The sequence below is a fragment of the Geotrypetes seraphini genome, chromosome 2 (assembly GCF_902459505.1).
Source record: "Geotrypetes seraphini chromosome 2, aGeoSer1.1, whole genome shotgun sequence".
NCBI lineage: Eukaryota > Metazoa > Chordata > Amphibia > Gymnophiona > Dermophiidae > Geotrypetes > Geotrypetes seraphini.
The window spans coordinates 6,469,372-6,757,729 of record NC_047085.1 but is presented as its reverse complement, the minus strand read 5'-3'; the positions used below and the strand labels follow the sequence as shown (position 1 = coordinate 6,757,729).

General features: G+C 44.2%; 3 protein-coding genes across 7 annotated transcripts; 2 read left to right on the top strand and 1 right to left on the bottom strand.

The window, feature by feature from the left end:
- The first annotated feature begins 70,741 nt into the window (after positions 1–70,741).
- On the top strand, positions 70,742–130,392 carry LOC117355534 (fucolectin-5-like). 2 transcript variants are annotated; one of them, XM_033934235.1, is made up of 5 exons: positions 70,742–70,857; positions 83,534–83,644; positions 92,496–92,766; positions 113,052–113,215; positions 130,217–130,392. In XM_033934235.1, the coding sequence occupies exons 2-5, from the start codon at positions 83,563–83,565 to the stop codon at positions 130,222–130,224; spliced, it is 525 nt and encodes a 174-aa protein (XP_033790126.1). In that variant the 5' UTR covers positions 70,742–70,857; positions 83,534–83,562; the 3' UTR covers positions 130,225–130,392. The 2 variants fall into 2 exon arrangements, with proteins under 2 accessions (XP_033790126.1, XP_033790125.1); XM_033934234.1 differs by having other exon boundaries at positions 70,801–70,882.
- A 17,306-nt stretch (positions 130,393–147,698) lies between these two features.
- CCDC166 (coiled-coil domain containing 166) lies at positions 147,699–182,693 on the bottom strand. Of its 3 annotated transcripts, none has more exons than XM_033934233.1 (2): positions 182,616–182,662; positions 147,699–148,998 (listed from the first exon to the last, which is right to left on the bottom strand). In XM_033934233.1, the coding sequence occupies exon 2, from the start codon at positions 148,957–148,959 to the stop codon at positions 147,802–147,804; it is 1,158 nt and encodes a 385-aa protein (XP_033790124.1). In that variant the 5' UTR covers positions 148,960–148,998; positions 182,616–182,662; the 3' UTR covers positions 147,699–147,801. The 3 variants fall into 3 exon arrangements, 2 of the variants coding, with proteins under 2 accessions (XP_033790124.1, XP_033790123.1); XM_033934232.1 differs by lacking the exon at positions 182,616–182,662 and adding an exon at positions 160,375–160,618; XR_004538397.1 differs by lacking the exon at positions 147,699–148,998 and adding an exon at positions 166,862–169,529 and having other exon boundaries at positions 182,616–182,693.
- Positions 182,694–182,979: 286 nt separating this feature from the next.
- On the top strand, positions 182,980–264,510 carry MTO1 (mitochondrial tRNA translation optimization 1). Of its 2 annotated transcripts, XR_004538389.1 has the most exons (15): positions 182,980–183,085; positions 195,956–196,061; positions 196,288–196,504; positions 207,444–207,643; positions 209,177–209,294; positions 210,089–210,378; positions 212,777–212,889; positions 214,635–214,825; positions 219,397–219,527; positions 226,855–227,059; positions 230,290–230,461; positions 237,601–237,719; positions 239,583–239,740; positions 239,861–241,104; positions 263,378–264,510. XR_004538389.1 is itself a non-coding variant. In XM_033934181.1 (14 exons), exons 3-14 carry the CDS (start codon positions 196,288–196,290, stop codon positions 239,957–239,959), a joined length of 2,013 nt encoding a protein of 670 aa, XP_033790072.1. In that variant the 5' UTR covers positions 182,980–183,085; positions 195,956–196,061; the 3' UTR covers positions 239,960–241,408. The 2 variants fall into 2 exon arrangements, 1 of the variants encoding a protein (XP_033790072.1); XM_033934181.1 differs by lacking the exon at positions 263,378–264,510 and having other exon boundaries at positions 239,861–241,408.
- The last annotated feature ends 23,848 nt before the right edge of the window (positions 264,511–288,358 follow it).

The following is a 288,358-nucleotide window of genomic DNA, read 5'->3' as shown; positions in this document are numbered from 1 at the left end:
GTCTCCTCCTGGGCTATCATCCCTTGAGGCTCTGTTTGATCCCCCTCGCCTTGTGGCACCCCTATATTGCCCTCAGTTTTCGCCCTCGTGCCACCCAGTCCCCCTGTGTCTCTATGCCCCTTAGTCTCTTCCCAGCAAGCTCCCTTTACCTGATGTTTCCCTCGCTGTCTGATCATAAGATCCACCGGTCTCTCTACTTCCTCCTTGCAGTCAGTCCGTTCAGCATCTGTTCTGGATGCTGTTGTCCGAAGCGTCAACATCAGATCAGCTGTCGGCTTTCCCCCTCTCCTCAGTTTAAAGCCCTCTCGATCTCCTTCCTCACATTGGCTGCCAGTAGTCTAGTTCCCGCTGTGCTCAGGTGCAGGCCATCCCGCCGGTAGAGCTTGCTCTTTCCCCAGAAGGACGTCCAGTTCCTCACAAAGTGGAAGCCCTCCTCCTGGCACCATCTCCTCAACCATGCATTCACAGCCTGGAGGTCTGCCTGCCTCTTTGCATCTGCTCTCGGTACAGGCAGGATCTCCGAGAATGCTATCCTCCGGGTACTCCGCTTCAGCTTTCGTCCCAGGACCCTGAACTGGTCAGTCAGTGTGGCCATGCTGAAGTTCCTCCGGCTCATATCATTCGTTCCGATGTGGATTATCACCGCAGTCTCCTCTGTCTCTGCTCCGTCCAGGATCCTCTCGATCCTATCAGTGACATCTCATGTCTTGGCCCCTGGGAGACAAGTCACCAGCCGGTCCTCCCTTCCTCCAGCTACGTGACTATCTACCTCTCTCAAGATCGAGTCTCCCACCACAATAGCAGACTTCCCTTTCCTCAGCAACCTCCTCTGTCTCAGGTCTGTGTCCTCAGTGTAATGTGGTGTCTCTCCCTCGGGGTCCCGGTGGTTCACGGTCTCCTCCTCTTGCGTGATTCCTCCGCTAGGTCCTTCCCCGGTGTCGCCTTGTGGATCCTGGGTCTCGTCTGCCAACATATGTCTGTGCAGCTGATGGTCCTGTTCCTCCACCTTCCTCCTATAGGCCTCCTCGATGAATCTCTCGAGGTCCCTCACCTGGTCCACCATGGGGTCTGCTCCGTCTGTGTCCTTGGTTGACCAGTTCGAATCCTCTGTGTTGCTCAGTCCCTCCAGTCCCTCGAGTTCCTGGACCTTGACCCTCAATCTGTCCTGACGCCAGCACGCCACGATAGCGCCCTCCCTTTCCCCCACTTCCCTACCTCTCTAAATCTTTGCCAGTGCAAGCACCTTCTCCAGCCTACTGCTCATGTTGATCTAGCTGCCCTCTGAAATCACTTCTGGGTTGTGGGGCCAGGAGGTGGCGTCAGAGGGAAAGCCAATTCCGGTGGAGAAGCCTGGGATAGGCATGTGGGATCTCTTAGAGCAGGGGTGTCCAATGTCGGTCCTCGAGGGCCGCAATACAGTCGGGTTTTCAGGATTTCCCCAATGAATATGCATTGAAAGCAATGCATGCACATAGATCTCATGCAGATTCATTGGGGAAATCCTGAAAACCCGACTGGATTGCGGCCCTCGAGGACTGACATTGGACACCCCTGTCTTAGAGTAAAGGTTACTGCGGATGGGCAGACAAAGAAAATATTGGGAGTCACATTAGACACACTTCGACTCATTGTCCAGAACACAGCGGTCCTCTTGATATTTGGACTGAAAAAAAGCGACCACGTCAGCCCCTACTACAGACTGCTGCACTGGCTGCCAGTCGAGGCACGAATAATATTCAAGTTCTCTTGCATATGTTTCAAGCTGGTCTGGGGACTAGCTCCTACCTACCTGCTACCTCACTTCGTTCTATACAGCCCTACGAGACAATCCAGAAACAGCAATCTATTTGCATCCCCAAGCATTACCGGCTGCAAATACAAAACCTTCCTGGATAGAACCTTTATGTACCAAGCAAATAAACAACAACACTGCCTAGACAACTACATTAATGGAGCTAGACTGACCTACGACGCTTTTAGAAAAGTCATATTCGACAGATATATCACCTAAACATTAAGTCCTCCAAACACTAATTCCAATTCTTTTTTTTCCTAATATGTCCCCTCTGAAAATTCTTAACAAATTGTATTCTGTAATTCATTACTTTTTTCTAAAAGTCTGTCATATCCATTTTTAAGATTCTGCATACTGTAATTTCACTGACTATCTGCATATTGTAACTCGCTGATTATCCAGCTCTCTTCGGTGTGAACCGCCTAGAAGTCGCATGATTGTGGCGGTATAGAAGAATAAAGTTATTATCATGTTTCTATGTTAAGCAGTTTGCACTGGCAAAGATTTAAAGAGATGCAGGGGGAAGGGAGGGCGTGAATCTGTTGGGGTGGGGGAAGGAGCAGGAGGGTGTCTCCTACCCTCGCTATGCCACTGGTTGGAGGATCTCCTTTTTTCCTGGACACTGTGTAGTTTCAGGTACAAAGGGATTTTCCTGCCCCAGAAGACACAGGTCTAGTTAAACCCCATTGAGTTCGCCAGCAGCACTTGGAGATTGACTAACCAGATTAAAGCATGACCCGTTTGAGGCCAGACTTGTTCCAGCACTGAATATCTGAGCTGAATACAGACTCCTTATGATTTGCTAATACGAGCAACACACATTATTCATAATGGGGCTTATTCTGTAAATTGCGCCTGGAGATAGGTGTGCAATTGCACACCCAGTTACAGAATAGGGTCCATTATACATGCAACACAGTTCTCGCTAAACTGGTATTGAATTTGAAATATCTATAATAAACACATTCACATGGATCGTGTAGAAGGTAAAAAGAGCTAAAACATGAGTCAAGGAAGGTCCCACTGGGAGGAAAAGCAGAAGGAGACCATGGCAGGCGCAGAGGACAGCTACAGCAGACCAGCAAGCGGGCAGCAATGGAAGCAGCAAACAGAAGCAGGATGTTGAGCTACCCAGTTTTCTGCACCGTCTGCCACATGTATGACTACCTCCCCTCTGGGAGACGGTCTTATGTGCTCGATGCGGAGAACTGGAGAGCCTGAAGAAACAAGTTAGACTCCTGGAGGACAGAATACTGGAACTGGAGGCACTTCAAGCAGTGGAGGAGGAAGAAAGAGATGCAGAGAACATCAAGACATTGGACACCATTGAAGAAGAAGTCTGAGAGCTGGAGAAATTCATAGAGGAGGCACACAGGGAGGCCATGGAAAATCACCAGCAACAGTAGAGCTGCCGAGATACACCTACAGAGAGTGTGGACCATCCGACAGACAACCACCAGGAAGAAATGGGTGACACAGCAGCAAGATCTGGAAACAATGGAGGGAACCCATATGAAGACGAGTCCGATGCAAGCCAATGCCAGGATGAGAGAAAATTGGTGAGAACGAAGGGCACGGACCTACAGCTGGAGAGATGGACATACACTAGGGACACGGACCTGAGGCTGGAGAATCAAGAGAAGATAGAGAGGACAGCAATCGTCGTGGGGGACTCCATCATCAGACAAGTCGACAGCCACATAGCGGGAGGAAGAATGGATCGGCTGGTGACCTGCCTACCGGGAGCCAAGATAGAAGACATAGTGAGCTGCATCGACAGGATCATTGACAGTGCGGAAGAAGATACGGCGGTGGTGATCCATGTGGGGATGAACAACGTGAGCAACAGGAACTACAACAGGGAAGTACTGAAGGACCAGTTCTGGATGCTAGAAAGGAAGTTGAAGACCAGAACGCAGAAGATAGCATTCTTGGAGATCCTGCCGGTACCCAGGGCCGAGAAGAGGCAGATGGAGCTGCAAGCAGTCAACACGTGGATGTGGTGCTGGTGTGAGGAAGAAGGATTCCTCTTCAGGTGCAGCTGCACGACGTTCTGGGGAAGAGCAAGCTATTCAGGAAGGACGGACTCCACCTCAGCAGAGACGGAACGAGGCTACTTGCAAACAGCATCAAGAGAGAAGTTGAGAAGTTTTTAAACTAGGAAGAAGGGGAAAGAGACAGTCGACCGAGAGCGAGAGTCGATGGTTCGGGAACCGGTATACCCGGAGGATACCGTGCAGGAAGATAGAGGGGAAGATTCACCGGATCACAAGCAAGACAGATCGAAAGGGACACAAGAGGGAAGGAAATGCAAGAAAGGACCAGGCCGCAAACGCAAGTGTATGTACACGATTGCAAGGAGCCTAAGGAATAAGATGGGTGAATTAGAAGCTATGGCATAAAAAGATAACATGGACATCATCGGCATCACAGAAACATGGACTGAGGAATATGTCTGGGACACTGTGCTACCGGGATACAAACTATACCACAGAGACAGAGTGGCTCAAAAAGGTGGGGACATTCCCATATACATCAAAGAGGGAATTGAATCTACTAGAGAGAACACACCACAACAGACGGATAAGTTAGAGTCTATGAGTCAAAATTCCAGGAACAAATGGACTGGAAATGAAAATCAGCATCTACAATCAACCCCCAGGGCAGTCCTAAGAAATTGATGGAGAAATGACGGACGAGATTAAATGCAAGGGAGGCAATGCAGTTATCATGGGTGACTTCAACTATCCGGGGATAGACTGGAACCTAGGCACCTCCGGTTGCGCTAGGGAGACCAGGTTCCTGGATACTGTAGGCGATTGCTTCCTGGAACAACTTGTCAAGGAAAATACAAGAGGAAATGCAATTCTGGACTTAATTCTAAATGGACTGCGAGGACCAGCACAAGGTGTAGAAGTTGAAGGGACGCTGGGAAACAGTGATCACAACATGATCCGCTTCAATCTGGATGCAGGGGCAAAACATCAGTCCAAAACGATGGCCATGGCAAAAAGGTCAAAAACAGACGAAAACTGGAATAAGCACAAACAACATCAACGCAAGTGCCATAAGGCGGTAAAAGGGCCAAGGAAAAAATAGCCAAGGAGGCAAAAAACTTCAAGCTTTTCTTTCGATATATTAAGGTGAAATGTGAAGGAAGCGGTGGGACCGTTGGATGACCATGGAATAAAGGAAGTGCTAAAGGAGGACAAAGAAATCGCCGACAAACTGAACACATTTTTTGCGTCTCTATTTACCGACGAGGATATACACAGCATACTGGAACCCATCAGGCTATATGCTGGAAACAAATAAGGGAAACTGACAGGGTTGATGGTCAGTCTGGAAGAGGTATGCAGGCAGATCAATAGGCTTAAGAGCGATAAATCCCCAGGACCAGATGGCATCCATCTGAGGGTCATCAAGGAACTGAAAGAGACTATAGCTGATCTGCTTCAACTAATAGCCAATCTGTCGATCAAATCAGGAAAGATTCTGGAAGACTGGAAGGTGGCAAATGTTATGCCGATCTTCAAAAAAGATTTGAGGGGAGATCTGAGAAACTACAGACCGGTGAGTCTGACCTCGGTACCGTTAAAGATGGTAGAGGCGCTGATAAAGGACCGCATCATGGATCACCTTGACAGACACGGTCTGATGAGGACCGGCTAGCACGGTTTCAGCAAAGGCAGATCTTGTTTGACAAACTTGCTGCACTTCTTCAAGGGAATAAACAGGGAGATAGACAAGGGCTACCCGGTCGACATTGTATATCTGGATTTTCAGAAGGCGTTCGACAAGGTTCCACATGAACGACTACTTCAGAAAATTGCGAGCCATGGAATCGAGGGTGAAATACTCACGTGAATTAAAAACTGGCTGGAGCATAGGAAATGGAGAGTGGGGGTAAATGGAAAATTCTTGGACTGGAAGAGCTTCACCAGTGGGGTGCCAAAGGACTCGGTGCTTGGACCCGTGCTCTTCAACATCTTTATAAATGATCTGGACATTGGTACAACGAGCGAGGTGATTAAATTTGCAGATGATACGAAGTTATTCAGAGTACTGAGACACAGGGGGATTGCAAAGATCTGCAACGTGAATTAATCAAGCTCTAGAAATGGGCATCGAAATGGCAAATAAGGTTCAACGTGGATAAATGTAAAGTGATGCATGTCGGTAACAAAAATCTCATGCATGAATACATGATGTCCAGGGTGGTACTTGGAGAGACCTCCCAGGAAAGAGACTCGGGAGTTCTGATTGACAAGTCGATGAAGCCGTCCGCGCAATGTGCGGCGGTGGTGAAGAGGGCGAACAGAATGCTAGGAATGATAAAGAAGGGGATCACAAATAGATCGGAGAAGGTTATCATGCTGTTGTACCGGGCCATGGTGCGCCCTCACCTGGAGTACTGCGTCCAGCACTGGTCGCCGTACATAAAGAAGGACATGGTACTACTCGAAAGGGTCCAGAGAAGAGCGACTAAAATGGTTAAGGGGCTGGAGGAGTTGCCGTACAGTGAGAGTTTGGAGAAACTGGGCCTCTTCTCCCTTGATAAGAGGAGACTGAGAGGGGACATGATTGAAACATTCAAAATACTGAAGGGAATAGACTTAGCAGGTAAAGACAGATTGTTCAACCTCTCCAAGGTAGGGAGAACGAGAGGGCACTCTAAAGTTGAAAGGGGATAGATTCTGTAGAAACGTAGAAAACTGGAATGCTCTTCCTCTGTCTGTTATAGGGGAAAACACCCTCCAGGGATTCAAGACAAAGTTAGACAAGTTCCTGCTAAACTGGACTCAGGTGAGGCTGGACTCATTTAGAGCACTGGACTTTGACCTGGGGGCCGCCGTGTGAGCGGACTCCTGGGCTCGATGGACCACTGGTCTGACCCAGCAGCGACAATTCGTATGTTCTTAGATAAAGCTGTGGCTAAGGTGTTCAGGCGGAGAACCTCATTAGCATAGAAACCTCCCGTGGAGCCTAATATGGCTCTATGTTGTGCCAAGTGGGCACAATTTTAGGTGTAAACAAACTCAAAACTTATCTCTTGTCCGTGTAATGAATTCTAAAGCTCGGTCGGAGATCATAGAAACATAGAAGATGACGGCAGAAAAGGGCTATAGCCCATCAAGTCTGCCCACCCTACTGTCCCTTCCTCTTAAGTCTATACCTAGTGACTATTTATTCAGATTGACTCTCTTAGGGATCCCCTATAGGCATCCCATTTATTTTTAAAGTCCCATTTATTCTTAAAGTCCAACACGATGCAGGTCTCGATCATCCCATCAAGTCTGCTGACCCATCCTCTTAAGTCTATACATAGCGACTGATGTTCCAGTTCGACCCTCGTAGGGATCCCACATAGGTATCCCATTTATTCTTAAAGTCCAGCACGCTGCTGGCCTCGATCACCTGCGCTGGAAGCTCATTCCAATGGTCAACTACTCTTTCTGTGAAAAAGTACTTCCTGATGTCTCCATGAAATTTCCCGCCCCTGAGTTTGAGCGGATGCCCTCTGGTGACAGAGGGTCCCCTGAGAAAGAAGATATCATCTTCCACCTCGATACGTCCTGTGATGTATTTAAATGTCTCAATCATGTCTCCCCTCTCCCTACGTTCTTCTAGAGTGTAGAACTGTAGTTTGTTTAGTCTCTCCTCGTACGAGAGACCTTTGAGCCCCGAGATCCTCCTGATGGCCATCCGTTGAACCGACTTGATTCTAAGCACATCTTTACGGTAATGTGGCCTCCAGAATTGTACACAGTATTCCAGATGAGGTCTCACCATGGTTCTGTACAATGGCATTATGACTTCAGGCTTCTTGCTGACAAAGCTTCTATTGATACATCCCATCATCTGCCTTGCTTTAGATGAAGCCTTCTCCACTTGATTGGCAGTTTTCATGTCTGCACTGATGATTACTCCTAGATCTCGTTCCACCGAAGTACTAGTTAAAGTTTCTCCATTCAAGGTGTAATTTCTGCATGGATTACTGCTATCGAGGTGCATAACCTTACATTTCCCAGCGTTGAAGCCCAGCTGCCAGGTCGAGGACCATCTTTCCAATGTAAGCAGGTCCTGTGCCATACTATCCTGTAAATTACATTCACTTACTGTATTGCATAGTTTACCGTCGTCGGCAAATAATGTTATTTTGCCATGAAGCCCCTGAGTCAGATCCCCTATGAATATGTTGAAAAGGAGTGGGCCCAGGCCTGAACTCTGCGGTACTCCGCTGGTCACCTCCGATGTTTTAGAGAGGGTACCGTTAACCATTACCCTTTGAAGTCTTCCACTTAGCCAATCATTGACCCAAGTAGTTAGTGTTTCTCCTAACCCCATCGATTTCATTTTGCTCAACAGCCTGCGGTGTGAGATGCTATCAAATGCTTTACTGAAATCCAGGTACACGATGTCCATAGATTCTCCCAAGTCTAGTTTCCTTGTCACCCAGTCAAAGAAGCTGATGAGATTGGATTGGCAGGACCTACCCTTGGTGAATCCATGTTGATTGGGATCCCGTAGATTCCCCTCATACAGGATCGTGTCTAATTTGCGTTTGATTAAAGTTTCCATGAGTTTACACACTATTAATGTGAGACTCACCGGTCTGTAATTCGCAGCCTCTGCCCTGCAACCCTTTTTGTGTAGAGGAATGACGTTGGCTGTTTTCCAGTCCAAGGGTACTCTCCCCATGCTTAGGGAGAGATTGAAGAGTGCGGCTAGCGGTATCGCCAGGACATCGCACAACTCTTTGAGCACTCTTGGGTGCAGATTGTCTGGTCCCATGGCTTTATTTACCTTTAGTCTTGACAGTTCGCTGTAAACTTCATCTGGTGTGAACTCAAAATTCTGAAACGGGTCGTCCGCACTTGACTTAGCCTCTAACTGAGGACCATGTCCTGGTGCCTCACAAGTGAAGACCGAGCAGAAGTATTCGTTCAGTAGTTCAGCTTTATCTGAATCTGCTTCCACGTAATTCCCATCCGGTTTGCTAAGGCGTACTATCCCGTCTGTGTTCTTTTTCCAATCACTAATATACCTGAAGAAGGATTTGTCTCCCTTCTTAATGTTCTTTGCTAGAGTTTCTTCCACACGAAGTTTGGCCTCCCTAATTGCTGTTTTGACCCTGAGGCAGGATTATGTGGCCATCGTGGCGGAGGGAGGGCTTTATCTGAGGCTTTTCTTCCTTGACTCATGTTTTAGCTGTTTTTACCTTCTACACGATCCATGTGAATGTGTTTATTATAGATAGTTATTGGTTTTTTCACTGTTTCTGAGTTTTGATACTAATTGAATTGGAAGTAACCATAATTGGCGTTAACAAGCATTGACTGGCACTTAGCAGATGCACGCGTAATTGCCTTAGGTCCCTCGTCTGTAAACTGAGCGCCTATCTTCTTTCAGTCACGATTACCGAGAGGGGAGATGTTAAAGTGGGAGGGGCATAGGCATGCCAAGGGCATCACAACTATTCCTCAAGCACTTTATAGAATAAGAATTGTACTGGGACAGACTGAAGGTCCATCAAGCCCAGTGTCCTGTTTCCAACAGTGGGAAACCCAGGGCCCAAGTACCAGGCAGAAACCCAAAGAGTGGCAACATTCCAGGGCTGAGATTGTGATGTCATAAAGCCTCATTCCACCTATGTCTAAGAGCCAACCTCAGCAGTGATGTCACAATGGCTTGATTGTCCTATACTTGGCTCACATAAGAATTGTTGTACTGGGAATGACTGAAGGCCCATCAAGCCCAGTCTCCAGTTTCTAACAGTGGCCAACCCAGGTTTCAAGTACCCAGCAGAAACCCAGAATAGCAACATCCTAGAGCTGAGATTGATTGATTTATTCAGTTTTCTATACTGTTTTCCCAGGAGAGCTCAGAATGGTTTACATTAATTTAGGTCCTCAAGCTTTTTTCCCTGTCTGTTCTGGGACGAAAGGTTATGCGTTGGAAAGGGCACGCTGCTTAGACCCTTACCATAAACTGAATCAGACCACACCAGGAAAGCTGTTGCTTAAAAGTACAGATTTATTATAAAGTAAACGGCAGCATATGAAAAAGAGAGTAGATTAACAATTGATAGCATTCAAAGTGTCACAGAGAAGATAAAATTCTACACCCTGCAGAAATGCAGAAAAATACCCTATCTGCGCCTTCTCCTTATCTTACATGAACTGATATATTATTAGCCTTGCATTACAATCTATTTGAAAGTTTCTGATTGGTTATTAGTATTATCATGAGTGATCAGTTGCTAGTCATTAGCAAAATTAATTCAGTGGTTACAAATACTGGAAAGTACACAGGTGAGGCTGGGCTCATTTAGAGCGCTGGTCTTTGAGCTGAGGGCCGCCGCGTGAGCGGACTGCTGAGAACGATGGACCACTAGTCTGACCCAGCAGCGACAATTCTTATGTTCTTATGTCCCTAAGGTCATTAACATCTACCTATGGCCTTTTCCATTTACGTATGTCGTTATCAGATTGGTTGGATGGCCACAACCACCTAAAATTATCTACCCTTGGCACCCTTCTGCTTGGGGCTTTTTCAGAGGTTATCTATGCATGACCTCTGCCCAATTCCAAGAACGGCCCCCGCTCTATCTGTGGTTTTGCATATGTGCAGGTCATCTCGTGCTTGTGATGGACCACGGCATCTGTAGTTCAAATGTTATCTGTAATAATAACAGTTTCTATACCGCAGGACCATGAAGTTCTATGCGGTTTACAATGATTAAAAAATAGTACAGAATAAGTGAACATAAGAGAGTTAAAAGCTAATGATTAACAGCTCTAGGGATCAGTTATTGTGGAGAAAGAGTGGTGCAGCTCAGCTGCCTAGATATTTCAGGAGCAGATATGTTTTTAAGCGTTTCCTAAATTCCCCATAAGTTATCTGATGTCCAAAGAGGCTTTTACTCCATCTGTAGTGGGCAAATGTCAGAAAGACAACCTTGTCACGAATCGCAGATGTCCAAACTTTGCAATCTGTGCATTCGGTGCTTAGGCCTCATGCCAGGCCTGCTGTCCACTGTTTTCAGCTTTGTTAAGAGAATAATAGGAAATAGAGGAATCCCCATTGCGATCTTCCAGCTGGGCACCAATATTATAACTTACTTTCCATGAAGCAAACAATGATCTGTGCTGTGTCTGACTTATCTCGATCAGCAGAGGTTGGGAGAAATTAAGGTACAGAAACAGTTTCTATTCCAAAGTTCTTAGAAAGATGAAGTTCCACAGAAATCAAGCTTGGCCTGTTTTTAAGTCCTTGGGGGTCTTCAGGGAGGGGTCCAACAGGGATTCTCCTTTGGCGTGTTTGCTTATTTTTCAGTTCTTGTGTTAGTTTATTTGTCCAGGGGATTTATCAGTATTTATTCCAAGATAGAATCAAAGCATTGACAATTCTGTCTTAATCGAGTAAGCATCAAATGCAAGTAAAACAGAGGAGACAACGAAAAAAAGGACAATCTTGCGACTTCTAGGCGGTTTACAATCAAGAGTGCTGGACATTCAGCGAAATACAATAAGTAGATATTCAGAGGAAATACAGAGATCAGAGACCTCAGGACGCAATAGTATAGAAATACAATTTGCTGAGCGAAAATGTAATATGTACATTTTAGTAGGTAATGTCCGACAGGACCTGTTGGGGATAAATAGCAACGTAAAGTTACGATAAGATGAAGATAACAGATTATATTTATAACAGTGCTGTAAGTTCAGGTGGAATAGGGAGGGGGGAGGGAGAGGGAGAGCGGGTCAATTGTTTAGGTATTTCTGGAACAGGTATGTTTTTAGGTGTTTCCTGAATTCCCCGTATGTAGTGGGCGAAAGCAGTTGGTCTAGGTCTTTGCCCCATAGGACTGCTTGGTGAGAGAGAAGGTGTTCGTGGTGTGTTTTCATTTTGCAGCCTCTAACTGGAGGGGAAATGAGTTTTGGGTGTGTGTTTCTCTTGAGTTTGTTATTAGAAAATGTGAAAAGGTCCGTTATGTACTTGGGGGTCAAGCCGTATAGTACTTTGAAGCAGAGGCAGGCAAATTTAAACCTTACTCAGGCTTCTGTTGGTAGTCAGTGCAGCTGCCGATAGTAGGGTGTCACGTGGTCAAATTTCTTCAGCCCGAAGATAAGTCTGACCGCAGCATTTTGCATTATTTGGAGACGTCTCATATTCTTTTGTGAGATTGCTAGATAGGCAATGTTGCAGTAGTTGAGTTGACTCAGTATGAGGGATTGCACTAGGATTCTGAATGTTGATGTATCTAAGTATGATTTAATGGTTCTGAGTTTCCAGAGAGTAAGGAAACCTTTTCTGAATAGGGAATCCTATTTGTTCCTTCATTGTTAGGCATTGGTCTAGAATAACACCTAGTATTTTCATGGTGGGCTGAATAGGGTAGTTGAGTTTATTGATGCATAGTGGGGTTTTATTGTCAAGCGGGTGAGGAGAGGCAACAAAGAATTTTGTTTTCTGAGCTTGAGCTTGAAATCTGTCATCCATTGTTCCATCTCATTTATGGCATCGGATGCCTTGGGAATGGTTTCTGAGATGGAGTTGGCGAATGGGATGATGATCGTAAAGTCATCTGCGTAGCTGAATAGTTTTATTCCTAGTTGGGTTAGTTTCACACCTAATGATTACTGAGGAAGAATCTAATCTTTCTATCCCTACACTGTCAAATCAACCATGCATTGAGAATCCAGAGCTCTGCATGCCTCTTGGATCCTGCATGTGGCAAGGGGAACATTTCTGAGAATTCTAACTTGCAGGATCTGGATTTCAACTTTCCACATAAGAGCCTAAATATGGATTCCAGAAATTTTTTACCACATTGTTTTATGTCATTGGTACCCACATGTACCTAGACAGGCAGCTTTTCCCCCAAACCATCTAAAATCCCATCGAGGTGATGCGAAAGGTCTGCCACTTTCACACCGGGAAGCATGTGACCTAGTGATCCTCACATTCTCCAGCCAGCCAGCTATCTACATGCCTAATGATCGAATCACCAACTAAAACAGCCATCTTAACCCTTTCCTACTAGTCTCCAGAATTGTACACAATACTCTAAATGACGTCTTGACAGAGTCTTATACAGAGGCATTATTGTTTCATTTTCCCTGCTGGACATTCCTCTCCCTATGACCCAAACATCACCTTTTGTACCTGTTTGGTTATCGTAAGATCATCACATATGATCACACTCAAGTCTGATTCCTCTTTCAAGGCCATAACTATTTCATCCTTAAACTGTACCTCTCACTCGGGTTTTGGCAACCCAAATCCATGATCTTGCATTTTTTCTACTATTTTGCCTGACACTGACATCATACTTACTGATCCGTTAAAACCTACTCCAGCCCATCTACACCCTCCCAGCCATTGAAGCCCTCCCCAGCCCATCTTCCACCAAACGGCCATATACAGACACAGACCGTGCAAGTCTGCCCAGTACTGGCCTTAATTCAATTTTTAGCATTATTTTCTGATTCTAGATCCTGTGTTCAGCCCACGCTTCTTTGAACTCAGTCAGTTTTACTCTCCACCACCTCTCGGGAGCGGTCCCTGACTACATTTATTTAATTCTAGGGTCTAGATGATTGACCTCTAAATGATTGGCTTCTTGTGAAGAGGGGTGATGGTTGTTCTTCTCCAGTACTCAACAACTGTACTTATAAGTTCCGATCAATCAATTTTTCGAGACGGGCGTAAAGACATCTCTAAACTCCTATAAAATCCTGGCCTTATGTAGAGCAAGTGAGCGAAGCTCTGACAAAGAGCAGAGTGTTTCATAACAAAACACCATACCAAAGAGATAGAGGGATGGAAGGCCTGTACTAGGTGGAAAGAGAACATTATTTAAATTGTGGCATATTGCAAATACAGACAAAAGTTCCCTAATGTGATTAAAGTAAAAAAAAAAAAAAAAAAATCAGAATATCAGGATATAATACAAGACACAGAATCAGATATCTCCATGGTGACAGGACATCTCATTTCCTTACCACTGGGCCGAGGCCTGCAGTCAGAATCCGCCTGGATCCCTCCACAGATCCCAACCAAGAAGATAAGAGGGAAGTACATCCTAGTAAATGCAGAAAATCTCCAGAGACCTGAAAGACATCACATCACAAATTCATAACAGGCCTAGTATAAGAGCTAAATAGCAATGAATTTGACCAAGAATCCAGACGCCTATCCATGGCCAACGCCGTGTGAAGTAAGAGATCCCATGGGGTGGCTGCAGATTGCCTGAGAGATTCTGCAAAAGGGATGTACATTTGGTTGGTTTGTGAGCACTAAATTTAAGATGCATTGAGTTGATTTAATGCTTGTCATCCTACAAATTAATGTGTGCATGCTAAAATTGTATAATGCTGGATTCTCCCTCACAGTTGCAGAGCCACCTAATGTTCTATAGTCCCTCCCAAAGGGGAAGCGACACGTGAGGGGGGAAGTCGAAAAGACAGGCTCTCTGGCAGTACCAATTGCAGTTGCAGTTCCAGTCGCACAAACGTAGTGGAGGCATATGTGAAGGGACACGTATCATATACCTTGGTAGTTTTCCATAGAATGTTTTGAAGCTGTGAGAAGGCCAGACCCTGTTTGTTTTTTCTTCTCTGATGTTTGAAAAGATATGATCTTATCTTGTTGTGAGTGACTTCAATTGTTTTTTTATAAGCCATATTTGCAAACAGCTTTAGTTAAGAGGTTTTGCTGGCCCAAGGCTCTTCTGACCTTTTGGACTCCAGCCAGAGATAGAAAAAATGCTGATGTGTTTAAAGTTTCATGTGACTTGTGTCCATATATGGTTTGTGTTTACGTCACATGCTGACAACACTGATTCATTTAGAATGATATAAAAGGATGTGAAGCTCACAATAAAATTGGACATGTTTGAAAGATGATTTCTGGTCTTTAAGATGTGTCCCCCAGGTACCTGGCTTCCAAATGACAGATATAGAGAAAGTATGGGGCAGGAATTGGGACCTAATCCTTTACAATATGCACTGGGACATTACTCCTTCCTTCTGGGCCTCTCTAGCCTAGTTGTTCCCAAGCTGTAAAAAAACCCCTATTTTCTACTTTTTGCCTTAATGGCTGTGTACTAATGTTGTCAGAGCCTACAGCATGACTGCCCTGGGTAGGCCCGCTCTTGCTATGGGAAGCTAAGCAGAGTCAGGCCTGGATGGGGGACCACTGGGGAATTCCTGGCACTGTAGGCTAAAAGGACCCTATGAAACATAGATGAAACATAGAGATGACGGCAGAAAAGGGCTACAGCCCATCAAGTTTGCCCACTCTGCTTACCCACCCCCTGTCTATGCCCTAATGACCCAATTTCCTTATCTTGACCCTCGTAGGGATCCCACATGGGTATCCCATTTATTCTTAAAGTCTGGCACGCTGTCTGCCTCGATCACCTGCACTGGAAGCTTGTTTCAATGATCAACCACTCTCTCTGTGAAGAAATACTTTCTAGTGTCGCCGTGAAATTTTCCGCCCCTGAGTTTGAGCGGGTGCTCTCTTGTGGCTTGAGAAAGAAAATATCATCTTCCACTTCGACACGTCCCGTGAGATACTTAAATGTTTCGATCATGTCTCCCCTCTCCCTACGTTCCTCGAGAGTGTAGAGCTGCAATTTGTTCAGTCTCTCTTCGTACGAGAGACCCTTGAGCCCCGAGATCATCCTGGTGGCCATCCGCTGAACCGATTCAATTCTGCGCACATCTTTACTGTAATGTGGCCTCCAGAATTGCACACAGTACTCCAGATGAGGTCTCACCATGGCCCTGTACAACGGCATTATGACTTTAGGCTTTCGGCTGACGAAACTTCTATTGATACAACCCAATATCTGCCTTGCCTTAGATGAAGCCTTCTCCACTTGATTGGCAGTTTTCATGTCTGCACTGATGATTACTCCTAAATCTCGTTCTGCTGAAGTCCTAGTTAAAGTTTCTCCGTTCAAGAAGTACGTCCTGCATGGATTTCCGCTTCCGAGGTGCATGACCTTACATTTCTTAGCATTGAAGCCTAGCTGCCAGGTTGAGGACCAACTTTCCAATGTAAGCAGGTCCTGCGCCATATAATTCTGTAAACTGCATTCACTTACTATATTACATAGTTTGGTGTCATCGGCGAATAGTGTTATTTTACCTTGAAGCCCTTGAGTCAGATCCCCTATGAATATGTTGAAAAGGAGTGGACCCAGGACCGAGCCCTGAGCAGCTTCAACATAGTAGAGCAGGAGAAGGCAATGGCAAACCACGGCTGTACTCTGCCATGACACATCACAAGGAGGATTCCTCAACTCTGCATGCAGCCATGGGTCGGTGGTCGACTTGAAGGCATACACACACATACACTAACGTTGCCATTAGTACACCATGTAAGCACTTGCCAGCACCTATTTTGTAGGCAGTAAGGCCCTGATTCCATAAAAGACGCCTACAGCTAGGCACCTAGATCGGCCAAACTTCATTTTTTTAGTTGGCTTAATCAGCACTGATAATTGACAGTATCGTTAAAAACCAATTAAAAAAATTAATTTGCCAGTAAGACTTAAGCTGATTATTCCGATTATTCCAGTTTCCAAATCCAAGCTCAAGCTTCATGCAAAGATTTTCTTACCCAGAGGGCATTCAAATTTTAGACTTGAGGAAATGGAGAATTAAGTTTTTTTCAACAAAAGGTCTTTGCACTTTTATATTTAAAGAAAAGCCATGGAGGTCATTAAATGACTTGTACTAACAGAGCAGGAATGCCAGAGTCATTGCCAACATTCAAATTAGGTAAGAGGAAAGCAGCCAAGTGCTTATAATAATGTCTTAGGATTATAATAGTGTGAAGGTGTGAACCTCGGGAGTAATAATCTCTCTCCCCTCAGTTAATCATTTCCAATTCAATGCAAATTGGATTGTCTTCACAAATATTGACTTAAGATGCCCTGGCAAATATGACTATTACAAGAGCTCAGAAACCAAGACAGTTTCCAGGATCTTAGGGCAGGGGAGTATGTCAATATCCCAGTTGTTCACAGATGGAAGGTGAGGAGCACAAGCAATGGGTGAAGAACATAAGACTTGCCATACTAGGTCAGTTGAGTTTGTAATCCTCCCAGAAAATTCCTACGAATTGGAAACTGGTGCTGACCATTCTTAACTGGGATTCTCTGCTTTACCATAAAGTAGTTAATACATATAACTAATCAGGTTTTTTAAATTTAAATATACTGTATTTTTATTAAATAACACAAATCTTTTTTTTTTTAACTTTATTCATTTCAAATCTTAAATCAGGTACAATGAATATACATAACAATTTTAACTTTCAGAATACACCTGACATCTTATAATTAATCCTTATAAAATAAAATATTATCTCCCCCCTTATTAATTTATGAAGATAATTTGTGTCAATTATAATACCCACCCCCTTAATTTCTTAAACTTTTATTCAGGGAAGAATATATTTAATCTTTATAATAATCCTTCAATGGCCTCCACACATCTTGAAATTTGTTATAATTCCCTTTTTGAACAGCTAACGCCTTTTCCGTTTTATATATGTGACAAACAGAATTCCACCAGAAACAATAATTAAGACCATTCCAATTTTTTCCAATTGTATGTGATCTGTTGAATGGCAATCCCAGTTAAAATTAACAATAATTTGTTATCATTAGATGATATTTGTTTCTTTGCTCTCATTTCCATACCAAACAAAACTGTGTCATATGATAATGCCACATGATTTTCTAACACAAATCTTAACCCTATATTATACATTAAACATATTGCACTTCCAGTTACTAAAATCTGTATTATCCCACAATACAGTGGAAGAAAACCTGGAGCTTGTACTCAAGCCTTTTCTGATGAAAATAAAACTGTTCCGCATCATAGTCCGTATGTATGATTTCATTTCTCCAGTATTCTCCAATGTTCCAACCAGCATCGATTGATTCTTAGACAAAAGCTGTTCTAATGCCTTCTCAGCCCGACGTAGCACCACGTTTCGCCATTACAGCGTCTTCAGGAGCTGAAATTGTGGCAGGTTTTCAACTTCTTTACTGCTTCATTTCATTATAAATTAGCACACACAAGCCCGCTCTCCCCTCAGACAGGATACATAAAGGTATCAAGGTTTGTTAGACATGGGGGGCGTGGCTTGGAACACGCACAAGATGGAGGTGTGATCACATTGCTCTGCTCCCCCAGGCATTAATTCTGAAGAATTTCGCTGTAAAATAAAGTTTCCTGTATCAAAAGAACTTACTATAAAGTCGGAAGATGGCAACTTCAAGGCAGACGAAACTTGAGACGGCTTTTGTGGGCACTGCTAAGCGTGTCAAGCATGATCATGTGACGCCGGCAAAGACTGCACTCCCGGATGAGGAAGAAATTGATAAAAAAAAAGTGATGACCGCGCTGGAATAAATACAGCAGATGCTACAAAAGAACACAGATTACATACAGGAAGTAAAGGAAGAGGTTGTCAACATAAATAAGCAGTTGGAATTGGCAAACCAGAGAGTGACAACACTGGAAAAAGAAATGGAACAGTTGGAACTAACAGAGGTTCAGTTTAAATCTGAAAGAAAAATCATTTCAGAGATGCAAAAACAACTGGAAAATTATGAGAATCGTGGACGTTGAAAGAACATAAAAATAATTGGGCTGGCGGAAAAATTGGAGGGAGATAATCCCATAAAGTTTCTGGAGACTTTAATACCAAAACTTTTTCAGCTGAACTCAAAACAACCTCTTGAAATTGAAAGAGCCACAGAATTCCCTTCCAAGGGTCAGAAAGTCAGTCAAAGCCCAGACCGCTGATCTTTAAACTGTTAAGGTTTCAGCAAGCCTTTGAAATACTGAAGTTGGCAAAAGCAGACAAAAATTTGACATATAAAGGATCAAAATTATTATTTTTGCCTGACTTTGCAAAGAATACAGCAGCACTGAGGCAGCAGTTCCTTCAATTAAGAGCACAGCTTAAAGAGAAAGGATATAAGTACGGTTTATATTTCCCTGCAAAAATGAGGATTTCCTATGAGAGTAAATCACTATATTTTGAGGATCCAGGGAAGTTGAAAGACTTTCTGAATAACTCTGAACCAATGACTATGTAAGGAAGAAAAGGTTTAGAAGACAGAAATATATTAATAGGAGTGGAATATAAAAGTAAGACTGGAATAGAATGGATGGAATGATAAGGATTTATGAAAATGTTACATTTCTTCTTTTATGTATGTATGTAGTGAATATGAAATTGAATGAAATGGTTTAGAACTCTAATATAAATATATTTAAAGAAGCATATTCATAAATAAATTAAAAGAAATATAGATATTATGCTGTGAAAGTGGGAGGAGGGAGGAATATGAGATGAACTCAAGGAGGATTTATAAAATATGTAAAGTTTTGAAATGTTCATTTATTAATATTGAATATGGGGGAACTTAAAAGATTTAAAAGAGAATTGATAAAAAGGTAAAGGTGGTATTTGACCATTTTGGAAATTGGGATATATAAAAGTATGGAAAAATAATGAAATAAATGGTTATGTTAATATTTAAAATATCCCAATATAAACGACTGGGTTAGGTCAAAAAAGCCTAGTTCCAAAAAACAGAATCACAAATAAACAGATAGAGGAACCAGTTCAAAAAATACTTTCCACTTTCAACGGTGCTCAGAATCCAAGATGGAATGTAAGAACTCAGAGTGGGGGGTTAACCCCTACCAGAACTCTTGTGGTATCTATCATTGCACCATGACTGCTGTGAAAAGTTGTTTTGAAACATTGAAAAATAAGTGATACTTTGTAACTTGCACACTTTCAAATTGCTTATAATGTATGAATGATTCAAAGGTTAAGTAACTTAGCTGAAGATTGCTGCTAGCGTTAGTTTGGCTGGGTCCTTGACGCGTTTCGCCTAACTGGCTTCCTCAGAGAACCCGCATACAATCTTGCATATTGTTATTTATCCTGGTTTGAAATCAGTGAAATTTTCTTTTCCTGTGAAAATTTCACTGATTTCAAACCAGGATAAATAACAATATGCAAGATTGTATGCGGGTTCTCTGAGGAAGCCAGTTAGGCGAAACGCGTCAAGGACCCAGCCAAACTAACGCTAGCAGCAATCTTCAGCTAAGTTACTTAACCTTTGAATCATTCATACATTATAAGCAATTTGAAAGTGTGCAAGTTACAAAGTATCACTTATTTTTCAATGTTTCAAAACAACTTTTCACAGCAGTCATGGTGCAATGATAGATACCACAAGAGTTCTGGTAGGGGTTAACCCCCCACTCTGAGTTCTTACATTCCATCTTGGATTCTGAGCACCGTTGAAAGTGGAAAGTATTTTTTGAACTGGTTCCTCTATCTGTTTATTTGTAATATTTAAAATATGTCATGGTAGTAAGATATAAGATGGGAAAAAGTACATTTATATGTGGGAGACATGTATAAATGCCTTGGGGATGGAAGTGGTTGCATATCCTATGCGTGGTTCAAGTTTATCCATAATGAAGGAAGGGGTGGGAGGGATATGGGGAGGGGGATATTTAAGAGTAAGGGGAAAGAATATCTGTGTAGTAGGGGATATTATATCATATTCTTATATTTTATGGATGTTATGGATGTTATGGGAAGGATGGTGTCTAATCAATTTCATTTATATAAACTGGAGTGTCAGTATCTTTGGGACATTGCTGTGAACAAGGCTGCTCTGGAACTCAATAGATAAGTTGCTCTGCTTTTCCATATTCTGCTCTTCTCAGTGGTTTTCAGCATTATATCTGCTTAATTTCTCTTCTCATCCCTGTTTCTTACTAAAAAAACACCAAAAAAGCACAAAAAAATAACCCCTTCTCTTTCCTCTGTTAAATCTTATTTCCTCTTTCCCTTTCCCTTCATAGGAATAAGGGTAAAACTTATAGTCCCACCAACCCCAGGGACCACTATTCATATATAGAGACCCATATAATCAGGACTTCACAACCAATCAAGATGACCTTTATTCTATGCAATCACTGTGGTGCTTTAATTCCAAGACATACTATTTGGAGGCTTAAGGCTTGCCCCATCTGTCTTCAACTTGCCAGTATTAAGGAGGAGCTCTGCAAACTTAAACAGGAATTGAATACAATTAAAGCAGCTTCCATCACTCCACAAAATCATACCAACTTACCACCTCTACTTCAAAGAATAAAACAGCCCAGGAATAAATGGGTCACAGTAGGCTCAGGAAGACTGCGACATGTAACACAGAAACATCCACCTTCACAAATATTACCTCTACAGAATTCCTTCGCTCCACTAGTGCACTGCGATACTCAAGAAAACAGAAGGGAGGTGGGACTGGAACCAATGAAGGTAACTCAAGAGAACAAGCGCACCCTAAGTACAAATAAAAAAGCCAAAAACAGAAAACTATTACTGTTGGGGGATTCCATCATCAGAGGCATTAACCTTGGAACACAGGGCGAGGAGACCAAAATAGTGAAATGTCTTCCAGGATACTCAGCTACCAGGAGTTCCAGGCAAATACTGACTATAATTAAGGAAGAAACTAAGGATTTTAACACTGATGTTGTTATCCATCTGGGAACAAATGACCTGGCCAACAACTCCACACTTGCAGCACAGAAAGCTTTTCGGGAGCTTGGTGAGGGCGTGAAACCTTTTGTAAAGACTTTAGCTTTTTCTGAAATACTGCCTGCATATGGAAAAGGAGAGCAAAGAGTGAAAAACACAGAAGACTTTAATAGATGGCTCAGAGCCTGGTGTCATCAAGAAGGCTTCAGGTACATAGGAGGATGGGGAAATACATGGAAGGACAAGAAGCTATATTGCACTGATGGGCTACATATTACTACAGCAGGAAAAAGAAACCTTGCAGAGAAATTTAGACAATATGTTTCTAGGCATTTAAACTAGAAGGTGGGGATGGTGTATGTACAAAGGACAATTATAGAGACCACCCCCGGCAAAAGAAAAGATGTGATAGTAGTAAAGGCTGCAACATAAGCAATATCAGCAACTCATTTCTTAGTATTGCAACGGAAAGTGAAACGACACAAAAATCCATACGAAAAAGGAGATTATCGCTGAAAAATAGCTGGAAAGCGATGACCACAAATGCTCGCAGTCTAAGCAACAAAGTTCATGATCTGCAAGCCCTGATGTTAGAGGCAAATCTAGATATTGTTGCTATCAAAGAGACATGGTTCAGTGAATCACATGGATGGGATGCAAACATACCAAGATATAATCTTTTTAGGAAGGACAGAGATGGTCATAAAGGTGGAGGAGTAGCTCTCTATGTAAAGGTCAATATCCAAGCGACCGAAATGCAAGGGACCTGGGGAGAGGAAGAAGCGATATGGATTGCTCTGAAAAGAGAAGAAGGAACTTCTATCTACGTGGGTGTAGTCTACAGACCTCCGACTCAATCGCAGCAAATTGATAAGGATCTGATTGTGGATATCCAAAAGTTTGGAAGGAAAGAGGAGGTTCTGCTGTTGGGAGATTTCAACCTGCCGGATGCGGACTGGAATGTTCCGTCTGCGGAATCGGAAAGAAGTAGGGAGATTGTGGATGCCTTTCAAGAGGCTCTGCTCAGACAAATGGTGACGGAACCCACAAGGGAAAAAGCGATATTGGATCTGGTCCTCACAAATGGAGAGAGTATCTCTAATGTTTGAGTGGGTGCTCACCTGGGAAGTAGCGATCATCAAACGGTTTGGTTTGATATAACGACTAAAGTGGAGAGCGGCCGCACGATACTTAAAGTCCTAGATTTCAAACGTACGGACTTTAATGCAATGGGAAAGTACCTGAAGAAAGAACTGTTAGGATGGGAGGACATAAGAGAAGTGGAAAGACAGTGGTCTAAGCTGAAAGGAGCGATAAAAATGGCTAAGGACCTTTATGTGAAGAAAATCAATAAAAACAAGAGAAAAAGGAAGCCGATATGGTTCTCCAACCTAGTGGCTGAGAAAATAAAGGCGAAAGAGTTGGCGTTCATGAAATATAAAAAAACCCAAGAAGAGGAGAGCAGAAAGGACTACAGGGTGAAACTGAAAGAAGCCAAGAGAGAGATATGTTTGGCGAAGGCACAGGCGGAAGAACAAATGGCTAAAAATGTAAAAAAGGGAGATAAAAATTTTTTCAGATATATTAGTGAAAGGAGGAAGATAAAAAATGGAATTGCTAGGCTAAAAGATGCTGGGAACAAATATGTGGAGAGTGATGAGGAGAAAGCAAATGTGCTAAACAAATACTTCTGTTTTGTGTTCACAGAAGAAAATCCTGGAGAAGGACCGAGATTGTCTGGCAAAGTTACACGAGAAAATGGAGTAGATTCTGCGCTGTTCACGGAGAAGGGTGTTTATGAGCAACTTGAAAAACTGAAGGTGGACAAAGCAATGGGACCAGATGGGATCCATCCCAGGATACTAAGGGAGCTCAGAGAGGTTCTGGCGAGTCCTATTAAAGACTTGTTCAACAAATCTCTGGAGACGGGAGTGATTCCTGGGGATTGGAGGAGAGCGGATGTGGTCCCTATTCATAAAAGTGGTCACAGGGATGAAGCAGGAAACTACAGGCCGGTGAGCCTCACTTCAGTTGTTGGAAAAATAATGGAAGTGTTGCTGAAAGAAAGGATAGTGTACTTCTTTGAATCTAATGGGTTACAGGATCTGAGGCAACATGGCTTTACAAAAGGTAAATCGTGCCAAACAAACCTCATTGAATTTTTTGATTGGGTGACCAGAGAGCTGGATCGAGGACATATACTAGATGTAATTTACTTGGATTTCAGCAAAGCCTTTGATACAGTTCCTCATAGGAGGCTGTTGAACAAACTTGAAGGGCTGAAGTTAGGACCCAAAGTGGTGAACTGGGTCAGAAACTGGCTGTCGGACAGACGCCAGAGGGTGGTGGTTAATGGAAGTCGCTCGAAGGAAGGAAGGGTGACTAGTGGAGTCCCTCAGGGTTCGGTGCTGGGGCCAATCCTGTTCAATATGTTTGTGAGTGACATTGCTGAAGGGTTAGAAGAAAAAGTGTGCCACTGAAGAGGGAGTGGAAAATATGAAAAAGGATCTGCAAAAGTTAGAGGAATGGTCTAATGCCTGGCAACTAAAATTCAATGCAAAGAAATGCAGAGTAATGCATTTGGGGATTAATAATAGGAAGGAACCGTATATGCTGGGAGGAGAGAAGCTGATATGCACGGACGGGGAGAAGGACCTTGGGGTTATAGTGTCCGATGATCTAAAGGCGAAAAAGCAGTGTGACAAGGCAGTGGCTACTGCCAGAAGGATGCTGGGCTGTATAAAGAGAGGCATAGTCAGTAGAAGGAAGAAGGTGTTGATGCCCCTGTATAGGTCATTGGTGAGGCCTCACTTGGAGTATTGTGTTCAGTTTTGGAGACCATATCTGGCGAAAGACGTAAGAAGACTTGAGGCGGTCCAGAGGAGGGCGACGAAAATGATAGGAAGCTTGTGCCAGAAGACGTAAGAGGAGAGACTGGAAGCCCTGAATATGTATACCCTAGAGGAAAGGAGAGACAGGGGAGATATGATTCAGACGTTCAAATACTTGAAGGGTATTAACGTAGAACAAAATCTTTTCCAGAGAAAGGAAAATGGTAAAACCAGAGGACATAATTTGAGGTTGAGGGGGTGGTAGATTCAGGGGAAATGTTAGGAAATACTACTTTACGGAGAGGGTAGTGGATGCCTGGAATGAGCTCCCGAGAGAGGTGGTGGAGAGTAAAACTGTGACTGAGTTCAAAGAAGCATGGGATGAACACAGAAGATTTAGAATCAGAAAATAATATTAAATATTGAACTAGGCCAGTTACTGGGCAGACTTGCACGGTGTCTGTGTGAGGCCGTTTGGTGGGGGATGGGCAGGGGAGGGCTTCAATGGCTGGGAGGGTGTAGATGGGCTGGAGTGAGTCTTAACAGAGATTTCGACAGTTGGAACCCAAGCACAGTACCAGGTAAAGCTTTGGATTCTTGCCCAGAAATAGCTAAGAAGAAAAAAAAAATTAAAAAAATTTTTTAAATGGAATCAGGTTGGGCAGACTGGATGGACCATTCGTGTCTTTATCTGCCGTCATCTACTTTGTTACTATGTTACTATGTCAATGCTGGAATTTTATTGAGTTGAAAGATGGAGACTAAATTCTACTCTTTAAATGTCAATGGCCTGAATCACCAAATTAAAAGGAAAAAAATGTTAAATTTCCTTAAAAAGCAACAGGCGGATGTATATTTCATCCAAGAGACCCATCTGTCCAGAATAGAATCTAGAAAGCTGGAAGGGGGATGGATTTCAAAAGTATTTTTTGCTCCAGCAAATGGGAAAAAGGCTGGAGTGGCCATTTTAATTAATAAAAAATGTACAGCTGATTTTAAGATGGTAGAAATGGATCCATTAGGAAGGTGGGTGCATATTGAAATGAGCATGGAAAATAATACCCTGGACTTATTTAACATCTACGCTCCTAATACCAATCAGATGGAGTTTTTTAAGAACCTACTACAAATTTTAATGCCACTGGCTGGAGATTTCAATGCTGTAATGGATTCAATTATGGATAAAAATCCAAGTAGAGTTATGAAATCATTAGGGCTAGATAATTTGGTGAAATCTTGTGATTTAATAGATATATGGCGTATTCTTCATTTTAATGATCGGGAATTCTCTTTTTGTTCACAGGTCCATAATTCTTTTTCAAGAATTGATTATATTTTTGTTTCAAATAATTTAGCGAAAAATGTAACAAGAGCTATTATAGATCCTATTCTCTTATCTGATCATGGTGCTGTATGGATTGAGTTAAAGGATGGTGAAAAGGATTATTCTAAGCCGGTTTGGAGATTTGATAATTCTTTGGTAGTAGATTCAAATTTTACTGAAGATTTTAAAATAAAAATGATTGAATTCTTCCAAATTAATGATACTAATGATATAAATATGGAAGTATTATGGGATGCGTTTAAAGCAACCATGAGAGGTAATATTATTTCATATTCAGCATACGTTAGGAAAAAGTTTACGAAACAATTTGTTGATTTGGAAAAGGAAATTAAAGTATTGGAAAGTAATTTAATTAATAGATGGGAGTGGAATACTTTGCAATTATTATTAAAAGCAAAAGTTAAATATAATGAGTTATCCTCTAAATTTGTAAGGAATGATTTATTTTCTCAACAAACTCAATACTATGGAAATTCAAATAAGGCGGGTAGGATGCTAGCAAATTATCTTAAAGCAAGAAAAAGAAGAACAAAAATTGTTGTAATAAAAGATAAAAATGGAAAATCACATAATAAAATTGATCAGATTCTAAAACAATTTTTTAGTTTTTATAAAGACTTGTATTCTTCTGAATCTTACAGAGATAGAGAAAAGGATGGATTGGAATTTTTAAGTTCACTTAAGGGGCCTCAAATTCCTGAACATATAAAAGGAAGTTTAGAAGAACCTATATCTTTAAAAGAGTTAGAAACAGCATTGAGGTCTCTTAGAGTTGGATCCGCTCCAGGTGGTGATGGATATACGGTAGAGTTCTATAAATTATTTCAAAATACTTTGTTACCCTATTTGTTAAAATTTTATCAATACCAACTGAATAAAAGTTGTATATCAGGTACTATGGCAGATTCATTCATTATTGGCTTACCAAAACCAAACAAAGATCATACTTTGGTATCAAACTACAGGCCTATTTCATTAATTAATGTAGATGGTAAACTTTTAGCCAAAGTTTTGGCATTAAGATTGGCTAAAGCTCTCCCTTTTATTATTGATACTCACCAAACAGGATTTGTTGCAAGAAGACATTCTTCCAATAATACCAGACTGGCTTTTCATACTTTAAATTTAACAAAAGATATTCAGGATCCGGCATTCTTAATTTCTTTGGATGCAGAAAAAGCCTTTGACGGAGTTGAATGGTCTTTTATGTATCAGCAGTGGCGTACCAAGGGGGGGGCGGGGGGGGGGGGCGGTCCGCCCCGGGTACCAAGCCCTGAGGGGGTGCTCCCAGTCCGGTCCAGTTACCTCCCCCTGCGCCGGGTGTCGCGTCTGGAAACAGCCTGCAGCAAGATCGCGATGCCAGAGATCTTTGCCTGCTTCGACTGTTTCCTCCGCCACGGTCCTGCCCCTCCTCTGATGTCAGAGGAGGGGCGGGACCGCGGCGGAGGAAACAGCCGAAGCAGGCAAAGATCTCTGGCATCACGCGATCTTGTTGCAGGCTGTTTCCCCAGGGCAGTAGCGTACCAAGGGGGGCGAGGGGGAGGTCCATCCCGGGTGCCGCCTTAGGGGGGGTGCACAGCTGGCCCGGTCCCTATCGCGCTCCTACCCTCCCAGCGAAAGCAGCATCGGCGCCATTATCGAAAAAGGTAATGGCGCCAGGCCTTGGAGCACCAAGGCAGACCGCTTCTCCCCCTCCCAGCCGAAACCCCGCTGACCATCCTATCTCTCCCCCCCCAAGTGAACCTTTCTGACCCTCCCAGCGAAAGCAGCAAACCTCCCTCCAGTAGCGTCGGCTTTATCCTCCCTCTGCCGCATCACTAATGACGTCATCAGTAACGCGGCAGAGGGAGGAGAAAGCCGCGAAGGAGGTTTGCTGCTCTCGCTGGGAAGGTCGGAAAGGTTCACGGGGGGGGGAGATAGGAGGGTCAGCGGGGGTTCGGCTGGGAGGGGGGAGAAGCGGACTGCCTCGGTGCTCCATTACCTTCTTCGGGCAGCAGCAGCGTTTACAATTCGCTGCTGTTGCCGGCTTCAGGCCTTGTTCTCTGCCGGGTCCTGCCTACTTCCAGTTTTCATGAAGACAGGACCCGACAGAGAGGAAGGCCTGAAGCGGGCAACATCAGTGAATTGTGAATGCTGCTGCTGCCCGATGAAGTTCAGGACATCAGGACATCGGGGAAGGAGCAGGGAGAAATCGGCTGCTGGCTTGGGGGTGAGGGTAGGGAAAGAATCGTGGAAGTGGAGAAATCGGCACGATGGCTTTGTGCAGGCTAGGGGGAGAGAGAAAGAAAGGAAAAAATAAAGAGGGGGGGCCAGGGGGAGAGAGAAAGAAAGGCAGAAAGAAAGAGGGGGACCAAGGGGAGAGAAAGAAAGGCAGAAATAAAGAGGGGGACCAAGGGGAGAGAAAGAAAGGCAGAAATAAAGAGGGGGTCAAGGGGGAGAGAAAGAAAGGCAGAAAGAAAGAGGAGGGCCAGGGGGAGAGAGAAAGAAAGGCAGAAAGAAAGAGGGGGACCAAGGGGAGAGAAAGAAAGGCAGAAATAAAGAGGGGGGTCAAGGGGGAGAGAAAGAAAGAGGGGGGCCAGGAGGAGAGAGAAAGAAAGGCAGAAATAAAGAGGGGAGCCAGGGGGAGAGAGAAAGAAGAAGGATCAGAAGAAGGACCAGAGACTCATGAAATCACCAGACAAAAAAGTAGGAAAAATGATTTTATTTTCAACTTAGTGATCAAAATGTGTCCGTTTTGAAAATTTATATCTGCTGTCTATATTTTGCACTATGGCCCCCTTTTACTAAACCGCAATAGAGTTTTTTAGCGCAGGGAGCCTATGAGCGTCGAGAGCAGCGTGGGGCATTCAGCGCAGCTCCCTACGCTAAAAACCGCTATCGCAGTTTAGTAAAAAGAGAGGGGGAATATTTGTCTATTTTTGTATAGTTGTTACTGAGGTGACATTGCATAAAGTCATCTGCCTTGACCTCTTTGAAAACCCGCGGAATATAAATGATAATTAACATTTTCTCTGCGTACAGCGTGCTTTGTGTTTTTAAAATTTTATTGTTGGTAGATCATTTTGACTTGGCCACAAAGGTAAGGGGGGGGGAGGGAGGGGAACTGCTGAAAGACATCTAATAATCCTTGCAGGCTTGACTGCAGGGAATTATTTTTGTAAAATCATGTTTTGTTATGTGACTGGCATTATCTAGACTTTAATTTCTATGAATGAATAGAATGAAAATGATATAAAATTACTTGCTTGTTTTTATGTGCGTGCGCTGAAGGAAAGTGGAGAGAGAGTGGGCTGAGGATGCTGAAGGGAAATGGGGAAGAGAGTGGGGAGAAGACGCTGATTTATAAATTGACAATTGTACAGAATATTGTTTCTTTTTATACTTTAATATAAACAATTCAAGGCTTGTGTGGATGGAATCAGGTGGTTTGCGGGGATGGGGACCGAGCTTACGGGGATTAGTCCAATAAAATTGTATTTTTTTATATCTCATTATTTGTTTTATTTTTATTTGTTAATTTATAAAGTGGTGATTGTTATGTATCAGTTTTTTCAAATTTACATCTACTGTCTTTATATTTTGCACTGTATTAGAGGACATGTGTTACTGTTTTTTGTGGTGTTGCATTGTATCCAGGGTCTGGTTTCTTGGCGGATCAGTTTAACTTTTGTCTACATATTTCTATTTTTAGTTTGTGATTATTCCATTTTGGGCGAGGGTGTATCTCTGTTCTGTGTGTATGAAAAAGACATAGTTTTCAGTTGGCATTGACTACAGGACCAATTGACTGTGCGGGATCTGGCTTGTTTAGTTTTACAATGTATGTGTTGGTGTTCTAGTGCTCACTGCAGTGTTTAAGATGCAGCCTTTTCCTAGGTACACTCTTGTGGTGCGATATGTAGATTGGTACTAAAAATCATATTTTTCATATAGATGGGGGGGGTGTCAAAAAATGATGGGCCCTGGGTGCCACATACCCTAAGTACGCCACTGCCTGCAACTACTCCATATGTACTTCTAATGTCATGACAATTTAGACATAATTTATGTTTTGTTATGTTTGGAATAATGGTTACATATATGAGATTCAATAAAAGAAAATTTTCACTGCCTGTTTCTATTCTGACCATTTATTCCATTTCATGGTTATTGCAAAAAAAAAAAATTTTTTTTACATGGGGGGGGGGGGGGTGTCAAAAAATGATGGGCCCCGGGTGCCACATACCCTAGGTACGCCACTGTGTATCAGGCATTAGAATGGTTTGGTATAGGGACTGGTTTTATTCAAATGATTCAGACATTGTATAGCTCCCCTGGTGCTAGGCTATATATTAATAATAATTTATCGGATAGATTTAGTTTACAGAGGGGGGTTAGACAAGGTTGTCCTTTGTCTCCTTTGCTTTTTGATGTTGTTCTGGAACCCTTGTTGATAGCTATTAATCAGGCAAAGGAGATACAAGGAATTCCGTTTTCAAGTTGGGAATATAAGCTCTCCGCTTATGCGGATGATATTCTGCTTTATTTGAGGAAACCAGAGACTACTATTCCATGTTTGCTTGAATTGATTGAAAAATTTGGAAAGTTTTCTGGGTACAAGATTAATTGGAGCAAATCGGAAGTGCTACCACTTAATGTACATTGTACCAAAGGATTATTTGATTCATTTACATTTGTTTGGAAAGAAGATGGATTAAAATATTTAGGAATCAATATCAAAAGTACTATTGAGGATACAGTAAAGGAAAATGAAAAACTTTTATTAAAGAAAGTAACGGAAATGTGTGAGCAATGGAATCCTTTATATTTATCTTGGTGGGGGAGAATTCAAACAATTAAAATGATGATATTGCCTGTGGTTTGTTATCAAATGAGTATGATACCAGTTTTTTTTCAGGGGTCATTTTATAAAAAGTTGAATGGTATTCTTACAAAATTTGTTTGGTTGGGGAAAAGACCTAGAATTGCTTTAGTAAAGTTACAAAAAACAATTGTGGATGGGGGGATAAATTTTCAAAATTTTTATAGGTACCATCAAGCCTATATTTTAAGACAGGGTATGTACTGGGTCCTTCCAGAGCTCATGGAGAATGTCCCAGTCTGGTTGTATTTAGAATGGCGACTCATGTTTCCTATACACTTGGTTCATCTTTTGAGTATACCAATGCCTAATAGATACAAAGGGAATAGAATTTTGATTGATACTTGGAAGACATTGAGATATGTTACTAAATTATCACCTATTCCAATTTTTAAATCATTAAATCAATCCATTTGGCTAAACTCCAAGATTAAAATAGGCGGTCATAAAATTCTCTGGAAACAATGGATCATTGCAGGAATAAGAACTTTAAATGATGTTATTTCCAATGGTAAGCTGCTTAGTTTTTCACAGCTGCAACATAAATATGGTTTTAATAAGTCACAAGGTTTTAAATGGTTGCAGCTGAAGCAGGCTATTCAGGAGGGGTTCCCTGAATGGAAAGATCTTGATACTCAATATAGTTTGGAAGTCCTATGTTTCCAGGCGGATTTCTTGGGTCACCAAGCCGCTAAGTGGTATAAATTGATATATGGTTTTACAAATAAAAAACAAAAAACGGGTCTAAGAGACATTTGGAGCATTGAGATTAAGCATCAAATTTCTGCTTCTCAATGGCCACGAATTTGGTCTTGGAGAATTAGATGTACAGTGTCAGCATCTATGAGACAGACTTGGTTCTTTTTGTTGCATAGAGCTCTTTTGACCCCAGTACGTTTACAAAAGTTTGATAGCTCTAGATCTAATAAATGTTGGCACTGTAATCTAGAAGCAGGGACTTTGGATCATCTAATTTTTTATTGTCCTTGTATTAACGCCTTCTGGAAGTCAATTTGGTCTCAAATTAATTATTTTCTAGAAAATCCAGTTGCTATGTCATATGATACAATTTTGTTTGGAATAATGATGAGAGCAAAGAGTCAAATTTCAGCAAATAATAATAAATTACTAATGATTATGACAGGAGTTGCCATTCAGAATATAACTAGAAATTGGAAAGATTATACAAGACTTAACTATACTTTTTGGTGGAATTCTATATGTTATATTTATAAAATGGAATGAATTCTTGCTATGCAAAAAGGAAATTATAACAAGTTTAAAAAAATTTGGGGGCCATTGATTGAATATTCTAATGATTAGACACCTTTTTATAGGAGAACTAGCTGATGCCCCGGCGTTGCACGGGTATTTAATTATAGCAATAACACTGCAAATGGATTCAAATAAAGATACTTTATAGTGGTGAATGAAATTATTTTTTTACAGCTTTATAAAAAGTACAATATTCAAATTATAATGTGAAATATTTGACAAAATGAATACAATACAACTAACACAAAACTTGATTATAAACAACATTTTTAGTTTCACCTCCAGGAGTAAGAACATATAAATTCTTGGGTGAACCCACCCTTGAGCAAGCAACATAGAGTTGTCCATGGGAAAAACAGGGGGATCTTAAATCCACTCCACAGTATGTAATAGTCTGTCCCTGTGATTTGTTGATTGTGATAGAGAATGCAAGTCTCACTGGAATTTGCAATCTCTTAAACTGAAAAGGAAGATCTGTTGGAATAAGTGGCATCCAAAAGTTTCAGTATTGATTTAAACAACTCAATATGTGGAAACTCAGGTTGAAAAGAAACTCCATGCAGTTTTTTCCCGGTTCAGAATGGAACCTGTGTTCCTAGTTCAGCATATGTGAGTACTCATGTAATGTAATAACATTATGAACTGGGGTGCATGAAGGAAACAGTTACAAACACAGTTAGAACATACAAACTCTATATGTATGGTGTCCGTGGTAGAATAGAAACGATGTCCCTAGTGGTTATAGTGTCATAGAAAGTGTTTTATAGTTGGAATTACTGTGAGAATGGCAGCTTTTTACATTTTTACCATTGACATGAATGGGTGAAATCTGATTTTATGTTTGTAGCTCCGCCCACGTGTGCAGGTGGGCTGCGAGACCCCCAGAACATATCACCCCAGGTAGTGAGGGATCTGCATACCAAGTTTCGTTCAAATCGGTCAAGCTGTTTTTGCGTGATCGCGGCACATACATACACATACATACCTCCGATTTTATATATATAGATAATATGATATGGGATTGGGAGGGTATAATGTGTGAGATTCAAATAAAATGTTGATATGTGTGGAAGGGAAGGGGGGAGGGGGGATAATATAAGATTTAATATTATATGAAGTATACAAGTGAATTGTATGAATATTGAATGATTATTGTATACTTGTTATGAGATATGAAAATGAATAAAGAATTGAAAAAAAAAAAAAAAAAGGTTTGTTAGACATTTAAATTCATAAGTATCTCAACATGACAGAGGCCTATAAAACCACTGAATAGGACGAACCAGGTATTTATCCTTTCACATAGTACTAAGACTATGGAAGCCTTTCAAAGTACTTGGCTCAGACAAATGATACAACAATTTATTTCTATAGCGCTACCAGACATGCAGCACTATACATTGAACACACAAGCCTGATAGAGCTTACTAATGAGGAAGGAAGGGGAGAAGAAGAAGACCTGTGCAGGTGAAGAAAGGTCCTCTAGGGCACTAGAGGTGAAGGCAGACCCCCCTAGAATCCCCAACACAGTTTAAAGGCCTAAAATGGCTGCTGAAAAGCCTGAAATGGTTGAAGATAGACTCTGACTAAAGCTGTCAGCTTTTACAAACGGTGGCAAAACAAAAGCGCGTGGACAATTGCGCAAAGACAACTTAGCTCAGGAGAATTGAGCGCAAGATGTTGACGTAAGGATGTAAGGAACGTCTTTGTCATACGTGACTGCGGTTTGCAAGTGCATTTTTATCACTATGGTTACCCAGCCTCTTTGTGCTGAGAATATGAGTCATGTGAATACATTTTCGTTACTATGGTTACGTTGGCTCCGGCCCGCCCTTCTTTCGCTGCCTGACTGTGTCTGTTATAGATAAAGGTCTGGTCTTGCTAGAACTTTCTCTGTAACAGGTATTTGTCTTATAGACCTGCGCCCATTTACCTTGCGCTATAAAGTCCTGCACGCTATTGCCTTACGCTATAAAGACTTGCCAATTGTCTTGCGCGCAAATGGCTATGAACCATCACAAACATAGGCAGAGCAACCTGGATGTCATGAAAAAGAGGAGTATGATGCACAAAGACAGCGTATACATCTTAATAACAGTCTAAACCAGTGTTCTTCAACCACTGGTCCATGGACCAGTGCCGGTCCACAGGGCCAGCACGTGCATCAGGTCCAAAACAGTGTTCTTCAACCGCCGGTCCACAGTGCGATCGATGCGGCGTTATCTTCGAGCCAGATCCCTCTTCCTATCTGATTCAGTGCACAAAGCCACGGGCAGTAGCTCCTACGGGCATCCTGCGCCTGAACCGGAAGCCTTCTCTCTGACGTTGCAACATCAGAGGGAAGACTTCCAGATGAGGCAAGGGACGTGCAAGGTGCAATTAGTACTATTATGGGGGGCGGGGTCTGGGGTGGAGATTGGATAGAGATGGGCGGGGTCTGGCCCACGACTTAGCCCAGCGTTCTTCAACCGCCGGTCTACAGAATAATTCTTTTATTTCTGCCGGTCCATAGGTGTAAAAAGGTTGAAAAACACTGGTGTAAACGACTCAAGAACGGTGATTAATAAGGAGACATAATATAGTCTAATAATGGAGCCCATATCTTTCGAAAGCTACGCAAAGCTTGCGATCTTTCCGCTGCAATACGTTTGGATTTGGCCACCAGGCAAACTGTGTTCCACTCTACAGCGGCCAAGTTCTTCCAGTTATCCAGCCCTTTTACCAGTTTCGTTGCTCTCCTTTAGACATGGCGGTACTTGAGAGAGTCCAAAGGAGAGCAACGAAACTGGTAAAAGGGCTGGAACACTGCTCATACGCTGAGAGGTTGGATAGGCTGGGGCTCTTCTCTCTGGAACAAAGGAGGCTCAGGGGAGATATGATAGAGACCTTCAAGATCATGAGGGGCATAGAGAGGGTGGATAGGGACAGATTCTTCAGACTGAGGGGGACAACAGGTACGAGGGGGCATTCGGAGAAACTGAAGGGAGATAGGTTCAAAACAAATGCAAGGAAGTTTTTCTTCACCCAAAGGGTCGTGAACACTTGGAATGCGCTACCGGAGGAAGTGATCAGGCAGAGTACGGTACAGGGATTCAAACAGGGATTGGACGGATTCCTGAGGGATAAAGGGATCGTGGGATACTGAGAGAGGTGCTGGGATGTAACACAAGTATAGAAAGCTAACCAGGTAATAAGTATAGAAAGCCAACCAGGTCGTGCATGGGCAAGACCAGAGGGTTAGGACTTTGATGGGAAGATAGGACTTTAATGAGAAACCAAGGTGGCAAGGGGCCCCTTCTGGTGATTCAGACAGGTCGTGACCTGTTTGGGCCGCCGCGGGAGCGGACTGCTGGGCAGGATGGACCTATGGTCTGACCCGGCGGAGGCACTGCTTATGTTCTTATGTTATGTTCTTATCCCAATATGTTGTTATTAAGATGGTTGCCCTGTTTGGCGTGCATTGCTAGGAATCCTATGTTTATGATTTTTGTTTCTCTAAACTTCAATAAAGATTACTTGGACTTTAAAAAGTATTTATTCCAAGATACACAAATCTGAGTTGAAAAAAAATCCCCAGACTCATCATGTTTCCAGTTATGTATTGAAGTTTATTTTTTTGACTCACTGTTTACTCTGTATTGTACACTGGAATCATAAACACATAATTAACATTTGCACCGAATGGTCAATATAAGCATTCGCCCAGCTTCTCTTATATTGACCTGCATAGATAGGCGGTATATACAAGTACATGCTCTTTTTGGTTTTATTTTTGTAAGTGATAAAGATATAAAACACAAGTACTATATTTCTAAATGATAAATTGAAGACGGGTGACATAGAAAGTGTTTCTATCTTTGTTGTTCATTGTTGCAGTTTCTTCCTGCAGCATCAGAAACTCCCCCTGTCAAATCTAAGAACCCATTGTGGCCCACGAGTGAAAAGGTTTGCCCACCCCTGAGCTAGATGGTTTTGTCTGCCCCAGATTCATGCACAGACTCCTTACACCTACTTTTGGGAGAAAACACGGGGCAGGATCCCTGCGGTTTCTCTGGGTTTCCCTTGAATTTTCATTCCAGCGGTAGAGTAAACAGACTCCAAGTGTTGAGACGTGACTATATTGTTCTCTAGTGACCCAGAGCAGGGGAAACAGCCCAGCCTGAGAGCATGATGGAGAGAATGGCATGATTTGCATCTCCACCCTCACAGCAAACTCAGCTCATGTCAACAGAAGAACAGACACAACCCCTTCAGACAAAGTCCTCTTCCAACAAGAAATGCTAACGCTTCGGAGTGTTTGCTTTTTTTCTTTTACGTAAATATTGCGTAAGGACACGAGAGAGGAGCTTTCTGTAGTTGGGTTACACTGGCAGCACTGTTAATTATTTTACCCCGTTTTAATTAATTGGTCCAATTTTTAAATGCAATTAAAAGCAAACAACAACAGCAAAACCCTCCAAAAGCAATTCCAGCAGTATGAGTGGCCTAGTGGTAGAACTGTTGCCTCTGCACCCTGAGGTGGTGGGATTAAATCCCAGTGTTGCTTCTTAGGCCCAAATTCTGTAACCAGCTAGGTACCTATTTTGGAGGTGCCCAACTAGGCAGGCGCCTATCTAAACCGAAGAACGAGCTCAATTAAGCTTTTTAATCAGCACTAATTGAAACGTAGGCATCTATCAAGAAAGTGCGATTCTGTAACAAGGCGCTTTCAAAACAATAGGCGCTATGCATGTTAGGCGTGGGCGTGGCTACAGGTTAGGCGCCTTGTTACAGGATCGCTGCTCTTAAGCGCTCGCATGGGCGCCTCCAAAATAGGTGCCGCTCAGCCTGATTCACTAAACAGTGCCCAATTGTGCTTGAATCGCGCTGAACGATGCCTATATCGGCACCTAACTTTTGGCCGCTTCTTATAGGATTTGCCCCTTAATCCTCCATTTGCCCCAGGTACAAAATAAGTTCCTGGATATATATATAAACTGCTTTGGGGAAGGGGGAATGGGATTTGATATACTGCTTGGACAAGATGTATTAAGCGGTTTACAATCAGGTACTCGAGCATTCCCCCCCCCTCCCTCCCGTCCCAGCACTTTCACAGTCTATCTAATGTACCCGGGGCAGTGGAGGATTGAGTGACTTGCTCAGGGTCACAAGGAGCAGGGCAGGCTTTGAAGCTGGGTGCTCAGGCCGTGTCTCTAACCACTGTCCCACACCCTCCCCACGAGTCCCATTCCCTTATAAAAACCACACATGAAAGTACAAGCCACTTATCTCAAATGGTGACACGTGGTCCCAAAGAAGTTCTCATCCTCTCAAAACATCCTTGATTGCTTTAAGGCAGGGGTGTCCAACCTTTTGGCTTCCCTTGACCGCATTGTCCCAAAAAAATTTTTCTGGGGCCGCACAAATGCTGCAGTAAGACAAAGGAGGGAGTCAGCAAGATGGTAAACACTGCATCGCCCTCAACCGGGGCTGCACAAAATACTTCACGGGGCCACATGCGGACCTCGAGCCGCAGGTTGGACACCCCTGCTTTAAGACTTAATCTTTAATATGTCCAAGGGAAAGTGGCATAATAGTGTTGCTGGTGTTATTTCAATTGAAGTTATCTGAATTGGGACTTGTCACAGTTCCGCTTCTCCATTTCTTAGCATTGCAACGGAAAGTGAAACAAAACAAAAATCTATAAGAAAAAGGAGATGACCACTGTAAAATAGCTGGAAAGCGATGACCACAAATGCTCACAGTCTAAGCAACAAAGTTCATGATTTGCAAGCCCTGAACTTACACACTAAATGGTGAAACCTTGTCCAGGACCACGGCAGAACGTGATTTAGGAGTGATCATTAGTGATGATATGAAGGCTGTCAATCAGGTGGAGAAGGCTTCGTCCAAGGCAAGACAAATGATGGGCTGCATCCGTAGGGGTTTTGTCAGCAGAAAACCTGAAGTCATAATGCCGCTGTACAGATCCATGGTGAGACCTCATCTGGAGTATTGTGTCAATTCTGGAGACCGCACTACCGGAAAGATGTGTTGAGAATTGAGTCGGTTCAGCGAATGGCTACCAGGATGGTCTTGAGGCTCAGGGAACTCACGTATGAAGAAAGGCTAAAAAAACTGCGGATGTACTCGCTGGAAGAACGAAGAGAGAGGGGAGACATGATTGAGACCTTTAAGTATATTATGGGACGTATAGAGGTCAAAGATGATATCTTCTGTCTTACAGGGCCCTCGGTTACAAGAGGGCACTCGCTGAAAGTCAGGGGAGGGAAATTTCATGGTGATACCAGGAACTACTTCTTCACCGAAAGGGTAGTCGATCATTGGAACGAGCTACCTCAGCAGGTGATTGAGGCCAACAACATGTCAGATTTTAAGAGAAAATGGAATATTCAGTGGGATCTCTAGGGAAATAAAAGTCAGGGAGTGGGTCATTGGTATGGGCAGACTTGATGGGCTGAGGCCCTTTTCTGCCGTCAATTTCTATGTTTCTATGTTCTATGTTTCTATCTAGATATTGTTGCTATCACAGAGACATGGTTCAGTGAATCACATGGATGGGATGCAAACATACCAGGATATAATCTTTTTAGGAAGGATAGAGATGGTCAAAAAGGTGGAGGAGTAGCTCTCTATGTAAAGATCAATATCCAAGCGACTGAAATGAAAGGGACCTGGGGAGAGGAAGAAGCGATATGGATTGCTCTGAAAAGAGAAGATGGAACTTCTATCTACGTGGGTGTAGTCTACAGACCTCCGACTCAATCGCAGCAAATTGATAAGGATCTGATTGTGGATATCCAAAAGTTTGGAAGGAAAGAGGAGGTTCTGCTGTTGGGAGATTTCAACCTGCCGGATGCGGACTGGAATGTTCCGTCTGCGGAATCGGAAAGAAGTAGGGAGATTGTGGATGCCTTTCAAGAGGCTCTGCTCAGACAAATGGTGACGGAACCCACAAGGGAAAAAGCGATATTGGATCTGGTCCTCACAAATGGAGAGAGTATCTCTAATGTTCGAGTGGGTGCTCACCTGGGTAGTAGCGATCATCAAACGGTTTGGTTTGATATAACGGCTAAAGTGGAGAGCGGCCGCACGATACTTAAAGTCCTAGATTTCAAACGTACAGACTTTAATGCTATGGGAGAGTACCTGAAGAAAGAGCTGTTAGGATGGGAGGACATAAGAGAAGTGGAAAGACAGTGGTCTAAGCTGAAAGGAGTGATAAAAATGGCTATGGACCTTTATGTGAAGAAAATCAATAAAAACAAGAGAAAAAGGAAGCCGTAATGGTTCTCCAACCTAGTGGCTGAGAAAATAAAGGCGAAAGAGTTAGCGTTCATGAAATATAAAAAAAAACCCAAGAAGAGGAGAGCAAAAAGGACTACAGGGTGAACCTGAAAGAAGCCAAGAGAGAGATACGTCTGGCGAAAGCACAGGCGGAAGAACAAATGGCTAAAAATGTAAAAAAGGGAGACAAAATTTTTTTCCGATATATTACTGAAAGGAGGAAGGTGAAAAATGGAATTGCTAAACTAAAAGATGCTGGGAACCGATATGTGGAGAGTGATGAGGAAAAAGCAAATGTGCTAAACAAATACTTCTGTTCTGTGTTCACAGAAGAAAATCCTGGAGAAGGACCGAGATTGTCCGGCAAAGTTACATGAGAAAATGGAGTGGATTCTGCACCGTTCACGGAGGAGGGTGTTTATGAGCAACTTGAAAAACTGAAATGATGGGACCAGATGGGATCCATCCCAGGATACTAAAGGAGCTCAGAGAGGTTCTGGCGAGTCCTATTAAAGACTTGTTCAACAAATCTCTGTAGACGGGAGTGATTCCTGGGGATTGGAGGAGAGCGGATGTGGTCCCTATTCATAAAAGTGGTCACAGGGATGAAGCAGGAAACTACAGGCCGGTGAGCCTCACTTCAGTTGTTGGAAAAATAATGGAAATGTTGCTGAAAGAAAGGATAGTGTATTTCCTTGAATCAAATGGGTTACAGGATCCGAGGCAACATGGCTTTACAAAAGGTATATCGTGCCAAACAAACCTGATTGAATTTTTTGACTGGGTGACCAGAGAGCTGGATCAAGGACATATACTAGATGTAATTTACTTAGATTTCAGCAAAGCCTTTGATACGGTTCCTCATAGGAGGTTGTTGAACAAACTTGAAGAGTTGAAGTTAGGACCCAAAGTGGTGAACTGGGTTAGAAACTGGCTGTCGGACAGACGCCAGCGGGTGGTGGTTAATGGAAGTCGCTCGGAGGAAGGAAAGGTGAGTACCGGTAGTGCTGGGGCCGATCCTGTTCAATATGTTTGTGAGTGACATTGCTGAAGGGTTAGAAGGAAAAATGTGCCTTTTTGCAGATGATACCAAGATTTGTAACAGAGAAGACAACGAAGAGGGAATGGAAAATATGAAAAAGGATCTACAAAAGTTAGAGAAATGGTCTAATGCCTGGCAACTAAAATTCAATGCAAAGAAATGCAGAGTAATACATTTGGGGATTAATAATCGGAAGGAACCGTATATGCTGGAAGGAGAGAAGCGGATGGGGAGAGGGACCTTGGGGTGATAGTGTCCGAAGATTTAAAGGCGAAAAATCAGTGTGACAAGGCAGTGGCTGCTGCCAGAAGGATGCTGAGCTGTAGAAAGAGAGGCGTAGCCAGTAGAAGGAAGAAGGTATTGAGGCCCCTGTACAGATCATCGGTGAGGCCCCACTTGGAGTATTGTGTTCAGTTATGGAGACTGTATCTGGCGAAGGATGTAAGAAGACTTGAAGCGGTCCAGAGGAGGTGATGAAAATGATAGGAGGCTTGCGCCAGAAGACGTATGAGGAGAGACTGGAAACCCTGAATATGTATATCCTAGAGGAAAGGAGAGACAGGGGAGATATGATTCAGACGTTCAAATACTTGAAGGGTATTAACGTAGAACAAAATCTTTTCCAGAGAAAGGAAAATGGTAAAACCAGAGGACATAATTTGAGGTTGAGGGGTGGTAGATTCAAAGGCAATGTTAGGAAATTCTACTTTATGGAGAGGATGGTGGATGCCTGGAATGCGCTCCCGAGAGAGGTGGTGGAGAGTAAAACTGTGACTGAGTTCAAAGAAGCGTGGGATGAACACAAAGGATCTAGAATCAGAAAATAATATAAAAAATTGAACTAAGGCCAGTACTGTGCAGACTTGCATGGTCTGTGTCTGTATATGGCCATTTGGTGGAGGATGGGCTGGGGAGGGCTTCAATGGCTGGGAGGGTATAGATGGGCTGGAGTAAGTTTTAACGGAGATTTCGGCAGTAGGAACCCAAGCACAGTACCGGGAAGAGCTTTGAATTCTTGCCCAGAAATAGCTAAGAAGAAAAAATTTAAATTTAATCAGGTTGGGCAGACTGGATGGACCATTTGGATCTTTATCTGCCGTCATCTACTATGTTACTATGTTAATGCAAACGGAGATCCTATTAGCCTGGTTAAGGCAGTGGCCTGGGGAAATGGGTTCAATCTCTCTGCAGCTCTTTGTGACTTTGGTCAAGGCATTTAACCCTTCATTGTCCCAGACACAAAATAACTACCTCTATATAATATGTAAATCGCTTTGATTTTAAGCACATCTTATCCCCTTTTCAATACGACATATGTCCCTTTAATGAAACAAAACACTTGATTTGTTATTTGTTACATTGTAACACTGTGAATGTTAAACTGTAACCTATTCCGGGGAGGATGGATATAAATCCAACTGAATAAATAAATTTGATTTTGATACTTGAGATACCGCTCAAACCAAGACTAAGAAACATCTCATCATGTAGTAACAATTATCATTGCTTAATACAACCCACCCTAGAGGTACAATAGTAACCCAATACAAGGGGTCACTGAAAAGTTCTCAGCCCAACCAAGAAGAGAATGATGTGGAGCCAGGAAACCTACAAGTTCTTCCACACTTTTCTTGACACTTTTCATTTCAATGAGGCAAATGCATCTAGTAAAGGGAAACCAAGCCATTGTGACATCACAAATGATGTTGGCTCTTTGGCATTGGTGGAATGAGGCATTATGACATCACAATAGGAGGGGCCACTGAAACGTTCTCAGTCCAACCAAGAAGAGAATGATGTGGAGCCATGAGACCTACAACAGACACTTTTTGTTTCAATGATTTGAAATGAAACGAAAAGTGTCAAGAAAAGTGTGGAATAACTTGTAAAGATGGACCTGCCGGAACATTTCCCAGCTCCTTTAATATTACATTACATTAGTTTCTTTTATTCCACCAATACCTTGCGGTTCTGGTGGTTAACAAAAGGAAGAGATTCTGGTCATTTCCAGAAGATTAAAGGGAAGCTATTGGTTGTAACATTTAGAGTCTGGTGGAGTGAGGATAATGGTTGTATCAGGAGTTTGTCTTGACATATTTCTTGAACATTATTGATCATTCTAATGCCACTTTCCAAATTTATTAGAATCTTTAATAAATTATAAAAAATTGTTTAAAAATAGTTAGAAACATAGAAACATAGAATATGATGGCAGAAAAGGGCCATTGGCCCAACAAGTCTGCCCACTCTAAGGACCCTCCCCCCTAAGCACTTCCACGAAGTGAACCCATTTTTTCTTAAAATCGAGCACATTGTTTGCCTCAATTACCTGAAGTGGAAGATCATTCCAACAATCAACCACCCTTTCAGTAAAGAAATACTTCCTAGTGTTGCTATGAAACCTCCCACCCCTGAGTTTCAACGGATGCCCTCTTGTTGCCGTAGGTCCTGTAAGGAAAAAGATATCTTCTTCTACCTCAATACGGCCAGTTACATATTTGAATGTCTCTATCATATCTCCCCTCTCTCTGCGTTCCTCGAGAGAGTTTAGCTGCAACTTACCTAGACGTTCTTCATATGGGAGATCCTTGAGTCCTGAGACCATCCTGGTGGCCATTCGCTGAACCGACTCCACTCTAAGCACATCCTTTTGATAATGTGGCCTCCAAAATTGAACACAATATTCCAGATGAGGTCTCACCATGGACCTGTACAACGGCATTACAACTTCGGGCTTCCGGCTGACAAAACTTCTTCGGATGCAACCCAGCATTTGCCTAGCCTTGGATGAAGTTTTCACTACTTGATTGGCAGTCTTCATATCTTCACTAATGATTACTCCTAGGTCCCATTCTGCAGCAGTTCTTGTTAAGGTCTCACCATTCAGAGTGTAAGTACTGCATGGATTTCTGCTGCCAAGCTGCATAACTTTACATTTTTTGGCATTAAAACTCAGTTGCTAAGTTGCGGATCATTGTTCAAGTAAGAGTAGGTCCTGCGTCATACTGTCGGACATTGTGCTTTTGCCCACTATGTTGCACAGTTTAGCGTCATCGGCAAATAATGCAATTTTGCCTTGAAGTCTGTGAGGCAGGTCCTGTACAAAGATATTAAATAGGATGGGACCCAAGACCGAGCCCTGCGGCACTCCACTTATTACTTCTGACGTTTCGGAGGGAGTACCATTTACCACCACCCTCTGAAGTCTGCCGCTGAGCCAGTCTTTAATCCATGCCGTCAATGTTTCCCCTAATCCCAACGAACTCATCTTGTTCAATAACCTACGGTGTGGGACACTGTCAAAAGCCTTACTAAAGTCCAAGTACACGATATCCAGGGACTCTCCCATATCTAGCTTTTTCGTTACCCAGTCAAAGAAACTGATCAGATTGGATTGGCAGGACCTTCCCTTTGTAAATCCATGTTGGTGGGGATCCCTTAGTCTCTCATCATTTAGGATCGTATCTAATTTGTGTTTAATCAATGTTTCCATAAGTTTACACACTATCGATGTGAGACTTACCGGTCTGTAATTTTCAGCCTCCATCCTGCATCCCTTTTTGTGCAACGGAATGACGTTAGCTGTTTTCCAGTCCAATGGGACTCTTCCTGTACTCAGGGAAAGATTGAAGAGCATAGCTAACGGTTCTGCAAGGACATCTCTCAACTCCCTAAGTACTCTGGGATGTAGTTTATCCAGTCCCATGGCTTTGTTCACTTTGAAGTGAAATACACTAAATCAAACTTTAAAGTTATGGCAGCTGAAGGGTGGAAAAGTGTTTTTAGTTTCACCACAGAACGTGTGGGAAGACTTTTGGATGTATCCACACAGTTTGACTCGATTCAATCTACCGATAATGACACCTCACAATGGGCCAATATTACTAAGAACTTTAGATCAATGATAGGGATGGAGATTAATAGTCACATCCTTATAGAATATTGTAAAAAAGAACGAATACCCAGGGGGTTACGTGTCAACAAGGCACCCCAAATTTTAAAAGAGGATAGCCAGTTTCTTGATACTTGGAATAAAATTTTAAATAAATGTTCTTTGGATCTTATGCTTTTAATCATTGATAATAGTAATAAGACCATTAACCAACAAAAAGAACAATTGGATAAAGACATCGACGACCTTAAAATAAAATTGTCAGAGAATGACTTCAGTAAAAATTTGAAAGATCTTAATGAGAACATGGATAAGTTCAAGGAAGGTTTAAAGAAAAATAAATTTAAAAAATTCAAAAGAGATGAACAGGACTATTTGAATAACAAGGTGTACCCTTGGATGTCCTCATTTGATCAGACAGATAATAATATAGATAAAAGTTCCAATTCTGATATTTCCTCATTTTCGTCATCTAGCAGTGGTAAAAGTGGAAATATTAACCCACATTTTTTACGAGGAGGTCAAAACAGCCGCAGAGGCAGAACAAGAGGATACAGATCGATACAACGATCCAGACCAACGACCAGGTCGCAAACACGCAAAAATCAGTGGTAGTGAACCTCTCCGAAAAAGTTTTGAGTGAAACTGAATTGAAAGTTTTATCTTTGGGACTTTCTTTCGTGCCTTCTACAAGGTTTGACGAATTTCAATTTCATATTGATTTTGAAAAGTTTATAAGAAAACTACATTTGAAGACATTCTTTGGTGAAAGAGAAAATAAGAATGATCGTACCATCTTGTGTCCTAAATCTAGTTGGTCTCCACCTACTCCTTTAGACATGATTATACATGCCTTTAAGAACTGTGTATTACAAGACATTAAGGAGTGGCAACAAACTGATATAAGATCATTCAGTAATCTAAGAAAAGAAGAAAGATTAGCCATTGATGCTCTGAAAAATGATACATCCATAGTCATAAAAAAAGCTGATAAAGGTGGAGCAATCGTAATAATGGGGAAAGATAATTACCATAAAGAAATCCTAAAGCAATTAAACATAATAGACACCTATGAGAAACTAGCTTTAGATCCTTCAAAACGACTACAACGACAAATTTTGAGTATAACAAATCAAGGGAGACAAGAAGGTTTTTTGACGGTCAAAGATCATAAATTTCTAAATAAATATGCACCTATAGTTCCAGTGTTCTATGTACTCCCGAAGATACATAAGGATCCAATCAACCCTCCAGGAAGACCTATCATGTCTTCTAGAGGTTCTTTATTAGAACCTCTATCAAAATTCATTGATGAATTTTTAAAGTATGAAGTAGTTAAGACTGACACATATATACAAGATTCAAGAGACATAATTTCAAAACTTATGGAGAACAAAATTAAAGATTTTCCTTATTTGTTAGTCACGTTTGATGTGACATCCTTGTATACGTCAATCCCGCAGGATGAAGCGTTACTCATCATCAAGAAAATACTGGATGCCAGAGATAGACCACATATGATCCCTACAACTTTTTTACTACAACTAGCCAGAATCGCGATGAAAGAAAATTTCTTCATCTATGACAATAAGTTCTACAAGCAACTAAAAGGAGTGGCAATGGGAGCTGTGTTTGCACCTTCCATCGCAAACCTTTACATGGCAGACTTTGAAGACAACTGGATCAAACATTCTCCATTTGAGTCCTTAATAGAGTGCTGGTATCGTTATATCGATGACATCCTAGTTTTGTGGAAGGGCACACAAGAAGATTTGAAAAGCTTTAATGTTTGGCTTAATAATTGTGATACTAATCTATCATTCACAATGAATTTTTCAAGTAAACAATTAGTGTTTTTGGATCTGCTCATCATTCAGAAAAGTGATCACTTTGATTTTGAACTTTATACTAAACCAACTGATCGAAATACTTTATTGAATTTCAAAAGTTGTCATCCTCTGAGTCTAAGAAAAAACTTACCTTTTTCTCAATTTTTAAGGATAAAAAGAAACTGTTCCTCCGATAAAACCTTTAAAAAACATGCAAAAGTTTTATGTAAAAAACTAGATGACAGAGGATACCCAAAAGACGTGGTTAACAAAGCATTTAAAAGATCAAAATATTATCAAAGAGAATGGTTACTACAAAAAAAGCAGAAAGTAGAAAATCCTTCTGATAAATGTACCTTTACACTACGGTATTCCACCTATGGGAATGATGTAGCGAACATTCTCCGAAACAATTGGAAAATTATTCAAACTCACCCATTGTTCCAGGAACATGATTTACAAATAGCATTTGCAAGAGGGAGTAATTTTAAAGATCTTTTGTCACCAGCAGTGGTTCCGATCACAAAAAAACCCCTAGCAATTTTACCTGAAGGTTTCTACAAATGTGGACATTGCAGTATTTGTCATCTTACTATTACACAAAAAACTTTCCAAAATCCACAAACAGGTAAAAAATATGACATTAAACACTTCAGACAGGCGTCTGAGAGCTTAAGAGACCTGCATCTATTTTGATGATACATTTCCAAAGTCCTTGTTTGCATTTGTTTGTTCACTTTGAGCCTTGATAGTTCTTGGTTGACGCTGCCGGTGGTAAATTCAAAATTCTGGATCGGGTCGTTTGAGCTCTCCCTTGCCTGCAGCTGTGGACCGGATCCCGGCGCTTCGCAGGTAAAGACTGAGGAAAAGTATTCATTGAGTAGTTCGGCTTTATTCTACATATTTACCGTCAGGTTTCCTAAGGCCCACTATCCCATCTGTGTTCCTTTTTCTGTCACTAACATACCTGAAAAATGATTTATCTCATTTTTTAATATTCTTTGCTAGATTCTCTTCCATCCGAAGTTTGACATCTCTGACTTCTGTATTGACAGTTCTAGATTTCCCCCGATAGTCTTCTTTACCTTCTAGTCTTTCTGATTGTTTGTAGGATACAAATGCTCTTTTCTTCTGTTTCACGAGTTCCGAGATCTCCGCGGAGAACCACTGAGGTTTATTATTTCTCCGCCGTTTACTCACTGTTTTTATATAGAGGTTGGTTGCTTCCTGTAGGGTAGATTTTAGAGCAGACCACAGTACCTCCACACTATCTGTTGTGTCCTGGTTTTGCAGCGCCTCGTAGACGAAATTTCCCATGCTCTTGAAGTTAGTGCCCTTAAAGCTAAGGACCTTTGTGGATGTGTTTGATCTAGTGAAACCTTTCCTGAGGTATAAACACACCATGTTGTGGTCACTGGAGGCTAACGCTTCGCCCACTGAAACCTCTGTGACACTATCTCCTTTGGTGAGTATCAGGTCCAGTGTCGACTGATCCCTAGTGGGCTCCAATACCATCTGTTTGAGTCGCGCTCCTCGTATGGAGGTTAGTAGCCTTCTGCTGCCGCTGGTCGTAGCAGAAAGTTTGTTCCAGTCTGCATCAGGCATATTGAAGTCCCCCAACAGTACCGTGTCTCCAGTGTGATTGTCTCGATGTCTTCGATTAATTCTATGTCCATGTCTTCCTGTTGCCTTGGAGGTCTGTATACAATGCCAAGATACAGGCATTTGTCATTTCCCCTGGCCAGGTTAACCCAGAAGGATTCCCAGGTATACTTGACCCCTGCGATTCTGGTAACTTTGATGTCCTCTTTGATGTATAGTGCTACCCCTCCTCCTGCCCAGTGCCTCCACCAAGGTCACATTTGGGATTGGTACCAGAACCATGATCTACAAGGAACCACCTCCTAAACACACCTTTCATGTATTTGCTAAATAATGATCTTAATCCTTAAACTGTTAGTTTTACTCTGTTTTTACTAGAAGCTGTATAACCACACATCATATATGCATATATATAAACTAGTCTTTAAGCCCGTTACATTAACGGGTGATAGAATAGATGTCTGTCTGTCAGTGTTTCTTTATCTCTCTCTCCTTGGCCGCTGTCTGTATCCTTCTGTCTCCCTCTCCCCCCAAGCAAAGCTGTCTGCCCCCAGCACCCACCTCCCCCTCAAATGTCTCTCCATGGCCCTCTTCCGTCTTCCCACCCCAGAGCAAAGCTGTTTGTCCCCAGCACACCTCCCCCCAAAGCAGCCCCCTTTCCCTATCTCTCCATGGTCCCTTCTGTCTCCCCCCAGCACACCCCTCCCCCCAAAGCAGCCCCCTTTCCCTCTCCCTGTCTCTCCATGGCCCCTTCTGTCTTCCCCCCAGAGCAAAGCTGTTTGCCCCAAGCACACCCCTCCCCCTAAAGCAGCCCCCTTTCCTTCTCCCGCTGACTCTCTCTCTGGCCCCCTTTCTCTGTCTGTCTTTCTGTTCCCCTCCCTGCCCCTGTGTCTTTCTTTCTGTCTCCCTTCCTCCCGCTGTCTGTCTGTCATTTTTCCCCATTTCCCTGTGCAGCAGCATTTCCATCCCACTTCCCTATGCAGCAGCAACAGCATTTCCCTCCTATCCCCCCCTTTCCTGTGCAGAAGCAGTAGCAGCATTTCCCCCCACCCCCTTTCCCTTCTCTTCCCTGCTCCGTTCGGCCCCTCCCCCTTCTTTTACTGCCCGATCTTGCCTGCTCCTGACCCTCCCACCGCCGACAAACCTCCGGGCTCCAGCCGTGTAGGCAGCACTTTAAACACGCTGCTTCACGGCCTTCTACTGCCGATTTCCTCTGCCGCGTCTGTCTCCGATGATGTCATCAGAGACGCGGCAGAGGAAATCGGCAGTAGAAGGGCGCGAAGCAGCGTGTTTATAGTGCTGCCTACGCCGCTGGAGCCGGGAGGTTAGGAGAGAGAGAGAGAGAGAGAGCACAGTCGCGCGCCTTCAGCCCCCGCATGCGCCGTGAGGTTAGAATGTTGCCACAGAAGCACACCTCACGGCGCCACACCGCACAAATTTTCGAGAGCGCATGCGCGCTCTAGCATTTTATTATATATGATAATAGCTATATATATGAAAAATTGCTATATATAAAAAATGCATATCATTTTTCCCTGAAAATAAGACTGTCTTATTCATTTGGGGCCCAAAAAAGGCACTAGGTCTTATTTTTGGGTAGGGCTTATTTTTTTCATGTACATGATCATCTCTCCCTTCCTCTCCTTCACCCCAATTCTTCCTCTTTGCTTTCCGCCATATGTGCAACATCTTTCCTCCCCTCTCACCCATCCCCTTGTGCCTTTCCTCTGCAGCATCTTTCTCGCCCTCCATCCCTCCCATTCCCCTGTGCAGCAGAACCCTTTGCCCAGCTTCCATCCTTCCCTCCCTCCCATCCCTTGTGCAACAGAACCCTTGAGCACCCCCCGCCGCGCAGCCGAACCGCCAATGATCCTCCTATCCTTTCTTCCCAACTGATCCCCGCCAACTGCGACCATAAATACCTTGCTGAATGCATGGAGAGAGCTCCACATCAGTCACATCTGTCTGGGCTTCTGATCTCAACTGGTGACACAAAGACCAGATACTGTAACTGGGGAGCAGTCTGCAGTTCTTGCTCTTATGCTCTGCCATGTCAAACTTTTCTGAGATCCTGGTAACTTAGACTTTAGCCTGGTAAGGAGCATTGATGTGCTTTCTATCAAGCTAGATCAGACATGGGCAAACTATGGTCTGCGGGCCATATCCGGCCTGTTTAGTTTTTTAATTTGGCCCACGCTGCTCTTTCTGACCCTGGACAAGTCACTTAACCCCCCCATTGCCCAAGGTACATTAGATAGATTGTGAGCCCACCAGGACAAACAGGGAAAAATGCCCGAGTACCTGAATAAATGGTTCATAGACAGTAACGCGGAAGACAAAGGCGCGCGCCGACAACTGAGCGCAAGACGGAGGCGCGCGCCGAAGAAAAAGACTGTTTTTAGGGGCTGCGAAGGGGGGTTTTGTTGGGGAGCCCCCCACTTTACTTAATACATATCGCGGCGGCATTGTGGGGAGTTTGGGAGGTTGTAACCCCCCACATTTTAGTGAAAACGTAACTTTTCACTAAAAACAGGGAAAAAGTTAAGTTTTCAGTAAAATGTGGGGGGTTACAACCCCCCAAACCCCCCACAATGCCCCCACAACGCGGAGCGATCTGTATTAATTAAAGTGGGGGGGGTTCCCCCCCCACATTCCCAGTCGTAGCCCCTAAAAACAGTCTTTTTCTTCGGTGCGCGCCTCCGCACTGCGCTCAGTTGTCTGCTCACGCCTTTGTCCCGGCGCGCTTTTGACCTGACACCGAATAAATTCATATAAACCATTCTCAGCTCCCCTGGGAGAACAGTATAGACAATTGAATAAATAGTGTGAAAAGTTTCAGCCTCTAATAACCAGAGCTGGTATTGTGACGTCATAATGCCTCATTCCACCAATAAGAGCCAACCTCATCAGTGATGTCACAAAGGCTGGATTGTCCTACACTTGGATCCCTTTTGCTACATTTTGATTTCTAGAGTGGTGCAGTGGTTAAAGCTACAGCCTCGACACCATGAGGTTGTGAGTTCAAATCCTATGCTGCTCCCTGTGACCCTGGGCAAGTCACTTAACCCCCCATTGCCCCAGGTACATTAGATAACATAAGAACATAAGAAATGCCTTCACCGGATCAGACCGTGGTCCATCTTGTCCGGCGATCTGCGCACGCGGTGGCCCATTTAGGTACTCCTTTTTGGAGACCCGGATTTCCCATATCCCTCTATATGCTTTGCAAGAAGGTATGCATCCAACTTGCGCTTGAAACTCGGAACAGTATTCTCCGCCACAACCTCCTCCGGGAGAGCGTTCCAAGCGCCAACCACTCGCTGTGTGAAAAAGAACTTCCTAACATTTGTCCTAAACCTGCTGCCACTCAGTTTCAGGCTATGACCCCTTGTCCGTGTCACCTCCGAAAATGTTAGTAATGCTGTTTCCTGGTCTATTTTATCAAATCCCTTTAATATTTTAAAAGTCTCTATCAAATCCCCTCGCAATCTTCTCTTCTCGAGGGTGAATAGTCCCAGTTTTCTGAGGCGTTCTTTGTAGCTCAAATTTTCCATACCTTTGACTAGTTTCGAGGCTCGCCTCTGCACCCTCTCCAGCAGAGCTATATCCTTCTTAAGGTATGGAGACCAGTGTTGGACACAGTATTCCAAGTGAGGTCTGACCATTGCTCTGTAAAGTGGCATTATGACCTCTTCCGATCTGCTCTTGATCCCCTTCTTAATCATGCCCAACATCCTGTTTGCTTTCTTCGCCGCCGCCGCACATTGAGCCGAAGGCTTTAGGGTTCTGTCTATCAGTACCCCCAAATCCCTTTCTTGCTCGCATTTGGCTAATGTCACCCCCAACATCTTATACTCATGTTCTTTGTTTTTAGTAACATAGTAACATAGTAGATGACGGCAGATAAAGACCCGAATGGTCCACCCAATCTGCCCAACCTGATTCAATTGAAATTTTTTTTTTTTTTTTTTTTCTTCTTAGCTATTTCTGGGCGAGAATCCAAAGCTTTACCCGGTACTGTGCTTGGGTTCCAACTGCCGAAATCTCTGATAAGACTTACTCCAGCCCATCTACACCCTCCCAGCCATTGAAGCCCTCCCCTGCCCATCCTCCACCAAACGGCCATACACAGACACAGACCGTACAAGTCTGCCCAGTAACTGGCCTAGTTCAATCTTTAATATTATTTTCTGATTCTAAATCTTCTGTGTTCATCCCACGCTTCTTTGAACTCAGTCACAGTTTTACTCTCCACCACCTCTCTCGGGAGCGCATTCCAGGCATCCACCACCCTCTCCGTAAAGTAGAATTTCCTAACATTGCCCCTGAATCTACCACCCCTCAACCTCAAATTATGTCCTCTGGTTTTACCATTTTCCTTTCTCTGGAAAAGATTTTGTTCTACATTAATACCCTTTAAGTATTTGAACGTCTGAATCATATCTCCCCTGTCTCTCCTTTCCTCTAGGGTATACATATTCAGGGCTTCCAGTCTCTCCTCATACGTCTTCTGGCGCAAGCCTCCTATCATTTTCGTCGCCCTCCTCTGGACCGCCTCAAGTCTTCTTACGTCTTTCGCTAGATACGGTCTCCAAAACTGAACACAATACTCCAAGTGGGGCCTCACCAATGACCTGTACAGGGGCATCAACACCTTCTTCCTAGATGCATCACTTTGCATTTATCTATGTTAAAATTCATCTGCCACTTTTTCGCCCAAGTTTCCAGATGGTTTAGATCCTTCTGGAGATCCTCGCAGTCCCCTAGAGAGCCAACCACCTGACATATTTTTGTATCATCTGCAAACTTTGTTACATTGCATGTTGTTTCTTCTTCAAGGTCGTTTATAAAAATATTAAACAAGATAGGCCCAAGAACCGAACCCTGGGGCACACCGCTGGTCACTCTCTCCCAGTCCGAGACTTGCCCATTAATGCTAACCCTCTGCCTTCTGTTCTCGAGCCAGTTGCCAATCCACCTGTGCACTTCTCCTCCTATTCCATGGCTCAGTAGTTTTCTCATAAGCCTGGCATGCGGAACCTTGTCAAAAGCTTTCTGGAAATCCAAGTAAACTATATCCACTGGGTTTCCATTATCCAATTGTTTGTTCACCTTCTCAAAAAATTGAAGTAAATTTGTCAGACATGACTTCCCTTTCCTAAAGCCGTGTTGACTAGTCCTTATTAAGTTGTAATCTTCCAAGTGTTGTACAATGTTGTCTTTAATTATTGCTTCGATTATCTTCCCAGGAACTGATGTGAGACTCACAGGTCTGTAGTTTCCTGGTTCACCTCTTGATCCTTTTTTGAAAATTGGGATGACATTAGCTATCCTCCAGTCCTCTGGTATATGCCCGGTTTTAATTGACATGTTGGCTAGGGATTGCAATAGTTCGCCAATTTCAACCTTAAGTTCCTTTAATACTCTCGGGTGAATTCCATCCGGTCCAGGGGATTTGTCACTTTTGAGTTTGTCAATTTGAAAGTATATCATGTCCAACTCCACATCAACTGTTTCGAGGCTTTCCTCTATGCCTCCGGTGAATATCTTCCCCGTGTCTGGCATTGTTGTAGTGTCCTCATATGTGAAGACAGAGGCAAAGAATGCATTTAACTTGTCGGCTACTTGTTTATCTTCTTTGATTGACCCTTTCCTTCCTTGGTCGTCGAGAGGGCCCACTGCCTCTCTTGCTGGTTTCTTTCCCTTTATATATCTAAAAAAGGGCTTGAAGTTTTTGGCTTCTTGCGCTATCTTTTCTTCATAGACTTTTTTGGCATCTCTTACCACTTTATGGCACTTTTTCTGATCGATTTTGTGACAGTTCCAGGCCTCCACTGTTTTTTTCCCGTTTCCATTTTTTAAACGAGTTCCTCTTTTCTCTTACTGCATCCTTAACCTCTTTGGATAACCAAGCTGGTTCTCCTTTATTCTTTTTTCGCCTTCCTTTGGATATCTTTGGTATGTGTATATTCTGTGCTTCTGTGATGGTGTTTTTCAGTAGAGACCATGCTTGCTCAACTGTTTGGATTTCTGCTTTGCCCTTCTTGAGCCTTTTTCTAACCATGGTTCTCATGCTGTCGTAATTCCCTTTTTTGAAGTTAAAGGTCTTGGCTTTAGTCTTGATTGGTTTCCCCCTTCCGATGCCAATGGTATAATTGATCATATTGTGATCACTTGTCCCCAGCGGGGCCGTAACTTCTACATCTGCTGTCTTCCCAGTAATGCCATTTATGACCAAGTCAAGGATTGCGTTTCCTCTTGTCGGTTCTCTTACCATTTGTTCAAGGAAGCAATCTCCTATTACTTCTAGGAATTTTATCTCTCTACTGCAGCTTGACGTTCCCAAATTCCAGTTTATCCCAGGAAAGTTGAAGTCTCCCATGATCGTTACATTTCCTGATCTACATCTACGACTAATTTCTTCCATCATTTCTTTGTCTGTTTCCTCATTCTGTCCCGGGGGTCGATAATAGAGGCCAATTCGTGTGTCTGCTTCTTTTTGTCCAGGAATCATCATCCAGAGGGACTCTAGTTTAGCACTAGCTTCTGTTTCTCCATCCCTAACAGACTCTATTTCTTCATGGACGTACAGGGCAATACCTCCCCCTTTTTGTCCAATCCTATCTTTTCTTTATAGTTTATATCCTTGCAATACCGTGTCTCATTCATTTTCTTCGTTCCACCATGTTTCTGTTATTCCTATGATATCCAGTTGTTTTCTTTTTGCTAATTCTTCCAGTTCTCCCATTTTGTTTCCTAAGCTTCTCGCATTCGTGTACATACATTTAAGTACTGTTCTTGCTAATTTCTTGGATTTAATGGACTTCACATCCTTTTTTGTATCCATTTGATCTGTTTCATTGCCACTTGTAGATTCTTCGTGTTCTTGCCCAGATAGATTGGGAGCCCATTGGGACAGACAGGGAAATTGCTTTGATTACTTGAATAAATTCATGTAAACGGTTCTGAGCGCCCCCGGGAGAACAGTAGAGAAAATTGAATCAATCAATCAAATATAGCGTCCCTGAGGAGCTGAACAGTGGGGCCCAGAGTCAGGAGTCTGGGACTCAGTGCCAGGTGACATTTAGCATGGTTGGTAAGCTATGGGTGTGTGAATCTAGGATTAGACACTTGCCTGGCCAGTGACAGTTCCCCAACCATATTAAGTAAAGAATACACATAGCCAAAGACCGCATGACATCTCTACCTTTACTTTAAACCCAGAGGACAAAAGCATTTGAACATACAGAGAAAGTAAAGAGAGGGGTTGAGTAAAAGACAGGGATTTATAGCAAGCAAAAGGGTTGTCAGACTGTGGTATAGCACTTAGCAAAGTACACAATTCCCTTGACTCTACCTATTGCCCCAGCTAGTGGAGGAAAACCTTTTGTAAATCGTAGCACCAGCCAGAGGTACTCAGTTCGGTTTCCTTGCCAGACACCAAGAGACTTAATAAAGCAACTAATTGGGGGGGGGGGGGAAGTCTAGAGCTCTGGATACTTTCTATTCCTTGTGTTACCTCTAGAGCATGGGTAGGGCACTCCGGTCCTCGAGAGCCGTATTCCAGTTGGGTTTTCAGGATTTCCCCAATGAATATGCATGAGATCTATGTGCATGCACTGCTTTCAATGCATATTCATTGGGGAAATCCTGAAAACCCAACTGGAATACGGCTCTCGAGGACCAGAGTTCCCTACCCCTGCTCTAGAGGAATTATCGCCATCCTTGAGAAAGACATGGGGGAAGCCTTTGCTTGCCCTGGATCAGTAGCATGGAATGTTGCTACTCTCAGGGATTCCGGAATCTTGCGATTCTTTGAGATTCTGTATGGAATGTTGCTACTCTGGGGATTCTAGAATCTTGCTATTCTTTGAGATTCTGTATAGAATGTTGCTACTCTCTGGGGATTCTAGAATCTTGCTATTCTCTGGGATTCTGGAATCTTGCTATTCTTTGAGATTCTGAATGAAATGTTGCAACTCTTTGGCATTCTGGAATCTTGCTATTCTTTGAGATTCTGTATGGAATGTTGCTACTCTTTGACATTCTAGAATTTTGTTACTCTCTGGGATTCCAGAATCTTGCGATTCTATGAGATTCTGTATGGAATGTTGCTCTCTTTGGGATTCTAGAATCTTGCTATTCTTTGAGATTCTGTATAGAATGTTGCTACTCTCTGGGGATTCTGGAATCTTGCGATTCTATGAGATTCTGTATGGAATGTTGCTCTCTTTGGGATTCTGGAATCTTGCTATTCTTTGAGATTCTGTATGGAATGTTGCTCTCTTTGGGATTCTAGAATCTTGCTATTCTTTGAGATTCTGAATGGAATGTTGCTACTCCTTGGGTTTTGGCCAGATACTAGGGACCTGGATTGGCCACTGTGAGAACGGGCTACTGGGCTTGATGGACCCTTGGTCTGACTTGGTGAATGTGGCAAGCTCTAGCCTGTTGCTCCTCTCAGTGGCTTGTCCCAGGAGGCTGCTCTCAGAGTTTCTGCATTAGGAATCTCTCCTCTGCTCCTGGGGATTTACAACCTTCACAGGCCATCTGTCCGTGCTGCACTGAGGCTTCTGTAGATCACCAGTTGATAATGGAGCGGGCAGCTGCGTACATGGCGAGATTTACAGTTTTATTCAAATTTGATATATGGCAAACTTACAATGCAATCTAAGCGGTTTACAATTTTATATAAAATCATATATTGGAAAAGAACTCCATATACTAGATAGGAAAGTTCCCACCAACATCTCACCCAAATACTCCAAAACCTCTAAACAACCAATTCCAAGGGTGAGGCCTCAGCATACATCTGTCTCAGGGGCCCAATGCAGTGACTCTTTATCATCATGATTTATGCTCGATTTCCCCATGCTAATCCTACTCCCTGACAGTGGTGTTCCAAGGGGCAGTCTGCACCGGGGGCCCCCTCTAAGGGGTTGCACAGCCGGCACACCAGGTCTGGAACCTGCCCCTGCTACTTTCCTGAAACATCAACAGTGGCAGTAAACTTTACATTCAGTCATCATGGGACCATGGTTGCCGGTCCAGCCCCTCCGACGTCACTTACTTGTTCTGGAGCAGAGCCAGCAGCTGGGGAGGTGCAGCAGGGTCCCGCGATGAAACATAGAAACATAGAAAAAGACGGCAGATAAGGGCCGAGGCCCTAATGACCCTCCCCTATTTAACTCTGTGTAGAGATCCCACGTGATGATCCCATTTCTTCTTAACATCAGGCACGCTGCTTGCTTTGATTACCTGAAGTGGAAGTTTATTCCAGCGATCAACCACTCTTTCGGTGAAAAAGTATTTCCTGGTGTCGCCGTGCAATTTACCGCCCCTGATTTTCCATGGATGTCCTCTTGTCGCCATCGGACCTTTGAAAAAGAAGATATCCTCTTCTACCTCGATACGGCCCGTGAGATATTTGAATGTCTCGATCATGACTCCCCTCTCTCTGTGTTCCTCGAGTGAGTATAGGCATAATTTATCCAGCCGTTCCTCGTACGGGAGATCCTTGAGTCCCGAGACCATCCGGGTGGCCATTCACTGGACTGACTCCAGCCTCAGTACATCCTTGCGGTAATGAGGCCTCCAGAATTGTACGCAGTACTCCAGATGGGGCCTCACCATGGATCTATACAATGGCATAATGACTTCAGGCTTACGGCTGACGAAACTCCTACGTATACATCCTATGATCTGCCTAGCCTTAGATGAAGCCCGCTCCACTTGATTGGCAGTCTTCATGTCTTCACTGATGATTACCCCTAAGTCCCGTTCTGCAACAGTCCTTGCTAGGATCTCGCCATTTAGGGTGTAAGTCTCACATGGATTTTGACTGCCAAGGTGCATGAGTTTGCATTTTTTGGCATTGAAATTCAGTTGCCAGGTTCTAGATCATTGTTCCAATAGGAGTAGGTCGTGTATCATATTGTCCGTTGTGCTCTTACCTATTATATTACATAGTTTGGCGTCATCGGCGAATAACGTTATTTTACCCCGAAGCCCCTCAGCCAAGTCCCTTATAAAGATATTGAAAAGGATCGGGCCCAAGACCGAGCCCTGCGGCACTCCGCTGAGACTGCCGTCGTTACGGAGGGGGTGCCGTTCACCACCACCCTCTGAAGCCTACCACCAAGCCAGTCTCCAACCCATTTTGTCAAAGTGTCACCTAATCCTATAGAACTCATTTTGCACAACAACCTGCGGTGTGGGACACTATCAAATGCTTTGCTGAAGTCCAAGTATACAATGTCCAAGGACTCTCCAACATCGAGCTTCCCCGTCACCCAGTCAAAGAAGCTGATCAAGTTGGATTGCAGGATTTCCCCTTGGTAAATCCATGTTGACGGGGATCCCGTAGATTCTCCACGTCCAGGATCTTATCTAATTGGTGTTTGATTAGGGTTTCCATTAGTTTGCTCACTATTGATGTGAGACTCACTGGTCTGTAGTTCTCAGCCTCCGTCCTGCAACCTTTTTTGTGGAGTGGAATGACGTTAGCCGTTTTCCAGTCCAACGGGACTCTACCTGTACTAAGGGAGAGATTGAAGAGCGCGGATAGTGGTTCCGCCAGGACGTCCCTTAACTCCCTGAGCACCCTGGGATGTAGGTTGTCTGGCCCCATTGCTTTGTTAACCTTGAGTTTTGACAGCTCACAGTAGACACTGCTTGTTGCAAACTTGAAATTACTAAACGGGTCTACTGAGCCATCCTTTTTCTGTAGCTGAGGGCCGGAACCCGGCGCCTCGCGGGTGAAGACCGAACAGAAGTATTTGTTTAACAATTCAGCTTTTTCCGAGTCAGCTTCTACATAGTTCCCGTCTGGTTTCCTAAGGCGTACTACACCGCTTGTGTTTCGGTTTCTGTCGCTAATATACCTGAAGAAGGATTTCTCGCCCTTCTTGATGTTCTTTGCTAAAGTTTCCTCCATTCGGAATTTGGCCTCTCTAACTGCTGTTTTGACAGCTCTTGTCCTAGTCAAATAGACTTCTCTAGAGTCCTGAGATCCTGTATGTTTGTAAGAGATGAACGCTTTTTTCTTCTCTTTTATGAGGTCCAAGATCTCCGCAGAGAACCATTGTGACTTATTGTTCCTGCGCCGTTTACTCACTGATTTTATATAGCGGTTGGTTGCCTCCTGAATGGTAGCTTTCAGAGTTGACCACAGTTCTTCTACGTTATCTGTTCCTGCTCGGTTTTGTAGCGCTTGATGGATGAAATTCCCATACCCTCAAAGTTGACGTTCTTGAAGCTAAGGACCTTGGTCAATGTGTTAGTTTTGGCGAAACCCTTCCTGAGATTGAACCATACCATGTTGTGGTCACTGGAGGCCAACTTGTCGCCCACTGAGACCCCAGTGACACTTTCGCCATTGGTAAGTAATAGGTCCAGTATTGCCTGTTCCCTTGTTGGCTCCGATACCAGTTGCCTCAGTTTAGCTCCCTTCATAGAGTTCAATAGTCTCCTGCTGCTGCTGGATGCAGAGGAAAGTGTGTTCCAATCCACATCAGGCATATTGAAGTCTCCTAATAACACTGTATCCCCACGTAAGGTGATATTCGCTTTGTCAGCGATTAATTCCATTTCCAGGTCATCCTGTTGCCTTGGGGGTCTGTATATTATGCCAAGATACAGGCATTTGTCATTCCCCCTGGCCAAATTTACCCAAAGGGATTCCCCTGTGTACCTGATATCTGTGATTCTGGTGACTTTAATATCATCCTTAGTGTATATTGCTACACCTCCTCCCATTCTGCCCTCCCTGTCTTGGCGAAGTAGGTTGTATCCTGGTATGACCATGTCCCACCCTTGGGAGTCTGTGAGCCAGGTCTCAGATATCGCCACCACATCCAGGTCAGCGTTCCTCATTTCAGTCTCTAGTTCCAAGATCTTGTTGCCCAAACTGTGGGCATTGACGTACATAGCCCTCCATGTAGTATGTTTGCTATGCCTCCCTGGGACTGTTCCTGCTTGAGCTACATGGACCTTTTCAGTACTAATTGTAGTTTGTGTACTTTCCCTAGACCCAGTATTACAATGTGTACCTACCCCGGATTCGGAAGTGTGTGTACTCTGTGGGGGAATAACCGCTTGAGCTACTTTAATTCTTTTAGTACAGCTTGCAATGTGTGTACCCTCCCTAGACCCAGAATTACAATGTGAACCTACCCCAGACTTAGAATTGTGTGTACTCGGCCCAGTACCAGACCCAGAATTGCGGTGTTTGCCTACCTCAGTCTCAGAAAAGTATTGGCAACATAGCTCGTCAGATAGGTTGTTTGTGCTTGTACCCTCCCCCAAAATACCTAGTTTAAAGCCTTGTGAAGTAGGCGGGCCACTGCTGTTGGTTCGAGAAGCATTTTCCATTTTTGTTTTACTTACCCCCCGCTTTGGCCCCCTTTTATGAAGCTCTATTAGGTTTTTTCATTGCCAGTCGTGGCGATATTAGCTCCAATGCTGATAGGAATTCTTTGAGCGCAGGAGCTTTTACCGCCGCGACCTGCAATAAAAAACCCTTACGCAGTTTCATAAAAAGGGGGGGGGAAGGTTATTTGTTAATTTGTAAAGTGATGATTGCTATTCTTCTGTTTTATCAAATTTATATCTGCTATCTTTATATTTTGCACAATATTAGGGGATATGCGTCACGGTTTCTGTTTCTCAGGTATTGCATTGTATGCAGAGTCCAGCTTCTTGGTGGTTCAGTTTAACTTTTGTCTACATATTTCTATTTCATCCTCCCTTTTACTAAACTATAGAGCGTTTTCTAGCGCTGGCCATGGCGGTAACAGCTCCAATGCTTATAGGAATTCCATGAGCATCTGAGCTGTTACCGCCATGGCCAGTGCTAAAATCCGCATTACGGTTGTATAAAAGGGGGGATGTGTTAGTTTGTAATTACATATTCCATACTGGGCGAAGGTGTTTTCTGTTTTCCGTGTGTACGAAAGACATGGTTCTTTGTTAGCATTGACTGTGCAGGATCAATCTGTACTAGTCTGGCTTGTTTAGTTTTACAATGGGTAAGATGCTGCCTTTTCCTAGGTACGTTCTTGTTGTGTGATATGTGAATTGTTACTAAAAATCATGTTTTTCATATAGATGAGGGGGTTGTCACAAAATGATAGGTCTCGGAGGTCACATATACTAGGTATGCTACTGCTCCCTGGTTCAGGAAGCTTTGGACAATCAGCATAAAATTTCTCTGCTAAGCAATAGCACAAGGGAGAATGCAAATGCATGCAAAGGTTTGGACAAGTTCCTGGAGGAAAAGTCCATAGTCTGTTATTGTTGCATTAAAGATTTACTAAGCAGAAAAAAAAATCAATTCTACAAGATGTAAAGTGTGGAATAGAGTGAAAAGTAAAATCCCTCTCTTTTGGATGACGAATTGCATTAATAAATCTTGCGACTTTTGCCAAGATCTATTCTGAGCAAACACACATTGAGATTTCCTATCTAAAGTAGGATCAAGACCTCACCAATTATAAATGACGTCTCGCCATCTATTACTAATGCATCAGCTTTGATGCCATCATAAAATACAGGATTATTCCCATTAGGACCAAAAATATTTACAACTGAAATTGAGTTCCCATTTACAAGAAGATTCACTTTAAGCCATCTACCAAAGCTTACACCGTCAAAACATGCCAGATTTTGGTGCACCGACAATCCCGCAGCGACATTTGCACACAGGACATATGCATGCCGCCGCTTCCGAGCCTTTCCGTTAGTGCTGTGAGAGGGTGTGTGGGAGGGAACCTAGGAATTGACATCAGGGGAAGAGCCGACACTAGCATGACAGCAGCTTGGGGGTTGCTACTTGCGCCAGGAACGTTACAGAGGTACGGGGGAAGGGAAGTGTCACTTGCACGGCAGGAGGTGGGGGAAGGAGCACATGGAGATGAAGGGGGGCACTGCCCTTGGTGCCTCTCACCCTTGCTACGACACTGACCACAGAAATTGTTATGGTGTGCTCACACTGTTATATCTGAACGATTGCAAATGAATAGAGCTACCCCTTTTTTTATGCCATCAGCTGGTGAAAACAATACCGGTAAAGACCAAGTTTTGGAGACTCAGCAGTTGATAAGTGTGTTTCTTGCAATGACACAAGATCTGGACTAAATTTAGATATACTGTATAGTCCAATATTTTCTTCCTTTTAATGAAATTATTCAAACCTTTAACATTGAGTGTAAGACAAGTGGCAACAGAAAGGTTAAGAATCTTTAAGAAAAGTGTAAATATCCTCTATAATAAAACCCTAAGCACGCATGTGCACTTAGGAGGCCGTGATCCCTGCCACCATGCTGTATTCGATTTGCATCGCATGCATGTGGCGTGCAGTGTGTGTCGGCTTGCGGCACATGCGGCGGTTTGAGCGGCGCCAAGAGCAACGGCAGGAGGGTGTCCTTCAGCCTGTTCGAAGCGGACAGGGTGCGGGTACTGCGAGGCGTCCGGCTACTACTGCTGCACAGGAAAGTGGAGGGGGAGAGGGAAAGGGGGCTGCTTTGGGGGAGGGATGTGCTGGGGGCAGGCAGCAATCTTGGTTTGCTTGGGGGGGAGACAGAAGGGGGGGCCACAGAGAGACAGGCAGACATGGCGCAACAGAGAGAGACAGGCAGGGGGCCAGGGAGAGAGACAGACAGAAAGAAAGACAGACATACAGACAAGGGGCCAGGGAGAGACACAGACAGAAAGAATGACAGACAGGGGGACAGAGAGACAGACAGACAGACAGCGACCAAAGAGAGAAAGAGAAAGAAAAAAAGACAGACAGACAGCGGCCATGGAGAGAGAGAAATAAAGAAAGACAGACAGACAGGGGGCCAGGGAGAGACACAGACAGAAAGAATGCCAGAGAGACAGACAGAAAGACAGCGGACAAAGAGAGAGAGAGAGAGAGAGAGAGAGAGACAAAGACAGACAGACAGAAAGACAGCCAGCGACCAAAGAGAGAGAGACAAAGAAAAAAAAGACAGTCAGACAGCGGCCAAGGAGAGAGAGAGAAAGAAAGAAAGACAGACAGTCAGGGGGCCAGGGAGAGACACAGACAGAAAGAATGCCAGAGAGACAGACAGAAAGACAGCGGACAAAGAGAGAGAGAGAGAGAGACAAAGAAAAAATACAGAGAGACAGAAAGTGGCAAAGGAGAGAGAGAGAGAGAAAGAAAGAAAGACAGACAGACACATCTATTCTAGCACCCGTTAATGTAATGGGCTTAAAGACTAGTAATTATATAAAATGACAACACCCAGGACTAATAGCCAAATGCAAAAGACAATATGATATTAAATGACCATACACGTTGGGTCAGTAAAGCCACAGCAGCACGTGGGCTTGACGTCTTTGCGAGCAGTTGAAGCCTGGAAGTGAGATTGGTGTTTCTGCAAGCAGTGACATTCCGAGCAGTAATAGCCGGTTCCCGTTTGACAGGGAGTGAGAGTTCTTCAGCCCACATAAGTGAAGATAGGTGATTTTTGGGTACTTATTTACTTTGTGGGTGTGGGATGTTATCTGGCTTGTAAGTTTACAGTTGAATTAGCTTTTTCAGAGCTTGAACTGAAGCATTACAATGGAGCTTTTTGTGCCAATGTGGTTTTGTTTTATATAATCTGTTTGAAAAATTGATTGCAACAGGTTATTTTTGGAGGCTTTTCCTCCTCTTCACGTTGAAGTTCGAGATTAAGAACTTTTTAGAGAGTATACCATTCAAAGACACAAAGAGAACTCATTCATAATTATCAGTTTTCAGAGACTTGAAAATATTTTACAGTTTAAAAGCTCCCCTGATCTAGAGTCATTTCATTTTTGGAACCCCACTATTTATCCTTCTCCATTAAGAATATTGACCATTTAAACCCACTCTCTGTTTTCTTTCAACCAGTTCTTATTAATCCATAAAAGGACATTACATCCTGTTCCATGACTTTCTAATTTCCTCAGAAGTCTTTCATGAGGTACTTTGTCAAATGCCTTTTGAAAACCAAATGCACAATATGCCTGGTTGAGACGATGATGCAGGGATGAGGGATTTAGATTTGTTAGGAACTGGGCAACCTTCTGGGAAAGGGGGAGCTTGTTCCGAAAGGACGGACTCCACCTTAACTGGGATGGAACCAGGTTGCTGGCACTAAAGTTTAAAAAGGAGACAGAGCAGCTTTTAAACTGGGATGTGGGGGAAAGCCGACAGTCGCCCAGGAGCGGATGGTTCGGTGTAAGGTATCCTTGGAGGACACTATTGAAACAGGATATTTAGGGAGTCTCAGTAGAGAGGTTTCAATAATGGTGAAAGAAAGCCAGGAGGGTTTAAGAGGAAGGCAGAGTAAAAGACTCAAATTTTCCGTCTTCTCAGCAGCCTGTAGTTGCAAGGAAAAAACATGATTTGAAGTGTCTGTATGCAAATGCTGGAAGCCTAAAAAATAAAATAGGAGAGTTAGAGTATATAGCACTGAATGATGAGATAGATATAATAGGCATCTCGGAGACCTGGTGGAAGGAGGACAATCAATGGGACACTGTGTTACCTTGGTACAAATTATATCGCAAGGATAGAGTGGATCAAATTGGAGGTGGGGTTGCGCTATATGTTAAAGAGAGAATTGAATAAAATAAACATTCTGCATGGCATAGATAACAGTGTGGAATCCTTATGGATAGAAATTCCATGTGTGAAGGGAAGGAATATAAAGGGTTGGGTTATACAACCATCCCCCGGGACAAAATGAGCAGACAGATGAAGAAATGTTTTCAGAGATTAGGAAAGCTGGAAAAATGGCGAACACTATAAGAGGTGACTTCAATTACCCCAACATTGACTGGTTAAATGTGACATCAGAGAGTGCTAGGGAGGTAAAATTCCTAGATGTCATAAAAGATTGCTTCTTGGAGCAACTGGTCCAGGAACCGACATGAGGGGGAGCTATTTTAGATTTGGTCCTTAGTGGAATGCAAGACATAGTACAGGAGTTAACTATGTTGGGTCCACTGGGAAACAGTGATCATAACGTGATCAAATTTGAGCTGATATCTATCTCAGTTTTCTGTATAGCATCCCCTACGTCTAAGTCCCTCCTCGTATCTCTCCACGTCCTCTTCCCCTCCTTCTTTTCCCCTTCCTCTTTGATCTGTCACCTTGAGCCTCTATAGGTATGCTGCGATTCACAAATGGAAGATTAGATTAGATTAAATTAAAAGATTTATTGTGGACTAACTATACTTTGTAATAAGTTGATACCTCTTAAATAATTTGGAGTTCTATTTTCATTTTACATTGTATTTTTTCTTTTTTGACTTTTAAAGATTGTCAAAGTTGAAACTTAGAAATAAAGAATTAAAAAAAAGATTAAAAGAAATCTACTCTAGGGGTGTTTAATTTTTGAAAGGGTGACTATGATAGATTGAGGAAAATAGTTAAAAAGAAGTTAAAAGGATCAGTTGCAAAGATTAGGACTGTAAACCAGGCATGGATGTTATTTAAAAATACCGTCGTGGAAGCCCAGACCAGATACATTCCACTTATCGGCAAAGGTGAAAAGAAGAGGAATCGAGAGCCAATGTGGTTAAAAGGTGAAGTGAAAGAGGCTATTAGAAAAAAAAAAAATATCCTTTAAGAAATGGAAAAAGGATCCGAATGAAGAAAATAAGAAGAAACGCAAGCACTGCAAAGCGGTGATAAAGACAGCTAAGAAAGAATATGAAAAGAAACTTGCAAAAGAGGCAAAAACTCATAACTATTTTTTTAGGTATATCAGAAGCAGAAAACCTGTGAGGGAATCTGTCGGACCATTGGATGATCAAGGAGTGAAAGGGGTGCTCAAGGAGGATAAGGCCATAGCGGAAAGACTGAATGAATTCTTTGCTTTAGTCTTTACAGAAGAAGATGTAAGAGATCTACCTGAACCAGAAAGGGTTTTCAAGGGTGATGATGTAGATGAACTGAAAGAAATCTCAGTGAATCTGGAAGATGTTCTGAACCAAATCGACAAGTTAAAAAGTGATAAATTGCCAGGACCAGATGGTATATATCCAGGGTATTAAAAGAACTCAAAAATGAAATTGCTGACCTGCTGTTAGTGATCTGTAACCTGTCGCTAAAATTGTCTGTAATACCTGAAGATTGGAGGGTGGCCAATGTTACGCCGATTTTTAAAAAGGGCTCCAGGGGAGATCCAGGAAATTACAGACCGTTAAGCCTCACTTCGGTGCTGGGCAAAATGGGAGAAATGATTATAAAAAATAAAATTGTGGAACACGAAGACAAACATGATTTAATGAGACAGAGTCAGCATGGGTTCGTCCGAGGGAAATCTTGCCTCACAAATTTGCTTGACTTCTTTGAAGGTATGAATAAACATCTGGATAAAGGTGAGCTGGTTGATATAGTGTATCTGGATTTTCAGAAAGCTTTTGATAAACATAGAAACATAGAAACAGACGGCAGATAAGGGCCACGGCCCATCTAGTCTGCCCACCCCAATGACCCTCCCCTACCTTTCTCTGTGAATAGATCCCACGTGTCTGTCCCATATGGCCTTAAAATCTGGCACGCTGCTGGCCTCAATAACCTGAAGTGGAAGACTATTCCAGCGATCAACCACCCTTTCAGTGAAAAAGAATTTCCTGGTGTCCCCGTGTAGTTTCCCGCCCCTGATTTTCCATGGATGCCCCCTTGTTGCCGCGGGACCCTTGAAAAAGAAGATATCTTCTTCCACCTCGATGTGGCCCGTGAGATACTTGAATGTCTCGATCATGTCACCCCTCTCTCTGCGTTCCTCACGAGAGGCTCCAGAAAAAATTAAAGTGTCATGGGATAGGTGGCAAAGTTCAGTGGATTTGGAATTGGTTATCAGTTAGAAAACAGAGGGTAGGGTTCAATGGTCATTTTTCTCAATGAAAGAGGGTAAACAGCGGTATGCCGCAGGGGTCTGTACTGGGGCTGGTGCTATTTAACTTATTTATAAATGATCTGGAAACTGGAACGATGAGTGAGGTGATAAAATTTGCAGATGACACTAAACTGTTCAAAGTTGTTAAAACGCTTGCGGATTGTGAAAAATTTCAGGCGGACCTTAGGAACTCCCTCCAATTCTTCCGCAAACACCTGAAAACTTGGCTCTTTTCAAAAATTTAACACCTCCTGCTCTCTGGGACCCTTGTCCCTTTCTTTCTTCTTGTTCCTTTCCTATAATCCTTCATTGGAGTTCCTTTCTATCCTAACTCTGTAAACCGTGCCGAGCTCTACGCTTGTGGAGATGGCGCGGTATACAAACCTAAGGTTTAGTTTAGTTTAGTTTAGGAAATTGGAAGACTGGGCGTCCAAATGGTAGATGATATTTAATGTGGACAAATGCAAAGTGATATAAGTTGGGAAGAATAGCCTGAATCACAGTTACCGGATGCTAGGGTCCACCTTGGGGGTTAGCACCCAAGAAAAGGATCTGGGTGTCATCGTAGACAATACGATGAAATCTTCCACTCAATGTGCGGCGGCAGCCAAAAAAGCTAATAGGATGCTGGGAATTATTAAAAAAGGGATGGTTAACAAGACTAAGAGTGTTATAATGCCCCTGTATCGCTCCATGGTGTGACCTCATCTGGAGTATTGCATTCAAGTCTGGTCTTCTTATCTCAAGAAAGATATAGTGGTGCTAGAAAAGGTTCAAAGAAGAGCAACCAAGATGGTAAAGGGGATGGAACTCCTCTCTCGTATGAGGAAAGACTAAAAAGGTTAGGGCTCTTCAGCTTGGAAAAGAGATGGCTGAGGGGAGATAGGATTGAAGTCTACAAAATCCTGAGTGGAGTAGAACGGGTACAAGTGGATCGATTTTTCACTCCGTCAAAAATTACAAAGACTAGGGGACACTCGATGAAGTTACAGGGAAATACTTTTAAAACCAATAGGAGGAAATTTTTTTTCACTCAGAGAATAGTTAAGCTCTGGAACGTGTTGCCAGAGGTTGTGGTAAGAGCGGATAGCGTAGCTGGTTTAAGAAAGGTTTGGACAAGTTCCTGGAGGAAAAGTCCATAGTCTGTTATTGAGAAAGACATGGGGGAAGCTACTGCTTGCATGGAAAATTGCTACTCCTTGGGTTTTGGCCAGGTACTAGTGACCTGGATTGGCCACCTTGAGGAATGGGCTACTGGGCTTGATGGACCACTGGTCTGACCTAGTAAGGTTATTCTTATGTTAAATCAACTGACTCACCTTTATCCACAAGTTCATTCACCCCTTCAAAAAAATGCGGTAGATTGGTGAGGCAAGATTTCTCTTGACTAAATCCATGTAGGCTGTCTCTCATTAACCCTTGCTTATGTATATGTTCTATCATTTTGTTCTTTATAATAGTCACTAGCATTTTGCTTGGCACCGATGTCAGATTCACTGATCTATAATTTTCCGGATCACCTCTGGAACCCTTTTCGGCTTCCTTGCTGATTACTAACAATGGCAACTCTGCAACGTCTAATCACAGCACTTCTCGGTGATCTTCGCTAGTCTCTCGATGTCTCTAGACCCTTCCACTGCTTTTCATTCAGTAGATCCCACTCTTCTCGTTAAGGGACGTCAGTCTTTTCTTTTCACTGCCCGTCTTCTTTCTTATCAGATTGTTGTTTTCGGTATCCACCACTGCTTCATCATCCGACTGCCCCCTAAATTCTGGGGGTCCCTAGTTACAGACTCAACGCCCTGAGGTTGTGGGTTCAAACTCACATTGCTCCCTGTGACCCTGGGCAAGTCATTTAATCCCCCCATTGCCCCAGGTACATTAGATGGACAGGGGAAAATGCTTGAATAAATTCATAGAAACCGTTCTGAGCTCACGAATGGTATAAAAACTAACTAAATAAACAAACTGGGAAAACTAGCAAGAAATCATCTGTTTAGATGAAAAATCTAATGTTAAATCCTTGAATTAAAGGGCTGAGAAATAACTCCACTTCAAATCTGTCTCTGCTTGACGTACTTCAAATAAATTATTTTTGTGTGTGTGTAGGTGTACTGTTTGGTCTTGAGTGAATGAGGGTCTTCTTTCCTAGCCCAAAATGGAGTTCATTTTCTTTACTATTTAACCCCCCCCCCCCCTTTTAAAAAAGCAAAGCGTGGTTTTTAGCGTTGGCCATGGTGGTAACAGCGCCGACATTCAAAGAATTCCTATGAGTGTAGGAGCAGTTACCGCTGCAGCAGGCGCTAAAAAACACACTTCGCTTTTGTAAAATAGGGGAGGGGGTAAGTGTCCATATCATTGAAATGAAAAGTGTCAAGAAGAGTGTGGAGTTACTGCCTGGCTTTTCTCAAAAATGTAAGCCTCTCTCCAACTCTGGTATCCCAAGTCCTCAAAATCTCTTCATATCTGGCTCCCCTAGTCCTCTAAATATTCTTCACTCTTCAATCTCTAACCTTTTATGGTAGTTCCTTCCTATTACATCTCCTGTAAACCGTGCCGAGCTCCACGAACGTGAAGAAGATGCGGTATACAAACCTAAGGATTAGATTAGATTGTAGGTCTCATGGCTCCACATCATTCTCTTCTTGGTTGGGCTGAGAACGTTTCAGTGGCCCCTCCTATTGTGATGTCATAATGCCTCATTCCACCAATGCCTAAGAGCCAGCCTCATCGGTGATGTCACAATGGCTTGATTTTTTTTTTGCCTTATTGAAACAAAGTATCAAGAAAGTATAGAATCACTTGTATGTTTCCTGGCTCCACTTCATTCTCTTCTTGGCTGGGCTCAGAACGTTTCAGCGGCCTCTCGTGTGTATATATATATATATGTGTGTGTGTGTGTGTGTGTGTGTGTGTATGTATATATATATATATATATATATATTGATTGTTTGATCCTGATCTAATCTAATCTTCTATTTGTGCGTCGCGCATACCTATCCAGGTTCAAGGCGACATCAAGAGAGGAAGGATCAGGAGAAGAGAGGGGGGAGAGGGAAGGAGGAGAGGGAGGGGGAAAGCAGGGGGTGAAGAAGAGGGGGAAGTGGAAGAAGGGAGATGAAAGGAGAGAGAGAGGAGATTATGTGTTGAAAAGATGGGTTTTCAGTTTCTTCTGGAAGATGATGTAGCTAGGTTCTGTTCTGGGCGTTTCTGTGATGTCATTCCAGGTTTTTACTCCTAGAAAGGTAAGCATGAAGTGGAAAACCCGTTTGTATTGAAGATTTTTTGTGGATGGAAGATTTAGTAGTATCCTGTTGAGGGTTCTGCGAGAGCTGGACCATGCCACTGAGAAGAGTTGGATGAGGGGAGCTGCTGCATTTCCATGAAGTATGTGGTACATGATGCATAATATTTTGAATGCCATTCGTGATAAGATGGGTAGCCAGTGTAGTTGTTTGGTGAGAGCTGTGACCAAATCATATTTTCTCAGGTTAAAGATTAGTGTTAGAGCAGTGTTTTGGATGAGTTGCATTTTATGGACCAGAGAGGTGTTGATTCCCATGTAGGTGGAGTTGCAGTAGTCTAATTGTGGTAGAATCATCAATTATATTATTAAGGCAAAGTGGTGGTGGTGAAAGTATGGTCTGATTAGCCTCAGTTGTCTCAGGGTGTAGAGGGATTTCTTCCAGAGGTTGGAGATTTGGCATCTAGAATACAGCCAAGGATTTTGCCTGATTGGAGAGTAATGTTTACTGATGCCGTCTGTTGAGCTGTGTGGAAGTATAGAACTTTGGTTTTGGTTGTGTTTAATTTTAGTTTGTTGATTGTTGCCCAGTTTTGGATTCTTTCTATATTGAGTGTGACTTTGTTGGTGATGTCTGTTGATTGTAGGAATAAGGAGAAAAATGGCATCTGTGTAGGACATTATGCTTTCATCTTCAAATTTTATGTTTCCAAGAGAACTCATGAAAAGGTTAAATAGGATGGGGGAGCCTTGTGGCACGCCAAAGAAAGCCTTCCAGGGGTTGGTGGTTTCACCGTTCTTTTTGACGATGTATTCTCTGTTTAGTAGGAAATCTGAGAACCTGTTATGCCAATTTCTGACAGTTTTGTTAGTACTAGATGGTGGTTCAATGAGTCAAAGACTGCAGAAATGTCAAATTGGAGAAATATTGCTTGACGTCCTGTACTGAGCAGTTGCTTGGTTTAGTTTTAAACGGTATAGAAATTTTAAATAAAGGTAATTGCAGTATATTAACTCTTTTATTTGTAAATAATTTTTATTAAGAACCACAAGGGTCAAAGCACACCAGAGCGAGAACCAAGTGGTCCAAATGAAAACTCACCCCGCCCCTCCCCAGTGCCCCCCATTTCCAGAGCAATATGAACTCTTTTAATAAACAAACATAATCTTCTCCCTCCCTCCTCTCTTCTGTGTATTTTTGTGGGAACGCCTTCAAAGGTGTGTACAGTGAAGGGAGGGGTGGGCAGACAGATGGATAAATAGGCAGGTCTTGAAACTTCTCGCATCACCCAAATCTGTATCTGCAGTCAAGGTGTTTGCCTACATCTCGGTCCAGTCCAGGTGAGAGCTCACATGAGTGGAGGTGGTGAGTTATTTGGCTGCTTGAGCTTCTCCATTCATTCTCTTTCCCTGTAACTGTAATTTCTGTCCCTTTCTCCATATGTGTTTTAGAGAGCCACCTGTGTGTTTTGTAACAGACCATCTATTTTATAAAAAGTTACCCTTCACATATCTAGCCATTCCCAAGGGCGAAGAATGGTTGCAGTGGGGGTGATCTAGAAAATACATTGCCTAAATTATTACTGACACATTCTACTAGGAGAAACTCAATGAAGTTACAGGGAAGTGCTCTTAAAACTAAGAGGAGGAAATTTTTTTCACTCAGAGAATAGTTAAGCTCTGGAACGCGTTGCCAGAGGATGTGGTAAGAGCGGATAGCGTTGCTGGTTTAAAGAAAGGTTTGGACAAGTTCTTGGAGGAAAAGTCCATAGTCTGTTATTGAGAAAGACACGGGGGAAGCCACTGCTTGCCCTGGATCGGTAGCATGGAATGTTGCTACACCTTGGGTTTTGGCCAGGTACTAGTGACCTGGATTGGCCACCGTGAGAACGGGCTACTGGACTTGATGGACCATTGGTCTGACCCAGGAAGGCTATTCTTATGTTCTTAGATACTACCGTATATCATTTCTATAGCGCTGAAAGGCATACACAGCGCTGTACATTTAACATGCAATAGAGAGTCCCTGCTCAGAAGAGCTTACAATCTACATTCACACACAAACTCACACCTGCCTCAAAAAAAACCCCAAACCAAACCCTTCCATTCAGAGTTAGCCCTACTTTTTTTTTTTGGGGGGGGAGGAGTTAGAGGAATGTAAGCACAACATACGCACCCTTATGCTTCCCCTGCTCTAAAATTACCTTACATATCTTAGGTGAACTCTCAACAACAACTTTATTATTTCTATAGTGCTACCAGACGCACACAGCGCTGTACATTAAACACGCAAGAGACAGTCCCTGCCCGATAGAGCTTACAATCCAATTATGACAGACACACAGGACAACGCCCTATAATGAGGTGCTACATTTTCCTATTCCTTGAGTCTCTTCCTTTCCACCCCAGCTCTGGCCACCAGCTGGTCACACTCTTTGGTGACTTGGGGCTAGATTCACTATGTCCACCAATCGTGTTTGCGATCATGTACCGACCTGATTCACTAACCTGCGTGAGCAGACTGCTGGGCATGATGGACCTCTGGTCTGACCCAGCAGAGGCACTGCTTATGTTCTTATGTAATCTCTGTGCCGATCATCCTCCGATCCGATCCAAGCTGCGCATGCAAATGAGGGGAAACGGTATGCAAAGTAGGAAGGCAGCGATTCACTAACCAAAATCAGGAACACCGACTGGGCTGGCTGATCAACAAAGAAGCGACTGCTGTGGACCAGTCGCTCACGCCCTTTCTGACTGCCCTGCTCTCTGCCCCGACTCTCCTGCTCACCCTTCCCCGCAGTGCGAGCCCATGGTTTGAACCCACGGGTTATAACCATGGGCTCACAAAGCAAAAGTCAAAAAAGCTTCCCGCTCTGTAAGCACGCGCAGACCATCTACAGGCAAAGAAGATGGTCTGGGCAAGCGTCAGGATCGCTCTGTAGAGATCCGTGTTGTCGGTGGGGGAGGCGTGCCTCCGATCGCCCCCATTTGCATGAGGACGCGTTGAGAATCAGTCGGCCTGCCACGGATCGCCCACGGATCGGGTAGGATCGGTGGGCTTAGTGACTCCAGCCCTTTAACATGATCAAACGCAACCACTCTTGAGGTCTTTCCTGAACTCTCAGGTTTCTAGACCCCAGATACACGATGCTCTACTTTTTCTTTGTATGGAACTTTAATTTCCAAACCTTTAACAACTCCTTAAACTTCTTTCGGTCTCTTTTCATCCTGCTGCAGATCTTAGTAGCACCTGCAAAACACAAACCTTTCCTAAGTATCTCTCATAAAGAGCAATGTGGAATTAACTTTTATTTATATGACGATGCTATTTTTTCGCACACTGCTGCTTTAATATTGCTTACAAAAAAATATCATGTTGGTTAAAGACCAACAAGCTTCAAAAACTGCTGTTTCTTGGTTCTCGGGTCGCTTAACTCTACTCTCTGCCCCCGTTTTTCTCTGGGATTTGCCTATAACACTTGTCAAGTCTTTGAAATACTTGGACGTTCCCTTTGATAGCAAACTGTCATTCAAACATCAAGTATCTTCAGTAATGCAGAAAAGTTTCCAGGTCCTCAGGTGTCTTCATTCCGTTCGCCATCTCTTTGATTTTCAAATATGACTTTCTCCCATTGGGTCACTGCTGTTTCAAGACTAGACTACTGCAATATGGTTTTTACAGGACTACCTTTTACAAAATACCCAGCTGCTAGATTTCTTTTTAAGGCTACACGATTTCATCATATTTCACCACTTTTGATAAAACTACATTGGCTCCCGGTTTAATACTGTATTCAGTTTACAATATAACACTGTCACATCGTGCTATTTTTCAACAATCTCCACCTTATCTTTCTAATCTTACTACAACAGTATCCTCAAATTATCCCACATGATCAGTTCATGAACATCATCGATCCATTTCACCATCTTCATAGGCTCATCTTGAATCCACTCATCATACAACATTTTTAAATATTTGCCATTAATTTATAAAGTCTACCAGAAAATTAACTTATCCATCCACTATCAATTAGCAACATGCTGGCACCAACTACCACTTACACTAAGACCTTGTGACCACTATCTCAGATTCAGAAAACTTTTAAAAGCATTTCTGTACCAAGACAGGGAACCGAAATGGTAACCGAAATGGTAATTGTAAAAGCCCATTTCTAAACTGTCTAATGCGACTCCTGGGACTTAACGATGAGCCAACAATGACATAAGAACATAAGAATTACCATTGCTGGGTCAGACCAGTGGTCCATCGTGCCCAGCAGTCTGCTCTCACGGCGGCCCCTAGGTCAAAGACCATTGCCCTAACTGAGACCAGCCCTACCTGCGTACATTCCGGTTCAGCAGGAACTTGTCTAACTTTGTCTTGAATCCCTGGAGGGTATTTTCCCCTATAACAGCCTCTGGAAGAATGTTCCAGTTTTCTACCACTCTCTGGGTGAAACTTCCCTACGTTTGTACGGAATCTATCCCATTTTAACTGTAGAGAGTGCCCTCTCGTTCTCCCTACCTTGGAGAGGGTGAACAACCTGTCCTTATCTACTGAGTCTATACCCTTCAGTATCTTCAATGTTTCTATCATGTCCCCTCTCAGTCTTCTCTTTTCAAGGGAGAAGAGGCCCAGTTTCTCTACTCTCTTGCTGTAAGGCAGCTCCAGCCCCCTAACCATTTTAGTTGCTCTTCTCTGGACCCTTCTGAGTAGTATCATGTCCTTCTTCATGTATGGCGACCAGTACTGGACGCAGTATTCCAGGTGAGGGCGTAACATGGCCCGATACAGCGGCATGATAACCTTCTCCAATCTGTTCGTGATCCCCTTCTTAATCATTCCTAGCATTTTAGTCACCCTATTCGCCGCTGCTGCGTATTGCGTGGATGACTTCATTGACTTGTCGATCAGTACTCCCAAGTCTCTTTCCTGAGGGGTCTTTCCAAGTACTGCACCGGACATCCTGTATTAGTGTATAAGATTTTTGTTACCAACATGCATCACCTTACACTTATCCACGTTGAACCTCATTTGCCATGTCGCAGCCCATTTCTCTAACGTGTTTATGTCATGTTGCAGATCTTCGCAATCCTACGTCTTCACTACTCTGAATAACTTCGTATCGTCTGCAAATTTAATCACCTCACTTGTTATACCAATTTCCAGACCGTTTATAAATATATACTTGTACTTCTAACTATGTATTTGAAACTATGACCTAACTGTCTCTCTCCTTTACTAATGCGTAGCATGGGTTTTAGCACTGGCAGTGACAGTAACTGCTCCAACGCTCATATGAGCTAAAACCCGTACTACGCATTAGTAAAGGCAGGGGTGTATTAATAACTGTCCTGATCTACCTGTACTAGCAACTCTATCGAATGTCCATGGCAAACTAAACTATCCATTGTAACTTCCTGCGTAAATGACTCAACCTCTTGTAATGGAATCCGACCTTGAATTGAATAGGTAAAGGCGGAATAGAAAACCTGATTAGCATAACATACATTTTTAAATATTTCACCATTACTTTGTAACGCTCTACCAGTCTACCTCCGTAAAGAGGTATTCATAAGCTCAATTAAAAACCAGACTGTGAGTCTTTTATTATAATTATTCTTTGATCTTTGGTGTGAATGCATCGACTCATCAAATGGAGTTCTTTTCCTGACTTCTCTTTTTCTTTTGGCCAGCTCATCAGTAAAGAGGGTATGTCTCCAGCTTACCTTGTTTCCCATTTTTCCTTGACCTATTCCACCAAGCCCACATGGAGAGTTCATCTATTTGCATATCCTACCATAAAATCCTCTTGTTTTAAGAGATTTCTTGATAGTGACTGGTTTGGTACAATTATTCTTTGTGTTTCATCAGTAAATTTGTAACTTAAGCTTTTATCACTCATAATTATGTATTTCTATGACTTGTATCAATTCGCTGATGTCTAGCTTTCCTTTGTTGTAAACCGCCTAGAACCACCTTCCACTCATCGCCTCTCTCTCTCCAGGAGAATTCCATTACCACTTGGCTGTGGGCAGCTAACGTTAGGAGTATTTGTAGGCTGATAAGGAAAAGGTAAAACAGTGAACAGACACACCTCTCTTTACCTCTCATGCTCACAATCTCGTTTTCCCCCATTTGATTTGATTATATTTGAGTCAACTTCAAGTTTCAAGTTTCTTAAGTATTTGATTAATCGCTTACTCAAATATCTAAGTGATGAACGAATACAGGGGTTATAAAAGATAGATGGACACTGAACAAAACATATTAAATTAACGACTAACAGAATAAACAGAAAAGGAAAACAAAGGGAAAGGCAGGGTAATGAAATACAATAATAATGATAGAAAGAAGGACGATTATGGTAAAAAACAATAGGAGGGAAATAAAAGAAGTAGCCTTATGAAAATAAGCAAAAATAGGCTGGGACCAGTGTTCCCGCTAAGCTGCGTTGGCCTGCGCTCGCGCACAAAATATTACATCGCAGCGCAAAGTTTCTCTTCACAGCGCACACACGCGTCGGTAAGGTAAGGGGACGCATTGGGGGGATTGCACTTCCCCACAATTGCCATGCTTCGGTTCCTCTTCTTCCTTCCTTCCCCCCCCCCCCCCCCGCGGGACCCTGCGGCACCATCAACTCTTACTCCCTCTAATGTCGGCCCTGCAGCTCCAGACTTCCTCGCACCTTCTCCCCTCCCCCTTTGGATCGCTATTATTTTAAATGTTATAGCCGCGGAGCTGTATCCATCAGTGGAGATGTCTAACCTCGGCCTGCCCCGGAACTCTTACTGCAACAGTGACTTCCTGTTCCTGCCTAGACGGGCGGCTGCTGCAGTAAGAGTTCCGGGGCAGGCCGAGGTTAGACATCTCCACTGATGGATACAGCTCCGCGGCTATAACATTTAAAATAATAGCGATCCAAAGGGGGAGGGGAGAAGGTGCGAGGAAGTCTGGAGCTGCAGGGCCGACATTAGAGGGAGTAAGAGTTGATGGTGCCGCAGGGTCCCGCGGGGGGGGGGGGGGGGGAAGGAAGGAAGAAGAGGAACCGAAGCATGGCAATTGTGGGGAAGTGCAGAGCTGCAGGGAAGAGTGTTGCGGTACCCAGCTGGAGGGAGAAGGAAGATGAGGGAGGGAATTAAAGGAGATGCCAGGGCTTGGAGCGTAGGAGGAAGGTATGCCAGTCTAAGGGAAAAGGAAGGGGGAGATGTGAGAGCATGGAGGGGGAGCGAAAGATGGAAGAAAAGGAAAGGAGAGAGATTCCAGAGAATCAGGGAAGGGGAGATACCAGACTATGAGGAGAGGTGTGGGAGAGGGAAGGCGAGGAGAGAGATGCCAGACCAATGGGGTGAAAGGAGAGATGGAAGGGGGAGGCATACAGTTTCTGGAAGGGGCATAGAAGGAGAGAAGATGCCATATAGGGGAAGAGAGACGGCAGACAGTGGATGGAAGGAAGAGAGTTACAAGAAGATGAGGAAAGGAGAAACCACAGAAGACAAAGGTAGAAAAAAATTTCTATTTATTTATTGCTTTAGGAGACATGTGTCACTGTTTCTGTGAAGCATTGTATGCAGAGTCCAGCTTCTTGCTGGTTCAATTTAACCTTTGTCTATGTATTTTTATTTTATCCCCCCTTTTACAAAACTGTGAAGCGTTTTTAGCACCAGCCTTGGTGGTAGCAGCTCTGATGCTCAGAATTTTATGAGCATCAGAGCTGTTACCTCCGTAGCTAAAATCCACACTACAGTTTTGTAAAAGAGGGAGGGGTTAGTTTGTGATTACATATTCCTTACTAGGCGAAGGTGTTTTCTGTGTTCTGTGTGTTCGAAAGACATGGTTTTCTGTTAGGATTGACGGTGTAGGATTGATCTGTGCTGGTCTGGCTTGTTTAGTTTTACAATGGGTGTATTGATGTACTGCTCACTGCAATATGTAAGATGCTGCCTTTTCCTAGGTACTCATGTGTGACGTGTGGTTTGTTACTAAAAATCATGTTTTTCTTACAGATGGGGGGGGGGTGCCAAAAAATGATGGGCCCCGGATGTTACATATGCTAGGTACGCCACTGTATGTAAAGATACCAGAAAGCTGGCGTAGCAAAAACTTCTAAGTTTTGAGTATTTAACCCTCCCACAATCTCACGGGCACTCGTTTCAAGTTTATTGAGATTTTGATTTAAACGCAATATCAAATATTTTCAATGCGTATAACAAAAATAAATTTGGGGAAATAAATAAAACCATTTGAACCAGTGTTCCCGCTAAGCTGCGCTGGCGTGCGCTGGCGCACAAAATATTACATCGCAGCGCACACGTTTCTCGTCACAGCGCACGATCGGAAGAGGCGTACGGCAGATGGCAGGGCGGCGAGAGGAGAATCGGGCGAGTTGGCTCATAACTTGCTGGCGCCCGATATTTTTGGCTCACGGTGAAAAAAGTTTGCTCACAACACCCGCCCGCTTAGAGGGAACACTGGCTGGGACTCCTAAATATCATAAGCGTCTTTGAAAAGAAAGCTCTTAAGTTGACTTTTACATTTATCTAAGTTCTTTTCTTCTCTGAGTTCCAAGTTTGAGGAGCTGTAACAGAGAAGATAAAGTGTTGCCGTGTATTAATAAGTTTAAGTGAGGTCAATAGATCTCAGTGATCTGATTGGGGTATAAGGGATCAATAACTTGTAGATGAAAGCTGGGGCTTTATATAACAGGGATTTGAAAGTAAGTAGATTTAGTTTATATTGAATTTGATGCGCTACTGGAAGCCAGTGGACTTTCTTAAGAAGAGGAGTTACATGATCAAATTTCCTTGCTTGTTTGTTAAAGCCAAAATATCAAAAGCAGATCATCATCCTAATATAAACAATAAAACATTGCCATCTTAATCGTTGAACCCCCATAGTTCTTATGGACTGTCAAAGCCAGTGGTGAGAATCATCCTTCATGCCTGAAGTCCTTCCCTGTCCTAAGCCATGTACTGCACTTTGGATGCCTGCTCCAGTCTAGTCTAGCCAAGTACCAGATCCAACCATCTTCTTTTCAGTCTTCCTCTTCCCTTTGGCTCTTCCAGGCATCACCGTTTTAATCAACTAGAGACGTGTCCAAACATTGACCATTTCCTTGCTTTGACCTTGTCCGTAACTGTTACTTTCCTCTTGGATCTCTCTGGTACTGGCCAAATTTCTCAAACATATTCTTCTTATTTTCCTGTAACACTGCATTTCAAACGCTATCAATATCACAATGTCTACTTCTTTCAGAGTCCAGGACTCACATACGTATAGTAAGGTAGACATCACATATATGTCTAGGATTTGCAGTTTGGTTATTGGTTTTAATGATCTTGGATGTCTAGCAGTTTGCCTATTGAAAATGGACATTTGTGAGCCTCTGAATTTGGATGTCTTGCTGGAAACGTCCAAATTGGACTTAAACGTCCTTTTTGAAAATGACCCTCCACGTCTGCCCTTAAAGGAAATAGGCCATAGTACTTGAAGCCTACTACCACTATGAATGATTTCTGTAGCACTGTACAGAGTCACAAAGATGACAGTCCCTGCTCGAAAGAGCTTACAATCTAAACAGACAAGACAGACAAACAGGATACCAGGGTGGGGGATTCAGTTAGGGAGGATGGTTAATCTGTTGGCTATGTTAATGTGGAATAGGGTTATGGAATGAAGATTATATCAAAAAGGTAGGTTTTCAGCCAGCTTTTAAATAAGTTAAGGAGTGTAACGGACAAACTCCAAGTTTATTCCATGCATAAGGGGCAGTTAGATGAAACAAACAAACTCTGGAAGGAGGAGAAGGGTATAGATAAAAGCAGCTTATCTGAGGAACAGGCTCTCTCTATACAACTCCAAGGTCAGTAAGGCCTTCCCATTGGAGTATCTCTAAGGACATCACATGATGCGAAACTCACCAGCGAGCTATTTCTGGAGTAGCCCCACACTCTGGAAGACTTCACTTAACACAAAACTATCTCTATTTCAAGAAGCAGTGAAAGCTTAGCTCTTCGACCAGGCTTTTAATGGAAGAAGTAGCTTGTCACACTTACTCAAGGAGCGATACCAGTTGCACATACTGGTGTGGGACACATTTATCCACTCCTACCCTAGCTGAAATAATTTTCAAGCACTTTTCTGATTTCATGTTCAACTTGCTTTAAATTGGTCCCTTTATTATCTAAGCCCTTTACTCTGTCTTATCTAGCTATGTGTTTCACCTTTGTTAACACTCTATACTGTCTATTCAAATGAAGGGTTGTCGGGTTAGATTTGCCTCTTTGCGGATGATACCAAAATCTGCAATAGAGTAGACACGCCGGATGGTGTGAATAATATGAAGAAAGACCTGGCGAAGCTTGAAGAATGGTCTGAAATTTGGCAGCTATAATTTAATGTTAAGAAATGCAAGGTCATGCATTTGGGCTGCAAAAACCCGAAGGAACGGTACAGTTTAGGGGGTGAAGAACTTATGTGCACGATGGAAGAGCAGGACTTGGGTGTGATTGTAGGTGATGATCTTAAGGTGGCCAAACAGGTTGAAAAGGTGACGTTGAAAGCTAGAAGGATGCTGGATTGCATAGGGAGAGGTATGGCCAGTAGGAAAAAGGAGGTATTGATGCCCCTGTATAAGACTCTGGTGAGACCTCATTTAGAATATTGTGTACAATTCTGGAGGCCTCACCTTCAAAAAGATATAAAAAGGATGGAGTCGGTCCAGAGGAAGGCTACTAAAATGGTGTGTGGTCTTCGTCATAAGGCATATGGGGACAGCCTTAAAGATTTCAATCTGTATACTTTGGAGGAAAGATGGGAAAGGGGAGATATGATAGAGATGTTTAAATACCTACGTAATATAAATGTGCATGAGTTGAGTCTCTTTCATTTGAAAGGAAACTCTGCAATGAGAGAGCAGAGGATGAAGTTAAGAGGTGATAGGCTGTGGTGTAATCTGAGGAAATACTTTGTACAAATATGTGAATCATTTATTTTTGTAGTTTGAAAATCAATAAAGATTTTTTTTAAAAAGGGTGGTAGATGCATGGAACAGTCTCTCGGAAGAGGTGGTGGTGACAGAGACTGTCACAAAAAGAAAATCCAACAGAATCTGCAGTATGAAAAGCAGCAAGCAAAACTGCAGGCTCTGTATGCGTTTTATTATGGTAGATATTGCGTTGACATTGTAACGTCGTGCACAGTGGATAAGCCTAAGGCTTCTGGATTATTGTAGTAACCACACAGAAATTAAATGATCAAAACCGTTTCAAATATAATTTTTACAAACAATTCAGCATAAATGAAACTAGATCTTGTAATTCTTATAAAATTTTACATTTATTTATTTTTAAATATCTCATATTACCAATTTACTAAAATTTCATCAATTAAATACATTCACATAGTTACAAAGTGCATCAGCATGTCACCCCACACTAACCCCCGACAAGACTATAACCAGAAACAGTGAAAGCTTAATTAAAAATTGGCTCAGTTACAGTCTCTTGGTCAGAAGATGACCATTTAAATATCACCTGCAGTTGTTCCTTGAATAATAAAACAAAATTCCCTAGTTCTTCCTTCTTTCCACATCCGCCCTTCTCCAGTCCTCCAGTACCACTCCTGACTTTAGAGACTCATTGAAAAGGTCAGTCAGCAGAGACACCAGAACTTCCCTAAGTCCCTTCAGGACCCTCGGATTTCATCTCACAACTTCTGGGTGCAAAGGCAGCAGCTCTACCAGTGAGCCACAGCCCTTCCTGGGGCACTGGGTTTGATTCCAGCTGCAGCTCCTTGTGACTATGGGCAAATCACAACCCTCTGCTGCCTCAGGTACAAAGTAAATCCCGTATATACTCAAATATAAGTCGAGACCCCCCTTTCCCCCAAAAGGAGGAAAAATGGTTGACTCGAATATAATCCTATAACTTAGTATAACATCCTGTATCTTATTGTAAACATCCTGTAACTGTTTTCTTGTTAATATCTTGTACCTTATTGTAATCACCTGCTCACTTTGTACTAACCTGTATCCCACTGTTAACACTGTACTCTCTCTAGGCACGACTTTCACTGTAAACCGCTTCAAACTTAGGGTATAGCGGTATATAAGAAATAAAATTATTATTATTATTTATAAGTCGGGCGGCTTAATATTCAAGTGTCCTGCACTGTCAGGCTCTGCACCCAGCCCCCTTCCCTCCATCCCTCTCCTGTTAGGCTCTGCACCCAGCCCCCTTCCCTCCATCCCTCTCCTGTTAGGCACTGCACCCAGCCCCCTTCCCTCCATCCCTCTCCTGTTAGGCACTGCACCCAGCCCCCTTCCCTCCATCCCTCTCCTGTTAGGCACTGCACCCAGCCCCCTTCCCTCCATCCCTCTCCTGTTAGGCACTGCACCCAGCCCCCTTCCCTCCATCCCTCTCCTGTTAGGCTCTGCACCCAGCCCCCTTCCCTCCATCCCTCTCCTGTTAGGCTCTGCACCCAGCACCCTTCCTTCCTTCCTTTCCCTCCCAGGCTCTGCTCTCATTCTGCCCTATCTTCATACCTCTGCCGATCCCTGGTGGAGGTGCAGCGGGCAGGAGCAAGCTTTCCGAACTCATGCCCCGCTGCTAACCGGCTGCATGGATCCATCTTCATCATCTGAGCGGCACGAGCAGCAGCGCAATTTGGCGCTGCTTCTCGGCGCTGAGTGGCTTCCTTACTGGCTCCCGCAATTCTCACGAGAAAAATAAAAAACCAAAAAAACTCAACACAGAAAAGCACCAACAAACAATTGAGTTTTCACCATTTTCTTAAAATTCATCCTTCCATCACAGTATCGCAAAATTCCAGGCAACGCATTCCAAACCTTAACACCTGCCACAGACAACATCGCTGCACCAATCCTAATGTGAGAGACTGACATCTTACCCTCTAAACTCAGTTTCATACTATTTTCTGATCTCAGACACCTTCTAGGCTGATAAATTTCAAACAATCCTTATAATACAGCTGGGAGGCATGTTAAAAAAACAGCAGACCCAGCACAGACCCCTGGAGAACCCCACTACTTACCCTTCTCTGTCTTCTGTCTTTCAAACAGTTCTTAATCCATAAAAGGACATTACCTTCTATCCCATGACTTTCTAATTAAGAACATAAGGTCCATCGTGTCCAACAGTCTGCCCATGCGGTGGCCCTTAGGTTATTTGAGTCTAGCCTTACCTGCGTATGTTCTGGTCCAGCAGGAACTTATCTAACCTTTTCTTGAATCCCTGTAGGGTGCTTTCCCCTATAACAGCCTCTGGAAGAGTGTTCCAGATTTGTACCACTCTCTGGGTGAAGAAGAACTTCCTTACGTTTGTACGGAATCTATCCCCTTTTAACTTTAGCGAGTGCCCCCTCGTTCTCTTCACCTTGGAGAGGTGAACAGTCTCTCTTTCTCTACTAAGTCAATTCTTGAGGTACTGTAGCAAATGCCTTCTGAAAATCCAAATACACAATATCAACTGGCTCACCTTTATCCACATGTTCATTCACCCCTTCAAAGAAATGCTGTAGATTGATGAGGCAAGATTTCTCTCATGTTGGCTTTCTCTCATTAACCCATGCTTACATATATATTCTGTCATTAAGATGAATTTGGTAGGTTTGCCTTCAAATCCAGGCTGGGCTCTTACTGGTGTTCCCTGTAGCAGTACTGAAACTTCCCCCATGCAGCTCTACCAATACACCCATGCTTCTAGTGCACTGATCTCCTATTGCTGGGGGGCTCTGGTGACCAGGGAGAATCTGCAGTGTAGACTCCCGTAGAGCTGCAGCATCTCCATTGCTGCCTATGTCATTAGCAGTGGCCTGCAGGTTCCTGCTGCTGTTTAAGAGAAGTCATTTCTATACCGCATAACCAATAAGTTCGACGTGGTGTGCAAGATTTAACAAATAATACAATCTAAAGGAAATTGATTAATTTGTGAACAAATGTGTCTTATTCTAGGACAGTGATCTGTGATGAATTTGTATTGTGACATGTTTTAGGTCTCAGGAGTCTTTCGGTGTTCAGTGAAATGGGTTTCCAACTCATCCTCCTCCTTGGGATCGGGGTCTTTGGAGGGATCCAGGCGGATTCGGACTGCAATGAGTCCAGTGGTAAGGCATGGAGATATTTCATTTCTTTCTTACGCACACTGTACGCACCCCTCACTCTGTCTCGTTAAATTAGGGAGGGGTGCAGAGCTTAATTCCCTTTGCTCCACCCTTACACTGTTTGCAGATTTTATGGGGAATGAGTCTCCTTTCAGGCAGATATGCAGTCAAGGTTCCACAGATCCAACCAACATTGTATATCTGCACAAGTACCTGGCAAGATCCCAAAGAGAAAAACAGATTTTATGCTGCTTATTTTAGGATTTCTCCATCTCAACAATGGCCTATGGACTTCTCTTTTAGGAAATTATTTTTATCTTTATTGGAAGCTTCTATACCAAATGACTGGGGAGACAATTCAGAGCGGTTTTCAAAGACATCTGGAATGGATTTTAAATATATGTGGACTCTTGGTTATATAACAAAAGTAGAAAAAAACCTGATGGTTACCTATCCATTAAATACAATATATAGAACCAGCAAAATATACCAGATAAGCGATGCAAAAAGACGCAGCGGGGATGTAATTTGATCCTGCGAAACGTAAGCCAAGTTTTAAGAAAGATGGTAGGGAGCCGTGTTGCCTCGAAGGTGAGCTCACTCGAGCGGTCTGCCCTGCTCGCCTAAGATGCAGCAGCGGCGGCTCCTTTCCTGATCCCGGGGGGGGGGGGGGGGGGGGGCGGTCCGCCCCTTCGGATCGCTATTATTTTAAATGTTATAGCCGCGGGGCTGGATCCATAAGTGGAGACGTCTGACCCGGAACTCTTCCTACAACAGTCACTTCCTGTTCCTGCCTAGACGGGCGGCTGCTGCAGGAAGAGTTCCGGGTCAGGCCGAGGTCAGACGTCTCCACTGATGGATACAGCCCCGCGGCTATAACATTTAAAATAATAGTGATCCGAAGGGGGGGGGGAAGTCCGGAGCTGCAGGGCCGGCGTTAGAGGGAGTAAGAGTTGATGGTCCCACGGGGGGAGGGAGGAAGGAAGAAGAGGAACCAAAGCATGGCAATTTTGGGGGAGCAGGTGTGGGGAAGTCCAGAGCTGCAGGGGAGAGTGTTGCAGTACCCAGCTGGAGGGAGGAAATGAAAGGAGATGGAGGAAGGTAGGCCAGACTAAGGGAAAAGGAAGGGGGAGATGGAAGAAAAGGAAAGGAGAGAGATGCCAGAGAATCAGGGAATGGGGTGGTGACAGAGAGAAAAAATGGAGAGGTGGCACAGCTGGCTGGCTTTGGGGGTGGGCAAAATCTGGAAGGCAGTGGGGGGACATAAGAAGGAGGCACTGGGGGCACTAAAGACACGGGAAGGAAGGAGGGAGGGAATAGAAAGGGACAATTGTTGGGCCTGAGTGCAGAAAGAAAGAAAGGATACACAGTCAATTAATAGATGTCCCCTTTTGATGAAAAAAATAAATGGTCACGTTACCACTGACTTACTTTCTCTTCAGCAGAGTCGGCAGCCGCGTTGAGGTGCAGGAAGGGCCCGTGATGACTCGTCTGCTGGCTCTGCTCTGGAAGAAGTAAGTTACGTCGGAGGGGGGTGGACCCGGCAGACGCAGTCATTGCGGGACTTTGCCGCAACTCCCTGCGTCTGCCGGGTCCACCCCCTCCAATGTAACTTACTTCTTCCAGAGCAGAGCCAGCAGACGAGTCATCACGGACCCTTCCAGCATGCGGCTGCTGAGTCCGCTCTAGAGCAAGTACATCAGAGTGGGGTGGATTGGCAGCAGGCAGCTGCAATCATCGCGGGACCTTGCTGCATGAAGTTGAGAGAAAGGAGCAGGATTGCTGGAATGGAAGAGTGGTGGAGGAAAAGAAAGGGGGCAGGGTGGTATGGAAGGGTGGTGCTGATGGAATTGATGTACGGAGAAAGGGGAGAGACTTAAGGGGGAAGGATATTGGAGGGAAAGAAAGGGGGAAGATGCTGATTGAAGAGGGGTGGATGGAGGGAGAAAGAGCAGACATTGGATGGTAGTGGGGAGCCTATGCTGGATGGAAGTGCAGATGGGAGAGATAAGGGAGCAAATGCCAGAAGGAAATGGGAGGAGAGAAAGAGGGGAGCAGATGCTGGATGATAAGTGGACAGAGGAGAAGGTACTAGATGAAAGAGTTGGAGAAAGAGGGTACATGATGGAAGGAGGGGATAAATAAAAGGAGGACACATGATGGGGAGAAAAGGATTGAGTTAGGGAAACACTGGAGGGGTGAGGGAAAGAGGTGGCAAGCTTTAGGTAGACAGTAAAAAAGGACATTGATGAGAGGGTAGTAAGAACATAATCTAGACAGATGCAGAAAATAAATTGAAAAGGGAAATGAGGGAAAAAAGGGAAAGGGATTGCAGAGGAGAGGTGTGGGAGAGGGAAGGAGAGGAGAGAGATGCCAGACCAATGGGGGTGAAAGGAGAGATGGAAGGGGAGGCATACAGTTTCTGGAAGGGGCATAGAAGGAGAGAAGATGCCATATAGGGGCAGAGAGATGGCAGACAGTGGATGGAAGGAAGAGAGTTACAAGAAGATGAGGAAAGCAGAAACCACAGAAGACAAAGGTAGAAAAAAATTTCTATTTATTTATTGCTTTAGGAGACATGTGTCACTGTTTCTGTGAAGCATTGTATGCAGAGTCCAGCTTCTTGCTGGTTCAATTTAACCTTTGTCTATGTATTTTTATTTTATCCCCCCTTTTACAAAATTGTGAAGCGTTTTTTAGCACCAGCCGTAGTGGTAGCAGCTCTGATGCTCAGAATTTTATGAGCATCAGAGCTGTTACCTCCGTAGCTAAAATCCACACTACAGTTTTGTAAAAGAGTGAAGGGTTAGTTTGTGATGACATATTCCATACTAGGCGAAGGTGTTTTCTGTGTTCGAAAGACATGGTTTTCTGTTAGGATTGATGGTGTAGGATTGATCTGTGCTGGTCTGGCTTGTTTAGTTTTACAATGGGTGTATTGATGTACTGCTCACTGCAATATGTAAGATGCTGCCTTTTCCTAGGTACTCATGTGTGACGTGTGGCTTGTTACTAAAAATCATGTTTTCGTACAGATGGGGGGGGGGGGTGTGCCAAAAAATGATGTGCCCCGGGTGTTACATATGCTAGGTACGCCACTGTATGTAAAGATACCAGAAAGCTGGCGAAGCAAAAACTTTAAGTAAATTGTTATTCTTCTAAGTTTTGAGTATTTAACCCTCCCACAATCTCATGGGCACTCGTTTCAAGTTTATTGAGATTTTGATTTAAACGCAATATCAAATATTTTCAATGTGTATAACAAAAATAAATTTTGGAAAATAAATAAAACCATTTGAACAATAAACATACAAACATATCCATAGATGATTAAAAATACATAAGGAGTACAAGGATAAACTACATTTGTTTAAAAATGCGTCCTCCGTGCCTGCTCATAAATTTTTGGAATATGTAACTTGTCGCTCATGCATATTTTTTTTTGCACACACCTCATCAATCCTTAGAGGGAACATTGGTAGGGAGGATGGCCTCAAGCCACTGATGTGAATGTGAGTAAGAGAAAAGAAATGTCTTTCTCTTTGAAATAACCCTGTATGGGTGAAAACTTAATACTCTATTCTGAGGCTTGTTCCCGTTTATAAGTAGATAAAAATAAAGAAAAGAGAAAAAAACAAGAAAAGAATTACCTCCAGTCATTTTGGTATATTTTGGTGACTCTTAGTTATAACCATGGATCATCCCCATCAGGTTTGGCTGTCTCCACGGTTGGCATGGTGGTGACTTCACAGCCAGCATTTGGGCATGGATGAGAGTCCTGCATGGAGTGGCGGGTGTGGCTCTGGTCACTTTGTTGCGTAGACAGGATAGACCAGGAAGTCTTTCTCTGTTCTCATTTACGGTGTTTCTAAGTTACTGTGATGGCTGCAACTTATTCAAAACACAGTGGCCAAATTAATATTTGGAAAGAGTAAATATGATCATGTTTCTCCTTTGTTGAAAGCCTTGCATTGGCTTCCGGTCTATTGGAGAGTCCAATTCAAATGTGCCAGTATTATATTCAAAATCCTATATGGGATTTTTTTCCCATTGATTACTTTATCGTTTAACTCCCAACATCCGTTATACTCTAGGGCAGGGGTAGGCAATTCCGGTCCTCAAGAGCCGGAGCCAGGTCAGGTTTTCAGGATATCCACAATAAATATGCATGAGGTAGATTTGCATCTCAAGGAGGCAGTGCATGCAAATCAATCTCATACATATTCATTGTGGAGATCCTGAAAACCTGACTGGAATTGCCTACCCCTGCTCTAGGGGAATTCACAAACTTAAACTAGCCTTCCCTTCTATTAGGACAGGGAACTCCGGTCCTCGAGAGCCGTATTCCAGTCGGGTTTTCAGGATTTCCCCAATGAATATGCTTGAGATCTGTTTGCATGCACTGCTTTCAATGCATATTCATTGGGGAAATCCTGAAAACCCGACTGGAATACGGCTCTCGAGGACCAGAGTTCCCTACCCCTGTATTAGGGGAATCAAATCTTTAGGTAGGCTCTATCATTCTTTGGCATTCTCCCTTGTAAAAATTTGGAATTATTTTCCTACAGAAATTAGGCTCCTTCCTACTCTGATAATCTTTTGGAAAACATTAAAGACTTATCTATTTCAGAAATCGTTAACTAACAAATAAAGGATTGCAATTGATGACTTGAAAGCCATCAGCGCTCAGGCACTGACCAGAAAGTAAGAAAATGGCAGCTCAGACCTGCCAGAAAATTTTGCTTGGAAATATAGCACAGCGAGGTTAGAAACATAGACATAGAACATGATGGCAGAAAAAGGCCATGGCCCTTCTAGTCTGCCCACACTAATGGCCCACCCCCTAACTACCTCCATGAAGAGATCCCACATGCCAATCCCATCTTTTCTTAAAATCTGGCACGCTGCTGGCCTCAATGATGTGTTGTGGAAGATTATTCCAGCGGTCAACCACCCTTTCGGTGAAGAAATATTTTCTGGTGTCGCCATGAAATTTCCCACCCCTGATTTTCAACGGATGCCCTCTTGTTGCCGTGGGTCCTTTAAGGAAAAAGAGATCCTCTTCCACCTCGATACGGCCTGTGACATATTTGAACGTCTCGATCATGTCTCCCCTCTCTCTGCATTCCTCGAGTGAGTACAGCTGCAACTTACCCAGTCGTTCCTCATACGGGAGATCCTTGAGACCTGAGACCATCCTGGTGGCCATTCGCTGAACCGACTCAACTCTCCGCACATCTTTTTGATAATGCGGCCTCCAGAATTGTACACAGTATTCCAGATGGGGTCTCACCATGGATCTGTACAACGGCATTATGACCTCGGGCTTACGGCTGACGAAACTTCTACGGATACAGCCCATGATTTGTCTAGCCCTGGATGAAGCTTTCTCCACTTGATTGGCAGTCTTCATGTGTTCGCTAATGATCACCCCAAGTCACGTTCTGCTACAGTCCTTGCTAGGATCTCACCATTTAGGGTGTAAGTCCTGCATGGATTTTTGCCGCCAAGGTGCATGACCTTGCATTTTTTGGCATTGAAACTTAGTTGCCAAGTCTTTGGCCAATGTTCCAGCAGGAGTAGGTCCTGCGTCATACTGTCGGGCATTGAGCTTTTGTCGGGCACTGTGCTTTCATCTGTTGTGCGGCTGCCTACCATGTTGCATAGTTTGGCGTCATCGGCGAATAATATAATTTTACCTCGAAGCCCCTCAGCCAAGTCTCTTACGAAGATGTTAAATAGGATTGGGCCCAAGACCGAGCCCTGCGGCACTCCGCTGATCACCTCCGTCGTATCGGAGAGGGTACCGTTTACCACTACCCTCTGAAGTCTACCTCTAAGCCAGTCCCTCTGAAGTCTACCTCTAAGCCAGTTAGGGAATCACTCAGAGTGCTCGTTTAAATATTAATGACCTTGTTGTAATACATTTGCATGGCAAAGTCAGAGACTGCTAGGAAGCTCGGAAAAGACCGCGGTAAGCCGTTTTGAGAATCCGCCGCTAAAATACGTGCACGCTAAACCAGCTGCAGCAGGCTTAATGACCACGTTAAAGGCAACGTTCAGTTTTGAGAATTTAGGCCAGGATGAGGAGTGACTATAATGGGACAGAGATGGTTCTTACGGTTCTTATGGTTCTTTTTCCATTTATCATGTATTCTGTGGGCTCCTTTTACGAAGGTGCGTAATAGCGTGTGCTAAACCACCGGCCGTGCTAGCCGCTACCGCCTCCTCTTGAGCAGGTGGTAGTTCTTCGGCTAGCGCGGGGGTTAGTGTGTGATGAGATGTCACGCGCGCTGAAGCTGCTACCTCGGCTTCGTAAAAGGAGCCCCGTGCCTTTAGGGAGATGATTTCTCTCATACTCATGCCAAATTTAAATTTCTATCCAACCCACTGTGGTGGTGAATGAAGCTGGTGGGAGCGCAGGAAGGCCTGTATGTTGTCATTTATGGTATTTTGCGGGTAGGGGACACTAGTTGGGATTTGAGAGGCTGCTTGTAAGAAGACTTTTTAGAGGGTAACACATGTTCGACATGCAGAAAATAGTTGCTATTCAACTGGGTGATGTCTACGTTCAACTGCTGAGAAGGGAACTCGCACTGTAATGCAGACTGTGTTTTATCATGGAATGCTTCTACTATTTGGGTTGTACTTGTGACTTGGATTGGCCTCCGCGAAGATGGGTTACTGGGCTAGATGGACCATTGGTCTGACCCAGTAAGGCTATTCTTATGTTCTTAATCTTGTTATTTTTTGAGATTCTGGAATGTTGCTACTCTTTGGGATTCTATATGGAATCTTGCTATTCTTTGGAGAATCCACATGGAATGTTAGTACTATTTGGGATTCTGGAATCTTGATACTCTTTGAGATTCTGGAATGTTGCTACTATTTTGGTTTTTGCCAGGTACTTGTGACTTGGATTGGCCTCCGTGAAGATGGGATATTGGTCTAGATGGACCGTTGGTCTGACCCAGTAAAGCTATTCTTATGTTCTTCCTGGCAGTGTTTTTCATGGTACAGAGGAGTTATGAGTATGTATGTACGGTACTTTAATCGAACAACTTGCAGTCAGCCAGCGAAGGAGTACAGCAAATTCATACCAACACATGCGTAGAGGTTACTGCTGATAGATTCAGGAAGGAGCAACATCCAGTTAGATGAGCCCCAAATCAGGTGTTCTTACATAACGATCACCCCCAAGAGCCTTCCCAAGTGCATAATAGGAAATTAGACTGCACATTAACAAAGAGAGGACATTTGTGGTTGGGAGTACTGATTCTTTTTCCATTACTTAACTTCTCTTAATGCCAACCCAATGACAGCTTATTTTTCTTCAATAGGCCAGAAATTAAGTAAGTCCTACTCACGCTCACATACTAGGTGGATAAGCTTTCCTGCAGGCACACCCTTACCTCATGTTCTATGTTTTACTGCTAACCAGTTTGTGGCAGTGTCCAGAAGGGTGAAAGGCACCGAAGGACCCCAGATTATTCTACAGTATTATCTTGGGGAAATCCACTGCTTATTCCTGTTTTACTCCTTGGGATCTAGCTACGTACTTGGGACCTGGGTTAGCCACTGTTGGAAACAGGATACTGGGCTTGATAGACCTTCTGTCTATCCCAGTATGGCAATTCTTATGTTCTTAAATAAGCCGAGTATAGGACAATCCAGCCGTTGTGACATCACTGATGAGTTTGGCTCTTAGGCATTGGTGGAATGAGGCAGTATGACATCATAAGCTCAGCTCTGGAATGTTGCTACTCTTTGGGTTTATGCCAGATACTTGGGACCTGGGTTTCCCATTGTTGGAAACAGGATACTGGACTTGATGGAACTTCAATCTATCCCAGTACGTCAATTCTTATGTTCTTATGTGAGCCAAGTATAGGACAACCCAGCCATTGTGACATCACTGGTGAGGTTGGTTCTTAGGCATTGGTGGAATGAGGCATTATGACATCAGGGAAAGGGATTTGTATACAGCCATTTTGTAGTTTTACAACCACACTCAAAGCAGTTTACATACAGGTACTCAAGCATTATCCCTATCTGTTCCAGTGGGCTCACAGTCTATCTAATGTACCTGGGGCAATGGGGGGATTAAGTGACATGCCCAGAGTTACAAGGAGCAGCTTGGGTTTGAACCCACAACCTCAGGATACTGAGCCTGTGGCTTTAACCATTGCACCTCTCTAGAAATCGAAATGTAGCAAAAGCGATCCAAGTGTAGGACAATCCAACCATTGTGACATCACTGATGAGGTTGGCTCCCATTCGTGGAATGAGACATTGTGACATCAGAATCTCAGATCTGGAATGTTGTTACTCTTTGGGTTTGGGGCTGCCAGGTACTTGGATTCTGGGTTGGCCACTGTTGGAAACAGAATACTGGGCTTGATGGACCTTCAATCTGTCCCAGTAAAGCAATTCTTATGTTCTTATCATTCTCTATATTCGAGCCACTTGAGGTTTAAGGTTTAAACAGCTACAATTACATTCAAATACAGGTATACTGCAAATTATGTCTTAATTTACAGATTTTAAACTCACTTAAGGCCAAAATACAGCCCTTGTTGGGCCCTGGTCTCACCCCGTGTACACATGATGTCATCACTATAATACTTTTGACACAGACTTTTTGTACCTAATATCTTTCTATTGTATGGAATATTGTAAAGTAAACTTTCTTTATATAATTGTCAACAGAAATCTCCTGAACCTCCAGGAACTAGAGCTCCACCTCTTGTGTTTGCAGACTCTTTGACTTTGTTTGTGAACTTTGTGTTTATTCTTATCATTCTGACCCCAACAATAATACACGTCTTGTTACATTTTTCCATTTGGGTTTCAGAGAACATAGCACGAAAAGGAGTGGCTACGCAGAGCTCCTTGATGGCCAGTGGGGTTCCCAAGTTTGCCATCGACGGAAATCAGAACGGTAATTACCACGAGTACTCCTGTACCCACACTTCCCATGATAACCGTCCCTGGTGGCAGCTGGATTTGCAGGAGTCCAAGAAAATTGCGGCTGTTGTGGTGGCGAATCGCATAGACTGCTGCTCAACGCGATTGACGGGGGCAGAGATCCGTGTTGGAAATAGCCCAGACCTCAACAATCCCTTGTGAGTCACTACTAATGCTTCTTAGTTGGGTTTTAGCAGAATAAGAACTCAAATGCTTAATACAATAGCACAGATAATGAAGACAGAATAGCCATGGAAGAATCTCAACGGGGCTGACCAGGCTGGACAACTGTCTGTTACTATCATCCTGGGTAGAGAAGTCTATACAAATGTCTAGACACAGCCAACATCAACTGAACTCCATTCTAGTTCCTGTCCCACTTCTGCCCTCCACATCTCCAAAATCCAACACAGTGTTGGCTTCCACCACGTCTACTGGTGGGGCATTTTGTGCTTTGATTCTTACAGGACTGATATTTACGGTAATCCGATTGCAAGACTCCCTTCTAGATCTTCTTACAAAATATGGAAAATACAAAGAGGCAGAAATCCAAATGTCAGGAAATAACAGCTCAAACGACCAACTAGTGGCAAATAAGGGAAAGCAGTTTACATACAGGTACTTCAAGCATTTTCCATGTCTGTCCCGGTGGACTCACAATCTATCTAATGCAGTGTTTTTCAAATTTTTTGGGCAAAGGCACACTTGTTTCATGAAAAAAATCACGAGGCACACCACCATTAGAAAATGTTAAAAAATTTAACTCTCTGCCTATATTGACTATATATAAAGTAATTCTCTTGAATAGGAATCAAATAAACACAAAGAAAGTATTTTATAATTACTTTATTACGAAATAAAAATTATAAAATACTTTATTCAGTGCGAAACCTGGGCCTGTTTGGCTGAACACAAAGCTGATATTCTGGCTGGAATCGAAGAAAGACACACACGTAGCTCTTCGTCAACAGCTCTCAGTCTCTCTCTGTATTTGGTTTTTATAGCATACAAAAATAGACAAATATACCCTCCATCCTTTTTATTAAACCACAATAGCAGTTTTTAGCGCAGGGAGCTGCGCTGAATGCCCAGCGCTGCTCTTGACGCTCATAGGCTCCCTGCGCTAAAAACCACTATTGCGGTTTAGTAAAAGGGGACCATATTGTAAAATATAGACAGCAGATATAAATTCAGAACTGTGCATAGTAAGTGAAGGGAAGTTTTCATCTCTGGGAATTTACCCAGTTAACTATTAAGTTATTTGGGCAAATTCCTTTGAAAACTGTGGTAATACTGCCTCCACTTTGCTAAATTTAAAATAAAATCATTTTTCCTACCTTGTCTGGTGATTTCTGGTTGCACTTTCTTCTTCTGACTGTGCATCCAATCTTTCTTCCCTTCTATCAGCCTGTATGCTTTCTCTCCTCCACACCTCATTCCCTCCCCCAACTTTTTCTTCCTCTCTCCCTGACCTTTCTTTCTTTTTTTCTGTTTCTCTTCTTTCCTTCTGTCTCCCTGCCTGCCCCCTTTCTTTCTTTCTCCCTGCCGTTCCCCAAGCCACTGCCACTGCCGCTGCCATCGGGGAACAGGACCCACCAATGGATAACAGACCCCAAAGCCGACGCCGACGCATGCTCTCCCTGACGTCAATTCTGCAATCGGAGAGGAAGTTCCGCCCAGCCAGGCAGCGATTGGCTGGCCCGAACTTCCTCTCCGACTGCAGACTTGACGTTGGGGAGAAGAAGACTTATCGGCTCGATAGATTAGATCGCCAAGACAAAGTGAGTCCTGGGTGATCGACTCACTTTGCCTTGGCGAGCTACTGGTGCCCCTGCCTCGGGCCCCCTGTCAGCTCCGGGCCCCTGAATGCAGGACTTGTAGTACTGCCCTGATGGCGGCCCTACGGCACACCAGGCAACATCTCGCGGCACACTAGTGTGCCGCGGAACAGTGGTTGAAAAACACTGATCTAATGTACCTGTGGCAATGGGGGGATTAAATGACTTGCCCAGGGTCACAAGGAGCAGCGTCGGGGTGCTGAGGCTGTAGCTTTAACCGCTAGACTATACTGTCCTCCGATACAGTATCAGAAGTGAGCTAAGTATAGAACAATGAAGCCATTGTGACATCACTGATGAGGTTGGCCCTTATTGGTGGAATGAGGCATTATGACATCAGGGAAAGGGGTTGGGACTTGTATACCGCCTTTTTGTAGTTTTACCACCTCACTCAAAGCGGTTTACACACAGGTAAGAACACAAGAAGTTGACTCCACTGGGTCAGACCGGAGGTCCATCTCGCCCAGCAGCCCGCTCCCGCGGTGGCCCACCAGGTCCCCGACCTGTGAAGTGAATTCTTGACCTTTATAATTTATCTCTACTTCTATAACCTACCTCTGCTGCTATCTGTACCCCTCAATCCCTTTATCCTTTAGGTACCTATCCAAACCTTCCTTAAACCCCTTTACTGTGCTCTCGCCTACTACAACCTCCGGAAGAGCATTCCATGCGTCCACCACCCTCTGGGTAAAAAAGAACTTCCTAGCATTGGTTCTAAACCTGTCCCCTTTCAATTTCTCCGAGTGACCCCTGGTGCTCGTGGTCCCTCGCAGTTCGAAGAATCTGTCCTTATCCACTTTCTCTATGCCCTTCAGGATCTTGAAGGTTTCTATCATGTCTCCTCTAAGTCTCCTCTTCTCCAGGGAGAACAGCCCCAGCATTTTCAACCTGTCGGCGTATGTAAAGTTTTCCATACCTCTTATCAGCTTAGTCGCTCTTCTCTGGACTCCCTCGAGTACAGCCATGTCTTTCTTGAGGTACGGCGACCAGTACTGGACACAATACTCCAGGTGAGGGCGCACCATTGCACGATACAGCGGCATGATAACTTCCTTTGTCCTGGTAGTGATACCCTTTTTGATGATGCCCAGCATTCTGTTTGCTCTCTTTGAGGCTGTCGCACACTGCGCTGATGGTTTCAAAGTTGTGTCCACCATCAACCCCAGGTCTCTTTCAAAGTTGCTCGCCCCTAGCAATATTCCCCCCATTTTGTAGCTGAACATCGGGTTCTTTATTTCCTACGTGCATGACCTTGCATTTCTCTATGTTGAAACTCATTTGCCACTTTTTTGCCCATTCCTCCAGTCTTGTCAAGTCCCTTTGCAGGTCCTCACAATCCTCCATGGTTTTGACCCTGTTACAGAGTTTGGTGTCATCAGAAAATTTAATGACCTCACATTTCGTCCCCGTCTCCAGGTCGTTGATAAACACGTTGAATAGAAGCGGTCCTAACACCGATCCCTGTGGAACTCCGCTCGTGACCCAAAGCCAGTCTGAGTAATGCCCTTTTACTCCAACCCTCTGTTTTCTGCCCGCCAGCCAGTGTCTAATCCATCGGTGGACATCCCCTTGCACCCCGTGATTTCACAGCTTCTTTAGCAGCCTTTCGTGGGGTACCTTGTCGAAGGCTTTTTGGAAGTCAAGATATATGATGTCTATGGCTTCCCCTTTATCCATCCGGCTGCTTATCCCCTCAAAGAAGTGCAGTAGGTTCATGAGGCATGACCTACCCTTGCAGAAGCCGTGTTGGCTCTCCTTCAGTTGTCCATTTTTTTCTATGTGCTCGCAGATTGTGTCCTTGACCAGTGCTTCCATCATATTTCCCGGGACCGAGGTCAGGCTTACCGGCCTGTAGTTTCCTGGGTCTCCCCTTGATCCCTTCTTAAAGATGGGTGTGACATTTGCTATTTTCCAGTCCTCTGGTATTTCCCCAGTCTTCATGGATAGATTACATATTTGACGAAGTGTTTCCGCTATTTCGTTTCTCAGTTCTTTTATTACCCTTGGGTGGATGCCGTCCGGACCTGGTGATTTGTCGCTCTTCAGTCTGTCTATGTAATGTAATGTAATGTAATTTATTTCTTATATACCGCTACATCCGTTAGGTTCTAAGCGGTTTACAGAAAATATACATTAAGATTAGAAATAAGAAAGGTACTTGAAAAATTCCCTTACTGTCCCGAAGGCTCACAATCTAACTAAAGTACCTGGAGGGTAATAGAGAAGTGAAAAGTAGAGTTAGAAGAAAAATAAAAATAAAATAAACATTTTAACAAGACAGCATTGATCTAAATACTTTGGAAGGTAGAAGAGAGGAGAGAAAGGAATAGAAGCAGAAGGGGGAGTCGTTGAACAGTAGAATTCTGGAGAAATTTAAATGATAGAAATAGAACAAAACAAAGACAAAAGGCAAAACAATAGATAAGATTAAAGATAAATCATAAGCTGGAAAGAAAAATAAAATAAAACTTTGTCTTCAATCCACGGTTTCAGCGTCAGTGATGAAGTGGAGCAAGTAAGTTTAGGAGGAGCGATTGACGTTTCCAGAAAGGACTTCTTCAGGGAAGAGACTTGGCAGACAGTCCCAGGATGCCTATGTCTCCTCCCCTGCGATGTTCTACCATCCATGCATTCCCTCCCAGACACACTGCCCGTGCCCCAGCCGCTCCAAGGATGCTGCCCCAGATGAGGCCCACGGTGAATGCAGGATTCTCTCCTCTGCGGGAAAGCCGCCCGGAGCCGAATGGGGGGAAGAGTTCACACTCTTGGTAGGATCGGGTCTGTGTGCTCTCGGTGGTTGTGGCTGGTCTCGTTTCTGCTTAGGTGTAAAAGCAGTTGATCTCCACTGCTGCTGATATTTAAAAGCAGGCAGATTGATCTCTCCAATGGATTGCAGGGGGAGGAGTTCCCACTCCTGGCAGGATCGGGTCTGTGGGCTCTTGGTGGTTGCGGTAGGTCTCGCTGCTGCTTGTATGTAAAAGCAGTTGTTTTTCTACTGCTGCTGATATTTAAAGCAGGTAGATTGATCTCTTAAACGGGATATAGGGGGAGGAGCTCACATGCCTGGTTGGATCGGGGCAAGGGCTCCTATTATAGGCAGCTGGTCTTGCTGCTACTTAGGTGTTAAAGCAGTTGATCTTCCTAGCAGACTGCAGGAGGTGTGGAGCTCACACTCCTGTCATGATCTGGTCTATGGGCTCTTGGAAGTTGCGGTTGGTCCCAAAGCTGCTTAGGTGTAAAAACAGTTGATCTTCTTATCGAATTGTAGGGGGGGGCGGATCTCACATTCCTGGCAGGTTCGGGTCTGTGGGTTCTTGGTGGTTGCGGATAGACCCGTTGCTGTTTAGGTGTAAAAGCAGTTGTTTTCCCAATGCTGCTGATATTTAAAAGCAGGCAGATTGATCTCTCCAACAAAATTGTATGGTGAAGAGCATACACGTCTGGTTGGATTGGGACAAAAGCTCTCGATAGTGGCGGCTGGTCTTGGTGCTGCTTAGGTGTAAAAGCAGTTGATCTCCTACTTCTGATAATATTTAAAAGCAAGCATATTGATTTTTCCAACGGAATGCTGGGGGAAGAGCTTACTTGTTTGGCTGGATCAGGGCAAAGGGCTCTCGGTAGTGGTGGCTGATCCTGTTGCTGCTTAGGTGTAAAAAAACAGTTGATCTTCCTAGTGGACTGCAGGGGGAGGTGGAGCTCACACTCTTGGTTGGATCGGGTCTGTGTGCTCTTGGTAGTTGCGGATAGTTCCGCTGTCTATCTGTCAGAGGACATCTTCTCGGCTCGCCTCTAGGTGGACCAGCTTTTCGTCGTGGTCTCCGTTTATAATCTCCTCGGGTTCTGGGATATTGGATGTGTCCTCTCTCGTGAAGACTGACGAGAAGAACTTATTTAACCTGTCAGCTATCTCTTTTTCCTCCTTTACTACTCCTTTCCTGTCTCCGTCGTCCAGTGGCCCCACTTCCTCTCTGGCTGGTTGTTTCCCCTTCACATACCTGAAGAAGGGTTTGAAGTTTCTTGCTTCTCCTGCCAGTCTTTCCTCATATTCTCTCTTTGCTTTCCTAACTTCTCGATGGCATTCCTTCTGGTGTCTTTTGTACTCCTTCTGGTTTTCTTTTGTTGGGTCCTTTTTCCATTTTCTGAAAGATGATTTCTTGTCACTTATCACCTTTCTTACTGCATTTGTTATCCACGCTGGATTTCTAGCTCGATTCTTTTTGCACCCTTTTCTAAACCTTGGGACGTATAGGTCTTGTGCCTCGTGCACCGTGCCCTTGAGCATGGCCCAGGCTTCCTCTACGGTCTTCACCTTCCCTGAGCTGTTGCTGAGCTTTTTCCCCACCATTTTCCTCATGGCCTTGTAATTTCCTTTTCTGTAGTTGAGGTACATCAAGCGTTTTCCCTATCTGTCCTGGTGGGCTCACAATCACCAATGTACCAAGGAAAATTTATTTCAAAAAGCAATCTTTAGTGACGAGGCATGTTAAAAACATAGTAACATAGTAGATGACAGCAGATAAAGACCCGAATGGTCCATCCAGTCTGCCCAACCTGATTCAATTTAAATTTTTTAATTTTTTCTTCTTAGCTATGTCCTTTTAAAAAAAAAAAAAATAAATAAATTATTTTTTTATAATTTTCAAACATTTGACAATAATATCAGTCAAAAAGCAAAAATACATGAACTGAAATCATTTTCATCATAAAGGATCAAAAACACTTGATCCCTACTTTTAGGAAAATAAACAACTTATCAAAGTATGGTTAGTCCACAATTACAGAGAACGGAGCTAAGAATAGACTGAGAAAGTTCATGAGGATAAGTGAAAAAAAAAAAGAAAATAGAGACTCGGCTTGATTACTTCAGAACCATTTATCATTGAGCAGAACTATTGGATTCAATCGTCACGATGAAGAGGTTAATTGACCTTTAGTGGCAATAAATTTAGATAACTGCTGCGGCTCAAAAAAAACATATCTGTTCTGTTGAGATACCAGGACACATTTGCAAGGATAGTGCAGAACGAAAGTCGTTCCTAACTGCAAAGCCTGCGGTCTCAAAAGCAAACACTGTGTTCTCCTTTTCTGGGTAGGCCTAGATACGCTGATGCATCTAATGATGTATTGTCCTACCATACAGATGTTTCAGCCATCACCCAACATGTGTTGGCAGCTGGACTGCATCAAGGACACAATCAGTCCCTATAACCAGGACTAGTAAAACACCTTGAAACAGGGTATACAATACATACACGTGTGAACTGCTTCAAAACATAAGAAATGCCTACATCGGGTTACAGGATCCGAGGCAACATGGCTTTACAAAAGGTAAATCGTGCCAAACGAACCTGATTGAATTTTTTGATTGGGTGACCAGAGAGCTGGATCGAGGACATATGCTAGATGTAATTTACTTGGATTTCAGCAAAGCCTTTGATACAGTTCCTCATAGGAGGCTGTTGAACAAACTTGAAGGGCTGAAGTTAGGACCCAAAGTGGTGAACTGGGTCAGAAACTGGCTGTCGGACAGACGCCAGAGGGTGGTGGTTAATGGAAGTCGCTCGAAGGAAGGAAAGGTGACTAGTGGAGTCCCTCAGGGTTCGGTGCTGGGGCCAATCCTGTTCAATATGTATGTAAGTGACATTGCTGAAGGGTTAGAAGGAAAAGTGTGCCTTTTTGCAGATGATACCAAGATTTGTAACAGAGTAGACACCGAAGAGGGAGTGGAAAATATGAAAAAGGATCTGCAAAAGTTAGAGGAATGGTCTAATGCCTGGCAACTAAAATTCAATGCAAAGAAATGCAGAGTAATGCATTTGGGGATTAATAATAGGAAGGAACCGTATATGCTGGGAGGAGAGAAGCTGATATGCACGGACGGGGAGAGGGACCTTGGGGTGATAGTGTCCGAAGATCTAAAGGCGAAAAAACAGTGTGACAAGGCAGTGGCTGCTGCCAGAAGGATTCTGGGCTGTATAAAGAGAGGCGTAGTCAGTAGAAGAAAGAAGGTGTTGATGCCCCTGTACAGGTCATTGGTGAGGCCCCACTTGGAGTATTGTGTTCAGTTTTGGAGACCGTATCTGGCGAAAGACGTAAGAAGACTTGAGGCAGTCCAGAGGAGGGCGACGAAAATGATAGGAGGCTTGCACCAGAAGACATATGAGGAGAGACTGGAAGCCCTGAATATGTATACCCTAGAGGAAAGGAGAGACAGGGGAGATATGATTCAGACGTTCAAATACTTAAAGGGTATTAACGTAGAACAAAATCTTTTCCTGAGAAAGGAAAATGGTAAAACCAGAGGACATAATTTGAGGTTGAGGGGTGGTAGATTCAGGGGCAATGTTAGGAAATTCTACTTTACGGAGAGGGTGGTGGATGCCTGGAATGCGCTCCCGAGAGAGGTGGTGGAGAGTAAAACTGTGACTGAGTTCAAAGAAGCATGGGATGAACACAGAAGATTTAGAATCAGAAAATAATATTAAAGATTGAACTAGGCCAGTTACTGGGCAGACTTGTACGGTCTGTGTCTGTGTATGGCCGTTTGGTGGAGGATGGGCAGGGGAGGGCTTCAATGGCTGGGAGGGTGTAGATGGGCTGGAGTAAGTCTTATCAGAGATTTCGGCAGTTGGAACCCAAGCACAGTACCGGGTAAAGCTTTGGATTCTCGCCCAGAAATAGCTAAGAAGAAAAAAAAAAAAAAAAAAAAATTTTAAATTGAATCAGGTTGGGCAGACTGGATGGACCATTCGGGTCTTTATCTGCCGTCATCTACTATGTTACTATGTTACTATGACCTGTGGTCCATCCAGTCTGGTGATCCGCACATGCGGAGGCTCAGCCAGGCGTACCCTGGTGTATACATTAGTCACTCGTATCCCTCAATGTGTCCTGCAAGAAGATGTGCGTCCAAATTTCCCTTAAATCCTAGAATGGTAGTTTCCTCCACCAAAACGTCAATAAAAAGACCAAAACAAGTGTTTTGAAGGACTTCACACTGGCCTTGAGCAATTTGTAAGCATTGAATACCTTGTGTCAGTGTGCTATTAGCTAGGAGATATACTGAAAAGATCTCATTCTTACCAGGCTGTTTGGATTTAAGGATCAAAATTAATTATATGAAATGATATGAAATCTTTTCTAAATGTTTTTTAAACATAGATATTGAGATTTTTTTGAGGTTTTATTTATTATCTGTTGCTTCTACTGATGTGCTAAATTGTATACTTCATTGAACCAGTTTATCAGGTAATTCTATTATGTAAGAATTGTATTATATTGTGCTGCACTTTGAATGCTTTCATTTGTATTACATGAATGTTCTTGAATCTGATTACATATTTTAGAAACATGACGGCAGATAAAGGCCACATGGCCCATCCACAGTAACCATTATCTTTTTCTCTCTCTGAGAGATCTCACGTGCCTATCCCAGGCCCTCTTGAATTCAGACACAGCCTCTGTTTCCACCACCTCTTCCAGAAGAGACTGTTCCACGCATCTACCACCCTTTCTGTAAAACAGTATTTCCTTTCCCCTCTTCTGCCTTTCCTCCAAAGTCTACAGATTGAGATCTTTAAGTCTGACCCCATACGCCTTATCACGAAGACCACACACCATTTTAGTAGCCTTCCTCTGGACCAACTCCATCCTTTTTATATATTTTTGAAGATGCGGCCTCCAGAATTGTACACAATATTTTAAATGAGGTCTCACCAAAGCCTTATACAGGGGCATCAATACCTCCTTTTTCCTACTGGCCAAACCTCTCCCTATGCAAACTAGCATCCTTCTAGCTTTCGTCGTCTCCTTTTCAACCTGTTTGGCCACCTTAAGGTCATCATCTACAATCACACTCAAGTCCCGCTCTTCCATCGTGCACATTAATTCTTCACCCCCTAAACTGTATTGTTCCCTCGGGTTTTTGCAGCCCAAATGCATGACCTTGCATTTCTTAGCATTAAATTTTAGCATTAAATTTCAGACCATTCTTCAAGCTTTGCCAGGTCTTTCTTCATGTTATTCACACTATCCGGCGTATCTACTCTTTTGCAGATTTTGGTATCATCCGCAAAGAGGCAAATCTTACCCGACAACTCTTCAGCAATATCATTTATAAAAATATTAAAAAGAACAGGCCCATGAACAGAACCTTGAGGCAAACCACTGGTAACATCCCTTTCCTCAGAGCGATCTCCATTGATCACTACCCTTTGTCACCTTCCACTCAACCAGTTCCTGACCCAACCCGTCACTTTGGGACCCATCCCAAGGGCACTCAGTGTGGAACACTGTCAAAGGCTTTGCTAAAATCTAATTACACCACATCTAGCATACATCCTCTATCCAATTCTCTGGTCACCCAGTCAAAGAAATTGACTGGGTGATTTGTCTGACAAGACTTATCTCTAGTGAATCCATGTTGCCTCCAGTCCTGTAATCCACAGGATTCCAGAAACTTGACCATTCTCTGTTTTAAAAGTGTTTCATTAATTTGCTTACCACAGAAGTCAGACTTATCGGCCTATAATTCCCTACTTCTTCCTTAAAACATAGAAACATAGAAATAGACGGCAGATAAGGGCCACGGCCCATCAAGTCTGCCCACTCCAATGACCCTCCCTATCTATCTTTGCGGATAGATCCCACATGTTTGTCCCATTTGGCCTTAAAATCTTGCACGCTTCTGGCCTCAATAACCTGAAGTGGAAGACTATTCTTACTTACTTACTTACTTACTTACTTACTTCCACTTTTGTAGAGAGGGACCATATTCGCCCTTTGTCAGTCCTCAAGTACCACTCCCGACTCTAGAAACTCGTTGAAAAGGTCAGTCAGCAAAGCCATCAGAACTTCCCTAATTTCCTTCAGCACCCTAGGATGTACACCATCCAGCCCCATTGCTTTGTCTGCCTTTATTTTAGCTAGCTCCTCACAAACACAACCCTCTGAAAATCGATCAGGGTCTACCACTCCTCCATCCCTATTCATGTTTGTCTTCTGTGGTCCCGCTCCCAGCGCTTCAGCCGTGAACACAGAACATAAATATTTGTTAAGCATTTCGGCCTTTTCTTTATCAGCTTCTACATATTCCTCCCCTTTACCTTTGAGTCTCACAATGCCACTTTTGCACTTCTTCCTATAGCTAATATATCTAAAAAAATGTCTTGTCTCTCTGTTTTACCATGTCAGCTATTTTTTCTTCCATTTGCATCTTTGCTTTCCTGACTACATGACCAGCCTCTCTTAACTTTTCCAGATATTTTTGCCTGTCTTCCTCTTTCTGCGATCTATTGTAGTTTATGAAAGCTAACCTCTTATTCCTTACCTTCTCAGCTACTACTTTTGAGAACCAAAGTGGCCTTCTTTTCCTCTTACTTTTACTTACTTGCCTCACAAAAAGGTTTGTCGCTCTTACAATTACTCCTTTCAGTTTTGCCCACTGCATTTACACTCCTTCCAGATGTTCCTACCAAGACAATAATTCCTTGACATAATGCCCCATCCGAACAAAGTTAGTTTTTTTTAAGTCTAGAACCTTTGCTTTTGAATGAACCCTCTCTATACCCATCTTAATATTAAATCGTACCATGCAATGATCACTGGATGCCAGATGATCGTCCACTGTAACATCAGAAACACTTTCCCCGTTTGTAAGCACTAAGTCCAGTATGACCTCATCTCGAGAGGGTTCCATTACCAACTGATGGAACAGTTCTCCTTGTGGAAAATCTCCTTGAATAACTTTGGGTTCTTCTTTGGTGGAATACAAGGGCATTATGTAAAAACTCATAGGGGTCGATATTCAAAGTGATTTATCCTCTTAGGAGAGGCACCTGACCAGTTAAATTGCCTCTGTAGGGTTATTCACTGATATTCAGTGGCACTTCACTAGTTAAGGCCGCACCGACAGCTAAGCACAAAGGTGGCTATTTTGTGGGCACTCCTATAAACAACTTGCTTAGCAGTTGACAGGGATAATTTGCCATCTTTAAAACTAGTCTGCACTGTATTTAAGGACGTCAGGTCAGTTGTGTAGTGAGGGTGGGGAGGGTGGGTGGACCCAGGCGCCTCCTATATGGGGACGCTGACACATCTCCTCCTTCCCACCCCCCAGCAGACCTCTTGAAATGATCGCCAGTGCGAGCAGCATCTTCCACCTGCTCATCACGCTGGCCTCGGCTCCCTTCTGACATCACTTGCTAGTTGGGGGACCAGGACGTGACATCAGAAGAGACCCGAGGCCGGTGTAAGCAGCAGGTGGAATGCTGCTCGCACCGGTGAACTTTTCATGAGGTGGGGTGGGGGCCATATGGTGCAGGGGGGAATGGGGAAGAGCAGGGTGTACCAACCTCCCCAGCTACACCACTGCATCTGGTCTGCTATGGTCTCCGTTGCACCCTCGCTATCAGGATGTCCTTTCTTCCCTATTAAGCTGATATCTTTTTAAGATACCTTGTTCCGAACCATGCTCTTTTGAGTGACTGTCGGCCTTTCCTCAGTTTCTAGTTTAAAAGCTGCCCTGTCTCCTTTTAAGTTGTTGACGCCAGCAGCCTGGTTCTACCCTGGTTAAGGTAGAGCCCATCTTTGCGGAATAGACTCCCCCTTCCCCAGTTCCTAACAAATTGAAAACCATTCTCCCTGTATCATTGCCTCATCCACACATTGAGACTCCGAGCTCTGCCTGTCTCTTGGGTCCTGAGCATGAAACAGGGAGCACGGGCTGAAAATGCTACCCTGGAGGTTCTAGATTTTAATTTCCTACCTAAGAGCCTAAATTTGGCTTCCGGAACCTCACTACTCCATTTTCCAATGTCATTGGTGCTCACATGTACCCAGAGAGCAGGCTCCTTGCCCAGCACTGTCTAAAATCTAGGTGATGCTTGAGATTCACCACCTTCGCACCAGGCAGGCAAGTGAGCAAGTGTTCCTCACGTCCACCAGCCACCCTGCTATCTACATGACTAGTGATTGAATCTTCCACTACAATGGCCATCCTAACCCTTCCCTCCTGGCCAGAAACCCCTGGAGACACATCCTTAGTGCAAAAGAATATTGCATCCCCTGGTGAGCAGGTCCTGGCTACAGGATTACTTCCTACTTCAACAGGGTGATGCTCTCCTTTAAGAAGACCTCTTTCCTCCAAGGCAGAAGAGGCTACCGGACTGGAGGTGGGCTTTCTCTACAACATCCCTGTAGGTCTCCTCTATGTACCTGTCTCCATCAGCTCCTCCAAGTCTGCTATTCGAGCCTAAGAGATCAGACCCATTCCTTGAGTGCTAGGAGCTCTTTGCACTAAATACACACATACGACCTCTCACCAAATGGGAGAAATCAAACATGGATAGCCCCCATCTTCATCTTAATATTGGTGATTTCTTTGTTAAGGAAGCAGGAATATGTACACTAAAGTCCCCTAAGATTGCTAGTTATGGTTAGACTTTGGTAATGTTTAACCCCATTCTTTATTAACGCGTAGCAACGGCAGTAACTGCTCCGATGCTCATAGAAATCCTATAGCCTTCTAATTAGTTCATGAGCATATAAATCAGAAATTAGCTCAGTAATAAGCAGAATATCTAATCTAATCCTTAGGTTTGTATACCGCATCATCTCCACGTTTGTAGAGCTCGACGCGGTTTACAGTAGGAGAAATAGGAAGGAACTATAACAGAGGGTTAGAGGAAGAAGTGTGAAGAAAATTTAGAGGACTTGGGATGCCAAGATATAAGAGTTTCCTTGATTCCTAAGTTGGAGGGAGACTTACATTTTTTGAGAAAAGCCAGGTTTTCAGATGTTTGCGGAAAACTTGGAGAGAGCTCAAGTTCCGAAGAGGGGAGGTAAGGTTGTTCCAGAGCTCAGTGATTTTGAAGTGGAGGGAGGTCCCTAGCTTTCCTGTGTGGGAAATGCCTTTTAGCGAGGGGAAGGATAGTTTTAATTGGTGGGAGGATCTGGTGGTATTAGGGTTTGAGGAATTCCAAGAAAGAGGGATAAAGAGAGGGGGTGGGAGGGAGAGAATTTAAGTCTGAACTGAGGCTTCCTGTGTCCGTTAGCCGTGCTTTATACTGATACTTTAGCAATTGTAAAATAGCCTCTTTAAATGCAAGCCTTTGAACTGTAACAGCGACTTTATGGCAAATTGTAACCGGTAAACTGTATATTATGTACAGTATATTAATATTAGACCCCTAGTATGTGTCAAGTTAGGATAACAACTTGTATCGTAAACTTGTACCGGTTCTGAGCTCTTTGGGAACAACGAGATAGAAAGCAAAATAAATAAGGAAAAAATATCCTTAAACTCTCTGAGCTTACCTATTTAAGTTCCCCTTTCCTGAAGTTTGCAAACACCTTCCCAGCAAGGTATTACCAATGAAGCCATCTCTGTTTCTGGAAGTCCTCTCACAGCACTTCTTCTCCACCTAACTGGGCTGCTTCTCCATCAATCTCCTCCTTTCTTGCTCAACAGCCGCCCCCTTTGTGGCCCTATCACTGATCCTCTTCTTTCTAAAGCTATCCCCTCTTCCTTGCACTTCCTGTTTTCACCCCATTTCAACCATTTCATTTCACTTATTCTATCCTATCCTTATATCCTTATCCTTATATCCTTATATATCCTATCCTATCCTATCCTATATATAATAAAAGGCTAGACGCGCATGCGCACTCCTATTTGCGTGCTTCCGTGATCAGTAGGTCTGTAGTCGCAGGAGTGCGCATGCGCGCTAATACGTCACTAGCCACCAATCACCTCCAGAAGCCGGGACCAATCTCCGTTCCTCCAGCGGGGGGGGGGGGGGTCTGGGAGGAGAGGGATCGCGGCCGCTCAGCGCCCCCACCGAGGAGCCCAGCAACTTTCCACTCGGGGCCTTCTACTGCCCTGATTTGCTCTGCCGCGTCTCTGATGATTTCATTAGGGACGTGCCAGAGTAAATCAGGGCAGTAGAAGGACCCGAAGCAGCGTGTGAAGACTGCTGCACACGCTGCTTGAATCGCCATGTGTAGTCGGGCCCGTGGGAAGGGAAGGGGGGGCGGCAAAGCACTCAGGACCGCATTTGTAGTTGGGACCGCGGGAAGGAAAAGGGGGGTAGAGGAAACGCTAATGCTGCTGCACAGGGAACTGGTGTGGGGGGAGGCAAATGGAGGGGGAGGGAATTCTGCTTTGGACAGACAGACAGAGGGAGGAAGGGAGACAGAAAGAAAAGAAGAAAGACACAGGGGCAGGTGCACAGGGAACTGGTGTGGGGGGAGGGAAATGGAGGGGGAGGGAATTATGCTTTGGACAGACAGACAGAGGGAGGAAGGGAGACAGAAAGAAAAGAAGAAAGACACAGGGGCAGGTGCACAGGGAACTGGTGTGGGGGGAGGGAAATAGAGGGGAAGGGAATGCTGCTTCGGACAGACAGACAAAGGGAGGAAGGGAGACAGAAAAGAAGAAAGACACAGGGGAGGGAGATACACAGAAAGAAAGACAGACAAAGGGGGCCAGAGACAGACAGAAAGAAAGACAGCGGGAGTCGCATCAGGAGGGGTGCGGGATGCGGCAGAGGGAACTTTTCCAATGGGTGCAACTGGGCAGCTGTCAGGAACCTCTGATCAGGGGCAGAGCAAGGTAAGTGTATCATAGGGATAAGAAGGAGGAGGGAGGGAGAAAAAGGAAGGGACGCCTACTGCTGGACAGGGGGAGAAGGAAAGAGGTGCTGATGGACGGGTGGGGTGTGTGTGAAGAAAAAGGAACGGAGGCCTATAATGTTCTTCTAATCCCATCTGGTCTGACTTTTTTACTCCTAATTATCCTTTCTCCCCAGTTGTCCAGTCTCAGGTTGATGTTTACCCAAGTCAACCTCTAGTATACTTTCCCCTTCCTCCAAAGGACAGCTACTAAAATGATCTTCATCATAAAACCTATGGGGTCAGACTTAAAGGGCTCAATATATATACTTTGGAGGAAAGATGGGAGGGGGAATGACAGAGGCATAAATGTGCAAGAGGAGAGTCTCTTTCAATTGAAAGGAGACTCTGACATAGGATGAAGATGAAAGGGAATGGACAACTTCAGAAAATAGTTTTTCATGGAGAGGGTGGTGAATGCGTGGAGTGACTTCTTGGTGAAGGTGATGCATAGAAAAATTGTATCTGAATTAAAGAAAGCTTGGGAAAAAGTATGTTGGCTCTCTGGGGGAGAGGAAGGGATATTACATGGCATGGTTGGGTAGACTAGATAGGCCATATGGTCTTTATCGGCCTTCATTTTTCTGTGTTTCTAACTCATAGGTCTTTTCCTGTTCCACCCCCATCAGTCTCCTGTGTGTGTGTTTAAACCTCTTCTTCCCTTCCAATAAGTATCTCTCTCCCTCTCTCTTTACCCTCCAGCCTCTCCTTATCTTCTCTAGATTATATCATGGAGAAAACAATCCATCATCAGCTCTGCTCCATCCAACATTATCTCAGGCTATCTCATAAATGTCTTCCTCTTCTAGTCCTCATGCTGTCTGGCCTAGTCATCTGTTCTTCTATTTCTACCTCCCCCCCCAGGGAAACCCAGACATGTCCTCTTTTGACTTTCCAAAACCCGGCAGTTTGTCTGGGCTTTGGAAAGCTCCAACAGGTTCCGGCCACATCTGGAGGGCATCTCAGCATGCACGGATGACGCCATATACACCCACGTATGCTCCAGGCCCTCCAGACAGGGCCGAATCTTGTCAGAGAAGAAGAGAGGAGGTTTGTGGGGGCGGAACTGGGAGAGGCTGGGGCAGAATGGGGCGGGGCCATATGGCTGGATTTTTGTGGCCTAAAAATTGCAACCTTACCCCCCCCACAAACACACACAGTTTTGCACACAACCCCCTCATGTACCTCACATCCTCCCTCTCTCCCTTTTGCTCTCAATTTTTTAAATACTAATCCTGGTCCTTTTGAATCTGCTGCAGAGGAAAAGCCAAACAGCCCAAATGTACAAGTGACACCATTCAAAGAGCTTTCCCTGCTTCCTCTTCACTCCCATCTCAGTATTTATAAGCAATCCAGTGCTGAAATGTACAGCGTCAGCATCTATGAGGCAAACATGGTTATTTTTACTACATAGGACTTTTTGGACCCCAGTTCGTTTGCAAAAATTAGATCGTTCCAAATCTAATAATAATCGCTTTATTTTTGTATACCACAATACCACAAGCAGTTCAGAGCGGTTTACAGAGGAAGAGACTGTACATATACAGCGATGTTACAGAAAGTATTGTCAGGTACATTTATAACAAATTTCAAATTAAATTGGTGACCCAAGAGAGGTTAGGAAAAGTCCGGAAATATGTCAGAGGTATAGCAGGTAACATCAGTGATAAGCAAGGTGGGGAGGGTTCAGAGAGATTTATCAAAGAGATCATCTGTTATTTTATGCCCACTGATATTTAGTTTCTGGAAGTCAATTTGGGGACAAATAAATATTGTTTAGAATCATATATTCCCTTGACATATGAAGCCATAATTTGTGGTACTATGTTACACGCTAAACCTTCCCTTGATAAATATAAAAGCCGTCTTTTCCTGGTTTTGACTGGAATAGCTGTTCAATTGATCACGAAAAACTGGAAAAAAGCCATGATAGATTAAACTACACTTTTTGGTGGACAAATGGTATGTAATACATAGAAATATGAGAGAATGAACGCAGAATGTTTGGGGTCCAATGTTTCATCTAACAAAGTAAGGGGTCCATTGGCTTTATTTGCTGCTTCACATTAATGGTTTATGTACTTTTCTTCTAAGTTTTTCCTTACACATCCGGGATGGGGGGTGGGGTGGGGGAGGGAGAGGTAATTGAGAAATTGATATTAATTCTTCATATCAATGTAATAAGTACAGTTGTCTTGTATTATTAATAATTGATAGAAGGGTGGATGGGTAAAGTTATGGTTCTATATACTAAGGGGCTCATAATCGAAAGAGAAAAACGTCTAAAAACCGGCCTAAGTCAGCACTTGGACGAACTTTGTCCAAATACGTCCAAGTGCTGATAATAAAAACGGGTTTTGGACGTATTTCTAAACGATCTAGGCCTTCACAGTGCCGCTGAACGATCAAAGCTAAACGGGGCGTTTCAGGAGGAGTGTCGAGGGCGGGAGTTGGGCGGGACGTGGGCTGGCTTAGACTTAGTCGTACAGCATGTATAACCGAAAGTTATACACCCGACGATCGACGGAACTTGGACGTTGTGACTTAGACCATTTAAAACATGGTCTAAGTCACAAAAACCCACCTAAAGTCACCAGATAAGCACTGCAAACACATAAAACAGACCCCTACATACTACCCAAGTGATCACCGACCCCCCAACCCCATAAAAATCGTAATCACATCTTTAAAATTCAGCCTCCAGACCATCATCACCTGGCAGCCTGGCATAGGAAAGCCTAGTCGTCCAGCACAGAGGTGGCTTAAGCCACCTTGGGGGTGGGTTAGGGACTCATGGAGAGGAGGACCCATGCCCATAAGCCCCTGTAATCACTGCATTGATACTTAAACATTGTGCACTCCCCTATACACCCCCAAAACCCTTTTTTACTGGCATATAAGTGGCTCCTGCAGCCATAAGGGCTATTAGGGTGGTAGATAAGTGGGTCTAGGGGATTCTGGAGGTAGTTTGGGGGCTCACTGTGACCTAAAAGGGAGCTTTAGGGAGGAGAAGACATGGCACCCTTTTTGTAAAGTTCACAGCAGTGCCCTGTAAGGTATCCCACTATTTAGGTGCCATGTCTGGGTGTTCAGTCCATCACTTTGCAGATCCCTCCCACGTCCAACAGGGTTTATTCTAGGCGTTTTGGACTTGGATGAAAAGTTGGACGAAAATGTGGTATAAAGATGGACGATTTATCAACTTGGACAATCAGATCGGCAGGACGTATAGTTAGACGATTTTCAAAACAAAAAAAATTTTGGATGTATTTTTCAAAAATGTGTTCTAGGCTGTTTTTTTACTTTGGACGACTTGTGACTTAGACGAAAACGGACTTAGACGTTCCTTTCGATTATGTCCCTCCACTTGTATAAAATGCTGTAATCTCAGAAATATTTTTCTGTATTCAATCAAATGTACTACACTGTTGTACTTTAAAAAATAATAAAATTTTTACTCCCATCTCAGTATTTTTAAGCAATCCAGTGCGGACTGGGGATGTTTCTAGAGGGAAAGAGAAGGCGGAGAAGAGCACTCTGTTCTGCGCATAAACCCTTCCTCTCTTTTCTTCCACTTTAGAATAGAGCAGCGAAACTTAGGTAGTTTTCTTTGTTCTGCCGTGTGGGCTACTGCTGCCTGATTTGGAAATAATTTTTTTCAATTTGGCTTATTGAGTCTATTTTTCGATTCGATTTGACTCAATTCACTTTTCCCGCCCAATCAGGGGTTTTCCCCCCTCCCCCAAAATGTCCTGGTGGGTTTATTTTGTAGCCTTTTCACCTATCCCATCCCTCTTTTCCCTCTCCAACCCCACGCCGGAGCTCTGGTGTAAATAAAACAAACAAAAAAGACTTTTCCTCTCTCACGCTTGCTGTCTGTCTAACACCAGCTCTGGCAGGATACACAGTTCAAATCTGACATATTGTAATCACAGAATAGAAAATACATTTTTTTCTACCTTCCACTGCCATAGCCACCACTTCTGTTTCTTTCCCACTGTCTACCAACTCTCTCTCTCTCTCTCTCTCTTCCTTCCTTGTGCCCTGGGGCAAATCTTTCTGTTCCCCTCCTTGCAGCATCATTCCCTTCCTCCCCTCCATTATCATGTGCAACATTTCTTTCTCTCTCCCCATGCGCCATCTCTCCCTGCCCTCCACACTATGTCCAACATTTCCCTCTCTCTCTTCTCCGTGCATGTTTCCTTCCCCTCCACCATATGCAGGATTTATCCCTCTCAACTCTTTCTACCTCTTTGTTTCATCTCTCCTTTCCCCTCCTCCACCCCTTTCTCTCTCCTCTTATTTCCATGTGCGCCATCTTTTCTCCCCCTCCCATCCCCCTGAGTAGCTGCTTTCCATCCTCACCTCCTTCCCATCTCCCTGTGCAGTAGTTTTCAATCCCTCCCTCCCATCCCCCTATGCAGCAGCACCCCACCGACCCTCCCACCCTAAGACCTGACATAGCTCTGAGCCTCTCAAAGCAGCAGTAACGGCGGTGGTTGGCCTTGAACAGACAGCGCTTTGAATGTGCTGCTCGCATCCTGCCCCGCTAGGACTTCCCTCTGGCACATCATCAATGCAGGTCACAAATAGCCCATTCAGAGCGCTTTGAGAGGCCCAGAGCTAAGTCAGGTTGGTCACAATCTAGTGTCTGCTTTACTCCTACCCATCTCTTTTATCCTTCAGTGACAGGACGGTAGGGCCAGATTAAGGAGCAAAGTGTCTCTTTCTTTACCTTTTGAGACTCCCCTCCCCTCTCAGTAATCCTGAGCCTTTATCATAGCATATTTCTGGCTATATCTGTCTGAGTAGAATGTACCTCACTTCTCAGCCTCTGAACCCTCCCCTTCTTCTTAGCACAGGAACTGCCTGAAAATGTCTCAGCGCATGTCTCTCTCTAACTCACTCTTTATGGTTCTGTCTGCAATTTTCAGATGCGGCAAAATCACCGATGTCAGCCAGGGCTCTGTGTTCAAGCTGTGCTGTGGCGGGATGGAAGGTCGCTACGTCACTGTGGTTATTCCTGACCGCACAGAGTACCTGACGCTGTGTGAGGTGGAGGTGTATCCTGCAATGGAGAACGGCAATGAGAACTCGTGTAAGTAACTGGGTTCAGCCTCTGAACTGCTTAACTGTTGTAGGCTCTCGTCAACAGATGCCAGGACCCATCTTTGGAGTCAGCGCCCAAGAAAAAGATTTAGGCGTCCTGGTAGAAGATACCCTGAATTTATGTCCAATGTGTGGTGGCAGATAAAAAACGCAAAGAAGATGGTAGGAATTCTTAGGAAAGGGATGGCAAATAAGCGCCTCTGTTGTTCTCCGTGGTGTGACCTCACCTTGAGTACGGTGTCTCAAAAACGATTACGTGAAATTAGGAAAGGTTCAGAAAAAAGCGACCAAAATAATAAAGAGGATAGGAAGAAAGGCTGTAGAGGTAAGGGCTCTTCAGGTTGGAAAAGAGATGGCTTCAGGGGGAAGGGACAGATACAACGGAGGTGATGGAGAATGGGTAAGAGTAGTGAGAGGCGCCCGCTCCTTTCCCACTCTGGCCTGCCCTTTTCTTCTCTTCCAACATATCTCTAGTTGAAGTTGTTGCTCCTCGTGACCCCGTCAGCTCACCCTCTGATGTCACTTCCTATGTGCGGCCCCCGGAAGTGACATCAGAGGAAGAGCCAATGGGGTGGTGAGAAGCGCATCGTTGACCTCCGCGAACAACAACTTTAACTAGAGGTATGGGGAAGAGAAGGGGGCATGTGTGCGATGAAGGGGGGGAATGGAAAGAGGTGGGGAGAGGCAGAGAGGAGGAGGGGTGCCAGCCTCCCACCAACATGGCGCCTGGACCACCCCTTTCGCACCTCCCGCTTACTATGCCACTGGGTAAAAATAAATTGGGTCACACCAATGGTCCGATTCAAGTCACAAGAACCTGGCAAACCCCCCAAAAGTAGCACCATTTATGCTACTGACACCAGGGAAGCAGCATCTGTCTCAGTAGCAAACTATGGACTTTTCCTCCAGGAACTTATCCAAACCCAGCTAAGCTAGCCACTGTTACCACATCCTGTGGCAACGAGTTCCAGAGCTTTAATATTCTTTGAATGAAAAAATATTTCCTTCTATTTGTTTGAAAAGTATTTCCATCTAAGTTCCCTCAGAATGCCCCAGCCAACTTCAACAGTTTTTTGAGATACAGCGATCAGAACAAAAAGCAGTACTCAAGGAGATGTCACACCATGGAGGGATTCCAAGCCATTATAATATTTGTCATATTCTTCACCATCCCTTTCCTAAGAATTCTTAGCATCCTGTTTGCTCTTTGGGCGGATGATTTCAGCGTTGTGTCTACCATGACACCCAGATCCTTTTCTTGGCCGCTAACCCCCAAGGTGGACCCTAGCATCCGGTAACTGATTCGGATTAATCTTCTCAATGTGCATCACTTTGCATTTATCCACATTAAATTTCATCTGCCACTTGGATGCAAAGTCTTCCAATTTCCTAAGGTCTTCCTGCAATTTTTCACAGCCCTCATGGGTTTGGACAATTTTGAATAGTTTTGTGTCCTCTGCAAATCTAGGGGTCCTTTTACTAAGGCACACTAAAGATTAGCGCATGCTAACAGAATATAGAATGGGCACCTTAGCATTTTAGCGCGCCTTAGTAAAAAGACCCTCTAATCACCTCACTTTTTGTTCCAGTTTCCAGACCATTTATAAATATGTCCCAGAACAGATCTCTGTGGCACTCCACTATTCACCCTCCTCCACTGAGAAAAATGGCCATTTAACACTACACTCTGTTTTTTATCTGATGACCAATGACATTGCCTCCTATCCCATGACGTTTAATTTTCTTAGAAGTCTGTCAAAAGCTTTCTGAAAAGCTAATTATACTACATCAGTGGTCTTCAATGCACGGCCCTTGAAGTGTCCATCAAACAGTTGGCTAAAATGCTTTTCCAATTCTGTAAATGTGTTCATTTCAATTTTGCCCACTTGATATAATAGCTGCAAAAAAAAAAAAAAAAAAAATCTATAGGAGATATATAAGCCTGGGAAAGATTTACGATCTGCTGCTAGCATGAAATTAGCATGTCAGTCCCCTATAAGTGCAAATTCTATATCAACAGAGAAGAGCATGTTTACGATTGCAGGGATGTCCCTGTGGAATAAGTTATCTGGCCAAATAAGGTTGGCTTTTAAGCAATTACTTAAGACAAAGTTCTTTGTTGACACTTATTTCTGAAACTGCTTTATTGGTTATTGACATAGCTTTTATTGATACGGTCGCCATGGGCGACATTTGATGCTATATGTACAGAGCCATGCAAAAGTTTTGCTTCACCTCCGAGTAATACATTGTTCCGCCTTTCTTGCTGGATCAGATCAATATTTCTGACGCCTACTGCTACATATACTGACGTGTTCAGAATTTTATGCTCTATGACCCAGCACATTTTTAATTGATTTAAGACTTGAAATGCCTAAACTGCAGAATTTCGAAAAATGTTGATATTTCGTAAATGCATTATGTTTGCTATTTCAATACGTACTAAGTTTATTTGTTTTTTAACTGTTCCTCCCTTCAAGAGGAGGTAGCCCTGAAAAGGGCTGGTTATTTTCTGCTATTCTAACAACGTACGTTGGGCCAGCCTTTGTTCTTGCAGCGTTGAGGCATGGAGTGAATCAATTTTCGAAGTTCATGGTGCCAAGCATTAATCAGTGCTTCAGTCAACTCGACCTTTGTTTTTGGGTGTTTTCTGAACACCTTGACAGCAAGATTATTCCACAAATTCTCAATTGGATTGAGATCTGGTGACTGCCCTGGCCATTCCAGTCGCTGAATATGGCTCGATGTCATCCACTTTGTCACCATTTTTGCCCTATGGCAGGGCGCATTGTCATCCTGGAAGTGGAAGTCACCCTGGAAGAGACTCCTTGCAAACGGAACCATTACGTTTTCCAAAGTGGAGAGATACTTGGCTTCGTTCATAATGCCATCAATCACCTGAAAGCTGACAAACAGCCCCAGACCATGATTTTTGCTTTACAGTCAAGTCCAGGCACTATGGTTTGAAAGCCTCATTCTTAAACCATCTTACAAATGTGTTGCACTGGCCTCCAAACACACAGAAAGTACTCTCATCCCTGAAGAGAATGTTTTCCCACACCTCTGGAGTCCACATGCTGCACTTTCTGGCCTACTCAAACCGTCGCTTTCTTTGCATCGCCGTTAACAACGGCTTCTTTCTTGCTCTACAGCCACATAGGCAAAACTCCAGGCACCGCCGATGTGTTGTTGAGGCAGATACGTTCACTGAACACATTTTCTGCCATTTGGCTGCCAAGTTTGCGATCTGTCACTGAGATCCAGCGAACAACCCTATCCTCTCGCACAGTAGATTTGTGTGGCCTTCCACTTCGAGCCCTGTCAGTCACATTTCCTGTCTCTTTTTTCTTACTGAGCAAGCATATGACTGTACTTTGATTGCACTTCACCATGGCTGCAATAGCCTTCTTCATTACATACAACCACCGTCATGCGTTCTTCTTTGGAAAGATTTCTAACTTTTCCTATGTTGCAATTATGCTGTCACTGGAATAGCAGACAGTTATGAAAACTGATTTTCCCACTTCGCCATATATGCGTGTGAATGTTCCTCAAAACAAATGCCATTGGTTGAAAACGGAGTGATCTGATTGGACGATTTTGACGCGAAATAGCAACATTTTTTCAACATTCTGCAGTTTATGCATTACAAGTCTTAAATCTGAAGTCCTAAATCTGGGGTGCCCACACTTTTTGGGCTTGCGAGCTACTTTTAAAATGACCAAGCCAAAATGATCTACCAACAAGCACACTGAAAGGCAGAGAAAATGTTAATTATCATTCATATTCCGGATTTTTTCAAAGAGGTCAAGGCAGATGACTCTATGCAATGTCACCTCAATAACAACCATGCAAAAATAGACAAATAAACCCCCTCCCTTTTTACTAAACCACATAGCAGTTTTTAGCGCAGGGAGCTGCACTGAATGCCCCACGCTGCTCTCGACGCTCATAGGCTCCCTGCGCTAAAAACTGCTATTGAGGTTTAGTAAAAGGGAACCATAGTGCAAAATATAGACAGCAGATATAAATTCTCAAAATGGACACATTTTTGATCACTAAATTGAAAATAAAATCATTTTTCCTACTTTTGTTGTCTGGTGATTTCATGAGTCTCTGGTTGCTCTTACTTCTTCTGACTTCTTCTCACTTCACTCTGGCTGCACTTCTTCTTCTGACATCTTCTGACTTCAGCCCACTCCTGCATACAAAATTTCTTCCCTTCTTTCAGCCTCCTATATGCTTTCTCTCCTCCAGACCTCATTCTCTCCCCCAACTTTTTCTTTCTTTCTCCCTGCCCCCTTCTTTCTTTCTCCCTGCCTCCTGTTCTTTCTTTCTCTTTCTCTCCATGCCCACTTTCTTTCTATCTCCCTGTTCCTTCTTTCTTTCTGTTTCCCTTCTTTCTTTGTCTCCCTGCCCCCACTTCTTTCTGTCTCTCTGCCTGCCCCCTTTGTTTCTTTATCACTGCCCTCCCCCAAGCCACTAGGTTTGCCGCCACCACCGGGGAACAGGCCTCCAAGCCACCGCCGCCCCAAGCTCTCCCTGCAGAAGCCTTGCGCTGATCAGCGTTCCACTCCCCTTCAATTCTGATGTTGGAGAGGAAGTTCCGGGCCAGCCAGGCAGCGATTGACTGGCCCAGAAATTCCTCTCCGATGTCAGGAGAGAGGAATGCTGGTCAGCGCAAGGCTTCTGCAGGCCCAAATCTCCGGACAGCCAGGGCCGAGGAAAAGAAAAAGCCAGTCTATAAATCCTTCCATGAGAGCCATTCCAGTCTCCATTCAGCACGGCACTTACAAGAATGCTTAGCTCCCCCCCCCCTCAACTTCCCATTTTCAGGCTCAAGACGTCAGAGCAGCAGCAGCAGTTCTTGCATTTTTGGGCAGAGCACCTCCTGCTCCCGACCGCCTTTCTCTAGTCTGGCGGCTCTGTCGATTCCGCCAGGGGCAGCCGGCACTCAGCTCTCCAGGGTCATGACTTCCCTAGACCTCCCTCCCGCCTTCTCCCGAAGGAAGTGACATCATCCCCCAGTCTATCAAAGATTGTCTACGCGAGAAAGCGAGAGAGGGAAGACGAGTTCTGGCAGTCGGGCAAGGAAAGGTGCAGCGAGAATGGGGGTGCGTGAAATGATGACCAGTGGGGAACCTCGGGGAGAGGAAGGCTAATCGGCCAGTCGATCGGGACGGCAACACGAGTCTATCACGGAACCCGGGATGGGCTCCACGATCGACTCGCGTTGCCTTCCCGATCGACTGGTCGATCGCGATCGACATATTGGGCACCCCTGTCCTAAATCAATTTAAAATGCACAGGGTGATAGAGAATAAAATTCTGAACACGTCAGTATATAATATGCAGCAGTAGGCATCAGAAATATTGCTGTGATCCAGCAAGAAAGACGGAACAATGTATTACTCGGAGGTGATGCAAATCTTTTGCACAGCTCTGTATGTTAATATTAAGTTTTGTTTCTTGTATTTGCATTTTATATTTTATGTATGTTAGTTTTGTAAACCACTGAGATTCTGACGGTATAAAAATTTAGTAAATAAAAGATTTTAGTAGTGCTTTTGATCTAGTTGCCAATGAAATAATGTTACAATGCCTAGAGGAACTGGTTTCAGGGTTTTCTAACAAAAAGATCATACCGAGTGGTTAGTGATGGGAATTACTCTAGCTCATGGTAAAACTCTTCGGGGGTACCCCAAGGTTCCCCGTTTTCTCCTATACTATTCAATATTTACATCTCATCCTTAGGACATCTACTGCAAAAGTTAAATTTAAACTATTACCAGTACATATATGCTGATGATATTTCTATTTTAATTCCTCTGAATAGCATAACTAATGAAATTTTAGAACGCATTTCTTATATTATGACTGAAATAGAACAATGGCCAATCAACTTCAAATTGAAATTAAATACAGAAAAGACAAAAGTTTTCTTAGCAAACCCAAAGGATAAAATTACTAGAATATCGTTACGTCTAAATGGTCATGATTACCCAATCTCTAAAACTATCAAAATATTAGGAATCACATTAGACACACATCTGACTATGGTTGAACACATGAATATAGTGGTAAAGAAGTGCTTTTATGCACTATGGAAATTAAAGACCATTAAAAAATAATTTGACCCTTTATCTTTTAGATTATTGGTGCAGTCTTTGGTTCTATCAGTATTGGACTACTGCAATATCGTTTATTACATTACATTAGTGATTTCTATTCCGCCATTACCTTGCGGTTCAAGGCGGATTACGTAAGAATTGTCATACTGCTAAATAAATAAGGCGGATAACATATGAGTTGTCATGATATTTGGAAATACATAAGGAGTAGAATGAACTTTTTTTTCTAAGATAATCTGGTTGTCGAACTTGTCTTAGGTTTCTCATAGTTGTGAATGATATTTTTATTATTTTGTTGATTTGGGTTGCATGGTGCAGCCTCTGTCAATCAGTACTCCAAGGAGTTTTAGCGTGGGTTGTATGGGGTATGAGATCGAGTATTACTAGGTTTGTTAAGGTTGGGGTTATGCTGTTTTCTAGCCCCCTGCAGAACAGCACACACAGCTTTTCTCTTCAGGGCAGCCCCACTGAAACCGGGAGCTGCCCCAACGAAAAAACTGCTTCTCCTGCCGCAGGAAGGTACTTCGGGCCGCGTGGGAGTCCAGCTCCGCCTCCCGAAGCCCCCTGCAGAACAGCACACACAGCTTTTCTCTTCAGGGCAGCCCCACTGAAACCGGGAGCTGCCCCAACGAAAAAACTGCTTCTCCTGCCGCAGGAAGGTACTTCGGGCCGCGTGGGAGTCCAGCTCCGCCTCCTGAAGCCCCTGCCAAACTCAACTGATTTCTTCGGGAGCAGCCCTCTGCCTTCAGGTGCTGCTCCTCAATTCTCAACCCGGCTGCCCCTGCCCAACCTTCTAATTGACAACGCGTACTTTTAACTTTAAAAAAAACTTTAATTAAAAAAAAAAAAAAACAAAACATTTTTCCTGTCTTATCTTTAACTGCACAGCCTGTTTCTTTCAACCTTCTTCTCCCCTTCCCCTCCTCCTGGCAAATTCTCTGACTAGCCCTGCCTCTCAGCTTAAAAGGCTCCCCAAGTTCCACCATGAAGCCTCCCCTCTGGCTCCTTTTCCTCCTTCTCTGCTCTTCTCTTAAGATCACCCTCTGTCTGATACCCCCCTCCCCTAATCTACCAGATTCCCCAAATGTCACTATTACCTGCCCCGACCTCAAAATTCCCACGCTGTTGCGCACCAGAAGTCACTCTTACAAACAAAAACCCCGCAAAGCCAACCTCGCCTCTTTAAAGCCTGTGCCCCCCGCCAACCTTCCCAACCTCGCCCCAGATTCTCTAACCCCAGTCCCGTTACTCTACTGCAACGCCAGATCCGTATGCAACAAGACCCACATTGTGAAAGACCTCCTCGCGGATTCTGATCCTGGATTCTTCTGCATCATAGAGTCCTGGATCACCAAAGACGATCTCTTTACACAAAACGAACTTTGCCCCCTGGGCTACCAAGGCCTTTTTTCTCCTAGATTAAACCGAAAAGGAGGTGGACTGGCACTCCTCTACAAATCCTTCTTTGATGTTCAGCTTCTCGAAAAAGGCAGCCATCGCTCACTCGAATAAATGTTAGCCTCAGTCAACGATGAGCTCCATCTTCACCCACTGGGTATCTTATCATTATATCGCCCGCCCATCCCCTGGAGCAATTCCTCCGAGCTTGTTTACGAGACCATATCTAACGCGTTCCTTAAGTTCCAAAGACTTCTGATCATCGGTGACATCAACCTCCACCTCGATGACACCACCAGCAAGGATGCATCTGATTTCAATAATTTCCTCTCTTCCCTTGGCTTCTCTCCCCCCCGCCCCCTCTCCAACCCACGATAGAGGCCACACACTAGACATCATCAGCTTCCTCGATCTCACGGATTACAAAACTTTGATCGATGACATCCGTTGGGACCACGTCCCCTGGTCCGACCACTTCCTAGGAACCTTCTCCCTCCCCATCTTCATGTCACACCTTGGAACCTCACCCCATACCTCTAAGTCCATTACTTTCCGCAAGAAAATTTCAAGTGATCAGTTCTGGTCCAAATTTCTCGACAATCTCTCATCCAAGCCTAAGCCTCCAGATTCTGTAACCAACTGGCACAACTGGATTACTCTCTCAGAATCCACCTACCACTCTCTTGCCCCGCTTTCCACCAAAACCGTCACCTACTCCCGTAAGGCCCCCTGGTACCTCCCACACCACAGGGTACTAAAACAAAAATGTCGATCCCTGGAACGCATCTGGAAAAAATCTAAATCCCCCACAGACAAACAAATCTGGAGAGTCAACATTAAATTTTACAACAACGCACTCAAAAGCGCTAGGAAAAACTTTTATGGTGACAAGATCTCGAGATCAAACAATCAGAACAGCATGCTGTTCAATATCTGGCGCTCCCTAATCCCCAACACCAACCCTTCCATACTCCCCTCCTCCCCATCAGCCGATCTACTAGCAAACTTCTTCAATGGAAAGGTCACCACCTTAAGAAGCTCCTTCCCTCCCGCAGTTTCCTACAACTCCCTAGTACTCGCCACCCCTAATCCCACTCCAAATCTCATCACCCCTGTCCCAGTCAATAGATCCTGGACTGCCTTTGAGCAAGTATCCGAATCGCATGTCCTCAAACTCTGCCTGAAATTGAAATCCTGTAACTGCACCTTGGATCCATTTCCATCCTATCTATTTGAGAAAATTCCCACACAGGCCATCTCATCTCTCACCAAACTCATAAATTCTGCCCTATTATCAGGCCTCTTCTCACCTGAAATGGGACACATTGCATTGACCCCCCCTACTGAAGAAGGCTGACCTAGACCCCTCCATCCCATCCAATTATCGCCCTATAGCAAACATCCCACTCCTAACCAAACTGCTTGAGTCCATTGTCTCCTCCCAACTCTCAGCCTACTTGGAAAGATTCTCTATCCTCCTACCGTATCAATACGGCTTCAGACCCAAGTTCAATACTGAAACCCTCCTGGCCTCCCTAACCTCGAAGATCCAACAACTCCACTCCCACAAAAAATTTGCCGTTCTACTCCAATTCGACCTCTCCGCAGCCTTCGACGTTGTCCATCATGACATTTTAATCCTCCTACTCTCCGAGATAGGCATCAGCTCCACGGTCCTGGACTGGTTCTCGAATTTCTTACGTTCTCGCTCTTACATCGTCACCAAGAATGGTACCTCATCTCCCCCGTGGAAACCGACATGTGGAGTCCCACAAGGCTCCCCCCTATCCCCTATCCTCTTCAACATTTATATGTCCTCCCTGAACCTCCTACACCTTTTCCCCCTAGAAATTCTCTACACTTACGCTGACGATATCCTGATCCTCCTCGAGACCGACGCAAACCTCACCAATCTCGCAGCAAACATCTCTTCATGCATAACCAAACTTCAATCCTGGGCTCTTGCCGTACAAATGAAACTAAATGAATCCAAAACCAAACTACTCTGGCTTGGCCCCAAACTTGATCATTTACCCACCTCCATCCCACTGCCCACAGGCACCTCTCTACAACTAGAGTTCTCTAGCAAAGTTCTGGGCATCACCATAGATTCCTCGCTATCCTTCAACGACCACCTCAACTCCCTGATAAAAACATGCTTTCACAGCCTTCACATGCTGAGGAAAGTGAGGTCCTGCTTCCACCAAAAACACTTTGCCGTGCTCGTACAGTCCATCATCCTCTCCAAATTGGACTATTGCAATTCCATCTACCTTAGCTTAACAAAGAAAAGCCTCCATAGACTCCAACTAATACAGAACACCGCGGCCAAACTTATCTTCTCAAAAAACAAATTTGACCATGCCTCTCCGCTCCTGTCCAAGCTGCACTGGCTTCCTGTCATCTCCAGGATCCATTTTAAATGTGCCTGCTTAACCTTCAAGATGCTCCACGGCATCCTTCCACCTCTTATTCCTCTATCCTGGAATTCCTCAAATCCACTCTCCACCAGATCCACGCAAAAATTAAAACTATCCTTCCCCTCCTCAAAAGGTATCTCCCTCGTCGGTAAACTCGGGTCCTCCCTCCACTTCAGAATCGCTCAGCTCTGGAACAGTCTCCCTTCCCCTCTCCGCAACTTGAGCCCCCTTCTACCATTCCGTAAGCTTCTGAAGACTTGGCTCTTCTCCAAAATGTAACCCGTCCCCTCCCCATTATTATCACACTTAACCTCTCTCTTACTTACTTTTATAAACCCACTGGAGTTCCGCTGCTTCCTAACCATGTAAACCGTGTCGAGCTCCACCAGTTGGAGATGATGCGGTATATAAACCCAAGATTTAGATTAGATTAGATTAGATTGTTTTGTCTGGGTTAAGTTTTAGTTTGTGTTCTGTCATCCATTTTGCTACTGTTTCAAGTGTTCTTTTTATTGTGTCTATCATGGTGGGCGCTGGTTGGTCGAAGGGGAGGAGAATGATGATGTCATCTGCATAGTTGTAGGAGGTTAGGCCTTGTTTGTCTAGGCAGAACGCATTTTTTTCATCTGCATTTACTGAAGAGGATATACACAGCATACCGGAACCCATCAGGCTATATGCGGGAAGTGAAAACAGGAAACTGACAGGGTTGACGGTCAGTTTAAAAGAGGTATGCAGGCAGATTGATAGGCTCAAGTGCGATAAATCCCCGGGACCGGATGGCATCCAGCCGAGTGTCATCAAGGAACTGAAAGGGACCATAGTTGAACTGCTTCAATTGATAGCCAATATGTCGATCAAAATGGGAAAGATTCCGGAAGACTGGAAGGTGCCAATCTTCAAAAAAGGTTTGATGGGAGACCCGGGAAACTACAGACTGGTGAGTCTGACCTCGGTACCGGGAAAGATGGTAGAGGCACTGATAAAGGACCACATCATTGATCACCTTGACGGACACGGTCTAAGAACCAGCCAGCACGATTTCAGCAAAGGCAGATCTTGTTTGACAAACTTGCTGCACTTCTTCGAGGGAGTGAACAGACAGATAGACAAGGGCGAACCGGTCGACACTGTACATCTGGACTTTCAGAAGGCATTCGACAAAGTTCCGCATGAACGACTACTTCGGAAAATTGCAAGCCATGGAATAGAGGGTGAAATACTCACATGGATTAAAAACTGGCTGGAGCATAGGAAACAGAGTGAAGGTAAATAGACAATACTCGGACTGGAAGAGCATCACCAGCGGGGCCGCAGGGCTCGGTACTTGGATCCGTGCTCTTCAACATCTTCATAAACATTCTGGACATAGGTACGACAATCAAGGTGATAAAATTTTTGGACGATACGAAGTTATTCAGAGTAGTGAAGACGCAGGGGGATTGCAAAGATCTACAACGTGACATAATCAGGCTCGAGGAATGGGCTGCGACATGGCAGATGAGGTTCAACGTGGACAAGTGTAAAGTGATGCATGTTGGTAACAAAAATCTCATGCACAAATACAGGATGTCCGGGGCGGTACTTGCAGAAACCTCCCAGGAAAGGGACTTGGGAGTTCTGATCGACAAGTGGATGAAGCCGTCCGTGCAATGTGCTGCAGTGGCAAAAAGGGTGAACAGAATGCTAGGAATAATAAAGAAGGGGATCACGAAAAGATCGGAGAAGGTTATCATACCGCTGTACCGGGCCATGGTGCGCCCTTACCTGGAGTACTGCATACAGCACTGGTTGCCGTACATGAAGAAGGACACAGTACTACTCGAAAGAGTCCAGAGAAGAGCGACTAAGATGGTTAAGGGGTTGGAGGAGCTGCCGTACAGTGAAAGATTAGAGAAACTGAGCCTCTTCTCCCTCGAGGAGATTGAGAGGGGACATGATCGAAACATTCAAGGTACTGAAGGGGATAGACTTAGTAGATAAGGATAGGTTGTTCACCCTCTCCAAGGTAGGGAGAACGAGAGGGCACTCTCCAACTCCCCGCCCTACCACCTGTTCAGGAAGTCACTAAAAACCTACCTCTTCGACAAATTCCGCTAACGCTGCCTTCCCTCCTTCCCTGCACCCTCCTGACCTCGATATGCCTCCTTTCCCTCTGACTACGCCCCCCTCCCAAGCCACTATGGCCTCTCTTTCTCAATCTCTGTTTTATCTAATTGCCCTGCCTTTTCATTGCCTCACATTTAACACCACTGTAAATGTATCACCGCTATAACATGTAACATCGCTGTATACGTACAGTCTCTTCTTTAGTATATGCCTTTTTATTACTGCTATTTATGTAACATCTCTGTAAATGTAACAACACTGTAATATGTATCATCGCTGTATATGTACAGTCTCTTCTATTGTTAACCGCATTGAACTTCCATGGTATTGCGCTATACAAGAATAAAGTTATTATTATTATTATTAAAGCTGAAAAGGGGATAGATTCCGTACGAATGTAAGGAAGTTCTTCTTCCCCCAGAGAGTGGTGGAAAACTGGAACACTCTTCCGGAGTCAGTCATAGGGGAAAACACACTCCAGGGATTCAACACATAGTTAGACAAGTTCCTACTGAACAAGGACGTACGCTGGTAGGGCTAGTCTCAGTTATGGCATTGGTCTTTGACCAGAGGGCCGCCGCGTGAGTGGACTGCTGGGCAGGATGGACCACTGGTCTGACCCAGTAGCAGCAATTCTTATGTTCCTATATTCTTACAGGTTGAAGAGTGTGGGCGACAGAGGTGATCCTGTAGGACTGTAGAATCCGCAGGGGTTGGACCATGGTTCTGATTTTTCTTTGTTTGTTTTAACTCTATAAGTTCTGGATTATAGGAAGCCTTCAAACCATGATAGTACTTTGCCTGATATTCCTATTGAGTTTAGTGTTTGGAGAAGGATGTCATGGTCTACCAGGTTGAAGGCTGCGGAGAGGTCTAGTTGTATGATCAGCATTTTCTTGACTGTGCTGAGGTGTTGTCTAGCGGTGTCCATGAGTATTCCTAGTAGGGTCTCAGTGCTGTAGTTGGTTCTGAAACCGGATTGTGTGGGGTGAAGTAAGTTGTGGTTTTCTAGGTATAAGGTTAGGGTTTTAGCTACGAGTCCTTCCATCATTTCGGTTTACCTAAAAAAAAAAAAAGTGAGAAAATTAAGAATAGTACAGACTATGGCTGTCTGCCTGATATTTGGATTGAAGAAAAGCGACCATGTTAGTCCGTACTATAGGCTGTTGCACTAGTTGCCTATGGAGGCACGAATAATGTTTAAGTTTTCTTGCATTTGTTTTAAGTTGGTTTGGGGATTAGCTTCTACCTATCTTCTACCTCATTTCGTGCTCTATAGCCCTATAAAGAAAACCAGAGATTGTAATTTATTTGCATACCCAAGGATCACTGGCTGTAAATCCAAGTCCTTTTTCAAGAAAGTAAACAGCAGTCGTAGTTATGGCACTACATCAATGGAGCCAGGCTGACCTACGGGGCCTTTTGGAAAGAAATTAAAACTGTATTGTTTGATATATTTATCTCCTAAACAGAAGTCACACTATTTTTTGAGTAATATGTTGTACTTTCATTATTGTTGCAACCTAAGGGGTGGGATACACTATAGCCCTCCCCACAATATCTTCTATATTACAACTGTTTATTACCAAAAGTCTTTAGGCCCTCAGAGGTGCCACCAGATGCTCAATTATGTCTCATAGCAACTGGCTTTATGCCCCCTATCGTCATCGGGTCTCTTTAGTTTTTTAAAGTTTTTTTTGTGCAATGCTATATTTTTGTATTAATTCAATAAATAGTTGATAAAAGTTAGAACTTATCTTGGGTGGTTCAGCCAAGAGGGATAGAGTACTGCCAACATGTTTCACCCTATTCGGGTTTCCTCAGGGCACAATTCCTACAATAAAACATAACTTAAGTGCTCAATGCTTACTAAAATTCATTGCATCAACCAAAAACAACTAAACTATTGGCTTACCTCAGAACTGTGTGTGCTCTATACGACGTGGCCACCCGAATGAATGATCTAAGATGGCTGCGGCATCTATTGTGTCTCCTTAAATACTCTACATGCACAGCTGGGGCTGATGTCATCCAATCAGCTCGGGAATGCAGTGGTAACCACAAAACCGATGGTCCCAGGCTAGGCTTACTTGAACACAAATAAACACTCCTGCTCTTACAAAACTTAAGACACGCTGAAAACGTGCTGGGGATGTGGGGACCCAGTGAGACCTCACCAGAGGGATTGCCACTCGAGCTCCAGATTGAGCCCGTACGAAGATGGGCACATCACCAACCATGAATACAAGTTCCTTCTGGAGAAATTTCCTGTTACCCCCAAAATTCGATTCGTGCCCAAGATCCACAAGAATCTCCATTGTCCACCAGGAAGACCTATAGTTAATACCAGGGCAAGTCTGTTGGAGCCATTGTCCAGGTTTCTTGACATATTTTTGAAAGAGGCAGCGTTTAAAGTTCCATCCTATTTGAAAGACTCATCCCATTTTTTTAGGGAATTAGGGCTTATACAACATGTTCCCACACAATGCTATATGGCCACCTTGGACATAGTATCCCTCTACACTAAAATCCCCCAATCTGTGGCTTTGGAAGTTATTAGGGACACCTTGGAAGCTAGGCAGGGTAACCCAGCGAATACCTACGGACTTCCTTACAACACTAGCTAAGTGGGTAATCCAAGAAAACTATTTCAAATTTGATGATATGTACTACAAACAAATCCAGGGGGTGGCCATGGGGGCGACGTTTGCTCCCTCTGTGGCCACCCTCTATGTAGGCAAACTTGAAGCGCAGGCCATATATCCTTCTAAAATATACCAAGAGAATGTCATCTTATGGAAACATTTTTTAGATGATGTATTCTTGTTATGGACAGGGACGGATATAGAACTCCAAAAATTTGTACATTGGATTAATACCATTGACTTGAACATTCAGTTTACCTTATCTTATAGTTTGACTAAAATTGAGTTTCTGGATATTCTCATTCTTAAGGAGGGTGACGCGTTTTCCACTACCTTATACAGGAAAGCAGTAGCTAGGAATACCCTACTTCACTTCTCTAGCTTCCATCCCTACAAACTTAAGTATAATCTCCCGGTTAGTCAGTTTCTTAGGGCTAGGAGGCTGTGTTCAGATTTATCCCACTTCCAGGGGGTTGCCACGGACATCACCCAGAGATTCCGGGCTCGGGGATACCCGGATAAGGCCATTCACAAGGCATATGTAAGGGCCCGCTATGCCAATCAGGAACTGTTGCTTCAGGACAACCCCAAAAGCAGGGATCAGGAGTTGGGAACCACCCAGATGGTGTGTGTGCTTCCTTTTTCCGATGCAGTTAGGAGTGTGGTTGGTTCCATTAGAACACATTGGCCCATACTTAGAACTCTTAGGGGTCTGGAGGAATTCCCTCTAATAGCGTATACTAAGGGTACCACCATAGGACAATTGCTAAACCGTAGAAGGGATCTTACCACTGATCAAGCTGTTCACTCTCAGTGTTCCCATTGCCAGTGGTGTGACAAAACCCTGGCAGGGAGTGTTTGGCAGGACCCACACACCGGACGTTCCATCCGTGCCAGAGTCCATACCACATGTAAATCTAACTGGGTGGTCTATGTAATTGTCTGTCCGTGTCCCCTGGTATATGTGGGACGCACCAAACGGCCGGTTCATTTAAGATTAAATGAATATAAATCCCGGATATCCACTGGGACATTAACAGCTCCACTAGTTCCACACTGGCTGGATAAACAACACACTACAGATCAAATCAAATGGCGAATCATTGATGTGATTGACAGCCAGGAAGAGGAGGGGAATTTGGAAGCTAAGCTTAACTTTCTTGAACAGAGATGGATCTATCAATTAGATTCAGTGATACCCCACGGGCTCAATCTGGAGCTCGAGTGGCAATCCCTCTGGTGAGGTCTCACTGGGTCCCCACATCCCCAGCACGTTTTCAGCGTGTCTTAAGTTTTGTAAGAGCAGGAGTGTTTATTTGTGTTCAAGTAAGCCTAGCCTGGGACCATCGGTTTTGTGGTTACCACTGCATTCCCGAGCTGATTGGATGACATCAGCCCCAGCTGTGCATGTAGAGTATTTAAGGAGACACAATAGATGCCGCGGCCATCTTAGATCATTCATTTGGGTGGCCACGTCGTATAGAGCACACACAGTTCTGAGATAAGCCAATAGTTTAGTTGTTTTTGGCTGATGCAATGAATTTTAGTAAGCATTGAGCACTTAAGTTATGTTTTATTGTAGGGATTGTGCCCTGAGGAAACCCGAATAGGGTGAAACATGTTGGCAGTACTCTATCCCTCTTGGCTGAACCACCCAAGATAAGTTCTAACTTTTATCAACTATTTATTGAATTAACACAAAAATATAGCATTGCACAAAAAAAACTTTAAAAAACTAAAGAGACCCGATGACGATAGGGGGCATAAAGCCAGTTGCTATGAGACATAATTGAGCATCTGGTGGCACCTCTGAGGGCCTAAAGACTTTTGGTAATAAACAGTTGTAATATAGAAGATATTGTGGGGAGGGCTATAGTGTATCCCACCCCTTAGGTTGCAACAGTACGCATTCTTCTATAAATATTTTCCATCTATAAGCCTATATACTAGTACTTTCATTATTTGCATTTTGTAATTTGCTGATTGTCCAGCTCTCTTCAGTGTGAACTGCTTAGAAGTCGCCTGATTATGGCGGTATAGAAGAATAAAGTTATGTTATGTAGATGTCTCTATTTTGGATGATCAACCATTGCAAATTCCACAAATAAGTGAGTTTTTAAAACATATCCTTAAAGCGTTAAGGAATCGGTATTAGCATTCATTTTTAATGTTTCATATCCAGTCTGAACAAGCAGGTCAAGGCAGTTTACAGAATCAGTGAAATTGATAGTTCCTCAGCTCACACATGAGTCTCTTTCAAGGATTTCTCTTTGATTTCATTCTTTAGGTTTGTAGCAGAAGACTCTCTACGCAGAGGTCCGTCAACAAAGTCTTGGAGAGCAACCTAGAGCACAGGAAATATAATGATTGCTTGTAGACACAAAAGAATCAAGACCTTTTCGTACCAAACTGATCAATGCTAATCCCAAAGTGTAATGAAATAAAACTTGATTGAGAACTGAGGATCATGAAGTTCCTTCTTCTCTTTTGATTCACGGGGCTGGTTGCTACGTTATACAGTAAAACCTTGGATTGCAAGTAACTTGGTTTGCAAGTGTTTTGCAAGACAAGCAAAACATTTGATTAAATTTTCACTTGATAGACAAGCAATGTCTTGCAATACAAGTACATACAGTATACACACATCACAACTGAGCCGATGGTTCTTCTCCCTCTGGCACTGCAAGAGTGTAGTGACTGTTCTAAACGAGCGAGGTCTTACAATACAAGAACGTATAGTTTTGGGGTTGTGGAACGAATCGTCTGAGTTTCCATTATTTCCTAGGGGGGAAATTCCCTTTGATATACAAGTGCTTTGGATTACAAGCATGCTTCCGGAATGAATTATGTTCACAAACCAAGGTTTGACTGTAATATAGTTGGAAAGATTCAAATCAAAGAACTGTATCAACTGAAAGATATTTATTTCTTCAATTTTCTGTAATGTTCTCTCAAGGGAGCTCAGAATGGTTTACATCAGGGGTGTCAAACTCAATCACATAAGGGGCCGAAGTCTGAAAAAAAGGCGAAGTTGTGGATACTTTTATTAAGGTACGCTAACCGATTTACCACGCACTAAGGGCTTCTTTTACTAAGCTGCGCTAGCGTTTTTTTTTTTTAATTATTATTATTTATTTATCACATTTCCATAAAAATATCAAGTATCCACTTGTACAGAAAGATAGAGTTATCTAAAGAATACAAAATACAAAATTTTGTTATATTTAACACTATCAAAAAGAAAAATAGCTTAACTCCAGCTCAAGTCCACAAATCATGGATCCAAGAAGTAATAACAACGAGCATTAATATAAGAAGAAAAAAAAGAAAAAACAGGAAATTCAGGAAATATCCAAATTAATTCAATGAGCTCTCACGATGTCCCTGCATTCAGGCGCGCAGCCGACAAGAAGGTAGTCAGTTGTGTAGGGTCAAAGAAAACGTGTTTTTGCTTTTGATATATTATCACACATTTACATGGGTGTCTTAGAAAGAAAGAAGCCCCAAGCGCAATAACTCCCGGTTTTAGGATCAGAAATTCTCGACGTCGTTTTTGGGTTTCTCGTGCCAGGTCAGGAAACATTTGTATTTTGTGTCCCAAGAATTCTTTTAATTTATTTTTAAAGAAAAGTCTTAATAGCCATTGTTTATCTGGTGCCAGGGCAACTGTGAGGAGTAAAGTTGCTGGTGTCACGGTTTCCCTGTCCGACTGTTCCAAAATTTTTGAAATGTCTAATGGCTTTTGGTCCATTGGTAATTCCTGTAATTTTGAATGTTGTCCTTCTTCCCTTCGTATAGGCAAATAGTAGACCTGGTGGTAGCAGTTCTTCTGAAATTCCCAATATCTCTACCATATATCGTTTCAACATATCTCACGGGGGTTTTGTTGCCACTCTAGGAAAGTTAATTAGTCTAAGATTATTATTGCGAGAAATATTGTCCAATGCTTCCAATTTCCTTCTCAAATTTGTATTATCTCGCATTAATGTTTCTGTTAGCTGTTTGGTGACCATATTTGAATTTTTTAAATCTTGCAGATCAGTCTGTATATTTGTTATATATGTATCATGGGTTTTTAATTTTTGTTCAACTTGACGCAGTTGAGGCTTAATAGAATTAGCCAGATCTGCCACTAGATCCCAAATTGCTTCTAGGGTTATTTCTTGGGGCTTATCTACTGTGGTATATTTTTTAGGCACAGTATTACACAATTCAACTGACCTCGCCTCTTGTAGGTGTCCCTCCTGAATGCTGTTGTTGATAATATCCTCAGACACCACAGGGCTCTCCAAACGGGAGTCCTGCTCTAAATCCAAGCTCCCCTCTCTGATTTTCAAAGCCTCACAGGAGGGGAGCTCACCAGTAACTCCTCCTCTTGTGGGGAGCTGGCTGTCCGAGGTAGTGGGGGAGGTGCTCTGGCGTCAGGGCTAAGGGAGATCTTTAGTCCCGGGGAGATCGCCTGCAGCTCGCCTCCAAGTGCCTCCATCGGGTGAGCCGACGACGCCACGGATACCGCCTGCATCCGGCGAAGAAGTTCGTCGATACTGCAGATTCTGATGGGGTCTGGACGCCGCGAGGCTGCAGCGGCGCTTCGGCCCCTTCGTTTTGGCATTTTAAAACAAAGAAAAAGTTCGTTGAAGGAGCAGGTAAATCTTTAAATCGCCCGAAAGTCTCAGCCAGGACGCTCAGCTAACCGTCCCTGCGGCCATCTTGGATCCGTGTAGGTCCCTGCGCTAGTGTTTTTAGCGCACACACGAAATTACCTTGCGCTAAACCACACGGTACGCTTCTAGAATAACGCCAGCTCAATGCTGGCGTTAAGGTCTAGCATGCGCTATTCCGTGTGTTAAGGCCCTAACGCACCTTAGTAAAAGGAGCCCTAAATGTGCACCTTAATAAAAAGACCCCTTAGTCTTAGCAGAAGCCTAGGGTTCCAACCTCTCCAACCCCACGCAGGCTCTTTAATAAAAAAGACTTTGCCTCTCTCTTTTAGGTCCTAGAGAGGCATGGGGGGGGGGGGCAGTCTGTTCTGATTTTGTGTGTATGTGTGTGGTCTTGTTGAGGCGGGGGTGAATGAGAGGGTGTCGGGCATTATTATTCAGGGGGAGTAGGGGTGGGGATGGGGGCAGCGAAGGTTGAGAAGCATGCAGGCAGGTGGGTGTTGAAATAATAAAAACTCTTCCTAGACACACCATTGTAATAAATAAGAACATAAGAAGAACATAAGAAGTTGCCTCCACTGGGTCAGACCGAGGTCCATCTCGCCCAGCGGTCCGCTTCCGCGGCGGCCCAACAGGTCTGCGACCTGTGAAGTGGTTTCTGACCACTTTTATAACCTACCTCAAGTTCTATCTGTACCCCTCTATCCCTTTATCCTCCAGGAACCTATCCAAACCCTTCTTGAACCCCTGTACAGAGTTCTGGCCTATCACTTCCTCCGGAAGCGCGTTCCATGTGTCCACCACCCTCTGCGTAAAAAAGAATTTTCTAGCATTTGTTCTAAACCTGTCCCCTTTCAATTTCTCCGAGTGACCCCTAGTGCTATAATGACCCCTAATGAATAGAAAATGGAAAGTGGGCCTTCTTGATCTCTCTCCTTCCCTCTAGGAAACCCCCCAAATACCTTTCCTCAGCTGCAGGTCTGCTTGGGACCTGACTCTGGCACGGCATCATCTGTAGGTTCACGCGGACTGCAGAGGATCGCTGGTCGGAGGCCGCTGTAGCCTCAGCTGCACGTTCCCTCTGGCTTTGTCCCATACGTCAGAGGAGGGGCGGGACCGCGCTAGACGGAACATGCAGCTGAGGCTATGGCGACCCGCTAGGATCGCTACTGCCGACCAGTGATCCTCTGCAGGCTGCGTGAACCTACAAATGATGTGGTGCTTGTACCGGTGGACCAGCTTTGGGGGAAATTTGAAATTGGCTGGCGGGCCAAATTTCAATACCTCTGGGCCAGATTTGGCCTGCAGGCCAGAGTTTGACATGTCTGGTTTACATGGATTTATGCAGGTACTTAAGCATTTTCCCCTGTCTGTTCTGGTGGGCTCACAATCCATCTATTGTACCTGGGGCAATGGGGGGGGTTAAGTGACTTATCCAGGGTCACAAGGAACAGCACAGGGTTTGAACCCACAACCTCAGGGTGCAGAGGTTATAGCTTTAACCACTGCACCACTCTAGAAATCAAGACTTAGCAAAAGGGATCCAAGTGTAGGACAATCCAGCCATTGTGACATCACTGATGAGGTTGGCTCTTATTGGTGGAATGAGGCATTATGATGTCACAATCTCAGCTCTGGTTATCAGAGGCTGAAACTTTTCACACTATTCATTTATTCAATTGTCTATATACCATTCTCCCAGGGGAGCATTTTCCCCTCTCTGTCCTGGGGCAATGGAGGGATTAAATGACTTGTCCAGGGTCAAAAGGAGCAGCGTGGGTTTGAACCCCCAACCTCAGGGTGCTGACCACTGCACCACACTCTCCACCTGTATAAGTTGAAGGGTGTTAATGAGATGTCATGAAAACAATTGGTTCAATTTCATATGGAAAATGAACCACTAGGTCTCATCCTCACTTCAGGAGCCACTAAGTACCTGTGAACGGAGGGTGCAAAAGGTCGCCTTAGTGGAAGTGGAAGGACAAGAGAGCTCTGGTACAACGGGCCCCTTGTGTTATCCTTTGCACACACATCGGTTCTGTGGGAGCCTAGCAACCCCCAATATTTTTCCCAGTATCTCTGCAATTCTCCATGGACAGGTTAGGTCACGGCACGACAGAGTTCATCCAGCTAATAACAAGCACAGAGAGCTCTAGAAAAGTTTTCTGCGCTTGCGGCCTCCCTTCCCACTCACCACATGTACGCTCCCTTTCAGGTTTTATGTTTTTGCCGTAGCAGTAACACATAATAACAAGAATAGCCTTACTGGGTCAGAACTAAAGGCCCATCAAGCCCAGAGCCCATTCTCACAGTGGCCAATCCAGGTCCCTAGTACCTGACCAAAACACAAGGAGTAGCAACATTCCATACGGAATCTCAAAGAATAGCAAGATTTGGAATCCCAGGAGTAACAAGATTCTAGAATCCCAAAGAGAGCAACATTCCATACAGAATCTCAAATAGCAAGATTCCGGAATCCCAGAGAGTAACAAGATTCTAGAATCCCAAAGAGAGCAACATTCCATATAGAATCTCAAAGAATAGCAAGATTCCGGAATCCCAGAGAGTAACAAGATTCTAGAATCCCAAAGAGTAGCAACATTCCATACAGAATCTCAAAGAATAGCAAGATTCCGGAATCCCAGGAGTAACAAGATTCTAGAATCCCAAAGAGTAGCAACATTCCATACGGAATCTCAAAGAATAGCAAGATTCTGGAATCCCAGAGAGTAACAAGATTCTAGAATCCTCAGAGAGTAGCAACATTCCATACAGAATCTCAAAGAATAGCAAGATTTCGGAATCCCAGAGAATAGCAAGATTTCGGAATCCCAAAGAGTAGCAACATTCCATACAGAATCTCAAAGAATAGCAAGATTTGGAATCCCAGGAGTAACAAGATTCTAGAATCCCAAAGAGTAGCAACATTCCATACAGAATCTCAAAGAATAGCAAGATTTCGGAATCCCAGAGAATAGCAAGATTTCGGAATCCCAAAGAGTAGCAACATTCCATGCTACCGATCCAGGACAAGCAGTGGCTTCCCCCAAGTCTTTCTCAATAACAGACTATGGACTTTTCCTCCAGGAACTTGTCCAAACCCTTCTTAAAACCAGCTGCACTATCCGTTCTTACACAACTTCTGGCAACGTTTGACTGTTTATTAAAAGTTTTAACCACACTTCAATTTATCAACAGCACGGTGTCCAAAATATATAAAAACAAGAAATGAAAAGAACGCCATTTAAAATAGGAAAGTAAAGAAAAGACAAAGACATAGTAACATAGTAAATGATGGCAAATAAAGACCGAGTGGTCCATCCAGTATGCCCAACCATACATGCTCCATTAATGAATTATTTAGTTTAAATGGTCCTTTTTCTTAGATATTTCTGGGCCAGAAACCCAGAGCCCTGCCAGTAGTGTGCTTAGGTTCCATCTACCGTACTAGAGTCTCCATCAAAACTCACTCCAGCCCAGCCCAGCCATCGAAACCCTCCCCAGCCCATCCTCAACTGAATGTCCATCTATGGGACACAGGCCGTGCAAGCCTGCCCAGTACTGGCCATAGTGACAGAGTTCAAACAAGCGTGGGATGAACACAAAGGATCTCTAATCAGAAAATAATGGGTATACATTGAATGAACTGTTTTCTTCTCCACCACCTCCCTCGGGAGTGCATTCCACGCATCAATCACCCTCTCCTAACGTTGCTCTTGAATCTTACACCTCTTAGCCTCAAATTATGTCCTCTGGTTTTACCATTTTCCTTTCTCTGGAAAAGATTTTGTTCTACGTTGATACCTTTCAAGTACTTGAATGTCTGAATCATATCTCCCCTGTCCCTCCTTTCCTCTAGGGTATACATATTCAGGGCTTCCAGTCTCTCCTCATACGTCTTCTGGCGCAAACCTCCTACCATTTTCGTCACCTTCCTCTGGACCACTTCAAATCTTCTGTCACACGACTGTGGCGGTATAGAAGAATAAAGTTATTATTATTAATATATTATTATGTCCTTTGCTAGATAATGGTCTCCAAAATTGAACATAATCGACCTGTACAGGGGCATCAACACCTTCTTTTCTTCTACTGGTCACTCCTCCCTCTATACAGCCTAGCATCCTTCTGGCAACAACCACCGCCTTGTCACACTGTTTCTTCGCCTTTAGATCTTCAGACACTATCACCCCAAGGTCCCTATCCCCATCTGTGCATATCAGCCTCTCACTTCCCAGCACACATGGCTCCTTACGATTTCTAATCCCCAAATGCATTACTCTGCACTTCTTTGCATTGAATTTTAGTTGCCAGATATTAGACCTTCCTCTAACTTTTGCAGATCCTTTTTCAGATTTTCCACTCCCTCTTCGGTGTCTACTCTGTTACAAATCTTGGTATTATCTGCAAAAAGGCAAACTTTTCCTTCTAACCTTTCGACAATGTTGCTCACAAACATATTGAACAGAATCAGCCCCAGCAACGAACCCTGAGGGACTCCACTACTCACCTTTCCTTCTGAGTGATTTCCATTAACTACCACCCTCTGGCGTCTGTCCGTCAACCAGTTTCTAATCCAGTTCACCACTTTGGGTCCTAACTTCAGCCCTTCAAGTTTGTTCAAGAGCCTTCTATAAGGATCCGTGTCAAAGGCTTTGCTGAAATCTAAGTGAATTACGTCTAGCATATGCCCTTGATCCAATTCTTCAGTCACCCAAAGAATTCAATCAGATTCGTCTGGCACGATTTACCTTTTGTAAAACCATGCTGCCTTGGATCCTGTAACCCCTTTGATTATAGGAATTCCACTGTCCTTTCAGCAACGTTTCCATTATTTTTCCAATAACCAAATTGCTTCATCTCTGCGACCACTTTTGTGAATAGGGACCACATCCGCTCTTCTTCAATCCCCAGGAACCACTCCGTTCTCCAAGGATTTGTTGAACAAATCTTTAATGCGTTCTAGAGGTTAACTATTCTCTGAGTGAAAAAATATTTCCTCCTATTGGTTTTAAAAGTATTTCCCTGTAACTTCATCGAGTGTCCCCTAGTCTTTGTCATTTTTGACGGAATGAAAAATCGATCCACTCGTACCCATTCTACTCCACTCAGGATTTTGTAGACTTCAATCCTATCTCCCCTCAGCCGTCTCTTTTCCAAGCTGAAGATCCCTAACTGTTTTAGTCTTTCCTCATATGAGAGGAGTTCCATCCCCTTTATCATCTTGGTCGCTGTTCTTTGAACCTTTTCTAGCACCATTATATCTTTCTTGAGATAAGGAGACCAGAATTAAACGCAGTACTCCTGATGAGGTCGCAGCATGGAGCAATACAGGAGCATTATAACATTCTTAGTCTTGTTAACCATCCTTTTTTAAATAATTCCTAGCATCCTGTTTGCTTTTTTGGCCGCCACCACACATTGGATGGAAGGTTTCATCATATCGTCTACAGAGACACCCAGATCCTTTTCTTGGGCGCTAACCCCCAAGGTGGATCCTAACATCCAGTAACTGTGATTTGGGTTATTCTTCCCAATTCATGCATCTTAAGAATCCAAGATTGGGCTTTTTCAGTGAGCATGAAATTAAATACTACTAAGACAAAATTATTATGGTTTGGGCCAAAAATTGAGCAGTTGCCCAGTTCAATTTTGTCAGCCTCTGGTGACTCACTGAAATTGATTTTTTATCTAGAATTCTGAGTTTTATTCTGGATTCTTCACTTTCATTATCTGCTCAAGTTAATAATGTTACAAAAAAAAATGCTTTTTCAGTCTAAAGATACTTAGAAGAGTACTTCATCTTTTTTTTCAGAAACATTTTGCAGTTCTGGTTCAAATTATTATTCTATCTCAGCTGGACTATGGCAACTCACTTTATGCTTGTTTAAGTAAATGCAATTTGAAGAAGGTGCAACTTATCCAAAATACGGCGGCCAAATTGATATATGGTAAACATAAATATGACCATGTCCCACCTTTGCAGAGATCCCTTCACTGGCTTCCCATTTCCTGGAGGATCCAATTTAAGTGTGCGACTGTAATTTTCAAAATCCTATATGGTATTTTTTCTCCTTTGGTCTCTGTTTCATTTAATTCACAAGAAATCTCTAACTCTAGGAGCCCTCAGAAATATAAACTTGTCTTTCCCACTGTTAAGAGAATAAAAACTATGGCCAATTTTTAAACTAAACTAAACTAAACCTTAGGTTTGTATACCGCATCCTCTCCACAATCGTGGAGCTCAGCACGGTTTACAGGAGTTGGGATAGAAGAGGAACTCCAATGAAGGGTTATGGGCCATAGTAAAAAGAATGTTTAGAGGGGCTTAATATACCAGAGAGGGAGGAAGTATTACATTTTTGAGAATAGCCAGGTTTTCAGATGTTTACGGAAAAGTTGGAGAGAGCTCAGATTCCGAAGAGGGGAGGTAAGGTTGTTCCAGAGCTCAGTGATTCTGAAGGGAAGGGAGGTCCCTAGTTTTCCTGCATGGGAAATGCCTTTTAATGAGGGGAAGGATAGTTTTAAATTTTGGGTGGATCTGGTGGTATTAGGATTTGAGGAATTCCAAGAAAGTGGAATAAAGGGAGGGAGGATGCCATGTAGGATCTTGAAAGTTAGGCAGGTGCATTTAAAGTGGACCCTGGAGATTACTGGAAGCCAGTGAAGCTTGGACAGGAGCGGTAAGACATGGTCAAATTTACTTTTTGCGACGATAAGCTTAGCTGCAGCATTCTGAATCCACTGAAGTCTTTGAAGGTTTTTCTTTGTTAGGCTTAAGTAGATAGAGTTGCAATAGTCCAGTCTGGAAAGGATGATGGATTGGACAAGGACGGCAAAGTGTTTTTGATGGAAATAGGATCTCACTTTCCTCAGCATGTTAAGGCTGAAAAAGCATTTTTTTTACCAAGGAATTGAGGTGGTCGTTGATGAACAATGTAGAGTCAATGATGATGTCCAGAACTTTGCTGAGAACTCAAGCTGCAGAGTGGAGCCAGAGGACAGTGGGATGAAGTTGGGTAGTTGGTCTAATTTTGGGCCGAGCCAAAGTAATTTTGTTTTGGACTCGTTCAGTTTCATTTGTACAATGTGGGCCCAGGATTGGAGGTTCGTTATACATGAGGATATGTTCTCAGAGAGGTTAGTAAGGTTCGAGTCGGTCTCGAGGAGGACAAGGATGTCATCAGCATAAGTGTAAAGTTTCAAGTTTTATTTTGATTTGATAAATCGCTTATTCCCATTTACTAAGCGAGTTACAATAAAATACGTTTAAACATGTTAGTTAAAATTTTAAAACAAAGTAATTGGTTAGACTGACAAACTTACAGACTAATTGATACACAAGGGAACGGAGGAATAAAGTTACAAATCAGTGCTTTAAAATAGAAAGAGCCACAGATGGGAAAAACATTAGGGAGGGAGTAATATAAGCCTGGAGGATAACTATTTTACAATTAAAGATTAAAAGCATCTTTAAAAAGAAAACTTTTTAAATTATTTTTAAAATGGCTATGATCATTTTCCTCTCTTAAATATTGAGGCAGAGTGTTCCAAAGTTGCGGGGCCTTCACCGAAAACATATCGTGACGTCTGGTACCGATAACTTTCAAGGAAGGGACTACTATGAGCTTTTGGTTTGTGGATCAGAGGGAGCGCGGTGTATTATAAGGAACTAGTTGTTTAGCCCGTTACATTAATGGGTGCTAGCAGCCCTTCTCCCTTACTTTTACCTCCTCCCTGTCCAGCAGCACCCCCCCCTTTCCCTGCTCCCCCCATATAGCAGTAGCCCTTCTCCTTTTATCTCCCCCTGTCCAGCAGCACCCCCCTCCCATTCCCTGCTCCCCCTGTCCAGCAGTAGCTCTTCTCTTTTACGACCTGCTCCCCCCCTGTCCAGCAGTAGCCCCAGGAAAAGAGTGAGGATTGCAGGACCAAAGCTTTTACTCCAATCCTCTTGATGCCTGACATCCAAGTAGGGGAAATCCACTCTCCCCACCTCCTTGCTCCTGCTGCACTTCCTCCTCGGCTATACACAAGCAAGCTCTCCGGCTCCTCACGCCCCTCCTCCACCTTCCACTTCTTCGGCAGGGGCCAACGTTTTCTTTATTTTCTTTTCGCGTATTAGCCGTAGTGCCGTAGGAGCGCGTCTTGGTGCGGGCCAGGCTCTGGGAGAGCTCACGCAGACCTCCATCACGGAAAAACAGCACTACCGGCCAAAGTTTATTTTAAAGTTTAAAGCCGCTGCGCACTCTCTTCCCTCCCTCCCCCCCTCCAGTCCACTAAAAATGCTCAGCCTGTATTCCAAATCCAAATGGTTACCACAGAAATACTGCATCATGTTATGTCAAATCTAGAATGCCATACCAAGAGAATTATCAAGAAATACTGCATTGCCCTATTGTGAGGTGGAGAGCAGGGGAGAGCGGGTATGTGGTGCAGTAGCAGTATTTCCCTCCCCCTCCATGTCGTCCCTTACCGGATTTGTTTTTTTGTGTAAAAGTGCCCCGCGGCTTCTCTCAGGATCCCTGCCTGCGTCCTTTAGTCCTTTGCCGCCCCCTTCCCGCGGTCCCAACAAACGTCCTTACTCCAGCAGGGGCCGCAGCACTCTAAACACGCTGTTTCGCGGTCTGCTACTGCCCTGATTTGCTCTGCCGTGTCAGGCAGAGCAAATCAAGGCAGTAGCAGGCCGCAAAGCAGCATGTTTAGAGTGCTGCGGCCCCTGCTGGAGTAAGGACGTTTGTCGGGACCGCAGGGCGGGAAGAGAAGAGGAGTGGCGGCAAGGGACTAAGGGAGCTGAAGGGAGGGTCGGATGGGAGGCTGAACGGGTGTGCCGGGGAGAGGAACGAAGACGACGCCAACGACCGGCCAGAGAGAGAGAGATTCGCGCGCATGCGCACTCCTACCTCAGGTGCCCTACATCTCATGGAAAACAGACGCACGCAGGTGGGAGTGCGCATGCGTGGCTTAGCGTTTTATTATATTAGATAAGCATTCTGTTAATAAATTTTGGTTCATTAGTGGACAGAGTTTTAAATGCTAAGAGTAATATTTTAAAGGTGATACGATGGTTGATGGGAAGCCAATGAGAGTTGATCAGAAAGGGAGTAACATGATCATATCTTTTACCATTATGGATAAGTTTAACGGCTGTGTTTTGTATTATTTGAAGACACTTCTTTTCTTTTTGTGTGATGTTTATCAGTAATGAGTTGCGATAATTAAGGAGTGGATGAGAATGTTTAATGATTTTGGCTCAAGAAACTTGGAGATTGAACGAATCATGCGTACTCTATAGAAGCAGAATTTAACAGTATTACTTATGTGTTCGTGATAAGAAAACTCATTGTCAATAATGACACCCAGTATTTTTAAAGATGTTACTAAGTCCAGATGATTGTTATTGAGGGTGAAAGGAATACTCAAGCTTATTCCATTTTCCATGGGAAAAGTAAAGCTTTTGTTTTTTAAATGTTTAGAGCTAGCATGTTGGAATTGAGCCAGTCTTTGATTGTTTCAAGTTTTTTGTTGATCTCAAGTATTTCCTCTGTATATTCTGGATTTAGGGGATGCAAGATTTGGATGTCATCGGCATATGCGTAAGTAGTAAAGCCTATTGATTGACATAGACTTAATAAGGGTGATAGAAAGATGTTAAACAATAGTGGGGATAGAATGGATCCTTGGGGAATGCCATAATTGAGAGACTAAGACTTTGATGTCGTGTTATTGAAACTAACTATGGATGATCGATTAGAAAGGAAGGAAGTGAACCAATCAAGTATTTGGTCACGGACACCTATAGATTTTAGTCTGTCAAGAATTATCTTTAATCATTGCTACCTTAAATTGTCCTTAAATGGTCTGAAAGATCTTTTTTTACTGAGTTGACAATTTGAGTTATCAAGCTTAGAAGTAATACTTGTTACCTCTTCAGTAGTTTGAGTCAATTTAGTCTCCAGGCGTTGAAGGAGTGTCCAAATGTCTCCTAAGGAAGCCTCTGTGGGAGCGGGAAAAGATCCCTTTCTCTCTGGTTGATTCTTCAGCTCCACTGCCTGTACTAAACCCCACAGATCCACTTCCGGGATTGTGAGTCTCTTGCTGCAAAGCCCCGGTTGTAGCCGGATATTAAGGATTGGAAGGAGCCAGAGGGGACAACGATGTCTCAAATCCCGAAAGGTGGAGAGGCTCTCCAATGTCTCTGCCCAGTGTTGGGTCACATCCTCCGGAGTCTTTAGCAATCAACGACAGAGCCGCAAAGAAGCGGTCTACGGTTTGCTGGACTGGTGTAGAAGCAAGGGCCTGCGAGGGTTCAGCCCTAATCACTCCCTTCCGCTTTGAATGAGGCATTCCCACTAAAGGAGTCAGACAAGAGTGGTAAGATAGGAATAAAATTCAAATGGAAGGCGCCAGCAAACGCGATTTTCCTCTGTCTTTCTAGCAGCTACTCACACCGCCGCCATTTTTCCGATCATTTTCTTTTTTATTTCTAAACGTTTGGAATGACTTTCCTTCTATAATTAGAGTTCCCTCTCATCTACCCACTTTTCGTAAAGTCAGGAAGTTCTGTTTCGCACAGAGGGTGGTGGACGCTTGGAATACTCTCCCGGGGGAAGTTGTGGCGGAGACTAACATTCTGGGATTCAAGTGCAGGTTGGATGTACACCTTCTTGCCAATCACATTGAGGGATACGGATAATCGAGGTCTCCATCAGGGAACACCTATCTTGGCCTCTGTGTGTGCGGGTCACCGGACTAGATGGACTTAGGGTCTGATCCAGTGAAGGCGTTTCTTATGTACTTATGTCATATTTATTCCAGAAATTTATTAATGATTCTTCTGTTTCAAATAATTAATTAGAAAAGATAATACTTTTGGCTTAAAAGATACAGTTTCTGTTCTAATCTCTTGTATAATTTATTAATACAGTACTCTGTTAACCGAGTCGAGCCCTCCTGTGGGATGAATCGGTATATAAAATCAAAGATTACATTAGATTAGATCAAGTTGTGCGACAGGCTCTTTATTTTTTTTAATTTAATTTTTATTCATTTTCCAAACAAATACACAAGAACTCCTCTTGTTCCAGAAAACCAGAGTTTCAGTATCAGAATATACATAGATACCCTAACTTAATCTAAAGAAGAAAAGGTCCAAATCAACATCCTTAATTAAAAGAAGTCAAAAATATCTAAGTTGGGATTTAAATTTAACACCATATTAATACTCTTATTTGACCTCAATTAAGGAGCTCTAACTTCTTAAACATCATTTATACTAGAGAAAGGCTTATTGTGGATACTATTCCGGCTCTATTACAATAAGGCAGCCTTCAGAGATACTGTGTGATTTTCTTAGAGTTCAAACCTACTTAGTCCCGGCATATTTTACTAAACATTTTCATGGATAACTAAGCAAAAATGTGGCTCCCAACCCTTTTACTTCTTCCCGCATATCAAGAAATAATTTCCTTCTGTTGCGGACTGTTTTTGCGGATCTGGATCGTTGGGAGGGTTTAAGGTTATCTAGGATGGGCCGGATTAATGCTGTGCGCAGGAATGTTTTGCCCCGTTTTTTATATTTATTTTCCTGTCTGCCTCTCTCAATTCCTAAACAGTTCCTGCTTAGACTTCAACGGTGGGCCTTTGCTTACATCTGGAATCATAAACCGTCTAGGGTGCGGAGGGAACGTATGTACTGGAATAGGCTTCATGGGGAATGGGTGTTCCTGATTTTTTTAATTATTACTATGCTGCCCAATTGCAGGTGTTGTTTCATTGGGCCTTTCCTTCCCAGCGCTGGGTTTCCCTAGAACAGGCCCTTCAACCGACTTATCCACTTGCAGCGTTACCATGGCTTCCCCTTGATGTCATTCGGGACTTACAGAAGGGGGCTTCCTATGGGATGGTGTGTACTCTGCAGTCTTGGAGCCAGGTCCGGAGGACTTGGTTCCACCGTCAGCGTTATTTTTAGATTCAAACAGTTTTTATTAAATATCATCAAATACAATAATACAGCATCAAAAAAAAACCATCAATATGCATCAGTTATTAATAAACAATAATAAAAGACAAGCCACTCCCATTAGATTTGCCCCTGGTTTTCTGCCTGCTAGAGATTCCGGAATTTTCTGGCGCTGGGAAACGGAGGGACTCCGTGTGCTGGGTCAATTCATATTGGGTGGAGACTTGGTCCCTTTTGCTGCATTGCAGTCTTTATATGACCTTCCGGCGACAGATTTTTTTGCCTATGCTCAGCTTCGGGATTTTTTGAAAAAAAAAGGTGATTCCTGAATGGGAGGGGGCAGATTCTGCCTTCCTTCAGGTCTTTCGGATGGGATCTGGGGTGGGCCTTATTTCCCGTTTATATAGGGCCCTTTTATATACACGACCTCAGACCCGGTCCTATGAGCATAAATTGGAAGCTCTAAAGGGTAAGACCTTTGACTTGCAGCAATGGGGACAAATCTATGGTTCTTTACTTCGGGTTTCTTTAGCATCTCCACTGATAGAGCAGGGATATAAGATGCTGTTCCAGTGGTATCTTACGCCTGAGAAATTGTCCCGTTTCTATGCATATGGAGATGGGCGATGCTGGCGTAATTGTGTGGGGGGGGGGTTGGGTTCTTTTGGGCTGTCCTGGGATTGTCCCTTTTTGGCGGATAGTTCATTGCCTGGTGCTTGCTGTTCTTCATTTACCCCTATTATTTAGTATGGACGTGTTCTTACTTCATTATGCTGTGGGGAACATGCCCACTTTGGGGCTCTGGTTGCTACGGCAGCCAGACTTTGTGTGGCCACTTTTTGGAAACGACCCTCTTTACCTACCCGTTCTGATCTTTTGCTTAAGGTAGATCAGCTTTATTTGATGTCCAAATTGACAGCTTTGAACAATGACACCTGTGGTTCTTTTTATCGTATTTGGCGTTCCTGTGGCTCCTGGAGGGGCCTTTTTTGAGCCTTGGATATGTTTTGCTTTTCTCCTGACTGTTCTGTTACTCTTTTTTTTTTTTCTGTATTCAATTATGTCACTCGGTTGAGGGGGTGGGGGTTGCTCTGTTGAGGGTTGGTTATTTGCTGTTGGCATTCTGCCTGTGTATTGTTCTTGATCTTGTTGAATAAAAGAAATAATTTCCTTCGATCTTAGTGACATCCGGGAAGATCCATATCTTTTGACCGAGAAACAAACTATTTGAATGTCGAACGAACATTCTCATCAAGGAATTCAAGTCCTGTTCAAAAACAAATGATATTTAATAGTGTCCCTCGATATTTGTGCGACAGGCTCTTTATAAGAATCAAGCTGCTAGGCAGATGTCCAGTAAGTGCAGCTCCCTGGAGTGTGTTAGGGAGTGTCTGGGACACTCCAGAGTGCATGGGTGTGGTGCAACGCCCGCCCCGTTCTGCCCCTAGCCTTGCCTTGTGCCTTCAGCCCCGCCCCCCAAAAGTGCATCTTTTTTCCCTGACCTCCAAGCCACATCTGGAGGGCCTCCAGCATGCGGATAATACTAATAATAACAGTTTCTATACCGCAGGACCGTGATGTTCTATGCGGTTAAAAGATGTTACAAGTTAATTAGAATTAACAAGGTTAGAAGCTAGTTATTAACAGTTATTGTGGAGTAGGATTGTACAGGTTAGTTGCCTAAATACTTCAGGAACAGGTATGTTTTCAGGTGTGTGTGACGTCATCCGCAGATGCTTGTTGAAGGCCCTCCAGACACAGCCAGAGCTCAGGGCTTTCCAAAACCTGCCAGGTTTTGGAAAATCTGTCTGGGAAGAGGACATGTCCAGATTTTCCCGATGTCTGTTAACCCTAACCATACCACTGTGAGTCTGCATGCATTCTTTGTTCCTGGGTGATAAACTGAATAACTCATTGTGGCTGGTACTTACCTAAAAACAAGCAGCCCCTAGTACACTTCTGGAACAGTCCTATTGTAAGACATAATTTTGTTTATACTCTTAACTCAACAAAAATAATATCAAACCAGGATATCTGATTGTATGGACAGGGTTTTAGCCAATAGTAGAATCTCTCTCTGCATGCATATTCTAATAGATCAAATAGGTTTGAAAGCATTGCGATAATCAAGTGTGAGGACCTACAAAGGGACCTAAGCAAACTGGAGGAGTGGGCGAATAAATGGCAGATGAAATTCAATGTAGGGAAATGCAAGGTCATGCATATAGGGAGAAAGAACCCGATGTTCAGCTACCAAATGGGGGGATTAGTATTAGAGGGAAGTAACCTTGAAAGAGATTTGGGTGTACTGGTGGATACAACAATGAAGTCAACGGCACAATGTGCAGCAGCCGCGAAGAAGGCAAACAGAATGTTGGGTATTATTAAGAAGGGTATTACGACCAGAACAAAATAAGTTATCCTGCCGTTGTATCGGGCAATGGTGCGCCCGCACCTGGAGTACTGTGTTCAGTATTGGTCACAGCATCTTAAGAAGGATATGGCAATACTTGAGAGGGTCCAGAGGAGAGCGACACGAATGATTAAGGGCATGGAAAACCTTTCATACACTGAAAGATTGGAGAAGCTGGAGCTCTTCTCCCTGGAAAAGCGGAGACTCAGAGGAGACATGATAGAGACCTACAAGATCATGAAGGGCATAGAGAAAGTGGAGAGAGACAGATTCTTCAAACTTTCAAAACATAAAAGAACAAGAGGGCATTCGGAAAAATTAGAAGGGGATAGATTCAAAACAAATGCTAGGAAGTTTTTCTTTACTCAGCGGGTGGTGGACACCTGGAATGCGCTTCCAGAGGATGTAATAGGGCAGAGTACGGTACTGGGGTTTAAGAAAGGATTGGACAATTTCCTGTTGGAAAAGGGGATAGAGGGGTATAGATAGAGGATTACTACGCAGGTCCTGGACCTGTTGGGCCGCCGCGTGAGCGGACTGCTGGGCACGATGGACCTCAGGTCTGACCCGGCAGAGGCATTGCTTATGTGCTTATATTTGATTATTTGTGGTTCTTTTTCTTATTATGTTTCCATATGTTTTCGCTTTGCAATTGCATCGGTATTTTATTTGATTGTAACTCACTTTGAGAGTGCAAGGAAAAATTTGAAATCAAAACACACACGAGGGCAATGCATCCTTTTAGAATTAAAAATTTATTTAATATCTACAGTTACTTAAATTATCACTAACAGTAAATCGTAACAATGGAAGTCCCTTTTGTTATCTGCCCTTGAAACTCAGAACTTGAACCTGGAGAAGCTCACAGCACGTGGCAAGATTGCACTGCTAACATTCTTGACCATCTGGCCTGAATTCATATTGATTTTATATTCCGATGAGGATGGTTTATTTAGGAGAACTTCATCCATGGAAATTTCAGACATGAATGACTTCATCAGGCTGGCAATCCTCTTATAGTGCTGATAAGGATCAAGTCGCTTTTTCTCTTTTGCATTCTTGGCACGTTCTTCATGAAGCAACTGATAGAGCTCGGATAGATCTAACCTGCGTTCCTTGATGCCTTCTTCTGTGTCTCGTTGGCCACGGGGTGGGCGTTTTATGCGAAGGATACGCACTAGATCCTGGTCATACTCCAAGTCTTCTCGTAGCCTGCAGTTTTGCTCCTGCAGTCGGAACCGGTGTACCTTAAGGATCTGTGCCTGACGAATGAGCCTCAGGATCTCGCATCGAAGGTGGCAGTTCTCCTTCCTCACCTTCATAGTATGCTGAGCCAAAGAGTAGCCAGCTTCCTTAGTTGCCTTCCTGGACAGGAGTTGGACCTGGTGGCGGGACTCCTTCTCATATCTAGTCTTGTCCTGCATGAACTTGCTCTTCACTTGCTGGACATTGTCTGCATGCATGACCCACATGGACAACACCTCCAGCTCCAGTTCCCTGATCCTGCTGTTCTGCTCAGCCTGCAGCTCCTTAAAGGGCTGCAGCTCCTCCACCTCCTTGCTCATGGCGGAGAACTGCACCTGCTTTTCCAGGAGTTGACTCCTCAGTTCAATCTCCTTATTCTTGAACTTTGCCAGAAGTTCTGCCCTCTCACTCCGGATCTCTTTTAACATGTGTCTGTTGTAGTCACTCAGCCTGATGATTGAATTATCCATCTTCTGAGCCCTTTTGGCCAAGTAGGAGGCAAATATTTTGTTCTCTTGCTGTAGCCTTTTGGCCTCCTGGTCCAGGAACTCGTTATCTTGCTGGAACTGCCTGACCCGCTTCCTCATTGTGATCAGATGCTCAGTCAGGATCCGGTACTCATTTTTCAGATACTCCTCTTTTTCAAACACCATGCTGTGCTCCTTTCTCTGGGCTGCAGTTAGACCCTTTTTGGGGGGCTTCTTAGACCCTTTTGGGGGGGGTTGGCCTCTTTTCTTTTTCTTCTGCGCCATTTTTCTTTGCGGTCCACAAGTATGATTCCAGAATCAGAACTGTGCAAACATATAAAAGTAATATTTAAAAATGGGAGGCAAGCGGAAAAGATAGAAAGATTAGTTTTCAAAAGGTTTAGGTACTTAGCCCTCATTGGTTTTTAAAGGGCCTAAGTTAGGTCCTCCTTATAAGAATTCTATGAGCGTCGGAGTTCTTAACGCCGTGGCTGGCGCTAAAAACGCTAGCGTAAAGGAGGGGTTTAAGTACCTAAAATTTTATTATAAATCGCTTAAGGCTGGATAAATAGAATCATACATTCAATTTAGGATCCCCAAAATAAAGTGACTTTCAGCACTAAGGGCCAGATTCTATAAATGATGCTTACTTTAAGTGCCCTAATAGCAGATGCCTAGCGATGTGGAACTCAATTAATCAGAACTCTCAAACAACCAGAAAAAAAAATTTAAGAAATACTGTAATACTTTAAATAAAAATGAAAATAAAATCAATTTCTGGCAAAAATTTAAATGCAAGCTTGGCACGCCACACCTGAATACGCCCATGCTTTGCCTACCACATGTCCGGTAGTTTGTCTGGAACAGTTTATGGTATGGCATAGTATGGGGAATAGTATTAGTCAGGCCTATTTTTAATCTTCCATCCTGAGCTTGCTCGATTATTGCAACATTATTTACTTGGGTTCCTTCAAAAAAACCATTCTAAGACTCAGTCATTCAAAATTCGGCAGTTCGACTGATCTTTAGGCTGAAAAAATGGGAACACATAAGCCCCTACTATCAAAGACTCCATTGGCTGCCCTTAGAGGCGCGAATCCTGTTTAAGTTCGCTTGTCTATGTTATAATAATAATAACTTTATTCTTATATACCGCCAACAATCTTGTGACTTCTAGGCGGTTTACAATGAAGAGAAACTGTACAGACAGCGAATTACAGAGTATAGCATTGAACATCTAGTGATAGTAACAGGAGAGTTACAGGGTCTGTGTATTACACGGTTTCACAATGAGTAGCATTATACAGTCGACGATATTCAGAGCATAAGTAGGAGAAGAGAAAGGCTCCCACTTCCCTGGTTTCCCACTTCAATCTGGCAAATTATCTTAGGCCCACACGAAGAATTCATCTGTTCACCTATCCGACAATAAAAGCCTGCCACTACAAAAGATTCTTGGACAGAACTCTTGCCTTCCAGGCAGGCAAATGGAACGACCGGCTTAGTAACGTTTTCGCGCACTCTTCATCCTACTTCAATTTTAGAAAACTATTAAAAACAAGTCTGTTCAATCGATTTGTTAACTAAGAATCTACTCACCACTTCTTATTCCATCCTGTAACCCTATGAACCTTTTAGCTTTCATATTCTTTTACAACAAGTTGGCTAAACTTGTTGTAAATTTCCCTTTTCATCTGCCAAGTTTTGGCTACAGTTGTTGTAAATCCTATAAATTTGTTGTAAATCTGCAAGTCTATGCGGATCCTAATCTAATTTAATGTAAACCGCCTAGAACTCGCTGGGTATGGCGGTATATAAGAATAAAATTATTATTATTATTATTATTATTCTTTATTATGTAAGATTGTCTTGCTGACTTTGATTGTAACCTCTTCGCTGATTGTCCAACGCCTCTTGCTGTAAACCGCCTCAAACTTATATGGCTTTGGTGGTATATAAGAATAAAATTATTATTATTATTAATAATAGTAACTCTCGAGCAACCAGAAACTACGTTTATCTGGCATTTATCAATCCCCATGGGTAGGGTAACCAGATTATCCTGAAGGAAAATCCGTACCCATGGCCACGCCCTCAGGCCCCATTCTTCCCACCAGCCCTGCCCCCAGATGGCATCCATGAATGCGCGGATGTGATGCAATGATGTCAAGCATGCGTGTGCGTGACATCACTGCGCTGCGTCCACACATGCGCGGATGCCCTTCCTGATGCGATTGTAATGGGAAGCTTTTCACAAGCTGGACAAAGTACTGGGTTTTGAAGAGCTGTCCGGGCCCCTGGACATGTCCTTGAAAAGGAGGACATGTCTGGGGAAATCTGGACGCCTAGTACCCTACCTATGGGTGCCGGTTACTGTAGTATGCAGAATATAAGGGGGGCCCCATAGCCAATATGTATTAGATACAATTTTAGTTAAGACCTTATAAGACACTAATATTATATAAAAAATGTAGCTGAATAATAGAACTGCTTCAGAAACTTATGATACAGTGTAGTATAGAAAGCACACTGAGTACATATTTTTCCTTAATAGAACAAAATATTTTGGTTTAATGTCTGGAACAAGATGCTGGAGCCATAACATAACAGGTCCCTGAAAATAAGCTAAAAGTCACACTACCATATTTGTCGCTTGAAGAATTAGGGGAAATCATGTGACTATAGCCTACAGGAATGTATTGTCTAGCAAAAGAGAAAGTTTCTGTAAACTTGACATTTGCAATAGAATAGAACAAGGTCAGCATGTCCTATTACTGACAGAGATAAAGCCAATAGCATGTTTATGAAGCATGTTAATGAAGTAAGTCATTACTTGTTGCTAAGGAAAGTACTAATGAAGTAAAACCATGTGACTTGAATAGAACCAATAGAATATTGTTGAAGTATACAATTTTTAAATGGAATGTAACTGGAAGATGTACTAACAAACTTGTGGGGAGTGTGTGGCACAGTGGTTAAAGCTACAGCCTCAGCACCCTGAGGTTGTGGGTTCAAACCTATGCTGCTCCTTGTGAATCTGGGCAAGTCACTTAATCCCCCCATTGCCCCAGGTACATTAGATAGACTGTGAGTCCACCGGGACAGATAGGGAAAAATGCTTGAGTACCTGAATAAATTCATGTAAACCATTCTGAGCTCCCCTGGGAGAATGGTATAGAAAATTGAATAAATAAATAAATATGTATGTTTAATAATGAATTAATCAATGTCATTATCCCAATAAAATGGCCAGTCACCTGTATTTGAGAATCTTTCTGACATTCCATTATTCAAAGAAGGACAGAAATGCTTTTGAAGGCCTTGAATATTAACTACACTTTGTGTTGGAATTCTTTGATCTCGTCTAAGATAAAATTAAGAACCGAGGGGCATGTATATAGCTTGTCCATATAGACCAAACAGTATCTTTAAGAAAGAGACTGTAACCTTAAAAATGGTCCAAGATGGCGGCGGTTTGGTAACGGCGCTCCAGATCGAGCCTGACAGCAGAACGGGAACATTACCTCTATACTCGAAATGCTGCACTCCAAGTGCAAAGGAAATGTTCAAGCTCTTCCCTCGGTGGCTAGAACATCTTCGCCTGTCCAACACTCTATTCTGGAGTTTGCAGTGGCCGAAAAGGAATCTGCTGCTACCGAAGAGCTAGTCCTGGAAACAACTCTTTCACCTCCAGGAGTCGTTCCACCACCGAGTCCTGCTCTGTTCGTGGCGGTGCAATGGAAGTCCCTTGAAGATATTCTCGCGGGGGAAACCCCGTATTGAGGGGCACTTTCCGCGAGGAATGTGAAAGAGCAGAGAGAGCTGGGAGCTGCAGCCAGAAAAACCTCCGGTGGTGACATTGGAGAGCATATGGATGGCTCTCCAGAACCTGAACACAATAGTTGCCAAGTCTTCCCAGGATACTTCTCAACCGTTGCAGCTTTAGATTAAAAGAAAAATGGCAGGAATAAAAGAAAATTTTGCCACTGACTTAAAGTTAGTCAAGGACAATGTGAAAAGCCTTGAAGACTCGGTTTCTGACATCATAAAGGATAAGAGTTTTCTTAATAGAAAGATAGAACAATTAGACAACTTTAATCATAGACTGAATATGTGTTTGCTGAATTTTCCTAAATCTATAGTAATGACTCCTTTGGATTTATTCAAAAATACCTGATTGAAATTTTGAAATTTCCTTCTGAAGCTATTCCGCCTATCAACAAAATTTATTATTTGCCTTCTAAGAAAGATTTAGGAATAAATCCAGAGGTGGAACAAATTAATATAAATGCTCAGGAAAATTTAAATTTAAAAGTTTATCTGAAACATCCGAAAGAAGCACCTTACTTGTATCATTTGTATTTGAGCAAGATGTTAATGCTATTTTTCGATTGTATTTCCATAATTCGCAAGCATTGTTCTTTGGTAAAAAAGTGTGGATGTTTCCGGACGTTACCCGGCAAACACAAGAACGAAGAAAATGATTTCTGGCAATGAGATCTGAGGCCCTGACTTTAGGAGCCTCATTTCTCTTGGCTTATCCTTGTAAGTGTGAGATTAAATACGTAGGAGTACAATATGTTTTTTATTCACCAGAGCAATTGAGAATATTCCTGGATTTGAAGAAACTGAAATGCTCAAAGCAGATCCTGATTGGTGAGGCCCGACTTTAGTGCAGGAAGAGGCGGTCAGAGCATACTGCGAGTGATTTCCTTCACGTGCCGGTGCTCCGGCTGCCTTCTCCTGTCTCCCCCGCTAAAAAACATATTCGCGGTTTTTCAAGATTCACTGGGGTTCCTGGAATGGAACCCCCACGAATATCGGGGGAGTACTGTATTGCGATTCCGACCTACAGTTAATTTATTTGATATTCTGCAATTTTTAACATGACTAGTTAAGCCAAAGCGGTCGAGAGGGCGTATATGTAGACACCAGAACACTGACTGCCTTTGGCGGAACGTCTTGAGTGGCTTTAAACTCTAGCGCCAGAATTCTCCAAGATACTGGAAGCCAGTGTAACTTGGCCAATAATGGAGTTACATGCACGGAACGGGAAATGCCACCAATTACTCTCGCCACTGCATTTTGTGCAACTTGCAATGCCCTTAAAGATTTCTTTGGAAGTCCACAAAAGAGCGCATTGCAATAATCCAGGTGCAGCAGTACGAAGCGCTGCATGACTTGTCGAAAATTTTCCGGAGAAAGCAACTTACGCAACCTTAATACCATGAGAATCTTTTAGTCATAATAATCTAACCCACTCTTTTATAAAACCGTAGCGCTGGCTGCGGCGGTAACAGCTTCGTTGCTTATAGGAATTCTTCGAGCTGTTACCACCATGGCCGGTGCTAAAACTGCACTACAATTTTGTATAATGAGGGGCTGCACTGCCTGATCTTGTTATACTGTATAAACCTACACTACTTGGATTACGATTCCTCAGCTGGAGCTGATGCCTTACATTTTGCTAATAATTAATTCTAGTCTTTCAACAGGACAGGTTCCCTCACTATGGAAATCGGCAATGGTAAGACTCATTCTTAATAAGCCCTCATTTGATCTAACTAATCTGGTTTATTGTTGCCCGGTAGCAAATCTTTGCCATCTCTCAAAAGAACTGGTACTTTTTCTTCAACTTTCAACTTTTGTTGAAACAACAGCAGTATTACATCCAAAACAATCTGGTTTCCGCTGCCATCATAACACAGAAACTGACATCCATTCACACCTAGATAAGCACTATATTGTTCTAGCAATATCTTTAGATATCTCCGTGGCTTTTGATTTGGTTGACCATTCTCTACTTCTTTCTCATCCCTCCTCCCTTGGCCTCAGAATCAACCTGTGCAGTCAAAACTGGAGTGGGCAGTGGTGTGACCTTTGCGAAAGAACAATCATGACCAGGACAAGCTTGAAAGTTGCTGGCCAGTATCTAACAATCAATTTCTAGGAAAACTTATAAACAATCTAGAATTACTGAGCTGAACAGAAGAGAGAAACTGGCTACATTCACGTTAATCTGAATCGTGACGGTCCTCTTAGCCCTAACTAGATCTTCATAGAAACTGATAGGGGATTTGCCTCAGCACTGCTAGATTTCACAGTACTTTTCATGCTGCAAACCACAGCCCATACTGTTCTGCAGCATCTCATCGTCATCACAGGTGTTGACCTGCAGGGTACCACAAGGATTGTTACTGTCATCTATTTTGCTCGAGATGTACCTCAACCAACTAGCTGAGATGATTCAATGGATAGATACATAGTTCGAGGAAAAACCAAACAAAAACTGCAGGCTATGTACAGGATGCAGGCAATGTTTATTATACTAATGATAAAATGCAGTAAATATACGACCTTATTACCAACCCAAGGACCCGACACAGTCCGTGTTTCGGACAACACGCCTTCCTCAGGGGTCCTAATGATATAAATATCATTACTGAGATTATGTAATTAATCCATAATGATAAAAGCTGGTGTTGTATTAAAAGTGTGATTATTACCATACAAGAGAAATGTGACATAGTGAACGAATAGTTGTGTGTTACAAAATATATGAAAATGTGATATATTACAAAGAATGTGTGACAAATAATGATATATTACAAAGTATGTGAGAAAATGTGACAGAATATATACATGAAAATTTTTTTAAATTTTTTTTAAAAACCAATGCTCCTTCTACAAAACTATGAGTGAAATGAAAGCATGCACAAGATCATAAGACACAAACATAAGAAAGATAATTGTAGAGAAATAAGTGAAAGTGCAATATGTTAAGCTCATAACCATGTGGATTAGGAGATGCAAATTAACAAGTGAAGTAATAATATGTGAATTGATAATGACCAGAGGGAACCTACCATGGTGCATAAGGTATAAAATAGACTGCTAAAAGGTACCAAACTGTAAAAAGAGAAATAAAAAATAATAAAAATGTAGATATTATTGCCCACTATTAAAACATAAAAAGTAAAGTTCTTTTATTCAAAATACTGATTTTTAGTACTATGCTAAGAATACCATAAAACCTTATTCTTAAACATAACTGTGTGAATAAAATACCATTTAATATCAAACGTCTACCTTAAATGTTAAAAAGTACATAAAACCATCTCTCAAAAAATAGTGTAAATAAAAGTAGATAAAACCGATAGGAGTTCCTAATAAAAACGTTGGATTACAATGTAATGTGCAAACCGGAGGGTCAAGCCATATAAAAATTACATCTAAAGTTCATCCCACCAAATAATGTAAGAAAATACTTAGGGCAATACTTGCCGAAATGATATCTGCTAAAAGAAATATGCCGACAGGCCCATACGGCATAATTGAAAAGAGGTCTATGTGCATTACGATCATCCAAGGGAAACTTAAGGGAGTACTGGCCAGAATGGTGTTTAATATCTGTTAGCAAATAAGTATATCCACGTTCGTACGGGTTTGATTAAAAGTACGTAGATGCATCTGATCTGCATTACTAGAGCAACGCTAACAACAATATATAATAAATAAATTACCATGTATAATATAATTGTAAATAATGTTAATAATTTAGAAGCTCATAAGGGAAGAGTTATCTTCCTCCGCGCTCATGCTTATAGCAAAAGGTGGGAAGGAAATAATAACATAATTATGCAGCCTAATGAAATAATGCCGTATTGAATAAATGTTAAAATGGTCACCAGGCAAAGAAATCTTAATGAATATGGACTTACCGATTGCCCCTGTTCATCAATCTACAGTCAGAAACTTCAATATGAAAATCCTCCGCAACGGCGATGAAAAAGACGCCGTGGGAAAACTACAGGTCAACGAAGCTGTGGACAAAAGTGATTGGATAATGGGCGTGTCCAAATAGGACGACGGAACAGAAAAGGCATGACACTCATGTTCTTAGAGCCGCAAAAAGCTTAACCGGAACCTATCAGGAGCTAGTGGGCATGTTTAAAGTGATTGTGACCCAATGGTTATTAAAATTGCTATCTGGATGTTAAAAAGAACATCTATATGTAATGATGTATGCAGAAACTCTAACCAACCAGATAAAACTATAAAAGGGGGTCTCATCGGCCCGTTTTGTAAAGCGATGTAACTACAGAAGGAACCTTTGGGAGATGAAATAAAGAGAGTAAAAATGAAGCGAAGACATGATATATACGGAAATACTGACCAACCAAATTTAACTATAACACGAGTCTGATAGGCTCGTTTTATAAAACAAAATTACTACAAAGGGAACACAATAAAGAATATGAAAAAGAGACATACAAAAGGGGAAAGGAAAGAACTAGAAAGAAGTAATGGCGATAAACATCGTTTGATACATGAGACATTTGACCCTTATCCATGAGTAAGCACAATATAACATACCTATATGATAATAAATATCTAATTAATATAACAAATAACATTGTATACAAACAATTTTGATGTAAAAAAAAATAAAATAAATATATACATATATATATATATGTCACCAACATAATGGGCAAAATAGAATAAAGGTTAAAACTAATTATCATTAACATGAAACATCACTGGACTATAAATATAAAAACCTTCAATGGATTATAAAAAATCTCAAGATTTAATCCAGCAGGCATCATTGTATTCAACTCAAAAATCGCTCTTTGTTCAGCTTGCAGTAAGATATTATCAATGTTGCCACCTTTCCAACTTGATTTAAAAGTCTTAAATACAAAAAAACGAAGATCATTAATGGTATGAGCAAGTTCTCTCCAATGCTGAACTAGAGGTGCTGTCAATATTTCCCTCAATATGCAGTTTCTGTGTTCGATGATTCTTGTTTTTATTTTCCTCTTAGTTTTGCCGATGTAAAGAAGTTGGCAGGGGCAAATAATAATATAAATCACATGTGGAGTATCACAATTGCTGCTGAAGTTTAAATTGTACGTCTTGCCTGTACATGGATGTGTGAAGGTGGTGATTCTCAGAAAATGTCGACATACCGAACATGAGAGACAGGGTTGGTGTCCTTTATGGCAATTCTGGGTGCTCATGGCTTTAGGGAGAGCCGAAGGCACCAATTTGTCTCTAAGGTTGGCATTTCTTGATATTGCGATGGTGGGTTTCTTACCTCTGAAGCATTGATGTAGCTCAAGGATCCACCAGTTAGCCATGATAATGTGTTTCACTTCGCCTGATAAATATGAATGTTTCAAAATACAGGTAAAGTCTGGTATAGTGCAAACTCTATTCCCAGTTTGAAGTAAGTCTTCACGGTGTTGTAGTTTGGAGCGTTTGTAACCATTATTTATATCACTTAAGGGATAGACTCTCTTTGCGAATCTATAGGCCATCAGTGGGGCTTGTCTTTTAAACTCCGCAGATGTAGTACATAGCCTTTTAAGTCTTAAAAACTGGCTATAAGGAAGGTTCCTCTTGAGAGGTTTCTGGTGGAAACTCGAATAATGTAGATAATTATTTTTATCTGTGGGATTTTTATAAATGGTGGTATGAAAACTGTACCGCTCTTTAGAAATCATGATATCAAGAAATGCTCTGTGATGGTCATGAAATTCCATTTTAAACTTTAAATTCTGATCGCATGTATTTAGCCATTCCAGAAAAGAATGTAATCTACAGATATCCCCTTTCCATAGGATGAATATATCGTCTATATATCGTTTATATAATCTGACCTCATTCTCATATTCATATGTAGTAAGAAACTTCTTTTCGAACTCAGCGACATATAAATTAGCAATATCAGGAGCCATAGAGGCTCCCATAGCTGTTCCCTTAATTTGTAAATAAAACTTGTCTAGGAAACAGAAGTAATTTTGTGTTAAAGCCATAGTTGCTAGAGTGATCATACATCTATTAGGTATACGATTATGGGTATTTCTGTTGCTCAATGTTTTCTCAATGACATGCAACGCCTCCATTTGAGGAATATTAGTGTAGAGAGATTCAATATCAAGGGTTACTAGGATCAATTCTTCTAGGTCTCCATCGAAATCATCCAAAACGTTGATAATGTGGGCTGAGTCAGGTACATATGAAGGTATCAGGGGTACATATGGGCCTAAGAAAAAATCTGTGAAATCTGATAAGGGTTCTAAGATGGAACCATTCACTGATATTATAGGACATTGATACGACAGGTGAGGTGATAAAATTTGCGAACGATACGAAGTTATTCAGAGTAGTGAAGACACAGGGGCATTGCGAAGATCTGCAACATGACATAATCAAGCTCGAGAAATGGGCATCGACATGGCAAATGAGGTTCAACGTGGATAAGTGTAATGTGATGCATGTCGGTAACAAAAATATCATGCACAAATACAGGATGTCCGGGGCAGTACTTGGAGAGACCTCCCAGGAAAGAGACTTGGGAGTTCTGATTGACAAGCCAATGAAGCTGTCTGCGCAAAGTGTGGCGGTGGCAAAAAGGGCAAACAGAATGCTAGGAATGATAAAGAAGGAGATCATGAACAGATCGGAGAAGGTTATCATGCCACTGTACCAGGCCATGGTACGCCCTCACCTGGAATACTGCGTCCAGCACTGGTCGCCATACATAAAGAAGGACACGGTACTACTCAAAGGGTAAAGAGAAGAGCGACTAAAATGGTTAAGGGGCTAAAGGAATTGCCGTACAGTGAGAGATTGGAGAAACTGGGCTTCTTCTCCCTTGAACAGAGGAGACTGAGAGGGGACAAGATCGAAACATTTAAAATTCTGAAGGGAATAGACTTAGTAGATAAAGACAGGTTGTTCACCCTCTCCAAGGTAGGGAGAACGAGAGGGCACTCTCTAAAGTTGAAAGGGGATAGATTCTGTACAAACGTAAGGAAGTTCTTCTTCACCCAGAGAGTGGTAGAAAACTGGAATGCTCTTCCAGAGTCTGTTATAGGGGAAAAACACCCTCCAGGGATTCAAGACAAAGTTGGACAAGTTCCTACTAAAGTGGAACGTACGCAGGTGAGGCTGGACTCATTTAGAGCACTGGTCTTTGACCTGGGGGCCACCGCATGAGTGGACTGCTGGGCATGATGGACCACTGGTCTGACCCAGCAGCGGCAATTCTTATGTTCTTATGTATTGTCTATGATAACACCCAGAACCTTTACTTGGGTGCTAATCCCCAAGGTGGACCCTACATCCGGTAATTCAGGTTGTTCTTCCCAATGTGCATCACTTTGCATTTGTCCATATTAAATTTCATCTGCCATTTGGATGCCCAGTCTTCCAATTTCCTAGGGTCTTCCGTCTTAACAACTTTGTACAATTTAGTGTCATCTGCAAATTTAATCACCTCACTTGTCATTCCAATTTCCAGATCATTTATAAATAAGTTAAATAGGACCGGTCCCAGTACAGACCCCTGCGGCACTCCACTATTTACTCTCCTCCATTGAGAAAAATGACAATTTAACCCTACCCTCTGTTTTCTGTCCAATAACCAATTCCTAATCCACAACTGAACTTTGTCAGCTATCTCAAGACTCTTTAATTTTCTCAGGAGCCTGTCATCATATAGCCCCCCTTAAAGCCTAAGTACCTGAAAGAGAAGGGGTTCTTTTTATATCTTAATATAAGGATACCTAAGATGACCAGAAGCCAGGAATCAAGTAAGAGGCAAGTTCAATACATGCTAGCTTGGCTGCCTGTGACAGATCTGAGAATGTGAGTCCTTTGGAGGACTGTACTAGATGCTTTACCTACCTCCTGTAGTTGTGATCTCTGGAAGACTGAGGGGTCTGCAACTGTCCACTTCCAATAGAAGCACTAGAACCATTTCTATCATTGTGAAGTCACATCATCTCTGCGTCCCTTGCTTCTTCCTGCATCTCCATAGCAATGATGAGAACACCATCCTATGGACCAATCAACCCGTCTCAGGGCTGTTTAGCATGGTAGGCCCTGGCAGCCGGTCTCTCATATTCAATAAAAGCTGGGCAGGTCTGGTTGTATTGTTTCTGCCTCTGCATTGGATATAAAGGATGGAGGATGTCTGTAATAGGTTATTCTTCAAAGTTGGACCAGTTCATGCTAAACTGGTGAGACTGGACTCATTAGGAGCACTGGTCTTGACCTTGGGGCCGCCGCGTGAGCGGACCGCTGGGCAGAATGGACCATTGGTCTGACCCAGCAGCGGCAATTCTTATGTTCTTATGATGTTTAATCACTGTGTATTTGCTGTAGTAGTCTAATGATTGTTCTTGTATGGCATGTTTGGTGAACATAATCGGTTGAACCTCAGGGCTGTTTAGCATGCAAGGATTTCACATGAAAAACATGGAGGTGGATCGTTCAAGGTTTCACTGGCTATCTTTGGGAAGTTGGCTGGTTGAACTTATGCTTTCGAAAACTTCCCCCATGCACCAGTTAAATATAACCAACTAAATCAGTGGTTCCCAACCCTGTCCTGGAGGACCACCAGGCCAGTCGGGTTTTCAGGATAGCCTTAATGAATATGCATGGAGCAGATTTGCATTCCTGGCACCTCCATTATATGCTGATCTCTCTCATGCATATTCATTAGGGCTGTCCTGAAAACCCAACTGGCCTGGTGGTCCTCCAGGACAGGGTTGGGAACCACTGAACTAAATGACATGTAACCAAACCTTTTGCGTTTTTAGGGTGAAGGATGAAAGGACATCTTTCCTGTTTTATGGGCTTGTTCTGGACAGTCGGTGGGGGGGCAGGGAATTCTCCAACTCCGTGACTCCGTCTCTCACATTTATGTGAGAAAAGTGCCGCCCACCAGATGACTTTGTGGTAAAGCAGGGGTCTCAAAGTCCCTCCTTGAGGGCCGCAATCCAGTCGGGTTTTCAGAATTTCCCCAATGAATATGCATGAGATCTATGTGCATGCACTGCTTTCAATGCATATTCATCGGGGAAATCCTGAAAACCCAACTGGATTGCGGCCCTCAAGGAGGGACTTTGAGATCCCTGTGGTAAAGTAATGCAATTGAGTTTATTTACTTTTTGGCCCAAAAGGGTGTCCAATCCGCACAAAAATTGGCAAAGTAGGCACACAGAAGTTTACATGGTCACCCAGCTCTTTAGCAGTCCCTTCTGCCAGTCCGCTCATTGGATAGAGCAGTTCACAGCCTATCAGATTCTTTCACACCTACTTCCTGTCTCTCCGCCCCCTAATTACATTCTCCCATTCCCCTTATTTGGGCACTGGCTCCTCCTCTCACATTTTCACCCTGCATGTAACGTACTTAGGCTCGAGGCCCTTGTGGTTAGTTATGCCAATACCTCAAATTTAATGTTCACTTGCCCCAGGAATTGGCCCCCCTCTTTTCTCCTGACTTAGCAAGTGTTTCTGAGTTTTATATGCACAAATTCCCTCTGCTGGAATTCATGTGTTATTATAAGCTCCTTTAGTGTCTTTAGTTCTTGCAGTTTCCCTGTTCTGTTTTATCATACTTAAGGGCTAGATTCACTAAGCCCAACAATCCAGTCCCGATTCACTAACCTTCCTCCCGATCCGATTCTGATCCACGCATGCAAATGAAGGGAAGGGCATCCAAAGTAGGAACAGAATAGTTGCTCAGTCCCTGCCGACTCTCCTGCCCGTTTCTCTTGAATCAGCTGCCGCCCAGATTCAAGCTCGTGCCGGTTTTTTGTTTTGCTTTTCAGTTCTTTTATTTACGTTTCATTCTTGGACAGTGCTGGCAGAAAGTCCCTTTAAGCCAGGGGTAGGGAACTCCGGTCCTCGAGAGCCGTATTCCAGTCGGGTTTTCAGGATTTCCCCAATGAATATGCATGAGATCTATTTGCATGCACTGCTTTCAATGCATATTTATTGGGGAAATCCTGAAAACCCGACTGGAATACGGCTCTCGAGGACCGGAGTTCCCTACCCCTTCTTTAAGCTGTAGCAGCTCCAATGGGGGGGATTTTTGTGTACCCTGGTCTGGCAGTAGAGGAGGTAGCCAGAATAGCACTGCTGACAGCTCACGTCCAGCCTCTCCTGCTCTTGCCGCCCCTACTTCAGTGCGAGCCCATGGTTTTAAAGCGGGGCTGCACTACAGCGTGTTCTGTTCCAGAGCATGCTGCAGTGCAGCCCCGCTTTAAACCCACGGCTTAAAACCACAGGCTCGCCCTGAAGTCAGGGAGGCAATTGCAGGCGAGTCGGGGTGAATCTCTAGGCCCAGCTGAGGCACGGTCCTCTTCACGACTGTCACTGCTCTGTTTGCTGGCTGCCATGGGGCGCACGCTCCCATGCTGGGGGAGGGGGCGCCGGGCCGAATGGCGGGAAAAAGAATCCGGGGAAATTTCCACGGCCTCCAAGGCTCGAGGAGGGGCAGGATGAACTTGCACTGCCCCACCCAGGAACAGCAGCATCAAAGCAAAAAAAAAGAAGTTACTACTGAGGACAAACGCATGCGCAGACCACCTACAGGCAAAGAAGATGGTCTGCGCATGCGTCAGGATTGCTCCCATCTGAATATGGACCCGTAGTGAATTGGTCGGCCTGCCACGGATTGCACACGGATTGGACGCGATTAGTAAATCTAGCCCTAAGTGTTTAATGTTTTCACACCTTTGCATCATTTTGAAACAATTAACATCATTAGAAAAATACATTTCCATTTCTCACATTTACAAAGCATGTATTCATTCAATTGTCTCTACTCAGAATGGTTTACATTAATTTATTCAGGTACTCAAGCATTTTCCCTGTCTGTCCCAGTGGCTCACAATCTGCCTAATGCACCTGGAGCAATGGGGGGATTAAGTGACTTGCCCAGGGTCACAAGGAGCAGCATGGATTTGAACCCACAACCTCAGGGTGCTGAGGCTGGAGCTTTAACCACTAGACCACTCTAGAAATCAAAATGTAGCAAAAGGGATCTAAGTGTAGGACTATCCAGCCATTGTGACATCACTGATGAGGTTGGCTCTTATTGGTGGAATGAGACATTATGACGTCACAATACCAAAAACTTTTCACACTACTTATTTATTCAATTTTCTATACTTTTCTCCCAGGGGAGCTCAGAACGGTTTACATGAATTTTTTCAGGCACTCAAGCGTTTTTCCCTGTCTCTTTGGGCTCACAATCTATCTAATGTACCTGGGCAATGGGGGGATTAAGTGACTTGCCCAGGGGTCACAAGGCGCAGTGCAGAGTTTGAACCCACAACCTCAGGGTGCTCAGGCTGTAGCTTTAACCACTATGCCATACTCTACAGCCTAAGTTTTTGCTGAATAAGCCAATAAATATGTATTCAAAATCAGTTTTCTAGGAAGTAGCACCTGTCATCCAGATATGTGACATTGACCATCACGTTTCAGCTGTATTGTCCAGATAATTCAGCCAAAAATCATTACAGCCACCCCAGAGCAATCCTGATTGCACCAGGATGGTACAGAGACAGAGAAAATGACAACAGATAATGACCGTGTGGTATGGCTCGGCTCACTGGTAGAGCTGCTGCCTCTATACCCAAAGGCTGAGAGATCCAAGGCCAGTGCTGCGCCTTGTGACCCTGGGCAAGTCACTTAATCCTCCTGTGCCAGCCGCTTTCAGTGTCAAAGAAACAAAAAGGCAGTATAGGAGTCCAATTTGCCCCTCCATGCTTTCTTGAATTCCACCATCTCTGCCTGGAGGTTCCATGCGTTACACCAAAAAGAGTGACAAAAGGAAACTGAAAAAAATATTGATTATTTATTTATTTAAAAATTTATATACCGCATAAAAACTATGCGGTTTACAAGATTACATGCATACATATTTAAAATACAAGCATGTTTCGACAAGACAAACACAATTAACTAACGATACCATTATCAAAACCTTCTTTTAAGTTCATCCTACAAGATGGAAAGACAAATCTCCTCTTCTACAAAGCCACGCTAGCGGCTGCCGTGTGGTACCGGCCCCGAAGCCCAGAGAGATTTAAAGGGCTTCAGGGCGGTTGTGGAAGAGAGGGAAAATCCCTTAAACACATTTACAGGATGGGAAAGCATTCACAGCAAATGGCATTAGCGCATGAAGGCATTGAGAAATAGTTGCGTTTTCAAGAAAATCGATCTCAAAAGTATCAATCACAATAAAGAAAAATTTATAAAAAGAAATATAGCAATATGGGACACCGGTAAAGGCAGACGCTCAAGCCGGCATAACAGCAGGGAGATTTAAGCAAGGGTAATTCCTTCGCTAGCCCTGAAAAAGTTATGGAAGTAGGATAAAAAAAGAGCGAGTGCATTACCCCCCCTAGCATTAGAACCCAAACAAGGACATTTTAACAAAAAGCTAGCACCCAGAGACTGATGCTGAGGTTTCAGTGCGAAGAAGTCCTGTCTCTCTCTCAATAAGTCAGGAAAACTATGAATCCAAGATCCCCCTGGCATGGGGACACAGAAATGTGCTGGATTAGCATTTTTCCAGGCTTTGTGGTCACAGTGGGATGTCCCTAATCACGTGCAAGTGGGTTCAGGAGGGGAAACGCTCTCTAGAAGCCTTCCTATGGAGGCCGCTTGTAGCGCCAGCGAGCAGAAACTAGGCAATGTCTGCGCTCACTGACCAACAAGTAAGAACCGACTGTGGCGCCTTAATGTTCCCTTGAAGGAGGAAAAGGGAGACGACGCTGTGAAATGTAGGAGCACCAAACGACATTTATTATCTATTCCTTCTCTAAAAATAATAGGGACCAGGAGATCTGCCATTTTCTCGGTCATAGCACCCCGTTATATCTATGTAATGAACCTTCCTTAGAAAAATTCAAGCGCTCCTTAAAAAGCTTTCGGTACAAGGACGCGTTCAAAACATAGACAGCAAAACTTACCAAGAACTAAATCTTCAGACCTTAATGAATCTTACGCCAAATTATTCTTCATTTTCTTTTTATGTGCTCCCACCATGTGTGTTCTTCCCTAAATGTTTCTTTTCTTTCTTTACAGATTGTAGTTCATCCCCCTTGCCTTTTGTACCCGTTTGGATTAGAACGTATAGAATTTGTATACAATGTCTTGTTTTGTCCTCCCCCCCTTTTTTTTTTTTTTTTTTTAATTGTTATATGCATTGAAATATATGATAAACTCGAAACTCAGACCAAAAAACCCCTCCTGAAACTTTTCCGAATGCGTATAGCAGTTGCACTAGCCTTTGAAAGAATAGAAAAGCGCTTATCCCATTCAATTTCTACAACACGCTGTACTTATTTGTGCTCAATGCAGCTGACGGTGGCCATCGTTTCACGGTCTAACGACCCTTTCTTCAGGGCACTGTTAGGCATGAAACACAGCTGCCTTGGATAAAGGCGGATTAAAAAGGGTTAAAATAAATAAGTATAGCGTGTTGAAGGCTGATCTTGAATGGGATAAGCACTTTTCTATTCTTTGGCTCCCCGTCCAGTTCCAAATACCGTTTCAACTCCTCTTGCTCACCTACAAGTACATTCGCTCTGAAGCCCCCCCATATCTCTCCTCACTCATCTCCTCCGTGATCTCCGCTCATCAGACAAGCCCCCCTTCTCTTCCACTGCCAACTCCAGACTCTGTCCCTTCTTTCTTGTGGCACTGTATGCCTGAATCAGTACATCTTGCTCCATCCCTGGCAGTGTTCAAATCCAAGCTAAAGGCCCACTTTTTGGAAACTGGTTTCAACTCTTCACTCCCACTCACTGCTGTCAGATACCTAGATCCACTATAACCTCCCCAACCCTGAAATATCCTGTCTAAATTAGATTGAACATAAGAATTGCCGCTGCTGGGTCAGACCAGGGGGTCCATCGTGCCCAGCAGTCCGCTCACGCGGTGGCCCTCTGTCAAAGACCAGTGCCCTAACTGAGACTGGCCCTACCTGCGTATGTTCCGGTTCGGCAGGAACTTGTCTGACTTTGTCTTGAATCCCTGGAGGGTGTTTTCCCCTACAACAGTCTCCGGAAGAGCGTTCCAGTTTTCTACCACTCTCTGGGTGAAGAAGAACTTCCTTACGTTTGTACGGAATCTATCCCCTTTTAACTTTAGAGAGTGCCCTTTCGTTCTCCCTACCTTGGAGAGGGTGAACAACCTGTCTTTATCTACTTTGTCTTGAAACCCTGGAGGGTGTTTTCCCCTATAACAGCCTCCGGAAGAGCGTTCCAGTTTTCCACCACTCTCTGGGTGAAGAAGAACTTCCTTACGTTTGTATGGAATCTATCCCCTTTCAATTTTAGAGAGTGCCCTCTCGTTCTCTCTACCTTGGAGAGGGTGAACAACCTGCCTTTATCTAGTCTATTCCCTTCAGTACCTTGAATGTTTCGATCATGTCCCCTCTCAGCCTCCACTTTTCAAGGGAGAAGAGGCCCAGTTTCTCTAATCTCTCACCGAACGGCAACACAAACAGCCCCTTCACCATCTTAGTCGTTCTTCTCTGGACCCTTTTGAGTAGTACCATGTCCTTCTTCATGTACGGCGACCAGTGCTGGACGTAGTACTCCGGGCATACCATGGCCCGGTACAGCGGCATGATAACCTTCTCCGATCTGTTCGTGATCCTCTTCTTTATCATTCCTAGAATTCTGTTCGCCCTTTTCACCGCCGCCGCGCATTGCGTGGATGGCTTCATTGACTTGCAAGCTCTTCTGAGCAGGGACTGTCTACTGTGTGTTAGAATGTACAGCACTGCGTACGCCTTTCTGCGCTATAGAAATAATAAATGGTAGTAGTGCAACTGCAATACACATTTGGAAAAAGTTCATGAGGTTTTTTTTTTTTTGTCTGGCCAATGATAGAAGTGTTAAGGGGAGCTCGTGCATTTGACAGCTCTCTCTCCTTCACAGTTCCAGGGCAGCGTCTCCCTTTTTCTCCTTAAAGGGAACATTAAGGCGTCACAGTCAGCTTTTATTGCCGTTTATAAGTATGTGTTTGTATGCATTTTGTACTCCAGTTCTTCCTACGAATTTAAAGTTTGTGCTCAGTGACCTACACCTTACAGAGGGGAGAGTGCCAAAAGGCCCTCTGCACACGGGCATTTTAAAATATACGGTCTTCAAATGGCTCCATGTGCGACATCCACATCACCTAAGGGGCAGGATTTACCATGAGAAGTGCTGTATATCCCCCACACGAGACCTTTGATTCACAGCAGAGTTGCACCAAGCCACAGCTACATCGGACCTTTAGCTAAGCTATCCTGCAAAGAAAGAAAGCAGCACCAGTCTGGCCCCACCCTCTGACCCTCCGAGTGGCATACTTCATATCAAGCAGGATGGATGTGGTCTAAACCCTACTGTTACACTGGCCTATAGGGATCCATGTGGTATGGCTTTATATTGCACTTTGCTTGTCAAATATAAGGACTGCATGTTCCCACCACTAAGTGTTTTCGGGGAACGGATGTGACTGACGTTGGTGTTTACTCAGTACTGCTATAAGCAGTGTGCATTATCTATGTTTCTTAAACCTGACCTGGAGGACCCCCCCAGCCAAGATATCCCTAATGAATATGCATTCAACCCAAAAAACCACAAGTCCTCTTTGAGGTACGTCAGCTCCTCATTCAAAATAATTTTTTTTAAAATATGATGTGCTCACTGGATATATATATATCTATTCCGTGTACTTATCTCCATAGTGTGAGTGGCGGTTCTTCCAGTTCGCGGCTGGCCTTGCCACCTGGATATGGTCTGCGTGGCAAAGCATGGGCGGCTGGTACCTTGATGTGGCTATGACGGTCTCGTGGCAACCCTTACCTATTCTCTGGCATTTTGGTTACGGGTCTGAGCACATCATATTTTTTAAAAAATTATTTTGAATGAGGAGCTGACTTACGTCAAAGTGGACTTGTGGTTTTTTGGGGAGGAAAGTTTTTGCACTCAAGTGTGCTCCTAGTGTGAATGGTAATAAGAGAAATTTGCATGCTTACTACCTACTTTTTAGGCAAATCTCACTTGTGCATATTCATTGAAAACCCGATTGGCTGGGTGTCCCCCAGGGCAGATTTAAGAACCACCGTTTCAGACCCTCTCCTTTAATGATGAAGTGCACGATAGCCACAAAGACTATGCATAAACTTGATTTGCCTCCATTATATGCAAATTTCTTTCATACATATTCATTGTGCCTATCCTGAAAACCTCAGTGACAAAGGGGTACCTCTAGGACCGAGTTGAGAGACCCTGATGTAGTGGACTGGAGGATGTGCCACAAAGATTTGACAGCCCTTGCTCAGCACCTTCCAGAACACGCCTGGAGACTTGGTGTTTGGCATTGTGATGCTATGCAAAAGAAAGTGAGCCCAGCTTTATCCTTCAGGCTATTCATTTCAGTCACTGGCATTGTCCATGGTGCAATAAAATCAAACCGCACATTGGTCCATTTCGATTAGTCTGGGCCAGGTAACCCCTTTTGTGACCTTCCCCGTCTCCTGAGATTTGGAGTTGGTTCAGTTGGTAAATCACAGATTTCTGAGGCTGGGGATTCTCCTCTGGGATGTATGGAGGCTGCTAATCCCTCTATGATGGTTGTGGTCTGCGTCCTGAGTGCAGTGGTCTGTTTATTAATGGCTTCTGTTAAGTTGGTGAAACCCTGGGCCACAGCTGCAGAAAGATTCTTCACTGCAAGGGTGTTTGCATCAACAGAGTGCTGGAGGTGCAACATTTGCTCCTGAAGACTCACTATGTCATTACGAGTTGCCGTCAGATGGGACTGGAGCAGACGTTGCATCCCCATCTGCTGCTTGGCTTCATACGAGACCACAACGTCCTCCTCTGGCCCACTTCGTATATCCTCCAGCTTAGGAAAGGGATCTGGGACTTCATCTTCCGCCTCTTCCTTTGGACTAGATATTTCCTGCTTTGCTTTGGACGGTGGTCTGTGAGCTGGCAGTATCCCAGATCTCTTCCGAGTGGGCATGGCCTCCTGGCCAGGTCCTGCAAGTAAGAAGACACAGAATAGCCAACATGAGTTTCCAATCACCTCTTTGATTTTCAGATCTTATGAACCATTCTTTCTGACCTTGTATTCGATATAAACTTGATTTGATTTAATAATTTGATATAGCACTTTGAATATCAGTTTTAAAGCAGTTTGTAGTAAACAATGCAAAATAAGCAATATAAAACAAACAAACAAAAAAAAAGACAGCCGACATACAGTCAAAATAACTGACAAATTAAATCCAATCTCAAAAGGATTAAAAATATTTTGAAACGTCCAAGTTTTCGAAGTGGTCCTGGACATCGTTGAGTCAATCGCAATAGAAAAAGGGACTCAAAGTACAAACCGAGAGCAAAAGAAAAGGAGCCCAAAGGGCCTTTGAGTTCCAAGAAATCAAAGATTAATTTATTGATAGACCTGACACGGACCGTGTTTCGGTATAACAGGCTGCCTCAGAGGGTCTACATAAAATAGTAACATAGAAACAAGATGGCAGATAAAGGCCAAATGGCTCATCCAGTCTGCCCATCTGCAGTAACCATTATCTCTTTCTCTCTCTGAGAGATCTCACATGCCTATCCCAGGCCCTTTTGAATTCAGACACAGTCTCTCTCTCCACCACCTCTTCCTGGAGACTGTTCCACGCATCTACCACCCTTTCTGTATAAAAGTATTTCCTTAGATTACTCCAGAGCCCATCACCTCTTAACTTCATCCTATGCCCTCTCATTGCAGAGTTCCTCGAGTCAGGCGCATTTACATCACGTAAGTATTTAAACATCTCTATCATATCTCCCATCTCCCGCCTTTCCTCCAAAGTATACAAATTGAGATCTTTAAGTCTGTCCCCATATGCCTTATGATGAAGACCAGACACCATTTTAGTAGCCTTCCTCTGGACCAACTCCATCCTTTTTATATCTTTTTGAAGGTACGGCCTCCAGAATTGTACACAATATTCTCACCAAAGTCTTATACAGGGGCATCAATACCTCCTTTTTCCTACTGGCCATACCTCTCCCTATGCAACCTAGCATCCTTCTAGCTTTCACTGTCACCTTTTCAACCTGTTTGGCCACCTAAAGATCATCACCTACAATCACACCCAAGTCTTCTGTCATGCACATAAGTTCTTCACCCCTAAACGGTACCGTTCCTTCAGGTTTTTGCAGCCCAAATGCATGACCTTGCATTTCTTAGCATTAAATTGTAGCTGCCAAATTTCCGACCATTCTTCAAGCTTCACCAAGTCTTTCTTCATGTTATTCACATCATCCAGCATATCTACTCTATTGCTGATTTTGTATCATCGGCAAAAAGACAAATCTTACCCGACAACCCTTCAGCAATATTGGTTATAAAATGTTAAAAAGAACAGGCCTGAGAACAGAACCTTGAGGCACACCACTGGAAACTTCCCTTTCCTCAGAACGATCTCCTTTGATCACTACCCTCTGTCGACTTCCACTCAACCAGTTCCTGACTCAGCCCGTCACTTTGGGACCCAGCCCGAGTGCACTCAATTTATTTATTAGATGGTAAAATCTAAATACACCACATCTCGTGCACATCCTCTATCTAATTCTCTGGTTACCCAGTCAAAGAAATTGAGTTTTGTCTGACAAGACCTACATCTAGTGAATCCATGTTGCCTCCATTCCTGTAATCCACAGGATTCCAGAAACTTGACCATTCTCTATTTTAAAAGCATTTCCATTAATTTGCTTACCACAGAAGTCAGACTTACTGGCCTGTAATTCCCTACTTTTTCCTTACTACCACTCCCAACTCTAGAGACGCATTGAAAAGGTCAGTCAGCGAAGTCACCAGAACTTCCCTAAGTTTCTTCAGCACCCTCGAATGCACACCATCCAGCCCCATCGTTTTCACTACCTTTATTTTAGCTGTTTGACAGATACAATATAATATAATAACAAATTGTATAAATAAAAATGGACATATAAAAAATAGAGACACTTGACTGACAAGAAATATATTCCCTCCTTTTACTAAGCTGTGGTAAAGGTTTCTACCGCGGCCCAGAGCGCTAAATGCTCTGACGCTCACAGAATTAGTGTCTGAGCATTTAGTGTTCTGGACCGCAGTAGAAACCTCTACCGTGGCTTAGTAAAATGGGGGATGGGGGGATGAGTATATATATAAAAAAAAAAAGATCATGTGTGGTGCAGTGGTTAGAGCTACAGCCTCGGCACCCTGAGGTTGTGGGTTCAAATCCTGCACTGCTCCTTGTGACCCTGGGCAAGTCACTTAATCCCTCCCATTGTCCCAGGTACATTAGATAGAGTGGGAGCCCAGCAGAACAGTTTGGGAAAAATGCTTGAGGACCTGAATAAATTCATGTAAACAATTCTGAGCTCCCCTGGGAGAACGGTATAGAAAATGGAATAAATAGAGCTGGTATTGTGATGTCATAATGCCTCACTCTACCAATAAGAGCCAACCTCATCAGTGATGTCACAATGGCTGGATTGTCCTATACTTGGATCAATTTTGCTACATTTTGATTTCTAGAGTGGTCCAGTGGTTAAAGCTACAGCCTCAGCACCCCCACGCTGCTTCTTGTGACCCTGGGCAAGTCACTTAATCCCTCCCATTGTCCCAGGTACATTAGAAAGAGTGGGAGCCCACAGGGACAGTTAGGGAAAAATGCTCGAGTAACTGAATAATTTGTAACCTGCAAAGAATTGTAGGATATGTGGAATATAAATGATTTTTTTTTCTTTTAAAAGTGTGCTGTTTGCGCTCAAAATTTGTCATGTGACCAATTAAATTGTGCAAGATGCGATTAGGAATTATGAGCTGTGTGTTGTCACATAAAGAAAAGCAGAAAAGATCAATTACTGACATTTGCAGGGTGAACATAGGGATGTCTCTAACTGGGAATAAAAGGGCCTTTTGTTAATAGATCGATTCTGATCAGAAAATGCTGCAGACATAAAAATAGAAATCCAATTTATAATAAAAGTGACGCTCAAACGCCGGTTCCCCTCAGGATCTCCATGTACTATTGCCTGATGATATCATTTCCACTGCACTATAAATTGTTATTTTGACTTTATGTTTCGCCCAGATGGGCATATCATGCAAAGTTCCGTCCCTCTGCAGGTTGTGACACATAGTGGTAGGAAGGGAGGAGTGCTATGATGGCCAGTACTGGGCAGGCTTGCACGGTCTGTGTCTGTATATGGCCGTTTGGTGGAGGATGGGCTGGAGAGGGCTTCAATGGCTGGGAGGCTGGAGTAAGTCTTAACAGAGATTTCGGCAGTTGGAACCCAAGCACAGCACCGGGTAAAGCTTTGGATTCTTGCCCAGAAATAGCTAAGAAGAAAAAATTAAAAAATTTAAATTGAATCAGGTTGGGCAGACTGGATGGACCATTCGGGTCTTTATCTGCCGTCATCTACTATGTTACTATGATGGATTTAAGCCAGAACTGGTAGAGTCCCGTGCTCTTTATGCCTTGAAGTTCTAAATGGCTTTCGCTGAGCACCATTATTGAATATTTATATTCTTAATATATATTTTACTAGCTGATGCCCCGGCGTTGCACGGGTATTTAATTATAGCAATAACACTGTAAATGGATTCAAATAAAGATACTTTATAGTGGTGAATGAAATTATTTTTTTACAGCTTAATAAAAAGTACAATATTCAAAATATAATGTGAAATATTTGACAAAATGAATACAATACAACTAACGCAAAACGTGATTATAAACAACATTTTTAGTTTCACCTCCTGGAGCAAGAACATATAAATGCTTGGGTGAACCCAGCCTTGAGCAAGCAACATAGAGTTGTGGGCCGCGAGACCCCCAGAACATATCACCCCAGGTAGTGAGGGATCTGCATACCAAGTTTCGTTCAAATCGGTCAAGCCGTTTTTTTTTTTTTTCAATTCTTTATTCATTTTCATATCTCATAACAAGTATACAATAATCATTCAATATTCATACAATTCACTTGTATACTTCATATAATATTAAATCTTATATTATCCCCCCTCCCCCCTTCCCTTCCACACATATCAACATTTTATTTGAATCTCACACATTATACACTCCCAATCCCATAACATATTATTCTTCTATTAAAAAAAAAAGTGTCTAATCATTTGAATATTCAATCAATGGCCCCCAAATTTTTTTAAACTTGTTATAATTTCCTTTTTGCATAGCAAGAATTTGTTCCATTTTATAAATATAACATATAGAATTCTACCAAAAAGTATAGTTAAGTCTTGTATAATCTTTCCAATTTCTAGTTATATTCTGAATGGCAACTCCTGTCATAATCATTAGTAATTTATTATTATTTGCTGAAATTTGACTTTTTGCTCTCATCATTATTCCAAACAAAATTGTATCATATGACATAGCAACTGGATTTTCTAGAAAATAATTAATTTGAGACCAAATTGACTTCCAGAAGGCGTTAATACAAGGACAATAAAAAATTAGATGATCCAAAGTCCCTGCTTCTAGATTACATGGCCAACATTTATTAGATCTAGAGCTATCAAACTTTTGTAAACGTACTGGGGTCAAAAGAGCTCTATGCAACAAAAAGAACCAAGTCTGTCTCATAGATGCTGACACTGTACATCTAATTCTCCAAGACCAAATTCGTGGCCATTGAGAAGCAGAAATTTGATGCTTAATCTCAATGCTCCAAATGTCTCTTAGACCCATTTTTTGTTTTTTATTTGTAAAACCATATATCAATTTGTACCACTTAGCGGCTTGGTGACCCAAGAAATCCGCCTGGAAACATAGGACTTCCAAACTATATTGATTATCAAGAACTTTCCATTCAAGGAACCCCTCCTGAATAGCCTGCTTCAGCTGCAACCATTTAAAACTTTGTGACTTAGTAAAACCATATTTATGTTGCAGCTGTGAAAAACTAAGCAGCTTACCATTTGAAATAACATCATTTAAAGTTCTTATTCCTGCAATGATCCATTGTTTCCAGAGAATTTTATGACCGCCTATTTTAATCTTGGAGTTTAGCCCGATTTAAAAATTGGAATAGGTGATAATTTAGTAACATATCTCAAAGTCTTCCAAGTATCAATCAAAATTCTATTCCCTTTGTATCTATTAGGCATTGGTATACTCAAAAGATGAACCAAATGTATAGGAAACATGAGTCGCCATTCTAAATACAACCAGTCTGGGACATTCTCCATGAGCTCTGGAAGGACCCAGTACATACCCTGTCTTAAAATATAGGCTTGATGGTACCTATAAAAATTTGGAAAATTTACCCCCCCTTCCACAATTGTTTTTTGTAACTTTACTAAAGCAATTCTAGGTCTTTTCCCCAACCAAACAAATTTTGTAAGAATACCATTCAACTTTTTATAAAATGACCCCTGAAAAAAAACTGGTATCATACACATTTGATAACAAACCACAGGCAATATCATCATTTTAATTGTTTGAACTCTTCCCCACCAAGATAAATATAAAGGATTCCATTGCTCACACATTTCTGTTACTTTCTTTAATAAAAGTTTTTCATTTTCCTTTACTGTATCCTCAATAGTACTTTTGATATTGATTCCTAAATATTTTAATCCATCTTCTTTCCAAACAAATGTAAATGAATCAAATAATCCTTTGGTACAATGTACATTAAGTGGTAGCACTTCCGATTTGCTCCAATTAATCTTGTACCCAGAAAACTTTCCAAATTTTTCAATCAATTCAAGCAAACATGGAATAGTAGTCTCTGGTTTCCTCAAATAAAGCAGAATATCATCCGCATAAGCGGAGAGCTTATATTCCCAACTTGAAAACAGAATTCCTTGTATCTCCTTTGCCTGATTAATAGCTATCAACAAGGGTTCCAGAACAACATCAAAAAGCAAAGGAGACAAAGGACAACCTTGTCTAACCCCCCTTTGTAAACTAAATCTATCCGATAAATTATTATTAATATATAGCCTAGCACCAGGGGAGCTATACAATGTCTGAATCATTTGAATAAAACCAGTCCCTATACCAAACCATTCTAATGCTTGATACATAAAAGACCATTCAACTCCGTCAAAGGCTTTTTCTGCATCCAAAGAAATTAAGAATGCCGGATCCTGAATATCTTTTGTTAAATTTAAAGTATGAAAAGCCAGTCTGGTATTATTGGAAGAATGTCTTCTTGCAACGAATCCTGTTTGGTGAGTATCAATAATAAAAGGGAGAGCTTTGGCCAATCTTAATGCCAAAACTTTGGCTAAAAGTTTTCCATCATAGGCCTATAGTTTGATACCAAAGTAGGATCTTTGTTTGGTTTTGGTAAGACAATAATTAATGAATCTGCCATAGTACCTGATATACAACTTTTATTCAGTTGGTATTGATATAATTTTAACAAATAGGGTAACAAAGTATTTTGAAATAATTTATAGAACTCTACCGTATATCCATCACCACCTGGAGCGGATCTAACTCTAAGAGACCTCAATGCTGTTTCTAACTCTTTTAAAGATATAGGTTCTTCTAAACTTCCTTTTATATGTTCAGGAATTTGAGACCCCTTAAGTGAACTTAAAAATTCCAATCCATCCTTTTCTCTATCTCTGTAAGATTTAGAAGAATACAAGTCTTTATAAAAACTAAAAAATTGTTTTAGAATCTGATCAATTTTATTATGTGATTTTCCATTTTTATCTTTTATTACAACAATTTTTGTTCTTCTTTTTCTTGCTTTAAGATAATTTTCTAGCATCCTACCCGCCTTATTTGAATTTCCATAGTATTGAGTTTGTTGAGAAAATAAATCATTCCTTACAAATTTAGAGGATAACTCATTATATTTAACTTTTGCTTTTAATAATAATTGCAAAGTATTCCACTCCCATCTATTAATTAAATTACTTTCCAATACTTTAATTTCCTTTTCCAAATCAACAAATTGTTTCGTAAACTTTTTCCTAACGTATGCTGAATATGAAATAATATTACCTCTCATGGTTGCTTTAAACGCATCCCATAATACTTCCATATTTATATCATTAGTATCATTAATTTGGAAGAATTCAATCATTTTTATTTTAAAATCTTCAGTAAAATTTGAATCTACTACCAAAGAATTATCAAATCTCCAAACCGGCTTAGAATAATCCTTTTCACCATCCTTTAACTCAATCCATACAGCACCATGATCAGATAAGAGAATAGGATCTATAATAGCTCTTGTTACATTTTTCGCTAAATTATTTGAAACAAAAATATAATCAATTCTTGAAAAAGAATTATGGACCTGTGAACAAAAAGAGAATTCCCGATCATTAAAATGAAGAATACGCCATATATCTATTAAATCACAAGATTTTACCAAATTATCTAGCCCTAATGATTTCATAACTCTACTTGGATTTTTATCCATAATTGAATCCATTACAGCATTGAAATCTCCAGCCACCACTAAATTAGAAGCAGCCAGTGGCATTAAAATTTGTAGTAGGTTCTTAAAAAAACTCCATCTGATTCGTATTAGGAGCGTAGATGATAAATAAGTCCAGGGTATTATTTCCCATGCTCATTTCAATATGTACCCACCTTCCTAATGGATCCATTTCTACCATCTTAAAATCAGCTGTACATTTTTTTATTAATTAAAATGGCCACTCCAGCCTTTTTCCCATTTGCTGGAGCAAAAAATACTTTTGAAATCCATCCCCCTTCCAGCTTTCTAGATTCTATTGTGGACAGATGGGTCTCTTGGATGAAATATACATCCGCCTGTTGCTTTTTCAGGAAATTTAACATTTTTTTCTTTTTAATTTGGTGATTCAGGCCATTGACATTTAAAGAGTAGAATTTAGTCTCCATCTTTCAACTCAATAAAATTCCAGCATTGACACTCCAGTTTATATAAATGAAATTGATTAGACACCATCCTTCTCATAACATCCATAAAATATAAGAATATGATATAATATCCCCTACTACACAGATATTCTTTCCCCTTACTCTTAAATATCCCCCCTCCCATATCCCTCCCACCCCTCCCTTCATTATGGTTAAACTTGAACCACGCATAGGATATGCAACCACTTCCACCCCCAGGCATTTATACATTGTCTCCCACATATAAATGTACTTTTTCCCATCTTATATCTTACTACCATGACATATTTTAAATATTAACATAACCATTTATTTCATTATTTTTCCATACTTTTATATAACCCAATTTCCAAAATGGTCAAATACCACCTTTACCTTTTTATCAATTCTCTTTTAAATCTTTTAAGTTCCCCCATATTCAATATTAATAAATGAACATTTCAAAACTTTACATATTTTATAAATCCTCCTTGAGTTCATCTCATATTCCTCCCTCCTCCCACTTTCACAGCATAATATCTATATTTATTTTAATTTATTTATGAATATGCTTCTTTAAATATATTTATATTAGAGTTCTAAACCATTTCATTCAATTTCATATTCACTACATACATACATAAAAGAAGAAATGTAACATTTTCATAAATCCTTAGCATTCCATCCATTCTATTCCAGTCTTACTTTTATATTCCACTCCTATTAATATATTTCTGTCTTCTAAACCTTTTCTTCCTTACATAGTCATTGGTTCAGAGTTATTCAGAAAGTCTTTCAACTTCCCTGGATCCTCAAAATATAGTGATTTACTCCCATAAGAAATCCTCATTTTTGCAGGGAAATATAAACCGTACTTATATCCTTTCTCTTTAAGCTGTGCTCTTAATTGAAGGAACTGCTGCCTTAGTGCTGCTGTATTCTTTGCAAAGTCAGGCAAAAATAATAATTTTGATCCTTTATATGTCAAATTTTTGTCTGCTTTTGCCAACTTCAGTATTTCAAAGGCTTGCTGAAACCTTAACAGTTTAAAGATAAGCGGTCTGGGCTTTGACTGACTTTCTGACCATTGGAAGGGAATTCTGTGGCTCTTTCAATTTCAAGAGGTTGTTTTGAGTTCAGCTGAAAAAGTTTTGGTATTAAAGTCTCCAGAAACTTTATGGGATTATCTCCCTCCAATTTTTCCGCCAGCCCAATTATTTTTATGTTCTTTTGACGTCCACGATTCTCATAATTTTCCAGTTGTTGTTGCATCTCTGAAATGATTTTTCTTTCAGATTTAAACTGAACCTCTGTTAGTTCCAACTGTTCCATTTTTTTTTCCAGTGTTGTCACTCTCTGGTTTGCCAATTCCAACTGCTTATTTATGTTGACAACCTCTTCCTTTACTTCCTGTATGTAATCTGTGTTCTTTTGTAGCATCTGCTGTATTTTTTCCAGCGCTGTCATCACTTCTTTTTTATCAATTTCTTCCTCATCCGGGAGTGCAGTCTTTGCCGGCGTCACATGATCATGCTTGACACGCTTAGCAGTGCCCACAAAAGCTGTCTGCCTTGAATTTGCCATCCTCTGACTTTATAATAAGTTCTTTTGATACAAGAAACTTTATTTTACAGCAAATTCTTCAGAATTAGTGCCTGGGGGAGCAGAGCAATTTGATCACACCTCCATCTTGTGCGTGTTCCAAGCCACGCCCCGGTCAAGCCGTTTTTGAATTACTGTGAGAATGGCAGCTTTTTACATTTTTTCCATTCACATGAATGGGTGAAATCTGATTTTCTGTTTGTAGCTCCGCCCACGTGTGCAGGTGGGCCGCGAGACCCCCAGAACATATCACCCCAGGTAGTGAGGGATCTGCATACCAAGTTTCGTTCAAATCGGTCAAGCCGTTTTTGAATTACAGTGAGAATGGCAGCTTTTTACATTTTTTCCATTGACATGAATGGGTGAAATCTGATTTTGTTTGAAGCTCCGCCCACGTGTGCAGGTGGGCCGCGAGACCCCCAGAACATATCACCCCAGGTAGTGAGGGATCTGCATACCAAGTTTCGTTCAAATCGGTGAAGCCGTTTTTGAATTACTGTGAGAATGGCAGCTTTTTACATTTTTTTCCATTGACATGAATGGGTGAAATCTGATTTTCTGTTTGTAGCTCCGCCCACATGTGCAGGTGGGCCGCGAGACCCCCAGAACATATCACCCCAGGTAGTGAGGGATCTGCATACCAAGTTTTGTTCAAATCGGTCAAAGCCGTTTTTGAATTACAGTGAGAATGGCAGCTTTTTACATTTTTTCCATTGACATGAATGGGTGAAATCCGATTTTCTGTTTGTAGCTCCGCCCACATGTGCAGGTGGGCCGCGAGACCCCCAGAACATATCACCCCAGGTAGTGAGGGATCTGCATACCAAGTTTTGTTCAAATCGGTGAAGCCGTTTTTGAATTACTGTGAGAATGGCAGCTTTTTACATTTTTTCCATTGACATGAATGGGTGAAATGTGATTTTCTGTTTGTAGCTCCGCCCACGTGTGCAGATGGGCCGCGAGACCCCCAGAACATATCACCCCAGGTAGTGAGGGATCTGCATACCAAGTTTCGTTCAAATCGGTCAAGCCGTTTTTGAATTACTGTGAGAATGGCAGCTTTTTACATTTTTTCCATTGACATGAATGGGTGAAATCTGATTTTCTGTTTGTAGCTCCGCCCACGTGTGCAGGTGGGCCGCGAGACCCCCAGAACATATCACCCCAGGTAGTGAGGGATCTGCATACCAAGTTTCGTTCAAATCGGTCAAGCCGTTTTTGAATTACTGTGAGAATGGCAGCTTTTTACATTTTTTCCATTGACATGAATGGGTGAAATCTGATTTTCTGTTTGTAGCTCCGCCCACATGTGCAGGTGGGCCGCGAGACCCCCAGAACATATCACCCCAGGTAGTGAGGGATCAGCATACCAAGTTTCGTTCAAATCGGTCAAGCCGTTTTTGAATTACTGTGAGAATGGCAGCTTTTTACATTTTTTCTATTGACATGAATGGGTGAAATCTGATTTACTGTTTATAGCTCAGCCCACGTTTGCAGGTGGGCCGCGAGACCCCCAGAACATATCACCCCAGGTAGTGAGGGATCTGCATACCAAGTTTCGTTCAAATCGGTGAAGCCGTTTTTGAATTACTGTGAGAATGGCAGCTTTTTACATTTTTTCCATTGACATGAATGGGTGAAATCCGATTTTCTGTTTGTAGCTCCGCCCACATGTGCAGGTGGGCCGCGAGACCCCCAGAACATATCACCCCAGGTAGTGAGGGATCTGCATACCAAGTTTCGTTCAAATCGGTGAAGCCGTTTTTGAATTACTGTGAGAATGGCAGCTTTTTACATTTTTTCCATTGACATGAATGGGTGAAATGTGATTTTCTGTTTGTAGCTCCGCCCACGTGTGCAGATGGGCCGCGAGACCCCCAGAACATATCACCCCAGGTAGTGAGGGATCTGCATACCAAGTTTCGTTCAAATCGGTCAAGCCGTTTTTGAATTACTGTGAGAATGGCAGCTTTTTACATTTTTTTCCATTGACATGAATGGGTGAAATCTGATTTTCTGTTTGTAGCTCCGCCCACGTGTGCAGGTGGGCCGCGAGACCCCCAGAACATATCACCCCAGGTAGTGAGGGATCTGCATACCAAGTTTCGTTCAAATCGGTCAAGCCGTTTTTGAATTACTGTGAGAATGGCAGCTTTTTACATTTTTTCCATTGACATGAATGGGTGAAATCTGATTTTCTGTTTGTAGCTCCGCCCACGTGTGCAGGTGGGCCGCGAGACCCCCAGAACATATCACCCCAGGTAGTGAGGGATCAGCATACCAAGTTTCGTTCAAATCGGTCAAGCCGTTTTTGAATTACTGTGAGAATGGCAGCTTTTTACATTTTTTCTATTGACATGAATGGGTGAAATCTGATTTACTGTTTATAGCTCAGCCCACGTTTGCAGGTGGGCCGCGAGACCCCCAGAACATATCACCCCAGGTAGTGAGGGATCTGCATACCAAGTTTCGTTCAAATCGGTGAAGCCGTTTTTGAATTACTGTGAGAATGGCAGCTTTTTACATTTTTTCCATTGACTTGAATGGGTGAAATCTGATTTTCTGTTTGTAGCTCCGCCCACATGTGCAGGTGGGCCGCGAGACCCCCAGAACATATCACCCCAGGTAGTGAGGGATCAGCATACCAAGTTTCCTTCAAATTGGTCAAGCCGTTTGTGAATTACTGTGAGAATGGCAGCTTTTTACATTTTTTCCATTGACATGAATGGGTGAAATCTGATTTTCTGTTTGTAGCTCCGCCCACGTGTGCAGTTGGGCCGCGAGACCCCCCAGAACATATCACCCCAGGTAGTGAGGGATCTGCATACCAAGTTTCGTTCAAATCGGTCAAGCCGTTTTTGAATTACAGTGAGAATGGCAGCTTTTTACATTTTTTCCATTGACATGAATGGGTGAAATCTGATTTTCTGTTTGTAGCTCCGCCCACGTGTGCAGGGGGGCCGGGAGACCCCCAGAACATATCACCCCAGGTAGTGAGGGATCTGCATACCAAGTTTCGTTCAAATTGGTCAAGCCGTTTTTGAATTACTGTGAGAATGGCAGCTTTTTACATTTTTTCCATTGACATGAATGGGTGAAATCTGATTTTCTGTTTGTAGCTCCGCCCACGTGTGCAGGTGGGCCGCGAGACCCCCAGAACATATCACCCCAGGTAGTGAGGGATCTGCATACCAAGTTTCGTTCAAATCGGGCAAGCCGTTTTTGCGTTGGCAGCTTTTTACATTTTTTCCATTGACATGAATGGGTGAAATCTGATTTTCTGTTTGTAGCTCCGCCCACGTGTGCAGGTGGGCCGCGAGACCCCCAGAACATATCACCCCAGGTAGTGAGGGATCTGCATACCAAGTTTCGTTCAAATCGGTCAAGCCGTTTTTGCGTGATCGCGGCACATACACACACACATACATACATACACACATACATACCTCCGATTTTATATATATAGATAGATTAAAATATTAGATTTTCTTTTTTTGTAGAAGGTGATAACTAGAACAGAAAATCTATAATTCCCAAGAATATTGAGTGTGTTGATACACTCCTTTTTCTGGAGCCATATGGTAACCCTGGAATTGCAAATAGACAATTTTTTACTTACCAAAATGAACAACCCTCTAATGAACTGCACCAAAACATGATATGAAGTTAAGAATGGTAAAAGCAAAATTAACCAATCACTGTGCCCAGACTGACCTGAAAATGAGGCCTGGATAAGATGAAGACTAGGCTTGGCTTTCAATGAAAAATAAACCAATCACTGCGTCTAAACTGAAACAAAAATGAGGCCTGGATAAGATGAAGACGAGGCTTGGCATTCAAAAAAGTAAACCAATCACTGTACCTGATGTGGTCTGGAAATGAGGCCTGGATAAAATGAAAATGAGGCTTGGCCTCATTTTCGTTTCAGTGATTGGTTTACTTTTCATTATTTGAAAGCCAAGCCTCGTCTTCATTTTATCCAGGCCTCATTTTCGTTTCAGTCTAGGCACAGTGATTGGTTCACTTTTTCCTTTAACCTTGCTAACATCATATGTTTGGTGCAGCTGCATTAGAGTGTTGTTCCTGTTGGTAAGTTAAAAATTGTCTGTTTGCCATTGTAGGGTTACCACATGGGTCCAGAGCAAGGAGGACACCTTGAGACATAATAACCTAGTTAATGAGGGCAGATAGAGAAAGACCTTTGTGGTCCATCCAGTCACATTCATTCTACTACTGCTATTAATTATTTCTATAGCGCTACCAGACGCACGCAGTGCTGTACAGAGTCTGAAAGAGTAAGAAAACAGTCCCTGCTCCAAAGAGCTTACAATCTAAACAGGCAAGACAGACAAACAGGATGTTATGGATACAGTTTAGGGGAAAGGTTAATCTGATGGTAGAGGAGAAGGGTTAAGGATTGAAAGCTATTATCAAAAAGGTGGAGTTTGAGTCTGCTTTTAAACAAGGGAAGGAAAGGGGCTTGGCAGACAAGGTAATGAGTCATTTTGCTTGCTAAGTTCAATTATAAGATGTTTCCCCCGTCCTACGAGATGGAAGGAAAACCCGGACGTCTCAATCTGGCCTCCCTTTTTTTGGAGCCATATGGTAACGTGATGAACCGAGCACTGTATTATAATCTTAAAATCTTATTGCCACATGTTCTCTAGGACGCTTCCGACAGATGTTAGAGCTATTTTCAAACATAGTAACTTTTTAGATGTTTTCCCTGGAAGGTTTATTTTGACCCCTTTTTCAAGAGAACCATTGTTTGTGTAAGCCCCTCTTTAAAGAAGATTGAAGAGATTCTAGTTATTTTCACATCTTCAGTAATGCTTTATCTGTTATTTTTGAGCCCATATTTAAATTGATGCTTTTTGATCCATGAGGATTATTATTCCCATTAGCTTTTCTGTTTCTATTCATAAATCGTATCATTCGGTTTGATTTTCTCATAGCCACTCACATTTTCTCCTTTCTAATGAGGAGCTAGAGATTCAAATTGTGCCATAATCATCACCTTTATTATAAATTGGATTTATATTTTTATGTGTGCAGCATTTTATGGTAAGAATCGATCTATTAACAAAAGGCATTTTTATTCCCACTTAGAGACATCCCTTTGTTCACCCTGCAAATGTCGATTATGTTACATGATTTTATGTATGATTTTGTGTAGACCCCTGAGGTGGCCTGTTATGCCAAAGCACAGCCTGGGTCAGGTGAAGGCCCTTTGGGGCTGATTCTGTGAGCGGTGCTTGCCACCTACCATGTGTCAAATCACAGCCAGGCCCCACCAGTGCCTAGCAAGGACCCGAGGGACCGCTGAAAAGTTCCTAGCCCAACAAAGACGAGAATGGCATGGAGCCGGAAAGCTTATGAGTCAGTCCACACTTTCCTCGGCCCTGTTCTATCTTGCAAAGGGCCTAAGACCTGGTTAAAATCTCCCAATAAAAGCAAAGGATGCTTCGGATCACCCCTGCCAATTTGCACCAAAGAGGAAAAGAATGTATGATCATAGTGATTTGGAGCATACGCCATAAGCAAATTAAACACCTGTCCAGACACTGTCACCTGACAAAGAAGAAACCTACCCAAGGCATCAGTTGTAAGTTGGTCCACTCTCCCCGGAAAACCCTTGCGTACCAGGAGCACTACACCTGCATGCTTGGTAAGGGAGGAAGCAAAGAAAACTTGGCCAACCCAACCCCTTTGCAATTTAGCATGTTCCGCACTAATCAGGCGTGTCTCCTGTAAACATGCTAGGTCTGCCTTGTGGTATTTCAATCTATTAAGAATCTTAGTGCGCTTCACTGGAGATGTTATACCACAAACGTTCCAGGATATAAGTCTGAATGTCCTACCACTCACAGGGAAAACAAATAGAAAACCTTACAAAAACACAGATCCAGTAGACCCCCCAGGCGCCCAGCCTTCGCCCAGGAGACAACTAGTATTTGTAGAGCCCACAATCCCATAGCCAAGACCATAGTTACAAACCACATTCACTCCAGAACACAATACAGAACAAACCCCCCATCCTACTCCATACCCCTTCCCCACCTCCCCCTGCACCCACCCACTCCTTCCCCTGACCCTATTCCCTCTGACACTACCCCAAAAACAAAAAGCCATCCAACAACCAAATGGAAGCGGGAAAGCAGAGCACGTATCTGGTGCCATCGGAACCCGTCTCTCCTTAGAACAAAAACTTTAACATGGTGCAGAAACCAGTCCACAATGCACTAAACAGCATGTCCCCATATGACTACCCCAGCTACTGTAGAAGCACGCTCAAGTTGGCGCTGAAGAGAAGGCTCCCAAGCTATTAATAAACTCTCCAGCCAGCTTATCAGAATCAAAAACATGCCATTTTCCATCCGAGTGAATTTTCAGGATAGCTGGGTATAAAAACATGAAGCGGCGTTTGTGATCCACCAGTTTTGCACACCAGGCCCTCTTTTTGTCAGTTAACGCTGCAGAATAATCCTGCCCGATCCGAATCGGCACAGAATCATATTGTAAAGAGTCTCTTCTTTAGCACTCTCCAGACCAGTAGAGGTTAATCTTTACAAATGGGTATATATCCAATCATGACCAGCAGGTGGAGACTGAAAACAAAACTTTGGGACAGTATATCCTAGCCCCTCCTCTCTATTTCCCTCAGTCTTCTTTCAGTCTCCAGCAGGTGTTGAGTGATCTGTACCCATCTCCCTTGGTAGGGCTGTTGGAATTTGTTTAGGGGGTTTCTAGTCCCTGTTTTTGGCCGGACAGAGCTTGGGCGGGCCCTGTTTGGGGGTCCGTCCGACCTCGGGGGTGTCAAACCCGGCGGGTCTCGAGCGGGGTCCCTCCCCCCACTTCCTCCACCTCCCCACATTTTTTTAGAGGAGCCTCAGCAGTAAGCCTTGCCCCCTAAATCAAGCAAGGCATATTGCTTCGAGAGCCTGTGGAGTTTGTTCTGTAAAAAAAAAAAAATCCTGAGGTAGTGCCGGTCTGCAGGGTTGCTTCCCTGTCAGTTTAATGTTTTTTACTGTATTTTTTCTTCTAACCGGCACTTTTTTCTAGCTAGGTCGCGTATGGAGCAATTGTGCCCTTCTCCGGGGGAGTGGGACACAATTAGGTCCAGCCGCGAGGCACTCGCGGCCGGACTGAACTCGGCGGTTTGGGTCGGTGAGGTGGTGGAGCTCCGTCGGCAGCGGCTGCAGGCGCCCAGAGCTCCCCGCCGATGGTGCCTCGCGAGTCGGCTGGGAGCAGTGGGGAAGCCCGGTCTTCCCCAACCGCCCATGGAGGGATTCCCCGAAGGATTCCCTCTCAGCTGATTTTTTGACAGCTGATGCCGACTTGCCTGTTTTAGCGGCTGGGACTGTTCAGCCTTCTCAGCCGCTACAGGCCATGGAGGGAGCATTTTTGGCGGGAAAGTCACCATTTTCACAGTCTGGCCCCTCCATTTTGTCTTCCACCTCAGGTGACCTTCCCCCTGTATTGGAAAAACAGGGGCAGGTTTCTGCTGGGTCCCCTGCTGGGGCAGGGAGTCCCTTGGGACCCTCGGGGGGGGGGGGGGTTCCCCTGATTTCTCTTTTTCTTTGTGCAGAGCCTATTTTCAGGCGGCTGGGAGTCCCGGATGCGCCCAGGGGGTTTCGGGGAGTGGGGTTTCCTCCGCGCTCCCTGCGGCTTTGCCTCTCTCGTCTGTTGTGGCGTCCCCTCCTCCTCCTCCCTTGTCCAAGCATCTGCGGGTGTCTTGGGACGAGGATTTATGGTCTGAGGAGCGTGTCGGTTTGGATGAGGACCTGGACCCTTTTGAGGATTTCCAGGACCCTCTCGAGGGGACGGCCGCTGGCGGCGGGTTGTCGGGTTTCCCGTCCTCCGGCGAAGAGGCGTCCGTGGTGCGCCTTTTTCAGAGAGATGAGCTACCGGACCTGATTCAACAGGTTTCTTCGGTGTTGCGTTTTGAGGATGCGCCGCCGGAGACTCCGCGTGTGGGGGACCCTCTGCTTCGGGGGATCCGTACCGTTTCCAGCTCTTTTCTCATGCATCAGGATATTCGGGATATTGTACTGGAACAGTGGAAAACGCCGGAGGCGCCGTTTCATTTGGCGCGTGCCATGGCTCGTTTGTATCCCATCCCAGAGGGGGATCGGGCTACTTTAACATCGCCAGTCATAGACACGGTGGTCTCGGCGATTTCTAAGCGGCATACCGTGCCTGTTGAGGGCGGTTCTGCCTTGCGGGACTCTGAGGAGCGCAAGTTGGAGAACATTCTTAAGCAAAATTTTCAGGTCTCTGCCTTTGGGGTCCAGGCGGCTATTTGTGGGGGGCTGGTGGCTCACGCCGTGTTTCGGTGGGCTGAGCGTGTCCTGGATCGGGAGTCTGATGACTGGTCTTTGGTGGATCAGGAGGTGGCGAAGATTGAGATGGCTGCCTCGTTCCTCTCAGATGCTCTTTATGACTTGGTGCGGATCTCGGCTAAGTCTATGGCCTTTGGCGTGGCCGCACGGCGTATTTTGTGGCTGCGCGCTTGGTCGGCGGATGCTGCGTCCAAAGCTAAGCTTACTAAATTTCCCTTCCGGGGGTCTTTTTTGTTTGGGGAGGAATTAGATAAGTTGCTTCAGACTCTGACGGACTCAAAGGTGCCCCGTCTGCCTGAGGACCGTGCCCGCCCTGCGTCTCGGGGTGGCACTGCCCGGGGGCATTTGCGGGAGTTTCGCAAGTATCGCCCTGGGCGTGGGGCTGCTTCTTTCCCGGCTCCAGGGTTTTCCCGGGGTCAGTTCTTCCAGCGCATGCAGCCCTTTCGGGGGGCCCGTCGGGGGGCAGGGAATCCCTCCGCCGGTTCCCCCGCTTCCTGTCCTGCACAATGACTCCTTGCCGGCGCCCCCTTTGGTTCCGGTGGGGGCCCGGCTGCGCAATTTTTTCCCCAAATGGGCCGAGATCACGTCCGATCAATGGGTCCTGGAGATGGTGCGGGACGGTTATGCCCTGGAGTTCGCCCGCTCTCTGCCGGACCTTTTCCTAGCCTCTCCATGTCAGACTCCTTGGAAGACGCAGGCTTTTCGCCAGACCCTTCAGCGCTTGCTAGATCTCAAGGCAGTTGTTCCAGTGCCCCCTCTGGAGTGGGGCACCGGCAGGTACTCCATTTACTTTGTGGTGCCCAAGAAGGAGGGGACTTTTCGGCCCATCCTGGATTTGAAGGGGGTCAACAGGGCTCTCAAGATTCCCTCTTTTCGCATGGAAACTCTGCGGTCGGTCATTCTGGCGGTTCAGCCGGGGGAGTTTCTCACTTCTCTCGATCTGACGGAGGCCTACTTGCCTGTTCCCATTCGGGCCTCTCATCAGCGCTTCCTTCGCTTTGCGATCTTGGGTCAGCACTATCAGTTCTGTGCGCTTCCCTTTGGTCTGGCCATGGCTCCCCGGACGTTCACCAAGGTGATGGTGGTCGTCGCGGCGGCCTTGCGCTCGGAGGGCATTCTGGTGCACCCCTACCTGGACGACTGGTTGATTCGGGCAAAGTCTTGCAGGAGAGCTCCCGGGTTACGGCTCGGGTGGTGGAGTTTCTCCGGTCGCTGGGCTGGGTGGTCAACCTTTCCAAGAGTCGGTTGGTCCCGGCTCAGCATCTGGAGTACCTTGGGGTTCTGTTCGACACCTCCTTGGGGAAGGTCTTCCTTCCAGGGGCCCGGGTGAGCAAATTGCAATCTCAGATTCGACTGCTTTTGGCGTCCCGGTGTCCTCGGGCGCGAGATTTCCTCCAAGTCTTGGGGTCGATGGCGGCGTTCCTGGACGTGGTGAGGTGGGCGCGGGCCCACATGCGTCCTCTTCAGTATGCTCTGCTCCGGAGGTGGTCACCCCAGAGGCTCGGTTTGGAGGTTCCTGTCCCCCTGCGAGGCGTGGCGCGCTGCAGTCTGCGTTGGTGGCTCCGGACCCCTCACCTGGTTCAGGGGGTGGGTCTGGATCTCCCGCATTGGACGGTGCTCCTTACGGATGCGAGTCTCCTCGGTTGGGGGGCTCAGTGTTTGGGTCACTCAGCTCAGGGCACCTGGTCCACGGAGGAGGCCTCCTGGTCGATCAATGTGTTGGAGACCAGAGCGGTCCGTCTGGCGCTGTTAGCTTTCCGCTCCCTTTGGTTGGGCAAGTCAGTCAGAGTCCTGTCGGACAATGCCGCGGCGGTGGCTTATGTCAATCGTCAGGGGGGCACCAAGAGCACTCAGGTGGCGCAGGAGGCGGCTCGGCTCATTCTTTGGGCGGAGTCTCATCTTCTGGACCTCTCGGTCTCTCACATAGCCGGGGTAGAAAATGTTCAGGCGGACTTCCTCAGTCGTCACTTCTTGGATCCAGAAGAGTGGTGTCTCGGCTCCGTGGCATTTCAGTTGATAGTGCAGGCTTGGGGGCAGCCCCTGATGGACCTGATGGCCATGAGTGGCAACGCCAAAGTGCCCCGCTTCTTCAATCATCGCAGGGACAGTCTGGCCGAGGGTCTGGATGCTCTGGTCCAACCGTGGCCAAACGGAGGGGCTGTTGTATGTGTTCCCTCCTTGGCCATTAGTGGGCAGAGTACTTCTTCGCATTGTTCACCATCCGGGTCTGGTAGTTCTGGTGGCTCCGGATTGGCCTCGACGTCCGTGGTATGCGGATCTGGTGAGGCATCTGGTGGCGGATCCTCTTCCTCTGCCTCTCTTGGACGATCTTCTGACGCAGGGTCCCATTCCCATGTTCGACCTGTCTCTCTTCTGTCTTACAGCTTGGCTCTTGAAAGGGGTCGCCTTAGTAAGAAGGGATATTCAGATAAGGTGATCTCTACGCTCTTGGGGTCCCGGAGGCTTTCTACCTCTCGGGCTTATGTGCGGGTTTGGCGTCTCTTTGAGGGGTGGTGCCGGGCGCGGGGAGTGGTCTCTTTTCGCGCTTCCCTGCCTACCATTCTAGAGTTCTTGCAGGATGGCCTGGATAGAGGCCTGGCTTGGTCTTCTCTCCGGGTTCAACTTGCGGCCCTGTCGGCTTTTCGAGGGTTGGTGACAGGTCAGCGTTTGTCGGTCATTCCTGATGTGATTCGCTTTTTGCGGGCGGCCAAGTTACTCAGGCCTCCCCTATGGCTCTCTGTTCCCTCTTGGGATCTCAATCTGGTTCTCTCTGTTTTGGTGCGCCCGCCTTTCGAGCCGTTGGATGGCTGTTCTTTGAAGGACCTTACTCTGAAGGCGGTCTTTTTGGTGGCCATTACTTCCGCTAGGCGTGTTTCTGAGCTACAGGCTTTCTCTTGTAGGGCTCCCTTCTTGGAGTTTTCTAGGGAGCGGGTTGTCTTGCGGCCTGTTCCTTTCTTTCTGCCGAAAGTAGTTTCTCCTTTTCATGTCAATCAATCGGTGGTCCTCCCAGTCTTGGGTAGTCGGGAGGGCTCTTCTGAGCAACGGCAGCTGCGCAAGTTGGATGTCGGTCGGGTCCTTCGCTCTTATGTGCAGCGGACCCAGCAAGTCCGGAAATCCGATCATCTCTTTGTCCTTCTGGCGGGTCCTCGTCGGGGGGCTGGCGCTTCTAAGGCTACTATTGCGCGCTGGATCATAGTAACATAGTAACATAGTAGATGACGGCAGATAAAGACCCGAATGGTCCATCCAGTCTGCCCAACCCGATTCAATTCAAATTTTTTTTTTTTTTTTTTTCTTCTTAGCTATTTCTGGGCGAGAATCCAAAGCTTTACCCGGTACTGTGCTTGAGTTCCAACTGCCAAAATCTCTGTTAAGACTTACTCCAGCCCATCTACACCCTCCCAGCCATTGAAGCCCTCCCCAGCCCATCCTCCACCAAACGGCCATATACAGACACAGACCGTGCAAGTCTGCCCAGTAACTGGCCTGGTTCAATATTTAATATTATTTTCTGATTCTAAATTTTCTGTGTTCATCCCACGCTTCTTTGAACTCAGTCACAGTTTTACTCTCCACCACCTCTCTCGGGAGCGCATTCCAGGCATCCACCACCCTCTCCGTAAAGTAGAATTTCCTAACATTGCCCCTGAATCTACCACCCCTCAACCTCAAATTATGTCCTCTGGTTTTACCATTTTCCTTTCTCTGGAAAAGATTTTGTTCTACGTTAATACCCTTTAAGTATTTGAACGTCTGAATCATATCTCCCCTGTCTCTCCTTTCCTCTAGGGTATACATATTCAGGTCTTCCAGTCTCTCCTCATACGTCTTCTGGCGCAAGCCTCCTATCATTTTCGTCGCCCTCCTCTGGACCGCCTCAAGTCTTCTTATGTCTTTCGCCAGATACGGTCTCCAAAACTGAACACAATACTCCAAGTGGGGCCTCACCAATGACCTGTACAGGGGCATCAACACCTTCTTCCTTCTACTGACTACGCCTCTCTTTATACAGCCCAGAATCCTTCTGGCAGCAGCCACTGCCTTATCACACTGTTTTTTCGCCTTTAGATCTTCGGACACTATCACCCCAAGGTCCCTCTCTCCGTCCGTGCATATCAGCTTCTCTCCTCCCAGCATATACGGTTCCTTCCTATTATTAATCCCCAAATGCATTACTCTGCATTTCTTTGCATTGAATTTTAGTTGCCAGGCATTAGACCATTCCTCTAACTTTTGCAGATCCTTTTTCATATTTTCCACTCCCTCTTCGGTGTCTACTCTGTTACAAATCTTGGTATCATCTGCAAAAAGGCACACTTTTCCTTCTAGCCCTTCAGCAATGTCACTTACATACATATTGAACAGGATTGGCCCCAGCACCGAACCCTGAGGGACTCCACTAGTCACCTTTCCTTCCTTCGAGCGACTTCCATTAACCACCACCCTCTGGCGTCTGTCCGATAGCCAGTTTCTGACCCAGTTCACCACTTTGGGTCCTAACTTCAGCCCTTCAAGTTTGTTCAACAGCCTCCTATGAGGAACTGTATCAAAGGCTTTGCTGAAATCCAAGTAAATTACATCTAGCATATGTCCTTGATCCAGCTCTCTGGTCACCCAATCAAAAAATTCAATCAGGTTCGTTTGGCACGATTTACCTTTTGTAAAGCCATGTTGCCTCGGATCCTGTAACCCATTAGATTCAAGGAAATACACTATCCTTTCTTTCAGCAACACTTCCATTATTTTTCCAACAACTGAAGTGAGGCTCACCGGCCTGTAGTTTCCTGCTTCATCCCTGTGACCACTTTTATGAATAGGGACCACATCCGCTCTCCTCCAATCCCCAGGAATCACTCCCGTCTCCAGAGATTTGTTGAACAAGTCTTTAATAGGACTCGCCAGAACCTCTCTGAGTTCCCTTAGTATCCTGGGATGGATCCCGTCTGGTCCCATCGCTTTGTCCACCTTCAGTTTTTCAAGTTGCTCATAAACACCCTCCTCCGTGAACGGCGCAGAATCTACTCCATTTTCTCGTGTAACTTTGCCGGACAATCTCGGTCCTTCTCCAGGATTTTCTTCTGTGAACACAGAACAGAAGTATTTGTTTAGCACATTTGCTTTCTCCTCATCACTCTCCACATATTTGTTCCCAGCATCTTTTAGCCTAGCAATTCCATTTTTTATCTTCCTCCTTTCACTAATATATCTGAAAAAATTTTTATCTCCCTTTTTTACATTTTTAGCCATTTGTTCTTCCGCCTGTGCCTTCGCTAAACGTATCTCTCTCTTGGCTTCTTTCAGTTTCACCCTGTAGTCCTTTCTGCTCTCCTCTTCTTGGGTTTTTTTATATTTCATGAACGCCAACTCTTTCGCCTTTATTTTCTCAGCCACTAGGTTGGAGAACCATATCGGCTTCCTTTTTCTCTTGTTTTTATTGATTTTCTTCACATAAAGGTCCGTAGCCATTTTTATCGCTCCTTTCAGCTTAGACCACTGTCTTTCCACTTCTCTTATGTCCTCCCATCCTAACAGCTCTTTCTTCAGGTACTTTCCCATTGCATTAAAGTCCGTACGTTTGAAATCTAGGACTTTAAGTATCGTGCGGCCGCTCTCCACTTTAGCCGTTATATCAAACCAAACCGTTTGATGATCGCTACTACCCAGGTGAGCACCCACTCGAACATTAGAGATACTCTCTCCATTTGTGAGGACCAGATCCAATATCGCTTTTTCCCTTGTGGGTTCCGTCACCATTTGTCTGAGCAGAGCCTCTTGAAAGGCATCCACAATCTCCCTACTTCTTTCCGATTCCGCAGTCGGAACATTCCAGTCCGCATCCGGCAGGTTGAAATCTCCCAACAGCAGAACCTCCTCTTTCCTTCCAAACTTTTGGATATCCACAATCAGATCCTTATCAATTTGCTGCGATTGAGTCGGAGGTCTGTAGACTACACCCACGTAGATAGAAGTTCCATCTTCTCTTTTCAGAGCAATCCATATCGCTTCTTCCTCTCCCCAGGTCCCTTGCATTTTGGTCGCTTGGATATTGATCTTTACATAGAGAGCTACTCCTCCACCTTTATGACCATCTCTGTCCTTCCTAAAAAGATTATATCCCGGTATGTTTGCATCCCATCCATGTGATTCACTGAACCATGTCTCTGTGATAGCAACAATATCTAGATCTGCCTCTAATATCAGGGCTTGCAGATCATGAACTTTGTTGCTTAGACTGCGAGCATTTGTGGTCATCGCTTTCCAGCTATTTTTCAGCGATAATCTCCTTTTTCGTATGGATTTTTGTGTCGTTTCACTTTCCGCTGCAATACTAAGAAATGAGTTGCTGATATTGCTTTTGTTGCAGCCTTTACTACTATCACATCTTTTCTTTTGCCGGGGGTGGTCTCTACATACACCACTCCCACCTTCTAGTTTAAATGCCTAGAAAAATATTGTCTAAATTTCTCTGCAAGGTTTCTTTTTCCTGCTGTAGTAATATGTAGCCCATCAGTGCAATATAGCTTCTTGTCCTTCCATGTATTTCCCCATCCTCCTATGTACCTGAAGCCTTCTTTATGACACCAGGCTCTGAGCCATCTATTAAAGTCCTCTGTGTTTTTCATTCTTTGCTCTCCTTTTCCATATGCAGGCAGTATTTCAGAAAAAGCTAAAAATCAAGGAGACGATTGCTTCCGCTTATCTTCTGAGACAGAAGCCTGTTCCGGAGTTTCTCAAGGCTCATTCCACTCGGGGTCAGGCAGCTTCTTGGGCTGAGTCGTCGCTCGTGCCTCCAGTGGATATTTGTAAGGCTGCGGTTTGGTCCTCCTTGCATTCCTTTGTTAGACATTATCGGGTAGATGTTCAGGCGCGTCGGGACGCGGTGTTCGGTGAGCGTGTTCTGGTATCGGCCCTGCGGGGGTCCCGCCCGTGAGAGGGACTGCTTTGGTACGTCCCATTTGTAAAGATTAACCTCTATTGGTCTGGAGAGTGCTAAAGAAGGAGAAATTAGGTTCTTACCTGCTAATTTACTTTCTTTTAGCTTCTCCAGACCAGTAGAGGTCCCCACCCTGTCTGTTGTTGTTATTGTTGTGTTGTTGGGGCTGTTTCGCGGGCAGTTTTTGTTTTTTGCTGTGGGTTCTAGTATTTTTCTAGGGCCGGGGAGAATTAAAGAACAGCGGCTGTGGCTCGGCTGGCTTTGCTGGCAAGCTGTGGGGACATTTTCCTTCTGGTATTTCTCCTCTGCATTTTCCAACAGCATTTGGGTATGTTATTTGTTACTCCTGGTCGGAGTATTGTTTTCTTTCAGTTTTCCAGTTCTTGGTTCTGCTTGGCTAATTGGCAGACTGAGGTAAATAGAGAAGGGAGTATATTATATACTGTCCCACAGTTTTGTTTTCAGTCTCCACCTGCTGGTCATGATTGGATATATACCCATTTGTAAAGATTAACCTCTACTGGTCTGGAGAAGCTAAAAGAAAGTAAATTAGCAGGTAAGAACCTAATTTCTCCTTTTTAAACGAAACTCACGGAGAATCTCCACCTTGTGTCTATAATTGAGTAATTTGCCGATAACCACCCTGGGCCGCTGATCTTCTCAGGGTGAGGCCCCACCCTATGTACTCGCTCAAAGCGGACTGGGTCCAAGGCCGCTGGCATAGGCAGTTCACTCGCAAGCCATGACTCCAGGACGGAGAGGAATCAGCAATTGTTTCTGGGAATCCAAGGAAATGCAGATTTCCCCTGCGAGACCTATTTTCAAGATCTTCCAATTTCTCTTGTTGTTGGCGGAGCTGCGCTTTCAAGGAGATAACTTCAGTATCCATCGCATGTGCATCATCCTCCACTGAGGAAACACGTTCCTCCAATGCCGTAACCCTCATAGAGTGATCCTCCAACAAGGCTTCCAACTTTGTAAGTTGCGCCGATAATTGCTCCATACTCGGGCTTAAAGCCTGGGAGATAAGTTGCTTCAACTCCGTCAGCATCTCTGCGGTGAACTGCTTGAGCGCGCCACATGTGGACTTCACCATCTTGTCCTCCCCCGTCTTACCCTTCTCTTTATCTTTTTTCGGCGATTTGGACGACATAGCAGGTCGAGTTTTGGCCAAATATCTGTCCATATAGTAGTGCACCGGAGTAGAACAAAACAACCAAAAAATTGGCACTGTAGATCCCGCTAATAGCCAATATGAGGGACGGAGTTCCGGAGCTGGCAAGGCTAGATGCTCACCGGCTCACAGCATCGTGTGGTCTCTCAAGAAAATCACTTTTAAGAAGCAACTCCCCTGCTTACCTTCCTTTAAAAAACATTTGCTTTATTTCGATGTCTTTTCATAGCCCTAATCCCAGTGTCTCCCATATCAAATCTCTCTATGTCTTATCAGTCAGTTATGGGGGTGGGTTGTTTGTTTTTTAGCAAATGACCCTTTATTCTTTTAAAACTGTATTTTTCTTTTAAAATATTACTATTTTGGTATTGTAAACCGACCAGATATTTATTGATGGTTGATATATCAAACACAGATGAAACTTGGTCATAACCTTTGATGCATAGGCGGAAGGACTTTGACAGCTGCTCAGATACGATTGTGAAGGAATCTGTGCTCCTTTCCCTCAGATGCTTTCCGTGTTCTTATACAGAGTATCCGCTCTGCTGTCCAGCTGGACCTCCCTTCCATTTCATCGTCAAGCAAAGTGATTCAAGAGGCCGATAAGAAAACCTGGTATGTTCCCATGTCGTCCACTACTACTATGAATTATTTCTATAACGCTAGCAGATGCACGTAGACAAAGAATAAGAAACAGCTCGATTGTAAGCCCGAAAGAGCTTACGATCTAAACAGGCAACACAGACAAACAGGATGTCATGGAGACAGCTGCTGACTTTTTTCCATTATGTGCTCAAGATGTATGGTGAATAATTTCTCTTTTTTTTTCCTTCTGGTTTAGATGTTTCACTTAAGCTCCTGCTGTTGTCGATATGCTTCTGGTCTCAGGAAACCCTCTGTTCACATACTGCGCTTTTGCAGCTCCCGCGGTGACGGCATTCTGCCGGACTATGATGTGATTGTCGTGGGCGGAGGACATGCTGGAACAGAAGCGGCGGCAGCTGCATCTCGGATTGGTGCACGGACTCTGCTCATCACACACAAAATAGAAACCATAGGTAATGTGTGCTTCTATTGCGAAAGGCTTGTGGCTCTTGAACCAGTGGGGTTTTCTCCTCTAATCGCAAATTGCGTTCAATTCTGGTCTCCTTATCTCAAGAAAGATATAGTGGCGCTAGAAAAGGTTCAAGGAAGAGCGACCAAGATGGTAAAGGGGATGGAATTCCTCTCGGATGAGGAAAGACTAAAAGAGTTAGGGCTCTCAAAATTTCACTCCAATATCTCTTGAGTGAAATTTTGAAAGTGCCTGAAACTTCGTACCCATCTTTCTCTAAAATATATTATCTCCCTACGAGAGCTAAACCTCAGAATCCCAATCCGCAGAATTTGTCTGCTGATAGTTTAGATTTGACTAATTTCCTGGAGAGGTCGGAAACTGAAGTTCAGGTCTCTGCTACATTAATAGTACAGTTTGCCATAGATTCCAAAAGGGAATGGATGCTGAAGGTGGTTTTCAAATATAAAGATGTTCCTTTTCTCACAAATATTATAAGAACTAGTCTTTAAGCCTGTTACATTAACGGGTGCTAGAATAGATGTGTCTGTCTGTCTTTCTGTCTCTCTCTCTCTCTCTCTCTCCTTGGCTGCTGTCTATCTGTCTTTCTTTCTTTCTGTCTCTCTCTCTCTCTCCTTGGCTGCTATCTATCTGTCTTTCTTTCTTTCTTTCTTTCTTTCTGTCTCTCTCTCTCTCTCCTTGGCTGCTATCTATCTGTCTTTCTTTCTTTCTTTCTTTCTTTCTGTCTCTCTCTCTCTCTCTCTCCTTGGCTGCTGTCTATCTGTCTTTCTTTCTTTCTTTCTGTCTCTCTCTCTCTCTCCTTGGCTGCTATCTATCTGTCTTTCTTTCTTTCTTTCTGTCTCTCTCTCTCTCTCCTTGGCTGCTATCTATCTGTCTTTCTTTCTGTCTCTCTCTCTCTCTCCTTGGCTGCTGTCTATCTGTCTTTCTTTCTTTCTGTCTCTCTCTCTCTCTCCTTGGCTGCTGTCTATCTGTCTTTCTTTCTTTCTTTCTGTCTCTCTCTCTCTCTCCTTGGCTGCTATCTATCTGTCTTTCTTTCTTTCTTTCTGTCTCTCTCTCTCTCTCCTTGGCTGCTATCTATCTGTCTTTCTTTCTGTCTCTCTCTCTCTCTCCTTGGCTGCTATCTATCTGTCTTTCTTTCTGTCTCTCTCTCTCTCTCCTTGGCTGCTATCTATCTGTCTTTCTTTCTTTCTTTCTGTCTCTCTCTCTCTCTCCTTGGCTGCTGTCTATCTGTCTTTCTTTCTTTCTGTCTCTCTCTCTCTCTCCTTGGCTGCTGTCTATCTGTCTTTCTTTCTTTCTGTCTCTCTCTCTCTCCTTGGCTGCTGTCTATCTGTCTTTCTTTCTTTCTGTCTCTCTCTCTCTCTCTCCTTGGCTGCTATCTATCTGTCTTTCTTTCTTTCTGTCTCTCTCTCTCTCTCTCCTTGGCTGCTATCTATCTGTCTTTCTTTCTTTCTGTCTCTCTCTCTCTCTCTCCTTGGCTGCTATCTATCTGTCTTTCTTTCTTTCTGTCTCTCTCTCTCTCTCCTTGGCTGCTGTCTATCTTTCTTTCTTTCTTTCTGTCTCTCTCTCTCTCTCCTTGGCTGCTATCTATCTGTCTTTCTTTCTTTCTGTCTCTCTCTCTCTCTCCTTGGCTGCTGTCTATCTGTCTTTCTTTCTTTCTTTCTGTCTCTCTCTCTCTCTCCTTGGCTGCTATCTATCTGTCTTTCTTTCTTTCTGTCTCTCTCTCTCTCTCCTTGGCTGCTATCTATCTGTCTTTCTTTCTTTATTTCTGTCTCTCTCTCTCTCTCTCCTTGGCTGCTGTCTATCTGTCTTTCTGTCTTTCTTTCTTTCTGTCTCTCTCTCTCTCTCCTTGGCTGCTGTCTATCTGTCTTTCTTTCTTTCTTTCTTTCTGTCTCTCTCTCTCTCTCCTTGGCTGCTATCTATCTGTCTTTCTTTCTTTCTTTCTTTCTGTCTCTCTCTCTCTCTCTCTCCTTGGCTGCTGTCTATCTGTCTTTCTTTCTTTCTTTCTGTCTCTCTCTCTCTCTCCTTGGCTGCTATCTATCTGTCTTTCTTTCTGTCTCTCTCTCTCTCTCCTTGGCTGCTGTCTATCTGTCTTTCTTTCTTTCTGTCTCTCTCTCTCTCTCCTTGGCTGCTGTCTATCTGTCTTTCTTTCTTTCTGTCTCTCTCTCTCTCTCTCCTTGGCTGCTATCTATCTGTCTTTCTTTCTTTCTGTCTCTCTCTCTCTCTCTCCTTGGCTGCTATCTATCTGTCTTTCTTTCTTTCTGTCTCTCTCTCTCTCTCTCCTTGGCTGCTATCTATCTGTCTTTCTTTCTTTCTGTCTCTCTCTCTCTCTCCTTGGCTGCTGTCTATCTTTCTTTCTTTCTTTCTGTCTCTCTCTCTCTCTCCTTGGCTGCTATCTATCTGTCTTTCTTTCTTTCTGTCTCTCTCTCTCTCTCCTTGGCTGCTGTCTATCTGTCTTTCTTTCTTTCTTTCTGTCTCTCTCTCTCTCTCCTTGGCTGCTATCTATCTGTCTTTCTTTCTTTCTGTCTCTCTCTCTCTCTCCTTGGCTGCTATCTATCTGTCTTTCTTTCTTTATTTCTGTCTCTCTCTCTCTCTCCTTGGCTGCTGTCTATCTGTCTTTCTGTCTTTCTTTCTTTCTGTCTCTCTCTCTCTCTCCTTGGCTGCTGTCTATCTGTCTTTCTTTCTTTCTGTCTCTCTCTCTCTCTCCTTGGCTGCTATCTATCTGTCTTTCTTTCTTTCTTTCTTTCTTTCTGTCTCTCTCTCTCTCTCCTTGGCTGCTATCTATCTGTCTTTCTTTCTTTCTTTCTTTCTGTCTCTCTCTCTCTCTCTCTCCTTGGCTGCTGTCTATCTGTCTTTCTTTCTTTCTTTCTGTCTCTCTCTCTCTCTCCTTGGCTGCTATCTATCTGTCTTTCTTTCTTTCTTTCTGTCTCTCTCTCTCTCTCCTTGGCTGCTATCTATCTGTCTTTCTTTCTGTCTCTCTCTCTCTCTCTCCTTGGCTGCTGTCTATCTGTCTTTCTTTCTTTCTGTCTCTCTCTCTCTCTCCTTGGCTGCTGTCTATCTGTCTTTCTTTCTTTCTTTCTGTCTCTCTCTCTCTCTCTCTCCTTGGCTGCTGTCTATCTGTCTTTCTTTCTGTCTCTCTCTCTCTCTCCTTGGCTGCTGTCTATCTGTCTTTCTTTCTTTCTTTCTGTCTCTCTCTCTCTCTCCTTGGCTGCTATCTATCTGTCTTTCTTTCTTTCTGTCTCTCTCTCTCTCTCTCCTTGGCTGCTATCTATCTGTCTTTCTTTCTTTCTTTCTTTCTTTCTTTCTTTCTTTCTGTCTCTCTCTCTCTCTCCTTGGCTGCTGTCTATCTGTCTTTCTTTCTTTCTTTCTTTCTGTCTCTCTCTCTCTCTCCTTGGCTGCTGTCTATCTGTCTTTCTTTCTTTCTTTCTTTCTGTCTCTCTCTCTCCTTGGCTGCTATCTATCTGTCTTTCTTTCTTTCCGTCTCTCTCTCTCTCTCCTTGGCTGCTATCTATCTGTCTTTCTTTCTTTCCGTCTCTCTCTCTCTCTCCTTGGCTGCTGTCTATCTGTCTTTCTTTCTTTCTTTCTTTCTGTCTCTCTCTCTCTCTCCTTGGCTGCTGTCTATCTGTCTTTCTTTATTTCTGTCTCTCTCTCTCTCTCCTTGGCTGCTGTCTATCTGTCTTTCTTTATTTCTGTCTCTCTCTCTCTCTCCTTGGCTGCTGTCTATCTGTCTTTCTTTCTTTCTGTCTCTCTCTCTCTCTCTCCTTGGCTGCTATCTATCTGTCTTTCTTTCTTTCTTTCTTTCTTTCTGTCTCTCTCTCTCTCTCTCCTTGGCTGCTGTCTATCTGTCTTTCTTTCTTTCTTTCTTTCTGTCTCTCTCTCTCTCTCCTTGGCTGCTGTCTATCTGTCTTTCTTTCTTTCTTTCTTTCTTTCTGTCTCTCTCTCTCTCTCCTTGGCTGCTATCTATCTGTCTTTCTTTCTTTCCGTCTCTCTCTCTCTCTCCTTGGCTGCTATCTATCTGTCTTTCTTTCTTTCCATCTCTCTCTCTCTCTCCTTGGCTGCTGTCTATCTGTCTTTCTTTCTTTCTTTCTTTCTGTCTCTCTCTCTCCTTGGCTGCTGTCTATCTGTCTTTCTTTATTTCTGTCTCTCTCTCTCTCTCCTTGGCTGCTGTCTATCTGTCTTTCTTTCTTTCTGTCTCTCTCTCTCTCTCCTTGGCTGCTATCTATCTGTCTTTCTTTCTTTCTGTCTCTCTCTCTCTCTCTCTCTCTCCTTGGCTGCTATCTATCTGTCTTTCTTTCTTTCTGTCTCTCTCTCTCTCTCTCTCCTTGGCTGCTGTCTATCTGTCTTTCTTTCTTTCTGTATCTCTCTCTCTCTCCTTGGCTGCTGTCTATCTGTCTTTCTTTCTTTCTGTCTCTCTCTCTCTCTCCTTGGCTGCTGTCTATCTGTCTTTCTTTCTTTCTGTCTCTCTCTCTCTCTCCTTGGCTGCTGTCTATCTGTCTTTCTTTCTTTCTTTCTTTCTGTCTCTCTCTCTCTCTCTCCTTGGCTGCTGTCTATCTGTCTTTCTTTCTTTCTGTCTCTCTCTCTCTCTCCTTGGCTGCTATCTATCTGTCTTTCTTTCTTTCTGTCTCTCTCTCTCTCTCTCCTTGGCTGCTATCTATCTGTCTTTCTTTCTTTCTTTCTGTCTCTCTCTCTCTCTCCTTGGCTGCTGTCTATCTGTCTTTCTTTCTTTCTGTCTCTCTCTCTCTCTCTCTCCTTGGCTGCTGTCTATCTGTCTTTCTTTCTTTCTTTCTTTCTGTCTCTCTCTCTCTCTCCTTGGCTGCTATCTATCTGTCTTTCTTTCTTTATTTCTGTCTCTCTCTCTCTCTCCTTGGCTGCTGTCTATCTGTCTTTCTTTCTTTCTTTCTTTCTGTCTCTCTCTCTCTCTCCTTGGCTGCTGTCTATCTTTCTTTCTTTCTTTCTGTCTCTCTCTCTCTCTCCTTGGCTGCTGTCTATCTGTCTTTCTTTCTTTCTGTCTCTCTCTCTCTCTCCTTGGCTGCTATCTATCTGTCTTTCTTTCTTTCTGTCTCTCTCTCTCCTTGGCTGCTGTCTATCTGTCTTTCTTTCTTTCTGTCTCTCTCTCTCTCTCTCTCCTTGGCTGCTGTCCATCTGTCTTTCTTTCATTCTTTCTTTCTGTCTCTCTCTCTCTCTCTCCTTGGCTGCTGTCTATCTGTCTTTCTTTCTTTCTGTCTCTCTCTCTCTCTCTCCTTGGCTGCTATCTATCTGTCTTTCTTTCTTTCTGTCTCTCTCTCTCCTCGGCTGTCCACCACCACCTCTGTCCAGCAGTAGCCCTTCTGTGTGTGTCTTTCGCTCCCACCTACTTTTTTTTTTTTAATCACGGGCAACCGGCACATAGTAACCGCTGCTGGATAAAGTAAACCGAACGCGCACGCGCCAAACCCGCACTAACATTTCTCTGCCGGCCATGGAGTTACTGATCACGGAGGCAGGGATCACGCAGGTAGGAGTGCGCAAGCGCGCTTAGGGTTTTATTATTAGGGATGTATCCAGATGTGTTTCGTCCTACTCGGAGGAGAAGGAAACAGTTTCTTATTTTGCGACCTCAGGCAAGGGGCAACTTTTGTTCTAAGATACCCCTGTAAGTGCGTTTTGACATATAGAGGTAAGAGAGATGATTTTTATGAAGCACAGAAGTTGTCTAAGTTAATTTCCACTAGAGAGCAACCTTTGCCTACTATTGAGTCTTGAGGAATGTTCAAGGGCAGTCAGGCCTCCTCTTTAGTTTTCCTGATATTTATTTTCCTCTCGTTAAATCTCACTTTATTCGTCTCAGATATATTGACGACTAATAATGATACACCTTGTATGTAATTTGAAACTTTTCTTTTTCAGTTTACATCATTGTATTTTTTCTTCTTTTGACTTGTAAAGAATGTCAAATGTAAAATCTAATATAATAAAATGCTAGGCCGCGCATGCGCACTCCCATCTGCGTGCTTCCGTTTTACGTGAGATGTAAGGCACCTTAGGTAGGAGTGCGCATGCGCGCTTACGTCACCAGCTGCCGATGCCTCCACAAGCCGGGACCGCAGCCAGCCGCCGATCTCTGTTCCTCCAGTGGGCCAGCGGGCGAGCGAGCGAGCGGGCGGCCGGGGGAGGGGGGGTCTCGGAGGAGAGGGATCGCGGCCGCTCAGCGCCCCCACCGAGGAGCCAAGCAACTTTCCTCCCCGGCTCTTAAACTGACCCGAGTCCTTTGCCTTCAGGGGGAGCAGGTCTTCAAAGGGAGCAGGTAGACAGGCCTTCAAGGGGGGGGACAGGACTTCAGGGGTGGGATGCAGACCTTTAAGGGGGGGACAGGCCTTCAGGGGAGGGGGGGCCCTGGTGTAGAAGTACACGGAGGGAAGGAGGAGGGGTTCAAAGAGACGTGCATATGCCGGACTTTGGGTAGGAAGAAATAATGGGTCTGAAAATAGAGGAGAGAGAGAGAGATGATGGACATGGGTTTTAGGGAGGGAAGGAACAGAAAGGGAGAGAAGTTGGACACAAGGGATGGTGTGGAGGGGGGGAATAGAGATACTGGTTAGGAGGGTAGTTGGGAAAAGAAAGGGAGAGATGGTGGACCCTGGGGTGGTGGGGAAGGAGGGAGAGATGCTGGATGAAAGGGTAGTTAAGAAAAGGTGGATCTGCAGAGGGAGACAAAAAAAGGAGAGAAGCCAAAGGGGGGTCAAAAAGCTATAAAATAAACCCACCAGGATGTTTGAAAAAAACACCTAATTGGGCAGGAAAATCGAATCGATAAACCAATTCAATAGGCTGAATCGAATCGAATTTTTTTTTCCTGAATCTGGCAGCACTAGTTTGCGCTACTGTCTTAGACTTTAGGACCTGGGATTGGGGAGAGATGGCATCCTCAGTACTTTATAATGCAAGTGAAATGAGGATTTGGTCAGATTTTTGAAGGGTCTGCACTCTGCAGAAGAAAAATATTGTATAGGCCGGGGACATGAGACAGCAGGAAATGGGAACTTTTCTTTCTTCTATTTTTGTGAATGGAAAGGCTGAGGATGTCAGAGAGTTCAGTTAAAGTATGTGCTTTATAAGAAAATATAATAATGTGTTTTATAAAGTTTATAGTATTGCTGGCCTACCTGGTGAGGTGTTCCTAGTGGTGGTGGTGGCAGCGTGTCAATGTGTTGAGAGGAAGAGGTGATCTGGGAAATTTTGCTGAGCAAACTCTGGGCCCATTTCCACCCCCCATTTAGTCCACTCCACTCAACTGGTTCACACACTGAGTGGGTCTTTGGGTGTTGTTCCTGGGTATTTGTTTTGGGATCTCTTCCAGTGGTTTGTCAGTATCTCCTTCTGGTCCAAGGAAGGAAACTTTGTTAACCTTAGCACTGACCTACAGAATATGTTTGTAACAGCGCTGCTTGTGTGGCATTAGTCTATGTAGTGATCGAAAGAAAAAACAGACCTTTGCACATTTTTGCACTATATGGTGGGTGTATGAGGAGATTCACATTTCCTGCACAGCTAAATCCGTGTGAAGTTACCTTGTGCTGTATTTGACATCTAGCAAAGTCTCTGTTTGGAAGGAAAGATCTCAGCTTAAAAATGAAGTGGCCAGAAGTTATGGTAAAAGCAGATAGCGTAGCTGGTTTTAAGAAAGGTTTGGACAAATTCCTGGAGGAAAAGTCCATAATCTGTTATTAAGACATGGGGAAAGTGTCTGCTTGCCCTGGATCGGTAGCATGGAATGTTGCTACTCTTTGGGTTTTGACCAGGTATTAGTGTCCTGGATTGGCTACCATGAGAATGGGCTACTGGGCATGATGGACCATTGGTCTGACCCAGTTAGGCTATTCTTATGTTATGTTCTCATCTGTAGGGGCCTTTGTTTTCACTTCTTATTTTAATGTATTTTTTTTCTGGGAACTTATCAGTGTTTTTTATAATGGGAACAAAAATGGAAGAGAATTAATGTATGTGGAATGGGGGGTAACTAATTTCTTCAGCTAAATAATTCAATCCACCTCAACCAGACATAGGAGAACTCACGCACCATTCACACACCCTCCAACCAAAAACGTCAAAAGAAAAAAACAGTTCGACAACCTCCTAACACTCGACCCCCAACTCTACAACCTATTGACCTCGACCACAGACTACAAAACCTTAAAAAAAGAAATAAAAACCCTTCTATTCAAAAAACACATAAAACCGAACTAACACAATCAGAACTGTCCCAAGCATCACCTGCAACTATTCCTTATGTACTTCTAATGTCATGACAATTCAGACATAATTTATGTTATGTTATGTTTGGAATAATGGTTACATATATGAGGTTCAATAAAAGAAAATTTTCACTGCCTGTTTCTATTATGACCATTTATTCAGTTTCATGGTTATTACAAAAAATATTTTATTACATGGGGGGGGGTATCAAAAAATTATGGGCCCCGGGTGCCACATACCCTAGGTACGCCACTGCTCTGGATTATTTTTACATGTTTGTCTCAGGCAGTTCTCTTCTCCAGAGGTACAGCACAACTGTGCGTATAGTCCATTGCCCTCTATGGGAGATGTCAGGGGGGGTCTCTAATTTCATTTTTGGGGGTTACTAGGGCCAGGTTGAGGGGCCCCCCACTTCCAAAAACCCCTTTCCTGAATTTTTTGAGCTTTGATGTAGCTCTCCTGGGCTATTTTTGGTGCCAAAACTTCTGCAGTGCCGCCTTGGTTTTCCCAATTTGAGTTTAAAAGCCTCCATCTGCCTCAAAACACCCCGACTTGAATTAAAATCAATGGGAATGGACTCCTCGGGCTGTTTTATCAATGATTCATTCCAGATTTGTGCTGGATGGCCAGCTGAGTAGCATCTGTGTTCACGTGCTGTGGGGCACATGGGGGGAGGGGGGTGCTGGGCTAAGCCCCCTGTGGTACCTGTAGGGCGATGGAGTTGCAGATGGCTTGTTCTGTGGGTGAAAAATCTCTCCTAGAGCCCCTGATTAGCGACTCGGTGTATTTGGCGAAACACAGATGTGCAGACGTTTCTGTGCCTACAAAGAGACGAGTCCCCGTAGGTGTCCTCTGAGCTTTCTGTTCATGGCTTTACCCCCAAATTTTGTAAGTTTAATCTTCAAAACCTATTTAAATGATCAGGCTCTGCCTGTGGTTGCCTTCTCTGAGCGCGGTCCCTTAGCTGTAGGTTCATCCGCAGGAATAAGAGGTCCAGTTAGAGAAACGCTGGGGAGTCACAGTCCATGACTTTACTTCCTCAATGTAAATCTACTATTTTGGAGGATTCAGGGTCTCTGGCTGGGGCCACCAGTTGGCAGTCTATGGCGGCCTTGGACCAGGGGAGAAGACCCGGCGGTGTGCTGCCTTTTTAATCTGGTAGTCTTGCTGGAGATCATTATAGAATCCTTACAGGAATTAAAATTGGAACCCCCACGGAAGCACGGATAGTGGAAAGATATCCGATATTGTAAGATGTTTTATGCGCTAAGCCTGGAAGGGTTCAATTAGATCAATTAGAAATTGGATTGGTCCTTGGGTGTTGTTGAGAATAGTACATTGTGAGCCCTTACTGGAGACTTGAGAGAGAACGTTTTTTATGACCAGTGATGGAAAAGCTCCCTCAGTATCACCAAGGGTGTGTTGGAGGTTTTGAACTTTTTTGGGGAGGGTGCCAAGCTGTTGTGTAGTTCACATGTCATTGAGTGATTCGTTTAGCAGGTGTTGTACACACTCAGATTGTCCTGTTCTGTAGTTGTTAGTTAATAAAGTTACACTGGTTTCCTGGGCAGTTTCACATAGTGAAATGGGTTCCGTCTACTTTATACTCTGAGGCCTGAGGTTTGTTGGGTTTCCAGCTAATAATTTGGGGAGACTGTTGGTTATGGAACTTGTTCCTCAAAACATCCAAAAGTGAATCTGATTTGATGAAGCTTCATAAGGTGGTAAAACTTTTGTAGTGTAGGATTTTGGAATTATCTGTGAGGAAGTGTCATTATAGTGAAGATTTTGTAGCAGTGTTGACCAATTTATTTTTTAAAATTTATTTTAAAAAAACTTATATTCCGCTTATTACTAAGCGGATTACAGGAACCCCCCCCCCCCCAAACATAATCCTAAAATAAAAACACAACCCCCCCAATATAAAACAAAACCATATACAGAAAACATTTCCATTAATCACTTCATTCCTTCAGTCACGGCTTCTTAACCACTTAAAAAGCTCTTATTTATTCTCAATTGTTTCTAGAGTCGTGCTTTTATTTGCATGTTTACTTGGGGCATAAACCGCAGTGGTATAGGAAATGTTTTGTAAACAGATCTCATTTTGCTGTGGACACGATTCTAGTGCCTACACCGTAGACGTCTCCCAACACCCACTTTTTAAATGAGTTTTTAATTGATTTTAAACAATGCAGTCAATTACCGCACTAAGGCGCACTAAACGCCAACACGTATTGGTAGCATGGAATATTGCTATACCTTGGGTTATGGCCAGGCACTAGGGACCTGGATTGGCCATCGTGAGAACCATCCACTGGGCTTGATGGACCATTCGTCTGACCCAGTAAGGCTATTCTTATGTTCTTATGTCCATAGGTCATGGTAAAAGAGAGGGTGAAGCCAATTAAAACAAGTTAGGCAGAGGTAGGGCGCGTACCACCACCTAACTTACAGCACTGTTTATGGAACAAGAAAGAGAAAAAATGCCTCTCTGGTTCCCTAACATGAATGTACTTGGCAGCTTGTGAGCTGTAGAGAGAGTCAGCAGTGGAGTTAACATCCAATTCCTTACACGTCTCCCCATTGTTGAATATTAATGAAGAAATCTTGGGGAATTTATTGTAGCGGGATCAGGCGTCACTCTTAGGTATGGAGCTAAGAGTAAAGAGAGATGGTTGTATTCTCTTTAGGCCAGATGTCGTGTAACCCGTCGTTTGGAGGCATTGGGAAAGGGCATTTGATGAGAGAAGTGGACGCCCTGGATGGACTCTGTGCTCGGATCTGTGATAAGTCTGGGATTCACTATAAGGTACTGAATCGTTGTAAAGGACCAGCCGTGTGGGGACTTCGAGCACAGATTGACCGGAAACTCTACAAAAGGGAAATGCAGGTGAGAAGTCGGATGAGCGAGATGGGGCTGCCCCTGTGACTCGGGTGGAAAGTGCTGGAAGATCTCAGCATAATCCCTGAATTGGCTAGTGGTGGAGAGGTTGAGGGAGGACGCATTCCTATCCATAGGAGGGTAGGGAGTCGTGGTCACCGCTTAAGGGTGACATCTAGGCCTGGATTCTGTATAGGACGTGCGGCTTTTGAGAATCGCACATGGGCATCCTATACAGAATCGCGCCTAAACCTACCTAAAAGAACCCGATTCTCTAACTGACGTCCATGTTACAGACGCTAGTTAGAGAATCGGGTTGCCGCTGATCTTATCGCGACAAAGGATCTCCCTGCTGCGATAAGTTTAGTGGCAACCTGTCCCCACCCCCCACGAAGACTACCAGCAGGAGGGATGCCCAATCCCTCCTTCCGGAACCCCCACCCCCCTGAACTTCGCATGGCAATTTGAATACCCAGTCCCTCCTACCCGGCACCCCCAAACCCACCCCAATGTTCCCCGGAAGGAAAGATGCACATTCTCTCCTGCTGGAACTCCCCCCCCCCAAAACGATCACAGCAGCAGAGATGCCCAATCTCCCCTGCCGTAACCCTCTTCCCTTCAACCTCCCCCACTCCCAAACAATTTCAGCAGGAGGAATGCCCAATCTCTCCTGCCAACACCCTGTGAAACCCCCCAATCATCGGAGGCAGGACGGATACCCAGTCCCTTTGCTGACTCCCCTCACCCCCCCTATACAGTACATTGCCAGCAGGATGGATGCCCCTTCTGGAGAGATGATCCCTTCTGCCGGAACCCCCCCCGAAAGTTCATCCCCCCAGGACCCTCCTAACCCAAACTGGACCCCCCACCCCCACCAGGACCCCTCCCAGAACCCCTAACTTTGAATCGAAGGCTGGACGGACGGCTCCTGTCTGCGTCTGGCCAGCACGCCCGCCTCTGCTGCAATGGCAGGCCTGTCCCTTCCCAATGCATCATGGGATGCACCAGGGAGGGGCCTAAGGGCCTGATTGGCTTCTCCTGTAGGAGGGGCCTTAGGCACCTGGGCCGACTGGAATCTTAAGCCCGTTTCCCAGTGCATTCTGGGATGCACTGGGAGTGGCCTAAGATTCTGATTGGCCAGATCCCCTAGGCCCCTTGAGAACCCTTGCCTACTTTTCCAGCACTAATGTTTGAGGTAGCCACGATTCTACAAATGGCGCTGTTGCCTGATTGATGTGCAATCAGCGGCCACCGATACCTGCGCCGTTTGTAGAATCTGGCTGTAACTGCCTAGCGTGCTCCCCCACAGTGCTTTGACCACATACCTTGTGAATGACTATCATGAAACTGAGTTTACCTGAGGAGAATTGCAGGAGAGTGGATATTGAGCAGGTGTACCTGCGGTCAGTTGAGGGTGATTGGGTGGGAATCGGTAAGAGCAGTATGTAGGACTGTGGTTTGGTTATAATTTAAGTTGATTTTGTTCCAAGTGGGGGTTGCTCTCCACCCAGAATCAGAATGAAGTGAGTCCTTTCTTCGCAGAAAGAAATCCTGAGCACACCCAATCTTACGGTCCGGGAAGGATCAGTGGAAGATCTTCTCATAACAGAGCCAGAGCAGCAGTATCCTGGAAAATGCAGAGTTACCGGAGTTATTCTTGGTATGTATGCACTTTGGAATACAGTACCCCCTCCAAATCCGCAGTTTCAGTACCTGCAGATTCGGTTCTTTGCGATTTATTTTTAAGAACGCTGCATCCTGGACCTTCCCCAGACCTTACCTGGTCTTGACACTACAATGGGAACTCACGGCAGCCATTTTGATGACAGCTCTGCACGGGGCAGGAGAGTAGGACGATCGATCCTGCCCCGCATCGTCGCTAGACCACCAGGTAAGGTCTGGGGAAGATCCGGGACGCAGGAGGGAGGCGGGCTTGGGTCAAAACCGGTCCTGAAAGTTATCTGCGATATTTCAGTATTCGCGGGCCGGCTCTGCCCCTAACCCCCCGTGAATATTGAGAGTCTGCTGTACTGTTAAAACCTGCACCTGAGTTTATTTCCTGCTTCTGATATTAGTTATTCTAAAATAAATAAAAAAATAAAATTCACGTACTAGCAGTGGGGGGGGGGGGGGGCAGACTGCCCTTGGTGCTGTCTTCGCAGGGGCGCCGGCATTTCTCTTCCTTTCTGTTTCCCCCAGCACAAGCAGCATCTTCCACCTGCTGCTCGCAGTAACCCCAGCTCCCTTCTGATGTTACTTCCTGGTTGCAGGGAGCCGAGACTGGCATGAGCAGTAGGTGGAAGATGCGCTCAAGTATTGGTGGGTCCACTGCGTACCAGATGATTGTAGTTACAGTTCGAGAGTGAAAAGATTCCTAGGTGAGCAATAGAAATTTGAATTGTATCCGAACCCTCGAACCTCAGGCGCTATATGGTGGTGTCAATTTCTCTGTAGGGGATGGAAGCAAATTGCACGCGGGGAGCGTCGTCCTGACAAACGGCACGTTTCTTCGGGGAATGGTTGGGATTGGACTGAAGTCGGTCCCAGCTGGACGCTTGGGAGATCAACCCTCTGTCGGACTTGCTCAGACCCTGGAGAATTTGGGGTTTGCTATAGGCAGACTGAAAACTGGGACCCCGCCCCGAATTGCAAAGGATTCTGTGGATTTTACTGTTCTGAAGAAACAGACTGCTGACATCCCACCTGTGCCATTCAGCTTTCTCTCGGATTCCGTCTGGATCCAGGTATAAATGACCATCATATTTGTTGGGGGGGGGGGAGATTTTTGCTGTATAGAGTGTGGTGGGAGGACTTATAATGCTCCCAGAGCCCCACTGAGAATGGTCAGGAGGAAGAGGGCTTTTGAGCACTGAGGAATTACAGGATGCCCCCAAACCAAGCTGATAATTTGCTAGAAGAATGCTAAGGAACCTTTCCCGTGTTTTGGGGTCTGTAGACAACTCGGAGCCATCCAGCACTCTGGAGAAGCAATTATTCATGAATTGACTCCTGATCCCATACGAGCCTCCTCGAACACTTAAGATCTGCGTCTCAACACACACTCTGTGGGCAGAGGACGTAATAGGGCAGAGGACGGTACTGGGGTTTAAGAAAAGGGGATAGAGGGGTAGAGATAGAGGATGACTGCGCAGGTCCTGGACCTGTTGGACTGCTGGGCACGATGGACCTCAGGTCTGACCCAGCGGAGGCATTGCTTATGTTCTTATGATTCAGTAAGCGAGAGCCCTTTGTGACCCGATTTCCCTCCGACCTGATTCACTAACCTGTGTACCGATCCGATCATGCAAGTGAGGGGAATCGGCATGCAAAGCAGTAAGGATGCCATTCACGAAACTTTCTTCTGGCACACCGACTGGCTGGCTGATCAAAAAACTAGCGACTGGCGAGGACCAGACACTTGTGCCAAAACCCTGCCCTCTGCCCCGACTCACCTGCCCTTCCCCGCAATGTGAGCCCATGAGGGTTAAAAGCACGGGCTCGCGAAGCAACGGGCACGAAGGACCATCGACAGTCAAGGACGATGGTCTGCGCAGGCTCAAGGATCGTTCTCCAGCGGTCCGTGCAGTCGCCCCCATTTGCATGCAGGCCTTTAGTGAATTTGTCGGCCTGCCTGCAATCGGACACGGATCTCGGGTTAGTGAATCTCGTTAAAAATTATTGCTACCCGCCGTGCCTCTATTTTTTCTGTCACAGCTCCTACGATCTGGAATTCCCTCCCATCAGAACAAAATTTATGTTTCCTTTTCCAAGATGTCTCCCATTCTTGATCTCTTACCATCTTTTCTCTTCTCCCCTCTCTTCCTTGATGTTTTTTTCCTTTTGTGTCTTATCTTTAAATTGTAGTTCTCCCCTCCTCTCCTCCTGTGTATTATCCTACCCTATGTCGTGTTAGTTTGGTCCGTGATAAGTCTTGTTTGTTTTTTGATATTAATTCCCTCTTTCTTTTCATTTTCATGTATTATTTTAGGGCTCCTTTTACGAAAACGCATTAGGGCCCTAACGCGCGCTAAATTTCCACACGCACTAGCTGCTACCGCCTCCTTTTGAGCAGGCGGTAGATTTTCGGCTAGTGCGCGTAAATCCGGTGTGTGGTTGTGGTAAGAGCGGATAGCGTAGGCTGGTTTTAAGAAGGGTTTGGACAAGTTCCTGGAGGAAAAGTCTATAGTCTGTTAATGAGAAAGACATGGGGGAAGCCACTGCGTGCCCTGGATCGGTAGCATGGAATGTTGCTACTCTTTGGGTTTTGGCCAGGTACTGGTGACCTGGATTAGCCACAATAATCTCTTGTGGCCTTCCGAATGCTGAACTGTCATTTTCTTAGTAATTGTTTTCCAATGATTCTGTTTGTCAGATTGTGGGCTAAAGCTTTGTCCTGAGAAGAGTCTGTCTTGTCTTACTTGCTCCACTTCATCACTGACGCTGAAACCGTGGATTGAAGACAAAGTTTTATTTTATTTTTCTTTCCAGCTTATGATTTATCTTTAATCTTATCTATTGTTTTGCCTTTTGTCTTTGTTTTGTTCTATTTCTATCATTTAAATTTCTCCAGAATTCTACTGTTCAACGACTCCCCCTTCTGCTTCTATTCCTTTCTCTCCTCTCTTCTACCTTCCAAAGTATTTAGATCAATGCTGTCTTGTTAAAATGTTTATTTTATTTTTCTTTCCAGCTTATGATTTATCTTTAATCTTATCTATTGTTTTGCCTTTTGTCTTTGTTTTGTTCTATTTCTATCATTTAAATTTCTCCAGAATTCTACTGTTCAACGGCTCTCCCTTCTGCTTCTATTCCTTTCTCTCCTCTCTTCTACCTTCCAAAGTATTTAGATCAATGCTGTCTTGTTAAAATGTTTATTTTATTTTTATTTTTCCTCTAACTCTACTTTTCACTTCTCTATTACCCTCCAGGTACTTTAGTTAGATTGTGAGCCTTCGGGACAGGAAGGGAATTTTTCTTATTTCTAATCTTAATGTATATTTTCTGTAAACCGCTTAGAACCTAACGGATGTAGCGGTATAGAAGAAATAAATTACATTACATTACATTACATTAAAAAGCCCAAGATCTACACTGGGGAAAGGTATTTAGTTCTTATGTTCTTAACCCTTTCTTTCTTCTCAGCCAGAAGAACAGTTGTTGTGCTATCTGACTTATACATCCCCAAAAGTTGAGCAAATAATCAAAGAAAATCTTCATCTTAACAATCATGTAAGAGAGACAAGTCGGGGGCCCCGGTGAGTAATGAATGAGGAATGTCACTCGTAGTAATGGGCAAATGACTCGTATGATGATGACGAAACTGGGGAAGGCGCTTAGATTTCCCCAGCAGGAAATGGATGGAGAACTCTTGGGGGGCCCCCGGGGCTCCCCACACCACCCTTGGGCCCTCCCTTCCCACCCCCAAATCTGCTTGCTCATGCTGGCGTTGCCTTTCCCTCTGATGTCACTTCCTGGCCCCGCAACCCGGAAGTGATTTCAGAGGGAGCCAGGCCAGCCTGAGCAGCAGACGAGAGTTGTTATTCGTTCTGGTGAAGATTTTAAAGAGGTATGGGGAGGGGGGGTGGAGAGGTACCTGCACCCCCACCAAGACAGTGCCCAGGGCAGTCCGCCCCCTTCTTACTATGTCACAGGTGGGGGCAGGGGGATATTTCATTTTATCCTCAAATGTATGTACAGCTAGAGATATATGAGTGTGTGGATCGACCAATACAGTAACCAAAAATGATGAACACATAGAGGACATTTAAGTCCGACTTGGACATTTTCCTCTAAACGTCCAAAGTCGGTAGCACAGAAATGTCTATTTTCAAAAGCTGAACCTGCTAGACCTCCAAAAAACCCCCAATATATATATTTTGAAAATCTCTTACTTGGCTGTCCAAACCTTAGAACACCGAACTTTATACCACATTTTCAACCACAGAAACATCTGAGTTGAAAATGTCCAAAACCAAACCATTTGGATGTGTGAGTGGCCATCATTGGGATGGACTGGCCACACCGACATGCCAACAGAGCAAATAGGAGAATGAACATAAAACGGGAGCATTAATTCCTGCCTTATGAACCTAGGATGTCTCCCGCATCAAAATGAAAGGACAAGGCTGTGTAACATCTTCTCTGAGTTTGAGATGTGACTGATAACGTTTTGTTGTAGAAGTTAGCAGCGTTTTGGCGTGAAAGAGTAGAGCAACAGGCTGAGGACCAGAGAAGCCAGGAGTCAAATCTCTCCGCAGCTCCTTGTAACCTTGAGCAAATCATTTAACTCTCGGTTGGTTCAGGTACAAACTTAGGCCCTTTTTTTCACTAAGCCATGGTAGAGGTTTCGACTGTGGCCCGGAGTGCTAAATGCTCCGACACTCATAGGAATTCTGTGAGCATTTATCGCTCCAGGATGCGGTAGAAACCTCTAACATGGCTTAGAAAAAGGGGGGTTAGAGTGTGAGCTCTCTGGGGACAGGAAAATACACCTTTTTCAGTAGTAGCTTGAGATAATTAAATCCAAATCCCTTCTTTTCTCCTGCTGCTGGTTCTATATAAATTAAATGGTTGCAAAGTCCTGGCAATGAAAGACTGCAGAGTAAATTGAGTTGCTAAAGGTTTGGCACGATAGAAGTGTGTGTGTGTGGGGGGGGGTGTAAGTTGTAACCAGAATCTCTAGGTCAGGGGTCTCCAAAGTCCCTCCTTGAGGGCCGAATCCAGTCGGGTTTTCAAGATTTCCCCAATGAATATACATGAGATCTATGTGCATGCACTGCTTTCAATGCATATTCATTGGGGAAATCCTGAAAACCCGACTGGACTCGGCCCTCAAGGAGGGACTTTGGAGACCCCCGCTCTAGGTTATCCAGCTTTCTGCACTAATTTTTGCCCACCCCCAGCTCCACCGAATGTTTGATGTACGCATTGAGTTGGTTGGTGTAATTTTAGGTACTGGCACAGTATTTGATTGTATCACGTGATCAATGTTGGTTTCCAGGTACTGTCCCTCTATCGAGTCGAAGGTTCTTCGTTTTCCAAATCGTATTCACCAAGTGTGGTTAGAACCAGAGGGTTTGGATTCGGATGTTATTTACCCTCAGGGGTTATCTGTTACACTTCCAGCCGAACTTCAAGATCAACTTATTAAACATATCCATGGGCTAGAAAAGGCCAGGATACTGCAGCCAGGTAAGAGGAGCAGATCGACCATTCCTGTGTGCTCGTTATAGAAACATAGAAGATGACGGCAGAAAAGGGCTACAGCCCATCAAGTCTGTCCACTCTGCTTACCCACCCCCTGTCTATGCCCTAATGACCCAATTTCCTTATCTTGACCCTCTTAGGGATCCCACATGGGTATCCCATTTATTCTTAAAGTTAATGCTGCCCAATTCAGGGGAATCCTGTTTTTTGTTTTCTTTATTTATTGGATTATTCATTACAATACCTTAGTAACAAACATTCATGAATGAACACAAAAAATGCAAATGTAAATTCCCTACAAGGAACAACAAAATATATAAGGAAACTAATCAACCATATCCTAGTCCACATTATTGCTGATCGCCAGTACTTTAAAATAAATCATCAAATCAAATCTTTCTATCTACTATCTAGGAACAGGCAAATGGCTTTTATATATATTATACATCATCCTCCAAAAGTAAACTCAATATTAGAAATTAAACTTTCAGCAAAGGTTTCTCTTTAATAAAATCTTCCACCTGGGCTGGATCAAAAAAACACATATTTATCACTTCCATATGAAATCAAGCATTTACATGGAAATTTCAAAAAGAAAATAGCTCCGACTGCCAAAACCTTAGGCTTTAGCTGAAGGAACTGTTTCCTCTTGAACTGGGTTTGTCTAGAGACATCTGGAAAAATTATCACCCGTTGACCACAAAACATCTCTTGTTTTTTCAGGAAATATAATTTCAAAATATCTTGTTTTTCAAGCTCTGTCTTAAAGGTCACGAGAAGAGTTGCTCGTTTATCAATTATGTCTTTAGATGACTCCAAAAACTGTGATACATTCAAACTATCAGGTAACACTATTCTATCCATTCCACCTTCATCTACCTGTTCCTTGGAGTCTCTTGAGATGTAATATAGGTTATCAACCTCAAAGGTCTCCACTTTAGTATAATGTAATATCTCCCTCAAATACATTCTCAAGGGCTCCATCAGAGAAAGGTAATGTGTGATTGGAAAATTTAACAGGCCAAGATTTTTAACTCTGATAGCATTTTCCATTTTTTTCTAATTTAGCATGTATCATCATACTATTCTTTATATTAGAAACAGCACTAACTTGTAAATTACCTACTACCTGATCTAGCTTTTCAACCTTCACAGCTGTTTCTCCAATTTTATTATCTTGTTCTTTAATTTTCACAGTTATATCAGATGAAAATTGACATAAGTTCAAAACGGTGTTTTGTAGAGATGACTCTATTCTGTTAATACTAAGCCAAACATCATTTAGAGTGACCACTTTGTCCCTGGGGAGAGCGTCCGAGCTTTGCCCAGTAATCATCTGTACTGGGGTCAGTTCTTTAGTTTGCCCCAGGGATTGTCCTGAAACCTCCAGGACAGATAGTAAAGATGATTGAGGGGAAGAAGAAATTATTCCTTCCTTAAAAGGGGAAGGAGATTCTTCTAACCGTGAGGAATATGATGGTTGAGGAGGTGGTGTTGGTTCCCCAGAAGATAAGGAGACAGCTTGAATATTAAAAGTTACCTGTTCCTCAATATGTGGCAAGATAGGAACCACAAGATGGCGATCCATCGGGCCTGTTGTTCCAGCGGATGGTATTGCTTTAGCTTTCCTCTTACCCATATTGAAGATTTGATAACCCTGCTCCCTGCTCCTCTTAGGCTCCGAAGGGGCTTAGCCACGCCCCTTCAGCTCGCGACCCGGGGCTCACGACCACGGGCCGCATACCGCGGCTGTGCCGGTGTTTAAGGCTCCTCTCCAAGGACCCTCTCAGCTGGCTGGGTCGGGCAGCAGCGGGACTGCCTGCCCCGATGTGAAAAAAGTGCAGCAAGCACTAACGACCCAGGGAAAACCTTTTGATTCGCTTTTCCCGCCCAATTGGGCATTTTTTATTTTTTTTCCAAACGTCCTGGCGGGGTTTATTTTGTAGCCTTTCCACCCATCCTCACCCCCCACCCCTTTGCCCTTTCCAACCCTTTGCTGGCGCTGTGATGTAAAAGATTTTTCCTCTCTCATGCTTGCTGTCTATTACCAACTCCGCAATCACAAAATAGGAAATATATTTTTTTCTACCTTCCACTACCATATTCAACATTTCTTTCTTTCCCACTGTCTACCATCTCTCCCTCTCGCGCCCAGCTGGATGGCCCTGAAGGAAGTGAGTGCGGCCCTAGAGCAAGCAAGCAAAGGAGAGAGGGGACCTGATCTGGGACAAAGGAGGGGGGTGGTGGAAGGAGCACATTGGGACATGGGAGGGGCATGAATTTGGGAGAAAGGCAGGGAGGAGGGCATGAACTCAGACACAGAAGGGAGGGAGGAAAGGGGCACTAACTTGGGACATAGGAGGGAGGGAATAGAAAGGGAAAATTGTTGGGCATGAGTGTGTGAGTGAGAGGGAAAGAGATAGTGCACATGGGGAAAGGAAGAAAGAGGAAAATTGGGCAGAGAGAGAGGAGTGAGGTAGAGATGCATGGGGAATAAAAGGATGACAGGGAGAAATGTTGGATATGGTGGTGGAGAGAGAACAGAGGGACAGATTGAAGGGGATGCAAGGGGGAGGGATGTTGGGCATAGTGATGGAGGGAGAAATGTGGCATTGTGCTGGAGAGGGGAGATAGAAGGAGAAATGTTGGGCATGGAGCTGGTGGGCAGTGGTGAAAAATGCTGCACATGATCCGGGGGATGAGAGAGGGAGAAATGTTAGATGTGGCAGTAGAGGGGGTGGGAGAGATGCACCCTGGATCTCTCTCTCTCTCTCCCTCCTTTGTGGAATTTCTCTCTCTTTCCCCACTCCCTTTGCAGCAAGGGAGGGAATAAGAGAAAGACAGATGGACAGTGACAAAGAGAGGAAGACATGTTGCCAGTAGGGGTGGAGGAGAGAGGAAGAAAAGTTGGACTCATCCTGTGCTCTCTCATTGCAGGGTTTCCTTTCAAATGAAAGAGACTCGACTCATGCGCATTTACATTACATAGGTATTTAAACGTCTCTATCATATCTCCCCTCTCCCGCCTTTCCTTCAAAGTATTGAAATCTTTAAATCTGTCCCCATATGTCTTATGACGAAGACCACACACCATGTAAATTAGCTAAAACCCCATGCAAAGTAGCCAAGTGATTGATGCACTAGCATTGCTTGGCTATACAAAAAAAAACAAAAAACGGGTTTTTGTAATCAAAAAACCGCAGGTCTGCCTAGGGGTTTTTTTTTTTTCATTATTTTTCAATGGCCCTTCCCGATGACCCTCGAACATGGCACCAGGAATTCTACCCCCGCCTATGATAGAAATTGGCAGGAAGGATGCCCACTCCGTCCTGCCATGCCGACCCCTCCCCTCTATGAAAAAAAGTTGGCAGGAGGGATGCCTACTCCCTCCTGCCAACAGAGGCCTCCCCTAACCATCTCCTACCCTTCCTCCTTCTTCCCGGAAAAAAAAAATAGGAAGGAGGGATGCCCACTCCCTCCTGCCACCGGATGTTACCTCAAACCCCACCCCCCATACCTTTTGAAGAAGTTGGGAGCTGGAGGGAAGCACAGTCCCTCCAGCTCTGAGGCCTGTCAGTCAAAAATGACGGATCTTCCCCTCCTCTGTATCCCATGTGAAGCACAGGGAGGGGCCTAAGGTTTGACGTCTGAGCAAATCAGGACCATAGGTCCCTGCCCATGCATCAAATGGGATACAGAGGGAGGAGCCTAAGGTCTTAATTGGCTCAGACGTCTAAGGCCTCTCCCCCACCAGCAAAGTAACAGGTTCAGGGTCGCGGCCAGAGGGCCTGCACGTACTTCCAGATGCGGCACAGAGTTTAGTGTGCTCTGGTGTCGAAAGATTTGCGGGACACTGGTATAACCTATGTCTAAGGTGTGCTTAAAGACTACACAAAGAATCCAGAATCATTAGGGTTGCTTATACAGAACCCACATTTGTGAAAGCGTATCGTGAACTGTTTTGCAACAGCTGGTCATTTGGAATGTGACAAAGTGGGGCGTGTGTGGCGCCGTGGTTAAAGCTACAGCCTCTGCTCATTGGGGTTTTGGGTTCAAACCCATGCTGCTCCTTGGGATCCTGGGCAAGTCATTTAACCCCCCCACCCCCATTGCCCCAGGTCCATTAGATAGATTGTGAGCCCACCGGAACAGATAGGGAAAAATGCTCGAGTACCTGAATAAGTTCATGTAAACCGTTCTGAGCTCCCCTGGAAGAACGGTAGAGAAAATTGAATAAATAAATAAGTAAGCTATTGTGTCCTTAAACACTTTCCTAACTTTATTAGTGCCATGACCTAAGAACCAAGGGAAGTGGGTTCAGTTTCCCACTGTAGCACTTTGTGACTCTGGGCAAGTCACTTAACCCCCTAATGTCCCAGGTACCAAATAAGGACCGCTTTGATTGCAAGCAAAGAGAAGTGGTAAATCAAATCCCGCTCTCTCCCTCGCATCCCAGAATCCTTGAAACTCTGTGTCTTAAACTTGGTGCTGGCTGTGGTTTGAGCCGATGGCTTCGCTGCTCTTCCCTGAGACACTCTTGCGTGTTTTCATTGCAGGTTACGGAGTGCAGTATGACTATTTGGATCCCCGTCAGATTAGCCCCGCCCTTGAGACACATTTAGTACAAAGACTCTTCTTTGCAGGACAGATAAATGGGACGACAGGTTACGAAGAAGCAGCTGCTCAGGTGAGTGACCGAGGCAGAAATGTCAGGAGGCTCAGCCTGAAGCCTTGCTTTCTGCTACTTAACATAACATTTGCATACCGCAATGCCTTTCAGATCTACGCGGTTTAACAGATTTAAGAGAAACTGAGCATCTACAGCGAATTATAAAAAAGGAATTCTTCAGGAACTTAGTAATATAGTAAATGACGGCAGATAAAGACCTGAACGGTCCATCCAGTCTGCCCATTAGTTATACCCATTAAAAATGCATGATTCGATTAGAAATCCTTTGTGTTCATCCTATGCCTTCTTGATTTCCGTGTCCTCGGGAGGGCATTCCAGCCATCAGCCACTCTCTCCCTGAAAAAGAATTTCCTGACGCTAAGTCCACCATTCTGCAACCTCCAGGCATGTCCTCTAGTTTTAGCATTTTCCCTTCTCTGGAAAAGATTTCTTTCTATATTCTTTCGTGTATTTCAATATCTGTATCATATCTCCCCTGTTCCTCTTCATATTCAAGTCTTCCAGCCTCTTCTCGTATTCTTTTGGTGCAAGCCCCATACTATTTTCCTTGCCTTTCTCTGGACTGCTTTGTCTTTTTACATCCTTAGCCAGATTTGGCCTTCAAAACGGAACACATTGATCCAGGTTGGGGCCTTAACTATCCTTTTCTTCTGTAAAGCTTCCTTTACTTTTCCAATAATGGATGTGAGATTTATTGGCCTGTAGTTTCCCATTTCTTCAGTCACCACTTTTGTGAAAAGGAATCTCAACTGCCCTTCTCCAAATGCACAGAATCTATCATAAATCCTATACAGTAGTATTGTAGGGTTTTGATGGGTTTTGGTGGGCTGACACTGTCCACCATAAATGTAGTAGTTTAGAGTGGCTTATGGGACTGGCTCCTCCTCTCTACGGTTCACTGGCCCACCCACCTGGCTATTTAAGATGTGATCCTGTACTAGGCTTTCCCATACCAAGTTCTGATGCTCTAGAGCCAGGCATGTAAAATGGTAAAACCAGAGGACATAATTTGAGGTTGAGGGGTGGTAGATTCAGGGGCAATGTTAGGAAATTCTACTTTACGGAGAGGGTGGTGGATGCCTGGAATGCGCTCCCGAGAGAGGTGGTGGAGAGTAAAACTGTGACTGAGTTCAAAGAAGCGTGGGATGAACACAGAAGATTTAGAATCAGAAAATAATATTAAAGATTGAACTAGGCCAGTTACTGGGCAGACTTGTACGGTCTGTGTCTGTGTATGGCCGTTTGGAGGTGGATGGGCAGGGGAGGGCTTCAATGGCTGGGAGGGTGTAGATGGGCTGGAGTAAGTCTTAACAGAGATTTCGGCAGTTGGAACCCAAGCACAGTACCGGGTAAAGCTTTGGATTCTCGCCCAGAAATAGCTAAGAAGAAAAAAAAAAAAAAAAAAAAAATTTTTAAATTGAATCAGGTTGGGCAGACTGGATGGACCATTCGGGTCTTTATCTGCCGTCATCTACTATGTTACTATGTTACTATTGTTTTATTCAAACTTTTTGGGGTGGGAGGGAGTCAGTGACCACGGGGGGAATGTAAGGGGTTACTTCTTAATTCCTCCTGTGGTCATCTGGTCGGACTGGAGGAGGGTCACAAGTGGTGTTCCGCAGGGGTCGGTATTTGGAACGCTTCTGTTCAAAGTATTTATAAATGATCTAGAAACAGGGACAAAGTGCGAAGTAATAAAATTTGCAGACGACACCAAACTATTTAGTGGAGTCAGGACTAAAGAGGACTGTGAAGATTTACAAAGGGACCTGGACAAACTAGGAGAGTGGGCGACGAGATGGCAGATGAAGTTTAATGTGGAGAAATGTAAAATCTTGCATGTAAGAAACAGAAACCCAAAGTACAGCTATACGATGGGAGGGCTGGTAATGGGTGAAAGTACCCAATAGTGGACAAGACAATGAAGCCGTCGGCACAGTGCGAATAGAATGCTAGGTACTATCAAGAAAGGTATTACAACCAGAACAAAAGAAGTTATCCTGCCGTTGTATTGGGCGATGGTGCGCCCGCATCTGGAGTACTGCGTCCAGTATTGGTTGCCGTACCTTAAGAAGGATATGGCGTTACTCAAGAGAGTACAGAAAAGAGCGACGCGATTGATAAAGGGTATGGAAAACCTTTCATATGCTGAAAGACTAGAGAAACTGGGGCTCTTTTCCCTGGAAAAGCGGAGACTTAGAGGGGACATGATAGAGACTTACAAGATCATGAAGGGCATGGAGAAAGTGGAGAGGGACAGATTCTTCAAACTTTCGAAGACTACAAGAATGAGAGGGCATTTGGAAAAATTAAGAGGGGACAGATTCAGAACCAATGCCAGGAAGTTCTAATTCACCCAATGCGCTTCCAGAGGGTGTGATAGGACCGAGTACGGTATTGGGGTTCAAGAAGGGATTAGATGATTTCCTGAAGGAAAAGGGGATAGAAGGGTATAGATAGAGGATTACTATACAGGTCCTGGACCTGATGGGTCGCCACGTGAGTGGACTGCTGGGCATGATGGACCTCTGTTCTGACCCAGCAGAGGCACTGCTTATGTTTGGGTAACCTTTTGGCACTTCTGAAACAGGTCTAGGTGAAAACGTCTAAACTCTCATCCAAGACAGCCAGGGAAAGGTTTGATTATAGCTGCAGGCCGTCCAAGTCTAAGCCTGCCCAAATCCTGCCTGTTCTCTGCCTCCCAACACACCCATTTCTACTCTGGATGCTACCGAAAGAACTACACAGGCTCTCAATTGAGATCAGGGTGAAATGCAAGATCCTACTGCTGACGCACAAAATCATTCGTCTCTTTGAATCACAATAACTAGCGGCCAGACAACATCAGCACACGCCAACGCACGCACTACGCTCGAGCCAAAATCACCTACTGGAAATTCCCTTCTTCAGAGACATCAAATACAGAAGTGTCAGGAAAAGAATGTTCTTGGTGGTGGAACGCCCTCCCTAGAAGAAGATACTGGAAAGTTCAAGAAAGGGATAAAGTCCATCCTCTCTTCATAGACTACTTTAGCCCATAAAACAACGAAGAGGAGACAGTTAGCTAGTGCCCCCTCCCCCACTATCAGGAACACAGATAGACAAAAGCCCAAAAAACTAGACTGAAGACCTGGCTATTCTCAAAAATCTGCTACCTATTCCATCTCTGGCGCTCTAAGCCCTCTAAAAACCCTTCATACTTGGACCTCTAACCTTTCATTGTTAGTTCCTTTCTATCCCATCTCCTGTAAACCGTGCAGAGCTCTACGAATGTGGAGATGATGCGGTATACAAACCTAAGGTTTAGTTTAGTTTAGTTTAGACTCCGAGGAAGATAATATTTCAAAGATATAAACAGACAACGCGATACAGATACGTGTATATAGTTAAATTGGCCAGCCAGGAGGTGTGTAAATATTGTATCCTTGGCCACAGTCCTAAACCTAGTATTATATGTGAATCTATGTAAGACGATTGATTTGGTATAAACATATGCCTATAAGTAGGATGATTGATTATGGCATAATTATGCCAGTATTAATAACTATGTATTATAACACCACCATAGAGCTCTGTGTACACTTCCCCCTCCGTATTCGCTGTGATAGGGGATTAACGGAACCGCAAATACAGAATAACTTTTTCATATGTTATTCGCTGTTTTCTATTAAAAACCATCGTGAATATGGTGAAACCGCGAATAACAAGGTGGGAGACCTGGTCTGTTCCTGAAGGAGAGGCAAAACACGGTGAAGAAAGTGCTGGGAATCGGCGATTTTCTCTGTAAACGCTTGGAATCAGCGATTTCTCTTTGCAAGTTGACGTAATTTGGGGGGGAGGAGCCAGCAAGCTAAAAACCGTGAATAATCGAAACCGCAATTGCGGAAACTGCGAATACGGAGGGAGAAGTGTATTTCAGTATGGAGCCCATGTATTATAACACCTTTACAGAAGCTCATGGAAACCGATTTGAATTCACTCCCCAGTCATTAGTAGTGGTGTAGAAGCTCACAAGAATAAACAAAGGCTTTAAAGTCCTACTAGACGTCCAGAAAGTCAGCTTTGAAAATGGCCACTTGGACGTTGTCTTTTGGATGTCTGTCTTTTTTGAAAATGAGCCCCATAGTTTACAGAATACTATAAATTACATAGAAAAATTTAAGGCAGATAAAGACCATTTGGCCTATCTAGTCATGCCATCTGCTATCCCTTTTACTCCCTTAGAGATCCAACGTACTTGTCCCAAGCTATCTTCAATTCGGATACACTCGTTGTCTCCACCACCTGTACTAGGAAGCCATTCCAAGCTTTCACCACCTTTTCCGTGAAAAAATAGTTTCTTAGGTTACTTCTTTGTCTGTCCCCTTTCTCCTTCATCCTATGACCCCTCATTCCAGAGCTTCCTTTCAATTGAAAGAGACTTGACTCGTGCACTTTTATGTCATGTGAAAACATAAGAATAGCCTTACTGGGTCAGACCAATGGTCCATTAAGCCCAGTAGTCTGTTTTCATGGTGGCCAATCCAGATCCCTAGTACCTGGCCAAAACCCAAGGAGTAGCAACATTCCATGCTACTGATCCAGGGCAAGCAGTGGCTTCCCCCATGTCTCTCAATAACAGACTATGAACTTTTCCTCCAGGAACTTGTCCAAACCTTTCTTAAAACCAGCTATGCTATCTGCTCTTACCACAACCTCTGGCAACACGTTCCAGAGTTTAACTATTCTCTGAGTAAAAAACTATTTCCTTCTATTGGTTTTAAAAGTATTTTCCTGTACCTTCATCGAGTGTCCCCTAGTCTTTGTAATTTTTGACGGAGTGAAAAATTGATCCATTCAGGATTTTGTAGGCTTCAATCCTATCTCCCCTCAGCCATCTCTTTTCCAAGCTGAAGAGCCCTAACCGTTTTAGTCTTTCCTCATACGAGAGAAGTTCCAACCCCTTTACCATCTTGGTCACTCTTCTTTGAACCTTTTCTAGCGCCACTATATCTTTCCTGAGATAAGGAGTTAAGGAGACCAGAATTGAACGCAATACTCCAGATGAGGTCGCATCATGGAGCAATAACATTCTTAGTCTTGTTAACCATCCCTTTTTAAATAATTCGTAGCATCCTGTTTGCTTTTTTGGCTGCCGCTGTACATTAAGGGGAAGGTTTCATCATATTGTCTACGATGACACCCAGATCCTTTTCTTGGGCACTAACCCCCAAGCTGGACCCTAGCATCCGGTAACTGTGATTCAGGTTATTCTTCCCAATGTGCATCACTTTGTATTTGTCCACATTAAATGTCATCTGCCACTTGGACACCCAGTCTTCCAATTTCCTATGGTCCACCTGCAATTCTTCATAATCTGCATGCGTTTTATCAACTTTGAACAGTTTAGTGTCATCTGCAAATTTAATCACCACACTCATCATTCCAATTTTTCAGATCATTTATAAATAAGTTAAATAGCACCGGTTCCAGTACAGACCCCTGTGGCACTCCACTGTTTACTCTCCTCCATTGAGAAAAATGACCATTTAACCCTACCCTCTGTTTTCTATCCAATAACCAATTCCTAATCCACAACTGAACTTTGCCAAATTAATATATGGGATTTTATCCCCCTTTATGGCCTCTTTTACAAAGCCGCACAGCAACAGCCCCGAAGTCCTTTAAATCTCTATGGGCTTCGGGGCTGTTAGCGCAGCGCACTCGCTAGTGCGGCTTTGTAAAAGAGGCCGTCGATTCCTGTCTCTTTTCAATTTCTGTTTACCTTTTCATTCAAGAAATACTCAGAAATATAAATTTGGTTATCCATCAGTTAAAAGAAGCAAATCCTTTGCAATGAGCTTTCTTCAGAGATTAGGTTTCTCTCTCAGTTAACAACTCTTCGTAAAATGTTTAAAACTTACCGGTATTTATTTTTAAAAAAATCTCTGGTTGATTCTTCTGTTGTAAGATGATTTGTGGGATAGAAATGATCTTATTCTCTAGCTGAATTTAGGAAATTTTGTTAGCCGAGTCGAGCCCTTCTGTAAGGAATGAATCGGTATAGAAAGCTAAGGATTGGATTGAATTGGAACTGACCTAATAACATAAGAACATAAGCATTGAGTCAGACCATAGGTCCTTCATGCCCAGCAGTCCGCTCCCGTGGCGGTCCCCCAGGTCAATGACCTGTAAGTTATCTATTACTCTAAAGCAGGGGTGTCCAATGTTGGTCCTCGAGGGCCGCAATCCAGTCGGGTTTTCAGGATTTCCCCAATGAATATGCATGAGATCTATTTGCATGCACTGCTTTCATTGTATGCTAATAGATCTCATACATATTCATTGGGGAAATCCTGAAAACCCGACTGGATTGCGGCCCTCGAGGACCGACATTGGACACCCCTGCTCTAAAGCATTTTGTACTGTATAGTATCCCTCTATTTGTACCCTTCAGGAACTTGTCCAGTCCCATTTTGAAACCCAAAATCGTACTCTGCTCTACCACATCCTCTGGAAGTGCGTTCCAGGTGTCCACCACCCTCTGAGTGAAGAAGAACTTCCTGGCATTTGTTCTGAATCTGTCTCCCTTTAATTTTTCTGAATTCTCTCTAGTTTTTATTGCCCCCGCCAGTCTGAAGAATCTGTCCCTCTCAACCTTCTCTATACCCTTCATGATCTTGTAAGTTTCTATCATATCCCCTCTAAGTCTCTGCTTTTCCAGGGAAAAGAGCCCCAGCTTCTTTAGCCTCTCATCATATGAAAGGTTCTCCATGCCCTTTATCATTTTTGTTGCTCTTCTCTGGACCCTCTCCAGTATCGCCATATCCTTCTTAAGGTATGGCGACCAGTATTGAACACAGTACTCCAGATGCGGTCGCACCATCACCCTATACAGCGGCAGGATAACTTCTTTGGTTCTGGTAGCGATACCTTTCTTGATAATGCCCAACATTCTGTTCGCCTTTTTCAAGGCCGCAGCGCATTGTGCCGCCGGTTTAATTGTTCTATCCACCATAACCCCCAAGTCCCTTTCTAGGTTGCCTTACCCCAATAATATCCCCCCATCGTGTAATTGTACATTGGGTTTCCTTTCCCCATGTGCATGACTTTACATTTCTCTACATTGAATATCTTGTGTGCATAGCTTTGTACAATGAAGGGGGAAATGCTTCTTTCAAGTAGTTTAAGATCTGCATTTTTACTGTGCAGGCTGGCAAGGGGAATTTGGGTGGCTGAGCAGCTCATTCATATTATAAAGAGCTCACTTATTGATGGGATAAATGTTGGTCCTTGGGCTACCAGTAACGACCAGTGTGTGCATGTGTTTCTCTGTCTCCTGCAGGGAGTGATGGCTGGGATAAATGCAGGCCTTCGTGTTAGTGGTAAGGCTCCGTTCATTGTGAGTCGCACTGAGGGTTACATTGGCGTCCTCATTGATGACCTCACCACCCTGGGTGCTAATGAGCCGTACCGCATGTTCACCAGTCGCGCTGAATTCCGTCTGTCCCTGCGACCTGATAATGCTGACTACAGACTAACATTTCGAGGTAAGACTTTAGCTCCTCTGCACAAGAAGAAAATCTTTATAAAATGTAGAAAAGAATTTACTGAACATTGGGCCATGCTGTGAGCCTCCAAAAGAGCTATATCACAAAATATCTCTTTGGACAGAGGAGTGAATGCTGAGATAAGCGTAGTGGATTTTTAGTACCAAAATATTGAAGCAATAGTGAAAGAATGAATTAGTCGCTGGGTATGTAGTAGCTTTTGAACCCTCTGCCACATGAATATTCATGAGAAACAATTGCAAGAAGACAGAGCAGAAGGGACCAGCAGAGAAGCCGTTAAAAGATGCATTCAGCCACAGGACGAGAGACTGGACCAGGATGCAACCCCATTCTCATACCCCCAATTAAGGAGGTCAAACGGAAAAAACTCTATGATGGCCTCCTGGCCACTCAAGCAGCCAAACTAGACAAGCAAATCGCCAATCTACTGACGGCATCCCTCGAATACAAGACTTTTAGAAAAGAAATAAAGACCAAACTCTGAAAAAAGAAATAGTACCGCAAGTCTCAAACTCCACCTCTCACTAAAGCCAACTACCCCAAACAAATAACCTTACCCATTTCTTACTCTCTTTGAAAATGACCAATTTTCTTTTTCTTTTTTTTTTGTAAGTTCTTGTTGTAATACATCTTGGATAATTCTTTTGTAATCTGCCTTGAACTGCAAGGTAATGGTGGAATAGAAATCCCTAATGTAATGTAATGTGATGTAATAATAGTCTTGCGTATGGGTGGCGTCATCCAGGGAACATTGACACTTTAAATCTTAGCCCACGCCATGCAGGTGGGACCAACAGTTCTAAGTTTTCTGAGGAGCCAAGAAGCTGTGTCTTCGGTATCTCCTCAGCGCATCAAACTTTGAAGTCTTCCTTGTGTCTTCTCTTTATTATTTAATGCTCTTTCCTTCGTAATTCGCAGTTTTTATCATTTCCAGTATTTCATTAAGCTTGGTTAAAAATTATGTCAATTTTTCCATTTCTGGCCTTCAGATCACTTCGTTCCCTGGGTTGAGAAAGGGCCTTGATGGTGGTTTTTTTGGTATATTTTTAATTCATGCTCCCTGGGTCGTCGAGCCTTTTGACTTTGTGTCGGATGTTTTTCCCTTCATGTGTCCTGAACATCGAGACATTCGTTGCAAACTCTTGACTGCTTATACAAAAGAGGTCACTCGAAACCTAAACTAAACCTTAAGTTTGTATATCGCATCCTCTCCATAAAGATAGAGCTCGGCACGGTTTACAGGTACTTTAATAAATGAAGGAAGAACATAATAAGAATTGATTAGTGAGCTTTACATTTTTGATTTGACTTTGACATCCAGCATGGCGGGAGATTTGAGTGATATATAGCAGAAGGAAAAGGGGGCAAAATTCAGTGAAGAAATTTTAATAAAGTTTTAAACTAATTTTAGCCGTTTTATAGCAACTAATAAACCCTTTCCGAATAAATACTCAATAAGGAATTTAGTTGATATTGTCTTTGAAGTAGATGCACTAATTTATAACATATATCATGAATTTATTTATTTGGATAGGGTTTATTAGTTGCTATAACGGCTAAAATTAGTTTAAAACTTTATTAAAATTTCTTTACTGAATTATACATTGTTTTTTTTTCCCCCCCTTTTCCTTCTGCTATATATTACTTGATATATGGGGTTGATTTATTTTAGGCCTTACTATGTAATATCTGTATGGGAGATTTGAGTGATGCATTTTTGGAGAGGGGGTAGAAATCCGAGAGAGCCATATGTGCTTGGAGATGAGAGGGACCTTGGGGTGATGGTGTCTGAGGATCTGAAGTCAATGAAACAGTGTGACAAGGTGGTGGCCTTAGCCAGAAGAATGCTAGGCGTACAGAGAAAGACCTAACCAGGAGTAGAAAGGAAGCCCCTGTTCAAGTCATTGGTGAGGTCCCACTTGGAGTATTGTGTTCAGTTTTGGAGTTCATATCTGGCTAAGAATATAAGAAAACTTGAAGCAGTCCAGCGGAAGGCGATGAAAATGGTAGGGGGTTTGTGCCAAGAAAAGACTGGAAGACCTGAATATTTGTATACTCTAGAGGAGAGGAGGGGAAAGGGGAGATATGATACAGACATTTAAATACTTGAATGATATTAATACAGAACCAAATCTTTTCCAGTGAAGGGAAAATGGTAAAACTAGAGGGCATAAATTGAGATTGAGACTTAGGAGTAATGGAGAGGGTGGTTGATGCCTGGAATGCCCTCCCGAGAGAGGTGGTGGAGATGATAATGGTGAAAACCAAAAAAACCTCTTTGGAGTGACAATGTTCCTAAATGGACTTTATTGAAAGTATCAAAGTTCCAAAGGTACACTAAAATCATCCACATAAAAATAAATCATCCACATAAGAGCCTTAAAGGACCTAGTCCGCTAGGGATACAGGACCCAACACGGTCTACGTTTCAACAAAAAGTCTTCTTCAGGGGTCTCTGGGGGGTCCTATAAAGGTGAGTACGTGGGAAACAATTGTGTGGTGAGCCGGAAGTGAGACACTGCTTGCATTTGCAATGGAAAGGGGACCGTGTTGCATGTGCGGATTGCCAGACTTGATGGACCAAAGGTCTGATCCAGAGATGGCGCTTCTTATGTTCTTATGTTAAGTCAATTTGGCAAAATACTAGTAACATACTGGATTGTGGGCATCAAATAGCAGCACCCAAGAAAGAACGATAAAAATACTTGAAACTGTTCATATACATTAAGTCAGTGTATCGCAAACAGTTCTCGAGATGCCGGCGAGGAAGAGAGGCACTGACTGACTGCAGACAGGAGGTGTCTCTCACGGTGAGGCACGTCCTGTAGGCAGTCAGCCTGCGCCTCTCCTCTTACAGCACCCCCTGCCCCTCCCCATCGGCGACTCTCTGAAGGGCCTCCGCTCAAGCGCAGACATCGACGGGATGACATCACTTATGCGGGTGATATCATCGCATTGACATCTGCGTGTTTCCGGATGCCCTCTAGCTGCGGCTCCGAGTTTAGTGTGCTGCGGCTCCGGAAAGTTTGTGAGGCACTGCGTTAAATAAACTCGCAATATAGCTTTTAACGTAAATCAGTCGGTATCCCAAGCAAACGTTTTGGGCGCTTCCCATCATCAAAACTTGTATTGCTGTTCCATAGGCTCATTGTGGAAGTAAGAATTCAGTTCCACCACTGCTGATTTTTGGCTGTTCTCTTCCTCACCAGGTTACAAGGAAGTTGGCTGTGTGTCTCAGAGGCGGTACGCTCGAGCATTAGAGATGAGGACTAGCTTGACTGAAGGGCTTGCGGCACTTAAATCTTTCGAGTTATCCAGGGCCAAGTGGATTCAGCTGTTACCAACTACTTCTATCAGCTTGGCTCCATGCTCCAAACTCAGGTACGGAGAATCCCTTCGCCCGCCCCTTGCTTCTTTTTCTTAAATTTCATGTTGCTCTCTCACTTGCCTTTCCTGTGCACTATTTTTCTTTCTTGCTGTTGGTTTCTTTATCCATAATCTTATTTCCTCCTCCTTCGATCCATAGTTATGTAATAAAATAGTAAACGATGCTTGATAAAGACCAACATGCTCCATCCAGTCTGTTCTCTGTGCAGGTAACTTTTACCTATACACTCTTTCTTTTCTTTTTTTTTCCATATGTCTCTTTTGTTCTATTATAAATGGAAATACTCTTTACTTTTTCCCCATCTTCTTCCCATTTAGGGATTCTCTAAGTTTATCCTACACATTTTTGAATTCTGTCAGTTTATCCCCACCATGGAAGAGCATTCCAGGCATCCATCACCCTTTCTGTGAAAAAGTATTCCCTTATGGTGTTTTCAGCTCTTCTCCTTGAAGCTTCATTTAATGTTCTATAATTCTGCAGTCAGTCTGTTTTTGGAAAAGGTAGGTTTGTTTGTCTATATCTTTCAAATAAATGTTTAACTCTCATGTCTTCTACCGTTCTGGTCACTTTCCTCTGAACCACTTCTTTTTCTGTCATTGGCAAGATACAGCCTCCAAAACGGAACACAGGTGACCTGATGACCTGTCCAGGGGCCTCATCACTTCCTTCTCTCTTCATGTTCTGTCTTTCCCTATGAAGCCAAGCATCCTTCTGGCCTCAGCCACTCCTTTATCACATGTCGTGGACACTTGGAATGCGCTACCGGAGGAAGTGATCAGGCAGAGTACGGTACAGGGATTCAAACAGGGATTGGACGGATTCCTGAAGGATAAAGGGATCATGGGATACTGAGGGAGGAGCTGGGATGTAACACAAGTATAGAAAGCTAACCAGGTAATGAGTATAGAAACCAAACCAGGTCGTGCATGTGCAAGACCGGAGGGTTAGGACTTCGATGGGAAGATAGGACTTCAATGAGAAACCAAGGTGGCAAGGGAGCCCCTTCTGGTGATACAGACAGGTGACCTGTTTGGGCCGCCGCGGGAGCGGACTGCTGGGCAGGATGGACCTGTGGTCTGACCCGGCAGAGGCACTGCTTATGTTCTTATGTTCTTATGTTCATCTCCTTCAGATCTTCAGACACCGTCGCCTTGAGGACTCTTTCCTGGTCCACCTCCTTTGGGTTTTGGAGTAGAGGAATAGCCGAATAGTTAGTGGAGTGGCCTGAGAACTAGGGGAATTGGGTTTGATGCCCATTCTAACTCCTTGTGACTCTGAGCAAGTCACTTAACCTTCCATTGTCCCATCTCCTTTTCCCTTTCTGTACCTCCAAATTTATTGCCTTAGATTGTAATGTAATGTAATTTATTTATTTCTTATATACCGCTACATCCGTTAGGTTCTAAGCGGTTTGAAAAAAATATACATTAAGATTATAAATGAGAAGTAAGAAGGTACTTAAAAAATTCCCTTACTGTCCCGAAGGCTCACAATCTAACTAAAGTACCTGGAAATTAATGAAGAAGAGAAAATAAAGATGGTTGAAAAAAGAAAAATTCTATGTGAATTTATAGGATGGAAATTAAACTGACAGTGAAGAACTGTATGAAAAATACATATGGAATGCAGTTAGAGAGGGTAGGTTACAATCTATTTATGGTATTTGTTTAATTGGAAGGTGTTAAGGTGGGTAATTTGGGGGAAGGTTATCTGAAGGTAGGTGAATCTTCTGGAGGTTAAGATATTTGGATGAATTTTTTGAAAAGCAGGGTTTTGATTTCTTTTCTGAATGTTTTGAAGTTGTCTGATATTGTCATAAGATTGGAGATGGAATGGTTGATTTTTGCTTCTTGTGTTGCCAGAAGGTTGTCAAACATTTTCTTGCGTTGTGTGCCTTTGAGTGGGGGGAAAGCGAAAGGGTTCGAGATTGTGTCACATAAAAGCTTAATGACCAATGCCTCCACCCCTGACTGAATGGAACTTGAAGGCATCGCCTGGTCCATCAAATGGACTCCCACCATAAATACAACTTAAACACTTACAAATCTTCCCAAACACTCCAAGCACACACACGAAAATTCAAATGCCATTCCCAGTAAAACTTATCTGTGCTACCCACTGGAACCCTATACTATCAACCATGTACCCACCTACAATGCAAAAGCTGTCTTCCCTTTATGTTATGCTGCAGGATCAACTACGCTATGTCTGCCAAACCTATACTCACACTTAAGTCTGTCCTGTCTATACTGTGAATGCACTCTTGTTTTTAGATTACTTGGATTTAATTAAATTGTCTTTTTTTTGGTTTCCTATTTTAAATGGTGTTCTTTTCGTTTCTTGTTTTTATATATTTTGTACACCATGCTGTTGATAAATCGAAGTGCGGTTAAAACGTCTTTTTTTTTTTTTTTTAATAATTCTTTATTCATTTTTGTATGTTACAACAAGTGTATCAAATAAACTCATATAAAACTTAAAGATACACACTTGATTAACTCACATATATATAAAATCAAAATCCACTCTTATGCAGATGACATCCAGCTGCTCCTCCCCTTAGGCGAAAACCGGCCATCCCAAATTGCTAACCTCGAACTCTGCCTCACTGACATGAAAACTTGGATGTCAAACAACAAGCTTCAACTTAACGCCTCCAAAACCGAACTCCTATGGATCAGAAACAAAAACACCAAATACCTACGACCCATACTAACATGGGACTCCACTCGACTAACGGCAGCAGATCAAGTTCGCAGCCTGGGAGTAACCCTAGACGGACACCTATCCTTATCCAACCACATATCCCAAGTAGTCTCCACCTCCTTCTACTACCTTCACCAACTGAAAAGGATCAAACCCTACATCTCCACACCAGACCTCGCCCAACTCCTATACGCATATGTCCTCTCCAGAATGGATTATTGTAACTCCCTATATAATGGACTAACCAAAAATAATATCAAATGCCTCCAACGGGTCCAAAATGCAGCCATCCGCCTCCTACACAACCTCAACTACCACGATTCCATCTCCCCGGCACTCCATGCTGAACACTGGCTCCCAATTAGCCAACGCTGTACTTTCAAAGCCCTGACAATTGCCCACAAGAGAATCTACTCCACCACCCCCTCCTACATAAAATCCAAACTTCCCATCTACAACCCCACTCGCACCCTCCGCTCAAAGTCAGAGATACGCCTATGCGCCCCCCCCGGAAGATCCCTGCTCACAGAAACTGCCCACAAACGATCCTACAGCCACTTCATTCCATACCTCTGGAACCAACTCCCCCCCCAACTTAGACAACAGAACTCATTATTAACATTCCGTAAATCGGTAAAGACCCTCCTCTCCAATTAAAGATCTCCTCTGTCTTCTCCCCCCCTTAGGCCCCACCCTCCACTCTTCTATCACCTTCCCGAAATTCCAGTATGACCCTCTCTTGCTCTATCCACTAACAAAGTGTACCTATACGCTTATAACTTTCCTTAAGCTAAACTACTGTATTTCCCCCTTCTCTCTCTCTGCTTACTCTCCCTGTATTTAATTCTCTCCAAAAACTATAAACCCAATCACTAAACCTGTTGTACCACTTATATGTCTAGTTACTCCCCACTGTGTATGTTCAATTGTAAACCGTTCTGAGCTGTTGGGAGGACGGGATAAAAATCTAAATAAATAAATAAATAAATAAATATTAGCATCAAATTTAACATAACCCATTTTGGGCTCCTTTGGGAGGCAGGCTAAATAAATGAATGAGTAAATAAATGCATGCTTCTAATTTTTGTAGATCACTTTTCAGGCTTCCCACTTTCCCTGATGAGTCCATTATCCCAGGACAAGCAGGCAGCCTATTCTCACATATGGGTGATGTCATCGACGGAGCCCCGATTCGGAAGCCTCGCAAGCAGACTTGCTTGTAGAAAATAGAAGTTTTGAGTCAGCCGCACCGCGCATGCGCGAGTGCCTTCCCGCTAAGCACAGGGCGACACCAAACTATTCAGTGGAGCTCGGACTAAAGAGGACTGCGAAGAATTACAAAGGGACTTGAACAAACTATGGGAATGGGTGACGAGATGGCAGATGAAGTTCAACATTGAGAAATGTAAAGTATTACATGTGGGAAGCAGAAACCTGAGGTACAACTATACGATGGGAGGGATCTTATTGAATGAGAGTACCCAAGAAAGGGACTTGGGGGTAATGGTGGACATGACAATGAAGCCGACGGCACAGTGTCTTCCCACTCCTCCATATCAGCGAGACACATGATGGTACTCCTGGGTCACATGGCCTTCACAGTACACGTGACTCCATTTGCCAGACTTCACCTCAGAATTCCTCAGTGGACGCAGGTTTGCGACCCACTTTCCCAACACATTGCAGTCACTCCTTCATTGAGACAGTTTCTCCGCTGGTGGATGCTCTCTTCCAATCTCTCCAGAGGCTTGCTGTTTCAAACGCTCCCTCATCAGAAGGTCCTCACAACAGATTCCTCGACCTACGCTTGGGGCGCTCATCTCGATGGTCTCCGTACTCAAGGCCACTGGACCAGTACGGATCGTCAGTGTCAAATCAATCTGTTGGAACTTGGAGCGATTTTCAAGGCTCTCAAAGCTTTTCAACATCTTCAAGATCAGGTAGTCCTCATTCGGACGGACAACCAAGTCGCCATGTATTATGTCAACAAACAGGAAGGGACGGGATCTGCCTCCTTTTGTCAAGAAGCTCTGAAGGTTTGGGACTGGGCAATCTGCCACAATATCTTCCTCAAAGCTGTCTACATCCAAGGGGTGAAAAATTGCTTGGCGGACAACTTGAGTCATCTTCTGCAACCTCACGAATGGACACTCCATTCCTCGCCTCTTCATCACATTTTTTCACAGTGGGGAACACCTCAGATAGATCTCTTTGCAGCTCCCCAAAACCACAAACTGCCTCAGTTCTGCTCCAGGATCTATTCTCCTCATCGCCTCGAGGCAGATGCTTTTCTTCTGGAATGGACGAATCTCTTCCTGTATGCATTCCCTCCATTCCCTCTCATTCTCAAGACTCTTGTCAAGTTAAAGAACGACCATGCCACCATGATTCTGATTGCTCCTCGGTAGCCAAGACAAATCTTGGTACTCCCTTCTCCTTCAACTCAGCAGCAGGGAGCCATACCTTCTACCAGTTTTTCCATCTCTGCTTACACAGAGTCAGGGATCTCTGCTTCATCCCAACCTGCAGTCTCTACACCTGACAAGCTTGGTACCTCTCATCATAACTCCTCTTCAGTTTTCTCAATACCTCCTTTTTCCTACTAGCCATACCTCTAGCATCCTTCTAGCTTTCGTTGTCACCTTTTCAACCTGTTTGGCCACCTTAAGATCATCGCATATAATCACACCCAAGTCCCGCTCTTCCTTCGTGCATATAAATTCTTCACCCCCTAAACTGTACTGTTCCCTTAGGTTTTTGTAGCCCAAATGCATGTCCTTGCATTTCTTAGCCTTAAATTTTAGCTGCCAAATTTCAGACCATTCTTCAAGTTTCACCAGGTCTTTCTTCATGTTATTCACATCATCCGGCGTATCTACTCTATTGCAGATTTTGGTATCATCTGCAAAGAGGCAAATCTTACCCGACAACCCTTCAGCAATATCATTTATAAAAATGTTAAAAAGAATAGGCCCATGAACAGAACCTTGAGGCAAACCACTGCTAACATCCCTTTCCTCAGAGCGATCTCCATTGATCACTACCCTCTGTCGCCTTCCACTCAACCAGTTCTTGACCCAGCCCGTCACTTTGGGACCCATCCCGAGGGCACTCAGTTTATTTATTAGACGTCTGTGTGGAACACTGCCAAAGGCTTTGCTAAAATCTAAATGCACCACATCTAGGGCACATCCTCTCTCCAATAATTCTCAAATTTAATTTTTATTGGTTTTGCAATTTTATAATTTCAATAGAATGTGCCGTGAAAAACATTTTCTGTATTTAGTGTGCCAGAGCTAAAAATGTTTGAGAGACGCTGGTTCAGACTTTAAGCAAATCTTTTTTTCTTTGAATGCCAGCGGACAGTAGGAGCAGAGATTTTCAGCAGTTCAGTATTGAAGAAATGTAGGGCTCCTTTTACTAAGGTGTGCTAGTGTTTTTAGCGCACGCAGGATATTACCGCATGCTACGCAGCTATAACGAACACCAGCTTAGTGCTGGCGTTAGCGTCTAGCGTGCGCTATTCCGCGTGTTAATGCCGTAACGCAGTTTCTTAAAAGGAGCCCTTAGCGGCTCACTGGGGTGCTTGATTTCCTAACTGAAGCAGTTGCAAAGTTTCACTTTATGTCCAGGTAACTTTCCACTCCTAACTCCCACTCAATAAAATTAGCTATGTTCATCTTTATTTTTTCTGAAAGAAACTCCCCAACCCCTAGATGTTCTGTCTAGAGAATGACACGGTGGCAGTTACCTGCGGGTAGCTGCAGGTAATCTGCCTAAACGGTGGGAGGGGGGGGGGGAAAGTGCTCACTGCGGGCACAGGGACAAGGCCATCCACCGCCCCGTGGAGCGGTGAATGACCTTATCCCCGCAGTTAAGGGAGGGAAGGCGCGTGGTCACCGATTGCGCATGGCCCCCACCCTCCCTCCCTACGGCCAAATCTATCTCCTTCCCCCTTACCTGTGCAGTGCTTTAGTAAAGAAACTTACTGAAGCCGGTGAAGCCTGCCTGCCTGCAGTCGCGTGTGTGTGGGCGGAAGCTTCTCCTCTGACGTGGAGAAGCTTCCGCACACACACACGCGACTGCAGGCACAGGCAGGCAGTCTCCGCTGGCTTCAGTAAGTTTCTTTACTAACACGCCGCAAAGATAAGGAGGAGGGAGGGAGATTCTCGGGCTGCTGAAGGGAGGTGAGGTGGTGGGAGGGAAGGGTGGATGCGACAGGGATGGGGCAATGAAGGGGACAGATTTTTTTCCCTGTGTCATTCTCTAGTTCTATCTGTTTAAATTAGATTTTAAGCTCTTCTGAACAGGGACCGTCTATTGCATGTTCAATGTACAGCGTTGTGTTTGCTTTTCAGCGCTACAGAAATGGTTTTGTTCTCTTGGACCCTGTGATTAAATATCCTTTCTTCTCTCCATGATTCAGTGCCTTGGACATGCTGCGGTATCAGGATATCGAAATGGAGAAACTGGCCCGAGCTGTTCCTGAGCTTTGCGTGAAATTTACCGAATGCAAAGAGCTGGCAATGAGGTTAAAAATAGAAGGTGGGCAAAAGGGAAACTGACAGGGGCCTTTCCAGAGGCCAGAGTACTACGGGGGAGTGGGGCTTGCCTATGTGGTCAGGTAGTTCAAGTTCAATTTATTTAATAGAGTGGAAATACAATGAGCATAAAATAAGGAAATAAAACAATACAAGACAAACTCTGTTTACATTTAAAGGGGAAAAACAATAAGATAAATTACAATAAAATTTGCAAAAGGGAAAGAAAAAAATGGGGTCCCTATAATGTAACCCCCCAAAAAAATCTATCAGCAAAATTCTTTCATTTTAAAAATTGTTTATTAATTATATATAACAAAATATAGATGATACACAGTGTAAGAAAATTTACATAAATTAGCAATACGTACAGAAAACACCAAGAAACTATACAAAATACGGCCGTACGCCTAATTTTTGGTCTAAAGAAATATGATCCTATTATTGAGGCACGGGTCCTTTTTAAATTCGGGTGTTTTTGTTTTAAGGCTGTCTTTGGTTTGGCCCCCAAATATTTATCCTCTCATTTCGAGTTTTACAGTTCAGTAAAGAATCCTCGTAACGAAGTCATGTTTCTGTATCCTGCTATTATTAAGCCATGAGATTTCTTAGCAAAACAATTGCCTTTCAATTCGGCAAACAGAGTTCCTGGTTGAGTCTTTTGATTTTTCAAACTCATTGGTATATTGCTTTTAGAAGGTTTTAAAAACACATTTGTTTGATAAATTCATTACATAATCATTTTTTATTAACTTAACCGTATTACCTTTTTAATGCTATTTTGTAAAATCTCATTGTTTTAATGCTAATGTATAATGTTATCTCGGAGAGAACGTGAACTCGCAGGCCTTGAGCATGCGCAGATGCTCAAGGCCCAGCAAGAAGAGGAGGCCGATCTTCGGGCACCGGCACCAACGCACAGACATGCCGGTGCCGGTGCCCGAAGATCGGCCTCCTCTTCTTGCTGGGCCTTGAGCATCTGCGCAGATGACAGTAAGAAGGGGGGGGCAGATTTTCAGGGGAAGCCTTCGGGGAGAGCAATGCCAGTTCTCATGGGGGGGGGGGGATAGAGCAGTGCCGCTGGCCTTGGGGGGTGGGAACGTATCAAAGCGAGTTTCCATTATTTCCTATGGGGAAATCTCTCTTTGATATACTAGTATTTTGGTTTACGAGCATGCTTCTGGAACGAATTATGCTCGTAAACCAAGGTACAACTGTATTTATTTATTCAGTTTTCTATACTGTTCTCCCAGGGGAGCTCAGAATTGTTTACCTGAATTTATTCAGGCACTCAAGAATTTTTCCCTGTATGTCCTGGTGGGCTCACAATCTATCTAATATATATAAGAACATAAGAAGTTGCCTCCACTGGGTCAGACCAGAGGTCCATCGTGCCCAGCGGTCCGCTCCCACGGCAGCCCATCAGGTCCATGACCTGTGAAGTGGTTCCTGACCATTCTTATAACCTACCTCTGGTTCTATCTGTACCCCTCAATCCCTTTATCTTTTAGGAACCTATCCAAACCTTCCTTGAATCCCTGTACCTGGGGCAATGGGAGGGGGGGGGGTTAAGTGACTTACCCAGGGTCACAAGGAGCAGCGTGGGGTTTGAACCCACAACCTCAGGGTGCTGAGGCTGTAGCTTTAAGCTCTGAGCAAAGATCTCTGAGCCACCTTTCCCCTTCCTTTCCTGAGCATCTGCTGTTGCTCTCCTGTGCCACAATGACGATGCACTCCTATGAGGCTTTGCTTATGATTTTAACCACCTTTACGTCATACATCAGAAAACCACCCGGGCGGAGTAGTTGGAGGAGAACTAGACGTGACATACTGTACAGTCAGATGTGCTGTTGTTCATTTCTTGCAGCTACTTATGAGCTTCTGGTGGCACTCCAGCAGCAAGAGATCAAGGAAGTACAACGGGATGAAGCTCTCTGCCTTCCTGAGGATCTCGATTATTGGAATCTGGATGCAATGCTCTCCTTGGAAGCACGGGAGAAGCTGGCCCTTAGTCGCCCCCACACGGTGAGGCTTAGACAGGGCCAGATATACTTCTGAGAGTTTGCACCTGTGAAATTGTTCATGTATAGTTAGAAGAAGCATTGGCTAATTTTATCCATTCTCTATTCTCGTTCCTCCCTGTAGATTGGCGCTGCTAGTCGCCTACCTGGAATCACACCGGCAGCCATCGTGAACCTCTTAAAATTTGTAAAGGGATCTAGGCAGAAGACAGAGCTTGCCTAAATCTGAACATACCAGGGTGCTTTGAAAATGATGGTTTCAGTTGTCCGGGTAGAACCGACGTGTCAGCCTTCATGTTGTGGCTTTCTTCAGGGTATACAGCGAGGTCTGTGTCTGTCTTTAAACTGATTGGCTGGGGTTTTAGACGATTGAGGCATTGGTCATAAATTTGAAATTGCACCTACCAGACGTGGCGCGACCCAGACAACTGCAACAATCGTGACATCAACAGCAGAAGTCTAAGACAATGTGGCTTGAAAAGTTCAGTAAATGAACAAGTTAATTTTATTTTTAAACACTTATATTTCTCAACATACTCTCCTTCAAGGGCTGCACATTTAGTCCAGTTTTTCCATCCTGTCAAAAAAATAGGTTTTGTCAAATTTGTTTAATTTTTTTTTTTTTTTACCAAACTTCTCAAACCGCCCTCGTATATTACGGAAGAGGAACTGAGCTCTGTACACACAGGAGACTTGAGGACTCGCACGGACCTAGAACGAACCTCAGCTGGTGAATTTCTGGCATCCTTCTCGAAGTGACAACATTGGATAAAGAGAGTTTAAGTCTCATTGCTCTGCAGAGAGAGAGAAAAAGGCCGTATACTACAGTATGAACAGGGTGCAAAGTGCATCGATGCATTCATTTCAAAAGTTCAGCATGATGCAACTTTGGAGAGCCCAGGGCTAACCTTAAGAGTAAAGACGTGTATAGTATTTCTTTTACAGCAGTACCCTCAGATACCTGTGCTGTTGATCAGAAATGATTTCTTTTAAACAGCTTTAACAGGTTAGAGATATCATTCACTGGGTTCTGCTTATTTTATAAAGTGCCAATACTTCGTGCACATAATCCTCAAAATAAATATAAAGTGATCTAGTGCAATTATAAAAATTTGAATTTAAGACAGCACACAGTTTGAGACACACTGGCCTTGCTGGTGGGTAACACAACCACTGAACCCCTTCAATGACCGTGATGATGTGGCTTTATTGTGTGGCCAAGTTATGTAATAACAAGACTGTAGCTGAAACGATATCTTGAGAGTAGAGCCGCACAAGTGAGGTGGTCTTTGCAAACTGACTTTCCGTTGTGTAGCATTTGTGAAAGTACGGTGAAATACTCTGTTGAGTCGACTGTTACGCTCTGAGGTAAAAACTCTCACTATTTTGTGCCTTAAGTTCCGTCTCCCATTCAATGACTGGTTTTGGTTTCTGGTGCATCTACTCCCAATCCTGAAGGGCCACTAATGCGTCAGGTTTTCCGAATCTCCTTAATGAGTGTGCATGGCAGACGTTTGCATGCTGCTCCCTTCAATGGGATGCATATTCATTAGGGGGGTTCTGAAAACTGGACCAGTTGCTCCTGAAGGAGTGGGAGTGAAGCCATAGCTCTACACCAAAACTCAGATTCTTTGTTTATTTAAATTTTCATAAACTGAAACTTATGTCCATATACAGTAGACTCTCAGTGATGCCTCTGCTGACTGGCTGCTGTTGCTGCTTCATTGGCCTGGAGGGGGGGGGGTGTTGCTGCTTTGGGGGCTGGAGGAGGGGGGGGTTGTTGGGGGAGGGGGCAGTCAGGGAGGGGGTAGAAGTTATACATAGTAAAAGTTGCCTGTGAGGAACTCTGGCTTAATCACACACACATAGAGACAGGGGGGGGGAGTTGTTGGGTCACGATCACGGGAGACTGTTGGTTGAATACCGATTAATTAGGATTCTACTGGATCAATGTGGCTAGCATCACAACGCCAGCACCCACAATAGAAAACACATCTGAGAAAAGTATAAAATAGGAGAAAGTGAACAACCACTCAAAGTAGTATCATCCAGCCAGCAAAGAAACAGATGCCCAAGCAGTAACACCAAACTTCAAGTAGCTGCATCACTTAAAACCAAAGGGTTCATGAAGTCCTGACTGAGCGTTCCTGACAGTAGACCTTCAAAAGCATGAAGCGAATGTGGTGGCCATGTATTTTAACACACAATGGGTAAACTTCCTGCGAGTATCCGTCAGGGCCGCAGAGAAATCTTTGAAATATGATGACCATCAGGTGCGCATTTTCCAAGAATCACGCTTCGCTCAGTACATACGTAGAATCTCAACCTGAGGCTTTGTAGAGTCATCAACCATTAAGATATTAGGTGTTATATTGGACCAGACTGACCATGAGGAATCAAGTGGACTCTTTAGTCAGGAAGGGATTTTTTACCCTCTGGAAGCTTTGTTCGATCAGGGATTACAGATAGAGGTTTACCTTACAGGACATTGAGCGAATAGGGTATGGATATTTTAGGTTAGGTAGGGAACACTTTCAGGTCATGGACCTGGGGGGCCGCCGCGGGAGCGGACTGCCAGGCACGATGGACCCCTGGTCTGACCCGGCAGAGGCAATGCTTATGTTCATCATTCAGACTTTTGGTGCAATCCATAATTCTTAGTCAGCTTGATTATTGCAATATTGTCTACTTGACAGTTACTCAAAGAAATGTACATCGATTACGTATAGTTCAAAATGCCGTGGTCAGACTGATCTTCAGGCTAAAGAAATTTGACCCTGTGACACCTTTTCTCGTGAGCTGCACTGGCTGCCAGTAGAGACTTGGATGAAATAAACAATATTGGATGCCATCACACAAATTGATTCAAACGTGTATATATATATATATATATGCAAGAAATACATGAACAGTTTTGCAGTTCTGTCCCTGGTCCAACCCAATTACATCCCAAACAATGCATATATATATATTGCAGAAAGGTAGGTGCTATCTGTCTGTTTGCCTTTAATTTACATCTTTTCCATGTGAGAAACATACTTCACATGCAGAAAATGCTTTTAAAATGACCCCATCATTCTCATATGTCTGGAATTGGTTGATTGGAAGGTTGGTTGGTCCATGAGAGGACTTGCTAAGACAGATGAATATTCTCAGGGTCATTCTTCCTGTCATCACCTTAGAGACCTGGGGATCTACAAGCAATGCAGAATCAGTTGTGACCTCATGCTACCCATCACAATGGCATGCTATCATGTAACTGTAATGATTCTCTTGGCAGCGGACTGCTGCCCAACAAACCCCCAGCCTCCAGGAGATTGCCTGACTATTTATATTCCCAGTAATTTTCTTCTAAACGACTCTACTGCTAGGTTACAAACAGGCTCGCTTTGCAGGTAGTGATGTAATTTGCTTTTGAGATATTTAATAAATAGTGTTTAAAAAAAAGTTTTTGAAGATCCCTTGTATATGTGATTTAGGAATGGGATTAACTAGTGATGTAATTAAATTTGTAGATGATACAAATTTGTTCAAGTTTCAAATAGTTTATTCAAATAAGTTTCAAGTTTATTCAAATAATTTGATTAAACGCTTTTCAAATTACAAAGCGTTTTACAGAAATAAAATGAGATTTAAAAAAAAAAAAAAAATCACTAATACATAATCTTTATAATTAGACCAACAGGGGTAAATTGAACAAGGGAAACAATAGGGAAGGGGGGAAGAAATACAATTTTTTTTAAAGAAAAGTACATATAAGGGAAGTACATTAGGAGGTGGGGAAAAGTAAGATGGTAGTAGTGAGAGATCAAATGAGAGAAATACTGATGCTATAGTTTTATGAATGGGAAAGATCATAGGATGGTACCTCATAATGGATTTGGTAGATTCAGTTAAAGGCTTCTTTAAAGAGAAGACACTTTAAACTGCTCTTGAATTTCTGCAAATCTTGTTCGAGTCTTATGTATAAAGGGAGAGAATTCCAAATCGTTGGTGCTGTTACCGAAAAAATAGAGGCACGACGTGTTCCGATAATTTTCAAGGAAGGAACATTAAGGGTAGACTGAGAGGATGATCTAAGAACTCTCGATGAACTGTAAGGGATCAGGAGCCTAACTATAAAAGCCGGTGTATTGGTCTTAATTGTCTTAAAGACTAAAAGAGCTATTTTATAAGTTATCCTATGTATTATAGGCAACCAGTGAGCTTCTTGTAGCAAAGGTGTAACATGGTCGAATTTCTTTGAACCAGTAATTATCTTTATAGCTGTATTTTGAATCAATTGAAGTCGCCGTATGTCTTTTAAAAAAGCCCCTTTTAATAAAGAATTACAATAGTCTAGCTTTGACATTACTAGAGAATGAACTAGTGTGTTAAGGGAAAATTTGTCAAGGAGGGGGGCGAGTGATCGAATCATCCTCAACCTGTAGAAACAATTTTTGACCAATGCACTGATGTGTACACGGAACGTGAGTTTGTTATCTATTAAAACTCCCAAAATTTTTGTGTTGTTGATTTGAATAAGAGGCATATTGTCAATTAAAATTGGATTAATAAGTGGTGATCCTTCTTTCCCTGAGAAGAGTACAGTAGTGGTCTTGTTAATGCTTAGGGATAATTGATTGGCATTTAGCCAGTCATGAATTTTGGCTAACTTTTGATTAATGTCAGATATGTCACGTGAACTTGTAGGGTCAATGGTATGTAGAAGTTGAAAATCATCTGCATAAGCATATACTGTGAATCCAATTGATTGACAAAGAGTTAAAAGAGGGGCCAAATAAATGTTGAAGAGTAAAGGAGACAGTATAGAACCTTGCGGGACTCCGTGGTTTGTGTGATATGGTTTAGAGAAAGAATTTTTGAAGTACACTGTGGAAAATCTGTCTTTGAAATATGCTTGAAACCATTCAAGTACTTGGTCACTTAGACCAATAGAAGAGAGACGTTGGAGTAATAAATGATGGTCAATTGTGTCAAATGCTGCTGCTAAATCTAAGGAAATGAGAATGACAGATTTATGTTGATCCAGATAATAGTGAATAGATGTGACGAGACCTAATAAGGAATGCTCTGTGGAATGATTTTTACGAAATCCAGATTGGTTAGGGTGTAAAACCTGAGTTTTGTCTATGAAGTCAGATAATTGATGAAATACTACTTTTTCTGTAAGTTTTGCCAAAAATGGAAGATTGGCTATAGGACGGTAATTTGAACAATCGTTGAGACTAATTTTGGAATCTTTAATGATCGGAAGGAGAACTGAGTGTTTCCATTCTGAAGGGAAAGATGAAGTGGACAGACTTTTATGAATAATTTGAAGAATAACTGGTCCAAATGATGAGAAATACCTTTTAAGAAGAAAAGGAGGAAAGGATTCAAATTTAGAGCCTTTAAGTTTTATAGTTTGAAATAATTGTTCTAATTCCTTTAAAGATGAAGAATAAACTTAGTACATGATGCTGTTAATGATTTGGAACTTTTTTTTATTATCATCTGCGATATCGGTAGGGGCACAACTTGTAGAAGTTTTATTGGATATTCGAGATCTAATTGTTCAATGCTGTTAAATCACAAGAGGCTTGTGAAAATTGGGCATCCCAATAGCAGATGACTAACGGGTAGACTGGATGGACTATGCTAATGTGAGCAAGTTCAAAGTGATGCATGTGGGAAGGAGGAACCCAAATGATAGCTACGTGATCCAAGGATCTAGGTGTCATCATTGATGAAATGTTGAAATCCTGTCTTCAGTGTGCAGAGGTGGATCGGAATTATTGGGAAAGGAATGGAAAACAGATGAGAATGTTATCATTTATTTATTTGGTTTGTTTTATTCCTTCCTTCCCAACGAGCTCAGAACGGGTTACAGGTTGACATACATAATGCATAGACAGACAGGCTATAAATTTACATGTGTACAGTATAGTTTGATCATCCTCGGTTGGTATACAAAGAGAGTCAAGTTTAGCGTAAATTCATCTTAGGCTATACACGGCACCCCAATTGTAGGTGGCCAGCTGCTGCCTAAACAGCCAATTGGGTTGCATGTTTTTTTAAACATTGTAGGCGCCTCTGCGTTGGCCTGCCTAAGTTCACCTAAGGCTAGGTGTGGGTGTGGCTTGACCCAGAAGCAGCTTTAGGCGGGCCTAGGCAGCCCTACGTGCCTCCATAGGCCAGCGGTAGATGTCTGCAATGTTTGGCAGCAAAATGCTGGCCTACATGGTAAGCAGACATTATTATTATTGCAGCAAGGGATCTCCCTGCCGCAATACATTTAGCAGCCATGGCCACCAGTCCCGTCCCCCCGTACATTGCCAGCAGGAGTGATGCCCAATACCTCCTTCTAGAACCCCTGAACTTCCCCCACACAATCACAGCAGGAGGGATGCCCAGTCCCTCCAGCCAACACCCCCCAAACCTTCACCCCCCTAACCTTGAATCATTGGCCAGTCGGATGGCTCCTGCCTGCATCCGGATGGCTGCAATGGCAGGGATGCACCGGAGAGGGGCCTATGGGCCTGATTGGCCCAGGCGCTTAAGGCCCCTCCTGTAGTAGGGATTGGGCATCCCTCCTGCCAGCAATGTACGGGGGTAGGTGGAAGGGTTCTGGCAGGAGAGACTGGGCATCTCTCATAGAAACATAGAAGATGACGGTAGAAAAGGGCTACAGCCCATCAAGTCTGCCCACTCTGCTTACCCACCCCCTGTCTATGCCCTAATGACCCAATTTCCTTATCTTGACCCTCGTAGGGATCCCACATGGGTATCCCATTTATTCTTAAAGTCTGGCACGCTGTCTGCCTCGATCACCTGCACTGGAAGCTTGTTCCAATGATCAACCACTCTCTCTGTGAAGAAATACTTTCCGGTGTCGCCATGAAATTTTCCGCCCCTGAGTTTGAGCGGGTGCCCTCTTGTGGCCGAGGGTCCCTTAAACATAGAAACATAGAAATAGACGGCAGATAAGGGCCCACGGCCCATCTAGTCTGCCCACCTTAATGTCCCTCCCCTACCTTCGCCTGTGAATAGATCACATGTGCCGATCCCATTTGGCCTTAAAATCAGGCACGCTGCTGGCCTCAATCACCTGTAGTGGAAGACTATTCCAGCGATCAACCACTCTTTCAGTGAAAAAGAATTTCCTGGTGTCACCTCGTAGTTTCCCGCCCCTGATTTTCAACGGATGCCCTCTTGTTGTCGTGGGACCCTTGAAAAAAGAAGATATCTTCCTCCGCCTCGATGCGGCCCGTAAGATACTTGAACGTCTCGATCATGTCCCCCCTCTCTCTGCGCTCCTCGAGCGAGTATAGCTGTAATTTGTCAAGCCGTTTTTCGTATGGTAGATCCTTGAGTCCCGAGACCATCCGGGTGGCCATTCTTTGCACCGACTCCAGTCTCAGCACATCCTTGCGATAATGCGGCCTCCAGAATTGCACACAGTATTCCAGGTGGGGCCTCACCATGGATCTATACAATGGCATAATGACTTCCGCCTTACGACTGACGAAACCCCTTCGTATGCAGCCCGTGATTTGTCTTGCCTTGGACGAAGCCTGCTCCACTTGATTGGCAGACTTCATGTCCTCACTGACGATTACCCCCAAGTCTCGTTCTGCTACCGTTTTTGCTAGGATCTCGCCATTAAGGGTATAAGACTTGCATGGATTCTGGCTGCCCAGGTGCATAACTTTGCATTTTTTGGCATTGAAGTTGAGTTGCCATGTCCTAGACCATCGCTCCAGTAGGAGTAGGTCGTGCATCATGTTGTTGGGCACTGAATCTTCATCTGTTGTGCATTTGCCCACTACATTACTCAGTTTGGCGTCATCGGCGAATAATGTTATTTTACCTCGAAGCCCTTCTGCCAAGTCTCTTATAAAGATGTTGAATAGGATTGGGCCCAAGACTGAGCCCTGTGGTACTCCACTAATCACCTCCGTCATTTCGGAGGGGGTGCCGTTCACCACCACCCTTTGGAGCCTACCTCCAAGCCAGCTCCCAACCCATTTCGTCAATGTGTTACCTAATCCTATAGAACTCATCTTGCTCAGTAACCTGCGGTGTGGTACGCTATCGAATGCTTTGCTAAAGTCCAGGTACACGATGTCCAGGGACTCCCCAATATCCAGCTTCCCCGTTACCCAGTCAAAGAAGCTGATCAGGTTGGATTGGCAGGATCTCCCCTTAGTAAATCCATGTTGTCGGGGATCCCGTAGATTCTCATCATCCAGGATCTTATCTAATTGGTGTTTGATTAGAGTTTCCATAAGTTTGCTCACTATCGATGTTAGACTCACTGGTCTGTAGTTTGCTGTCTCCATCTTTGAGCCTTTCTTGTGGAGTGGAATGACGTTAGCCGTCCTCCAGTCCAACGGGACGCTGCCTGTACTAAGGGAGAGGTTGAAGAGCGCGGACAGTGGCTCCGCCAAGACATCACTCAGCTTCCTAAGCACCCTGGGGTGCAGGTTGTCCGGCCCCATTGCTTTGTTAACCTTGAGCTTTGACAGCTCACCGTAGACACTGCTGGGTGTAAACTCAAAGTTACTAAACGGGTCAACTGAGCCAACCCTTGTCTGTAGCTGAGGGCCGAGCCCTGGCGCTTCTCGGGTGAAGACTGAGCAGAAGTATTCATTTAATAGTTGGGCTTTTTCCGAATCCTTTTCCACATAGTCTCCGTCTGGTTTCCTAAGACGTACAATCCCGCCTGAGTTTTTTCTTCTATCACTGATATACCTGAAGAAGGATTTATCTCCCTTCTGGATGTTCTTTGCTAGAGACTCCTCCATGAGGAATTTAGCCTCCCTGACTGCTGTTTTGACGGCTTTTGATTTGGCCAGGTAGTCTGCTCTAGAGTCCTGCTTCCCTGATTGTTTGTAAGAGATGAATGCTTTTTTCTTCTCCTTGATCAGGTCTGAGATCTCCGCAGTAAACCACTGTGGCTTATTGTTCCTTCGCCGTTTACTTACTGATTTTACATAGCGGTTTGTTGCTTCTTGTATGGTTGCTTTCAAAGTCGACCACATGTCTTCCACGTTATCGGTTTCTTCTTGGCTTTGTAGCGCCTGGTGAACGAAGTCTCCCATTTCTTTGAAATTTGTGTCCTTGAATTTGAGGACTTTGGTTAGTGTAGTAGATTTAGTGAAAGCGTTCCTGATATTGAACCATACCATGTTGTCACTGGAGGCCAATGTGTCGCCCACCGAGACCTCTGTGACACTTTCTCCATTGGTAAGTATCAGGTCCAGTATTGCCTGATCCCTTGTCGGTTCCAACACCAGTTGCCTGAGGCTTGCTCCTTTCATAGAGTTTAATAGCCTCCTGCTGCTGCCGGAAGCAGAGGTAAGTGTAACCCAATCCACATCAGGCATGTTGAAGTCACCTAGCAATACTGTGTCCCCACGCAAGGTGATATTTTCTATATCTTCGATTATTTCCATATCCAGGTTATCCTGTTGTCTTGGGGGTCTGTAAATTACGCCAAGATACAAGCATTTGTCCTTTCCTCTGGCCAAATTAACCCAAATAGGGATTCCCCAGTATACTGGACATCTGAGATTCTCGTGACCTTAATGTCATCTTTAGTATATAATGCTACACCCCCTCCCTTCCTACCCTCTCTGTCCCGGCGAAGCAAGTTGTAACCCGGTATGACCATGTCCCACCCGTGGGAGTCTGTGAGCCAGGTTTCGGATATCGCCACCACATCCAGGTCGGCATTCCTTATTTCTGTTTCCAATTCCAGGATCTTGTTTCCTAAACTGTGTACGTTGACGTACATAGCCCTCCATGTTATATTTTTGTTATGTCTCAGTGGGGATATTCCTGTTTGAGCTATTTGAACACCTTTAGCATTGTTTGTGTTATTTGTGCTTTCCTGAGGCTCAGAACCACAATGTGTACTCCCCATATACCCAGAACTACAGTGTGTACTCCCCCTAGACCCGGAATTACAATGTGACCCATAAATATGATGTGACCCTACTCCCGACTCAAAAGTGTGTGCACTCACCCCTGACCCAGAATTTCGGTGTCTACTTTCCTCAGCCTCATAAATGTATTGGCATTTTAGTTCGCCTGGTATGTTGTTTGTGCCTGTACCCTCCCCCGACTTACCTAGTTTAAAGCCCTGTGGAGTAGGCGGGCTAGGCGGTGTCCAAGGACATTCTTCCCTCTTCTGGTTAGGTGTAGCCCGTCGTGTCCCTGTAGTCCTTGCAATGCTTCTCCATGGTGCAGAAACCCGAAGTTCATCTCCTTGCACCATCCTCGTTCGCCCTTTGTATTCGATCCTCTCTGGCTCTGCCCTTGCCCCTCACTGGGAGAATCGAGGAGAAGACTACCTGCGCATCCATCCTCCTCAGCTTCTCCCCCAGGGCCCTGAAGTCTTCAGGTATGCTGTCCGGGCTGCTCCTTGCGGTGTTGTTGGTTCCGACGTGGATTAGAACCATGGGGAAGTGGTCTCGGGGCTTGATGAGTCTGTCAATGCAAGCAGTGACATCCTGGCCCCTGGCAAACAGCAGACCTCTCTTGATTGTAGGTCTGGTCTGCAGATTGGTCCCTCGGTGCCCCTCAGCAGCGAATCTCTGATGACCACCACTCTGCGCTTCTTAGGGGTTGGGTTGTACTGTTGATTCCGGAGTTGGAACCGTCTGCTGAACAACTACTTGTAGCTCTTTCTCCGGACCTTCCTGTAGCAGCTGATATCTGTTCCTCAGGGCGATATGAGGTGTCGATGTTGAGCTGTCCTGTATGGGGGAAAAAGAGACAGAGTTAGGTCCTCTGCATTTTCTTGTGGAGGAAGTCACCAACTGCCAGGAGTCAGCGTCTCCAACCACTTCCTGCATTCCGGTAGTTTGTCTCAAGGTGGCCGTTTTGGATGCTATGGATGTTCCCAGGGTGGTCTTGTCAGGTTCCTGTTCAGCGATCTGAGACAGCTCCTGGATGACTCTATCAATGAAGGTCTCGGATGCTCCTTAAGCGCTGAACCTCCTCTCTCAGGCTCTTTAGCTCCATCAAAAGGCTTTCGTCCGGTTGAACCATTACTTCTGTCTGCGTTGAGACTGTAGACATCTTTGAGGGGATGGCCTCGGTCTGTACAGAGACCTCTGCCCTCCGTCCTGGTTCTCCTTCCATCTGTACTCGGACCATAGCCATCCCTTGGGTGCTCTCGGTGACTGAACTGCCTGTTTTGATTGAAGTCTTGCTGCTTCTAGTCCTACCTGCCATTACAAAGGTTTATTGTTATTATTTCTTAATTTAAAATTTTTTTTTTTTTTTTTTAAGGATGTTTGTTAGGGTGGGGGCTGTTAGGTGTTGGTCAGTAAGTGTTGAGGGAGGGATAGAGGTAGTTAGTTAGTTCTTGGTCTGAGGGATGGAGTAGTTAGTTAGTTAGTTAGTAGTAGTAGTAGTAGTTAGTTAGTTAACAGTTAGTTAATTGTCAGTTAAGAACGTCTGTTTGTTAGTGTGCCTGTTTAGTGAGAAAGATTTAGTAGCTTGTTGGTGAGATAGAAAGTTGTAAGATTGAGAGTTAAAGACTTGGTAGAAAGTTGTAGATTGATAGTTAAAGACTTGGTAGAACGCTAAAGAAAGACTGAAGACAATTGATTAGTTAGCTAGTCTTATAAGTTGGGAGTCCGGCTATAGTTGATAGCCCTTTCTTGATGCCCTTCGCAAAGGCGCTCTCGCTACGGCGAGCGCCTTTGCCGCTCGCCTTCGCCGCGCGCCGAATGGCTGCGCGCCGTTGGCTCGTCCCCTTTTATGGGGGGAGTTTGGCTGGTGATGTCAGGGGTGGGCGGAGTTAGCTCTCGCCTCTTCCCCTGCTAGCATCGCCTTCTCTGCTCCTCTCTCTGCTTCTTCCTGCTAGCACACTCTCCGCTCACTGTTCTGCCATGTGCTCAGAACTCTGCTACCATGTGCTCAGGACTAGGCACAGCTCCTACAGTCTCCCTTTGGATGGCCTTGCACTGTGAACTCTCTGCTGTTGGCTCGTCCCCTTTTATGTCCCCCTTCCACTTCGACACGTCCCGTGAGGTACTTAAATGTTTCGATCATGTCTCCCCTCTCCCTACGTTCCTCGAGAGTGTAGAGCTGCAATTTGTTCAGTCTCTCTTCGTACGAGAGACCCTTGAGCCCCGAGATCATCCTGGTGGCCGTCCGCTGAACCGATTCAATTCTGCGCACATCTTTACTGTAATGTGACCTCCAGAATTGCACACAGTACTCCAGATGAGGTCTCACCATGGCCCTGTACAACGGCATCATGACTTCAGGCTTTCGGCTGACGAAACTTCTATTGATACAACCCAATATCTGCCTTGCCTTAGATGAAGCCTTCTCCACTTGATTGGCAGTTTTCATGTCTGCACTGATGATTCCTCCTAAATCTCGTTCTGCTGAAGTCCTAGTTGAAGTTTCTCCTTTCAAGAAGTACGTCCTGCATGGATTTCCACTTCCGAGGTGCATGACCTTACATTTCTTAGCATTGAAGCCTAGCTGCCAGGTTGAGGACCAACTTTCCAATGTAAGCAGGTCCTGCGCCATATAATTCTGTAAACTGCATTCACTTACTATATTACATAGTTTGGTGTCATCGGCGAATAGTGTTATTTTACCTTGAAGCCCTTGAGTCAGATCCCCTATGAATATGTTGAAAAGGAGTGGAACCAGGACCGAGCCCTGCGGCACTCCACTGGTCACCTCCGATGTTTTAGAGAGGGTACCATTAACCACCACCCTCTGAAGTCTGCCACTCAGCCAATCATTGACCCATGCAGTTAGTGTCTCTCCTAACCCCATCGATTCCATCTTGCTTAGCAGCCTGCCGTGTGGGACACTGTCAAAAGCTTTACTGAAGTCCAGGTACACGACGTCCAAAGACTCTCCCAAGTCCAACTTTCTTGTTACCCAGTCAAAGAAGCTGATGAGATTGGATTGGCAGGACCTACCCTTGGTGAATCCATGCTGACTGGGATCCCGAAGATTCCCTTCATTCAAGATCGTGTCCAATTTGCTTTTAATTAGTGTTTCCATGAGTTTGCACACTATAGATGTGAGACTCACTGGTCTATAATTCACAGCCTCTGCCCTGCAACCCTTTTTATGCAGAGGAACGACATTAGCTAATTTCCAGTCCAGGGGAACTTTCCCCTTACTTAGGGAGAGATTGAATAGCTCAGCCAACAGTTTCGCCAGGACATCGCTCAATTCTCTGAGCACTCTTGGGTGCAAATTGTCTGGTCCCATGGCTTTGTTCACCTTGAGTCTTGCCAGTTCACTGTAAACTTCATCTGGTGTGAACTCAAAATTCTGAAACGGGTCTTCTGTGCTTTGTGTTGCCTTCAACTGCGGACCGTATCCCGGTGCCTCACAGGTGAAGACTGAGCAGAAGTATTCATTCAGTAGTTCGGCTTTATCGGAATCTGCTTCCACGTAACTTCCGTCCGGTCTTCTAAGGCGTACTATCCTGCCTGTGTTCCTTTTTCTGTCACTAATATACCTGAAGAAGGATTTGTCCCCCTTTTTAATGTTTTTTGCCAGAATTTCTTCCACTCGAAGTTTTGCCTCCCTAACTGCCATTTTGACCGCTGTAGATCTGGTTCTATATTCTACCTTTGCCTCTCTTTTCTCCGTGCGCTTGTAGGAGAGAAACGCTTTTTTCTTCTCCTTAATGAGGTACGAGATCTCCGCGGTGAACCATTGGGGTTTATTGTTTCTTTGTCGTTTATTTACTGATTTTATGAAGCGGCTAGTTGCTTCATATATGGTTGATTTCAGTGTTAACCACTTAGCTTCTACATCATCGGTCTCCGCTTGGTCCTGTAGCGTCCGATGGACGAAATCTCCCATGCGTGCGAAGTCTGTGCCCCGGAAATTGAGTACCTTTGTTTTCGTGTTTGATCGAGGGAAGCCTTTACTAAGGTTGAACCATACTATGTTGTGGTCGCTGGAGGCTAGCGTATCTCCTACTGAGACCTCTGAGATGCTTTCCCCGTTGGTGAGTACCAGGTCGAGGATCGCCTGGGCCCTAGTGGGCTCCGTTACCATTTGTTTGAGACGTGCTCCCTTTATGGAGGTTAATAATAATAATAATAATAACTTTATTCTTGTATACCGCATAACCATGGAAGTTCTATGCGGTTAACAGAAGAAGAGACTGTACAATTACAGCGAAGATACAATTTCGTTAATCTTACAATAACATTTTGGACAATGCATTTTTCAATCAAGGTAAATTTACAAATTTACAAATTTCGATCAAGTTAAATTTACATTTTAGACGGTATATTTACGGAGAAGTTAATTTTTGCAGGTAGGTAATATATTTGGAGTAGTTATGTTTGCTATGAGTTACTACAGCAGAGTTACAAATGGAAGAGTTACATACGGCGGTAAAGAGTCTGGGGAGGGTCGAGGTCAGAGGAGGAGGGAGGGGAGGAGAACGTTTAGAGGAATTTGTCAAAGAGGTAGGTTTTAGTTAACTTCCTGAAAGTTTGATAGGGGGGAATTGGAGATGAGAGTGGAGAGGCATTTGCTCCATTTGCCCGCTTGGAATGCTAGGGATCGGTCGAGGAATTTTTTGTAGAGGCAGCCCTTCGGGGAGGGAAAAGAAAACAGGTAGGTATTTCGTGTACGAGAGGGGCCTGCAATTTCGAGGTGCTCAGATAGGTAAGTTGGAGAAGAGCCTGCTAAGGTTTTGAAGCAGAGGCAGGCGAATTTAAAGAAGATTCTTGCCTCCACCGGCAGCCAGTGGAGTTTGGAGTAATAGGGGCTGACGTGGTCATATTTTTTGAGGCCGAAAATGAGGCGGACAGCGGCATTTTGTACTATTCTAAGACGTTTGATGGTGTTTTTATAGGCTCCCAGGTATATGATGTTACAGTAGTCCAGTATGCTTAGGATTAGTGATTAGACCAGTAGACGGAAGGAGAGGTGGTCGAAGTAGTGTTTGATGGTGCGAAGTTTCCAGAGGGAACCGAAGCATTTTATGACCTGGGCACTGGTGTGGGCTTCGAAGGTCAAGCCCACACCAGTGCCCAGAGCCTCCTGCTACCGCTGATTGTCGCTGAAAATGAGTTCCAGTCTGCATCAGGCATATTGAAGTCCCCTAGCAGTACAGCTTCTCCTCGTAGAGTGATATTCTCTATGTCTTCAATTAATTCTGCGTCCATGTCTTCCAGTTGTCTTGGGGGTCTGTAAACCACACCTAGATACAGGCATTTTTCTCTGCCTCTTGCCAGGTTTACCCAGAGGGACTCCCCGGTGTACTTGACATCTGTGATCCTGGTGGTTTTGATGTCCTCTTTAATGTATAGAGCTACCCCCCCCCCTCCTAACCTGCCCTCTCTGTCCTGACGAAGTAGATTGTAGCCCGGTATAGCCATATCCCACCCATGTGAGTCCGTGAATCAAGTTTCAGATATTGCCACCACATCTAGGTCGGCATTCCTTATTTCAGCCTCCAATTCTAGAATTTTGTTACCTAAACTGTGTGCATTGACATACATGGCCCTCCATATCTTGTGTTTGCTAAGTCCCTGTGAGGCGTATCCTACCCGAGTCGGTGTGACTCCCAAAGAACTGTTTGCAATGTGGGTACTTACCTTGGACATGGAAGCGGAGTTTCGACTCACCTCATCAGGATAATTCCTTTCTGCACTAATATGTGAATGGGTACCCTCCCCCAACTTACCTAGTTTAAAGCCCTGTGAAGCAGGCGGGCTAGTCGGTGTAAATCCTGTCCTGATCATTTGGGGGTGGGTTTGGGGATGCCAGGCAGGAAGGATGGGGCAACCCTCCTGCCATGATCGTTCAGGGGTGGGTCGTAGTGGGTGTTGGCAGAAGAGATTGGACATCTCTCCTGCTGTAATCGTTGGGGGAGTTCACGGCAGGTGTCGGCGGGAGGGACTGGACATCCCTCCTACCGTGATCGTTTGGGGGGAAGGGGTTCCGGCAGGAGGGATTGGCCGGTAGTCTTCATGGGGGGTGGAGATGGGTCGCCAAACAGAAGCGGCTTGTCCGGCATGTCCCGAAATGCAGGATAAGGCAGAAGAAGGGGAAGACTTTGAAAAAGCTGCTTCTGTTTGGCAAAACATGTTGGACACACTCCCCCCTGGCTGACCGACAATAAGCTTTAAAGATAAGTCTCAATTTAGAAAACAATCTCTAAGTCTTGCTGGTGGAGCCACTTGAGGTTTAGCTAAGAATCAAAGCTAGGAGAAATGAGAAAGTCTGATGACAAGGTGGGTGTGTGAATCTCATGGCAATGAAATGGACTGAAGAGTTTAAAAGAAGGAAAAAACTAACAATAATTTCATTTTAGTCTTAGAATTGAGATTAGTATTTTTAGAATCAGGGCATAAAAGGGCAATTCTGCCCACCTGGTTTACCTGCCACTCGTGCTAGCCAACGTACAGAATAGCAGCACTTCTGCTCATGCCCAGCACTGGCCGCTGCTGGCATGATTCCCAGATAGCCAAGGCCCGGCCACGCCTAGGCTTTGCCACTGAATAGAGCTTGTGGCGGAGCTGGCTGGGTTCCCAGATCAAGGTAGGACTGACTTTGATGAGGTTCCATTTATGCGAATCTAGGATATCAGCCCTCAGCTGGCCCAGTGCTGGCTCCGCCCACAGAATACCTCCCCCCAAATAGCTGGCTTTGACAGAGGCGCTAACTGGTTATATGCTGATGAGAATGACTGGTTAGCTGTGAACAGCTGATTTTAACCACCCAGGAACCCCCAGGTGGTTAAGCGCTATTCTGTAAGACTGCGCATGAGCGGCAGAGCGTATAAATGAAAAGGGGCATTCACGAGGCAAAACATGGGCATCTGTGTTTGCAATTTACACAACACTATAAATTATTTCATTCATTCATTCATTCATTCTTTTTCTATCCTGTTCTCCCTAAAGAGCTCAGAACGGGTTCCAGGTCAACATACATACGTAATATACAGTTAACAGTTACAGAGCAAATTTTTTCTTTTCTTTTTAAATCTTTATTCATTTTCAAAATCCAACCTCAAACATATATTTATTATATCATTTGATTGTATTGAATGCTGATTATTGTAATAACACCCCCTCCCACCCACCCTTCCTGGATGTGCATAACAGAAATCAAAGGGAAATACGTATGTTCATTTCATACAAAATCTTGTTAATGGATCCCAAATTGCTTTGACTTTATTATAGTATCCCAATTTTAACGAATTCGTATGTTCAAATTTATAAATTTGGCATAAGGTTTCCCACCAAAAACTATATATTATCCCAATTTTTCCAGTTTTTCATGATCAGCTGCATAGCAACTCCTGTCCTGACGAGAAGTAATCTATTCTGATTTGCATTGATTGGACTTTTGGGCATTAATAATGTTCCAAACAACACAACATCATACGTCAATGATAATGGAACTTCCAGGATCATGGTAATTTGACCCCATATAGATCTCCAAAATTTAAGTATCAAGGGGCAAAAGAACAATAGATGATCCAGGGTCTCCATATCGAGATGACAGTGTCAGCATCTATTTGACTTAGACTTGGTTCTGTTCAGTTGTGTCTCATAGATGCTGATGTTGTACATCTCATCCTCCAAGTCCAAATCCGTGGCCATTGAGTAGCAGAAATTTGTTCCTTTGTCTCAATGCTCCAAATGTTTTTTAGACTAGTTTTAGGTTTTTTATTCAGATGCTCATATATTAATTTATACCACATGGCTGCCTGATGTTCTAGCAAATCTGTCTGGAAGCACAGGCCCGGCAAGCTATACTGATTTTTTAAATTTTGCCAATCAGGGAACCCCTTCTGAATACTTCAACTGCAACCATTTATATGCTTCAGATTTTGAAATACCAAATGATTGTTGCAATTGTGAAAAATCAAGCATTTTCCTATTTGATATCACATCATCTAACGTGTGTACCTGCCTGAAGCCAATGCTTCCAGAGGATCTTAGACTTGCCAATTTGAATCTTGGAGTTCATTCATAAGATTCTGAATACGTGTTAGGTTATTGATAAATTTTAACATTTGCCATGTGGAGAATAAAATTCTATTGTCCTTATAAATCCGAGGTAACTTGATACTTAAAACATGACACAAACGCAATGGAGACAGGAGTTGCCATTCTAAGTAAAGCCAGTTGGGAAGATGCTCCAAGACTTCAGGAAGGATCCAATACATACCCTGCCGCATGACAAAAGCTTGGTGGTATCCATTGAAATTTGGAAAATATACCCCACCCGCCACAATCGGTTCTTGTAAAGATACTAAAGCAATTCGAGCAGTTTTACCCAGCCAAATAAATTTTGTGAGAATACCATTTAATTTTTTATAAAAGGACCCTTGAAAATAAACCGGCAACATCCACATCTGGTAACAAACCACAGGTAAAATCATCATTTTTACAGTTTGGACTCTCCCCCACCAAGAAAGATGTAGTGGGTTCCAGTGCTCACACATTTCTTTGACTTTCAGCAATAAGGATTTTTCATTTACTGTCATTGTGTCTTCCAATGTTTTCTGAATCATAATACCTAAATATTTTATACCCTCTTCCTTCCAAAGGAAAGGGAATGAACCAAATATTCCTTTTGTACAGTGCACATTTAATGGAAGAACCTCCGATTTGCTCCAATTTATTTTATATCCAGAAAATTTGCCAAATCGATCTATCAATGCCAGTAAATGCGGGATGGTAGATTCGGGATTCTTCAAATGAAGCAAGATATAATCTGCATAAGCAGAAATCTTATATTACCCGACCTGCATAAGGACTCTCCTGTTAGAGAATGACACGGGGAAAAAAATCTGTCCCCGTCACTGCACCGTCCCCGGCCCACCATCCTCTGCACCGCCCCGTCACCGCCATCCCTTTCACTGCCCCGTCATCGCCACTGCCATCCCATTCACCGCCCCGTCACCGTCCCCGCAGCATCCATATAAGCCTCAGTACTGTGAAACACCATGAAGACAGAAGAGAGTCCTGCCACTACTACTACTGCACTGAGAATCTGTTTCAGTGCCTCTGCCCTGTAGTAAAAACAGAACATAAAATAAATCAATTGACTTGTCCTCCCTTGCAATGACGTGTCCCCCATGTTCACCTATAGCTCAAATCAGGTCAATTGTGCACACTAAAAATGCAGGAGGATCTGGAACGTGAGCGCAGGCAGGCAGTGATACAAAAACAGCAGACACCCGACCAATTGCAGTGTTCTGCCATCTTTCTCCCTCCATCTCACCTTATTATTTAAGACAAGAATCTAACCCAGAAAAATTTAAAAGTAACCTGAAATCTTTTTTATTTATTGATGCCTTTATAAGTCAACAATAATTTTACTATAAAATAACTTCAAGATTATGCTCTCTTCCTTCCCTTATGTACTTTCCCTAAATGTTTTACCCACCTTTTTATGAAAATGTAACTTCTATCCCTTCCTTACCGTAATTGTTTCTGGTATTGTCAAAAAATGTTTTGTTTGTTTTGTCCACACTCTTAATCTGAATTACTTTTAATTTGTAATTTTAAGTTGTACATCGCTTTGAATTAAGATAAAGCGATTAATCAAATCCAAATAAACTTGAAACTTGAACTTGAGATGTAGAGTATGCCAGCTTTCTTTTTCACCCAGCCACACGTGCGGGTGCTCATTTGTTCAATATTATCCTCTGACGCAACCGGAAACAGGAAGTTGTAAGAGAGGAGAAGATTGATCAACTCGAGCAGCCGCGCAAGCGTGGCTTTTTGAAAGCGTGCGGCTGGGCAAAAAAGAAAGCCGGCATACTCTACATCAGTGTTTTTCAACCTTTTTACACCCGTGAACCAGCAGAAATAAAAGAATTATTTTGTGGACCGGCAAACTACTTGGACTAAAATTTTAAAACCCTGTTTCCGCCCCATCTCCGCAAGCTCGGTCACCTCAGTAACTATAGAAAAATAGACAAATATAGTGTAAAATATAGACAGCAGATATAACTTCTCAAAACTGACACATTTTGATCACTAAATTGAAAATAAAATCACTTTTCCTACCTTTGCTGTATGGTGATTGATTTCATGAGTCTCTGGTTGCGTTTCCTTCTGTGTATCCTTTCTTTCCTTTCCTTCTTTCTGCACTATGGCCCAAGAATTGTCCCTTTCTATTCCCTCCCTCTTTCTTTCTTATGTCCTTAGTGCCTCCTTCCCATGTCCTTAGTGCCCCTTCCTGTCTTTAGTGCCCCCAGTGCCTCCTCCCCATGTCTTTAGGCCCCCAGTGCTTCCTTCCCATGTCCTTAGTGCCCCTTCCTGTCTTTAGTGCCCCCAGTGCCTCCTTCCCATGTCTTTAGTGCCCCTTTCTGTCTTTAGTGCTCCCAGTGCCTCCTTCCCATGTCTTTAGTGCCCCCAGTGCCTCCTTCCCATGTCTTTAGTGCCCCAGTGCCTCCTTCCCATGTCCTTAGTGCCCCTTCCTGTCTTTAGTGCCCCCAGTGCCTCCTTCCCATGTCTTTAGTGCCCCAGTGCCTCCTTCCCATGTCCTTAGTGCCCCTTCCTGTCTTTAGTGCCCCAGTGTCTCCTTCCCATGTCCTTAGTGCCCCTTCCTGTCTTTAATGCCCCCAGTGCCTCCTTCCCATGTCTTTAGTGCCCCAGCGCCTCCTTCCCATGACCTTAGTGCCTCCTTCCTGTCTTTAGTGCCCCCAGTGCCTCCTTCCCATGTCCTTAGTGCCCCTTCCTGTCTTTAGTGCCCCCAGTGCCTCCTTCCCATGTCTTTAGTGCCCCTTTCTGTCTTTAGTGCCCCCAGTGCCTCCTTCCCATGTCTTTAGTGCCCCCAGTGCCTCCTTTCCATGTCCTTAGTGCCCCTTCCTGTCTTTAGTGCCCCCAGTGCCTCCTTCCCATGTCTTTAGTGCCCCTTTCTGTCTTTAGTGCCCCAGTGCCTCCTTCCCATGTCCTTAGTGCCCCTTCCTGTCTTTAGTGCCCCCAGTGCCTCCTTCCCATGTCCTTAGTGCCCCTTCCTGTCTTTAGTGCCCCCAGTGCCTCCTCCCCATGTCTTTAGTGCCCCCAGTGCTTCCTTCCCATGTCCTTAGTGCCCCTTCCTGTCTTTAGTGCCCCCAGTGCCTCCTTCCCATGTCTTTAGTGCCCCTTTCTGTCTTTAGTGCTCCCAGTGCCTCCTTCCCATGTCTTTAGTGCCCCCAGTGCCTCCTTCCCATGTCTTTAGTGCCCCAGTGCCTCCTTCCCATGTCCTTAGTGCCCCTTCCTGTCTTTAGTGCCCCCAGTGCCTCCTTCCCATGTCTTTAGTGCCCCAGTGCCTCCTTCCCATGTCCTTAGTGCCCCTTCCTGTCTTTAGTGCCCCAGTGCCTCCTTCCCATGTCCTTAGTGCCCCTTCCTGTCTTTAGTGCCCCCAGTGCCTCCTTCCCATGTCTTTAGTGCCCCTTTCTGTCTTTAGTGCCCCAGTGCCTCCTTCCCATGTCCTTAGTGCCCCTTCCTGTCTTTAGTGCCCCCAGTGCCTCCTTCCCATGTCCTTAGTGCCCCTTCCTGTCTTTAGTGCCCCCAGTGCCTCCTTCCCATGTCTTTAGTGCCCCTTTCTGTCTTTAGTGCCCCAGTGCCTCCTTCCCATGTCCTTAGTGCCCCTTCCTGTCTTTAGTGCCCCCAGTGCCTCCTTCTCATGTCTTTAGTGCCCCAGCGCCTCCTTCCCATGACCTTAGTGCCTCCTTCCTGTCTTTAGTGCCCCCAGTGCCTCCTTCCCATGTCCTTAGTGCCCCTTCCTGTCTTTAGTGCCCCCAGTGCCTCCTTCCCATGTCTTTAGTGCCCCTTTCTGTCTTTAGTGCCCCCAGTGCCTCCTTCCCATGTCTTTAGTGCCCCCAGTGCCTCCTTTCCATGTCCTTAGTGCCCCTTCCTGTCTTTAGTGCCCCCAGTGCCTCCTTCCCATGTCTTTAGTGCCCCTTTCTGTCTTTAGTGCCCCAGTGCCTCCTTCCCATGTCCTTAGTGCCCCTTCCTGTCTTTAGTGCCCCCAGTGCCTCCTTCCCATGTCCTTAGTGCCCCTTCCTGTCTTTAGTGCCCCCAGTGCCTCCTTCCCATGTCTTTAGTGCCCCCCGTGCCTCCTTCCCATGTCTTTAGTGCCCCTAGTGCCTCCTTCCTATGTCCCTCTCACTGCCTTCCACACTTTGTCCCACCCCCACACCCGAATCCTGCCTGCCTAACTTTCTCCCTCCCTAGCCAAAGCCAGCCTGTTGCCTCCCTGCCACTCAAAAAAAAAAAAAAAAGCCTCCTTCCTTTTCCCCTGCTCTTACTGCCATGCTTATGCTGCAGCTACTAAAGCCGACAGGAAGTCTTTCTGACTCAATTTTGAAGTCAAAGAGGACATTCTGGGCCAGCCAGGCAGCGATTGGCTGGCCCAGAACGTCCTCTCTGACGTCAGAATTGACGTCAGAAAGACTTCCTGTCGGCTTTAGTAGCTGCAGCATGAGCATGGCGGTAAGAGCAGGGGAAAAGGAAGGAGGCTTTTTTATTTTTTTTTCGTGCGGACCGGCAGAAATTCAACTGGCGGTAAGGAGGGAGATGGCGGGGACCGCGTGATCCTTGATTGCCTCACTGCGGGGACAAGTCCATTCACAGCTCCATGGGGCGGTGAATGGCCTTGTTCCCGTCCCGCAGAGGCCACTATTTTTTCTTCCCCGTTTCGGCGGGTTACCCGCGGCTAAATGCGGCTAGCCGCGGGTAACCCACCACCGTGTCATTCTCTCTCCTGTATCTCCTTTGCCTGCTGTATAGTCAACAACAAGGGTTCCAAAACAATATCAAAAAGCAAAGGCGATAAGGGACATCCTTGTCTAACTCCTCTCCCCAGACAAAAACATTCAGAAAATGTATCATTAATATATAGCCTGGCAGAAGGGGAACTATACAAGGACTGAATCATTTGAATAAATCCGGATCCTATACCAAACCAATCCATTGCTTGATACATGAAAGTCCATTCCACACGATCAAAGGCCTTCTCTGCATCCAAAGAGAGAGAGAAAGCCGGATCATTCATTGTTTTTGACAAACTTAGTATATGAAATGCCAGTCTAGTATTATTTGAAGAATGCCTTTGAGCAACGAAACCTGTTTGGTGCATACTGATCATATAAGGGAGAGCCTTGACTAATCGCAGAGCCAATAGTTTTTTTTCAATGCAAGTTTTAAGAACATAATAGTCTTACTGGGTCAGACCAATGGTTCATCAAGCCCAGTAGCCCGTTCTCACGGTGGCCAATCCAGGTCACTAGTACCTGGCCAAAGCCCAAAGAGTAGCAATATTCCATGCTACCAATACATAGGGATCTAATACCATTTAGGTGCCTATGGTGATGCCAGGTCTATGGCTGGTGTAACGGCAGATGCCTAAATTTTAGATATGCAGATGCTGGATTATGTTACACTCCCTGTCTCCACCCTCTGACACTACCCGTCTCCACCCCCTGACACTGATTCTATTATGCTATCTTGGCGCTTAGAATGTTGTGATGATATAAGTGTCTGTGTGCCACATGGTGACACCTTAACAGGAGGCTTCCAGTTATCGAATTGCCCCTAAACACCCTTAGCATGAGTGGCATGCATATTTCTTTTTAAGATTCTTCTCGTTTCTGCATCTATCACATTTCTAAAATTATATATTTGTACAGCTCTGATTTCAGGACTCCAATTTTGGGCTTCACAGAAATATGGCACAGAAGAAAGATGAGATCAATGGAAGTTTCCAGATGTCATCTTCCAACATTGAGACAACATTGAGACCATTGGGAAAGCAGCAGTATCTGCAGAAAGAATATCAAACCCTGACTGAACACCTGGACATGATGAGAAAGCAGATCATAAACTTCACGAAGGAGAACAAGTTTCTGGACAAAGAGGCCAAATGGATCCGGCAAGAAAACAGAATATTTGCTTCCTATATGGAGAAACAAACCCAGAAGAAGGAGGACTCCATCATCAGGCTGAGTGACTATTATCAGTACATACTGGAGGAGACCCAGAAAGAGAAGGAGAAGATTTTGGTCCAATTCAAGGAGGAGGAGATTGAACTGAGGAGTCAACTCCTGGAAAGGCAGACGCGGTTCTCCGCTTTGAGCAAGGAGGTGGAGGAGCTGCAGCTCTTTAAGGATCTGCAGGCAGAGCAGAGCAGCAGGCTCAAGGAACTGGAGCTGGAGGTGTTGTCCATGTGGATCATGCATGCAGACAATGTCCACGACGTTGAGACCAAGTTCTTGCGTGACAAGATTGCCTATGAGATTGAGACACAGCGAAATATCAACCGCCTGGCCAAGGAAATGGTTAAGGAAGCTAGTCACAAATTGACTAAGCACATTTTAAAATTGAAGGAGGAGACTCCCTACCTTATATGTGAGCTTGTGAAGCTCATTCATCGGGTGGGCCCCTTGACGATGTACAAATATCACCTGAAGGAGCAGAATCGCAAGCTGCGAGAGGAGCTGGAGTATAACTGGGAACTGATCCATACCCTCCATGTACATTGGTATCCCCCAGACCAAGGTGGAAAAGATCGTAACCAGGGACGCAGGCTAGATCTCCCTCATCTTTGGCAGTTACTTCGCCGTGAGCGCGCTATGGAGCAGAGGAAAGTTCTACCCCAAAAGATTTCCGAAACTCTCACAAACCTCATGAAGTCACTCATGTCTGAGACGCCTTCAGAGGGTGTTCCCCAACTAATGTCGGCATTAGCGAGAAACAAGAAGATTGTTTTGCAAACCTGGAGTCACAAAGAGTCCAGGAAAAAATCTAAGGATGAAAACTCCAACCTGACTGAGCTCTGAACTGTATGTACAGATGACTCAACAAACGTGTTTGTACAGCTTACTTGTAGAGAATGTGCAAGTCATTTTACAAATAATTTAGATAAACTAAACATTAGTATGCTGGGTCTGTATTAATGTATGCGTGCAAACACATTTTTTTTTCTTTCCTGTGCTGCCTTTTTTTCCATTATTTATTTATCATTTTTCAATAACATATCAAGTATCCACTTGCAAAGAAAGGTAAAGTTAGGCAGAAAATAAAATACAATACAAATTATAATCTAATATCACAATATAGCTTAACTTTAACTCAAGACCTCAATAAGGGTCGAAGATGTAGAATCAGCGAGAATATAACAAAGAAATAAAAGCAAAAACTAGCTGAGAAAGGAAATCAAACAATCTAAGAGGACTCATATTTCCCCTCCTTTTTTCAGGGGAGCCACTGACAAGAAGGTTGTCAGTTGGCTGGGATCAAAGAAAACATATTTTTGCATTTGATACAATATCATACATTTACATGGGTGACGAAGGAAAAAGATCACCCCCAAGAGCGATAACACCTGACTTTAAAAACAAAAATTCACCTCGACGTTTTTGTGTATCTCATGACAGATCTGGAAACATTAGTATTTTATACCCAATGTGCTGCCTTCTTATATATAACCTGAGCCCTATATTGGTTGAATATTTTCACCTTTTTAAAAAATTATTCTAATAGACACTGGAAAGAAAAGTCTAAACCAGTGGTTCCCAACCCTGTCTTGGAGGACCACCAGGCCAGTCGGGTTTTCAGGATAGCCCTAATGAATATGCATGAGAGAAATCTGCATATAATGGAGGTGTCAGGCGTGCATATTCATTAGGGCTATCCTGAAAACCTGACTGGTCTAGTGGTCCTCCCGGACAGGGGTCTAAACAACCAAATCAGTCTTAAGTTGCAATTAAGGGAGGACAAGATAAAGTGGAGGCAGGTGAAGAGAGACAACTCAGAAAATCAACTCCTCCAACATTGAAGCTGGAGTAGTAGAAGTGTCGATCATGCATGGAGAAAGGAAGGGTGGGGTAGGGTTACCAGCTGTCCGGGAAAACTCAGGTGCCCGGACGGACTTTCCAAAACCCAGCAGTTGTCTGTGTGTGGAGGGCCTCGGAGCATGTGCGGATAATGTCACATGCGTCCGCGCATACTCAGAGGCCCACGGACGTGGACTGGAGGTCAGGAATAATTAGATGATGCTTTGGGGGCGGGGCTTGGGGCAGGCCAAAGGCGGAACAGGGCCTGGGCAAATGGGGCGGGGCCAGGCAACTGGGATTTTGCTAAGAAAAATATGGTAACCCTACGATGAGGGGGTGAGTGTCCTAGAAGGATAAGCAGTTTCATTTTTAATGGATCAGAAACCAGGAGAAACACAGAAAATGATTAATCACTGAGTAGATGTTCCCCTAGTCCTCAGGACACATCTAGCCAATCAGGCATATTCCGTTTGGATATCTAGAAATTCCAAGATACATTTGCATAGAATGGAAGTAGTGCATTCAAATGCATCTCATGCCCCTTAATTGCAAATATCCTGAGAATCGGAAGACTGGGTTGAGAACCCCTGCTCTACAGTCACATAGAAACAGTGGCGTGGTAAAGGGAGGCAGGGATGCAGACTGCCCTGCATGCTGTCTTTGTGGGTGGCACCGGCACCTCTCATCTTCTCTGCCCCATGCGGACCTCTTTGTGAAGATCATCTTCCACTTGCTGCTCGCACTGGCTTTGGCTGCCGTCTGATGTCACTTCCTGGTCACAGGACCAGTTTGTGACATCAGAAGGGAACTGAGGCTGTGCAAGCAGCGGGTGGAAGATGCTCTCGCCAGTGAATATTTCATGAGGTACGTGGAGGTGGGTGCTAAGCAGTGGGGAATAGTGTTTGTGTGGGGGGAAGGGGGGGATGCTGGATGCCAACCTCCCTTGCTATACCACGGCATAGAAACACAGAAACATGATGGCAGATAAAGGTCAAATGGCCCATCCAGAGCATCCATTACCTCCTCCTCTCCCTATTGGCTAAGGCTGTTAACATTTGCATCTCCTCTTCCTATTGGCTAAAGCTCTTTACACCTGCATTGTGAGGTCAGAGAGTTTTATGGTTATAGAAACAGAGAAACATGATGGCAGATAAAGGCCAAATGGCCCATCCAGAGCATCCACTATCTCCTCCTCTCCCTATTGGCTAAGACTCTTAACATTTGCATCTCCTCTTCCTAAGGCTATTTATACCTGCATTGTGAGGTCATAGAAACATGATGGCAGACAAAGGCCAAATGGCCCATCCAGAGCATCCACTATCTCCCCCTCTCCCTAAGAGATCCCATGTGCCTGTCCATGTTTTCTTGAATTCAGACACAGTCTCTGTCTCCATCACCTCTACTGGGAGAGTATTCTACACATCTTCCACCCTTTCTGTAAAAAGTATTTCCTTAGACTACTCCAGAGCCTATCATCTCTTAACCTCATTCTAAGGCCTCTCACTCTGGAGTTTCCTTTCAATTGAAAGAGACTTGCCTCATGCATATTTATGCAACTTAGATATTTAAACATCTCTAACATATCTCCACTCTCATGCTTTTCCTCCAAAATATACTTATTGAGATCTTTAATTCTGCCCACAAATGCCTTATGATGAAGACTACCAACCATTTTAATAGCCAAGAAGTGTAAGGTTATGCACCTTGGTAGCAGAAACCCATTCAAAACCTACACTCTGAATGGTGAGACCTTAACCAGAACTGTGGCAGAACGGGACCTGGGAGTAATCATTAGTGAAGATATGAAGGCAGCCAATCAAGTAGAGAAAGCCTCATCCAAGGCTAGACAAATGCTGGGTTGCATTCGGAGAAGCTTTGTCAGCCGAAAGCTCGAGGTGGTAATGCTGCTTTACAGGTCCATGGTGAGACCACAATTGAAATATTGTGTACAATTTTGGAGGCCACACTAACGGAAGCATGTGCTAAGAATGGAATCGGTTCAGCGATTGGCTACCAAGATGGTCTTAGGGCTCAAGGATGTCCCTTATGAAGACCGACTAGGTAAGTTGCACCTTTACTCTCTCGAGGAACGCAGAGAGAGGGGTGACATGATAGAGACGTTCAAATACGTTACTGGTCGTATTGAGGTGGAAGAAGACATATTCCTTACAGGCCCTACGGCGACAAGAGGGCATCCGCTAAAAATCAGGGGCGGGAAATTCCATAGTGACACTAGGAAGTACTTCTTCACCGAAAGGGTGGTTGACCATTGGAATGATCTTCCACTTCAGGTAGTTGAGGCCAATAACGTGACTGACTTTAAGAACAAATGGGATCAACACGTGGGTTCACTTCAAAGAAGAACTTAGGGGGGGAGGGTTATTTGAGTGGGCAGACTTGTTGGGCCGAGGGCCCTTTTCTGCCATCAATTCTATGTTTCTATGTTTCCTCTAGACCAATGTATCACAAACTGGGTGCCTCCTGAGATTTCCGGTGTAGTGTGCATCCAGTCTGCACTGATGACTCTTCTCCTGGCTGGCATCTCTCTTCCTCTCCTCGCATCTCCCAGATCCCTCCACTAAATGGGTTGTGATTAGATGGGCTTCTGCGCATGCACGGATGTCAGCGCGTGATGGCATCAAGTTGACGTCTGCGCACTTCCGGGTGACTTCCGGCCGGGGCACTGGATTTAGTGTGCCGCCAGCAAGAAAGTTTACAAGACATTGCTCTGTCTAGACCAACTCCATCCTGTTTATATCTTTTTGAAGGTGTGGTCTCCAGACTTGCACACACACTATTCTAAATCAGATCTCTACAGAGTCTTATACAGGGGCATCAATACCTCTTTTTTTCTACTGGCTATACTTCTCCCTCTGCACCCTAGTATCTTTCTAGCTTTCATGATCACCTTTTCAATCTCTTTGGTCACTTTAAGATCATCACATATTATTACACCCAAGTCCCGCTCTTCTGTCGTGCACATAAGTTCTTCACCCCCTAAATTGTACTATTCCCTTGGGTTTTTGCAGCCCAAATGCATGAACTTGCATTTCTTAGCATTAAATTTTAGCTGCCAAATTTCAGACCATTCTTCAAGCTTCGCCAGGTCTTTCTTCATGTTATTCATACCATCCAGGGTGTCTAATCTATTGCAGATCTTACCTGACTGCCCTTCAGCAATATCGCTTATAAAAATGTTTAAAAGAATAGGCCCAAGAATAGAACCTTGTGGCATACCACTGGTAACATCCCTGGTAACCTGGTCTTGCATTTGGGCTGGAAAAACCTAAAGGAACAGTAAAGTTTAGGGGGTGAAGAACTTTTGTGCATGACTAAAGAGTGCAATTGTATGTGATGATCTTAAGGTGGCCAAACAGGTTTATTTATACTGTTTAAGAACTAAACAGTTCATATGAGTTAAAACAAGTATAATAATTATGACAAACTAAAATCTTAAAATCAACAGGGGAGCACTATGTCTTCTAGTCCAAAAGAACTGCTAAGTCATAAGAATGCAGTGACTTTTCTTGAACTGAAACTGATCAATACATTGTCGCAACTGCCCCACCAAAGTATTCCACATCTTGGCACCAGCTCTGCAGAATGTCATTGCTCTGGTGTCTGCAGAGTAACCTTGCTTCCTGTAGGTTAGTAGACTTTTATTTTCAGATCATCGTTTTATGCGGCCCACGGTCTAATGCCCTCCAAAAATAAAGGAAACGAGCGGGGTTATTTTATGTTTAAAGCAAAAAGCAATGTTACTTACCGTAACAGTTGTTATCCAGGGACAGCAGGCAGCTATTCTCACTAGTGGGTGATGTCATCTGACAGAGCCCCGATACGGACATCTTGCAAGCATGTCTTGCTTGAAGAAACTCAGAAGTTTCGAGATGCCCGCACCGCGCATGCGCCAGTGCCTTCCCGCCCGATGGTCCGGGCGTGTCTCCTCAGTTCAGGTAGCTAACAGAGAAGCCAACCCAGGGGAGGTGGATGGGACGTGAGAATAGCTGCCTGCTGTCCCTGGATAACAACTGTTACGGTAAGTAACATTGCTTTATCCCAGGACAAGCAGGCAGGTATTCTCACTAGTGGGTGACCTCCAAGCTAACCTCAATGGGATGGTGGGAGAGTTGGCAACTTAGGAGAACAAATTTTGTAACACAGTTTGGCCAAACTGCCCATCCCGTCTGGAGAAAGTATCCAGACAATGAGAGGTGAATGTATGAACCGAGGACCAAGTGGCAGCCCTACAAATCTCCTCAATCGGTGTCGATCTGAGGAAGGCTACAGAGGCTGCCATTGCTCTGACCTTATGGGCTGTGACCTTACAGGGAAGGGGTAATCCAGCCTGGGCATAGCAGAAAGAGATACAAGCCGCCATCCAGTTGGAGATGGTGCGTTTCGATACAGGTCGTCCCAACTTGTTTGGATCAAAGGAGACGAAAAGTTGAGGAGCAGTTCTGTGTGGTTTGGTGCGATCCAAGTAGAAAGCCAAAGCACGTTTACAGTCCAGAGTGTGAAGAGCTGATTCTCCAGGATGAGAATGAGGCTTTGGAAATAACACTGGAAGCACAATAGATTGGTTGAGGTGAAATTCAGAGACCACTTTAGGCAGGAATTTCGGGTGAGTGCGGAGGACCACCTTGTCATGATGGAATACTGTGAAAGGTGGGTCCACCACCAAGGCCTGAAGCTCACTGACCCTGCGAGCAGATGTGAGGGCCACCAGAAAAACCACTTTCCAAGTGAGAAACTTTAGTGGAGCCTTGCTCAGAGGCTCAAAAGGAGGTTTCATAAGCTGAGAAAGGACAACATTTAGATCCCAAACCACTGGAGGCGGTTTGAGAGGAGGATTGACATGAAAAAGTCCTTTCATAAATCTGGAAACCACAGGATGAGAAGAGAGAGGTTTCCCTTGTAGAGGCTGATGGAAAGCCGCAATAGCACTCAGGTGGACTCGTATAGATGTTGACTTGAGACCAGACTGAGACAGATGTAGAAGATAGTCCAATACAGAGGATAGGGAGGCTTGCTGAGGCTCCTTAGAATTGGAAATACACCATGAAGAAAATCTAGTCCATTTTTGGGAGTAGCATTGACGAGTAGCCGGCTTCCTGGAAGCCTCCAAGACATCCCTCACCGCCTGGGAAAACTGGTGAGGAGTTACGTTGAGAGGAACCAAGCTGTCAGGTGGAGAGACTGCAGGTTGGGATGAAGCAGAGACTCCTGAAGCTGAGTAAGCAGTGAAGGAAACACTGGAAGTAGGTACGGTTCCCTGCTGCTGAGTTGAAGTAGAAGGGAGAACCAAGGTTGTCTGGGCCACCGAGGAGCTATCAGAATCATGGTGGCATGGTCGGACTTCAGCTTGACCAGAGTCTTCTGAATGAGAGGAAATGGCGGAAATGCATACAGAAAGCGATTCCCCCAATCCAGCAGAAAAGCATCTGCCTCGAGGCGATGAGGATCGTAGATCCTGGAGCAAAACTGAGGCAGCTTGAAATTGTGGGGAGCCGCAAAGAGGTCTATCTAAGGCGTTCCCCACTGAGCAAAGATCTGATGAAGGGGCTTGGAATGGAGTGTCCATTCATGAGGCTGGAGAAGACGACTCAGTTTGTCTGCCAAAACATTGTCCTTCCCCTGAATGTAGACAGCCTTGAGGAAGGCATTGTGGCGAACCGCCCAATCCCAGACTCTGAGAGCTTCCTGGCAGAGGGAGGCCGAGCCCGTGCCCCCCTGCTTGTTGACATAATACATGGCGACCTGATTGTCGGTGCGAATGAGGACCACCATGTCGTGAAGCAGATGTTGAAAAGCTTGAAGAGCATTGAAGATGGCTCTGAGCTCCAGAAGATTGATTTGATGGAGTCGGTCCGCACTGGTCCAGAATCCCTGAGTGCGAAGCCCATCCAGATGAGCCCCCCAGGCATAGGTCGAGGAATCGGTTGTGAGAACCTTCTGGTGGGGAGGAGAGTGAAACAGCAAACCTCTGGATAGATTCGAAGAGGTCATCAACCAAAGTAGAGACTGCCGAAGAGCAGGAGTGACTGTGATGTGTCGAGTCAACGGATCCGACACCTGAGTCCACTGAGACGCCAGGATCCACTGAGGAATTCTGAGGTGGAGTCTGGCAAACGGCATCACATGAACTGTAGAGGCCATGTGGCCCAGGAGGACCATCATGTGTCTCGCTGAGATGGTTTGGCGAGAAGACACAGACTGGCAGAGATGAAGAAGAGCAGCCATGCGCTAAGGAGGAAGGAATGCTCTGAGGCGTATGGTATCCAGGACAGCCCCGATGAAGGGGAGCGACTGGGTCGGCTGTAGATGAGACTTGGGAAAGTTGATCTCGAATCCCAAGCTCTGCAGGAACCGAATCGTTGACAGGGTCGCCGAGATGACCCCTGAGGCCGAGAGAGCCTTGATCAGCCAGTCGTCGAGGTAGGGAAATACCTGAAGACCTTGGTTCCGGAGTGCCGCGGCCACCACCACCAGACACTTTGTGAAGACTCTGGGGGACGAAGACAGGCCGAATGGAAGCACTCGATACTGCAGATGGAGATGTCCCACCCGAAATCTGAGGAACTTGCGAGATGCCGGATGAATGGGAATATGAGTGTAGGCCTCCTTGAGATCCAGAGAGCATAACCAGTCGTTCTGCTCGAGGAGGGGGTAGAGAGAAGCAAGTGTCAGCATGCGAAACCTCTCTTTGACTAGGAATTTGTTGAGGACCCTGAGGTCCAAAATGGGTCGCAGGTCGCCCGTCTTCTTCGGAACAAGGAAGTACCGGGAGTAAAACCCCTGGTTCAGTTGGTCCGTCGGGACCGGCTCCAAGGCACGAAGCCGGAGAAAAGCCTGAGCTTCCTGAAGAAGAAGGGCGGTCTGAGTCAAGTTGGAAGGATACTCTCTTGGAGGGTGGTCCGGAGGGACCCGATGGAAATGAAGAGAGTATCCTTCCTTGATGATAGTAAGGACCCAGAGGTCGGTTGTTATGGCCTCCCAGCGATGATAAAAATGATGGAGGCGCCCTCCGATGGGAAAAACAGGGGGAGGCAGAACGAGTTTGGTTATGCCCTCGATGAGACAGGCAAAAAGGCTGAGTGGGCTTAGGGACAGCAGGCGACTGAGACTTAGGCTGACCCTTCTGGGGAGGCTATCGCTTCGCCGGGTGCCTCGCAGGTGGAGTTTGCCTCGGCTGATAACGCCGCTGATAAATCAACGGCGGGCGAGAAGGTCGAGACTGCTGAGGCTTAGGCTTCGGCCGAAGGATAGATTGGAAGGACTTTTCGTGGTCAGACAACTTCTTCGTGACAGTCTCGATGGATTCGTCAAAAAGATCCGCCCCAGCACACGGGACGTTCGCCAGGCGGTCCTGAAGATTCGGGTCCATATCAATGGTCCGCAACCAGGCCAACCGGCGCATCGCCACCGAGCAGGCCGCCGCTCGGGCTGAGAGCTCGAACGCATCATAGGCAGATTGCATCAACTGAAGTTGGGACAGCGAAGCAACCACTTCCTCAAACTCAAACCTAGCCTGGGACTCGATGTATGGTGTGAACTTCCGAAGCACAGGTAGAAAAAATTCCAAGTAGGCTGCAAAGTGGAAATTGTAATTCAGGACTCGAGACGTCATCATCGAATTCTGATAGATGCGTCGACCAAACTTATCCATGGTTCTGCCCTCGCGGCCCGGAGGCACTGAAGCATAGACCTGGCCAGGATGAGACCGCTTGAGCGAGGATTCGACCAGGAGGGACTGGTGAGAAAGCTGAGGACCCTCGAAGCCTTTATGATGCACCGTGCGGTACCGCGCATCCAATTTGCCAGGGACCGCAGGGATAGAGTAAGGAGACTCGAAGCATCGCATGAAGGTCTGGTAGAGGAGCTTGTGCAGGGGAAGCCGCAAGGACTCTGCCGGAGGACGAGGCAAGTGCATGGTATCGAGGTACTCCTTGGAATATCGAGACCCAGCATCGAGAGTAATGTCCATGTCATCTGCCATCTGCCTGAGGAACAATGAAAAGGACAGTTGGTCCGCCGTTGCCAGTCTGCGAGACGGACTAGAAGAAGAAGAGGCTTCAGGCTCCAGAGAGGCCTGCGAGCAACAGGATGAGTAGAAAACCTCGGGGTCCTCGAACTCTGGGCCCGGAGGAGGAGACCCAGTCGAAGCAGCATACCCCAACCGAGGCAATTTCTTCTGAGGCGAGACGGTCGAGTGCCGAGAGGAATGCTTCGAAGAATGTCTGGATCGATGCCCCTCTCGATACCTGGAAGGGGATCGAGCCCATCTGTGAGAAACTGGGTCAGACGCCTCCAAGGAACAGATCGGACTCAATGCCGTCGATCGCAGAGGCGGAAGAGTTGGCGCCTCCCCCGACGACGCCCAAGCTTGATAGGGGGTTCGGAAGAACTCGTCCTGCTTCCTGCTATGCCCAGGACTGGGTGGCCCCGAAGGTGGACACCACACTGAGTCATGGGGCGGAGTAACCAGTTCCAAGGGAGGCAGGTCACTAAACGAGGCTTTCCTCGAGGGGATGGGCTCCAAGGGAGGCATATCACTAAGGGAGGCCCTCCTCGAGGGAATCGATTCCAAAGGAGGCACAGCACTAACGGAGGACCTCCTCGAGGACCCAGACACCGCTCGCCGCTCCTCCTCGCCAAGCAACGAGGTCATGCGGCGAGGAGGAGGAGGGGGCGGTCCGCCCCTCGAAGCCGAAGCTGGGAGGTCACCCTGGATGGTGGCAATCAGCCGAGGCCCCATGGTCTGCATGAGCTCCACGAACTGAGCCTCCAGAAGGGACCGCAACGAAGCCGATATGGAGGGATCCGCACCAAAAGGGGGCCCTTCCGCACAGTCTCCGCGCTCCTTCGGTGCTGCGTGCTTCTGCTTGCCAGTCTTCGGCACCTTGAGCACCACCGGTGGAACTGTAGGGGTCGATACCTGCTCCGAGGAGACGGAGGAAGGCACCGGTGCCGAAACCGGTGTGAACGATGCCGGTTTCAGGAGGCCCGAAGCAGCCGGGGAGGCAGAGGGCTTCGCTGAAGGAGTCGAAGCACCCGTCGATGTCGATGTCGAAGCTGCAGGATCCGATGAAGCTTCCATCTTGAACATGGACTCCCACAGTAGACAGCGGCGCATAAACGCTCTCGCCGTCAGAGTGGAGCAAGGCCGGCACGATTTCAGGAAGTGATCCGGTCCCAGACACTGTAAGCAGCGTCGATGAGGGTCCGTGAGTGAAATCGCGCGCTGGCACTTGCTACACTTTTTTAAACCGGTAATCGGCCGGGACATAGGCCGGAAAAGCTCCGCCGCAAGGTCGAAGGCGCGGGGCCCAAGCCACGCGGCCGACCCGGTATCGGAAGGAAAAATTTTTATTTTTTTTTTAAAAAGAAATCAAAGAAATAAATAAATGCACAGGAGAGCCAAAAGAACTCAACCCGCGGCAAAACAGAAGGCAAAAAAAGAGATTCAATGGGCGCAAATTGAAGATAGATTTCTCAGCTCCGCGGAAGAAAAAGAACTGAGGAGACACGCCCGGACCATCGGGCGGGAAGGCACTGGCGCATGTGCGGTGCGGGCATCTCGAAACTTCTGAGTTTCTTCAAGCAAGACATGCTTGCAAGATGTCCGTATCGGGGCTCTGTCAGATGACATCACCCACTAGTGAGAATACCTGCCTGCTTGTCCTGGGATAATCAGGGCTACACAATTCAGGATTTCTTAGCTCTTAGACTTGATGTGCTACTAGTTAGTCTAAGCTATGTGCATAGCTTCAGATTAAGACAAAGTTTGAAAGGTTTTTTTTGTTTGGGGTTTCTTTTTGAGAAAGCATAGAAATTCATCATCAGAAATTGCAACACAGCAGTAAAGATGAGTCAGCTACAAAAAACGAGAGACTGCAATCTTTCACCTAGCTCAAAGAGCGAGTTCACGGAACAAGTCCCCTAGGATTTCATAACAACTGAGATCTTTCCAGATGCCATTATAGCATTGGTGCTAAGCATATCCCACCAATATCTCGATTCCATATACAGAAGGGCTTTCTTGTTTTGTGCTTTTGTATGGGGGGGGGGGGGGGGGGTTGGCTCAAACCTCCTAACATCTTTGTCGCCTTTCCCTGGACCGCTTCAAGTCTTATATCCTTCGCCAGATAAGGTCTTCAAAATTGCAAGTGGGGCTTCACCAGTGACCTGTAAAGGGGCATCAACACCTTTCTTCTCCTGGTTATGCCTCGCATCCTTCTGGCTACAGCCACTGCCTTGTCACATTGTTTCTCCACCTTCAGATCCTCAGACACTATCACTCCAAGATCCCTCTCCCCTTCAGTGCATATTAGCTGCTCACCTACCAGCACATACGGCTTCCTCGGATTTCTACTCCCCAAATGCATCACTTCTTTGCATTGAATTTTAGTTGTCAGACCTTAGACCAGGGGTGGGCAACTCCGGTCCTCGAGGGCCGGAATCCAGTCGGGTTTTCAGGATTTCCCCAATGAATATGCATTGAAAGCAATGCATGCAAATAGATCTCATGCATATTTATTGGGGAAATCCTGAAAACCTGACCGTATTCCAGGCCTCAAGGACCGAAGTTGCCCACCCCTGCCTTAGACCATTCTTTTCCTGTTTTCCAATCCCTTCCTCCCTCCCCCCCTCCGGGTGTCCACCCTGTTACAAATCTTGGCATCATCTGCAAAAATGCAAACCTTACCTTCTAACTCTTTAGCAATGTCACTCACAAATTAAACCCTAAACTCTCTGGATTAATGGCATTGTTCACCGAGGTCGCTACCATTGGCTAACCCAGAAGCCTTCCCTTTGATGCTTAACACAAATATGTTAGATAGAAGGCTTCCAGGTTGGCCACCGACACAATGTAGAACTGTTGCCTGCTACCTGAAAAAAAAGCCTGTGGGCTGGGGGATTGGGGAGGGAGTTTGCTGCATGGGATGGGAGGAAAGAGAGAGGCTGCTTCACAGGCTCGGGGTAGGAATAGGGAGGGAAAGATCAAAGTCCATCTGCTTTGGGGTCAGGTCTGGCTGACCCCAAAAATTGGCTGTCTGGCTATGCCACTGTTTTGGTCGCTCTGCTTTGATCCTTAATTCCATGAATATTGAATGCAATACTCATGGTGAGGTTGCTGCATGGGATCAGTAGCATAGAATGTTGCTAGTATTTGGGTTTCTGCCAGGTGTTTGTGACCTGGCTTTGCCACAGTTGGAAGCAAGATAGAGGGGTAGATGGACCATTGGTCTGACCATTATGGTTATTCTTATGTTCTTCTATTCACTTCAGACCTTAATACATCTCTCTCCCCTCAACCATAACATAAGAATCAATCACATGAACCAAAGAAGAAAATTCATGGTGGCAATTTCTCAATTAAATTTTATTGCATTTTTTTAAAGTCAAGTTGATTATATCAGTCATAAAACTCTTAGATTTTTATTTTCTACGATAATTATATTTTCTGAATGATTTCTGCCATTGTGCTGTTGGTCAGTCTCAAAGACTCTTGATGGACCTCTGCGTAGACGTCATCTGCTAAAAAACCTACAGAGCAAAACCAGAGAAACTATCCATAGTAACATAGTAACATAGTAGATGACGGCAGATAAAGACCCGAATGGTCCATCCAGTCTGCCCAACCTGATTCAATTTAAAAAATTTTTTTTTTTTTTTTTTCTTCTTAGCTATTTCTGGGCGAGAATCCAAAGCTTTACCCGGTACTGTGCTTGGGTTCCAACTGCCGAAATCTCTGTTAAGACTTACTCCAACCCATCTACACCCTCCCAGCCATTTAAGCCCTCCCCTGCCCATCCTCCTCCAAACGGCCATACACAGACACAGACCGTACAAGTCTGCCCAGTAACTGGCCTAGTTCAATCTTTAATATTATTTTCTGATTCTAAATCTTCTGTGTTCATCCCACGCTTCTTTGAACTCAGTCACAGTTTTACTCTCCACCACCTCTCTCGGGAGCGCATTCCAGGCATCCACCACCCTCTCCGTAAAGTAGAATTTCCTAACATTGCCCCTGAATCTACCACCCCTCAACCTCAAATTATGTCCTCTGGTTTTACCATTTTCCTTTCTCTGGAAAAGATTTTGTTCTACGTTAATACCCTTTAAGTATTTGAACGTCTGAATCATATCTCCCCTGTCTCTCCTTTCCTCTAGGGTATACATATTCAGGGCTTCCAGTCTCTCCTCATATGTCTTCTGGTGCAAGCCTCCTATCATTTTCGTCGCCCTCCTCTGGACCGCCTCAAGTCTTCTTACGTCTTTCGCCAGATACGGTCTCCAAAACTGAACACAATACTCCAAGTGGGGCCTCACCAATGACCTGTACAGGGGCATCAACACCTTCTTTCTTCTACTGACTACGCCTCTCTTTATACAGCCCAGAATCCTTCTGGCAGCAGCCACTGCCTTGTCACACTGTTTTTTCGCCTTTAGATCTTCGGACACTATCACCCCAAGGTCCCTCTCCCCGTCCGTGCATATCAGCTTCTCTCCTCCCAGCATATACATTCAACTCTTATTTAATAAAAAGCTTTGCCTTAGAATAGGCTCAGGGTAGTGAACCTTGCAATTACTCATTAATCATCTACTGATAATAATTTAAAAACAGAGGGTGATATTCAGCTCATGAGGGGTAAATGTTTTAGAAACCGCTTCCCGCTATAAGGTGAACTAATGCTGGAGATTCAACGCCGGGGCATGTGTAACTCCTGGCATTTAATTTTTGGGTACATGGGTTGACCCAGAGGTTAACTGGGCACCAGACAATATTCACAGCAGTGTCCAGTTCACTCGGTACATTAGGTTAGGACAGCTTTATAGCTGATTAGTGGATGGAATATCACTGTTAAGTACACCAGACCAAATGGCTGGTTAGCGGTGATATTCACTGGAATTGCCTGGTTATGTTCTGCTGAATATTGGCAGCTAGTCAGCTCAGCAGGGTTTGACCAGTCAGTCCTCCCCTGCCTGGTTAAACCCTTTTGAATACAGAGAAACCATCAACAATGTTTATAAAACTGCCAGCTTAGCTAGATTCCATGAAATCTAAAAAAGCATAAATGAAAAGCGAAGTTGCCTCCACTGGGTCAGACCAGAGGTCCATCGCGCCCAGCGGTCTGCTCCTGCGGCGGCCCATCAGGCCTATGACCTGTGAAGTGGTCCCTGACTATTCCTATAATCTACCTCTACTTCTATCTGTACCCCTCAATCCCCTTATCTTTTAGGAATCTATCTAAACCTTCCTTGAACCCCTGTAGCATGCTCTGGCCTATCACAACCTCCGGAAGCGCGTTCCATGTGTCCACCACCCTCTGGGTAAAAAAGAACTTCCTCGCATTTGTTCTAAACCTGTCCCCTCTCAATTTCTCTGAGTGACCCCTTGTACTTGTGGTTCCCCACAGTCTGAAGAATCTTTCCCTGTCTACCTTCTCTATGCCCTTCAGGATTTTGAAGGTTTCTATCATGTCTCCTCTAAGTCTCCGCTTTTCCAGGGAGAACAGCCCCAGAATTTTCAACCTGTCAGCGTATGAAAAGTTTTCCATACCATTTACTAGTTTAGTTGCTCTTCTCTGGACCCCCTCAAGTACTGCCATGTCCTTCTTGAGGTACGGCGACCAGTACTGGACACAGTACTCCAGATGAGGGCGCACCATTGCACGATACAGCGACATGATGACTTCCTTCGTCCTGGTCATGATACCCTTTTTAATGATACCCAACATTCTGTTCGCTTTCTTTGAGGCTGTCGCACACTGTGCTGATGCTTTCAATGTTGTGTCCACCATCACCCCCAGGTCTCTTTCAAGGTTGCTTACCCCTAGCAATGATCCCTCCATTTTGTAGCTGAACATCAGGTTCTTTCTCCCTTTATGCATGACCTTGCATTTCTCTATGTTAAAGCTCATTTGCCACTTTTTTGCCCACTCTTCCAGCCTCGTTAGGTCCCTTTGCAGGTCTTCGCAGTCTTCCGCGGTTCTAACCCTGCTGCAGTTTGGCGTCATCCGCAAATTTAATATCCTCACATTTTGTTCCCGCCTCCAGGTCGTTAATAAATATATTGAACAGGAGCGGTCCCAGCACTGACCCCTGTGGAACTCCGTTCGTGACCCATTGCCAGTCTGAGTAATGGCCCTTTACTCCAACCCTCTGTTTCCTGCCTGCCAGCCAGTGTTTGATCCATCGGTGGACATCCCCTTGCACCCCGTGGTTCCACAGCTTCTTAAGCAGCCGTTCTGGGGTACCTTGTCGAAGGCTTTTTGGAAGTCAAGGTAAATGATGTCTATGGATTCCCCTTTATCCATCTGGCTGTTTATTCCCTCAAAGAAGTACAGTAAGTTCGTGAGGCATGACCTTCCCTTGCAGAAGCCGTGCTGGCTCGCCTTCAGCTGTCAATTGTTTTCTATGTGTTCGCAGATGCTTTCCTTAACCAGTGCTTCCATCATCTTTCCCGGAACTGAGGTCAAGCTCACCGGCCTGTAGTTTCCCGGGTCACCCCTTGATCCCTTCTTAAAGATTGGCGTGACATTTGCTATTTTCCAGTCCTCCGGGATCTCCCCAGTTTTTAAGGATAGGTTATATATTTGGCGAAGTGTTTCCGCTATTTCGTTTCTCAGTTCTTTTAGTACCCTTGGGTGGATGCCATCCGGACCTGGTGATTTGTCGCTCTTCAGTCTGTCTATCTGTCGGAGGACATCCTCTTGGCTTACCTCTAGTTGGACCAGCTTGTCATCCTGATCCCCACTTATGACCTCCTCGGGTTCTGGAATATTAGATGTGTCCTCTCTCGTGAAGACTGACGAGAAGAACTTGTTTAACCTGTCAGCTATCTCTTTTTCCTCCTTTACCACTCCCTTCTTGTTTCCATCATCCAATGGTCCCACTTCCTCCCTGGCCGGTTGCCTCCCCTTCACGTACCTGAAGAATGGTTTGAAGTTTCTTGCTTCCCCCGCCAGTCTCTCTTCCTATTCTCTTTTTGCTTTCCTAACCACTCGGTGACATTCCTTTTGGTGTCTTTTGTGCTCCTTCTGGTTGACCTTGGTTTGGTCCTTTTTCCATTTTCTGAACGATGTTTTCTTGTCCCTTATCGCCTTTTTCACTTCATTTGTTATCCAAACCGGGTTTTTTGTTTGATTCTTTTTGCACCCTTTCCTAAACCTGGGGACGTACAGGTTCTGTGCTTTGTGCACCGTGTCCTTGAGTAGGGACCAGGCTTTTTCTACGGTCTCCATCTTCCCTGAGCTGCTGCTGAGTTTCTTTCCCACCATTTTCTTCATGGCCTCGTAATTCCCTTTTCTGAAATTGAGTGCTGTCATTGTGGTTCTTTTCACCTTTGATGTTCCTATTGCTAGCTTGCACTGGATCGTGTTGTGATCGCTGTTTGCTAGTGGCGCTAGTATTACCACCTCCTTTGCGGGTCCCCCTAGCCCGTTGAGGATTAGGTCGAGAGTGGCATCTCCTCATGTTGTTCCATGAAACAGTCCCTCATAGCCTCCAGGAATTTTGTTACCCTCGTGCAGTTTGAGTGTCCAATACTCCAGTCTATTCCAGGGTAGTTTAAATCCCCCATCACCACCACACTTCCGCTTTTGCATACCTGCCTCAATTCAGCCTCCAGGTCATTCATAATTTCCTAAAACCAATGTGTCCCTATACTAATCAAAGGTCTAATTGTAATTTATTCCATAAGACAGATGCAGAAAATCTAAATGCCCTTGAAAGAAGCCCATGTGCCTGAGCTGAAACATGGTTCATTCCTACGATAAATGTTTTGGGAATTCAGCACAGGGGCCAAGGTTGTTGAGACATGGCTCATTAAGAACATAAGAATAGCCTTACTGTGTCAGACCAATGGTTCATCAAGCCCAGTTGCCGATTCTCACGGTGGCCAATCCAGGTCACTAGTACCTGGCCAAAACCCAAGAAGCAGCGATATTCCATGCTACTGATCCAGGGAGGATCGTATCCAGGGAGGAGATAAACTTCGGATTCCTGAACCATGGAGAAGCGCTGCAAGGACGGACTTCACCTGACCAGAAGGGGAAAGAACGTCTTTGGACACCGACTAGGCCGCCTACTTCATAGGGCTTTAAACTAGGTAAGTTGGGGGAGGGTACCCACTCATGTGCTGGCGCAAGTAACCAACTTGGCAAGGTAAGTTGCCAATCCATTTCTGAGTCCGAGGTAAGCACACACTGCATTTCCGAGTCAGAGGTAAGTACACTAGAGTTGCGCGGGGACAGAAATCCCACCCGTCCCAACCAAAGTCCCACCCGTCCCCGTGAGGAGTCCCATCCATCCCCGTGAGGAATCCCTACGTCCCCACCCGTCCCCGTGAGGAATCCCCTACGTCCCCACCCATCCCCGTGAGGAATCCCCTCCGTCCCCGCCCGTCCCTATAAACTTCAGAAATAGTTATTTCATTTAATTAGGCTATTGAATTAAAGGCTCTGGTAGAAACCCATTTACAAATAAGCAAAAAGACTTTATTAATTTGAAAATATTAATTGGGAAGAATACATACTTTGTAAACGGGTTTCTAACAGAGCTTCTAATGTTTATAAATTTTTATCAACACAACTAATATACTACTTTATCCTGAAGCAAAAAAAATAAGAATTTGAACTCTTTTCCTACCTTTGTTGCCTGGTTTCTGCTTTCCTCATGTTCTCATTCAATTCCTTCCATCCACTGTCTCTCTTCCTTCTGCATCTTCCATTTGCTGTTACTGTGCCTCTCCCTTTCTTCCCCCTTCCAAATTGGTCTGGCACCCATCTTCTTCTCTCCGCTCCCCCCCATAGTCTGGCATCTGTCTTCTTCCCTGCCAGCGTCTTCTCCCTACTCTCTCTTCCCCATTTCCTTTCAGCGTCCTTCTCCCCCCATCTTCTCCATGTCTTGTCAGCGTCCTTCTCCCCCCTCTGTCTTCCACATGTGCTTTCAGTGTCCTTCTCCCCCCTCTGCTTCCCCATGTCCTTTCAGCGTCCTTCTCCCTCTCTGTCTTCCCCATGGCCTTTCAGCGTCCTTCTCCACCCCCCGTCTTCCCCATGTCCTTTCAGCGTCCTTCTCCCCCCTCTGTCTTCCACAAGTGCTTTCAGAGTCCTCCCCCCCACCCTTCCCATGGCCTTTCAGCGTCCTTCTCCACCCCTTTGTATTCCCCATGTGCTTTCAGCGTCCTTCTCCCTCCTCTGTCTTCAAGTGCTTTCAGAGTCCTTCCCCCCCCACCCGTGCTTTCAGAGTCCTTCCCCCCCTCCCGTCTTCCCCATGGCCTTTCAGCGTCCTTCTCCCCTCTCCTTCTCTACCGCCCCGGGTGCAGCACAGCCGGCCAGGTCCCCTTACTTTTGTGGCGCTTCCCCGACCGACCGACCGACAACAGCCCCGGTCCGACAAACCTCCCTGCCCTGTAGCCGCGAATCTAAATTACCTTATTACAGCTGCTGTAAGAAGGTAATTTAGATTCGCGGCTACAGGGCAGGGAGGATTGTTGGACCAGGTCTGTTGTCGGTCGGGGAAGTGCCTCAAAAGTAAGGGGACTTGGCTGGCTGTGCTGCAACCGGGGCGGGGCAGACCTCCCCCCTCCCTTGGTAACCACTCGAACCGCGAGGCTACTCTCCTTCTCCTTACCTGCCCTGCCTGCAGCACAGAGCCAAACGGACGTCAGCGCTAAGCCCTCCCTCCCCTCCGACGTCAGCGCTGACGTCGGGAAGACTTCCATTCGGCTCTGTGCTGCAAGCAGAGAAGGTAGGGAGAAGAGTCGCGCGACTGAGTACATCTAGCCCCGCAGGAACCCCGTAACCCTCGGAGGCGTCCCCACGGGATCCCCGCGACCCTAGGGGGCGTCCCCACGGGATCCCCGTGACCCTAGGGGGCGTCCCCACGGGATCCCCATGACCCGAAGGGGGAACCGCGGGATGCCCGTCGTCCCCGTTCCCGTGCAGCTCTCTAAAGTACACACATTGCAAACAGTATTTTAGGAGTCCAATTAGCTCAAGCAGGAATATCTACACAGAGACATAGCAAACATAAGGTATGGAGGGCTATGTACGTTAATGCCCACAGTTTTGGCAATTAGATTCTGGAATTAGAGACAGAAATGAGGAACGCCGACCTAGATGTGGTGGCGATATCCGAGACTTGGTTCACGGATTCCCATGGGTGGGATATGGCTATATCGGAATACAACTTACTTCGGCGGGACAGAGAGGGCAAAATGGGAGGAGGGGTAGCACTATACACTAAAGAGGACAACAAAGTTGCCAAAATCGCAGATGTCAAGTACATCGGGGAATCCCTCTGGGTGAATTTGGCTAGGGGGAAGGACAAATGCCTGTATCTTGGTGTAGTATACAGACCTCCAAGACAACAGGAGGACATGGATATAGAATTAGTCGAAGACATTGAGAATATCACTTTGCGTGGAGACACAGTATTGTTAGGAGACTTCAATATGCCTGATGTGGATTGGAACAATCTTTCCGCTACGACCAGCGGCAGCAGGAAGCTATTAACCTCTATAAAGGGAGCGAGACTCAGTCAAATGGTATTAGAGCCCACTAGGGATCGGGCGATGCTAGACCTAATACTCACCAACGGAGAAAATGTCACAGAGGACTCGGTAGGCGATACGTTGGCCTCCAGTGACCACAACATGATATGGTTCAACCTCAGGAAAGGTTTCACTAAGTCAAGCACATCAACCAAGGTCCTCAACTTTAAGGGCACAAACTTCAAAAGCATGGGAGATTTCATCTATCGGGCACTGCAAAACCATGCCGAAACGGATAATGTAGAGGTAATGTGGTCAACTCTGAAATCAACCTTACACGAAGCAACCAACCGCTACGTCAAATCAGTAAGTAAACAGCGAAGAAACAATAGACCACAGTGGTTCTCTGCGGAGATCTCAGACCTCATAAAAAAGAAGAAAAGAGCTTTCATCGTCTACAAACAATCAGGGAAGCGAGAATCCAAGGAAGACTATCTGGCCAAGTCAAAAGCGGTCAAAACAGCAGTCAGGGAGGCCAAACTCTGAATGGAGGAGAACCTTACGAAGAACATCAAGAAGGGTGATAAATCCTTTTTCCGGTATATTAGTGACAGAAAAAGCACAGATGGGATAGTACGTCTTAGGAAACCCAATGGGAACTATGTAGAATCGGACTCTGACAAAGCCAAACTTTTAAATGAATACTTCTGCTCGGTCTTCACTTGCGAGGCGCTGGGATCCGGCCCTCAGTTGCCGACGAGGGAAAACTCGGAAGACCCGTTTCGAAATTTCGAGTTTACGCCCAGCAGTGTCTACGAGGAGCTATCAAGACTCAAGGTGAACAAAGCTATGGGACTGGACAAACTACACCCCAGGGTGCTCAGGGAGTTGAGTGACGTCCTGGCGGAACCATTATCCGCGCTCTTCAATCTTTCCCTAAGTACAGGAAGAGTCCCGTTGGATTGGAAAATGGCTAACGTCATTCCACTCCACAAAAAGGGATGCAGGACGGAGGCTGAGAATTATAGACCGGCGAGTCTCACATCGATAGTGAGTAAACTTATGGAAACACTAATCAAACGCCAATTGGATACGATCCTGAACGAGGAGAACCTACGAGATCCCCATCAACATGGTTTTACGAAGGGAAGGTCCTGCCAATCAAATCTGATCAGCTTCTTTGACTGGGTAACAAGAAAGCTGGATATAGGGGAGTCGCTGGACATCGTGTACTTGGACTTCAGCAAAGCGTTTGATAGCGTCCCACACCGCAGGTTATTGTGCAAGATGGGTTCGATGGGACTGGGTGAAACATTAACCGCATGGGTTAGGGACTGGCTTAGAGGTAGACTTCAGAGGGTAGTGGTAAACGGTACTCTCTCCGATACGACGGAGGTGATCAGTGGAGTGCCACAGGGCTCAGTCCTATTTAACATCTTCATAAGAGACTTGGCTGAGGGGCTTCGAGGTAAAATAACATTATTCACAGATGACGCCAAACTATGCAACATGGTAGGCAACCGCACAACAGATGAAAGCACAGTGCCCGACAAAAGCTCAATGCCCGACAGTATGACGCAGGACCTACTCCTGCTGGAGCATTGGTCAAAGACTTGGCAACTAAGTTTCAATGCCAAAAAATGCAAGGTCATGCACCTTGGCGGCAAAAATCCATGCAGGACTTACACCCTAAAAGGTGAAATCCTAACAAGGACTGTAGCAGAACGTGACTTGGGGGTGATCATTAGCGAAGACATGAAGACTGCCAATCAAGTGGAGAAAGCTTCATCCAGGGCTAGACAAATCATGGGCTGTATCCGTAGAAGTTTCATCAGCCGTAAGACCGAGGTCATAATGCCGTTGTACAGATCCATGGTGAGACCCCATCTGGAATACTGTGTACAATTCTGGAGGCCGCATTATCAAAAAGATGTGCGGAGAGTTGAGTCGGTTCAGCGAATGGCTACCAGGATGGTCTTAGGACTCAAGGATCTCCCGTATGAGGAACGACTGGGTAAGTTGCAGCTGTACTCACTCGAGGAACGCAGAGAGAGGGGAGACATGATCAAGACGTTCAAATATGTCTCAGGCCATATCGAGGTGGAAGAGGATCTCTTTTTCCTTAAAGGACCCACGGCAACAAGAGGGCATCCGTTGAAAATCAGGGGTTGGAAATTTCATGACGACACCAGAAAATATTTCTTCACCGAAAGGGTGGTTGATCGCTGGAATAATCTTCCACAACAGTCTCTATGGGTCAAAATTCCAGGAACAAATGGCCTGGAAATGAAGATCGGCAGCTACTACCGACCCCCAGGGCAGTCCAAAGAAATTGATGGAGAAATGACAAGACAAGATTAAACGCAACTGCAAGGGAGGCAACACAGTTATCATGGGTGACTTCAACTATCCGGGAATAGACTTGAACCTAGGCATCTCCGGCTGCATTAGAGAGACCAAGTTCTTGGATGCTGTAGGCGATTGCTTCCTGGAACAACTTGTCAAGGAAAATACTAGAGGAAATGCAATTCTGGACTTAATTCTAAATGGCCTGCGAGGACCAGCACAAGATGTAGAAGTAGAAGGGACGCTGGGAAGCAGTAATCACAATATGATCCGCTTTGATCTGGACGCAGGGGAGAAAGATTGGTCCAAAACGACGGACACAGCACAGAACTTCCGAAAAGGGAATTACGAAGGGATGAGACTCATGGTAGGGAAGAAGATTAAGAAGAGGATAAGCACTGTAAAAACGCTAGAGCAAGCTTGGTCCCTTTTTAAGGACACAGTCACCGAGGCGCAAAATATATATATACCGCGTATCAACAAGGGATCCAAGAGGAAAAAGAACAAAGAACCGGCGTGGCTTACTGTAGAGGTGAAGGAAGCAATCAGAGACAAGAAAACTTAATTTAAGGAATGGAAAAGGTCAAAAACGGATTAAAACTGGAACAAGCACAAACAACATCAACGCAGGTGCCATAAGGTGGTAAAAGGGGCCAAAAGAGACTACGAGGAAAAAATAGCCAAGGAGGCGAAGAACTTCAAGCCGTTCTTTCAATATATTAAGGGGAAACGACCCGCAAAGGAAGTGGTGGGACCGCTGGATGACCATGGAATAAAGGGAGCACTAAAGAAGGACAAAGCAATCGCTGACAAACTGAACACAATTTTTGCTCTGTATTTACCGAAGATGTACACAGCATACCGGAACCCATCAGGCTATATGCTGGAAATGAAGACGGAAAGCTGACAGGATTGACGGTCAGTTTAGAGGAGGTATGTAGGCAGATTGATAGGCTTAAGAGCGATAAATCCCCGGGACCGGATGGCATCCATCCAAGGGTCATCAAGGAACTGAAAGGGGCCATAGCTAAACTGCTTCAACTAATAGTCAATCTGTCGATCAAATCGGGAAAGATTCCGGAAGACTGGAAGGTAGCGAATGTTACACCGATCTTCAAGAAAGGTTCGAGGGGAGATCCGGGGAACTACAGACCGGTGAGTCTGACCTCTGTACCGGGAAAGATGGTAGAGTCACTGATAAAGGACAGCATCATTGATCACCTTGACGGAAACGGGCTGATGAGGACCAGCCAGCACAGTTTTAGCAAAGGCAGATCGTGTTTGACGAACTTGCTGCACTTCTTTGAGGGAGTAAACAGACAGATAGACAAGGGCGATCCAGTCGACATTGTATATCTGGATTTTCAGAAGGCGTTCGACAAGGTTCCGCATGAAGACTACTTCGGAAAATTGCAAGCCATGGAATTGAGGGTGAAATACTCACATGGATTAAAAACTGGATGGAGCATAGGAAACAGAGAGTGGGGGTAAATGGACAATACTCGGACTGGAAGAGCGTCACCAGTGGGGTGCCGCAAGGCTCGGTGCTTGGACCAATGCTCTTTAACATCTTTATAAATGATCTGGACATAGGCACGACGAGCGAGGTGATTAAATTTGCGGATGATACGAAGTTATTCAGAGTAGTAAAGACGCAGGGGGATTGCGAAGATCTGCAACGTGACATAATCAAGCTCGAGGAATGGGCATTGACAAGGCAGATGAGGTTCAACGTGGATAAGTGTAAAGTGATGCATGTTGGTAACAAAAATCTCATGCACAAATACAGGATGTCTGGGGCGGTACTTGGAGAGACCTCACAGGAAAGGGACTTGGGAGTTCTGATCGACAAGTCGATGAAGCCGTCCGTACAATGTGCGGCGGCAGCAAAAAGGGCAAACAGAATGCTAGGAATGATAAAGGGGATCATGAACAGATCAGAGAAGGTTATCATGCCGCTGTACCGGGCCATGGTACGCCCTCACCTG

Bases quoted from the DNA above. Each gene is read 5' to 3' on its own strand.
- LOC117355534 (XM_033934234.1), top strand. The intron at 83,645-92,495 runs GTAAGGCATGGA...TTTGGGTTTCAG, and splicing joins GGACTGCAATGAGTCCAGTG to AGAACATAGCACGAAAAGGA. The intron at 92,767-113,051 runs GTGAGTCACTAC...TGCAATTTTCAG, and splicing joins CCAGACCTCAACAATCCCTT to ATGCGGCAAAATCACCGATG.
- CCDC166 (XM_033934233.1), bottom strand. From the start codon at position 148,959: ATGGCGCAGAAGAAAAAGAAAAGAGGCCAACCCCCCCCAAAAGGGTCT.
- MTO1 (XM_033934181.1), top strand. From the start codon at position 196,288: ATGTTTCACTTAAGCTCCTGCTGTTGTCGATATGCTTCTGGTCTCAGG. The intron at 210,379-212,776 runs GTATAAATGACC...CTTTCTTCTCAG, and splicing joins CGGATTCCGTCTGGATCCAG to CCAGAAGAACAGTTGTTGTG. The intron at 212,890-214,634 runs GTGAGTAATGAA...GTTGGTTTCCAG, and splicing joins GAGACAAGTCGGGGGCCCCG to GTACTGTCCCTCTATCGAGT.